The 288,358-nt window shown below is 39.0% G+C and overlaps 1 protein-coding gene, 2 long non-coding RNA genes and 4 pseudogenes across 3 annotated transcripts; 4 read left to right on the forward strand and 3 right to left on the reverse strand.

Annotated features, from left to right (window-relative positions):
• Positions 1 to 17,447: 17,447 nt before the first annotated feature.
• Positions 17,448 to 20,665, forward strand: LOC134376231 (olfactory receptor 8B8-like; annotated as a pseudogene).
• A 7,817-nt stretch (positions 20,666 to 28,482) lies between these two features.
• Positions 28,483 to 37,407, forward strand: LOC134374802 (uncharacterized). The gene is made up of 3 exons (XR_010023347.1): positions 28,483 to 28,562; positions 28,937 to 29,026; positions 37,345 to 37,407. It is a non-coding gene; the product is annotated as an uncharacterized LOC134374802 (long non-coding RNA).
• A 4,354-nt stretch (positions 37,408 to 41,761) lies between these two features.
• Positions 41,762 to 47,527, forward strand: LOC134374801 (uncharacterized). The gene is made up of 4 exons (XR_010023346.1): positions 41,762 to 41,875; positions 42,548 to 42,737; positions 44,419 to 44,561; positions 47,405 to 47,527. It is a non-coding gene; the product is annotated as an uncharacterized LOC134374801 (long non-coding RNA).
• A 4,162-nt stretch (positions 47,528 to 51,689) lies between these two features.
• Positions 51,690 to 190,273, forward strand: LOC134374800 (rho GTPase-activating protein 20-like; annotated as a pseudogene).
• On the reverse strand, positions 78,072 to 78,501 carry LOC134374983 (large ribosomal subunit protein uL15-like; annotated as a pseudogene).
• A 22,294-nt stretch (positions 190,274 to 212,567) lies between the features above and the next one.
• LOC134376232 (tripartite motif-containing protein 51-like) lies at positions 212,568 to 215,984 on the reverse strand (annotated as a pseudogene).
• A 130-nt stretch (positions 215,985 to 216,114) lies between these two features.
• Positions 216,115 to 218,655, reverse strand: LOC134376233 (tripartite motif-containing protein 64-like). The gene is made up of 4 exons (XM_063094854.1): positions 218,245 to 218,655; positions 217,582 to 217,677; positions 216,624 to 216,854; positions 216,115 to 216,144 (listed from the first exon to the last, which is right to left on the reverse strand). Exons 1-4 carry the CDS (start codon positions 218,653 to 218,655, stop codon positions 216,115 to 216,117), a joined length of 768 nt encoding a protein of 255 aa, XP_062950924.1.
• Between the last annotated feature and the right edge of the window lie 69,703 nt (positions 218,656 to 288,358).

Genomic DNA, 288,358 nt, shown 5'->3' on the forward strand with positions numbered 1-288,358 from the left:
GTGTGGGGATTTTTTTTTCTGTTTTATATTTATATCTGTCAAACAAAACTTAAAGATCCATGAAGAATAAGACATTCTAAAGTATCAAGTGCTTTGAGAATACACTGAGCTTATATTAGTAATCATATAAAAATAAAGAAGGCTGGAGAATACCTATAAACTAGATATCTTAAAGACACTAAAAAGAGTTAACACAAGCAAGATTGAGGTAAATATTTTCTTTTCCGTTTTCATAAAATTGAGTTTGTGTTTGCAAGAAGCTTTCCCAGGAGCTTCTATTTACTATTCTATGAAGGTCTTAACCTTGAGAACAATTTTTACTTGTTTGATATATCATAGAAAGTACTCGTTGTATTTTTGTTTTAGATAATTGAATTTTAATTTACTAATTGACCTTGGAATACTTAACCAAATGATTACTTTGACTGATTTTGTCATAATTAACTCAACTAGTGTTAAAGACTTTTCAGATCTCTTCGGATTCAGAACAAACATCTGTTCTCCCCTTTGTATCAATTACACAGCAGATTAAAATAAACAGTGGTTATAGTAGAAACTTGTGTGTTTTAGTCCCTTCAGGCTGCTGTAACAAAAACACCAGAGATTGGATGGCTTATGAACAACAAACATTTCTTACAGTATTCGAGGCTGGTGAGTCCAATATGAAGGCACTGGCAGATTCTATGTCAGGTGAGGCCGTTTTCCAGGTTCATAAATGCAGTCTTTTTATTGTGTCTCACGGTGGGTAAGGGTGAGGGATCTCTCTGGAATCTCTTTTTTAAGGGCACTAACCCTATTCCTGAGGGTACCCATTCTGATGACCTAATAACCTCCCAAAGGTCCTACCTCCAAATACCCTTACATTGGGGATTAGGTTTCGACATATGAATTCTGGGTGAACACAAACGTTCACTGTATAGCGATGTGCAAATTTATATGAAGAAAACTTTAAAATCTTACTTAAGGGCCGAGCTGGTGGCGCACTCGGGAGGGTGCGGCGCTGGGAGCGCGGCGGGTTCGGATCCTATATAGGAATGGCCGGTGCACTCACTGGCTGAGTGTCGGTCACGAAAAAGACAAAAAAAAAAAAAAAAAAATCTTACTTAAGCCTCAAAAGCAGACTAGACCAAATGGAGAGGTATATGATATGCTTAAAGAAGACTCAAAATCATAAAAAAACCCAATTCTCCATAAATTAATTTGTAAATATATGCAATACCAATAAAATTACCAATAGAAAATGTTGGGGTCAGGGAGGGGAACTAGACATGTTAAAATAGACAACAACAACAAAAAAAAAATGGTAAAGCAAGTTGTTTAGGATAGATTTTCATTTGGTCACTCCTGATAGAAATCCAATCACACAGTTTAATCAAATAAGAGGTAATGTAATAAGGAGCCTATAAGGTAGCTGGTCCAGCTTTAGTGTAATTGCTAAAGGAACCAGGTTGTTTCTTCTTTTTTGCTTTGTCACAGTCTGTGACTTTAGTCTTCATAGTTTCAAGCAGGGAACTACATTCTTCTACATATGTGCATGGCATCTATTAGACACAAGAATGAAGGGAAAGAGCAAAGGGTCAAAGGTGTATGCCAGCTAAGCCAACCCTGTTTTTTATTAGGAAAATGATGGCTTTTCCTAAAGCTTACTCCAGTTTATCTCATTTAAATCTGTTGTGTTTTACTTTTTTTTTTTTTAACCTTTACTTGTACATATTTCTGGGGTACAGTGTGTTGTTGCAATACATGCATATACACAACAACTCACTTAGGGTAGATAGCATAGTTTTGTACCCATTAGTTCACCACATCTCCCCCCTCACACACACAACCCTCCCTCCTGACCTCTAGTAACCATGATTCTATTCTCTACTTCTATGCGAACCACATTTTTTTTCGGTTCCACATATGAGCAAGATCAAGTGGTATTTGCTTTTCTGTGCCGCTTCACTGAATTCACGTAACATGATGGTTTCCAGTTCCACCTGTGATGCTGCACATTATAGGATATCATTTCTTTTTATAGCAGAATATTATTCCACTACAGTTTTTTAATTCATTCATCCGTTGATGGCATTTAGGTTGAGTCCATCTCTTGGCTGTTATGAATAGTGTTGCAGTGAACATGGGAGTACGGGTGTCTTTTTGATATATTGATTTCATTTCCTTCAGATATATACCCAGTAGTGGAATAGCTGGGTGGGAAAATAGATCTATTTTTAGTTCTCTGAGGAACTTACATATTGTTTTCCACAATGGCTGTACCAGTTTGCATTCCCACCAACAATATAGGAGGGTTCCCTTTTCTCCACGTCCTCACCAGCATTTGTTATTTTCCATTTTGTTTGTAATAGTCTTTTGGAGATGAGATGACATCACATTGTGGTTCTAACTTGCATTTCCCTGATGATTAGTGATTTTGAGCATTTTTTCATGTGTTTTTGGGCCATTTGTATGTCTTCTTTTGAGAAATGTCTGTTCAGATCCTTTGCCCATTTTTTAATTGGGTTATTTGGTTTTTTGCTGTTGTTTGAGCTCCTTATATATTCTGGATAATTAGTCCCTTGTCTGATGTATAGTCTGCAAATACTTTCTCCCATTCTCTAGGTTGTTTCTTCATTTTGCTGATGGTATCTTTGCTGTACAGAAGCATTTCAGTTTTAGGTAGTCCCATTTGTGTATTTTTGTTTTCGTTGCCTGTGACTTTACAGTCTTCCTCAGAAAAGGGCTGCCCACTCCCATTTCGTGTAATGTTTCCCCTATGTTTTCTTCCAGTTTGGGGTCTTAAATTTAGGTTTTTAATCCATTTTGAGTTGATTTCTTTGTATGGTGAGAGATAGGGATCTAGTTTCAGTCTTCTGCATGTGGATATACGATCTAGTTTCAGTCTTCTGCATGCATGTGGATATACAGTTTTCCTAGCATCATTTATTGGAGAGACTGTCCTTTCTCCACTGTATATTCTTGGCGCCTTTGTCAAAAATCAGTTGGCTGTAAGTGTGTGTGTTTATTTCTGGTCTCTCTATTCTGTTCCATTGGGCTATTTCACTATTTTTATGCCAGTACCATGCTGTTTTGGTTATTATTGCTTTATAGTATATTTTGAAGTCAGCAATTGTGATGCCTCTGACTTTGTTCTTTTTCTTCAGATTACTTTAGCTATACAGGATCTTTTGTGGTTCCATACAAATTTTAAGATTGTTTTTTCTATTTCTGTGAAGAATGTCATTTGTATTTTGATAGGAATTGTGTTGAATGTGTAGATTTCTTTGAGTAATACAGACATTTTGATGAAGTCAATTCTTCCAACCCAAAAACATGGGATATCTTTCTATTCATTTGTGTCTTCAATTTTTTTCACCAGTGTTTCATAGTTTTCATTGTACAGATCTTTCAACTCCTTGGTTAAATTTACTCCTAGGTATTTCACTTTTTGGTAGCTATTTTGAACGGGATTACTTTCTTGATTTCTTCTTTAGCTATTTTATTATTGGCATATAGGAAGGCTATTGACTTGTGTGTGTTGATTTTGTATCCTGCCACGTTACTGAATTCATTTATTATTTCTAGTAATTTTTTGATGGAGTCTTTAGGGTTTTCTATGTATAGGATCAAGTCATCTGCAAATAGGGATAGATCGACTTCCTCCTTTGCAATTTACATAGCCTTTATTGCTTTTGCTTGCCTTATTGCACTGGCTAAAACTTCCGGTACTATATTGAATAAGAGTGGGGAAAGTGGGCATCCTTGTCTTCTTCCAGGTCTGAAGGAAAAGCCTTCAATTTTTATTCTCTAAAGATGGTTTCAAAACTAAGTCTTTTGTTTTTGTTTTTTTCCACAAACAGGTATAAATTTTTTTCTCTTCATTCAGTTTTTCCTTTTCAGTGGAAAGTAAATTCAGTTGCAAATGTATTATTATGTAAAGCACCCTCAACAATTCCTGCAGCAGCCTAGAAACTCAATGATCGTTATTTTTCATTTACTCCCAATCCATCTTACTTAAACTAGGCTGTTTCTTCTTCACTCTAAGGCTCTTCTTTTTGCCACAAACAGTCCCTATCACACCTCCCCAGTTCACTCCCCACTCCAATCCATGAACAACGCTCTCCAAATTTTCTAGTCTTAAATGCCAATATATAAACAGATCAAATCTCTAGTTTAAAAACGTCAGGGCTGGCTGGTTAGCTCACTAGGGAGAGTGTAGTGCTAGTAACACCAAAGTTAAGGGTTTGAATTTCCTTACTGGCCAGCCACCAAACAAAAACAAAAACAAAATACCTTTAATTGCCCCAGAGTCTGTAAAAACAAATTTCACAATTACCATAGCATGCAAAGGTGGTTACAATCCAACCCTAACCTATCATCGTCTCCCAACCTCATTTCCCTCCTGCACCCACTTTCTATTCTTTCCCTACCCACTTATTCCAATTTCTTGCCACCTTGCAGTCAGTGAATGCCCCCCTTCCTCTCCTGGCAAACTCTTACATGATACAAGATCCAATTCTTACTGTCTTCTCTATGAAGCTTTGTCCAACTCTTCTGAGCAGTTAGGAGACTCCCACTGTACCCCCCGCCATACTTCTTAAATAATTTTAACATTCAGCACATTGCACTAGATACATTTCTACCTCACTATTGTGAATAAATTCCAGATGAGAACTTCTCAATCTTGACATTGCCTGGCCTAATGCTTAGTTTCTTGGGATTTAAATAAAAATTTCATTTCCAAATATCCTCTTATATTATGAGATGGAAAGCTACTTTGGAGTTCCAGGAAAGTAATATTTGGTTACTGAGGGACAGGGCAGAAACTTGAGAGCAGGTCAGGGAGAAGCAAGAATTCATGCCTGAGACGCAGGCAGGAAGATCTGGGAGGACCTTTGCGGGTTTGGATTTAGTACTGAAAGAACTGGAGAGTCATTGAAGGTTTCAAGGAGTACAGAAACATGATGAGATTGGTGTTTGAGAAAGATGAAATTTATGTTATTGCTTAGAGGAGGGTGAGGCTGGAGACAAGAAGACCTTTTGCAGTCATTGTCGCCATTTACCATTTGTGAGCGTACAATCCATTGGCCTTAATCATGTTCACAATGTTGTGCAGCCATCACCACCATTCACCTCTAAAACACATCCATCACCTCAGACAGAATCTTTGTGGCCCTTGAGCAGTAAACTATTCCTGCCTCTCTCAGTTCCTGGTAACCTCTAATCTACTTTCTTGCCCATTCTAGTTATTTTATATAAGGGGAATCATACAGTATTTGTCCTTTTGTATCTGTCTTATTTCACCTGTCATAATGTGTTCAAGGGTCATCCATGGTGTAGCATGTATCAAAACTTGATTCCTACTTATGACTGAATAATATTCCATTATATGGATATACCACATTTTATTTACCCATTCATCTGTTATTGGAGACTTGGGTTGTTGCCACCTTCTGGCTCCTGTGAATGCAATGAACGCTGGCATACGAGTATCTGTTTGAGTCCCTGCTTTCAGTTCTTTGGGGTATATAACTAGGAGTGAAATTGCTGGGTCATGTGGTAATTCTATGCTTAACTCTTTGAGGAACTACCAAAAGGCACCATTTTCCATTCCCACCAGCAACGTATGAAGGGGGAATAAAACTCTTTAGGGGAAATCTAGTTTAGAAACTTTCTGTGGGTGTGGCTGAAAATAAAGATGAAGGGAAAGATTTGGGGTGTACAAGGTAAGAGTGAAGAGGAGTTGGTGGTCAACTGTGTGCCTCTGTGAAGGAGAGTGACTGGGCTGGGATGGGGTGGGAGGCTGTCGACTGGGTTTGAAGAGAGGGAGAAATCCAGGATTTTTACCAGGTTTTCAGCTTGAGCTACTGAGGAAGATGATGGTAGAAGTTACAAAGAACTAGTGAGGGTGAGAGATGAGGAATTAATTAATTCAGTCTTAGACCTATTGAGTTTGAGGTGTTCATGGGGTTTATAAGTGAGTCCATTTGGGTGTTCAATAGTGAGGTTTGGGATGTAGATAGGGAACTAATTAATAGGGACCTAATTAGTATTACATGCCAGAAATGTGGGCAAGATCACAGAAAATTCCAAGAGCACAAAGTGAATCCTTGAGTATTTTAGGGGTAGGGGAAAAGAAAAACAAGACCACAAAGATCTTTGAGAAGGAAACCAGGAGAAAGACATGTCAGTAATTTTCAAGAAGTGAGTGAGGAAGAAGCCACTCCATGGTCTTCCACATCAACTACTCCCTTACCAGTATTCTCATCTCTCTTGCCCTACTGTTCTTCATCACACCCAGCTGGCAAACCTTATTCCTCAATGAATCCAGTAGTCTACTTTTTGGAATCCTTGAAGAGAAACAATACCCTGTGCAGGCAGTCCATTACAAATTCATGGCTACGTACCTTGGCTGAGCCAACAGACTTGTGCTCATTCTCATTTTTCAATGTCTGTTTAGACTGTGTTCAGTGCCTCCTACTTTATAGAGAAAGGAGAACACATCAGAAGAGCTTTCTGCCTTAGCACACATTCTATGGTAATGGAAGCCATGCTCCTGTTCAGATCTAGGCCAACTCCTCTATCTTTGCTCTAGAGATCCCATTTCCATCCCATTAGTCCAGTGTCATCAGATTCTGCGTCACTTCTGATGTTTTCCCTTTAGTATTTAAATGTAGTTAGACCCATATCAGTTCCCTTTAAACACCTATCCCCTCCAGCTACTGCTCTCTCTCCTGTCACAACCATACTTCCAGAGAGTTATGCTCATTCATTATATCCATATCCTCCTCACTTCTCAATCCCTAGCCCACTCACTTCACTCAAGCCATTCTAAATAAGGTCACCAATGACCCTCTGGTTGATAAATTCAACAGATATTTTTTAGTCTTATTTGACATTATTGATGACTTTCGCCTTCTAAAAAACACACTTTCCCTTGGCTTTGTTCTCTAAGTGAAGATTAACATCTTTCCCCTACCTCTCTCTTAACAGATAAGCTTCTTCTTGAAAAACTCTATTACTTTGGCTTTTAAACAAACTACAAAAACGCTTCCACGTGGCGTTTCTTATTCTTCTCTGGCTTCTTCTCTCTCTCTCTCTTGCCATTTTCCACCTTCTATTACCTTACCTGTTAGTAGTTTCCCAGCACTAAGGACAATGGTGTCTTCTAGAATGTATCTCCCATAGGGTTATTGTGAGCATTAAATGAAGTAACACAGCTACAACTCAGGTTCAGCTGATTGATTTCTTGGAGAAATTGAGCCCAGTGTTGCCAACTTCTCAATTTTTTTTTTTCAAGAGAACCCAGAATTATATATGAAATATTCTGATTTTTAAGGTTGGAACAAGTCTGCCAAAAGAAAAAGGCTTATGTTGAAATACATGCCTGAATTCACCCAGCAGGCCATCAGTTTGCAACCTCTGATAGGGTATTTGGACAGCATTGTCAATGATTTTATGTACATCTTGGGGTTTATATGAACCATTTCTGTGGACTCATCTTGACTATACCCCAAGTGCCTGGCACTGTGTCCTGTGCATAAATATATAATGAATGAATTAGTTGCATGAACATCTCTTTTTGCAGTTAAATTTCACTGTTATTCAATCTAATTGGCTGGCAAAACATTTTGACTTCATTCTTAGATTAGTTTCTGCTAAAGGTCTGCTACTAGTGTTTCCCAGCTGTTGAGCATTGCCATTCTTGGTACTTTGCTTTAAGGTTTGTTTCAAAATATTCTGGATGCTTGTGTCAGACATTGGTCATCACACTCCTTCAACTGCCTTATCATTACTTTTGTTCTCTGGTGTCACCCTTCTCTACAACATAACATTCCCAGTGCATGGAAAATGGTTTCACTGTCTAAGGAATGAAAGGATTAGTCCAGTATTGTTTCTTCCTCATCAGAGTATCTTCCTTACACTGTACAACACAATAATGGAGGTGAAGATGGTTGTTTCAAATACTGTTTCCATTCATTCAAAGATAAATCACTGAAAAAAAATCATTGAGAGCATACCCATGTGCCTGGCATAAACAAGACAAATAAAATAGAGTCTTTTATTTCAAGGGAAGTAAAGCATATGATAACAGTACAGTATAGTATGTGTTATAAAGAGACAGAAACACACTCTACAGGAGAGGTGTTTCTGCCTTCTATCCCTGGCCTTGTCTTCTTCTGGCCCTGGCCTGTGCACAGCTGGAACCCAGGTATGGCCAAGGCAGGACCCCTCAGCCACCCAGAAGGAAGTGCCCTGAAAGGGAGCAGGGTCCAGGCACTGAATCATCTGGGGAGGACCTTTTCTGGCCTGACTCCCACCCCCATGTTTAGAACACCTCCAGAAGCTGTCCCAGGAAGACATCCTGGAGTTCGTACATGACCATCTCTCTGTGGACTGGGCTGTCGAAGACAACGAGGTGTTGAGGCAACTTCAGGCCTCCATGGCAGAACTACATCGAGCTAAGTGTGACCTGCTCCCTCAGGTGGGTCCAGTGCTAGGTCCCCTGGTAATTCACCATCTGGGGCAGTACATAGTGACGAGGGCCTGGGAATCACCAGGTCTGCTGTCTGGTCTTTCTACTCTCTTCCCCTCCTCTGCTCTAAGAAGCTTCTGAAAGCTTCTGAAAGCAAGGCCAGATGGGCCTCAGGACAGGTGCTGGCCTCAGATGCCTCAGAGATGAGGCGGGAGATGTCACCATCTGCCACCAGCTCCTCCTCCATGCCCTCCAGTTCTTGCCCTCAAAGACCCTCTGACAGCTGCAGGAGCCTTCAGACCTATCCGTTCAAGTAGAAGACCCCACCTGAGAGCAGCAACAGCCCCCAGAGGGCAGTAGGGCATCCCTCCCGAACTCCCACGCAAGGATGCCAGGACAGCAGGCTCCAAGCCAGACAGTGAAAAAAAACCTGAGTCCCAAAGCTAAAAAGGATTTGGGGCGAGGGCACAGGTGGGACCCCTAGGCCGGAGGCAGCACCTAGAGTTTGGCTGAGTGTGGGAATGGTCCAGTCTTGGCATGGAGTGGACAGCCCTAGGGGCAGAGGGGGCCAAGTGCCTGGGGGCATCTCACTCACTATTCGGGAGAGGCGAAAAGTGGGTCAGGTAATAGTTAGGGTGTCACCTGCTTGAATTCTGAACCAAGACTGAGACCCAGGCCAAGTAGCTATGGGGTGAGGGCTTGATGCAGAAAACCTGAGCCAGTCTGGTCCAAACACTGTGGGGACATCCCAGGAGCAGCCTAAGTTGCCCTGCAGTTTCCAAGCCTCAGGATGACCACACCCTTTGCTTTTGGATCAGCAGCCTGCAGGAGTGTCCTCAGTGTCAGATCAGGGAGGCCACACAGCAACCAGGAGCACTCCAGGGACCCAATGCCATGGGCTCTGTATGGAAGCTGAGCACATCTTTCCTTGCAGCAACACCTGAGGAGTTTCTGAGGAAATCCCTGGGTCTGGAGCTGGTGTCCCCATTACCCAGGCCTTGGCTGGCCTCCCTTAGCATGGAGACCCTCCCCAAGAATAATGGGCTGGCCCTCTCTGGACCACGAGCACAAGTCCAGCAGATTCAGGAGGCCAAGGTCCAGCAGCAGGAGGATCTGTGCAGAGCCCAGGGCTGTGGGTCTCTCACTGCAGGCCTGGGGAAATCAGAGTCTGGCCAGCCTGACCCTGGTCCAGACAGGCCACCAATAGTAAGGACCCTCCTTCAATGGAGCTCACTTCCTAACCTCCACACGGACTTGGACTTTGGGGGTCTGTGGTTCCCCCTGGACAGCTTTCAGCAGGAGTGAGTGCTGGGTCCCTGTCCCATCCATATCAGCCATGGCCACCCACAGGACCACAGAACAGGCCCAGTCCTGCAACCCCATGGAAGCCCCGTTATCAGGTCCTGCCTGGACCACTGAAGGCTCACAGGCAAGGCCCAAGTCACTTGGCAAGCTGCCCTGCAGACGCAGATGGCTTCTCAACCAAACATTGTTGGGAAAATAGAATAGTTTGGTCAGGGCCCTCACCTTGGGTCCAGTTGGGTGTGGTTTTAGCACATCCTTTGTAAGCAAATTGTGTGTGTGTGTGGAGTTAGTGCGCATGTGCGCCAATGTATCTTTTTAGTTTTGTTACTATTCTCGTGTTCTTAAGAGAGAAAAAGAGAGAGAGAGGGAGAGAGGAGTTTTAGTGAAGCAGGTGGGCAGGTGTCTTGGACGTCCACCCTGCGCAGCCATGCTTTCCAACCTATGGCTCCCAGGACCTTTTGGCCAGTTACCTACCTCATAGACCTGTGTGAAGGGGTCTGGTGACCCAGCCTGGTGTGTGTGGGGTCTGGTGACCCAGCCTGGCATATGAAGGGTTTGTGACCCAGTCTGCGAATGGGCTTGAGGGGTCTGGGAGCTCCAGATCCAGACCTAGCTCAACAATCAGCCCAGTCGGTACAGGATTACCAGCGGGTAAAAGAGCCTGACAACTGGCATGGTCATGTAGCTAGACAATTGGCATCACGAACAGGATTAAGAGCTAGACAATTGGTGCTGTGAGCAGGATTCCAGAGCTTAGCCTTGGCTCCACAACTGGCGATATTGGCAGGGTTCCGACAGTAGCTGTGGCATGGCAAACATCAATGTCACTGGGGAGGCTGGATATTTGCGGACCACTGGAGAGGAGGGAGAGCATGGTGTCCTACCAGCCCCAGCCAGCCAGCAGTGTGCCCTGCATGCTCATGCTGGTTGATCTGAGGGACGGACACAAGTATCAATCCCAGAAGGACCCAGCTGGGCCACAACCAGAGACCAAAGAGGGGAGGGGCACAAGAAGTACCATAGGCCCCCCATCAGCCAGGATGATGACCAAGAGGACCCAGCCCCCTGCAGCCCTGGCCATTGCTGGAAATTTTGCCAAGGCAGGGCAAAACCTGGCAGAGTACCGTGTGCCCACCTGGGGCCTGCCTATGCCCTGCAAGGCTGAGTCAGTGTCTACAGGGTACTGAAGGAACAACTGCCTCCCTCGGAGAGAGCACAGCAGGAGGAGGCGTTTCAACCACCAGCCTCCATCCCACAAGGAGACTGGGAAGGCCAGGCTTTGGGGCCCTGAGTGGCCATCTGGGCACCGATAAGGCAGAGGTCTGAAGCCAAGCCCAGGGCACTGGGCCCCTGCTTCCAAAATTCAAGAGGTCATTCTCCAGGAAACTCTGCAGGCCTGTGCCCAGGGGTCCCAGTCCCTAGGTTTGCCTTCCTGGGCAGCTGCAATACAAATACCCAAAATCTCAGGAAATGCAGCCCAACATGGAGCTAGAAGGCTGCACAAGGTGGGGACCAGAACCCCAAGTTAGGCTTCAGTGTTACTTAGGAAGGACTTCCTCCTGGGACAACAGAAGCCCTCTGGACTGGAGCCCACTCTTCCTTGTTGGTTACTACAAATAAAATTTTATCGGTTACAATGTATCTGTTTTTGTTTCTCTCAGAGCTCTGTAGGAAGCACAGGACACTCTGGGGCAGAGATAGAATGGGGTGGTGCAGCCCAGGCCGCAGACCAGCCTCTCCCAGCCTCCCCCTTGCCACGGTGTCAGCAACCCAATGGCCACACAGAGCCCAGGTTCCCACATACCTCATTAGAGGTCACAGTTCCACAGCTTCCCACTCTCAGCTAGACACCAGGGTCAAGGCCATCAAATGATTACCGAGAGTCAATCTTTGCCTGGAAAAGGCCCAGAGAGGACTGGGAGGGGAGTAAAAGACTAGGGTGCCAGCAGAGTATGGGACAGTTAATGACAGTCTGTGCAAAGTGTCCCTGCGGCAATCTACAGTCACCTCTGTGCTTGGACTGTTTGGGTTCCAGAGGGACTTCCTTCCCTCTTTTTCTCCTCCTCCTCTTCTTCTCTATTCCTACTCCTGGCATGTGGCAGCCTCACATCCTGAACCTGTGCGGAGGCAGGTCACAACGGATGCTGCTGACCATAGGGCAAGGGACTGGACAGTGAGGGGAGCATGGTAGAGTCAGAGTGAATGCAGTGGCTCATCTGGCTGGTGGGGGGCTGCTGATCTAGGAGCAGACTAAGATAGTACAAATGTATGGGCATGTGTATGTTTGGTGTGCATGTGTGTGCATACCTGTTGTACCTGTTTTTTTTCCTAAGACCCTATCTGTGATCCCAGATGACCCCACCTATGCTCTTGCTGAAATCTGCAGAGACAGATCACAGCCCCTGGCTGGTGCATACTGTACTTTGTAACACCATTCTCATGGGTGTCAGTTACAGAAACAAACGAACTCCCTTAGGGTTTCCTTCCACATGTGTCAAGAAAGCGATGTATTATTGTCCTATTTATTTATTTTTTCATTCCATTGATTCTTCTTACCACCTTTCCTCTTCTTACTAATTTTGTATGAAGGGGTTCTTGATGGGGGAAAGACAGCTGGTAAGAAATAAGGTACCGAGGGACTATTGAAGTCTCTTCTGCCTGTTTGGGGACTGCCCTTGTGTGGTCCTCAGTCTACTCTGGTGGGTGCTGGTCATATTACCTCATGGCCTCTGCTCTGTATCTCTAGAAGTTTGGGCTCTTCTGGGAGGGCCTTGAGACAGCAGCAGAACAGGGTATCAGGGTCTGAAAAATGTCCCCCCATTCCTTTGGCTCTGTGTTCAGGTGGTGTTAGACCACCTTGCTGTCCCTTGTGAGAGGGACTCAGAGGGCCATTGTGGGAGAGAGTGTGAAGCTGGGCATCCAGAACCTAAGACGCCACTGTCCCTCCCTGGGGTCCTGAAGCAGGGGCCATATTCAGAAAACACTCCGAGGACCTGGCCTGGGGGTGCGGACATGAGGAGGAGATGGTCTGTGGGCTGAGCAGGGGCATTTCTCATTGATTTGGTGCCTGGGTGACAGGAATGACTCATGTTCCTTCTCAGAGCACAGCACTCAGGTGACTCCTGAAGCCCAAGAGGAGCTGAGTCCTAAGAGCTCAGCTGCTCATGGTTGAAGAAATAAATGTGAACTCAACTCTCTATTCCATGTGAATTTATATTCAAATGTTATTGACAATTATCAAATTTTAATGCCTTGTTACCAATTATTTCATGAAAGGTTATCTGTATAAGTAAGTCCTGGCTCAGGAAGACTTTGAAAAATAATAGGGATCAATCCTTTTGTGACTCATCATTTGGCCATATAAGTAAACTTAAATATAATGAGAGCAGCCCTGAAAAGATGTGTGCATTGTATTCTTGCATGTCCAATATTGTGAGCCTTTGGGAGGGGTGGGTGGTGACTTTCAGTGCCTTATTGTCCTCATCTGTGAGGAAAACTCGCTGAATAACATTGGGCTGTAAAGGCAGACTCTCAGGAGTCCTTTAGGACTCACCTGGCAGGCATGTTCTGCGAGCATCAGGATTCTGGGCCTGTGCTCACAAGCACTGGGATCCACCCAGACCCTGAAGAGAACTTTTACACGGTGGGTGAAGAACTTCAATTAGTTCTCCACTTAGCCACTTGATATTTTGAGAGTATATGCCATGGTTTTAGGACTATATTCCCTGCAGAGTCTAAAAGTGAAAACAGAGATAAACCCAGCTAAATTATCCAAGATTATGAGTGCCCTGTGTTTAAGAGGTACTAATCGTGGGGAAATGTTTACTTCCCTATATTTAATTCCCCTCTGTCCCTTATGAATGGAACACATTCTTTAAGAATTTGATTCCATAGAAAATTTTATTATTTTTTATTTAGACTGTACATGTTCATGGGGTACATTGTGATGTTTCAATACACGCATACATTGTATAATGATTCACTCGGGGTAGTTAGCATATTTATCACCGAAACATTTATTGTGGTGATAACATTCAAGATCCTCTTTTCTAGGTATTTTGAATATACATACAATATTATTAGCCACAGTCACCCTAGAGCACTAAAATTTAGTCTTCCTTTCTCACTGTAAATTTGTACCCATGGAACAACCTCTCTTCATTCCCCACTACAATCTTCAGCCTCGGGTAACCACTACTTTAGAGAGAACCCCTTCTGTGAGAACCCATTTTTTAGATTTCACATATGAATGAGATCATGGGGTATTTGTCTGTCTGGGCCTAGTTTGGGTCAGGTAACATAATGGTCTCCAAGTTCATTCATGTTGCAGTAATTTCTTTTTTCTGGCTGAATAATACTTCATTGTGTATATATAACACAATCACAATTTTTCTTTATCCATTCATCCATTGAAGGATATTTAAGATTTCCATCTCTTAACTATTGTGTGTCACCTCTCCCAGGGTGATGGAGAAGCAAAGAATTAATCAAAGCCGGGATTACTCAAAGCCCATTTCTCCAGAGCAGTGAGATGCTCGAAAGGGTTAATCCCAGGAACAATTCCTTCAAGAGAGAAGGATTCCTAGGAAATTAACCCCAAATTAGGTTTTCTCTCAGTTTTTATTGTCCAGGCAAGAAAGTTACAGAAAAAGAACACTGGTGGTTACAAAAAGAACAATGAGATAATTGTCATGGCAACACTTAGTTCCTTAAGAAACTCAGAGAAACAGCCAGAGGCAAGATGTGAAACATCCCCCAACCATCAACCTTGAAGCCTTTAGCTCAAATACTTTCCCATCATTAGGTTTAGCTGCACCAAGGATGACTGCCCTTAGAGCAAGCATTTTTGCTGTTACAATTTTTTTTTATCTACAACAGAGACTTTAGTCCTGGGAAAGTTTTCTGTTTTCACCAAGCTTAGCATTACTATGTTCAATACTAAAAAGTTAGGCTGTACCTTAAACTACTGGGTTTGGCTTTGCTAAAACTACAGGGCTGTGGCCCCACAAAGCTATAAGTTAGACCCTGTGAAATACATTTGCTTTATTAATGTTGGTGTCCTCCACAGTTGTGAACAGTACTACAATGAGCATGGGAGTGCAGATATATTTTTGACACATTTATTTTATTTTATTTGGATATATATTCAGTACTGAGATTGTTGATCATAAGGTAGTTCTATTTTTTATTTTTTGAGGAACCGCCATACTGTTGTCCATAAAGGCTGTAGCAATTTACACTCCCACCAATAGTGTATAAGATTTCCCCATTCTCTGCACCCTCAACAACATTATTTTTAGTCTTTTGGTGAATAACCAGTCTATCTGGGGTGAGGTTGAAAGGGACCTTAGCCAGAGAACTGCCATCTTTGGGATAACTAAGACCAAACAGAAAATTTCAGTGAGTCATTAACTTAGAAAGTGATAATCATCTATTTCTAGAGATTAGCAGAAGAATTGAGAAACTGACCGTATGGCTAAAACTGCCCCGGGGATGAAATCATGCCCCAAAGGATCCTTCTCAAAAGTTTATTTCTGTTCATTTCCCATTACACCTTCTTATGCTGATTTACTTTAGATGTCGTGCACCTAAAATTAGGAATTGAGACTAAGTTTTCTCGTTTTTCTTACCTTTCCCAATCAATTGCAAAGAAAGGAATTCCAAGAGAAAGGCAAAGCACCCTAGCTGATTATTAGCTCACTTTCTTGCTTAAAGAAAAATTGCATCCACGTTAGTTAGAGGTATGAGTCAGGCGTTTTTATGTTCCAGTGATGCTTGACTGAGGTTATAGTCATTGAGCTCTCCCTAGGAGATGAGGACTCCTGAGGTAATGTCAAGGGTTTGAAGCTGACCAGTCCATCAATTGCAGACTCCATGATGCCAAAGCACCCAGTCCATCATGGGACCCTGACATCTGAATCTGCTGATCCGGTGACCAGCCTCTCTCTCTGTCTGCAGGACAAACCTTTACCTCACCTTCCCACCTCTTCCCCTTTACAACCCCCAGAACAAGCATGAGAAGGCAGGATGAATTCAGCCTGGTCTCCTCCCAGATGCTGGTTATCTGAATAAAGCTTCCAGTGCTACCACCAACTTTTAGACTTTTGGGTCATTTGTTTAGTGTGAGAGGGCAAGCCTTAGCCTGTTGACAGTAACAAGGCGATGTCTCATTGTGGTTTTGATTGTAATTTCCTGATGATTAGTGACGTTGAGCATTTTTTCATATGCTCATACCATACCATTTTAATTTCTATAGCTTCATAGCATATTTTGAGGTCAGGTAATGAGATGCCTTCAGCTTTGTTCTTTTTGTTCAAATTGCTTTGTCTATTTGGGGTGTGCTGTGGTTCCATACAAATTTTAGAATTGTTTTTTTCTATTTCTGTGAAAAAAAGTTCATTAGTATTGTCATAGGGATTGTTTTGAATCTCTAGATCACTGTGTGTAGCGTAGACATTTTAATGACATTAATTCTTTGAACCCGTGAACTTGGGGGTGTCTACTACCTTGTGTGTTCATCTCTTTCGTCAGTGTTTCATAGTTTTTATTGTAGACATCATTCACATCTTTAGTTTATTCCCAGGCATTTCGTTTATTTACTGCGCTATTTAAAAGGAATTACTGGTAGGTGGGAGCGAAGCCAGTGGGAGACCCTGCCTCACCTTTGGAGGTGAGAAAGGGGCGGCTTTCCTAACTAGTCCTCCCCGCCCCGCGCTGGGGTCTCCACGGTGCCCTGCGGTCCCCACCTCTTCCTGAGAGCCGGGCTCCACTCCGCCTGGAAGCGGGGAGCTCGGACGTCTCCTGGGCTCTGGCCGGGCCGGCGGGCGCATGCAGGCTCCTCCGTCCGAGTGCGGGACGAGCGCGCGGGACCGGGCGGCTGAGGCGGACCCAGGAGGTAGGGCCGCGGCGAGGGCAGTAGTGTCCGGCCGAGGCGAAGGGAGGCGCGGGGTGCCTCGGGAGGGTCCGGGTGTCCGGGGCGGGGCGGCGGGTGCTGGGGCCGGATAAGGGGAGGCGGTGGGGCGTGACCCCGGGGCCTGGCGGGCCGGGGGCTGCGAGTGTGGCGGGGCGGGGCGGCGGTGATGCCGGCGCAGGCCGAGAGACCCGGCGCCCTCCTCCGGGCAGGAGGAGCCTGGCGCTGGCCGCCATGTCTGCCCCGGGTGGCCGCGGCGGCGGGTGCTGGGGCCGGATAAGGGGAGGCGGTGGAGCGTGACCCCGGGGCCTGGCGGGCCGGGGGCTGCGAGTGTGGCGGGGCGGGGCGGCAGGGGACGCGGTGGCGAGGGCGCGGTGGCGGGGAGCGCCGGGATCCCAGCAGGGCGGATGGTGGCAGGACAACCCGCCTCGCCGGTCACTGTGCAGCGGCCGCGCGGCAGCGCGTGTGGGGGACGGCGCCCTCCCAGGCAGCCCAGGAGAGCCCCTTGCAGTCCACTCGCCGAGGCTCCGCGCCTGCGGGTCCTCCTTGCCGGGCCCTGCGCCCGTCTGCCCCCGGGAATTTTCTGAGGGGGTCATTGCATTTCTGGGAGGCCCCACCACCACCCCCCTTTTTCATTTTGGCTGAAACCCATTGCCCAGGCGGCTAAACTGGGGCAGGTGGGGCTGTCCGGGTGTCCCACCCACACCCCCAGGACAATGTAACCGGGTTTTCTGGGCTGTGGGAAACTCTGCCTCAGACTGGGACGGGTAATGGATGGCGCAGGGATCTAATCCTCAGCGCTTTGTAGTGATGCAAGTTAAGAGACAGTCATCTCTCAAGTCCAAGTGGTGGTATCAGAGCGGTGATATATGGGGCAAGTCTGTATATATTATGTATATTCAAATAGACATATTTGACTGTGTAAAGTTTTAAAACTTTTGTTTGGCAAAAGATACTTTAAGCAATCAGTGGACTAATAGTGGATTAGGACGAATTATATAGCTTCAATGCAGGTAACGTACAGAAGATTAGTATTCACTGTATTCCTCAATTGGTCAGGAAGAGAGAAAACAACCGCATAGAAATGGGGAAAGGACATAAATAGGTAAGTCAGAAAAGCAATTTCAAAAGGTTTACAAATTTATGAAAAGATGCTCAAGCTCAGTAATAGAATGCAATTTAAAGTAACTGTGATACATCACTTTACGCTTATCAGACTGTCACAGCTATAAACACCAATACCACTTCGGTTGGGAGAAGAAAAGAAAGTTTCATACATTGCCCATGGAGATGTGATTATAGCTTTTACAAAAAGAATAAACTGAAATACAACATTCTGTGAATTTATCTCATTGAAATAAAAGTACTGGTATATCAAGGTGTATTCACATGATGATTATTTCAGCATTGTTTTTGGTGGTTAAAAACTGGTAAAATAACGAATTTATTAACATGGAGTGGTTGGGTAAGTTATATCTACAACACAGAATATTGGAGATATTTCAGCAAAGTATTTTTAATTGACAAAAGAAAGAGGTAAATAAAATAAGTACTTTGTAAGTCAAGTGTAAAGCCCCTATAATATTTGGTTATGTGAGTAAGTAGTAAAATATGAGAAGGTGTGTGCTAGGTTATAACCACGAATAACTGGGGATGATGAGTTTGAAGGGAGCTGAAGAAAGAAGGGGAGTGCTGAGCGAAAAAGGAAAAGGAAGTGATTTGTTTTAAAAGATATAAGGTATTATGCATCATATGATCATATATGTCATATTGTAATACATGTGTGGGAGGATATGTATGTACATGTAATATTTTGAGAGGTATTTTAAATGTCATTAGCTATGTGTGAACAATTTTATCTAATCAAAGAAGAACTGGGAGAAATAGAAGTGAAGGGAAAATTTCTACCTTCTCTGCCCTGAGGAATGTACAATCCCTGATGTGAAAATCTGAGTTGAATATTGTCTCCAAAGACACCAGGGTCAAAGCATCTTCATGAGTGTATAAAGTTTCTTAAATCTGTCTTTCCTAAAAGATTTGAGTGATGGAGAGGGTCCTGGGAAAGCCTGTGTATCAAATCCCCAAGACCTTGAAGCTCAAAATAAAATAATTTACACGATGCTACATGTTATTTTGTTGGAAATAAAAGAACTGTTTGGATTCCTTTTTTTGTAGTTTAATGATCACTGCCTGGCAAATTCATATTGAAAACCATGATCTTTATTTGATTGATTTTCTGAGTGAGTCAAAGACAGATTTATAAATGTGCTGAGCCTCTCTGCACAAAAGGAGGGTTTTAGTTCAGAACTAACCTTCTGCAGCAGCAAAGCTATTTCTCTTTGGAGAACAAAGGTGGAGGAAAAAACACAAGGACAGTTCTGATGCCTCTAGGCAGAAGGAGGATGAGCATTGAATCTTTATGTTTTTATGTCCTTCCATGGACTCTCTTTCTGCAGCTCTGACCCTGAGTTACAGATAATTAAATGGTCTGTGCAGGAGAAAAGTAGACATCAAAAGTACTGCTGAGATGATTCGGTTTGTAGTGCCTCCATTCTTTCTGCTCCTTATAGAATTTCCTGTGAAAGAGACCAAGGTTCTATTGCTGACAGTAACTTTCTTGCTGTATGTACTTCAGAAGCCAAAGGACCTCTGTGCGTCTCTGATTCCTTAATTCTGCCATGAACATGGTGCTCATGGTCTCCACCCTACACTGCATCCAGAATGGGCTGGTGGTCAGCACAGGTAGCCTGAGTATGGCTTATGAAGTTTGACAAGCATAAAGTGGAATAAGTGTTAGTGACACATTGAGTCAGAGAAAAGATGAGAAATCACTGCATTTCCTCCCCTGGACAAATTTCTCCCATATGCTTTCATTATGCCGATGCCTCCCATGCACCTGTCTTTATTGTACGAGCAGTGCCAGATCCAGTTTTCTATCAGATAGTTAAACCTCAGCAGAGCCTTTGGCTTCTTGGCTTCAGAAGGGATTGGGCATGGCATTGCATGGTAAATCTGGGTTCTGTCTCAAATATGACTGTACTGTCCTATCTTTCAGATCCCACTGGAAGAGAATGGACATTGGAAACAGTTCCTTCATCATTTAGTTTACTCTTGTGTATCTAACAGAATATTCAGGGATCCAGTTCCCTCTCTTCTTCCTCTACCTAGGAATCCGTGTAGTCACTGTCAGGAAAACTGGGTTGGTTTTTCTAACTGGACTGGATTCTAACCTTCACACTCCCATGTACTACTTCCTCTTTAAATTATCCTATATTGATCTTCTGTTATTACTCCATAACTGTTGGTAAACTTTGTGTCAAAGATGAACACCATCTCCTATGCAGTATGCATGACTTAGCTCTTTTTCTACTGCTTCTTTGTCAGTGCAGAGTGCTATGTGTTAACAGTGATGGCCTATGATTGCTATGTGGCCATCTGTAAGCCCCTGCTGTATAAGGTCACCATGTCTCCTCAGGTACGTTCTCTGCTGACTGTGATTGTGTATGTGGGGGCATTTATAGGTGCCTGGGCCCACACAGGGTGCATGATGAGGCTGACCTTCTGTTAGGCTAACACCATCAACCATTACATGCGTGACATCCTTCCCCTCCTGGAGCTCTCTTGCACCAGAACTCTCATCAATGAAATGATGGTTTTGGTGTTGTGGGCTTTGACGGTGGTGTGCTCAGCCTCACCATTATTGTCTCTTACACTTCATCCTCTCCAGCATCCTACATATTCACTCCACTGAAGGAAGGTCCAAAGCCTTCAGCACTTGTACCTCACATGCAGTTGTTGTTTCTGTTTTTTTTTTAAGTCGAGGGTGTCCATGTCCCCCATCCTTCTCCTGTTTGTGTATGAATCAGGGGAAAGTGTGCACAGTCTTCTGTACCATTGTGGTGCCCATGCTCAATCCTCTGATCTACAGCTTCAGGAACAAGGAAGTTAAGGTTGCCCTGAGAAAAAGCTTGAGTAGAAAAACATTTTTCTGAACTAGGAGCAGTACTAATTGTCAGAAGACAATATGGTTTTCCCTTTGTCCCCTCCCTCCCACAACACCCCAGAGGTTTTTCACACAGACAGAAGTGGGATATAACAGAAAGATCAATGAATTTGGGATCAAAAGGCCGGCATTGAAAGCTTTGGAAAATAAAGACGTCATTATAGTTTTATAGGGTAGCTGGAAACAATAAGTTAATGTAAATTAAAGTGTGTATTGGGGCCAAATAGATGTGAGATTTATTCCCTCCTTTTCTCTTTTCCTTCTTCGTTTCCTTCCTTCCTCTCTCTCTCTTCTCCTCCAATGTTTTCCGCTTATATTTTAGAGGGAATTTTCAAACTCTTTTCAAATAAATTTACTAGTTTATTACAGATTACAGTCACTTGAGTTTGGAAAGAATCCCTTCATCTACAACTTTAGGTAGAGTTTGCATCTGAACTTCAGACCTACATATTTCACTGCCTAGCATCTCCATTCGAGTTCTCCGTAGGCATCTGAACTCAATGTGACAATTAACCTTATCATGGCAGCACATCCAACCCCACTGAACTCTTTCTTCTTCCTGTGATCACCGTCATAGTGAACAGTACCATCACCTGTCTAACTGCTCAAACCCAAGAGGGGTGTCTTCCTTGATTCCTCTCCCTTTACTCATCACTTCTCACCCCTGCTTTGCAGTACTCAGTGCTGCTGTTACAGAGAACCCCTGTAATTTCCCCTTTTGACCCATTTCTCCTAGTATTACCTGATGAGATGGCTGTGCCTCCTCTGTACCTGCCGTCCATGTATGAGCAGAGCACTGTCCAGCTGTGAACCCCTGTAGTTTCCCAAATACAACACATTCTTTTTCCCTGAACACTTGTCCACAAGTTCTTCCCTCAGCCTAGAACACTCTCTCATATCCTCTTCTTTGCCTTGCTCAGCCTATCCATCCTTCAGGAATGAGATTACCCAGAACCTCTGCAAAGTCTTTCCTGAACAGAAAGACAAAGTTAGACGAACTTGGGGTATAATCTCATAGCATTCTATGCCTACCCTGTTGTGGTACAGGTCCCACTGTATAAAAACTTATTTTCCCCTCAAATCTCTCCCCCTCTAAGTCTATTGGCAGAAGCTGTATCTTGTTTGATATTGTTTCTCTATTACCTAAAACAGATTTGAGTCCCTGACCTAGAACAAGCACTTAATATTACATTTATAATCTGATTTTACTTACTTAATTATAAGAAAATTCTAAGAAACTTATTTGCAGGATAATTTTTGTTTAATATAAGGCAGTAATGTATATAAGAATGACATATCCAGCATGGTTTTTCAAACATAGTAGAAGAATAACTTGATAATTTATACAGTGTGTATGGGATTTCCCTTGTTTTCTTCTGGCTACCATCTTTGTAGATACATTTTGTTTATTGAACAGTGCTGCTTCCTAAATGGTTAAATAATATTTGCCTTTCCACATCACTCTTGTTAGCTGTTCCTCTCCCTTTTTTTTCCTTCTATGTTAATGTTCAGATATCAGCTGAAGAGAAACCCTGCTTCACTTATCCTGCCAGTTCCAGCTGCTCCTGTTGTATGTTTTACAGACTAACGTAAAAAATAAGGGCCTCAATAATAGCAGTTCTCACGTTCTTGTTTAATTGCCTGATTAGTTATCTGTCTTCTCTACTAGATGATGAAGACTTTCAGGATAGACAGCATGTGTGTTTTATTCACTATTATATCAACAATGCTTAGCCTGGCTTCTGGCCCTTAGTAAAGACTCAATAAATGTTGGTGGAATATTTATTTATTTCGCCTATATGTACACTTGTTATGACTTTAAGTTTTGACTTGAAAAGAAGACATGTTTGCGTAGAATAGTGACCCAAAGAATTGCTGCCACTTCTGTGTCATGGAATGATTTTTGTAATAATCTACTTTCATTAGGATTTTTTCTATCTTCTCTTAAAGCACAATGATGGAAAACAAAGCTTTATTTATTTTTATCTGGGTTGTTGTGTGTATTCAGGAGTCAGCAGTGGAAGATGTGAGTTGGGCAGACTTCAAGAGTAGAGCAGGTGAGCTCACAGCCTCTGGTGTTGGACTACCTGGGAGTTTGGCTCTTTCATTTACTAATTAAGTAGTCATAAAAAAAAATTATCCAACTTTTCTGGATGTCAGTTTTTTCATCTCTAAAATGAAAATAGTAATACTGTCTCCTTCAAAAGATTTTATGAAGATCTCTATCCACTTGCTTGGTATTCAAGCTTCAGTAAATGGGATGTAGTTCTGAATATGCAGCTGTGTTGCAGTGTCATTTTTCTTTCTGAACCTCAGATTAAGAGCTTGCAAAATCAGAGGTTTGGCTGGATTATGCCCAGCATTCCACCCACTTTTAAAATCTTATGATAATTTTGTCTCAATTTTTTCATTTAAGCGATAATAGGATTGGGCTGGATCAACAATTCACAACCTGGATATTTGTCAGAGTCACTTACAAAACATTTAAAATTATGATCCCCCATTTCCATCTTAGATCTACTCAAACAGAAGATATTTGTGAGCAGGGCTCTGGTATCTGTACTTTTAAAATGTTTTTCAAACTATTATGACATTACTGTTTGGATGACTGGTGATTTAGGACTTTCCCACAACATTCAATGAGTTTACCACTATCTATTGACAGAGGGATATGTGGAAGATACTATAAATGTTGCTGAAAAGGTGGTTTCCTGGTGTCCAAAAGTTCATGAACTATTTCAAGAAGGAGAGAGGTGTCAGCACTGTTAAATACTGTAGAGACTAGGGGAGGTAAGCATCAGGTTATGTGCCTCATGTTGGAAATCTGCAAACTGGGTGAGAGAAATTGTATGAAAGTGGTAGAAGCAGAGATCTGATTACAATTGACTAGAAAGTGGAAGAGAATGAGGAGGCAGAAAAATATGCATAGCTTACTTATTCATCATATATTAGAATAACAGATCAGTGGAAAAACATAGAGATCTGGAAATAATTCCAAGTACGTGTAAGAATTTGGCACACAATGTTAAAACAATGTATTTGCTATTTAGAAAAAAGTACAGGTAGATAATTACATTATTTCACATACCAAAATTAATTTCATGGTATTAAGCATTAATATTTAACAAATTTATCTATAAAGGAGCTAAGGAAAATATATGTGAATATTCATGTAACTTCAGCGTGAAGGTAGAAGAAACCACAAGAAAAAGCTTTTATTAAAAAAGCCCTATGGTGAATAACTGTTTAGATACAACGATAACAAATAAAAGTCATTAACTTTCACTTACTACTCTATGGTGAAATAGATATTTTGACGGGCTTATTTGTAACAAAATAATTAGATCCTGCGTTAAACATAATATTCATTAAATTGTTGTGTGCGCAGGATATACAGAGAATTACCAAGAAGAATAAAAAGGAGGAAGGAGGAAAGAAGGAAGAAAGGAAAGAAGAAATGAAGAAGGAAGAAGGGAAGAAAGAAGGAAAAGAAGGGAGAGTGGGAGGCAGAGAAAAAGAAAGGAAGGAAGAAAGAAAAGAAGCAAGTTAAAGAAAACTTTAAAAAAATAAATTACTGAAACTGGAGTAGTGATCTGTGAGTACACACATAAGGTCTCATCTGCAGGTGAAAAATTATAACAGCCATGAAGGCCAGCAACAAAGTCAGGGGCCTTAAAAAAAAAAAATCCAGGCCTCCAAAATTAAACCTGGGACGTTAGAAGTAGGAGTGGGGGGGGGTCCCAAGGTGATAGTGCCCTAGCTTTTTAAAAACAAGTCAAAAACCAAAAAATGAACAACTATAAATACTCTCTACAGGAAAGTGTTGTTAGCATCCTATGTTAGGTCCCTAGGTTTTCCAAAGCGTAAGATAAACGAAATATAATTTTATAATCAAAGATCCCCAAATTTATAATAGGGGTGGGGGATGAGGAACAACCTCCAGAGTGTAATCAGAAAGATCAAATAAAAGATTTAGATCTTCATGGATTTTAGATGCTTCAAGAATGAGGGTACTTTAAAAAATTCATGGTAAGATTGCATTATCTTTCAATACTATTTTTCTACAAACTTTTTGAAGTACCCTCATATTAGGTATATAATATATAAATGTGTTATAAATATTATATAAAAATAATGATAAATAAAATGATTAAGGAATCAGCAGATAGAGTCCTACATGAGCAAGCCATAAGAGACTACAAAAAATTCAAAATAGAGCTTTTAGAAATACATTTGCTGGAATAAAATAATCTAAATTCAGAATAGACACAGATTACAAGAGGATCTGAAAAATTTCTTAAAATGCAGCACAGAGACAGTAAAAGATGAAAAATATGAAAGAAGCTAAGGATTGTGGAATATGGAATAATTAGGTCTCATACATGTCTACCTAGAGTCCTAAGACAAGAGAATAGAGAAATGATGAGAGAGATTACTTGAAACGAATGCTTAACATTTTCTGAGATCAGTGAAAGACATGAATCCACAGACACAGGCTAGTGTGGCTGGAGCAGAGTTAGTGAGGGAAGAGTGACAGGTACAAGGTCTGAAAGGTAACGAGGAGAGGTGAAGATCATGCAGTGATACAGGAAGCATAACATATATGAAGCAGAACAAATAAAAATAAACCCATTCCCAGACACATTATTAATAGTAAGTGCTACTGAACAAAAAAGACCAAGAAAATAATCTAAAATGGACAGAGAGAAGGATCACTCTGAAATGAATGGCAAAGTAACAAAGGCCCCTAAGAACAAATCAGAAGACAGTGAAATAATTTACTCATTCATTTATTCATTCATTTATATGACAACTGTTTATTTCTACTCCTCATAGTGTTTTAGCCACTATAAATATGCCCTCAAGTAGCTAATGTGAGCAAAATGAACCAAATACATGGTATCATAGGAGGTGGTAATCATGGGAAAAATGAAACAGATGAGCATAGAAAATGTTGGGGGAACATCTTTAAGTTGGGTGGTCAGAGAAGGTCTTGCTAAGTTGTTTTCAGAACAGAAACTTGAAGATGGTGAGGAGGTAAGCCATATAGACATCTGGGTGAAGAATATTCTAGAAAGGAGAATCAGTAGATGCAAAGGTGCTGAGGAATAGAAGTGGTGCCTGAGCAGTTAGAGAAACAACAGGAAGACCGTGTGAGTGGAGCAGTGTAAGGAGAGAGAAATAGGTAAAGAAAAAAGACGTAAGCAAGGAGATTTACAGCTTTTACCAAGTGAGATGTGGAGTCGCTGGAGGGTTTTGGGCGTAGGAGTGAAATCATGTGACTTACATTATAACAGGATCATTCTGGCTAGTGTGTGTTGTGGTAAAGGTGAAAGTAGCGAGAACTATTTTGAGGCTATCGTAACAATGCAGGTAAGAGATAATGAGAGATTGAACCAGGATTGCAATAGAGGTGGTGAGAATCAGTTGTATAAGGATAGATTTGAAGGTAGAGGTCACAGGATTTGCTATTGATTGGATCTGGTCTAAAAGAGAAAGGAGGGGCCACTGGTGACTATACAGTTTTTGGCTTGACCACCTGAGAGGACTGAAGTTTTAATTATTCAAATGGAAAAACATAGCAGGAGGAACAGATTTTGGGGGCAAGATCAGAATACCAGTATAGGACATGGAGTGTTTGAGATGGTTGTTGGGATAAAAGCAGACATCCTGAGGAGGAACTTGGATGTAATAGTACAAAACTTAGAGGGAAGGTTAGGCCAGAGATATAAATTTGAGAGTCAATATACATGTTGAGGTTTACGGCCTTAAGACTGAAGGAAATCACCAAAGTGAAGCTTATATGAAGAGGTCCGAGAGTTGAGTCCTGGGACACTACGATACTGGGAGAAGCTGATGAGCCAGCACAGGAGACTGAGAGTTAGATGGAAAGAGGAGAGCTTGAAGGGTCCTGAAAACCAAGAAAGAAAGTATTCGAAGAAGTGATTAACAGTGCCAGCTGTCCCTGAGCGTAGAGTGGGATGATGACCAGAAACATGGATTTAGCAAGGTCACAAATGTTGCTGATGTCTTTGATCATATTTTCAAGGTGCTGAAAGAAAACAAGTATCAAAATTCAGAAATTTGTAATTGGCACAACTATCTTCCATGGACAAGGGTGAAATACTGACAGTTTTGAATAGACAAAAACCAAAAATCCAGTTTTTCACTACAGACTTACACTAGAGGGATTTCTAAAGTGAGCCTTTCAGGAAAAATAAAAGTCATCAAAAAGGACAGTCTGAATTATGAGCAAGAAAATTGACAAATGTGTAATTAATCTAAGCAACAATTGTCTGCTTCATATGCTCATATTCTTTCTACTAGTAGAATCAAATACAAGTATTTGTTGTAGTTAGAACTAAAATGCTGTATAACACCGACATGCATGTTAGAATAGGGGTGTCAGAATTAGTGTTTTAAGTTTTAAGTTTCTTTGGCTTTTCAAGATTGGGATAAAATAATTAACTTTGGGCTTTAAGCGTGCATGATAAAAATATGTGAGTAACTGCTAAAAGAAGATGAATAGGAAGTAACTCTACCAAGTGTGAAGAGTAGGGATAAGAAATGGAGAAAATAAACAAAAACACAAAATTCAATGCGAAAAAGGCAACACAGGGACAATAGACAGCAAACATTAAAATGGTAAGCAAAAAATCTAATATGTCAGTAATCCTAATAAATCTAATTGGGATAAACACACTTCAAAAGATGGAGATTATCAGTTTGTATAATAATAAAATTTTATTTTATATATGCTGTCTATAAGAGACTCATCTAATAAGCACTTGAGAAAGTTAAAAGTAAAATGATAGAAAAGGGATATACCAGGAAAACAATAACCTAAAGAAAGCTTTAATAGCTATATTAATTTTAGGTATAATAGTTTTTGAGATGAAAATTAGTATTAGGGATAGAGAGGATCACCACATAATGATAGAAGACTCAATTGACCATGAAGATACAGTTCTTACATTATATCCACCAAATTAAAATAAAATCTTGTAAAGTACAGTTCTATAGGAAAACATTTTTATATTCACCATCTTGTGGGTGCTTTCAACATTTCTTTATCAATCATTTTTTTGACCAGAAAAGATGTAATAAAGATATAGAAGATTTGAAAACAAAGGTAATAAGCTTGATTACTGAATATGTATAAAATCCTCCTTCATTTTATTAAAGAGTAAACAGGGGCCGAGCCCGTGACGCGGCGCACTCGGGAGAGTGCAGCGCTGGGAGCGAGGCGACGCTCCCGCCGCGGGTTCGGATCCTATATAGGAATGGCCGGCCCGGTGCACTCACTGGCTGAGTGCCGGTCACGAAAAAGACAAAAAAAAAAAAAAAGTTTAGTATGACGTCACCATAGTAACGGCAACCAGTACGCAGGCGTTCTTTTAAAGACTGGGTGTGCTCCTGCAGTCGCTGAACCTGCCCTCCCCCTCAGACCGCCTTGTCTCCATTTCCCCGAGACTGCTCCTCCCCGTGGAAGCCAAATCGCCAGTCACCGCCCGCCTTTTCCTTGACGTCATTGGAGCGCGCCAGGTTTCAAAGGCTCGGGGGCGGGCTCCTGGATTCGCGCATGCGTCCCTGTGCTCTTTCCCCAGGCTGGTTCGGCCATCTTTCAGTGCCGCGCCTCCGCCTGGCCTTAGGTATCTCGTGTTTCGGGGCCCGTCTGTGCTGTAGCCGCCGCCGCCGCGATGGGCAAAACTGCTGACTCCCGGACTCCGGGAGCCCTACCCGACCCGGTGCGGAGCTTTAATTGCTGGAAGAAAAAACACAGCCATAGGCAGAACGGAAAGAAGCTGTTGAGGAAGCAGCTGAAGAAGCCCGAGTGGCAGGTTGAGCGCGAGGGTATCAGCCGCCTTATTCAGAACTACGAGAAGGTGAGGATGGAGCTGGGGAGGAGGCGCGGACCGGCCCCTGCCGCGCGCGGAGTGGGCCGGCAGCGGGGGGCGGACCCGTCCCTGGGGACCCGGCCTGGGGAGCATGCCGTAAGTCCACTGGCTGGAGAAGGGAACGGGGTGGGAGTTGTCACCGGAAGCCCTGTTAAGGCCCCAGGAGTGGTCCAGTGGGTGCCACAACCCAGGCCTCTCCACCGTCGTCTCCACACTTAAAAAATGTTAGAAATGCAATGGTACTTAAGGGCAGGGAGACTAATGCTGTAAAACTTATAGTAATATTTATAGTAATAATACAACAGTAATGGTAATAACGACACCTACATTTTAAATCACGTATTAATTATTTGACTTCTTAGGTATGGATCCGAATATTCCCATATTACAGATGAGAAAATTGAGGCTCCAAGAGGATACGAAAACTTATCCCAAGTTCTCACACTTAGCAGGTATTTGGAATTGGATCCTAGACTCATGTCTTTCTAATTGCAAAGCTTCTGCTTTTGATGGTTAAGACAGACTGTCCCTCAACATCATCCATCCTCCTTCCTGTGCGCATCTCATTTTCTCCACTTGCTCATGTCGCTATCAAAGAATTGGTGTAGAAAAGTTAGATTGTTGGTCTGTTCCTGTTGCCTATCATCCCCAATATTGTAGCTTATGTTCCCAGATAAGTATCCTTGTAGTTAGGACTTTGACCTCTTAACCTCTTTCCCCCTCAAGATCCTTAGGTCCTTCAATTCCTCTCCTCCTTCCCCCAAATCCCATGGCCTTCACCCACCGAACTCAGCCTGCTCACCCAACTCAGCGACTGCCCCCTTCTAGCACAGTATAGTCAGGTATTTAACAGGTGGAATATTCCTGGAATTTAAGTCATCATGGGTCATCCTGGTGTAGTCTTCCTTTAAATGACCCTGAGATTAACAATAAAGTTAGAGCTTAGAGTTTGAGAGTTTGGGCTTTGGAGTTCAGATGATGATTTGATCCCGGCTCCTGCTCACCAGATGTGTGACTCTGGGCAAGTTACTCTGTTTGCTTCCCTTTTCTTGTCTTTAAAAGGTGTAATAATAGTACCTACCTTATAAGTCGTTATGGGGATTTAGTAAGATAATGCATGTGAAGCATTCTGCACAACACCTGGCACATAGAGATATTCCATATATTCGCTGTTATATCATTACTGCTACTGTTGTATACAAAGCACTTCAAGAAGGCACTGTAAAGTAAATTGCTATTAGATTTCATTTCGAACTGTGAGTAGAATTGCCTAGGGAGTATAGCCTCAGCCCTTTTTTGGTTTATTCCTGTGTACCAGTGACTTCTTATTGTGTTGGGCCCAGAGCTCTTCTGAGTTCGTATTCTTATTTCTGACTATACTGGATGTTTTACCTAATAGAGTCACAGGATACGTTAAGTGCCAGAAGTCATTTTCTTTTCCCTCATACCTCAGCAACCCCTCCTAAATCCATAATCCTATGTATTAGTTTCCTGTTGCCATTCTAACAAATTACCACAACCTTGGTGGCTTAAAATAATAGAAATTTATTCTCTCACAGTTCTGGAGACCAGAAGTCTGAAATCAGTTTCACTGGGCCAAAATCAAGGCATCATCAGGTCCATGATCCCTCCAGAGGCTCTAGGGGAAAATCTGTTCCTTGCTTCTTGTAGCTTCTCGTGGCTGCCAACATTCCTTGGCTTGTGGCTGTATAACTCCAATCTCTGCCTCCGTGGACATGTTGCCTTCTTCTGTTCTCTGTCAAGTCTGTCTCTGCTGTCCTTTTATAAGGACACTTGTGGTTGCATTAGGGCCCGCTTAGATAATCCAGGATAAAATTTCCCTATTTCAAGAAGTGTGATTAGTTTTTATCACACCTGCAAAGTCACTTTTTCCCTATAAGGGAACATTCATAGGTTCCAGGGGTTAGGTAGGGCATCGACATATTTGGGGACCATCTTTTAGCTTAGCACATCCTAGCTCCACCATCTAAGCAGACCATTGAGCCAGAAAACCTAGAAGAAATCCTAGACACTTCTCTTTTACCCATTCTTATAACCATCTGACTGATCACACTGGTGATGTATTCTGCTTCTTAAATTTCTCAAGTGCATCTCCATCTCTACTGCTATCCCCTAGGTCAGGCCTCATCATCTCTTGTCTAGAATACTTCGGTAGGTGTCGCTTACAGCAGGGGTCAGCAAACCTTTTCTGTAAATGATAGTACATGTTTTCAGCTTTGCAGGTCATAAGGGTAGAACTATTCAACTCTGTCCTTGTAACACAAAAGCTGCCATAGAAGTATGTAAATGAGTGAGTATCGTGTTCCAGTAAAACTTTAATTAGTGAAACAGGTGGCCAAGGGGATTTGGCTCTTAGGCCTTTTACATCCCTAGTCTATTCTCAATCATTTTACTCCTGATTAAAACCTTTACTTGGCTCACAGTTACTTTCAGGAAAATTTTCAAACAATGTGTCAACATGTTCTAGTCTATTGAAAAACTAAGTTATTTGTGGTCAGGTAGACCTGTTTTAAATCTCACTGAATTTAGGTATTGACTAGCTGCATTTCTTAATGTTCGTTGAGTCTCAGTTTCCCAATTCAACAAACAGATTATTAATCACCCAGAGGTTGTAAGGTTCAAATAATGTATGTAAACCAAGCAGTACATGACAAGCACACATGAAGGAATGATTTGCAGTTTGGTGAATTGGCCATGTTTCTTGATGCTTCTTGATGTTTCTTCTCCAGTACTTGATGTTTTCACTGCTTGTAGTGAGCATTCCCATTCTCCCACCCACCCTAGGGATACGTAGTACTTGTCCTTCATGATTTGTTTTACACTTCTCTTATTGACCTCCCCAGGCAGAGTTAGGGCTGCTGTGCATCTGTAGGGTTGTGTAAATACCTTTATTATAGCATTTATGACCTGGCTGTGATGATTTGCTTCTTTATTTAACTTCTTTAACTGCCTGCTAGATCATGAACCTCTCAAGTTCAGAGACCAGTGATATACAGTCATCCCTAGGTATTCATAAGGGATTGGTTCTAGGACATCTCTCCCCCTGTCCCCCCCCCCAACTGTATACCCAAATCCATTGCTCAAGTCCCTCATATAAAATGGCATAGTATTTGCATACAACCTGTGCATGTCCTCCCATATACTTTGTCATCTCTAAATTATCTGTAATATTTAATACAATGTAAATGCTGTGTGAATAGCTGTTATACTGTATTGTTTAGGGAATAATGGCAAGAAGAGCCTGTACATGTTCAGTACAGACACAACCATCTGTTTTTTTTCTTGAATGTTTTGGATCTACATTTGGTTGAATCCATGGATGTGGAATGGATGTGGAACCCACAGATATGGAGGGTCCACCGAAGTCATCTTTGCTCTCCTGAGACTGGTAGCACAGTGCTTGTCCTTGAGGAGGTGCTCAGTCAGTGTTGAGATGATGTTTGGTGTAAGATTAGACCTTTTCCAGAGGCTTTGCTCTGGTTGTAGCATTGGCTCATTCTTTTTGGTCTCTTGTTTTAATGATAATTCGTAACATTTATCAAACTTTTGTACATGTTGACTTACCATATCCTCATAACAAACAACCATGTGAAATTGTTCCCATTACACGGATGAGAAGACATTAAGGCATAGCAAGGTTAAATTATTTGCACAAGGTTAAATAGCTAGTGAAAAAGGAGTTCTAGCCCAGGCAGTCTAGGTCTGACACCAGACTCCAAACCACCGTACTTTACTGAGATTCATTTGTTAAACAAATGTTTAAATTCCAATCTTTTCATTAAGTTGAAGGAATAGCTCTTTTTCCTCTGAGCATTGTTCTGTTTTATTTTTCTAATTTTAGACATATTTTAAGATTTGGTCAAGAAATAATGGGGCCAGCAATACTAGCATGTAATCATTTAAATAGCAGATTTGTTACTCTCTTGGTAACCAAGGTGCAGACTCCTCATTGTGTGGCTCCTCAGGTGGTAGCATTTGGGAATACAACTTTTATTATAGAACCAGGGTACATGGTGGTGCTTAGTTGCCTCACTGGTGAAATACTGAACAATTGGATTTATAAACCTTTGAAACAATTTGACAGGCACTTGTTGAGGCCTATGTAAATGTACATAGGAAAAATTCATATCTGGGTCCCTAGGGAACGGTGATGCAGTGGAGTGCGGTTGATACATTTTGACAAATTTTATAATAGTAAATATGTATAAATGTTATAATAGTAAATAGTATATAGGTAACTCAGTGCTGTGGAGTTAGAGGATGGTGTAATTAGGGGGAAAAGGTTGAGTTACTGGGCAAGGTGCTCCTTCTGGCCAAATGTATTAGAAAAACCGTGTTTCCTCTGGACTTGCTGTCTTCTTCCTGGTGGTTGCAGCCTCAGGCAGGCCTGGTTTGGGGAGCTGGGTGGATGGGTTCAGCCCACCATACCTCAGCTTTACCAGCTGCCTTTGTGCTGTGTGCAAGCTGTCCAGCTGTTTGTGGTAGCCATGAGTGGAGCTCATTCTCTCTTTTTTTTTTCTTTTGACACCTCGAGATCATTGGGTAGGAGCTAGTTCTTGAATGATGAGTTCACCAGATGGAAAAGATTGGCAAGGACATTCTAGGTGGAGGAGCAACATGAGGAAATACAAAGAAATGTGAAAATGCATAGAGTTTTTTGAGGGAGGAAATACTCCTTGGAGTGTTGCATGCGTTCCTGCATTGGCTTCATATGGGTTGGAGAAGAGATTTTTTTTTGCAGGTGGGTTGTGAGTGACTCTCGAGGCTGTGGTAAGCAGAATAACAACCTAAAGATGTCTGCATCCTAATCCCTGGAACCTGTGAATATGTAAGATGGCAAGGGGTCAGTTAATCAGCTGACCTTAAAGTAGGATGCTTAGCCTAGGATATCCAGGTAGGCCCATTATAATCATAAGGGTCCTTAAAAGTGGGAGGCAGCACAGTCTGTGTCAGTGTGATGTGGCAAAGACTTGATGGCCATTGTTGGCCTTAAAGATGGGAGGGGGAACATATCTTAGAAATGTGGGCAGCCTTTAGAAGCTGGAAAAGGCTAGGAAATGGACTCTCCCTTAGAGTAATCAGAAAGAATTCAGCCTGGCTGACTTTTTTGTTTTAGCCAAGTAAAACCCAGTTTGGATTACTGACCTCCAGAACTGTAAGATAATACATTTGTGTGGGGTTAAGCAACTGTAGTAATTTGTTATAGCAACAGTAAGAAATTTATACAGAGGCCATGCTCAGAGACTTTATCTGGAAGCAATGGGAAGTCTGGTGGCAATTAGAGAATATGTCCCAGTTATAAAGGTTCTGGAGGCTGAGACCAGGTAGAAGACTATTGGTGTAGCCTAGGTCTTGGGTCCTCTGAGAAGCAGATGGCAAGATGGGATTCGATGAATTGGAGATTTATCGGGGAGAAATGCCTGCGAAGGATGAAGGAAAGAACAGGAATAGGAAGGGAGAGGAGAGGAGGAAAGAAGGAACAGGTAGGGAGTCTGACTGTAGCACAGTTGTAAGAAAGCTTCAGCCAGCTGATGGGGAGTTTCTGTTCCAAAGTTGTCAATTAGAGGAACCCCCCCAGCCTGCAGTAATACTGCTACTGAACTTAGTCACTGACTAGGAGCAGCCAGGGAAAGCATGGTGTTTTCAGTGGTGGATCTACAGGGGTGACAGCTGGCAGGGTCAGTCGGCTGTGCTCCCCGCAGTAGGAGATCTGGCTTGTGTCTTTCTAAGGACATCACATACGGTGTATGTGATGGAGAACTGGAATTGAGGCTTATTGAAAAGTGATGAACTATTTGTTGTAGTTCAGCAGCTGTTTTCACTGCTGGATGGCTCAAAGTCTGTATCTGGGATTCACTGAGATTTTTACGATAATCACCTGTGCTATATAGAAACTCAGCATTCTAATCCTGCCTTTTTTTCCAGTTAAAATTTGGTCTGGTGTGATTTGAGGCACATTGCTTTTCTCCTCTTGATTGCAATAGGTGGAGCACTCTAGGAAGGTTTTATACTTTTTTCTCTAGGCATTATTCACTTTTGTGAGAAATAGCTATTATCAGAGAGAGGTGGAAGAAGGTGGTTAAGTGATATTCACTCTGTTCTCCCCTCTGCCCCCTCCAACTTTTCCACAAGCGTTGGGAAGTCTTTAGAAAGGACTTTCCTGACTTAAGAAGAATAATGATACAGATTTTAGTGAGAGTGTGAGGATTGTGGAGACAGGAGTGAATCCCCCCATCCTCAAGCAAAAGATAGTGTTATTCTGTTTATAGGAACCACAGCCGTCTTCTGCTGTGTATACACCTTCTGCTGTATATAGTACTTCTGCTAAGTATTGCTTGGACTGTAACAGACTCTTCTAGAGCCAGGTTGGTAAACTTCTTCTGTAAAGCCAGATAAACTTAGGCTTTGTGGGCTACACAATCTCTGTCACAACTGCATAAACAATATGTAAATGAATGGTTGTAGCCGTGCTCCAATAAGACTTTTCTTACAAAAACAGGCAGCAAATTGGGATTGGCCTGCAGGCTGTAGTTTGCTGACCCCCTGTTCTAGAGCATCAGCAGGATCAAAATTTCTTTCTCTTTCTTTGGTGACCTCTTTTTTTTTCTACTAGTTTAATTCAGTGTGTTGTTTTCTTTTTAAATGCATTATTCTTTTTTTTTTAATTTTTAACTTTTTTGTTTTGCCATTAAACAATGTAAACTTTTTTTTTTGTCGCCCTTTGCCAATTTCTCCCTAATTCTCCCCCTCCCCCTTTCCCACCTCTGGTGGCCTCAGCTTTGTTCTCTTCTTCTGAAAGTTCAAGGAATTATTGATTGTTGTATCTTTCTTTTTTTTTCCCCTCAGCTCCTACTTATGAGGGAGGACATGTGGTATTTCTTTCTGTACCTGGCTTATTCCACTTAACATAATTTTCTCTAAGTTTGCCCATGTTGCTGCAAATAGCAGAATTTCATTCCCTTTTATGGCAGACTAGAATTCTATTTTGTATGTATGCCACATTTTCCTTATCCAGTCATTTGTCGATGAACATTTAGGTTGGATCCAACTCTTAGTTGTTGTAAATAGAGCTGCAGTAAACATAGGAGTGCAGGAATTCCTTCGACATGATGATTTCCATTCCTTTAGGTATATACCCAGCAGTGGAATTGCTGGATTGTATGGCAGTTCTACCTGTAGTTGTTTGAGGAAACTCCATACTGTTGTCCATAATGGCTGTACAAATTTACAGTCTCACTAACAGTGTAGAAGTGTTCCCCAGTGACCTCTTTTTAAGATTATGATGTTGTTTTATATTGTAATGGTTGACAGTAGAATGTTGGAACAGTTTCACTCTTCGAAGATTCCTCTCTAAGAGGTTTACAGACTTTAGAAAAATGTGCAGTATTTTGTTTGAGGAGCCCACCTTGCCTGTGCTGTGTCTCTTGATGGGGATCATAGAGGGTGTTGCCAGTCTACCTCCTCCTGTAGGCATTCCGTTCCCTGTGAAAACAGCTTTCTAGCTGATAGTACAACACTGCAAGGATGACCACACCTAATTTTAATGTCCTGTTTGGAAGATTATCCACTGAAGTTTCTTGCTGGGACAGGATGTCATTTGAATAAGTCATTCTTTTTTTAGTATATGTGCTGCCAAAACAAGCACTGAGTAATCATTCTTCTAATGCTAGTACACTGATTCTGCCTCCTCTCATAATGTCTGAAATGATTTGTAAGGATTATGACAACGTTTTAACATTTGTGTTTTCAGTATTTGTGGGCAGAGAGTAACCCTGGCCTGGGTTACATCAAGAACGCTGGGAAAGATAATGTGTAGATTGTGAAATGAAATACAGCTGCCATCCCTTTGCTGCCTAGAGTGTAACTTAAAAAAATGAGCATTACAGATGCAACTTTCCCCTTTTGTGAATCACGAATAATTTGGCGGCATATTCCCAGATATGAGCAGTAGTTCCTGTGTTCAGTATCTGTAATAAAATAATTCTTCTGAGCAGCTGAAATGAAATTCAGAAAATTGGATTTATGCTAATAAAGAACATTAGTAATGAAGATTTGGATAATGCAAAGTTAAAGGGCAAAACATTACTTATCATGGCATCAGAGCATGACACAGACATTTCTCCTGATTTCTTTGAAATAATACTGTTCCTTTAGTATACCCCCAAAATGAGTAGTTTATCAGGTTGGATTTCATAGGCCACTGATTTATGATTAAAATTTTGAAAAGATTGTGCTCACAAGATCTACTTCTTTCAACTAAGATCTACTTTTTTCAGTCTTTTGTAGAAGTTGTGCATATAGAACTATTTTCATCGTGGTCTGTGGCTTGTAGTCATTTTGTCCCTTATTTTTTTTACACTGATATCCCTTAAAGGATGACTGAAAGTAAATTTTCTTTCTAAAGTTGAGGTGGTGATGACTTACTGTGTTAATATCTTGGAGGTGAAGGATGTTGAAGGTATTAATGTATGTTACTCACTTGTCTAGTAATTTATTTATTTTTTAATCAACTTAAATGGTTTTACAGACTTACAGTTTTGATTCAGGACAGCTTCCTCAAGGCAAATTTCCTTTCAGAGGGAATGATGACTTTTAATTAGCAGTGATGATTGAATTTAATCCTGCCATACCAAGGATGAGCTAGGCAGTACAAGTTAGAGAAAAAGTGATTTCATTGTGAAATAAATGAATTATCCTGTAGGTTATTTTGTCTTTTCTGACATTGTCCCCTTTTGTCCTTTTTTTCTAGATAAATGTAAATGAAATCACCAGATTTTCAGATTTCCCCTTGTCCAAAAAAACATTGAAAGGTAGGTATATGGTGATCTTGGGACATGTTATTGGATTTCTTGATGCTTTTTTATAAATCAGAGAGGATTTAGGGAGTTTAACCTGAAAAATCTTACTTTGATATCATGAAAACCAATTAAAAATGAGCAGTATTAATTTGAGTTTTAACAATCTGTCAGTCTCATGATTTCTAGACCAAAGAACATTGAAAAAAAAAACAAAAAGATGCTAGGAGCCTCTGAATAATTAAAATGAAACCTAATCGTGTTAGTTAAAATAAGCAAAGGAACAAACAAAAATTTGATACCCTTTGTATTGGTTTGCTAGGGTTGCCAAAACAAAATACCTAACTAGGTGTCTTAAATAACAAATTTATTTTTTCACAGTTCTGGAGGCTAGAAGTCTGAGAAGAAGGTGCTGTCAGGGTTGGTTTCTTCTCAGGGCCATAAGGGAGGGATCTTTTTCAGGCCTCCCTCTTTGGCTTGTGGACAGCTGCCCTCTTGCTGCCCCTCTGTCTTTTTTTTTAATTGACAAGAATTGTATGTGTTGTATACAACATAATGTTTTGAAATATGTATCAGAGTACTTTGAAAAGGTTGTGGAAAAATGGAATTAAAATGTAATATGAATCCTTCCATGAACTTTTTGAAGGCTCCTCATATATGTTGTGGAATGGTTAAATAAAGCCAATTAACATTTGCATTCCCTCACTTTTTTTTTTTTTTTTTTTGGTAAGAACACTTAAAATTTACTCTTACTCTTAGCAGTTTTCAAGTATACAGTATATTATAAGTAACTATAGTCACCATGATGCACAATAAGCATCTTGAACTTATTCTTTAAAGGCTGCATAGTATTCCACTGAGTGTATATGTACTGTATTTTCTTTATCCTTTGCTAGACACTTAGGTTGATTTCATGTCTTGGCTATTATGAATAATGCTGCAATGAACATGGGCGTGCACATCTTTCTTCAACATACTGATTTCATATCCTTTGGATATATACCCAGTAGTGGGATTATTGGATCATATTGTAACTTGCTACCTATTCACATGGTTGTCCTTCTATGCATGTCACCCTTGGCGTCAGTTTGTTCAAAATTCTTCTTAAAAAGACGCCAGTCATGGTGGATTAGAGTCTACCCTGAGGGACTCATTTTAACTTAATCCCCTCTTTAAAGGATCTGTCTGTCTCTAAATACAGTCACCTTCTGAGGTACTGGAGGTGAGGACTTCAACAAAGGAGTTTTGGGAAGACACAACTGAGCCTGTAACACTAGGATTTTCTAAAGTATCATTTTCCCTTTCCACACTGCCAGGTTTGCAAGAAGCCCAGTACCGTCTGGTTACTGAGATACAGAAGCAGACCACTGGGTTGGCTTTGCAAGGTAAAGATGTACTTGGAGCTGCCAAAACTGGATCTGGCAAGACTTTGGCTTTCCTTGTTCCGGTAAGTGCTTTACTTATATTGGATCAGATCCTCTATTATACAATTTTATAACATTCTGTACCTTAGGTGCGAATGAGTAATTATGTAAATAGTTGTCTTCATATTGGATTTCCTGGCTAGAATGCAAGCTTTATTAGGAGCCACATCTGTCTTGTTCTCCACCATATTCCCCAGATCCTATTGCACAGGGTGGGCACTCAGAAACGTATTGAATGAATAAATGATTGTGCCTTGACAAGCCTTTACATTCTTGAAGGTTGTTGGGTGTTCCAGTATGGCAATTCAGTGCAGTAGGACTGGTGGGGAAATCTGTTCCTGTTATCACCCTTGCAAACCTGCCAATAGCATTTATTCTTGCTACCTATTTAGGACAAAGCTGAAATATTGTCATGTTAAGGAGATCTGGACATTTGTTAAGAATTTCCTGGGTCATTGACATGTCCCAGTAAAACAGTAGAGCTTCCTAGGAATTCACTTACATCTCAGTTACATAGTTTGTCTCCTAATTTTTGATTGCTACAAAATAATTGTCCCAGAAAAATCACATTTTAGTATTTGTTCCAAGTATTGCAAAATCATTTTGCTCTTAAGTCCTAGTTTTTTTTAAAGCAGAGTATCCATACAGTTAGAGAATTCAGTCAATATATAACTTCAGCAGTAACACAGCTAAAAGTTTATTTTTATGTGGTTATTGCTCAGAAAATGATAAATATTTTTCTTCAGTGTGTTTTAATGGTTTGTGGGCTACACATACCTTTCACTGATATCCAGTCTCCTGATGGGATAGCTCTGGCAGCAGCTGAGCTACCATGGGGCTTCTTTTCCTTTCCTTCTGAGTTAGAGGTGGATGCTTCTGATGGAAGAAAAAGAAACAAAATCTGTTCTTTAGGATTGGATAAAACTTGAGTGTTATGTCTTCTGCTTAGAGGGTGCCTTTGATTTGAGGGGCAATACTGAGATGTGGGTCAAAAAGCTGATTTCTCTAAGGACTTACTGAATATGAGTTTGTTGTCTTTTTTGAGGTGCTGGAAGCCTTATATCGTCTGCAATGGACCTCAACAGATGGGCTGGGGGTTCTGATAATATCACCCACGAGAGAACTGGCCTATCAGACCTTTGAGATTCTCAGAAAAGTGGGAAAGAATCATGACTTTAAAAAAAAAAAAAAAAAAGAATCATGACTTTTCAGCTGGTCTCATCATTGGTGGAAAGGTTTGTCTTTTTGTCCTTTTCCTTCTTTCTTTCCTTCTACCATGTTGAAGCATTGTGGCACTTGACAGGCGAGAGGTGGAGACTTCATCGAAACAGACTGACCTCCTAGGCAGGTCCTCATAGGTAGTGATGCTTTGGTGTGGTGACTGTCATCTAGGGTCTGGTCCCGAAAGTCTGTTTTTGTCAGGGTATCTGAATTGATGAAGCTCTCAGAGATAGATTTACTCTAATCAGCCTATAAATCTACTTATTTATATATATTGGGAAAGATGACATTTCAGGATGTGGACTGGTACCTTTAATAAAATATCTGTCTAGGAGGTTGAATAATTCACAACATTGCTATGTCAGCAGTAGAAGAAAGGAACGTAGATTGTTTTGAGGAGTGTTTATTTTAGGTCATGGTTAAAACTTGCTGTCCAATTTTTGTTCTACTTTATAGTACATTTGGAATGCCTGTATCTGCTAGAATCTCCTCTAGACTGAAGATAAGTTCTTAACTTCTTGAATTTCTATGCAAACATACACAAAAGAGGAAAGAATAGCATCCAGACCCTCATGTACTCATGTACCTGTCACCCAGCTTAACAATTAACAACATTCTGTGGTTCTTGTCTCAAGGAGAGAGAACCTCTAAAATGTAGAGAGCTTGTCTCTTTTTTTTTTTTTTTTCAGTCCACAAAGTGTGGTGAGTAGCGTTGGAGAGCTTGTTGAGTGTTCCTGGGTACTGATTTAAAGAATGGGGGTAATTCTGGGTTTTAAGTCAATTCTGGTGGCCTTAATAGGAAATCAAGACTTACAAATGGAGCATTCATTTAATATATATGGGGGGGTACTTCAAAAAGTTCATGGAAAAATAGAATTAAAAGATAATACAAATCGTTCTATGAAAATTTTGAAGATCCCTGGTGTGTGTGTAATTTTTTTTGTTGTTTTTTGCCTCAAATCTGGGTATGACTAAGAATCTAGAAGACCCCTGTATTAGTCAGGGTTCTCCAGAGAGACAGAATCAATAGGATATGTTATAATTATGAGAGGGATTTATTCGGGGGATAAGCTCACATGGCTATGAAGAAAAGTCCCACGATAGGCTGTCTGTAAACCGGATGCCAGTAGTGTGGCTCAGTCCAAGTCCAAAGTCCTCAAAACCAGGGAAGCTGATGGTGTCCTTGGTGTAAGTTCTGGAACCCCAAAACTGAAGAGTCTCAAGTCTGATGTCCAGGAGAGACAGGAGAGAAGAGTGTATCCCAGCTCCAGCAGATCCAGAGAGCGAGCGGTTCACCTCTTTCTTCTGTCTCTTTTGTTCTTTCCGGACCCCCAGAAGATCGGATGGTTCCCATCCATACTGAGGGTGGGTCTTTCACACCCAGGCCACTCAGACTCTCATACTAATCTCTGCTGGAAACACCCCCATGGACACACCTGAAAAGATTGCTTTACCAGGTTTCTCAGCATTCCTTCATCTAACCAAGTTGCCATCTATAATTAACCTTCACAACCTCTGAGCTCTTTAGGTCTTCACTCAGGAATTTGATTTAGCCCCCAAATTTGGATGCACTGCAGAAATAGAAGAGAGAAGTTATGTTTTTTTCCTGAATATGTAAACTGCTATGATAAAATGCCACATGCAGATGGCTTTTTATAGTTTTGGTATACAGGCTGCTCAGTGATGTGTCTGTGTAATCAAAAGAAAGAACTGTTTTCAGGATCTGAAACATGAAGCTGAGAGGATCAACAATGTAAATATACTTGTTTGCACACCGGGTCGGCTTCTTCAACACATGGATGAAACGATATGTTTTCATGCTACTAATCTCCAAATGTAGGTGAGTAACAAATTTCTAATGGAAAATAACTCAGACTGAGGAGAGAGCCATCACATTTTAATGATATAAATGTTATATTAGATAACTATTATGATTAAAAACATTCTGAGGAATAACTTTTAAGTTTTTTGGCATGTGGGCTCCAAACCTAGAGAATACAATTAGCCCTTTTTTTCTTTTTCTTTTTCTTTCTTTTTTTTTTTTTTAAATATGTACTCTTATATGTGAAATTAGGTACTTCAATATTAGACATTGCCGAGAAGTTTTTAAATCTGTCACAGCCACTTCTGATCACTGAAACGTCAAATTGGCATTTTTTAAAATGAACTTTTTCTGTTTTGCTTGGTGATACTACCTAATGTGTATTCTTTTAATCAACTTTTTATTTTTGAATACTTGTAGATTTGTGGAAAAGTTACAATGATGGTAAGAGTTCCTTTGTTCCCTTCACCCAGTTTTCCCTGATGTTAACATCTTGCTTAACTATGGCATCTTTATCAAAACTAAGATTAATATTGGTATGTTATGTAAATGCCAGGCTTTATTCAGATTTCACCAGTTTTTCCACTGATGTCCTTTTTATTTTTTTAGGGTCCAATCCAGGATACTACATTGCATTTAGCCTGATATATATTTTAAATATTATAGTTCAACTTGCATTTTCTTTTTTAGTTCTTGATGAAGCAGATAGAATCTTGGATATGGGCTTTGCTGATACCATGAATGCTATTATTGAAAATCCTCCCAAGAGACATCAGACTTTACTTTTCTCAGCAACACAAACCAAATCTGTAAAGGACCTTGCACGCTTGAGTTTGAAAAACGCTGAGTATGTCTGGGTTCATGAGAAAGCAAAATATAGGTATGTACTCTTTGATTCAATCAAAAAATCAATGTTCTTTTTTAGTTTAAGAATTTGATATTTTAAATTTATGTTTTCTATGAAATAAAACGTTTTATGTTATTAGATGTGCTAAGCATAGTAAATATATCAGTTAAAATTACTCAAATTTTGGATATATCTTTAATGTGAGTATGCTCTAAAGCAGCATTTCCCAAAATGTGGTTTGGGAACATTATTTTTTCTATAAGATGTTAACAGGTATTTTACCATTTGCCAGCTCTTCTCTCCTCCCACCACTCCCCCAGATAAATGAGAGAGGGGATGAATTCCTGGATAGATAAATAGCAAATGTTGAGTCAAAGTGAAACAGTTTTTTTTACGTCAAGATTTCTCAGAACCTTTAATGTTTTCATGGATGTTGTGACTCCTCAAAGCAGTGGGAGGTAGATACAGCTTGCTACATTTACCAAAATTATTTGGGTATGTAATCATTCTTTGGCAGTATTACGCAAGACCAATGTGCTATGGAGAACATTTTATCAAATGCATTAAGAGTTAGCAAAATATCTTTGTTTAAAATTGTTTTAGCATCTGTTATTTTGTCTTGGTTTCACTAAAAACTGGAAGTAAAATATGTGTGTTTATGTGACAGTAAAAAGTGTGTGTGTTAGTGGTATGCAAATGGTTGAGGGAAACTGTATTTCGATATGACAATTGGAAGTATGTGTATATTGGGTATGAATCATTATAGATTATGGACATACTTGACTTCCAGAAGAAATGTTTTCCAGTGAATATAAGTTGGATTCTGTGTTGAAGACATTAATATGGATTCAATTGTACCATTATTTGTATCTTAAAACTTTCATTTCTTCTTGCTATGAAATGTTAGTATAACAAGAAATAGATTTGGAAAGTGAATTTGGTTATCCTGTTGGAAAGTCCCTATGTACAGAAAATATAGATATTCAGGCCCACCTTGACCTTCTTCATCAGATGTCTAGGATTAAAAAAGAGCCTAAAAGAGGCCAGACTATATGCTTCCAGGTGATCCTAACAGATAAACTTTGGAGAATCTGAGTACTGGTAGCTTTTGCTATCAAAAACTTGGCAGTGGAACAGGAAGAGATATTTGAGGTATAGTTTCTTTCTTGGCTTACTATTTAGTTGACATTGGTCTTTTAAAGTTGTGTTGAGATAACTATTGAAATTTGTTACAATTAACGTGATAATGTAAAGTCTACTATCTAAGTCTTTTGATTTTTCTCCTTTGTTCTTTTTGCTGTTTGCCTCGTGCTTATTTTCAAAATTCATTAGACACAAATTTTTCAATTATGAATTTCTAAAGCCTTCTATAATTTAAGTTAATTGTGCACAGTATCCCTATCCCTAATTTCTGTAGATGATAGAGTTGGTTATTATCTGTAGGTTATAAAATTTTTAGAGAAAAACTGAATGTGAAGACTTTGATTATATTTTGCAAATGATTGTTGAAATGCAGTTCCATCACTTGTGAAAATGTGGCTTTCAGGAAAAAGGTTTAGAAGGCAGATATGCAGCCACATAATTTATAAAACTACAGGGTGTATGATAGTGACTGCAGTGCTCTGTAGATCCATATTCATTGGAAGCCCTATAAAAAAGCATATGCTGTTGGGAATTTTGTCTGATGTAATTATTGACTTTTCCCCTTTAACAGTTAATACGTCATGACAAGTTATAATCAAGAATATCTTAAGGCATTATAGAATATCTACTCTCACATTATGAAGGAACTGGAAATTAAATTTTAAAAATTCACATCTTCTTGAAGTTGTATGTCACACTATACTTAGAAAAAGTGTAAGTTTTTTCTTTATATTGCTATATGTAGACAAATAGTGCTTCTAATGTTTTTATTTTTAAGAGAAAATAGTTGCCTTTGGGCCATAGTGACTTCCTGTTTTCCAGTGACTATAAGTTGAATTCTGTGGTACATTATAAAAAATTTCAAATTTGAGATACATATTTTGAGTTTATATTATTTGAGATACATACAAATTTAGTATTAAATTTTCTGTTAACTTGAAACATTAATCATTATAAAATGTTCCTTTTTATTTTTACTAATACTTTTTGCCCTTAAAGTCTAGTTTGATTGCTGTTAGTCTGCCGATAGCAGCTTTCTTTTGGTTAGTGTTTGCATGGTGAATCTTTCCCATCCTTTTTCTTTCTACGTTGTGTACACCCTTAACAGTTTTAGATTTGTCTTTGTAAGTAGCATATTGATTTTTATCTTGTATGATAATTGCTTTTTAACCTGGGTGTTTTCTTCTTGCATTTTTGTGCTTCCATTTGAGAATTTTTCTTTTAGTCAACGAATTTTCTTTTAGTACATGTTTGTTAGTGAAAAATTCTGGTTTGACTTTTCTGAAAACCTCTTTATTTTTTGAAGGCTGTCTTGGCAATTTTTTTTTTTTTTTTTTTTTTGCTTTTCAAAGGTATCTTCTATTGTGCTCTAGTTTCCATTATTTCTGTTAAAGTCAGCTGACAGTTCTCTTGTTCCTTTGAAGGTATTATTATTTTTTTTTTGTAAGATTTTTCTCTTTGGTTTTTACTAAAAATCCTTTGTGCTCCGCCTATTCACTCCTCCTTAATGCCTGGCAACCAATGGCCTTTCTACTGTCTCCATCTTTGTCTTTTCCAGAATGTCATATAGTTGGAATTATAGTGTATATATCTTTTTCAGATTGGCTTCTTTCACTTAGTAATATGCATTTAAGATTCCTCCAGGTCTTTTCATGGCTTGAGAGCACGTTTCTTTTTAGCGCTGATTAGTATTTCATTGCCGGGATGTTACAATTTATTTATCCATTCACCTACTAAAGCACATCTTGATTATTTTCAAGGTTTGGCAATTATGAATAAATAAAGCTGCTATAAACATCCATGTGTAGGTTTCTGTGTGGACATTAAGTTTCAGCTCCTTTGGGTAAATACCAAGGAGCACAATTGCTAGACCAGATGGTAAGAGTATGTTTAGTTTTGTAAGGGGGAAAAAACAACAACAACAAAAAAACTGCCAAACTGTCTTCCAAAGTGGCTGGACTATTTTTTGCATTCCCGCCAACAGTGAGTGAGAGTTCCTGTTGTTCAGCATTGGCAGTGTTTGGTGTTGTCCGTGTTCTGGATTTTGGCCATTCTAATAAGTGTACTAGTATCTCATTGTTCTGATTTGCATTTCCCTATGACATATTGTGTGGAGCATCTTTTTATTTATTTGATTGTGTGTAGGCTGGGAATGAGCATCTTTTCATATGTTCATTTGCCATCTGTATAACCATCCTCTTTGGAGAGGTGTCTGTTAAAGTCTTTGGCCCATTTGATTGAGTTGTTTGTTATTGAGTTTTAAGAGTTCTTTGTATATTTTGGAGAACAGTCCTTTATCAGATGTCTTTTGCAATTATTTTCTCCCATTCTGTGGTTTGTCTTCTCATTCTCTTGATGGTATCTTTCACAGATCAGAAATTTTTACTTTTGGTGAAGTCCAGCTTATGTTCTCCTTTTGTGGATTGTGACTTTGTCTTATCTAAAACCAGTTGACTTCTAGTTTTTGATTGTTTCCCTTTTTTCCCTGTCAATATAAACACAGATACACACAGGTGCACATGTGTATGCGTATGTGTTGTATATGCGCACCCTGATAAATAGTACCAAACTATGTTCTGTTTTGCTACTGGCTTCTTAACAATGTGTCATAGAGATTGCTCCACAGCAGTATATGGATAGATTTCTCATTCCTTTTTTATAGTTGCACGATATTTAATTGTGTGGATATACAATAGTTTATTCTGTGAGTTCCCAACTGATGGACATTTGGGTTGGATTTTCATCTTGTTTTTGTTTTTTATTGGAGTATTTTTGGAATAGAATCCTAAAAGTAGGTTTACTTAAAGAGCAAGTGCATGTGTATTTCTCTCCAACATTTTAATATGAAATTTCAAAAATGCAATAAGTACAAAGACTTTAACAGTAAACACCTTATACCTACACCTGGATGCTACCTAATTTACTAGCCATTTATCCATCCCTCTAACTGTATATTAACTCCTCTCATTTTTTGATGCATTTCAAAGTAAATTGCAGATATCTGTCTACATCCCCCTAAGTACTTCAGCACACCTATCACTAATGAGAGTTCAGTATTTGTATAGATTTTCTTTTTTTGATGTAAAATTTACATATAATGAAAAATGCAAATTCAAAGTGTACATTTGCTGAGTTTTAATGAATGTATATATCTCTGTAACCCAAACCTCTGATAAGATATAGAACATTGCCATTAGCCCAGCAAGTTCTCTTGTGCCTCTTTTTAGTTCACCCTTGGCCCTACACTTTCAGAGGTGACCACTATTTGCATATATGTCTGTGTGTGTGTGTGTGTGTGTGTGTGTGTGTGTGTGTGTGTGTGTGTGTGTGTGTGTTTGACATATAATCTATAAGGGATTTTGAATGTATTTTAAAGTCATGTGTTGGATTTACTTTTTTAAGGAACAATAGAGAAAAGATCTCTTTTTGACGTATGTGTGTGGGAAATTTGTTTGAGAGATGTGCCACCATAAAAATTTGTTTCCTTTTTTGGTCTGGATTTCGAAGTTACTACCATGGCATACTTTTAATGTTTTTCCTCCCCTTAATTCCACAAGCACCCCTGCCACTTTGGAACAGAATTACATAGTTTGTGAGCTGCAGCAAAAAATAAGTGTGCTATATTCCTTCTTGAGAAGCCATCTGAAAAAGAAGAGTATTGTATTTTTCTCCAGTTGCAAAGAGGTACTGACTGTTTATTTTCTTTATGAACTTATTGATGTTGAATCATCCCTTTTGAGATATCACATTTCGGTTACACAAATAATTGTATCATATGAGAAACACAGTGCTAGGTGTGGCAATGGATCTGTAGATAATAAGAATCCCGTGTCTTTTTGTAAAGGAATCTGTGGATGGGACTTTAATCTGGATGAGGGCAGAAACTGTCTTTTCTTCAGTATTGTGGTAGGTGCTAACAATACTGGAAACGTAGTAGCTCTCACATATTGGTAGAATGAACAATTGGCAGCTAGGCTAAGCAGAGGTCTTTATAATCTGACACCTCCCATCCCCTCCATGGATATGGAACTGAGTATTGCGTTTATTTCCGTGCTTCATATCTTTGTTCGTGCTGATCTCTGTTTGGGATGTCCTCTCTGTATCCCTTCACCCTAATTCTGGGGAAATATTTAGTGTTCTTTAAGGCTAAGTTCAGATGTTCCACACGAAAGTCCTTTTCTGACACTTCCATTTTTTAGAATCAGTTGCTCTCTCCCCTGTCCTTCTGTAGTGTTTTGTTTATACCTTTATTTAGTTCATAAACACTTCTTGAACACTATACCAGTGCTAGGAATAAGGGATTCAGAGATGTATGAGGTGTCCATTGACAGGTGACTGGATAAAGACAAGGTGGTATATATACATAATGGATTACTACTCAGCTGTAAAAAGTGAAATCCTATCATCTGTGGCAACATGGATGAGCCTAGAAGACATGAAGTTAAGTGAGATAAGTCAGGCACAGAAAAATAAATACCCCATGTTCTCATGTGTGGGAGCTGGAGAAAAAAATTGAGCTTATAGAAGTAGAGAGTAGAGTTGTGGTTACTAGAGGCTGGGAAGAAAGGGAGGTAGGAAGAGTTAACAGAATCAAAATCACAGCTAGAGAGGAGAAATAAGTTCTGGTGGACTATGGTAGTGGTAGGCATTTATAATTAACAACTTATTGTATATTCTCAAATGGCTAGAAGACAGGAGCTCAAATGTTCTTCTCATCATGAAAATGATAAATTGTGTTGGCGAATATACTAATTACCCTGATAGGATTTCACACATTGTATACATATATTGAAATATAACTCATGTATAATCAATACATGTCAATTAAAAAATAAGTTTTTATTCATCATGAAAAAAAGTTCATGGAAAAATAGAAATAAAAGATAATACAAATCTTTCCATGAACTTTTTGGAGTACTCATGTGAGAAAACTTTGTCTCCTCCCCTAAGGAGAAAGGAGCATGGTCAATTTTGTGTGCCAGTTTTTCTTGTACCATGTTTCAGACTCCTGATCACATATAGTAGTTGGCATCTTGTAGATCATTTCTAGATTTATAGCTTTTACAACAGCTGAGCTTGATAAATATGCAGGTGAGTTTCCCTCCAGCTTGTGGGGAAGATGAATGGTGGTTTGTTTCTCTTGTTGGGTGAAAACACTTGAACTCTATCATTTTACTATGTAAAGAATAACTTCATATTTTTTTAAGACCTATTTTAGATTTTCAGGACTTTATATCTTCTAAAAAAGGATGGTTTTGGTATCTAGATGTTAGGAAATAAATCTGAGAGTCCTGTTAAAGTTTCTGCTTTGTAATACTCTGCTTTTCTTCTTGTCACAGTAGACAAAGTGTCCTTGCTTGTATCTGTGACTAACTCTTCTTGTGTGTTAGACTGTCTTCTCGTGTGCTCAAGTCCTTTGCTACTGCAAATACCCCTTTCTCTCCTGCATTTTCTTTTCTCCCTATCATTCTTTAATATTGCCCATATTAAAAATAAAAAATCCTGTGTCCCTTTCTAGTCACTACCTCTTTTCTCTGCTCTTCTTCATAGCAAATTCTCCTAAAGGCTTATCTCTAATAGCTGAGTCACTTTATCATCTCCTTTTCTCTCCTTAGCCCACCTTTGAGTCAGCCTTTATTAAGGGATGCAGCTTTCCAGAGGTGGTGCTCAGTTATCAGTCTTTATCTTACTTGACCTCTTAGAAGCATTTGGTACTGCTGACCATTTTCTCCCTCTTGAAGCAGTCTTTAGACTGCTGTGACTCCTCAGTCATTAACCTGTCCTCCCCTCATGTTTTCTGACTACTCTAATTTTAACCTCCTCTCCTTGACCTCTGCAGTTTGGAGTGCCTCAGATCACTCTACTCCACTCTTCCCATCTATGCTTTCTTTCTAAGTAACATCATTAGTTTCATGGCTTTAAATTCCATCTATGTGCTAACAACTGCCAAATCCACATCTCAAGCCCTAACTTCTTTCCTGAGCTCCAGACTTGTGTATCCCCTTGACTACTGGGTATGTTGCATACCTACAATGCATCTCAAATTTAACATAGGAAAAGCAATTTAAGAGTTCCTGTCCCTATGTCTTCCTCCCCCAACTCTTCCCCATCTTGATAAATGACTGAATCCTTAATTCCTGTCTGTCTTCATCCCATATTAAATCTATCGGTAACTCATAAGCTCTGTCACTTCTCACCCCCTCCCATGCTACAGTGCAGTCTGAACCATGCTTAACTTTGTCTTAGCCTTCTAATTTGTCTCCCCATTCTCTCTCTTTCCTGTAGTTTTCCCACGTAATAGCCAGAATGGATCTTTGGAAAGTAGAAACTGGAATATGTCATTGCCTTGCTTAAGACCCTCCAATGACTTTCTATAAATTAGAATTAAACTCCATACTTAGAACTTACATGGCTTTATCCCACATATGTTTTCCCCCTCAGTTAGTTTGTCAATTCAAGGCCAGTCCTGATTCAAGAGATACAGAAAGTTTTTATGAACTCAGTTTACACTTCCTGAGTTTCTGTATGTACTTCTTCTGAGATTGATTTGCCTGAGTGCATCTGTGGTCTGGAAATTCTACTTTTCCATCTCCCCTTTCATGGTGGCCCTTTTAATATCTTTACAAAAGACAGGTGTAAGTTCATCTATCCCCAGTCTTACTGGTACATTGTCCCAGAATCAGAACCTTTCACTAGAGTATTGCTATTGAGAAAATGAATGTGTCTGCTGACTCTGTAACACGTGATTTTGCAATTTAGGTGGTGCCCCATTCTTTACCTTCAACAGAATTGAAGAGAGACTTTAATGGAGTTATTAACTGATAGATGATTACAAATAATTTTTGCTGATCTGTCATTATGATTTTTGGCATTTTTTGAAGGAGTTCAGAGTTAAGGTTTCTTCTAGTCCTTTTTCTGTATTTATGTGAACAGATTTTCTTAACTCCTATGTTAGAGAAAATAGGAATAAAATGCTGAACTCTGCCTCAGTCTATCAATCCAGTTTCTGTTTATGAGTATATAAACTAGAGACATAAAACTAAAACAGTAAGCTCCTTCTAGTTCTGTACATTCAGATGTATTTACAATAAAATTTTGTCTTATAGTTATTTATCAAATCCTAACATATTTCTTGTTTTGGTCAGTTTTATACTACTATTATGATAATTTCTCAGTCTGAGAAGAAAGTTAATAAAGCCATATAAACAGAAAATTAAAATAATGTGTATCAATTTTAACTTTTTTGTTGTGGAAACTTATGGATTATGATAACACGATTAATAAGATTTTCAAGCTTAAAACTTAAGATATGGTTCTGTGGGATCAGGAAATAGAAATGAGAGTTAAAGGAGGAAAGGAAGTAAAAGTTCTTTCTGTTAAAGGAGTTTCTTCACATTTTTTGCATGATTGATGGGTATTAAATTGCTTTGCTATTTAGAATCTGTTGGATACGTTTATAAGAGATAAGTGTTTATTTTTAAAACATCAGTATTTATCAGTAATTACATTTTTTGCAACTATTCAATTTTGGAAAAATTTCAGATAACTTAAATGCAAGAAGAGCATTTTTTCCCCAAAAAAATTATTTGAGGAAAAATTCGATCAAAAATGTTTGAAGATCACAACTCAAGACTACATTTCCCTTTCCTCTGCTCAATATTTAAAAAAATATTTTTTTAATTGGTGAAATGTGTGCTCCTTAGTACATTTTTGCTGTTTATTTTGTAAGATTGCTGCCATCTGGCAGTACCAAACTCATTCTTCTGTTAATGCCCAGATGCAGTATCTATACTGAGTGTTCTGCCGGCTATGTCCTGGTATTTCTATCCTTGCCCTCCATGGTCGACAGCAGCAGATGAGAAGAATGGAAGTCTATAATGAATTTGTCCGTAAGAGAGCTGCAGTGCTCTTTGCTACTGATATTGCAGCTAGGGGGCTGGGTAAGAAAACTTCCTACAGTGAAATTTCTGTGATCATGGGAAACATGATTTGCTTGTAAGGTGTATTTTGGGAAATATAATAGATTCACATAAGTGGGCTTTCTTTTCTTTCCTCTTATTTTGTAAGAGGAAAAATAAGTAAATTGATGAGAGTGGATTACCGTTAAGAATTTGTTGGTGAAAATTTCCATAATATTTGCATCTTTTGTGCTCTTACTGTTTTTTTATTGATAATTTTACCATAGAATCCTGAGGAACATATAAAACCAAAGGAAGATTAAACATTTAAAGACATGAAAAAAAACCTGTTTCTTTGAAAATTGGAAACTTGTTGATAGCTATTGTCACTCATTTCACAAGAAAAATCAATGAAGTCCATCTTTTTACCAACCATTCTAATTTTTATTTTAAAATCACTACACGTAATGTATTTAAATTTATTTTCAAAAAGCCGCTGTGTTAGTTTACAACTTGTGGCTTTGTGGCGGTGGCATGGGGTGGAAGTAATTAGAGAGGAACACTAATTAAGAGGTAGGAAGGAGCAAAGGATGAGAATATATAGGTGGTAATTTGAATTCTTCAATCACTTAATTTTATTATATTTGTTAATTATGGCAAATTTTTAAACATAAGCAAAATAAGTTTAATGTCCTCTTATATACACATTATCCAGCTCTAACAATGATCTTTGTCATGATCCCCCTTTTCCTCCTGTCTGTCTTGGAGTATTCTAAAGCCTATCTCAGGCATATCAGTTCATCCACATGTGACAGGAGATAGCAGCCAAATATGCATATTTTTAAAGCTCTCTGGGCTATTTTCTCAGCCCTGTAACAACTCATTTCCCCACCCCCTCATCACTATTTGGCTATATAGTTTTGAAACATTTTGATTGTGTTTATATGTATTTATATGTCTCTGATTTTTTGAACCTAAAATGCTTTAGGTCAACAAAAGCAAATTTTGAACTGAAGTTTACTCCTTTTAAGGGCCAGATTCCTTTCTTAATTATAAAATAATTCTAAAAAATCACACGTACTATCTACTTACAATGTCATATTTTCCTTGGATTTTCTTAAATCAGATAGCAATCAATGTAGCCCTTTTTGTACCCTTTCTCTGTTGCATTTTACTCCCCTCTCTCCAAACACACTTACTGTCTTATGTTTGGTGTGTAAACTTTTAGTTGAAGGTTCTTTACCTGTAGTCCAAAGAGTCTGTGATAGAATTCAGTGGATCTGAGAACTCTGAAGAGGAGAAAATTACATATTTTCACTAGCCTTTAACTGAAATATAGCATTATGAAGGTAAGCAACAAACTATTATAGTTTCAATAGTACCTATGACTTTGTCACTTACTGAAATCCTTGATGTTTTCATTTTGCATTAGTTTTTACAGATATCTTGGAATATTATTTACACTCAGTCCTATTTAGATGTTATGGTGGTTATTAGACCCACGATTAGGTCATGTTAGTTAATGTAGTAAACAAGCCCATACATTAGTATATCAAATTCTATAAAAAATATTGATGTCTATAGTTTTTATTAGAAATGTTTTCTCTTGTAGTCCTATATGTTTTCATTTGTGCATTTAAAACATTATTTTGAGGAGTTCATAGGCTTCAACTATGGCACAAAATGTCAAGAGCCTGTGTTCTAGTTTATTTTTTAAAAAGTATTTTCTGTGGATATATTCATTAGCAATTTCTAGTATTATCTTGGGTCTTCTAGAAGTTCATATAAACAATATCGTTATACATACTAGTCTGTGACTTGCTTTTGAAGTCTTTCCATGTTGGTGTATAAAGATCCAGTGTTTTTATGAAGAGTACCCCATAGTATGAATTTATGCAGTTATCTATTCATTCCTGTAAATAATGAACACTTAAAGTTGTTTTTTATTTTCCATTACAAACACTTGCAGTGAATATCCTGAAGCTCTCTTTTGTAAATGTCCAAGAACTTCTTTAGAATATACCAGTATCTTTTTAAACTTTATTCTTAATTTTAATTTTTAATAATACACGTACATGGGTGTAAAAATGAGTTAAGGGAACATGCAGGCTCTGCTAGAAGTAACTCCTTAACTTTTTTATTTCCTCTTGTGTTTAGTTCCATATTCCTAAGTAATCTTATGTTCTGCCATTTTTAAATCTATCAAGTTTAGAAATTATCCAGAAACTTCCTTTTATTACCTCTCTAACAATCAACCGTCTTCTGCTACCCGCCATCTATTATATATTGTTATATCACGACTTCTGGTTAAATAAACCTTTTTTTATTTACGTTGTTTTGGTTATAAATTAATTGCTTCTGAGGAAAGTGTAGTGTATTAGGGCTACTTTCTTTCTTATGCTTTCTTTTGCGATTTTCTTTGAGTTAATAATTAAGTTGTTACAAAATTTTGCTTAGTTTTCCATGTTCCCAGTTCTAATTTCTCTAATGTTCAAGCAAATGCCACATTCCTAGTTTACTAACAGTTCAGACACAGTTCTGTTTCTTTTCCCCTTGGGACCTCCCTTTTGCAGCTTCTGCCTCTAGTTCTAATCTGAACTGGTTGCTCCATAAGCCGTATGCACGTTTCTCTTCCTAGGACTCTTCTTTCTAGATCTCTGTCTTCTTTCTTGGCTTACCTTTTTTTTCTCCCTTTTTAATCTTATTTTCTAATAGCTTCCTAAGCGTACATGGGAGGTAAATTTTGAGTCTTTGCATATCTGATAATGGCATATCTTTGAATGATAATCAGGTTGGGAATAGAATTTTAGTTTGAAATTTTCTCTCTAAATTTTACAGATATTTTTCATTGTCTTCTAGTAGTCAGTATTCTGTTGAAGGTGTTTGCTTTTCTGATTCTCTGATTCTTTTTTTTGTAACCTGCTTTTCTTTTTCTAGATATACTTAGGATTTTCTGTTCATCCAGTGTCCTGACATTTTATGATAATGTACCTTAGTGCAAGGTCCTACTTAGTTGTTGTGCAGGCATTCAGTGTACATTTTCACTCTGGACCCGTACTTTAATAGAATTTTCTATGATTAATGAAATATTCTACGTCCAGTACTGTAGCTAGTTGCCACATGTGGCAATCGAACACTTGAAATGTGGCTAGTGGAACTGAGGAAGGGATGAGCGTTTAATTTTATTTAATTTTAATTAAACTTGAATAGCTACAATATTGAGCAGTATAGAGACTCATCTCTTTCAGTTGTAAGATACTTACTTTTGAATTGCTTCTTGGTGTTTTGGTTAAATAACATTCAATATTTATGTTATTTTGACTATGTAATTATTGTTTGCTGCTGAGGGAATTAATTCCTTAGATTGTTTCTTATACTTTTTTTTTGCAATTCTCTTTGAGTTAACAACTGCCTTATAAAATTTCTCCCCTTCCTCACCCTTATTTACTTTTTTTTTTTTTTTTTTTTGTCTTTTTCGTGACCGGCACTCAGCCAGTGAGTGCACCGGCCATTCCTATATAGGATCCGAACCCGCGGCGGGAGCATCGCTGCGCTCCCAGCGCTGCACTCTCCCGAGTGCGCCACGGGCTCGGCCCCTTATTTACTCTTTCTAGAGGAGTATTTGACCTCTTTGATCTTCTAATTTCCCTGTTCTCTCCTATTGCCCATCTCTTTGTCCTTTTCGTGTTCTTTCTGGAGTATTTCTTTGACTTTATATTTCAACTTCCCTAATAAAATTAAAATTTTTAAGTGTGTAGACCTCCTTTTTTACAGCCTCTTGTTGTTTGATGGATGCATGTTTTCTCTCTCTGAAGGCATTAAGTTTTTATGTTTTCTTCTCCACATTGTTTCTGTTTCTGCTCTGTAGCCTTTTCTCTGTCATTCATGTTTGAGGCTTCTCTCAGTTTTCTGCAATTAGATGTCTTTTTATATTTAGCAATGAGGCACCAAAAAACTATTTGAAGTGATTTGTACATGGATGAGGCTTGTTGACTAATGGCCTTCATTGTGAGGGGATTTAGACAGAGTCGATCATTTTGTGGAAGACACAAAATGTTGAAGTATATTGTCTTCCAGCATTTAATCTCTCTAGGGAAGAAAACCTCAACCTCATGAGAATTGAGCTTGCTGCTGGCTCTCTGGAAGCCTAGCAAGAAAGTAGACATGCAGGCTTTCCCTCAATACCCCTGTTTTCACTCTGCCTCTGCCTTCTACTGCATCTGGTGTCCTGGGGTCTGAAGCCTTCCTCCAGATTAAGGCTCTTGGTCTTGAGACCCAACTATACAGGAGAGGGTAGGGGACTTGAGACTCTAAGTACTGCTTTCAGCCCATCTTCCTGTTTGTAGCATTGTGACATGCCCCTGCCTTCTGAGTCACCTGCTTACTTCAAGTCCTGAGAGAATTGTTCTAAATATCTCTGTTCTGTTTTTCTTGGTTCTTTCTCCACATACTGAAATTCTGCCCTTTTGAATAGATCATATGACTTAGTGACAGTTTTTCAAAAAAAAAAATTTAACATTTACATGTATATTTTTGTGGGGTACAGTTGTGTCGTTTCAATATATGCATATACTGCACAATGATTCACTTAGGGTAGACAGCATAGTTTTGTACCCGTTAGTCCACCACTTCCCCCACCACCCCATTTCCCTCCTGGCCTCTGGTAACTGTTGTTCTACTTTCTACTTCTATGAGAGCCAGTTTTTTTTTTAGATTCCACGTATGAGTGTATGACTTAGTGACAGTTTGATGCTTCTAAGTATCATTATCTTCCAATATCTTTTTGTGTGCTCAGCCCTTTTCCTTGATAGAAATTGATTTGAAATCCTTGCAGCAAAATCAAGGAGTTGAGAGCAGGATTCTCTGGAAATGAATGGAAACTTCTGTAGCCAGAAATATATATGGAATAATTATTGCTAGGAAATGGGGAGGGACCTAGAAAGACATTACTTCGGATAAAGGTGGGAATAGCAGGAAAAGTAAACCTTCATTTAAATTTAGAAACTGGTTTTGTAGTTCACTAGGTCCCCATGAAAAGTGGTTCTTTTAGGTTATTAAATATCAGGGTATTTCATTATTTGTCTGACCCAAAGCAGCTTGTCTCTTCTATGTCAGATATGAAGAAATCTCATTCATACACTGTCATTAATTTAGGTTCACTTTGTCAAAGAAAAATGTTTATCTCTTGGTTCACACAATTAACTTTATTTCTAATAGGATTCACAGATGATCTGTTAGTTTGATGTGATAGTCATAGAAAGTTTGGGCAAGCAATATTGTAAAATATAAATAGTGCAGCAGGACAGACATTTAAACTGATTTTTTTTTTTTTTTTAAACTTGACATTCTTTCTTTGTAGATTTCCCGGCTGTAAATTGGGTTCTTCAGTTTGATTGTCCAGAGGATGCCAACATGTATATTCACAGAGCCGGTAGAACTGCCAGGTAGGTGTAGCGGCCCATTTCTTTGCTTTTGATGCTAAGTACAAAGCATGCTTCCCAACTGCAGACAAAGAATGGAAGGATTCAGGTACATTTAGTGCTGGTTTGGCATTTTGTGGTGTGAGTTGATAACAGCTTCACAGCTATTGTAAATCATTATGGCAGGTACTCGATTAGTGCTGAGAAGAATCCATGAAAAACTTACTTTAGTTTTATTTTAATCTTCCCTTACTAAACTTGTCAGTAGAACTGCTCACTGAGCATCATCTCATCGAATCCTAATGATCTCTCAGGTATAGGACCTACTATTCAAAGCTCTGTTTTCAGGTGAGGAAAAACTGAGTCTTTGAGCAGTTAAACAACTTGTTCAAAGATCTACAGAGCCAGTGCAAAGCAGTATGACTCCTCTAGTCTAGATCTTGTCCTCTTCTAGCGTATAGGCTCTAGTAAGAGGCAAAGCGGTGTGGAGTCATGAATTTTTTTCCTTTCTTCCTAGTGCAAGAATTAGAGGCATTGCTGGAGGCCACTCCCAAATATTTCTTTTTGTGCCCCTCTCCCCCAAACCCACCACTCCATGAAAGCACCCTTTGCTCAAGAGCTGTGGGAGAAATAGAACATAGCAAAGTCAGTCATTTGAAACTAAATGGCATAGAAAGGTATCTGAATTAATGAAAAAGGATTCTACGACATGTCATTGCTATTGAGGTTGCAGTGAAGCCTGGAGATGAATGCTTTTGGTAGAATTATAAATAGTTGACATCTTTCTGGATAGCATTTGGTAATGCTTATCAAAGCCTTAGAGTTCTTCTTTTTGCCTTTGTAATTCCGCATCCAGAAATGGATCTTAAGAAAATAGAGATGAATAAAGTTTCCATAGAGATGTTTGTCTTACTAATACTTGTAATGTTTAAAAATTGATGGCAACCTAAATATTAATCACAATAAAGTTATGATTAGTTACAATTAGCCACAGATGGACTGTTTCTTTGGTTTTACATTTTCTCAAACCTGGATTATTGAGGATTTATGATATGGATTTCAATGTTGATCTCACTGGACCAACAGTTGCTTGTGATTTCAAGCCACAGGCTTTTGTTTAAGGCTTTCCCAGGGATGGCAAGATCTTTAGGCCCAAGCAAAGACTGTACTTTTCTGGCAAGCTTCTTTTTTCACCTGCCCTGTGCCTGTTTCATCAAGAGGCTCCAGGTGTGAAAGTTTCCTCTATCCCTTGCTCATCCAGGAAGTCCCTTTGGAGTTTAGTCTAAGATTTCTTTGGATCTGTAGTTTTCAGGTGGCTTTGGAAAAAAATATAATTTTTGTTTGTATATGGTAACTTCTTGTTTGTTTCAGCTGGTGAAGGTTTTCCTGTCCTTCTATGGCTTAACAAGAAGTAGAGCTCTTCTTTCCTATATGTTTTTTAATTTTCATAAGCGATGTTTGAATGTTTGAGTGTTTAAATGTTTTTTGATTGATTCACATTTACCCTGAGGTCATCTTCAAATATGGGTTATAATCAAAATGTACTCACTTAAATGTGTTTCTTTGACCAGCATGAAAGAAGGGAGAGAATAGTATAATAATAAAAGACTATTTAAAAATAGGGTTTATATCCTATAGGGTTCAAAAATATGTCTCTTAATTGCCATTTTTTAAATGTTTTATTTTTATTTTTAATTTTTGGGTGGGTATGGTGCATGGATCAAACCCTGGCCTTGGTGTTATCAGCACCACACTCTAACCAACTGAGCTAACTGGCCAGCCTCTCTTAATTGCAACGAGTGGTATAGTATTTTGAACAACAAGCAATAGAGTTAGAACTGGGTTCTGTGTATGATGTCATTGTGTATTCAGGCAAACTTGTCTTCAGGATTTTATTTCTTCTGGTATCTAAGTCAGGTGGGACATGGGTAGAAAAGCAGTGTGTTCTCTTTTCCATTTTATAAGAAAGTGCATGGTGCCTGAGTGGTTCTTAATCTGTTGGGTACATGTTTGAATTATTATTCATAGTGAGACATTCTGAGAAGTCATTATTTCTCCAGTGTTTAGTTCTCAGTAAATGTGTGGTATGTATACATGTGTACCTGTACTTAGGTACACATCTGCATCCTATGGTCCTCTGGATAGGTAAGTTGGATATGGTGTCTCACAGCATATTGGATGTCGGGCTTACATGCTCTTAGATGTACCAATGATATAGACCTGGATAGGGCAGACCAGACTGACTCCTTCCTAGAATACATTTAGCAGTATTTAAAAATGACTCTCCCTATATGAAGATTATTGGACATCTCAGTATACCAAGAAAAGGTCCAAGACGGAGAAGTATTTCAGGGTTCTTTGTTCCTGGAGAAGTTGTTGAAAATCTTATGTAGTTGAACATCTTATGGAGTTGAGCATGCTGTGGTGAGCATTAAATTGGGTCTTAATGACCGTGGAGAGGAAGAACATCACAATGATTGTGTCTGAAGAGAGAGAATACTAATTTGAAAAAAAAGTTTTAATGTAATTTTTAATGTAGTCATCAATTTTTAAAGTACAGCCTGTTTGACCTTTTGTAACAATTAAAAATATTTTGAATTGACTATTTAGATGTGTAGTCAGTGGAAAGGTTTAGCATATATAATGCTTATTTTGTTCTCTGGTACTTTAAAAGTTGCCATTAATGGGCTTAGAGATAATTAGAAAGTTTTGTGGCCATAGGACTGAATAATTGAATAGAATAAAGGCTAAATTAAAATTTGAGACTAATTAAAGTCATGTGTTAGGCTGTAATTAAAACCAGGTTGCCAGATAGTATTTGCTTTTGGAATTGAACTGTAATATATGAATATAGGAAAATGAATTCGTTAGCAAATAGCTAAGATTTGGGGAATCTGTTCTTTCCTTTCTATACTTTAAATAAAAATAAGGGGTGATTCAGGTACTTGTTGCTTTGAAGTACTTATTCTGTTTTAATTTATTCACCTGTCTAAAATTCTTTTGCTCTAGAGCCATCGAGAAAAACTTCCCTTTATTTTCCTTAACCACACACACACCTTAAAAAAAAAAAGATCTCCTTTAGGGACAACTGAAGCAAGGGATATGAATATAATTTTATAAAGCTGTATCCTGTGGTGCATTCTACCACTTGAGAGATTCTCTTTAGGGCTTACAGTTTTTGGTACTCATAAAACCAAGCTCTTCCATTTCTTATAAAAATGCCCAGTTGGAAATAGAAAAGATTTGGGAATGAAAGGTAGGCACACCTCAGATACTCCTAACTTTTATAATGCTTTTATTTGGGGAGGTTTGGGGGGGCCTGTGGGAGTTTATGTATAACTATTTTCTTTTCCAGATCAGTAGAAGGTAAAATAATTTCGGCAATATTCTCGCTTAGCTTTATTTGTCTGGCTGCATTTTGTGACTCTCAGAAATTTCATGAGTAATTTGGGTAGCAGAATGTGATTCCACTAGGGGACAGCAGAGGCCAAGCCTTTGCATTGTACGCACACTGGCAGCAGTTTAGATCTTAACAGCAAATGTGAAGATGGAAACTAGTTAAAATTTCCAATAACGTGAAGAGTTATTTTGTTTGTGGAAAATACTAGCACTTTCTGGAATAGATATGGGATTTAAAAAAGTTTCTTTAATTGGTTTGTGAATTGAAGTAATAAAAGTGAAAGGACAATTTCCATGAGCATTAACTTAAAGGACAGGAAAATTTGCTAGTGAAAATTCTTTCTTTTATTCCTTTCACTTAGATTCGTGAAAGTCCTGTCTTCATTCTGCTCCTTCTAGATAGAGGCTGATGCTTCCTTATGTGGTAATTTGCCATTGTGTGTTGGTATCTAGGGTTTAAAGTTTTAATAGAAGTCCAAGGCAAATCCTTCATTTTGCATCTTGAAGGAGTGAGGAGCTGGTGTAGAGTATAGCTGTAGAGTAGATAGAGGACTGACATTTCTTAGCAGTCTACATTTTGTCATGAACTTACTTCCCCATCTTGTCTCCTACTGTCCATTCAATACAGCAGGTGGACCAATCCTTTTAAAACACAAGTTAGATCATGTCACTCCTCTGATGGCTTCCCATTTCATTCAGAGTGAAGGCCAGTGACATCCTGGGCCTATGCTGTTCATTCTCCCTTCTGCCCTTCCTTTTTCTGTTCTGCTCTTGTTCCCTGTGCTCCATACTGGCCTTGCTGTTTCTTGTACATGCCAGGCATGTTCTTGCCTTAGGGCCTTTATATTCACTGTTTGGCTCAAATGCTTCCTCAGGTATCCACACAGGTATCTTTCTTACCCTCCACCAACCACTTCTTTCCCTGCTCTGTATTTTCTTTTTTCCATAGCCCTTTCTGCCTTCAAATATGAATTTCAAAGTGTTCATGGAAAGATTCATATCATCTTTTAAATTTATTTTTCCACCAACTTTTTGAAGTACCCTCGTATACTAGAGCATTTACTTAGTATATTTTTTGTTTCTTTCTCCCTATTAGATTGTAAGTTCCACAAAGGCAGCAGTGTTTGTCTAGTTTATTGATGTATGCTATGTGCTTAGAACAGGTCCTGGCATATAGCAGACATTTGAGATAATAAATCCGACTTATGAATAGATCTTACCTAATATGTTAATTATCTATTGCTGTGTAACAAATTGTCCCATGGCTTAGTGGCTTAAGGCAATAATTTACCTCATAGTTTCTGTGGGTCAGGAATCCAGGGGTGGCTCAGCTGGGTCCTCTGGTTCTCAGTCTATCACAAGGCTCCAATCAAGGTGTCATATGGTACTTTAAGCTCAACTAGGGTTGGATTTGTTTCCAAGCTCACTCACATAGTTGTTGGAGATTCATTTCCTCCCTGGCTGTTGGTCAGAGGCATTTTAGTCCCTTTTTATATGGTTGTCTTCATAGGGCAGCTCACAACTTGTCAACTGACCTCATCAGAGAGAGCATTATGAAAGGGCAAGGAATTGAAAGGTGGAAGCAGCAATATCTTTTATGACCTAGACTTGTACGTCACATTCCATCTTATCTGCAGTATCCTAGTGGTCACACATCTGAGCCTATTCACTGTGTGTGAGGTAACTACACAATGGTGTGAATACCAGGAGGTGTGGATTATTGGGAATTATCTTAGAAGCTACCCATCACACCCAGTATCAAGTTTTATTAATAATTTTAAGGATAAAGGCAATCTCGAGTTATAGGTGAAGCAGGAAGAGGTCTGGGACCTCCATTACAGCCCCAGGTATTTTCTTGCCACATTAGGGTGTACTCTGCCCAGCCTAACACAGAAGACTCTAACTGATGTGTGTGACATATCACTTACACAGATGGGCCATTTGTATACTCAGGTGCAGAGCTCACTAGAGAGAAATATCCACTGAATCCATGGATTGTGAACAACTCTGGTACATTCTATTAAAAGCCTCTCATAGATGAGGACCCTCATGCTAACAGCGTTTGTCTCCCAGGAGGTCTGTCAGTATGTTTACGAGGAGATTTGACTTTGGCCATATCACTTTTTTGTTTGTTTGTCTGGCATCCTCCTCCCTACTTACCCCTATACCACATGGGGAATGAATGGATTGTGGCTTAGCTATTTACTTCCCAAAATTTGATAAATATTTGTGTAAATAATGGGTGAACTCATTTAGCCTGTAGAGCAACCTTATGAAAGAGGTTTTCTTACTAGGAAACTTTTTCTCAGAGACTTGAGGTAAAATGTGTCTAAGATTACTCAGTTGAGTAAGTACCAGGCCTGGGATTTATACTCAGGTCTTTCTGATTCTATAGCTCGTTCTTGCCAATGTGCAGCTGTTTACATTTAATGGATTCTAGTGGGTGCTGCTCCTATGCAGGGCTTCTAGAATGCATGAAAGCCAGGTACTTGGAGAAGGAAGGTTGATGTCTTAAATTTGCTGCCATTTGTGGTCATGAAGATAAACTAAAAATGTAGTCGTTTTCTTTCTTATTTGGACTGTGAGAGCCAGATATCCCATAGTTGTTCAGACATTGTCTTTAAAAGTCAGGAAACTTAGGTCTGAATTTGATTTTGTCACCTAATAGCTGTGCACCCTTGGGTCAGTTTTTAAATTCCTTAAGGCTTAGTTTCTTCTCCTGTAAAATGAGGTAATCATATCTAATTCTCAGTTGTTTCCTGAAAGTACAGTTTTAGGTAGAATCAGTACTGCTTTTATTTGAGTTTTATTTTTATTCTTATCTATTAAAATTTAGCTTTAAAAAATCCTTTTTTGGGGGAACAGAGTTGATAGAATTTAAGATTTCTACCCTTTGTGAACTCTATAAATCCATTTTCTTAATCAGTGTGCTAGAAGCTTTCCATGCAGTATGTATTAACCGGCTTGGTTTCTTTCCAGTTATTTTATGGAGAACTTAATTTGTCACTGTTGAGTCTATCGTGATATACCTTTTTGTTATTTGAGATATTAGGTTGCAGATGACTTACTTTTTCCCAGAATATTTCCAAACCTATTCTTTTTTCTCCTTAGAATCCAGTGTAGAGTGTTTAGACATCCTGTAAGTCAGAGATACCTTCTTTCCTGGAATCAGCTCTCTTTTGTACCATATTGTGTGGGAGGAACAGAACAGTTGGACTCAGATTCCTTATGGCTGTCTTTCTGCATCTGCATGACAGACTGCACTGTTCTTTCATAGTGACATGAAATCTTGGGGATGGTTGCCACAGGTAAGGCTGAGGTATAGGGAGAATGGGAAGATTCAGGGAAGGAAAAAAAGAAGGACTGTGGAATAGAGTGTAATCAACAAATGTTTCCCTTTCTCCACCTCTTGATTATGCTTGTGTTATGAATAATGACTAGTATATTAATAGTCACAGTTGTAGAATTTCATATCCTAAAGGGACCTAGATCATCTTATTCAAATGTATAATGTGTAAATAAGAAAATGTAATAGATCGCAATAAAATCTTATCAAAAATTGTATAGCTAATGAATAAATAGTACGACAGTACTGGAACCCACTTCTTTTGGCTCCAAATCTAGTGTTTTATCTCCTCGTATAACATCTAGTGGTCACTTGCTTTCCTTTACTCACCAAATATTTATTGAACAACTGTTAGGGACACATGTGTGTGTTAGGGACACGTAGCACATTCGTACATCCTCAGATTTAATGGTCAAGATGTGGAAATACACTAATTTGGTAGTACTAGGATGTGTGTTAAATGAAGTAAGAGTGATATAAGATGTCCAAAAGCATATAGAGTTAGTTTTTTACTTATTTTTGTTAACTTGTATTTTATTACCAAAGTAATGCTTATTCGCCATGCAGATTCTAGACAATAATGGGAAAACAATTAAAATTATTTAAAATCTACCACCCAGAAAGTTTTTTTTCGTGTATGTTTGTGTGTATATATTTTTTCAGATTACAAAAATGGAATTGTGCTAAATAGACCCTTTTGTAACTTGACCTGTAATCTGGGACACCAGGTGGAGAGAACTTGGGGTGACTAGGCAGTTATTAACAGGGCCAGATCAGGGCAGGGTGGAGTGTCTGCTTATACCTCCCAACTACTGTTAGAGACTTTATTGGAATGGAGTTGATGTGTTAGAGAATTTGAATTGAAGTTAAAGGGTTATTGGCTTTTGGGTAAAAAGCAAATTATTGCCAGAATGGCAGGGCTTTTTTTTTTTTTTTTTTTTTTTTTGCTTCTCTGGCCATAGTTTGAAGGTTATTTTAATGGAAGAATTACCATGTGCATCCAAGTCAGTGGTCTGAATCTCCTATTTTAGCCAAAAATACTAGTGAGCTGCAGGATGTGGAGATAAGCTTTTTGGTATTAGTTAGACAGTCATGATCAACCTACTGAGGATCCTTGTTTCTGGACAGCATGCTGGTATAATTGAAAAAGCAGTGGATCCGAAGTTTAAAGTCTGATATGTAGTGACCAGCTGATTTTAGGCCAACTTCCTGGTATTTTGGGAACTTTATTTTATATTTGCGTCCTCTACTGATTGTTTGCTTTTAACATCAGCAAATTAATGTAAAACGAAGTTCTTTGTAAATTTGGATGAGCTGCGTAAACACAACATGGCATTAATAGTAATGGTGAAGATGAAATTTTTGTTGTTTCAGATGCAGGGCTTTTTTATATGGTGCCTATATATGTCTTAAAATAATCTATTATGGTGACTACGGTTAATATACTATATTCTTGAAAATTGCTCAGAGTGAATGTTAAATATATTCTCACCACAAAAATAACTCTGTGAAGTAATGCATATTTTGATTAGCAAGATTTAACCATTCTACACTGTATATATACTTCAGAACATAATGTTGTATATAATAAATCCATACAATTTTATGTCAATTTGAAATAAATTCTAAAACAAAAATCTGTATATGTGGAGTTTTAAAATGTAAGTATTATGAAGAACATTTATTTCTCTTGTATATATATTTAGCCTTAGGCCATGGATATTGCTTTTGAAGTCTGAAAGCTACCTCATGGGTAAATAGACTTTATTCTTATAAGCATTAAAACAAAGTGAAATGGCTTATGCCTTCTTTATAAAAAGAGCTTTTATTCTTGAAAACTGGAAATTTTTTAGTATTAGTGTGTAGGAGATAATTTGTGCTTTACGTTGTTTCAGGGAAAAGACATGTATAATGTAAAATAGGTAAAATGGCCAGTGATGATCTTTTTAATAGATGCTTGCCTTGTGGGATTTGGCTTTGGATATTATTTTCCATTTTCCTTTGGGGAAACTAAACTGCACTGTTACAGTCTGTCTTAACCTTGTGTGGCCTTTTATATACATATTCTGTTAGCTATAGCTTTAAAAGGTTTGTGCGTGGCCCCTTTGTGACTTTAATCCCAATTCGTTCTCACAAATTCTCTCCGGGTGCATGAATGGGTAAATAAGATAGATATAGATGACTGGCCACATTATTCCTGCTTATGAGTCAGAAGAATCTCAGAGAACATTCAGTGGATGCCTTTTTGATGTCAGAGAGTTCTCTTAACCCTTTGCCCTAGTTCTTGCTCTATGTAGACTTGTGGGCCTATTTATTTTATCATGCTGTCTCTGAATTTTGTATAGAATGTTGAAAGGGTTGACAATCTTTCAAACCACTGTTTTCCCTCTTCCCTGATTTTTCCTGTTTGGGCCACACAGAGTAAACCTTTCTACTTCTGAAGGCCTGAGGGCATTTTGGTACTGCTTAGTGGTCAGTATTAACTGATTTTGTCCTCTTTGATCCTTGACGTGTCCCTAGTGAGGTCTTGGTGCTTCAGAAGTTGTGATGTCCCCAAATATCTCGTCTGCTTAGGGTGTCACCTCTTTATGTTATACACTAATAACTTATGCCTTCATGGATGGCTTAGCCCAATATTGCTGAGGCAAATCCTTTAAATTCATATTTCTTTGTAGTGAATAGATATGAAAAACTTTCAGTCATATTATTCTGTGTTAAAATATAATAAAGAACGTATGTGGTACTACTTTTTCAGTTATGAAATATAGTTAGTAAAAGGATTAAGTAAGTTGTATGTTCAGCTTTACTCTTTCCTGCATTAACTAGAAAAAGCAAATAAGCATGAAGACAAAAGTATACAGGGGATTCTTAAATGCTGCCTTTTCCCCATGGAAACCTTGACTCTCCCATCTGTATCCCTATCCCTAATGTTTGACTAATTCCTAATTATTTCTGTGGGTCTCAGCTTAGATGTCATTTCTTCAAGGAAGTTTTCTTGTCTCCTAGACTACATTAAGTAGAGCTCTCTGTCATACTTACACGTAGCTTCCTGTATGTCTACTAGTTCACTCATAACACTTGATTGTTATTACTAGTTTTAATTACTGGTTTTAATGTCTGTCCCTAATAGCTTTGTAACAGCCAGGACCATGTCTTTTTTGTGTGTGTGACCAGTTAGGGGATCGCAACCCTTGGCTTGGTGTCGCCCGCACCGCGCTCAGCCAGTGAGCACACCGGCCATCCCTATATAGGATCCGTACCCGCGGCCTCGGCACTCCCAGCACCGCTGCGCTCCCAGCGCCGCACTCTCCCAAGTGAGCCACGGGGTCGGCACCAGGACCATGTCTTTTTTATCTCTGTTTCAGTGCCTAGCCTATAGAGGATCTTTAATAAAATGTGTTGAAAATTAATGAATGAACTTGAAGAAAATTTAACATTTCGATAAGTTTTATATTTTCCTGTCTGAATCTGTGTACACATAAGGATATTTACATATTTATCTTATGAAAATGAGATTAGACTAGAGTTTCACCTTATTCATAGGAGTTGAATTTTAGAGCCAACATGTCAGGTAAAAATTGCCCTTCAAATCTTACTTTTCATTTTTGGCAGCTGGCTGGTACAGGGATAGAACCTGGACCTTGGTGTTATCAGCACCATGCCCTAACCAACTGAGCTAACTGGCCCGACCTCAAATTTTAAAATGCAGTATAGTACCATCTCTCAGCAAATCATCAAAGTCAGTTTTTCCTTTCAGCATTCAATGATAAAGGTCTTACAGTGGTATTCAGTCTCTCCATGCAGAGGCATCCACGGTCTTCCAAAAACAGGATCTTATGTACCTTTTTAGCAGTCTTTCCTGTTGTCCATTTATGTACTCCAGCTTTGGTGTTCACTCTTTACTAAATTTGCCTTGTACTTTCTGGTTTCTACTCCTTTGTTCATGTAATTCATCTTTGGGATACCTTAGCTTTTTCCTTTCTGTCAAGGCCCACCTGAAATGCCATCTGCCATGACTATTTCTGTTTATCTCTGGCTAGCCCTGAGTGAACTCTTTTTACTTCTGTGTTGGTGGCATTTATTGCTGTGGTTGACCTTCAGCACTTATTTACAATTCTGTGACTGTTCTCTTGACTCTCTTGCTTCTGTGTTTTTGTCTTTCCTACTCAACTGAGCGTTAGATAACAGAAGACAGGGATTTTCATCTTCTGTTTCTTTGTGTTCTTCAGTTTATGCCTGACACAAAGTTTCTCAGGAAATAGTTTATTTGGTTAATTATAAAAATTTCCCTTTGTATTTTATAGCTTGAATCCTGAAGAGAGTGCTTTGAGATTTTTTTCTTTTGTTTAATTAAAAATATTTCCCCAAATACCCAATTTCATTGTCTGTTTTACTAGTTGCATGTCATAGCTGACACTAAGGTATCAGGAAGTCTGTATGCACGTAACACAAGAAGCTTAAGTAACTACAAGATGCCTTGTGGCCCATGTTAGTACAAATTTCTGAAGGTGCAAGTGTGAAATAAGATTTTACTAGGTGAGGGAAGAGAAGTTACATGGATTGGAGGTATGTGTTTTATCTGAGCAGTGATCCATTTCTTATAACTGATGTCTCTGAACAACTTTATACCCAAGGTATAAATAAAATTCCCAGGAAGATTAATTGATTTCTTTAATATGTTTGCTGCCATGTTCATTAAATGACTGATTTTATTAGATCCTCTAGTGACTTGAGCGAGAAATCGTCTCCATGCTATATAAGTAGACATTTATTTAAGAAATGTCCTTTGGTTGGTTTCTTTCTTTAAGATCTAGCTCTTGTACTGTGGCACAGCCTAAAAGTCACTAGGAATTATAACGAGTGATGAAAATTTGATATGAGGCATTCAGAGCCCTAACTTTCTGCTGCCACAGAAGGTTAAAAACTGGTATTCTTAATATTTACCAGTTAGATGAATTTGCTTCAGCGTTTTTGTTCATCATACTGTTAAAATGTAAAAAGCAGGTTGCATTGATACAGATTTTCTTCTTGTTTAGGTACAAAGAGGATGGTGAAGCTTTATTAATTTTGCTTCCCTCAGAAGAAAAAGGGATGGTACAGCAGCTTCTCCAGAAGCAAGTACCTGTGAAGGAAATCAGGTAAGAGCTACGTGTTGTTTTTATGTTATTATTAGGAAAATAAGGACATGAAATTACTGTGCTTAATTATGTATACCAAATTCCCTTCTAATCCAATCAGCTGTCTGGTTTGTGACTTAAAAAAATAAAGACTATTTTTTTTTTTATTAGAACAGTTTTAGGTTCACAGCAAAATTGAATAGAAAGTATGAGATTTCCTTCATACACCATGCCCCATACATGCATAGCCTCCATTTACCAACATCCCCTGCTAGAGTGGTACATCTGTTACAGTTGATGAACCTAAACTGACACTTCATTATCACCCAAAGTAAGTTTATGTGAGGGTCAGTCTTGGTGTTGTATACTCTACAAGTTTGGACAGATATGTAAAGATGTGTATTCACCATTATAGTATCATACGGTATTTTCACTGCACGAAGAAGTTCTGTGTTGTCTATTCCTCTCTCCCCTCATCACCTCAGCCCCTGACAACTACTAATATTGTTACTGTTTCCATGGTTTTTTCTTCTCAGAATGTCATACAGTTGGAATCATACAGTATGAAACCTTTTGATATTGGCTTCTTTTACTTAGTAACATGCATTTAAGTTTCCTCCTTGCTTTTTCATGGCTTGAGAGCTCATTTCTTTTCAGTGCTGAGTAATATTCCATTGTCTGGATGTAACAGTTTATCCGTTCACCTGCTGAAGGACATTTTGATTGCTTCTAGGTTTTGGCAATTATGTATAAAGCTTCTATGAATACCCACCTGGATGTTTTCAACTCCTTTGGGTAAATACCAAGGAGCATGATTACTCGATAATAAAAGTGTGTTTGGAAGACAGTTGGGCAGTTTCTCACAAAACCAAAAGGGGCTACCGTTTTGCATTTTCACCAGCAATGAAAGAGTTCCTGTTGCTCCACATCCTTGTCTGAATGACAAGTTTCAGTCTCACTTGTATTTGGGCTGTTGAAATGCTTTGGCTTGATTTCTCTAAAAATAATTTGGAGGGTGGTTAGATGGAGGAAGAGTGGTCGAGGAGGTAGAAGAAACAGAATTGGCCACAAGTTAATAATTGTTGAGGCCGAGTGAAAGTTTTCTACCTTTGTTTATTTTGAAATTTTCTAAAATTAAAACAAAAAAAGGAAAAACAACCTCATCCACCACCACACATTATCACCCCAGCTTTTCAGGAACAAAGTGGTTCAGTCTAAAATCAGGGAAACAAGTGGGGTGTCTTGTGAAACCTAGAATTTTTCTCTCCTGTAGCCCCAGTGGGCAGAGTTAAGTACCATCCCTGTTGTATTATGCCTACTTTCCAAATAGAGAAGTCAATATTTATATTCTTTTGCTATTTGTTTATTACTTAAGATTGATTTTGTGTTATTTGACTAAAAATGAAAGCAGTTATAAAAATGATATTAGACTTCACTCTATTTTATTGAGGATCCATCTCCCATGGGAGACTCCTTTCTATTTTTGTAGAATTAAGAAGTAACTAGGGCTAATTGCGGTGTTAATCTAAGTATCTTTCACTCACTCATCAAGGGATGTTTAGAGAAAGTGTCTGTGTCATTTCCTTTCTCTTTTGATATTCGTAAGAGAATCAAATTTATGTCCTGTGTAATTTTGGTCTAATCTGGGTCATAGATGAGAAAAAATGTTACACATTGAAAGATAATACTGAGGAAAATAGGAAAAGATTGTGCACCATTTTTAGTCTCTAAAATTGAAATATTTTTATTTAACCTTTATCTTTTTGTTACAAAGAATCAATCCAGAAAAACTTACCAGATGTCCAGAAAAAACTGGAATCCTTTTTAGCCCAAGATCAAGATTTAAAAGAAAGAGCACAAAGGGTAAGTTGTTTTTGAACTGGATACATTTGTTGGAGTGGAATTTATGATAAAATTAAATTTCATCATCTTCTGTTCCTTCTAGGTTGCATGCTCATGTTTCAGATATTCAAGCAGTGTAATTTTCAGATAGATAAGTCTAACTTATTCCTTAACTTTGAAAAATGGTTTTCTGTTCATTTGCTTGGTAGCTGGCTAGTGTGGGGATTCAGACCCTTGACCTTGGTGTGTTACAAGGCTGTACTCTAACCAACTGAGCTAACCGGCCAGCCTGAAAAATGTTTTTTATATTAACCTGAGAAAATCTCTATTTGTCTATAGTCTTAGAAAAGACATATGGAAAATCCTCTTAAAGATAATTTTTAGATGCATGATGGCCTGGTTTCTAGTATGTTTATAAAACATACTAGTATGATTTGAAAACTGTGGTCATAAAAAAAATGTAGTAAAATGGCCTTTGAATTGTCATCTATAGTTATTCTAGTATAAATTACAGTATAAAATTAAAACTTTGAAATAAAAAGCCTCTTTAAAAAGTATGTTCTCTTGTATAAGAAATGTAGGCTTGAAATGAAAACAAATTTACATGGGTTGCAATTTAAAATGTATTTGCTTTTGTTAAGATATTAACTTTCATGAAAGATTTGAATGGACGTTCAAATTAAATAACATACTGAAGAAGCAAAATTTCTGAAACAGAGGAGGAAGAAACCACAGTAATAATACTCTGCCAGTTCCCCAAGATGGGTTTTTACCCTGACTCTGAGGGGACAGATATAACAGTCTATTATTTGCTTAAAATTGATGGAAGTGTCACAACAGTGGTAGCGGGACTGAATTTAAAAAGTAGGCTGCTTCAGTTTATCCTAAATCCCCATTCTGTCCCTCCGTTGAATTCTTAAACATATATAAAATTAATCATAGTATTTGAATAGGAGTAAGAAAAAATATTAATATTCAAGTTTCATGTACTATAGTTTTAGAAGATTACTTACAGCTCTTTCAGAAAAATTACTTAGGACTAGATGACAAGATGCTATTAGTTTTTCAGTAAATTAGGTGCTCTGTCTTTAAATGTGACCCAGAAAAATATTTGTAGCCTTAGTTTCACTTCAGCTGCTGAAATGAAATGAAATGTTTTGACTGCAGTTTGAGTGATTTGAGAAGCTCATATTAAATCCAAGAGTTATTCTGTATCTAATACATGTCAGTATACTTGTGCATTGCAAAGATACATTGCTAACCATGATGTTTGACATTTGTTCATGCACTTTTTATCATGCGAGCATCACAAAATGATTTTTGATCTGCGTCTAAATAAATGAGATTTTCTATTAAGCCAGTGCTGCAATTCAGCAATCATTTAATTGCTCACTGTGTGCTTTGTACATTACTTTGTGAAGTGAGAAGGTATTAAACGAAGTGGAAGATTAGGTTAGGTGTACTTGTAAAGAACCTTATATTGTTCATGAATTTGGACATATTTGAAGGAAATTTAAATAGTTTCTCCTTTATTTGTTGAAGCATTGAATTGTAGGTGCCTACAAAATTGGATGACCAGGGTGATCCACAGTTGTACTCCTGCTTCCGCAAAGCCTTATTTAAATTTAGTTGCTGCTATATTACTTTTAAAGATGATTTTGAATTGGATATTTTCCCCATGTAATAATACATAGACTTCTGCATTTACAGCTCTAATTATATTTTCCTTTGTTTCTATTGTTTTTTATACCCTCTTTCTCCTCCACTATGTAAACTTATGAAGGCCGAACTGTTTTGTTTGCCTTTATATCACTCATAGAAGCCAAGGGTTTTCCTCAGGAAAAGCAAATGGATACATGATTATACAATTCTTTCTGTACCATACATCCAATATTACATATTTCTGATTCTTCCTTTGTAATGTCTCTTCTGAAACTGTCATCATGAGAATAAGGTAGTATAGGGTTTTAAAAATTCTTTACTTCGTTCAAGTACATAGTCATTTATTTAGAAGTAGCTCTTTACAGGTGTGACTTAGAGGACTCATGCTTGAATACCATTGTAAGCTAGCTTATCGTTTAGATCTCTTTTATGATAATGAATATTAACATACATTTATGGAGCAACTACTGTGTAAGATGTGTTTGTTTTCTCATCCCAGCTATTTAGATTTGCAGCAAACTTGTATTAACTTGTGAATCTTATTTATGTTCCTCAGAATTTTAAACATAATAGTATGGAAGGAACTGTAGTTTAATGAATGTCATGGTTCTTGAGATTACATTTTAATAAACTGGGGAAGTGCTATGTCATATGAGGCAGGAACATCTGTTTTCATAACAGTATATCCTGCACCAGTGCCTGGTACATAGTTAATGCTCACTGAGTCTTTGGATGACTGTGTGAATGAATAGATAAATATTGTTACACAGGGTTGGTAGCAAGTAATTAACTGGTTAGGCTGTTGTGCAACCATCAGGACTTGAGTTGCTTGAGTTTTTAAAAGCTTCAAGTTGACTTCAAGGGCGTGGAAAATTTAATTACTTTGAGAGCCTTTTCTTAAGTAATAGGTGCTACCTTACTGTCTTTTAAGTGGTTGCTGAGACAAGGGACTCTTCTACTTTTGGGGTGCCAGCCATTTCAGCTGTCATATTGGAGAGACAAAGAGGAAGCAAGATTGAGCACTAAGCTATATGGACCTCATCATATATATCACCAGTAGTCTTTGGCATCTTCATAGGATTTCGCTGCCAGTAAATAATTCTCTGTGGGATTATTTTACTGCTTATTGGAAGTCAGTGTCACGATTACTTGTTTTATACTGAGATGCACTCTGAGAAAAGGCAGTATAAAAGTGCATTTGTGCTAAGGAAATTCGTTTTCTCCAAGAAAGTGGAAGTCAGATTTCATGTTCCTTTGGGGCCACACAATAAAACCCTGTCTACTTTCCAATTTAGGCAAATATATTCAGGCATCTGAGACTTGATAACATGTAATGAGTATGGGGCATTGATTACTATGAGAAGAGGAGGGTAGAAAAGATTAGGCTGCTTCACTGAGATCTACTGGCAGCGTTTTTACTGAGAGTGGATATAAGGATGTCACCTCTTAGTTTTGGGGAGTGAATGCCGGAGAGATCTGCTTTATGTCCTAACAGTTCAAAACTGCAAATTTCAAACTTTTAAGTTTTCCTTCACAGATCATGCTGTTTGATCCTTTTAGCCTTTACTCATGCTGTTAATGTCTGTTTGGAATACCCTTCACTTAGCTCCTTCTTGGCCTAATTAACTCATGATTTATTACGTTAAGGGTTGTTTCATCTGGGAAACTGCCTGTACAGTTCTGGTTATGTATGTGTACCTGTGGTTTCCAAAGAGCAGGATGATCCTTTGGCATACAAGAAAGAAAATACTAGGTTTCGTATTTATATATTTATCTTGAGAGAAAAAACACTAAGCTTTTCTAATATTAGTTGCTTTGACACCGTCACTGTTTTCTCATATGTTGTTATATATAATATAAAAGTATAAAAATGTTATATATAATATAAAAGTGTAAGAGTGGGAGTTAGTGAAACACAAGGGGTTTGTATCAGTATCTGTACTTATTTGTTGGTTTTCTGCATACAGCAGTGTATTTTAATTTGTTGTGTGTGCGTGGTTATCTTAAACATCCAAATTTTGTGGTTATCCTCCGTGGTATAAAAGCATACTGGACATAATTAAGTCAAAAGTTAACTAATATTTCTACCTTGCTCTTGTACAGTGTGAGACCCTTGGAACACTTTCCCAACTCAAATGTTACCATTTTCAGTATTTTAGTTTCACATTTTCTCCTACCTCCAGTTTAGTCACTCCCTCCCCCTCAGAGAGCAGTGCTTATTATTTAAAACTACAGCAACATGTTTACTTATTTGCTCAAGTCTTTCTTGTGACCTACATTTTCCTTTTGGAGTTAGTTTTCTTCTTAAAATACCATTTTTTAGTAGTTCTTTCAGTGAGGGAAGGGTATGTTATTAGTAAATCTTTTTGTGTCTGAAAATGTTTTTCTTTTACTCACAAGTGTTGGAGTCATTGGGTGTGACAGTTATCTGATCTATTATCCCACTGTCTTCCAGCACATGCTACAGCTGGTGTCAGTCTAATTGTCAGTGTTTGTAGTGATTTGTCTTTCTGATTGCATTTAAAATTTTGTCTGACTATTCAGTGATTGTTCTTGTACTTCCTGAACCTGAAGATTCGTCTTTTTCACCAGTGCTAGAAAATTCTCAACATTGTTTTCTGTATTTAAACTCCAATTTGATATATGTTGTCTCTTCATTTTGTTCATATTTTGTAATCTCCTTTTTATATTTTCTGTGCTGCCTTTTTGTTTAATTCCTCAGATTTATCTTCCAGTTTAACTCTGTCATCTTTTTGTGTACGTAATCTGTGTTTTTAACCCAACCATTGATGTTTAAATTTCTGTGCTGATTTTTCATTTCAATGGGTTATATTTAGTGCGTTTTTTAGTCTGCCCTAAGAAAAAGGTACTATCTCATTTTTTCTCACAGTTTTGATTTCTTATGTTTTTTAGTAAATGCTAAACTTAATAGAATTATGAGGTAGATACTCAAAAAAATAATTATCTAAATTTCTTGGGAATGTAAACTCCTTTGACACTGAATTTTTTTTTACAATATTTGTTAATTTAAAATAATAGCAAATGCTGCTTGCTAACTTAAAATGGTTTTTAATGAAAAATAATTGTCTTCTAAAATAAAAATTAGTGAGAAAATAACACCATTATATATTGTTAACCATACAAATCTCTTTAACATCTGCTGAATAGAGTTGAAAACAGTTGGATTATAATAATATTTTCTGAGTTTAATCTGTTGCAATATATTCCTTTGAAGGATATTAAGAAAGTCTGGCCTTGCACAGATTTATAGTTGGAAAGGGAGGAATGTGTTAATACCCCTCTCAGATGTGTACATTCTTCTTTGATAGCACACCAGAACTCAACCAGTGATAGTTTCATATAAATTCTGAAACCACATCAATGAACCTTTTGTTCTTTGTTACAGTCAAGTCCATTGGTCTGTCTTGTACTCCAAAAAGGCCTTTTAACTGTATTTTTTAACCTCATGTTTTGTTTATTTGGAAAATATTCTCTGAGTTATGCAGATCTTCCAAATACTGACCTATTTCATTTTATAAGTATCAAAACCACATTTATTATCACCAATGGTCTCATTAGAAAAATCTTTTTTGGGAAGCTATCCAGTGCACAGTAGATACAAATTTCCCACAATCAAATTTGCTCTTAAAGCTTGAATTTTATCATTGGCAATAAATACTGTCAGTTTTCTTTGAAGTGATAAGCTCACTTTGTGCATTTTTGAGGAGATGTCTGTAATTGACCAAGGCTCAAAACCATTGTCAGTGCCCTCCTGCCAGAGACTACCAGGAACACACCTGTAGTGGACTGAATTATGTCTTCCCCCAAACTCACTGAAGTTTAAATTGTGTCCTCCGAGTTTTATGTCTTAGAATCTTAGCCCACATTGTGACTGTTAAGAGGGTGGGAAATCCTATTATGGTAATTGAAAGGACCATGCCATAGTGAATCGGTTAAAAATGGAGGTCAAGGGCATGGTTCTGGGGGCTTTAAAAGAAGAGGAGAGTCTGTCTTGCTCTCTCTGCTTCAACCATCTTGCTATGTGAGACCCTTGGTCACTGTCACCACCATCAGATGGACTTTGGAATTCCCAGCCTCAGAAACTGTAAGCAAACAAATTTCATTTTCTTCATAAATTTCCCAGTTCTGTGTACTTTGTTATAAGCAACACAAAACAGACTAATACACCTGTGGTTGAACAAGTTGGGTTAATTACTTGTGGTGGCAAGGGAGAATGCACACCATGAAGAACCATGGGGCATCTCAATAAGAATTTATTAGACAGGACTTACTGTAGGACTTGGATTTATGTTAAATGATTCAGTGGAAGGTTAAAAGAAGGGGGCCGTACTCTGGATTAGATGCTGTGGGGTAACTGGGGTGATTCTTTTACTGGTTTTCTTAATAAATCTCATTTAAGGAGGAAGGAATAAATGGAGGCTAAAGCTTTAATTGGTGAAGGAATTGTGGTCACTCTTATTAGCTAGGAAAGGAGGATGTTTAGTCATCTTGTGGTTTGGGGAGTGTTGATGTTTTTATTTTTGTTTTTGTCTTGACCCATCATGGTCAGTGTCCTAGTCTGATGTTGATGTTCTGTTTAACAGGAGAACATGAAGGCTTAGTTGTGAGGGTCAGGTCTTAGCAACATCAAGACTCTGCTGATACCAGACCAGCTTCTAGCTTTCAGGGCTGCTCTTGTTTTTTTTGTTACTGTGGTTTGTCACTTGTTCTTGTGAGTAAAAGTGGTGCCCATTTAAAAAGAGTCTAGTTCAGTTTGCAACTCAATCTCACAAGTGCTTTTCCTCAAGATAACTTTTATATTTCACTGTGCAACAGAAGTGCTTTACGAATACTTGCCATTTGGCCACGTGGGGTATTAAAAAGTCTTGTAGCAGGCTGAATAGCAGTCTCACAGAAGATATGTCCATATCCTAAGCCCTGGAACCTGCCAGTGTTACCTTAATTGGACAAAGGTTCTTTGCGGATATAATAAAGATCTTGAGATGAGATCATTTAGGGTTATTCAGGTGGGTTCTAAATCCAGTGACAAGTGTCCTGATGGGAGAGAAAATACACAGAGACAGAAGGAGAGAAGACACAGAGAGTCAGTGTGATCATGGAGGCAGAGATCGGAGTGACATGTCTATAAGCCAAGGAATGCCTGGAGCCACCAAAAACAAAGAGGGAAGGAATGGATTCTCCCCTTGCAGCCATTGGAGGGTGTGTGTGGCCTTGCTAATAGTACCTTGACTTTGGACTACTGGCCTCCAGAAGTCAGAGAATAAATGTCTGTTGACAAGCCATGAAATCTGCATTAATTTGTTATGGCAGCCTCAGAAAACTAATACTTATACTCAAGGGTTAAGATTTAATGATCAGTTTTTACTGGTTTATGGAGGGCATTTTAAAGTGAGACTGGCATCTTTTATTACAAGCATGTGATGGTAGAGAATATCTGATGAGTACAGTTTGTTGATGTCTTTGTTTTTGTTTTTAAAAAAGCATTTGTTAGCATTTAATGAACCTCTCTCCATGTGGCTTCAAACCACTGGGACAGAGACCTTCCCTTCCCCCCAAATCTTCTCAGCTTCTCTGCTGAAGAATTTGGCCTTCATGATGACAGGCTGCTTTGGGAGCTTTCCAGAACTTTGCAGTAGCCTGATCGCATCTCATCAGAGATTGGAGCCGCTCCAGTCTTGTTTCTGACAGCATTTCCCTGTGTCTGTTCACTAACCAAGGTCCACAGTTTATCAAGGTTGACAGTTAAGCAGAAGCTTTGCTTCCTCTTCAAGTGGTAATGCCTCATACCACCTTTCCCAAAGTAACCTGGGTGATATTTGTCAAAGTTGATCCTGTGGTGATACATGCCACCAGCATTACTCCTGCCTCCCAGATGCTGCTGGTGCTTGCCAATGCAGCCGTGGCTCACGTGGCCCCTAAGTTTCTAGATCTTCTCAGTCTGGATGGCATGGTGGCGGCTGAGGTGAAAGAGCACCAATGTCTTGATCTGTGGTAAGGTACCAACAGTTTTACCCCAATGCTGTTTTTGTGTCATAACTGATAATGTCAATATGGTGAAACATCAGTATTGTTATGAACAAAGTTTTGACCTTGCAGACTTATTGAAAGGGTATTTGGAGTCTGTGGACCACACTTTGAGAACCAGTGGCTGAGGGAACCTGACCCAGTTGTAGAACCCAGATAGAAGATGAAGAACTTTCTTCTTTGAGACTCTATGTGGAGTACAGGATATTGAAATCACTATGTTCTTTTTCACTGCCATCTCAGATATAAAGTGTAGCAGGGTGCCTTGTGTACATGGTATTTGTTGAATTAGAACTTTTTATTTACTGTTATGAACATTATGGTACTTGAATAAATGAGCAAGTAAGAATGATTTCTCTCATCATTGAAGAGAGATCTATAAGTAAGAGAGTAGATCTTTTACTTATAAGTGACCAAAAGCAAACTCAAGACTAACTTTCTCTTCTGCTCACTCAAGATAATTGGCTGTTGCTTTTAGAGATTTACCTATCAAGGTAGCAGCACTTACTATTGGTGCTTTACTTGTCTTTTGGTGAGGTCTGCTGGTCTACCCGCGTTCTTTAACTATCATGGTTTCTCTTTTGGAACCTATAAAATTTATTTTTTTGTTTATGGTTCTATTTTTCCACCAAATTAAGTCTAGGAGGTCCATGAGCCTTTTCTTTCCCCTCCATGCTTCCCACCGTGTGTGCATGCACACACACTCAAAGGCACAAATGCACCTTTCACTTAGTTATGTAGTTGTTTGTCAGCCTTTTCCTGGAATCTGGTTCTATCATTCATTGCAGAATTATAAATTTTGATATTGAAGGGTTTGCATTAGTTTATTTATAGCAGAACTGAAGAGGACAAAATATAGTAAGGGCTTTAGTTTATATCTTAGTGTTGCCTATAAAAAGTAGTTTTAAACTTACTAATGTTTAAAAAAAAACACTTGTATTCTCATTTAATTGTTTTGGAAAGTGCCATAGTGCTGAGAAGGGAGATCCAGCCCTGCAACTGCTAGTGTGAAAATGAGTACTGGGCCTAGAAAAACATAAAAAGAAGCTATCTTGCTTTCCTTAGAAAGGATAGAAAGTACTGGTTCCCAGAGATGCACAAAGATGAGAGGCCGCACACATGAAATCACTTAGTGGGTGGACAGAGTGAAGGTGTTCTTAGGAAAAACCACCACAACAAAAACTGGTATTGCAAAACCATTACTGTGTAAGCAATTTAAGTACTTAATAATACTAGTTTTTTTTTTTGTTTTTTTTTCCCGATTGGCTTGGGGCTACTTGACAATCAGAAGGAGAAATCAGGCTTGTTTTTTATTTTTTTCCAGTAGGAAATGTGAAGTAATTGAATTGATGCTGTGTTCTGTATGTAATGAGAGAATGGATCTTGCCTTGGTTTATTGCACCTTGGTGAGGTGGGAATCATCTGTCCATTGGCCGTGTGGCTAGGCTGGCATCTTGTGGGCATTGCCCTGTGAAGGTACTTAGGTTGTAATTTCTTCACTGCTGAGTTATTTACTATTCATCCACTTAACACAGTATATGGCTTTGTTAACATCTGTTGTTTTCTGTTGTCTTCTCTTTCTCTTGGACTTTGGGAGTTTATATTTAAATTATTTCTTGTACATTTTTAAATGTATTCCTTGCTGGAGGCAGCAAAGTGGGTACGCTCAATTCATTATTTTTAACTGGAAATATCTGCCTTTGTTTAGCCTTTGGCCTTGAATTGTACCTCAGCTGTTTTCTTAAATCCCTGAAACCTGTACCTGTTTACATTAGAAAATATTATTTGCATTCCATTTTCCCCATTCAAATCTATACCCCTGTATTAGTCTGTTTCTATTGCTGATAACAGAATACCTGAGACTGAGCAATGTCTGAAGAAATGAAATTTATTTCTTACAGTTTAGAGGCTAGGAAGTCCAAAGTCCAGGGAACACAGCTGGTGAGGACCTTCTTGTTGGTAGTGACGATAGCAATGCAGCATACCTCATGATGAAATGGTTGAGCAAGAGAGAGAGCTAAGCTTCTCAGTTGCTCTCCTTTTTAAGCTATCAGAACCATGCCCATTACTCCATGAATGGATCAATCCATTCTCAAGGACACATTCTTCACAGTCTAATAACCTCTTTAAGGCCCCACCTTTCAATAACCATCACAAGATTTCCCATCCTGTAAACACTGTCAGAGTGGGGATTAAGTTTCTAATACATAAAACTTTGGGGACACATTCAGCCAATAGCAACCCTCTGTAGTATTTCTTACACTGTATTCTGTATGTTTTCCCCAGTGAACATGAGTTTTGAGCTTTACTTTTTATAGTTTGTATTATGGAAAAATATGTGTATAGGCATGTTAAATATGCCATTTCATACCATTTGCTGGTATGCTTTGAGGGTGGATTTGGGCATCCGGTCCCTCTCTGATCTAGTGAAAATCACATACTTCTCACTGTTAGGAGATTACTACATCTACCGGTGATCAGTTTCTAACTTGCTGGAGTCAGAAGACACCTCAATTTATATGACTGGATGGCTGGCAGCATAGTGGTCTTTGGTAATGTGTTACAACTTCTTACCAGTCTGGGCTCTTATTGAAATAACTCAGTACCAGGTAGCTTTAGGAGTGACAGAGAACACAGTGAAACATTTTAAAAACCTATTTAGAGTTAGACATTGGCACATTTAAATGGTTGGTATTGCCAAATGCATCCAATTCCGAAAGAAGTGAAATAAATGTTCATTAGCTCATTAGTGAAATGAAGGAAACATGGTGCATATAAGGGTGAGTTGTCATGGGAAATTACACGGAAATGAAAAATGTTAATCTTAAATTGGTTTTGCTCTGCATGCTGACTTTTAAAATGTGACAGGTTACATTGGCAGATGGATCTATGAAGACTGTGACCTTTGCAAGGAAGCATGCAGTACATTTGACAATTGAGTGAATGTATCAGGAAATAAATGAGTGAGGTACTTTGTTTAATTAAGGGATTGGTGACCAGCTAACTGAAAAAGATTAAAGAGGAATTTATGCTAAGCCTTGGTATCTGTGTCGAGTTATGAAAACTGAAGCATCTATTTAGTTAAGTACAATATCTGAAAGCAGTGCCTGAATATCTTGGTTTGCTTATGTAGCAGGTGGTAGCAAAGAATGCACTGACTTTCTCACACCCCTCCCTAAGTACTATTTAAAATTTAAATATATAACTGTAACATCAAAAAAAAAAATAATGTGACTTTAGAGCTACTTATATGCTCTACTTTTTTGTCACTTTCTCAACTTGTCTGCATATTTGTAGTTTTAATGCAATATCATAAAAATTGATTTTTTCTTACATTTTGAGGTATAATTTTCATATTGCATAGGTGCAGATTTTAAACAACTTCCTCTGTGCCCTGTCCAGCTCCCTAACATCCTCTCACACAATCACTGTTATTTCATTGACCAAAGCTTAGCTTTTCCTATTTAAGAACATCATATAAATATAATCATATAGCATGTACTCTTTTATGTGTGATTTCTTATGTTCAACATACTGTTTTTAAAATTCATTCATGTCAATGGAAATATCAGTAGTTAATTCATTTTCAGTGCTTCATTATATTTTATTGTGTAAGCATACAATATCTGTTTACTTGTAGGTGGACGTTTGGATTATTTTTAGTCTTTGGATAGTATGGATAAAACTGTGTAGACATTCATGTACAAATATTTTATGGAAATATGTGTTCATGTCTGGGTAAACACCTGGGTATGGAATTGCTGGGTACATGTATGTTTAACTTTAAAGCAGTAGTTCTCAATTGTAGGTGATTTAGCCCGCCCAAGAACATTTGCAATGTCTAGAAACATTTTTGATTATCTCAACTGAGTGTGGAAGGGTGGAGGTCAAAGATACTGCTGCCCATTGTACAATGCACAGAATAGTTCTCCACAACAAACAAGTGTCTGGTCCAAAATATTAGTAGTGCTGAGGTTGAGAAATTCTGCTTGAAACAAAACTGTGAAACCTTATTCCAAAGTGGTTGTGTTCTTATATATACATTGGTAATTATCTGATAGTTCCAGATGCTACGTATATTTTCGAAAATTTGGTATTATTAGTGTTTTTAATTTAGACATTCTAGTGGTGTCCTGTTGTGGTTATAATTTGCTTTTCCTGATGACTAGTGATGTTAAGCATCTTTTCATGTTTCATCTTTTCATTCCTATTTTCTGCAAAAGTTTCTGTTCGAGTCTTTTGGCCCTTAAAAAAAATAAGGATTTTTTTCTTTTCTTTTTTTTTTTTTTATTTAAATTTTATTTTGTCGATATACATTGTAGCTGATTATTGCTCCCCATCACCAAAACCTCCCTCCCTTCTCCCTCCCCCCTCCCCCCCAACAATGTCCTTTCTGTTTGCTTGTTATATCAAATTCAAATAATTGTGGTTGTTATATCTTCTTCCCCCCCCCCCCCCCGGTTTGTGTGTGTGTGTGTGAATTTATATATTAATTTTTAGCTCCCTCCAATAAGTGAGAACATGTGGTATTTCTCTTTCTGTGCCTGACTTGTTTCACTTAATATAATTCTCTCCAGGTCCATCCATGTTGTTGCAAATGGCAGTATTTCATTCGTTTTTATAGCTGAGTAGTATTCCATTGTGTAGATGTACCACATTTTCCATATCCACTCATCTGATGATGGGCATTTGGGCTGGTTCCAACTCTTGGCTATTGTAAAGAGTGCTGCGATGAACATTGGGGAACAGGTATACCTTCGACTTGATGATTTCCATTCCTCTGGGTATATTCCCAACAGTGGGATGGCTGGGTCGTATGGTAGATCTATTTGCAATTGTTTAAGGAACCTCCATATCATTTTCCATAGAGGCTGCACCATTTTGCAGTCCCACCAACAATGTATGAGAGTTCCTTTTTCTCCGCAGCCTCGCCAGCATTTATCGTTCATAGTCTTTTGGATTTTAGCCATCCTAACTGGGGTTAGATGGTATCTCAATGTGGTTTTGATTTGCATTTCCCGGATGCTGAGTGATGTTGAGCATTTTTTCATATGTCTGTTGGCCATTTGGATATCTTCCTTAGAGAAATGCCTACTTAGCTCTTTTGCCCATTTTTTAATTGGGTTGCTTGTTTTCTTCTTGTAAAGTTGTTTGAGTTCCTTATATATTCTGGATATTAATCCTTTGTCAGATGTATATTTTGCAAATATTTTCTCCCACTCTGTTGGTTGTCTTTTAACTCTTTCAATTGTTTCTTTTGCTGTGCAGAAGCTTTTTAGTTTGATATAATCCCATTTGTTTATTTTTCCTTTGGTTGCCCGTGCTTTTGGGGTCGTATTCATGAAGTCTGTGCCCAGTCCTATTTCCTGAAGTGTTTCTCCTCTGTTTTCTTTAAGAAGTTTTATTGTCTCAGGGTGTATATTTAAATCCTTAATCCATTTTGAGTTGATTTTAGTATACGGTGAGAGGTATGGATCTAGTTTCATTCTCCTGCATATCGATATCCAGTTATCCCAGCACCATTTGCTGAAGAGGCAGTCCCTTCCCCAGTGAATAGGCTTGGTGCCTTTGTCAAAGATCAGATGGCAGTAAGTGTGTGGGTTGATTTCTGGATTCTCTATTCTATTCCATTGGTCAGTGTGTCTGTTTTTATGCCAGTACCATACTGTTTTGGTTATTATAGCTTTGTAGTATAGCTTAAAGTGAGGTAGTGTTATGCCTCCAGCTTTATTTTTTTTGCTCAGCATTGCTTTGGCTATGCGTGGTTTTTATTGTTCCATATAAATGTCTGAATAGTTTTTTCCATTTCTGAGAAAAATGTCTTTGGAATTTTGATGGGGATTGCATTGAATTTGTATATCACTTTGGGTAGTATGGACATTTTGACTATGTTGATTCTTCCAATCCAAGAGCATGGAATATCTTTCCATCTTCTTGTATCCTCTCTAATTTCTCTCAGCAGTGGTTTGTAGTTCTCATTATAGAGATTTTTCACCTCCTTGGTTAACTCAATTCCTAAGTATTTTATTTTTTTGGTGGCTATTGTAAATGGGCAGGCTTTCTTGATTTCTCCTTCTGCATGTTCACTATTGGAGAAAAGAAATGCTACTGATTTTTGTGTGTTGATTTTGTATCCTGCTACTGTGCTGAAATCATTTATCAATTCCAAGAGTTTTTTTGTAGAGGTTTTAGGCTGTTCGATATATAGGATCATGTCATCTGCAAACAGGGACAGTTTGACTTCATCTTTTCCAATCTGGATGCCCTTTATTTCCTTCTCTTCTCTGATTGCTCTGGCTAGTACTTCCAACACTATGTTGAATAGGAGTGGTGAGAGTGGGCATCCTTGTCTAGTGCCTGTTCTTAAAGGAAAAGCTTTCAGCTTTTCCCCATTCAGGATGATATTGGCAGTGGGTTTGGCATATATGGCTTTAATTATGTTGAGATACTTTCCCTCTATACCTAACTTATAGAGGGTCTTTGTCATGAATGAGTGCTGAACTTTATCAAATGCTTTTTCAGCATCTATAGAGATGATCATATGGTCCTTGTGTTTGAGTTTATTAATATGGTGTATCACATTTATTGATTTGCGTATGTTGAACCAACCTTGCATCCCTGGGATGAATCCCACTTGATCGTGATGAATAATTTTTCGTATATGTTGCTGTAAGGGATTTTTTTCTTTATAGAATCTGGTTAAATCCTTTGTCAAATATATTATTGCATATATTTTCTGTCTGTGGCTTTTTTTTTTTTTTTATGGTGTCTTTTGCGAAATTTTTAACTTTGGAGTCCAGTTTATCATTTTAATTTCTTTTTGGCTAGTGGTTTTTGTGCCTTATGAAGGCTTTGCCCATAGCAAGATGTCACTAACATTCTATACTTGACTATTTTGTAGGAATTTTATAGTTGTAGCTTTTATGTTCTATTGTAATTAATTTTTAATATGTTGTGTGAGGTGGGGAGGATTGAGATGTATTTATTTCCATGTGGATTTTCACTTCTTATAGATCATGTTTTTCACAAGATTGTCCTTCCTCCAAGACTGTCCTTCCTCCAATGAATAACTTTAACTCAAGCCTAAACTCAGTTTATCTGTTTATTTGGGTCCATTTTAACACTTCCTATTATGGTCCATGTGATCTCTATCTATCCTTATTGCCGGTATCATTTACTGCCTTAATTACTGTGGTTCACAGTGAGTCATGGAAACAGGTAATATGAGCCTTTCAACTTTATTCTTCCTCAGTATTGTTGCCTATTGTTTTGCCTGTGCTAAATCTTCTGGATTTTCATATAAATTTTAGAAGATGCTTGTAAGTTTCTATAAAAAACACGTTGGGATTTTAACTGCAATATCATCGATCAGTTTGAGGAGATTTGATGTCTTAACAGTGTTGACTTTTCCAGTTTATGAGCTTGCTGTATCTCTTCATTTGTTTCTTTAGAGTTTCAATTCTGACAGCAGTGTTTTGGAGTTTTGGAGCAAGGTCTTAGAGTTTCGTATTTGTTTCTTAAGTGTTTTATGATTTCTGATAATATGTCAGTGTTACTTGGGAAATATTTATTTTCAAATTGTTTGTTGCTGGTACAAGAAACCTTGAATACAGTTAATGTTTGTGTTTTGATTTTTGTATCCTGTAAAATAGGTAGATTTACTTGTTAGTGCTATTAGGATTTATTTTTTGGTGGGCTCCTTAGGATTTTCTGCATAAACAACCATGTTATCTGGGTCTAAAGACCATTTTATTTTCTCCTTTCCAATCTGTATGTGGTTTATTCATTTTTCTTGCCTTATTTCAGTGGTTAGGAGCTTTAATATATAATATTGAATAAAGAGTGGTAAGAGTGAATATTCTTGCTTTTTTCCACATCTTAGGAGAAATGCATTTATTATTTTACCATTAAGTATGATTTAGAATGTATTATTCCATTTTTGCCTACCCAAGGGTCTTCTTAGGTTCACGTAAACATTTGGTGGTGGAAGACTTGATTGCCATACTTGGCTTCAGGGCAGACTCAGGCATGCCTCTTCTGTGGGAGCCATTACTGCATTACATGGGTTTATCTTTGGTTCCCAGGTGAGAGTTTCAGGTACAAGGAGACAAGATCCACATTGAGTGGATGGGAGAGCCATCCTGGCATAGAAGCTTCATGCCCTCAGAAGCTGCTATCTCTTGTAACAACGCTACAGCTATCTCTTACAGGGTTTCTGTAGGGGACATGTTCATTACAAGAAAGCCTGAATTTGTACTTCCTATCATATTATTGATAGTTCTTCAAGTCCAGATTCATTCTACCAATGAGACGTCATTTTTACTATAAGCATAAAGCTTGTGGACATGCTACTGTTATCAGGTTGCCAAGGACATAGAGCTAGAAAGTTAACCAAAGTCTTTTTACCTACCTCATAGTTGTCTTTCATCAAATTGAGGAAGTTCCCTTCTATTCCTTCTTTGTTGAGTGCTTTTCTTTTTTAAATTATGAAGGGGCATAATTTAGTCAAGTGCTTTTTGTACATGTACTAAGATGATTTACAGTTTTTCTCCTTTAATTGGTTAATATGCTGAATTACATTTATCAATTTTTGCATTCCTGCGTAAGACCCAAATCGGTCATTCTGTACTATCCTTTTTATATATTGCTTGGTTCAATTTTCTAGTATTTTGTTAAGAATTTTTGCTTTAATGTTCATGAGTGAAACTGGTCTATAATTTTTTTTTTTTTTTTTTGACTGGTAAGGGGATTGCAACCCTCAGCATGGTGGTGTCTGCACCACGCTCAGCCAGTGAGCGCACCGGCCATCCCCATATAGGATCCGAACCTGCGGCCTCGGTGTTACCAGCAGCGCACTCACCCAAGTGAGCCATGGGGCCGGCCCTATAATTTTTTTTTATAATGTCCTTTGCAGGTTTTGATGTAAGGGTTATACTTGCCACATAAGAGGAATTGGATGTTTTTGTGTAAGATTGTTTTACCCTTAAGAGCTTGGTAGAATTCACCATTGAAGCCAGTGGTACCTGGAGAATTTTTGTCAGAAAGTTTTTAATTTTGAATTCTTTAGTATATATAGGGATATTAAAATTTTTTTCTTATGTTAAAGTCAGTTGTGATTTCTAGTTACTTGACTACTTAATCTTAAGTTGTATGGATAGTTTAGATAATTTCAGTTTACCTGTCTTCAGGTTTATTGGTTTTTTTTTTTTTCTATTGTGTCTGATTTACAGTCAATTCTTTCTGAACTTTTGATTTCAGAAATTTTGTTTTTTCCATTTTTTTCCTTCACGATTCCAGCCTCTTTTGAAATACCCATCTTTTTAATCTACTAAATCCATTTGTCTTCTCCTTATGCAGTATTGCACTATCTTGATAATGGAGATTTTTCAGAAGTCTTGGTACCTGGTAAAGAAAATTATCTCACCTAATTCTTCAAGAATGCTGTGTTTATTCTTAGACCTTTGTAATTCCATACAAATTTTATTTTTTAATTTTATTTTTAATTGCAACATAATTGATTATCATATTTGTGGGGTACAGAATTGACTATCAGTATTTACGTACAATACGTGATGATCAAATCAGTATAGTTGACATATTCATTGTTATAAACTTACTCATTCTTTGTGTCCATTAACCAATTTCTCCCTAACCCTCCTCCCACTCCCCTTCCCCTTCTAACAACTATAGCTCTGATCTCTCCTTCTGAAAGTTCCATGTCTTATTGTGTTTGCTGTTTCTTTTTTAGCCCCATTTATGAGTGAGGACATGCAGTATTTCTTTTTCTGTGCCTGGCTTATTCACTTAACATAATTTTCTCCAAGTTCATCCATGTTGTTCCAAATGGCAGAATTTCATTCTTTTTTATGGCTGAGTAGTATTCCACTGTGTATATATGCCGTATTTTCTTTATCCAGTCATCTGTCGATGCACATTTAGGTGGATTCCATATCTTGGCTTTTATAAATAGAGCTGCAGTAAACATGGGAATGCAAATATCTCTTTGACATGATGGTTCCCATTCTTTTGGGCATATACCCAATAGTGGGATTGCTGGATCATCCATAGAAATTTTAGAATCAGCTTTTCAATTCTTACCTAAAAATCTATTTAAATTTTTATTGGCATTACACTATTATTTCTTTAGTTTTACTCCCCTTAGGTTTAATTTGCTGTTTTTTTCCTAGCTTTTAGACAAGGAGTTTTTTAGTTATTTAGGTTTCTAGTTACTGAATTGATAACTTTAATTATTTAATCTTTGTTTCCTTAGTAGTTACATGCTCTTATGATTTTTTTAGTAATTACTCTAAATATTAAGATATATCACTTTATCAAAGCTTAATATTTATTGTTAATTGCATTTTTACCCTCTTCCTGGGCAATGCAAGGACCTCGGAAATATTTTCACATCTTCCTGACTTATACACTACAGTTTTTGAGTATTTTAATTCTGTTTATTTTAAACTAAGAAGATACTATTATTGTTGTTTTAAACAGTTATTTTACCTCACTCTCACCGTTTTGTTCTCTCAATTCTTCGTACATATCTTCAATTTAAAATTCTAAAGAATTCTTTTGTTATTTTCTTTAATGACATACTGGAAGTGATCAATTCTCTTAGCTTTGCTTTGCCTGGAAATTTTTTTACCTGCCTTCTTGAGGGATATTTTTGCTGAGTTAAATATCTTTTTTTTTTTTGAATATAGATACCTTGTTTGGCAGTAATTATTTTTCAGAGCTTTGAAAATGTATTTTAATCGTCTTCTGGTTTCTTTTTTCTTTTCTGTTGAAATGCCAGCTCTCAATCTATTTGTTGTTTCTTTGAAGGAAATAGTCCACTTTTCTCTGAATGCTCTTAAATTTTTGTCTTTATCTTTCATATTCACTAAACTTCCCATGTTTTGTTAGATGTAGATTTCTTTAAATTTTTTTTCTTTTAATTTTCATAGAAATTCATGAATCTGCAAGTTGATGCTTTTCAGCAGTTTTGAAAAATTCTAGGCCATTATCTTTTAAAATATTTCTTCTGGTCCATTCTACTTTCTGTCTTTCTGAGATTCCAATTATAAAGTGTTAGACTTTATGGCTGTGTCCTCTGTTGCTTGCCTTCTCTTCTGTGTTTTTCACCTCTTTTTTTCTCAATGGTTCATTCTGGATATTTACACTGACCTATCTTATAATTTATTGATTTTTTTTTTTTTTTTTTAGCTGTGTCCAATAGGCTGTTAAACCCATCCATAGAGCACAGAGTCCTGTGGACGGCGGAGGGGGCGGACCTGAGGCGGGGCGGGCCGGCACTGACAGGCCTTCGCCACCGAAATCGCCTTCAGCTGGAGGTGCCGAGCGCAGGCGGCGATACATGGCCTCGACATGGGAGGCGCGCTGCCCACACCCGGAGCTCGGCGCCCCGCCTGAGCGCGGGCGCCTCAGCCTGCACGTCCTCTCCCCTCTGGCCGCCAGCCCGCAGACATGACCGTGAAGCCTCCTCCTGGAATGGGATTTGCTTGAACATTTTCTTCATGGAAGCGATGTCCCCCCAGCAGGAGACTCTAGTGGGGGCAGCCGGGGCACTCCTCTTCCCTGACAGGAGTGTCTCTCATCGCCGGATGCCCCAGCACCAAGGTGAGGATGCTGAGCGGGGTCTCGTGCCCTTGGCTGCCGCTGCCGCAGGTCCCTCTCCCCGCGCACGCCCTCTGAGCCCGCCACCGTGTCACGTGAGCTGGATGCCGTCACGGGGCTTTAATGCTGGAGGCTTGTGGCCCTCGGTGTTCCATTCAGGGCCTTCGCGTGTTCTGTTGCCCCTGACGACGACCGCACTGCTGTCTCTCGGTTCACTCCGGTACCAGCTGCCTTATTGATCTCTGAAGTCTTAACCCGTCTCCAAAGTATTAACCCGTCTCTGAAGTCTTAACCCGTCTCCGAAGTCTTAACCCATCTCCGAAGTCTTAACCCGTCCCTGAGCGACCCGCAGCCTCCCTCCCCATCTCCACCCGCCGCAGGATCGGCAGCCCGGCTCCTCCCTCAGTCCGGGCCTGGGGCCTGGACTGGGGGGGTCACCTTCCCCCAGCCCCTCTGCGTGCTTGGACCCTGAGTCCCCTGAGGTTGTCTGGGCGCGCATCGCCCCTTGGCAGGGTCATCTCCGAAGTCATCAGGACCGCCGGCATCTGCGTGGGCGCAGCAGCCAGCCACTTAGAAGGTAGGTGGACGGGCTCAGCCCCCTCATCTAGCCGCGGAGGTGCGGCTGCTGCTCTACGGTAATTTGGGGAGGGGAGGTGTTCCCGTGCCCTGCTGGATGGTCCTGGATCGGCCGCAGGTCTCCGAAGTGGTGGTCAGAGTTTGGAGGTGCGACTATGGATGCTAACGGTCGACATTCGGGTACATGGAGGTTTGGCTTGGCTTAGAGCCGGGCTGTGTGGGAGCCGGGGGCTGTGTCAGGGTGTCGCGAGGGCCGAGGTGGGGAGCCTTCGCCCTGCACTCGTCCCCTGGCCCTCGGGACTTGGGCAGAGCTGGAGAGGGATCTCGGTGTCTGTGTGGGGGTGGGGGTGGCACGTGTTCCCTGTCAAAGCTGGGAGGAGGGATGTGGGCAACTACTTGTAGCGTTGCCATTCCGATCAACATGGCCGCGGTGTGGTGGGAGCATTCCGATCGGGGTCGGGTTTCCTTGGAACGGTTCCCTGAGCAAGTGCACGTGGGCCACTCTTAGACACTGATTTAGATGTTTCTAGCCGTGTCTGCCACCATCCCCGCCCCCTCACTCCAAGCACAAAACCTTACAATATTGGATATTTGGCCATTTTTGTTCCTCATCATGGCGGTGCTCTTCCAGCTTCTCTGGAAAGAAGATGCGATTGGAGGGATCATGTAGCTCTTACTTAGGAAATATCTTAAGGCATTGCACCTATACCTCTAGCTCCCTGCTTGTACTGATCTTACTGTCTTTCATAAATCTTCCCAACAGGATCGTGGGTCGGCTGGAGGTCAGTTGAAGAGAGGTGAGATCTGTACGCTGTCTAGGAGTGTATGTAAGTTCCCAAGGACTTTAATCGTGTCGCAGAGCCATCTAGGGGTGTCTGAGCTTGATGATGTATGGGCTGTAGTGCCGGCTCAGCCTTTGATGTATTCAAGCTGCGGTTTGTCCTTGTCGCTTTTCCCCTTCAGAGATGGAAGGGGGGAGAGAGAGAGAGAGAGAGAGAGAGAGAGAGAGAGAGAGAGTGTGTGTGTGTGTGTGTGTGTGTGTGTGTGTGTGTGTGTGTGTGTGTGTTCAAGTCTTCCTAAATAACACGTATGAATTTAGTGCTACATTTGGGAAAATAAATGAATGTTAAGTAATTGACAGAGGTTTTAAAGCATTTTTTATTTTTGTAAACTTACAGAATTGGGAAAAAATAAGACATTTTCCTGAACAGTTCTGAGTGTTATTAAGCATACTGGTAAAGGGGGAATAATTAAAGAATAGCATCATTTATCAAGTAGTACTTGCCCAATAAATAAAAGGTTGCTTTGCCCTTTTCCCACTTTTTTACTCAGTGTAAATGTAAATTGATAATGTTGCTCACCTGCTTAAAATTTTGTAGTGGCTTTCGGTCACATTTATAACAACATTTAGACCTCTTTTCGTCCTCATTTGTGTGTTCTCTAGCCACGTGGGCCTTCTTTCTCATACATCAAATCATCAAATGCATTCCTGTTTTGAGGCCATGGTGTCTTTGCAGTGTTGACTGTTTCATGTTGTTCAGACCTTAGGTTCTCCCACAGGGCTGTCCCGACTACCTAAATGGAAGTTGCCCCACAGTCATGCTCTGTACCTTCTGCTTTATTGTCATCTCAGCATTCATCCTTGTTTGATATTTTATTTACTTGCTTTTCATCTGTTACCTGTATCTCTCCCCAGATTGTGAAAATATTGAGATAGGGACCTTCTCTATATTGTTCAAGGCTACCTCCCTGTGCCTAGAGTAGTGCTTGCTACATATTAGGTGTTTCATCAATGCTAGTCAGGTTATGTACAGTGGTGAACAAGGCAGATATGATTCCTGTCCTCAGAATTTATGGTTTAGAGCAGGGTCAGCAAACCTTTTCTTAAAGGACCAGGTAATATTTTCGGATTGCAGGACATACCTACTCTGTTGCAGTTCCTCAGCTCTGCCATTGTAGCACTGTGAACAATATGCATATGAATGGGCTTGTGTGTTCCAGTAAAACTTTATTTAGAAAAACATGCTGTTATTCCTGTTGTGTAGTTTCCTGACCCCTGGTCTAGAGCAGTCCTGTTGAGTGGAACTTTGTGCATTGATGGAACTGTTCTTTATTTATAATGTCCCGTTTAGTAGCCACTGTGCTACATATGGCTCTTGAAATGTGGCTGGTTCAACTGAGGAGCTAAAATTTTTCAACAGCTTCATTGAGGTATAATTGACATACAGCTAACTGTACATATTTAAAGTATTGTAAATTTATGAGTTTTGACATAAGTTTGATGCATGTGAAACCATCTCCACAGTCAAGGTAAGGGATATATTCATCATCCCTCGAAGTTCCGTCCTGTCCCTTTCTAATCCCTTTAGTCTCTCCCCATTCCCAGGCACCCACGGGCCTGCTTTCTGTTGCTGTAGGTTAATTTGCATTTTCAAGACTTTTATATAAACGGAATCAGACTTTACATTTGCCTGGCTTCTTTTGGTTTGAGATTCATCTGTGGATTTGCATGTACTGATAGTTCATTTCATTGCTGAGTAGTATTCTACTGTAGAGATAGACCACAGTTTGTTTATCTATTCACCTATTAGTGGACATCTGGATTATTTCCAGGTTTTGGCTATTACAAATAAAGCTACTGCTGCTGGAGGCCATTGCTGCAAGCTGTTGCTGCCGGTGTCCCCAGGATGTCCTGGGAAGCCACCACCACTGCTGCTTCTGCTGCTACTGCTGAGGACTGCCAATGGCTCCCGGGATCTTTCCCAATTACCTAGTGTGGACCTGTGTGTGAGGGGTCTATGACCCAGTCTGTACAATGGCTTTGAAGTGTCTGAGCCCTAGCCCTGACAGTACAAGTGGAAACTTAGTATAACTAAAATAATGAAATGTTTTGGCTTTAGTTATGAATTGCCTAGCCACACAATTGGTGTTGTCACGTAGCTTTACCATTGCCTGTGTCGGCAGGAATCCAACAATAACCCCAACCAGACAATTGGTGTAACTACTGCTGTAACAATACAGTACAGGTAGTAGGAATCAAGCCAAGGTCTGAAGGCGAAACAGAATCCTGCAAAAAATTTAGACTATAGCTTGATGCATATGAACAAACTGCCACTTTTTTTGTAGTAAAATCAATGCAGTATTCCATTACTGAGACTCTTCACATCGGGAGGTGCTGCTATATCCTGCTATACAAATACTTGTCTTCCAAATTTCCTTTCTCCCTGCAACCTGTGCAGTTACATTAGCCTCAGGATGTTAGATTCCTGAGGTTCCGAAGAGGTGTGACTAATAGAAATAGTGAGATGAGACTAGCAAGATAGAATATATAAACTAGGTGATTGAAATCACTAGGGTTGGGAGAGATTAGACTCTTCTGGAAATCTGACAGCTGTGGGCTGTTTCTCTAGAAGAAAAGCACCAAATAAATATACATCACGCAAAAAATGTTATACAAGTAACCTGGCCTGAAACTGATTCATGGTTAATAACTCCTGATCAATATGTTTGATATTCTCTGTTTCTTAACCCATTTGTTTCTTGTCTTTGATCAGTGTTTTAAATAATTGTTTTAGCTGCTGTCTCAGCTGTGGTAAGAAGATTTGGGTGTACAGACTCCGTATGTGAGCCAAAAGATTAATGAGGGGAACAGAAACACTAAGGCCAGAGCAGTGATGACAACAGTAAGTTGGGAGAGATCCCTGGGGCCATTGTGAATTTGTGGGATAAGAATTGTGCCAAAGAATTTCAGTATCCCCTTCCCACTGGATGATTCCTCCTCTATTCCTATGCTAGGATGTAGGTTTTATTTTACTAGCCAAGAAACAGTTCCTTTATGAGTCATGTAATGAGATACTGACACTGAGCCAGATGGTTAGTTTTATATGGTTCCTATTAGAGCAACATCCAGTTCCCAAGCATGACTGCCCTAGGCCCACCCACAGACATGGGTGAGACTTCTGGTTAGGATAGGGCGAAAGGGTATAGCAGGAAGAATGGCTTTAGTGTGACACAGCCTGAAGTTCCCTCATGGCTATTTGTGGTTATATTGTTAATTTTACTCATCTGTCTCTAGTGGCAGGCTCTCTGGCTGTATCTAGAGATATTAAGATTGAATTTAGAGAGTAATTATCTGGACAATCCAAACCTCATTCACCACAAATTTTAGGTCATTGGAAACAGAGTACCTGACTTATCGAGTTTATCTTCTATTAATATACCACCTAGAAGAGAAAAAATGATTTTTTTCTTTTTTTAAAAAAAGTTACACTAAAAAAGCCTATTTGGAGGAAGAGATTCCCAAATGTGCAAATATTTCAATGTAGAACAAAATTTAAAAGCTGATTAAATGTTTATGTAAAAATTTAGTCTCTATGCCTTCACTTTAACAGTTTTTTTCTTCTCGTTTACTGGATCTTTCCAAGTACTGTCTTTCCTTGAAGCTCAGTTTGGGGCCTGTCCTGCCTATGAGATAGGAATAGTAGTTCCTACCCTGATGACATTTTGGGGTATAAATGAGATAATCTATGTCCAGCCTTTAACATAGGGCCTGACACATGATAAGCAATAGTAATGGTTATGATCTTACTTTTCCCAAATACTCAGATCAACATTTAACCTGTTTATTCTCATAAGAAACACTGCCTATACCATGTTTGACACTTACTATCCCATTTTTGATGTTATAGTTTATCTCCATAATGAAATTTAGGTTCCTTACTAGGTAAAGATAGGCAATAGAAAATTTGTTGATTTGAGTTGAAAATCAACATTTACTTCCCTTATAAGCCACATGGTCTTCATTTCAATATTTTTTTCCTCACAGAAAATGGAAGCAGAAAGGAGGAGGAGTGCTCCATCTCATATCCTGGGTAAAGCCTTACAAAAGCGGCCTGGTACCAGGTGAGTGCTAAGTTTTATTTGAGGGTGCTTCAGAAAGTTCACGGAAAGATCCATATTGTTTTTTAATTCTATTCTTCCACGAAATTTTTGAAGTACTCTGGTATTATACATTGGTATGTGCTTGGAACATTATATTAGACGAAGAGTGTTTCGCATCACATTTTTTTACGTGTGGGGTTGTTTGTTTTATTAGTACCAGAATTCTCTAATTAATAATAGGAAATTTGACATTTGTTCTGAGATTATTTAATAAGATCTATTCTTTATGGGAATTATAAAGCCTTTTAGAGCTGGTATGTATGCTTGGTTGCTTCTTTGTCTTTATTATCTCCCACTTATGAATGAGGACATGCAGTATTTCTCTTTCTGTGCCTGGCTTATTTCACTTAACATAATTTTCTCCAAGCTCATCCATGTTGCTGTGAATGGCAAAATTTCATTCTCTTTTATGGCTTGGTAGTATTCCATTGTGTATATATACCACATTTTCCTTATCCAGTTATTGTTGATGGACATTTAGGTTGGTTCAGTATCTCGACTATTGTAGAAAGAGCTTTGATGAACTTGGGAGTGCAGATATCCCTTCAACATGATGATTTCCATTCCTTTGGGTTATATACACAGTAGTTGGATTGCTGGATTGTGTGGTAGTTCTATCTGTAGTTGTTTGAGGAGGCTCCATACTGTTTTCCATAATGGCTGTAAAATTTACAGTCCCACCAACAATGTAAAAGGATTCCCCTTTCTCTGCATCCTTGCCAGCATTTGTTATTCTTTGTCTTTTTGACAATAGCCAGTCTAACTGGGGTGAGATGATATCTCAGTATGGTTTTGATTTGCATTTCCCTGATGCTTAATGATGTTGAGCATTTTTTCAGGTACTGGTTGGCCATTTGTATATCTTCTTTGAGAAATGTCTATTCAGCCCCCTTACCCATTTTCTAATCAGATTTTTTTATTTTTTTACTGTTAAGCTGTTTGAGTTCCTTCTATATTCTGTTGCTGCTTTTGTTTGTTTTTTGTGGCTGACCTGTACAGGGATACAAACCCTTGACCTTGGTGTTACAACACCAAGCTCTAACCGTTGCACATTCTAGATATTAATCCCTTGTCAGATGTATAATTTGCAAATATTTTCTCCCATTCTGTATACTCTGAATTCTAATGCTTACAATTTCCTAAACCCACCATACTCTCTAATCATGGCTCAAATGTCACTTGCTTCAGAAACTCCTCAAATGCCTCATAAATAATATTCATGCTCCTATAGAACCCTGCGTATCTTTTAGTCATAGCACTCAATCACACTTCATTGGAATCACCTTATATATCATGTTCTCTTCAGTGTCCTAGCATACATCTGTTAATAAAATAATGCCTTGTACATACTTGAAGTTCAATTACTATTTGTTGGATGAGTGAGTGAATGAAGGAGTGGCTCCATTTCCAAACCGAGAGAGGAATTTAGTAGGTTACCATAATAGTTTCTGACTTTCCTGACCTCCTTCAGGTAGCCAATACATAAGAGACTTTCTTGTTGATTGGTATTATTTGTGAAATTTATGCTAGTGGCAAAATTGGCAAATTTTTACCAAAATGGACTTCATTGCTTTGTTAGTCAAAAGTTTTCTCAGGCCCACATATCACTTTATTCTTTTTAAACTGCTTTCTATATTCATTAAAAACAATCAAATACATTTGTTCCTGGTACAATGTGCTAATTTTTTATGGTATGATGCTGGGAGGAAATCTTTAGGAGATTATATTGTCTCCCCACGTTCTAGTGGGCTTTGACAGGGTAAAAATTTATTTTTGTACTTGCAGGACAGCACATCCATTTAATTTCTTCATTCCAACTTTAGCATAATTTTCTAATCACAGTTCTGATTCAATTTTATCTTTCATTTTGGCACCAGCAAAGCACTCTCTCATTAATGCATGTTTATTCATCCTTCTTCACCATTGTTCATGGGATAGCAGGCTATCCTAAGACATCCTCACTGTAGTACATCTTCACTGCAAGATAAATGCCTTCTCCTGTACAGCTTGAAAGTTAGGGTTTCTCAAAGGAGTTTTGGCATTTCTTGATTGACTTTCCGTCAGAACCTTGAGAAAAAGACATATGAAGGAAGCAGAAGAATAATTGTTACTTTTAGCAAGAAGCTTATTACTGTGGTTAAGAAAGTTTGGACTCTGGAGCCATATTCTTCCTGGGTTTGAACCCTGGATCTTCTTACCAGCTGTGAGAATTTTTGCAGTTACTTAACCTCCTCAGGCCTCCCTTTCCTCGTAAAATGGGGTGACCTCAAAGGGGATTAAAAGTGTTAATATTATAATGTATTTGGCATATTGTGATTGCTATATAAGTTTTTGTTAAATAAAATCATTAAAATATATCAATCTGTCTGGTACCCTGTCACATAATGTCTAGTTTTCTGGGTGTTCCAGGTTTAGGCTTATCTTCTCAACTTGACTGTCTGCTCTTTGAGTGAAGAGACCGTATTTTCTGCTTTTCCAAATCTAAATGTTCAGTGCTGGCTATAGAACAGATATTTTGTAAATATTAGCTGAACTGAATGATTGATTTCTTTATTCCCCTAGCTAAGTAGGTCAGCTCTCAGTTGGAATGGAAAAAGGGATGAGTCTGCAGCTGCCTGACATAGTATAACACTGCCAGTGTTGAAAAGCCACACAAAGAAATGTCAATTCTGGAGTAAGCAGCTATTTAATGTATGTTGACTTTATGCTCACACATTTACTATATCATGTATATTATCACTGCCATTAGTTTTCTGACACCTAGTTCCTAGTGTAATGGGAAGACACAGAGAGTGGATTCTGGGTCCCTGCTCTAGTGCTATATGACCCTGGTAGAGTCACCTATCCTTTCTGTGACTGGGACTTTTCCTTCATCTGTCAGTGATGGGGGAGGGGTGGATTGAAGTTGACTGAATATTTCATGTAGCCCTCAACTCTACAATTTTGTGTTCCTTTATTCTGATAGCAACTCAGCAACAAGTAGAATGGAAAACAATATAAATGGTCCTTGCAAACCCTTTTATTGCAACTCTTAATACATCTCCGAGAGTGCATCTGTCACACTGCTGAGGAATAAGTAGTATCCTCTTTCAGTGCAAAGCTCAAACATTTGCTTATGTGGGATCTTTTGTCTGTTTATTATCATAATGTTATTTTAATAGCCAGCCTACACAGTGGCCCCCAGTGGTTCTCACCTCCTGGTAGTCACACCCTGGCCTAATCCCCTTCTGCGTTTTTTTTTTTGTTTGTTTTTTGTTTTTGTCATTTTTTTGACCGGCCGCACCGCGCTCAGCCAGTGAGCGCACCGGCCATCCTTATATAGGATCCGAACCCGCGGCGGGAGCACTGCTTGGGTTCCCAGCGCCGCACTCTCCCGAGTGCGCCACGGGGTTGGCCCCTAATCCCCTTCTACGTTGCATCACAATTGATCTGTGTAACCAATAGGATTTGGCAAAAGTGATGTTGTGTGGCTTCTGAGTTTAGGTTATAAAAGAAGCTTCCCTCTTGATTGCTCTCACACTCTCTTTCTCTGATCACTTGATCTGGGGGATGCCATTTCATGAGCAGTCCTGTGGAGAGACCCACAGCAGAGGAACTGAAGCCTCCGAGTAACAGCCACATGATGAGCTTGGAAGCAGACTTTCCAATGCCAGTCAAGTCTTCAGAGATGGCAGCCCCAGATGAAAGCTTGACTGCAGCCTCATAAGAGATATGAGCCATACCCACCCAGCTAAGGAACTCCCTGATTACTGACCCTTAGAAACTGTATAAGATAATAAATATTTGTTGTTTTAAGTTGCTATGTTTTGGGGTAATTTGTTAGGCAGCAATAGACAACTAACACAGTCATCTTCAAACTATGAAGAAACTAGCTTTCTAAAATGTTTCTGTCGCATACCTTTTATGTATTCTTATAGCTGGAGGTGGAAAGATAGAAACAGATACTATTCTCATTTATAAATAAAAAATGTGATTTCTCAGATCATGTAATTTGTTGGAAAAGGGACCAGACAACATTCTTTCTTTTGAAAAACAGCTTTATTGAGATACAGTTCATACTGTTTAACTTAGCCATTAAAAGCATACACTTCTGTGGTTTTTATTATATTGACAGGGATGTGCAACCATCACCACCATCTTAGAGCATTTTCATACTCCAAAAACAAACCTGTAGCCATTAACCGTAACTCCTCATTCTCTCCCACCCACCCCCACTCCATTGCTAGCTCTAAGCAACCACTCATCTATTTTCTGTTTCTTATATTTTCTGTTTCTTCCTTTCTTTGCCTCTTCTGGACATTCCATATAACTGGAATCATATGCCATGTGGTTTTTTGTGACTGGCTTCTTTCAGTTAGTGTAGTGTTTTCAAGGTTCATCCATGTTGTAGCATTTATCAGTACTTCGTTAATTTTTTATTGCCAAATAACCTTCCATTATATGGATAGATACCACGTTTTGTTTCTTTATTCATCAGTTGATGGAAAATTAGGTTGTTTCCACCTTTTGGCTATTTATGAATAACACTGCTGTAAACATTCTTTTACAAGTTTTGTGTGAACATCTGTTTCATTTTTCTTGGATATATACTAGGAATAGAATTGTTGGGTCTTATGGTAACACTGTGTTTAACTTTTTAAGGAACTGCCAAACTATTTTTCAAGGCAGCTTCGCCATTCTACCTTCCCACCTGCAATATATGAAGGTTCCAATTTCTCCACATACTTACCAAAACATTATTTTCTGTCTTTTTGATTATAGCCGTCTTTGTGTGTGTGAAGAGGTTACTTATTATGGTTTTGATTTGTGTTTCCCTAATGATATTGAGCATATTTTCAAGTGTTTATTTGCTATTTGTGTATCTTTTGGGAGGGAATTTATATTTAAAACTTAAACCATCTTTAATTGGTTATTTGAATTTTTATTAATGAGTTATGAGTTATTTATATATTATCAAATTCTTAAAATTATTTGCATATTGCGAAGTACAAGATTTTTTAATTTTTATTTTTAATTATTAGCATTTCATTATTACAAATTATCATTTTTCTTTATGCCCTTTACCCAACCTTTCACTTCCCAAACCCTTTCCCTCCCTCCCCTCTCCCTCTAGTGTCCTAGCATTTGTTCTCTCCTTCTGAAAGTTCAGTGTATTGTTGTGGTCTTTTCTTCCTTCCTTCCTTCCCTCCTACCCTCCCTCCTTCCTTCCTTTCTTCCTCCCTCCCCTCCTTTCCTTTCTCCTTTCCTTTTTCCTTTCCTTTCCTTTCCTCCCAGTTAATGAATGAAAATGTGGCATTTCTCTTTCCTTGTCTGGCTTATTTCACTTAACATAATTTTCTCCAGACTCATCTGTGTTGCTACAAAAGGCAGAACCATATGCCAGGTTTTACGCTAATATTTTGTGTATACATTGTTTGGCAGCTTTTCTATTTTCCAAATAAAGATATTTAATCTTAGAGGTTTAAAATAAGTTATCTTATGTTTGCAACTATTAAGTAGCAGAGTTGAAATTTAAATCTACTTCTCTCTGACTCTAAAGTTTGTTATCTTAGCCAGCATACTAGATTGCCTCAATAAGATCAATTCAATTTTGAGAATTTTCTGTATCTTAAGATAAAGACCATTCCTAGGAGCTGGGTAAAGAAATGTCATTGTTACTATTATAATCTTATGTGGCCATTAGGTTCTATGTGTTGTGGCTTCATGTAGACAGGTCATCAGCTTAAATGAAAATGACAGAATGATTCTGAAATGATTCAGACACCAAATCATTGACTTTTATCTCTAAGTCATGGAGGCTAAATCTTCCTATAAATTATATTGCTTAATGTAATTATTTTATTACTTCATATATTTTTTAGTATAAAGTGGAAATTTTATTTATTTTATTTTATATTATTTTCTTTTGTTTTCACTTTTGGCCATAATTTTTAATGCTAATTTCTAAGTTTATGGCCTGTACCAGAGAATATGGTAGTATGGTATCTGATTTTAAGAAATTTTTTATGACTTGATATATAGTTAGGTTTTTATGAGTATTACATGTATGTATGTGAAGTATTACCAGTTATATAAATAATCAATATTCTTCCTAATATTTTATCCTCTTACTCTGTCACTTGCCAAAAGAGCTATGAAATGTTTCCCACTTCAATTGTGGACTCACAAACTTGTTATTCTATTAATTTCTTGCTGTATATGTTTCGAACCTATATTGTTAGGTCCATAAAGTGTAGGATCTTTTTGGTGTATTGTACTTTTTATCAAATGGAAATATCCCTCTCTGTCCCGTATATTCTTTTGTGTCCGTCTCTTTGGGCTCAGCAGAATGTTTTTGAGATTCATCTATGTTGTATGTAGGAGAAGTTTGTTCCTTTTTATTGCCAAGTAGTATCCATTGCACATTGTATACCGCAATTAGTTTACTCATTCATGTGTCAATAGACATTTGAGTTGCTTGCAGTTTGGGGTTATTATTAAGAAAGCTGTTAAGAATATTTGTATGCGAGTCTTTATGTGGACATTGTCTTCACTCAGGGTAAATACCTAAGAGTTGAATTCCTGAATCATATAGTATTTGTTTAACTTTAAAGGAGACTACCATACTGTTTTCTAAAATGGTTGTACAATTTTACATACCCATCAGCAATGTATGAGATTTCCAGGTGTTCTACATCCTCACCAAAACTTAGCAATGATAGTTTAAAAAATTTTAGCCATTCTAGTGGGCATATGGTGGTTTTAATGTTCACGTTCCTGGAGATAAATGATATCACGCATCATTTTATAGAATTATTGCCTGTTCATATGTTTTTCTTTGTGATCTGTTTAAATTTCTTGCCCATTTTTTAATTTATAAACTTAGGGAATTGTAAGAGTTCTTTATATATTCTGGATATAGCTCCTTTGTCCAGTATAAATATTGAGAATTTTTTCTCTAAACCTGTCTTTGTCTTTTTATTTTCTTAACAGTATTTTTTTTTTTTTGAGGAGCAAAAGTTTTTAATTATGTTTAATTAAGTTTTTATTATTCCCCAATTGGATTGGGAAAAGAGGACATGTGTTTTCACTCTGGAACCTTTGTGAAAAATCAATTGACCTGTATGTATAGGTCTACTTCTGGAGTCAATTCTATTCCATCAATCTGTATGTATATATTTTCATTACTTTGCTTTCCAAAGTATCTTGTTTTGTTGGTATTGTGACTATTTTAAAAATTTTATGTTCCATTTGCTCATTGCTAATATGTAGAAATACAATTGATTTTATTAACTTTTTATCCTTTAACCTTGCTAAGTTCACTTATTAAATTCTATTAGCTCTTTTTAAATAAAATTCTATTAGCTTTAATGTAGATTTCTCAGTATAGTCTTTGTTCACATTCATTTTCTTTATGAATAAAAACAGTTTTATTTCTTCCATTCTAATTTTTGATATTTATTTTCTTTTCTGGCCATAATGTACTGGCTAGAACTTCTAGTATATTATTGAACAGAAATGGTAAGGAAGATATACTTTCTTTATTCCTGACCTTAGGTAGGAATATATCAGTCTTTCAACTTTAAGTATGCTACCTTTAGAATTTTTTTGGAAGATGCCCTTTGTGAAGTACGAAGTGCCCTTTAATTCCAGTAATTGAGTATTTTATCATGAATGAGTGTAGAATTTTGTCAAATGCTTTTTCTGCAACTTTGATATGATCATGTTGGGGTTTTGTGAGGGTTTTCAGACTTAATTTGGTGAATTATGTTATTTCATTTTTTAAATAATCTTTTTATTTTGGAATAATTTAGATTTAGAGAAAAGCTTTAGAAAAGCAGTTTCTGCACAGCCCCCAACCAGGGAACGCTATTGTTTATATTTGACAATATTACAGTATATTTGTCATAACTAATGAACCAACATTTTTAACTAAAGGCCATACCTTATTCAGATTTTCTTAGTTTTTATCTTTTTTTTTTTTTTGTGTATCAAGATCCTATCTAGGATACCACATTAGATTTAGTCAGCATATTTCTTTAATCTCCTCTAGATTGTGACAGTTTCTTAGACTTAGCTTGTTTTTGATGATGATTTTGAATAGCACTGGCTAGATAATTTGGTAGAATGTCCTTCAGTTTGGATTTATCTGATGTATTTTTGTGTTTAGAAGGGGGTTATGATTTATGAATTATTTTTCTGTCTGTGTTCATGTGAGATAGGGGTCTGTAATTTTCTGGTAACATCTTTGTCTGGTTTTGGTATTAGGATAATGGTGGCCTCATAAAATGGGTTGGAAAGTGTTACCTCCTCCTTTTGAAAGTGTGTGAGGGAAGGTCATTATTTCTTCTTAAAATGTTTGGTAGAATTTATCAGTGAAATTATCTAGTGTTTGAGTTTTTTTCTGGGAAGATTTTAGATTATATTATCGTTAATATATATAGAACTATTTTGGTATTCAGTTCTTTCATGAGTCAATTTTGTTCATTTGTGTCTTTCAAGAAATGTGTACATTTCATCCCAATTATCAACTTAATCAACACAAAGTTAAGCATAATATTCTTTTTTTATGTTTTTGATGTATGTGGGAACTATAATAATCATCATTCTTTTATTCTTGGTATTGGTGATTTCCAAATTATCTTTTATTCCCTACGTCAGTCTAGCTAGAGGTGTATCAATTTTGTTTATCTTTTCAACAAACCAGCATTTGGTTTTGTTGTTTTTCTCGATTGTATTTACTTTCTATTTTATTGACTTACTTTTTGTCTTTAAAGATTTATTGAAGTGTAATTATGTACAATAAAGTGCACATGTTTAAAGTGTACTATTTGATGGATTTTGATACATTAGGCACCTGTGCAACGAATACAGCAATTAAGATAATGAACATTTATATAACCTCCAAAGTATCCTTGTATGCCTTTGTAATCAATCCTCCTTTGATACCTCCAGCCCACCCTCTGGCAATCAGTGATCTACTTGATGTTACTATAAATTAGTTTGCATTTCTGAGAATTTTATATAAATACTGGGCCACTTTCTATTGCTGAATGGTATTGCACTGTGTGAGCAGACCACAATTTGCTACCCCTTTTAAATGCTGGTGGACGATATGGTTTTCTTCGAGTTTTGTGATTAAAAATAAAGTTGCTGTGTATGTTCACATACAAGTATGAGTATTTGTGTGTATCTTGATTACATATACTTTCATTTCTTGATAAATACCAAGAAGTGGTAGCTGGATTGTAAGGTAGATATATTAAGAAAATGACAAATTGTTTTCAAAATGGTTGTACCATTTTATATTCCCACTAGCAATGTATGAACGTTACAGTTGTTCAGCATCCTTGCTAACACTTGCTATGGTCATTCTTTTTAATTTTAGGCATTCTGTGTGTGTGTCATTATATTTCTTTGTGGTTTTAACTGGTATTTCCCTGATGACTGATGATGTTGAGCATGTTTTCATGGGCTTATTTAGCATCTGTGTATCATTTTTGGTAAAGTGTCAGGTTGAAATCTCTTCAGTTTTTGTTGGGCCATTTTTCTATTGTTGAATTTTAAGTGTTCTTTATAAATTCCAAATCTGTGCTGTCTAGTGTGGTAGCCACTAATCACTGGCAATGTATATTCAAATGAACTAAAATTATATATTATAAATTTAATTCCCCAGCCACACTAACCTCATTTCAAAAGCTCCTTATTACAGTCATTTATTAGTTCTAGTAGCATTTTAAAAATAGATTTATTAGAATTTTCTACATAAACAATCGTATCATCTTTTACTCAATGCCCCTTATATTCATGAAGTTTCTCCATTTTGGCTGTTTGGAACAAGAAATATTTCCAGCCTTGTAAGTTCAGGGTATCACTCTACCTGCTTTTTCTTGATGGTGATTTCTACAACCTGAGTTAGTTTCCTCACTCGCATGCATTGATCAGTTCTCAGATGAAAACTTATGAGGAACCCTTTGCAGATCTCTGAGCTCTGTAGACAGCTCTTTCCTCACTGGCACTCTGCTTTTTGAATTCTAGCCATATTGGCCTGCTTGAATTCTTGACTCTGTCTCCTCAAGTTGGGCTCTGTTTTGCTTCCTCCTTGTACTGTGGGGTGGAATATCTCTCTGGGCAGCAATCTGGGACAATCTCAGAACTCACCTTGTTTATTTGCTTTCTCTTAGGTATTACTGTTCTGTACTTCTGTTGTCCAATGTCTGAAAATGATTGTTTCATATATTATTTCCCATTATTTTGTAGTTTAAGTTATTCTAGCATGGTTAAAAACAGAAATCTCTATTTTAATGACTTTTGCTCTTATCTTTATTATTTCCTTCCTTTCACTTATTTTGGATTATATTTGCTCTTCTTTTCCTAGCTTCTTAAAATAGAAACTCAGATTACTGATTTTAGATCTTTATCTTTTCTAAGGAGACATTTTTTTCCTAAGCACTGTTTTAGGTGCATTCCACAAACTTGGATATATTGTGTTTTCATTTTTCTTCAGTTCAAAATGTTTTCTAATTTCCCTGTGATTTCATCTTATACCTGTGGCTTATTTTTTTGTGTTGTTTAATTTCCAAATGTTTCAGCACTTTCTGAGTGTCTTGCTGTTATTGTCCTTAATCTAATTATATTGCAATTGAAAAACATGCTCTGTATGATTTCTGCAAATTACCTGCTGGGATTTTGATTGGGATTGCACTGAATCTGTAGATCATTATGGTAGTATCGATATCATAACAGTATCGATTCTTCCAATATATGAACAAAATATATTTCTCTGTTATTTAGGTCTTCTTTAAAATCTCTCAACAGTGCTTTGCAGTTTGCAGTGTACTGGATACAGTACATATTTTTAGCATATTTACCCCCATTTCATATTTTAATGCTTTTAGGAATAGGGTTTTTTATTTCATTTTTTGCATGTTCCTGGGGTACAAAGCTGACTGTCACCACCTGTGTCCAAGATGTGATGATCAGATCAGTATTATCAGTATGCCCATTACCACAAATTGCCATTATTCCTCATGTCCCCCACCCAACCTCTCTCTAGCCTCTCACACCCTCCATCCGTCCACCCTCTGGCAACCCTACCTATGTTCTCTCCATCTGCAAGTCCAAAGCACCACTGTGGTGTTTCTGTCTTTCCTTCTTTTTCTTTTAGCTCCCACTTATGAGTGAGGACATGTGGTATTTTTCCCACTGTGCATGATTTATTTGCTTAACATAATTTTCCCAATGCTCATCCATGCTGCTGTGAATGGCAGAATTTCATTCTTTTTTATGACTGAGGTATATTCAATAGTGTATATATATCACATTTTCCTTATCCAGTCATCTGTCGATGGACTTTTAGGTTGGTTCTATATCTTGGCTATTGTAAATAGAGCTGTGATAAACATGGGAGTACATGCATCCCTTCAGCAAATCTCCCACCAACAGTGTAGGAGAGTTCCCCTCTTTCCACATCCTCGCAAGCATTTATTATTCTCAGTCTTTTTTATTATAGCTAGTATAACTGGGGTGAGATGATATCTCAGTTTGATTTTAATTTGCATTTCCATGATGATAAGTGATATTGAACATTTCTTTATGTACCTGTTGACCATTTGAATGTCTTCCTTCAACAAAATGGCTATTTGTCTCCTTTGCCCATTTTTTAATTGGGTTCTTCAGGTTTGTTTTTTTTTTTTTTTTTACTGTATAGTTGTTTCAGTTCCTTGTATATTCTGGATGTTAATCCCTTGTTGGATGAATAGTTTGCAAATATTTTCTCTCATTCTGTAGGTTGTCATTGCACCGTATTGATTATTTCCTTTGCTGTGCAGAAGCTTTTTAGTTTGATATAGTCCCATTTATTTATTTTTTCCTTTGCTGCCTGTGCTTTGGGTGTCATATTCCTAAAGACTTTTCTTAGCCCTACTTCCTGAAGTTCAGTTTCCCGTATGTTTTCTTGAGTAGTTTTATAGTTTTGGGTCTTAATAATAATGCTTTAATCCATTTCGAGTTGATTTTGGTATATGGTGAGAGATACAGGTCTAGTTTCATTCTTCTACATATGGGTGTCCAGTTTTCCCAGCACCGTTTATTGAAGAGGCTGATGTACATTCTTGGTGCCTTTGTCCAAAATCAGTTGGCTGTAAGCATGTGTGTGGATTTCTGGGTTCTCTATTCTAGTCCATTGGTCTGAGAGTCTGTTTCTATTCAACTACCGTGCCGTTTTGATTAATAAAATTTTGTAGTATTATTTGAAGTCAGGTAGTATGATGCCTCTGCCTTTTTTATTTTTTGCTTAGGATTCCTGTGTCTATTTTGGGGTCTTTTGTTGTTCTATATGAATGTTAGGATTGTTTTTTCTATTTTTGTGAAGAATGTCATTGGTATTTTGATGGAGATTGCATTGAATCTGTAGATCACTCTAGGAAGTATGGACATTTTCACAATGTTGATTCTTCCAATCCAAGAGCATGGAATGTCTTTCCATCTTTTTGTGTCTTCTTTAATTCCTTTCAGTTCAGTAGTGATTTTTAGTTCTCATTGTAGAGATCTTTCACCTCCTTTGTTGGGTTGATTCCTAGGTGTTTTATTTTTTTGGTTACTATTGTAAATGGGCTTGCTTTCTTGATTTCCCTTGCTGTTAGTTTGTTATTGGAGAATATATACGCAACTGATTTGGGGTCGTTGATTTTATATTCTGCAACATTACTGAAATTTTTAATCAGCTCTAAGAGTTTTTTGGTAGAATCTTTAGGTTTTTTTATATATAGGATCATGTCATCTGCAAAGAGGGACAGTTTGATTTCATCTTTTCCAATCTGGATGCCCTTAATTTCTTTCTCTTGCATGATTGCTTTGTCTAGTACTCCAGTACTGTGTTAAATAGGAGTGGTGATAGTGGGCATCCTTGTCTTGTTTCTATTTTTAGGGGAAAAGCCTTTAGATATTCCCCATTCAGGATGATGTTGGTGGTGGGCTTGTCGTAAGTGGCTTTTATTGTGTTGAGATAGATTCCTTCTATACCTAATTTGCTGAGAGTTTATCATGAAGCAATGTTGAATTTTCTCAAATGCTTTTTCTGCATCTATTGAGATAATCATATGTTTGTTATCCTTGACTTTGTTGATGCTGTATATCACATTTATTGACTTGCATATATTCAACCATCCTTGCATACTTGGGATGAATCCCACTTGATTGTGCTATATAACTTTTCTGATGTGTTGCTGTATATTCTGATTGCTAGTATTTTGTTGAGGATTTTTGTGTCTATGTTTGTCAATGACATTGGCCTGTAGTTTTCTTTTTTTGTTGTATCTTTGTCTGGTTTTGGTATCAAAGTCATGCTGTCCTCATAGAATGAGTTTGAGAGAGTGGCCTCTCTTAATTTTTTGGAATAGTTTGAAGAGAATTGATTTTAATTCTTCTTCAAATGTTTGATAGAATTCAGCAGTAAAGCCATCCTGTCCTGGGCTTTTCTTTGTTGAGAGACTGCTGATTATTGCTTCAATCTTGTTGCCTTTTCTGGTCTTTTCAGATTTTCTGTTTCTTCTTGGTTCAGTCTCGGTTAGTTTGTTATGTGTCCAGAAATTTATCCATTTCCTCCAGGTGTTCAAATTTCTTGCATAGTTGTTTGTAATAGTGTTTCATGGTTTCTTGTATTTCTGTGGTATTAGTTGCATGTCTCCTTTTTTCATTTCTGATTTTTATCATTTGGGTCTTCTCTCTTCTTTTGTTTTGTTACCCTAGCTAGTGATTTGTTTATTTTGTTTATTTTCTAAAAAAAAAAAATCTACTTTTTGTTTCATCGATCTTTTGTATCATTTTTTGAGTCTCTATATCATTTAGCTTTGCTCTGATCTTAATTATTTCTTTCTGTCTACTAACTTTGGGTTTGTATTGTTCTTGTTTTTCCAGTTCTTTGAGGTATAGCATTAGGTTGTTCACTTGACATCTGTTTTTTTTGATGTAATCATTAATTGCTATAAACTTCCCTCTTAATACTGCTTTTGCAGTATCACACAGGTTTTGATATAATGTGTCTTTATTTTTGTGGGTTTCTAGAAATTTTTTGATTCCCTGTTTAATTTCATCTTGGACCTATAGGCCATTCGGGAACCTGTTTTTTAATTTCCACGTATTTGTATAGAGTCCTCAGTTTTGATTGTTATTAATTTCTAGTTTTAATCTGTTGTGGTCTGAAAAGATATTTGAGATGATTTCAAATTTTTTTAAAGTTATTGCGACTTGATTTGTGACCTGAATGTGGTCTCTCAGAGAATGCTCCATGTGCTAATGAGAAGAATGTATATTTTGTAGTTGTTCAATGAACTGTTCTGTAGATATCTACCAGGTGCAGTTGGTCTAAAGTGTAGTTTAACTCCTATGTTTCTTTGTTGATTTGTTGCCTGGATGATCTGTGCAATGATGAGAGAGGGGTATTCAGTTCCCCCCTCTATTATCATATTGGGGTCTATGTCTTTCTTTAGATCTAATAGTATTGCTTTGTATGTCTGGGCACTCCAGTGTTGGGTGCATACATATTTTATGATTGTTGTGTCTTCTTGCTTGATAGATACCTTTATCATTATGTAGTGGCCTTCTTTGTCACTTTTTATGGTTTTTGGTTTAAAGTCTATTTTATCTGATCTAAGAATAGCTACTCTTGCTCATTTTTGGTTTCCACTTGTGTGGTATATATCTCTTTCTATTCCTTCACTATCAGTCTGTGTGCATCTTTACAGGCGATGTGAGTCTTTTGAAGATAGCATATAGTTGGGTCTAGCTTTTTGATCCAATTTGTCAATCTGTGTCTTCTGAGTGGAGAGTGTAATCTATTTACGTAGGGTTGTTATTGAGAGAAATTGTCTTACTCCTGGTATTTTATTGCTTTTTGTTTAGATGTTTTAAATATCTTTTGTTCCTTTCTTCCCATTGTATTGTTTGTCTTAAAAGTTTGTATTGGGGGGGTGTGTGGTAAGATTTAGTTTCCTTTTTCTTTCTCATTTGCATTTGTGTTTTATCAGTGGATTTTGTTCTTTCTTATGAATTTGTGGTAGTGGTTATTGTTTTTCATATTCCAGATGCAGGAGTCCCTTGAGAATTCCTTGCAGGGCTGATTGTGGTGATGAACTCCCACAGTGTTTGTTTGGCAAATATACTATTTCTCCCTTGTTTCTGAAGGATAACCTTGCTGGGTATAGTATTCTTGGCTGGCTGATTTTTCTTTTAGTGTTTAGAATATGTCATCCGCTTTTCTTTCCAGGAAAATTCTGGGAAGTTTCCTGTCATTATTTCATTGAATAGATAGACGTTCAATGCTTTTACCTCCTTCCTCTTCTGGAAAACCCATGATTTGGTTGTTTGTGTGCTTAAGGTTGTCTGCTAGCTCTCTTAAACTTTCTTCATTTTTTAGATTGTTTTTTCTTTTTCTCTGCCTGGATTATTTCATAAAGACCACCTTTGAGTTGAAAAATTCTTTCTTCTGCTTGCTCTAATCTGCTGCTTAAGCGCTCCATTGTGTTTTTTATTTCATTGAATGAGTCTTTCAGTTCCAGGAGTTCTGCTACATTCTTTTTTAAGGTATTACTCTCTTTGTAAATTTCCTCCTTCATATCTTGGTTATTTTTTCTTGTCATTGTGTTGTCTGAGTCCTCTCTTACCTAATTGAGTTTCTTTAAGATAGTTACTCAGAATTCATTTTCAGCCTTTTTAAGTCTTTCTTGTTCTGTAGGGTCTGGTCCTTGAGAGTTACTAAATTTCTTTGGTGGTGTTGTATTTTCTGGGTTTTTTTTTTTGCGGGGAGGTTGTTTTGTTTTTGTATTTCTAATATCTCTATGTTGATTTCTGGTCATTTGATAGATCAGTTGCTTGTTCTGTTACCCTGGAGTGGACTTTGATGGGGAAGATCTTTTCCTTTTTTCCATGTTCCTCAAGTGACTCTCCTTGTGTCAATGAAGTTAGATATGCCATGGACCACCTGCATGGTAATCGCGGATGTCACTGTGGCAGGAAGCCATCCATGCGCTAGAAGAAGCTGTGATGGTGGCTGTTGTGGACCAACTCCACGGAGGCTGTGTGAGGGTCTCCCCCAGTAGTGGCAGGATTAGGTTTCTGCCTTCTGTGCAGGCAGGGCAGGGCAGCAGCAGCCAGTGCCCAGGTTTTCTGCCTGCCTGGGGCCTCTCCAGTGTCTGTGGCCTATAGTCAATTTTTGTATATTGGTCTTATATCCTTCAACCTTGCTAAACTCACTTTTTAGTTTTAGTAAAAAATTTTGTAGGTTCCATTAAACTTTCTACATAGACTGCCATGTGAAAAACGATAGTTTTACTTCTTTCTTCCAATCTGATGCCCTTTATTCCCTTTTCTTCCCTGATATCTCTGACCAAAATCTGTAGTACAGTGGTACAGTGTTGAGGAGTAGTGGTGATAGTGGACATCTTTGTTTTATTTCTGATATTAGGAGTAAAGAGTAAGTTCTCTTCTATACCACGATTGCCAACTTTTCGTCATGAATGAGTATTGAATTTGTCAAATGCTTTTTCACCATCACTCTTAAGATGGATGATACCTTCTTTTTAAATTTGTACTGTAAGTTATATTGTTTAATTTTTTTTTGAAATGTCAAAGAAACTGAATTCTTGTGATAAACCTCACTTGGTCATGATGTAATGTCCTTTTTATATACTGTTGGATTCAGTTTGCTTAAGGGTATATTTTAGAATTTTTGCCTCTGTATTCCTGAGGGGTGTTGGTTTTCAGTTTTCCTATAATGTCTTTGGTTCTAGTATTAGGGTAATGCTAGCCTTTTTGAACAAGTTGAGAAGTATTTTCTCCCCTTCAATTTTACAGAAGAGTTTATGTAGGATTAATATTATTTCTTTCTTAAATGTTTGGTAGAATTTATCTGTGAAGCTATTTGGGCCTGAAGTTTGAGCTGGTTCGTTGATTTTGTGGGAAGGCCTTAACTCCATATTCAGTTCCTTTAATAGGACTATTCAGGTTATTTATTTATTTTTGAGAAAGCTATGGTAGATTATGTAGTTCAAGGATTTTTTTTTCATCTAAGTTTTCAAATTTATAGACATGTAGTTCTTTATAATATTTCCTTATTATCCTTTAAAAATCTGTAGAATCTTTAGTAACATTACCTCTTGAATTTCTGATGTTCGTAATTCTAGTATTAGTGCATCTTAGAATATATTATATATTAGTGTATTATATAATATATAGTATATTATATAGTGTAATATCAGTGTCTTTCCTGTTTTATTCCTGATCAGTCTGGCAAAGGTTTAACAATTTTATCAATATTCTTAAAGAGCCAGCTTTTAGTTTCAGTGATTTTTTTCCTGTGGCTTTTTGTCTTCTATTTCATTCATTCTACTTTGATCTTTATTATGAGCTTCTATTTATGTCTGGTTTAATTTTTTATTGTTTGTTTTTAAGTTTCTTAAGTTGGAAATTTATGTAGTTGCTTTAAGATCTTTTTTTAGTATGTAGGAATTAAATAACATAATTTCTCCCAAGAACTACTTTAGTGACATCCCACAAATTGGGAATCAGTTGAACAATTTGTCTCTGTGAGTTAAATTCACCAGTTCTTCAGTTGAGCAGTTTGTCCCTTTGGGTCATATTTATCAGTTGCGAATAACCCCTGTTGACCAAATTTAAATTTAATTTTTTGAGTGGTTTTATTTTTGAGAAAATGTTCATTTCATTGGATATTTATTTCAAGATGCACTGAAACCTGTGATTTTCAGTGCTTCTAACCTGCCAGCCATTGATGTCTTAAAGCAAAAATGGCTATTCTTGGAAATATGTTTACAGCAATTGCCATTTGTCATGGGTCTCTCTTTGAATCTCTTTCTGTAAAACCCAACATTTCCCTGGAAAATGTGGCTTCATCTTCTATTCTTATGGTCTACAGCAGTCACAGGGAAAGCAGCTACTACTACTACTGGAATTTCAACTTATTCTATGGTCAATATCTACAATTTCTGTCACAAAGTATGCAAGCATTACTTTGAACTGCATCTGATACAGCTTGGTGGTCCAGGTCATTACTTGCAAATCAGTGATTTCTGTTTTAGTCACAGAATCAGGTATCATTGCAGAAGTGCTCCAGAGAGGGGAAATATGGGGTTTTGGTACTGTAAATACTACCCATCAACGAACTATTGGTTATTTGGAAATTGTTGGTGACCGTTCGGCCCAAACATTGCTACTTATTTTGCAGTGTGTAATTCAGCCTGGTTCTACTATTCATTCCCATTCACGGGCTGCATTTAATAACATTTAGCCTCTCCTTGGTTTTCAGCATGCTGAGGTTAACCATAATGATCCTACTTCTGTTTTTTGTCACCTCTAGGCATGCATACCCAAAATATCAAGTCATATTGGAGCAAATGTAAAACAAAGGACAAGACAGTGAGAGGAGTTCATTGCAATTTGTTGGACTTATATTTTACCAAATTTATGTGATGTGATGAATTTCGAAATGATACTTTCAGTTCCCTTTCACTGCATATATCAGAACAATTTCCTGTGAACTGTAATGTTTCCTTTTACTGCATGTATCATCAGAACAATTTTCTGTTAACTAATATGATGTTTTGGCTTGTGATTTTAATATGTTTCATTACAAATATCTAGGGACAAATTCTTCAGTCGAATACATTTGGGAGACAAATTGTTTAACTGATCTCAAATTCTAATGTAGTGTTTTCCCTCTTGTTCAGTTGAAAGTCCTTTCTAATTTCCCTTTGATTCCTTCTTTGATACATGAGTTGTTTAAAAGTGTATTTTTTAGTTTGACAACATGTTCTTGGTTTATCTTGTATACCTCCTACCTCAGACCTGAAATCAGGTATTTATCCATGACTACAGTCTGGGGACAAGGGATATTCATTGCTACTAGACTGGTCATCATTTTTAGGTCTTTTCAGTGGATATAACAAGGAAAATATATTGTCATGACTGAATTTATATTGAGTTCCAGTTCAGACTCAAGAGTACATGTGTTTAACGTAAAGTAATCTATGTTAACATTCATGTTTCTTTTCTTTGTATGCTGAGAGTCCTATTCTCAATGGCACTGGGAATGTAGGGATTAGACTATCACATAATTACATTATCTTAGAATGCACACATGAAAGTTTCAGAATAACAGTATCAATACTACCACCACAAATATGATTACTGGAAATACTTTAAGATTTTTTTTGGCAACTATATTTATGTTTATGACATATACCAGTAGTGATGTATTATATTACTGTTTTTAAAAAGTCACTTGGAATAGTTTTTCTCTGTGTGGTTATTACACTAACTGGATATAAATTTTGGTTAATTTATTTTCATTTTATTTTGGTTTTATAAATATGTAAATAGTTCAAGTTGAGTCTATTAAAAGAAGCTATATTCAGAGAAGTTTAATTTTTATTTCTATCTCTTCTCTTCAACCCTGTCTTTTTCCCTTTGCCATTGTTTACTTTAAAAAATTCAATTTTTTAATATAAGCGGATATGGATATATATCCATATATATATATGTCCAATATATATCCATATATATGTCCATATATATATCCATACATATACAAGTATATACACAAGTATATATCTTTCTTTTTCTTAGATAAACCATAATATACTATATAATTTTCCACCTTACTCTTTTTATGTAACGTTATATCTGTGTGATCACTCCATACCAGAATATAAAAATATTTCTATTCTCTTTCTACAGGTTCCTAGTAATCCATTGCTTATATATGCAGCATAGTTCATTCATACTGTTCCTTACTGATGAATGATTGATTACATCGTTGCCACTCTTTTGTTATAAATGACCCTGCAGTGGAAAACCTTGCGCTTATCTCTTTTTATTTTTTCTGCATTGTTTTCAGAAGTGGGATTGCTGTGTATAATTTTGCTAAATAATACCACATTTTTCCTTGATAAGGGTGGTAGCATTTTTATTCTTACCAGTAATGTAGAATACCTGTTTTTGCTACAGCCTCACTAACAGAGTATCTTCATATGATGAATCAGATTACTTTTAATTTAAATTTCTAGTGGTGTGAAGTAAAACTTATATTTTAAATTATATGTTATGTTCAATAAATTTGAATTATGTTTATTCTGATATGAAAACTTTATAGGAAATTCATGATATAAAAACATAAGTGCAGGATAGAAAGAGAAATGTTCTTTATATTGTAAAAAAGTATAGTTTGGATGTGTTAATGACGAGAATGTCACTCAATTTTTTTTAAACAGGCACTTATCTCCAGATAATATTTTTATTATGGAGGTACAGAAGGAAGTAAAATTTTACTAAACTTGCAAATTTAACTCATTGGTTTTTAAAGGACCTTTTCCAGTTAACTTCTGAGTATTAATTCCTTGTCCTCCTGCTGGCTTTTTTTTTTTTTTTCTTCTTTCCACTGTGTTTTTTCCCCCTGTGTTTTGGATAAACACGTAAGTTCTTAATTTATTATATAAAAATGAGTTTATGGTTATGTTTGTGCACCTGGATACTTAAATGGACTAATTCCTTTTGGACTTAGTAATTGTCTGCTTTTTATTAAAAGGAAAATAAAATGAAAACAGTAAAAGATGAAGGACTCAGTAACAACTTTTTATATTTTAACCTTCAGCAAACATTGGACAGATGGGGTAACTTTTAAGTGAAACAACTGGTTCAACAATGGTCCTTTGATATATTTCTTTTGCAGTTGTGCAAACTTCTGAACTGAGTAGCGAGAATCTGTACTGTAGAAATTTGGACTCAATTTCCACTGGGCTGGAATTTTTTAATTCTAATGACAATTACAGGTAGCTCTAATATGGGTGGGTGGGGCATTCGATAGTTTTCTAACATTTTAATTAGGAAAAATTTTGAGCATAAAATTTATATAATAGTACAATGAACACTCATATACCCACTACCTATATTTTACCTACAGTTATTGGCATTTGGTCTATTTGTTTCATCTGTATTCATTTAGGTATTTATATATATATTGTTCTTTTTTCTAAATCATTTGAAATTAAATTGTAAACTATTAATTAAGTTAATAGTTCTTACTTCAAAATAGTTCAGCATAAACTCCTAAAATTATTAGCATTCTTCTACACAAAGATACCATTACCACACCTAAAATTAACATCACTTCCTTAATGTCATTTAAAATGTTTATATCCAAACTATTCTAATAGTTCCTATTTTTATAGCTATCATTTTTTAAACCAGGAATTAAATCAAAGTTCACAGTTGCATTTGGTCATTATGTCTCTTTATTCTCTTGTAATATAGAACAGGTCCTGTAACTTTTTTTAAAGCCCTTAAAGAGACTAGTTCTAAAATCTGGATCCGTCTATAGAATAGTCAATATTAGTTATCTATTTCTGTATAACAAATTATCCCAAACTTAGCAACTTAAAATAACAAACACTTATTATTTCACAGTTTCTAAGGATGAGAATCTAGAAGCAAGGTGGATGGGTCTGGCTCAGAATATGTCATGTGGTTGCAGTCAAGATGTCAACTGATGCTGCAGTCATTTGAAGGCTTGACTGAGGCTGGAGGAATCACTACCAAGAATAGTCACTTACATGGCTGTTAACATGAGGACTCAGTTTTTTGCCATATGGGTCTCTCCATAGGGTTGGTAACAACAGTAGCTAATCTCCCCCACAGCAAGCAATTCAAGAGAAAGACAAACCCATACACACACACGATGACTCAAGATGAAAGCTAGAGTGTCTTTTATAACCTAATCTTGGAAGTGTGACATACTGTCACTTCTGCCGTAGCCTCTTGGTCAAAAGGACCAACATTGTACATACTCTGAATTGAATACACAGGAGTATGGATACCAGCAGGCAGATATCATGGCCTGCTGACTTAGAGGCTGGCCACCACAGCCCACATTCTGGATTTGTCTGATGTTTCTTTGTATTGTCATTTACCTTGTTCCTTTATTTCTCCCATATTTCTTATAAACTGGAAATTATATCTAAGTGCTTGATTACTTAATTTTATTCAAGAATCATTATGTGCAAAAATGCTTTATATGATAGAGTATACGAAAGTACTTCAAAAGGTTCATGGAAAGATCTGTGTTATGTTTTAAATTCTATTTTTCCGTGAACTTTTTGAAGTACTCATATTTCATATTGCATCATTTCAGGAGGTACATAATGTCAGGTTGTCCCACTTAGCTAAGATGACCTGATATCCTCTGTATAGGGGTTTTCCCTCTTTTGCAATTAGAAAGTAATCTGTGAGTTAATGCTCACATTAATTTTGTTGTGAAGTGATTAAGACATAGTTAAATGGTATAGCCCAGGGAATAAGATTCAGGCAATATAGTTTACTCCTTAGCGACACTAGGAGGGCAATTCTCAGGCCTCTTCAGGATTGCTAAGTGTCTGGAGAGCTAGTGCAGGCTCTGGTAGCTCAAGACAAAAAACAAACCAACAACCACCACCTGAGTCTTGGATGTTATACACATGGACCAAACATTAGTTCCTGGCACAGAAATGAAGTCTTTGCTGAACTGTGTTTCACTGTACTTGCATTATGTAACATGGGTTTAATTCTGCCCTGTAAGTAAGAATGGATTTTCAGTGTATCCCTTTTTTATCTGCTTTCCTTCCCACATAGAGGCAGTGAAATAGATGAAATTAGTAGTTCTTCCTATTTGCCAGGCATAAATTGTTACTTACTGTTTCCCAGTACAAGGGGCTCTCTGGAACTACTTTTAAACATATATTCTGGTTTTTGTGCTGAGGAGATAGGAACTGTAATATGTTAAGGAAGAAGAGAATTATTCTTGGGCAACAGGGAGACAATTGTTTTCCTAAAGCAAGTGACCCTGTAGCCTCCTTCAAGTTTCTAGAGAAGTTCCAAGTGATTAATACTGCAGAGGATGTGTGGTGCTGCTACTCTGTGATAGAGAACCATTGCTCCCAGTAGTAACAGCCATTATGTGTTGAGCACAGACGTGATCCAGATGTGCTTAGCTAAGTGCCTTACTTGGATTATCTCATTCAGTCCACACAGCTACCCTGAGAACTAGGCATTAATGCTTCCATTTGACAGACTGGTAAAATGCAATTTAAAGGTCTTACCTGACTGTCCAAAGTCACACAGTCTTGAAGCATCAGACCAAGTTTCAAACTCAGGTCTGTCTAACTCCTAAATTTATGCCATTAATCCTCATTTCCTGGCACTCCCTCCCCACCCTTCAGCCCTAGACACTTCTAAGGTCTATGTATCTCTCTTCGCCTTGAATAGACTCCCCTTTTGCTTCTGTACTGAGATAATTACTTCATGGCTCAGTTCAACTTATGCCTTGTGATACCTTTCCTAGCCAGATCTTTCTATCTTCCCTCTTCAACTCCCCACACTCCTCACACTAAATTCCCATCATGGTTTTTCACCACACACATAACATAATCATTTCTTTAGGTTTCTGTTGTGTCTCTGAATGGCCAGTGACTACCCGATAGCCAGGTTTAGTTTCTTATTCTCTTTAACTGATAACTGCAGCCTAAATTTATATTTCTCTTCCGTGATTTCCTCAGAACCTTAGAAATTGAGAACTGAAATGAACTTAGCAAAAACAAACAAAAAAACCCCTCACATCTTAAAGGATGAAGGATTGAAAAAATATTAAACAGCTGTTTCCTTAATAAAATAAATTCTCAAGGGACCATCATTTCCATTCTAATAATGAGTAAATCAAAAATATAGGTTCTCTTGAACCCATTAGTGAACTGAGTTTGTAAAACAACCAGGTGAACTAAGTTCCAAAGAGTGACAAGCCCCTCCGAAGAGAGATAGGACACATAAACTGTTTTACTTTTGGAAGATCATGGCAGGAAGAGGTGGACATCACCAAAGCAGGTAAAAAGAAATCAACTAAAGTTCAGTATTTTGTAAAGGTCCCAAATGTGGGCTAAAGTATCAGTTTAAAGTAACTGGAATCCCCAGAACACAAAGGGAATTAATATTCACATGTTTGTTCTTTTCCATGGGCCTACACTGGTTTTCTCACAAAAAAGGTTAGAGATAGTTCAGGAGATGAAAGAGAGCCCACCTCAGTGGCCAGGCATGCAAAAGTCAATTGGTTGCCTCTGGGAGACAGACATGAAGCACTCATTGCCTTCTTCCTCCGAATCTTCTCTCATACTAAGCAAAAGCCTTAAGCCACCAAGGGAGGGCAGCAAACCCTCTCATCCTGAGTCCAGGTGAAGCTCTTTTCCTTCCTGGGGAGAGGTAAAAGCAAAACCCATCTGCCTCTTGGAGAGGGAACAATCTCCCTCACCCAAAGGACTCATGCAAACACCCAGTGCTTCTGGGGAAGGAGTTGAAGTACAGGTCATCTGTCCATATGGGAAGGAAAAAAAAAAAAAACTTCTTGTTCCCAGGGTTCTGCTCCAATACAAAGCAGAGTTCTGCTGCCACTGAAGGAGAGGCTGGAAACTTTCTTCTGCCCAAGAGCTACCACAGATTCATGGCAGAATTTGGAAGCCATGGGGTTAAGGAGGGGCAGGAATATGAGAAGACCCTACCTCAGAGGCCCAGGTACATAGGCTGTGCCTAGAAATCAGACATACCAGAAGTTCTGAGAATTCCACATGCTCCGACCAAGAGCCCAGTGCTGACAAGCAATAGGAGTCTGCTGTCGGGGAAGGGGCTAGCTGCCAAGAGAACTTTCCCTTCTGTAGTACAAGCATTTAGGGATTGCTGAAAGCTGAAAGTAGAGCAGAAACATGGGGAAAAGCCTCCAATATCCCACCCCTTGCATTGAGCACAAGGTAACAGCAGCCCATTGCTGGAAGAATTTGAAGTGTGTGGTATACTGAGGTTAAAGATAGCAACAACAAAATCCAAACCCAACTATTGACTGAATTGACTCAACCTCTCATGCTAATAGCCTAACAGAAGAAGAGACATGCCCATTTCCATGACGCTTTACCTCAGTCTCTATTATTCTTCCATCACAAGGTCCGGCATTCAATCAAAAAGTTCACAACACACTAAAAAATAATGAAACACTACTGTTGAAAGAGAAGACAATCAGCCAGACTGAGAGATGAACCAAATGTTAGAACTATCAGACAGGGACATTTTAACAACTATGATTAATATGTAAAGGATCTAGTGGAAAAGGTAGACCACATTTGCCAAGAGATGAAAAATTTTAACAAAGAGATGGGAATTTTACAAAGCCAAGTGGAAATGTTATAGATAAATATATGATATCAAAGATGAAGAGTTTTTTTAAAGGCTCATCAGTAGACTTGATATAGCTGAACGAAGAAGCAGTAATCCTGAAAGATGGCTGAATAAAAATTTTCCAAAGTGAAACACAAAGAAACACAAAGGAAAAAACAAAAGCATTCAGGAGCCATGAAACAATATCAAACAGTCTAACATACATGTTACTGCGATTCCAGAAGAAAGAGAGAAAGGAAAAAGGGACAGAGAAAATATTTGAAGATATAATGGCTAAGAATTTTACAAAATTAGTAAGGACCCAGAGTATCTCAAGGTGGATAAATAAAACCCAGATCCTCCTACACTAGTAGTCGAGGGAGAACATCCAGGTGAAGAGTGGTGGCTGGAACTGTCAATTTAGCCTTTTGTCCCTTGGCTCCTTACTGCGTTGGAGATCTCTCCCTAGTTATCACTGTTATCATTGCTATCACCACACTGGCTATGTAATACTGTAGCCCAGGTATAGATATAGGAATCTTCCCTAGTGCCAGCATCACAGCCAAAGCAGGCTGGATGGGACTACCTAAGCAAGACACTGGACTGCATTTCTCAGTGTGTTCAATGTCAGTAGGAAGCATTTCTCCTGCCAGGTGTGCAGTTGTGGGAAAGAAAGGTTCTTCATCAATTTTTATTCTACATACTGGCATAGTAAAAGCTCTGGAAAATAGGTAAAAAAACCTCTTCAATCTGGTGTATCCCTCAGTTTCTTTTTCCCAGTACCATATCTATGCCTTCATAGAGTGTGCACTCTGGAAGGAATAGGCATTTTATCGGTCTCGTTCATCCCCTATAACAGTACCTGATAATTGCTAATTTATTCAACAGATATTTTAGCAATAACTATGTATCAAGCACTTTTCTAGGCATTTGGTCATAAGGACTCTGCTTTCATGGATTTTGCAATCTAGTGGGGAGATGGATAGCAAAACACACAAATTATAATATTAGAAAGTGATGTCTAGTATGAGAAAATAAAATGGGGCAATTAGAGAGTGACTAGGTTAGAATAGACAGAGAAGGCCTCCCTGATCTGAGACACCTATTAACATTTCATGGAAGATACTCAGGGAAATGCGGGGCCCTAAAGGAAATAAAGACAACCGTGTACCTTTAGGAAATCTCATTTATAAATTTGGATTTGTTCTTTCCTGTCTTTCTATTGGTCATCTCAGTTCCAACCCCAAGGATCTCCACTCTTTAATAAGGCACCAGATAGAAGAATGAGAGGTCAGAGATAGGCACTCTCACCTACTTCAAAGACATAACTCTTCCTTGGACACTAACCAAGTATCTGCCACCTTCAGAGGAAACCCAAGTATCTGCACCTTCAGTGCAAAAGGGGATTTACAAGACTAGAACAAAAGTATTTCCTATGACCAGGTGCTTCTGAGAACACAGCAGTGAAATCGACAGTCAAACCTTTGGCCTTGTGGTGATTGCCTTCATGTTCCAATCCAAAACATATTAGTGCTAACTGTAATTTACATGTAGGTCTCCCATTTCTCCCCACTCTGGATTTCACTCTAGGAATTAATTGATAAGCTCGACCTAAATCTCATTTCTACCAGATTTTAGTATAGGATTTTTTGTTTGTTTGTTATAAGACAGTGACTCTTTCTACTATATTTGTAGTTGGTACCACCTATTGTAAAACTTTCTGTTCTCTGTTTCATATGTGCTCACCTTGTCTCATTAGATTGTAAGTACCATGAAGGCAGGGACCCTGATTTGTTGTGCTAATGTTTTGAACACATTTGGCTGTGGTTCCAGAAGCAAATAAGGCTTGCTCCGATCCTTTTTGTTGTTGTTTTCTTCTTTTTCAGAAAGTTGTCTACCTAGCTTCCTGGTTAAAAAAAGAGAGAATAGACAGCTCAAATGTGGTTAGTGTTACTCTGTTTTTGTGGAATACTAACTCTCCATGTAAATATCCAGAGTAAAAGTCAGTGGAGAAACTTTTCTGAAGAATGAGAATGAAACTTCTACTGGAATTTAATTGTGTTCTGCTTAAAGATTTATTCTCAGTTCTTCTCCCAACTCCAAGATTCAGAAACCTCCAGAATTTATTTACAATTAGTTTTATTGGGAATGATAGAATTGGTAGAGCACTTTCCCATTAACCTCTCTTTCCAGAGAGGCCTTTATGCCAGGGAAGTTTGCTTTAGTGCTTAAATGGTCAGGGAAAGCACCTATAGCATTGCACTAAAATTTTCACAGTCTGGAAATAAATCAGGCCACACGTGTGTTTGCTCAGCTCCACCAACACAGATGCAGTGTGTGCTTTCTGCTTTGTTAAAGGAATGATGTCATTTCAGCTATGTGAAAAATGACTTAAAATGTGGTTTGGTTTTAGTTGAGCTGTCGATTTTTATTTTGTCTAGCTTTTAACATGTGGGTTCCACACTTTGACATGCATCAGCAGTTATTTATAAGTATTCCATTATTACTAACGTTTTTTAAAGACTGAATAAAATAGAAGTTAAAATATTTCTTTAGCATTAACTTATGATCATTATGATTAAATCTCCTGATAATTTGAACTTGAGGAAAAATTTTTTGAGAATGATGAAAGGACTTTTAATAGAATGATTTTCATATGATGGCTCCTATGACTGATATCCAATGGATAAGTACATTAATGTTTCTTGGTTTTCTTCGATTTGGATTTCAGTTCAGCAAGCATTTGTTGAGTATATGCTAGACTTTGTATTTTGTAAGGAGCAAAATTGAAAGATTTGTCCTCACATTAGGGTTTTGAATTCCAAAACCATGCTGGGCATCTTAGCACATGCTGTTGTACATGTGCACACAGCCTAAGTCTTTGAGAGGGTTGAGTCTGAATTAGAGTCTGTTAGCTTAGGTAAGAGAGACAGTTGCCTTACGTAATATCTAATAGCATTTAGCTTTTTCTCACTTTTTGGAATGATTTGATCACTTGAGAAAATAAAATGGGACAATTAGAGAACTAAATTGCGTGAAGTCAGGTACTCATCTTTCTGGAATTCTCATCCCCTCCTTTTTGATTTCTATTTAGAAGCACTAATGGAAAAGAATTCCAGAAATAGAGTGGCATGGATGTAGAGGTGCTACTACAATCATAAAGGTAGAGAAGGGGAGCAGATGATCAGATGGGTCTACCTCTGCTCCAGAGAGGTGGTTACTTTCTTTACCTGTGTTCCACTGGGATACTGTAACTGTGGTGATTATCAGACAAAAGAGAGAAAAACTCTCTTTCCCACCTCACCCCACCTCTGCTCCAGCTAAAAAATATGAGTGTCACCACACATTCAGACCAAAATGGCTTTGGGATTTGTTTTTGGTTTCTGAATGAATGATACAAATAAACTGAATGATTTCTCCTCTTTTATATGTAGAGAAGAAACTAAGGACACTGTGTTGTGTTTGTTTAGCTGTTCATTCTACAGATATTTGAGTCTTCTATACTAGGCACAGTTCTAAGAACAGGGGAGCAGAAATAAGATTTGGTTCCTGTTGGGAAAACAGAATAGTTTGGTCAGGGCCCTCGCCTTGGGTCCCATTGGGTGTGTTTTTAGCACATCCATTGTAAGCAAATTGTGTGTGTGGGTGGGTGGAGTTAGTGCACATGTGCGCCAATGTATCTTTTTAGTTTTGTTGCTATTCTTGTGTTCTTCACAGAGAGAGAGAGAGTAGAGAGGGTTTTAGTGAAGCAAGGAGGCGGGAGGACGTCAGCCTCAGGCGATAGCCTCAGGTGTCTGCCCTGCGCAGCCATGCTTTCCAACTTATGGCTCCAAGGATCTTTTGGCCAGTTACCTACCTCATAGACTTGCGTGAAGGGGTCTGGCGACCTAGCCTGGCGTGTGTGGGGTCTGGGGACCCAGCCTGGCATGTGAAGGGTTTTTGACCCAGTCTGTGAATGGGCTTGAGGGGTCTGGGAGCTCCAGACCCAGCCCTAGCTCATGAATCGGCCCAGTCAGTGCAGGATTACGGGCAGGTAAAAGAGCCCGACAATTGGCATGGTCACGTAGCTCTACAATTGGCGTCGCGAACAGGATTAAGAGCTAGACAATTGGTACTGTGTGAGGATTCCAGACATTAGCCCTGCATTAGCCGTAGTTGTGGAGCCAAACAGTTCCTGCCTTGCTACATAGTGTAGTTAAAATGTAAAGTGCCAACTAGGAGCTTACCCTCTAATTGGGGAAATATGATGTACAAATACAAAATAAGTAGAGAACGAGGGGTGGGGTGTGTGGGGAGAGGTTGGTAGACTAATACAAAGTTGCAAAGTTACAGTTATACAGGTAGAGTAAGTTCTGGTGCTGTGGGGTGACAATAGCTAATAATGTTGTATTGTGTATTTCAAGATAGCCAGAAAAGAGGATCTTGAATGTTGTAACAAAGAAATGATAAATGTTTAGATGATATACTAAACATTCGGATTAGATTATTATACAACATATGCTTGCATTGAAGTAACAAACTGTACCCCATAAACATGTACAATGAAGAAAATAAAATTTAAAATATTAGTAAAGAATGTGAGCTAATGTGTAATTAAGTGCTAAGTAGAATATTTGTAGGCTATAAATACACTAAGTCAGCAACTAATTATAACACCTACTACGAGTCAGATAGTGCTAATATACCAGGGATAAGGGGATTTTTTTTTAAGGTTTCATATAGTTTCTGTGTTTAGAGAAGAGAAAGATCAAGAAACAGAGCTAATTTAAACATGAGCTATGGAATTTTTCTTGTTCTCAGTGTCCTTTTAGCAATTTTTTTTCACTGTGACCTATTTCAACCAGAGAAATGGAAAAATAAACAAAGATTGTTTCCTACAAGTAAAACTAGATGAAAAATACTGCCCAAACTGCCACTTATGTCCAGAATTTCATGCCTAATCCAAAGTCTACTTGCTTTAGGCATCAGGAAACCATTGTCCCAGGTCTGACTTTGCAATAAGTAGCTTTGTGACCTTTAGCAAATCACCTGATCAATTTATGCTTCAGTTTTTCTCTTTTGTCCAAGACATAACTCTCCGAAAGACATAGAAGAAATGCTGACTCCTCTGTGAAGCTTTTTCTGATCTCGTCTTCCTCCCTGTCCACTCCTCTGCAACTTCACCACCTAGTTGTCAGGGAGGACACTTTCTGACTCCTAAACTCCCTTAATATTTACCTCTTTTCTATGATACTTACCACCTTTAACCTTCTTTTGTATCATTTTTACATCTAATTACACTGTTTTTAATACATATTAATGGCAATGAACATGTGCCTGTTCAATTTAGAGAATTTTTATTTGTTTTGGTGACGGTGAAATGAAATGAAAGATGTTAAGATTGTACAGGGTAAAAAGTTGTTTTAAATGCCATACCTTTGAAGTACTGTTATATCACATTTCATTTAGGTGTTTTCACCATTGGTGACAGCACCAGGTGGAAAGGATTAATAATTGTAAAATAGACAATTTCTTATACAGTAGTAAATATAAAATTGTTTTTCTGTACAATTTGAGCCTTTTAGCACAAAGTTTTTTGACAATGTATGTTGCATTTGTTCTATATAATTTTAAGACTTGAGTTTACTTTTGTTTGAAAATGGAAAGTATGTTAGATTTTAATGCTTCAAAGTGTAAATGTCAAGATTAGATTTTCCAATGTAGGCTTGCGTGAAGTACTTGAGATATAGTAAGGCAGCCCTATCTAAGACTTCAGCATGTTTTTAGTATGTTATTGCTTTTATTCTACCTAGAGTAAGTAAGTTTTAGTACAGTAAAATAAGCAACCAAGTTATCTGGAAACCTCAGTTATCTGAATTTTGGTGTACTTTTATCCAAAAGAGACATGTGAATATTTTATTGCAAGTTAACATCAAAGATTTACTGATTTATAAAGCATTTCGTGTTATGATGTGGGACTTATGAGTCTGTTCCTTTGTCTGGAATCATAATTCATTGTGTCTCTAACATCTACATAATCCTCAGTTATCAAGGATTCAGATACACACAGTTCCTGACTTAAGATGGTTTGACTTATGATTTTTCAGCTCTGTGATGGTGTGAAAGTGATACACATTCAAGTAGAAACCATAATCGAGTACCCATACAACCATTCTGTTTTTCACTTTCAATACAGTACAGTATTCAATAAATTACGTGAGATATTCAACAACTTGTTCTAAAAGTAAGTGTGGTGTTAGATGATTTTGCCCAATTGTAGGCTATGTAAGTATTCTGAGCATATTTAAGCTATGATATTCCATAAGTTTAGGTATATTAAACCCACAATATTTTCAACTTAGAATGGGTTTTTATCAGAATGTAACACCATTGTAAGTTAAAAACATCTGTACACACACATATTCATATGTACATATACATATATACATATATATTGTGACATACATATGTTAGATTTGGTAGACAGGAAGGCTGTTCAGTCCTAAATGTTAAAACAAAAAATCCCAGGTTTTTTGGTAATTATTCAAGGCTTTAATATGTAAGATAGTTTTAAAACATTCTTTTGGAAAACTGAAATGGACTGGCTGTCAAAGAGAGTATTCTGACTTCTTTTCTTTATCTCAACTGATACTTAACTTCCAATAACAATTTGCAAAAAGTTGGTAGTGTTTCTTAAATGTTATTGCTACTGAGCACAAGAAAGCATGCTTAGCATTCTCACAAGGGAGATACTTTCTTGGAACTGTGGGGAAGAATTTTCTGGAATATGTGAAAATATCTACTCTAATTATGATGTAGCTTTTAGGTTCTATTAACTTTAGTTGTTTTAGCTGTTGTAGGGAGAGAATACTGTTAGAGCTTTGTAAATAGCTCTACCAAATAATGGACAATATCATTTTATTAGGGCTTCCCTGGATTAGAGACATCTTTTGTATGTATCCAGTTTTATTTGTTATCTTCTTAACACATTTTTTCCAGAAATCGAACATGGTTTTGAACAAGTTAGATAGTGACTTTGCAGAATCATCAATTTCCAAAACTTTGAAGTTAACATAAAACCAAGCTGGAGTCATTTCTTCATGAATGCCCATCAAGTTGTTCTTCTCAGGGTCACTAGAGAACTTCATAATCTTTGGTCATATCATCTTCCTTGACCTTTCTTCAGCATTGGACACCCCAGTCTCTCCCTTCTTCTTTTGGCTTCTTGGTTCTGTTTACTGACAACCAGCTTGTTCTGCTTTACTAGTTTCTCCTTTTCCCAAACTGTAAATGTCGATATGCCACAGGGCTCAGTACTTGAACCTGCTCTCCTTCTGTACTAACTTTCTAGATGATCTGATCTCTCCTGCAGCTTTAAAATCCCCATTTTGATGTCTAATAGCTGTTTCAAGCCTAACTTGTACAAAACCAAATTTCTTATCTTCATCTCTACCCCAGTTGCTCATGCCAGAAATCACTCTATCATCAAATACTTTTAAGTTCTACCTTTGAAATATATCCAGAATTCCACCCCCCGGTTTTTGTGTGTGTGTGTGTGTGTGTGTGTGTGTGTGTGTGTGTGTGTGAATTTATATATTAATTTTTAGCTCCCACCAATAAGTGAGAACATGTGGTATTTCTCTTTCTGTGCCTGACTTAATCAGCCACAATGTATATCGACGAAATAAAATTTTTTTAAAAAAGCAAGATATCTCATTAATCTTTACATTAATTAGATGTTGAAATGCTATTTTTGAAATATTGGACTAAATAAAATATATTGTTAAAGTTAAAAAAAAGAAAAGAAAAGAAAAGAAATATATCCAGAATTTCTTAGCACCTTCACAGCTACCATCTTTTGCAAACCATCATTATCTCTCTCCTAAGTTACTATATTGCAAAAAGCCTCCAAAAAGTTTTTATTTAAATAATTTTAGCCAACTCTTTACTGTAGTTTTCTTTTAAATTTTCTTTCTTTTTTGGGGAGGCAGGGGTTTTGCAGCTGGCTGATAAAGGGATCTAAACCCTTGACCTTGTTGTTATAACACCATCTTTTAAAATTTTGTTGAAGCAAGTATTTAATGCATGCTTCCACTCTTGCCTCCCTCCAGTCTTTTTGCCATCTGTTCGCCATATGGATTCTGCTGCTTCTCTGTTCAAACCATCCCCTCTTCTATCTCACTTCGACTAAAATGTGAAATTCTTTGTGTGGCCCCTAGCTACTTCATTGGCTGCTATATTCCCAGTACTTTGAATAGTATTTAATGTACTGTGGGCAATCACTCGTGTGTGAGTGATGGAATAAATTATTTTTAGATGTGGAATATGATTTGGAATTTAAAAAATAAAAGTTAAACCTTCATCAAATAGTTTAGCCACCTCAATATAGAAAAACAACACTCTGAATTAAAATATTCCATTATATTCATGTTTTTATTTAGCATCCACTAAAAAAATTATTTGCTTTAATTCTTCAAATGATTTAATTTGAAATAAATTTATCAAAAACAAGAATGTGCTCAAAAATTTATTTCAAAGACTAATGATTTTTTTTAAAAGAAACTTTAACGCATTGAACCTCTTATTTTCTTTTAAAAATGTCTTAAAGCAAGTATTCATTATGTGGTTCTTACTTATCTTAAAACATATTATGTAGGTATTTTTTCAGGATAATCGTTAAAGTTTCCTGTCCAAGCTATCTCTTCTAATAATTATGAATCAACTAATTGAATCAACTCATTTATGTATTAACCTGAATATTGACATTTTGGCATTAATGAGCTGGAGGTGATAGGTAACTTAAGTCAGTGCCTGGAGTATACTGCCTTTAAGACTTTGTAATTCATAGGTGTAATATGGTAGTTCTTAATGTCCTAGTTACAAGTTATTAGCTGATATTTTTTAACTTTAACAGACCTAAAAATTGTAGATAAAACTACCTTTAATCAGGTATTATTCTTTTTTCTCTTTTTAGTGTACCATTATTTAATTATTACCTGAACTAAACTAGTCAAACTACTAGAATGCCTAATCTGCATACTAGTGACTTGGTTCATTGTTGAATCAGTAAATAAACATATAGCCACATCACATTGTAATTACTACATATATAAATTTCCTTGAGTAGCCTGAGTGTTTTCTCCACTCCTCTTTGATTCAAGTTGACCGAAACCAACTTTACTTAGTTGATAATGAAGATAAGTAGTATTTTTAACTCAGCAGGCCATATGAAAGTGACTGGTTTGGTGTTTTCTCCAGTCCTTAATTGGTATCTCTCTGTTTGTACTCATTCTTTCATAATCCAGTAGAGCTATTCTTCTCGAAAAGTTGCCATTTTTACTAGGCTATTCGAAGCTCTCAAGCTCAAATTTTTCTCTGATTAATGGGCTTGCATCATGGTATGTAATTTGTATATAAATTATCACCTCATGAAGTCCTCAGAGACAATGCTTATAGGGTCTTGTTCTCTCCTTTGTTTTTGTAATGTCAAATGCTTTGCACTAAGTGAATTCCTAATAGATGTTGTTGAGCAGTTTCTGTGTCAAGGCTGTGAGGAAGTGATATAATTAACTCCCTTCTTTGGAAATGATGTTTCTTTGTGTGTGGATCTTGCTCTATTAGTGTAACTATTTATTAGTGTCCTTTTCTGTCCTTCACTCCCTCTTTCCATTCTTGTTATTCTGTCTTTACTAATTTAATGTTTTCCTTGATCTTTAAATATTAGCATTATTGTTGATGTAAGATTGTTGGTCTCATTATATCATAGAAGCTGTCCCAATCAGCATTTTGATGATAATTTTTAAATGCTGCTTTGAATACTTCTTGCTTTTCAGCCCTTGCTCACTCTGTTTATCCAACCACTCATCCATCTATCCTGCTAAGCCCTTATCCTATCTTAGTTCATTTTGATCTTGGGATTATCACTAGGCTTTGTTCTCATAATCCAAGTCAGAATTCAGACTGTATGTGAGCTACATGATTCATCATTTTATCACTGAGAGTACTTGGAAGTGGAAGTATAGTACATATTGCAATCACATCATATTATTATCACTATATGTAGTTTCCTTTGGTGATTTGAATGTGATTTTATCAAGATAATGACAATTGAAATGTCATAGTACTTTCTTATGCTTTGTCTCATCAATAAGACAAATGGTTGTTTTAGACTATATTTCCAGATAATATGCTTTCAATGCTGAGATGTTCAAAATAGTCATTAATATTTAATGGATAAATTTTTATTGCTGAGTAAGATACAGTTTTGATGTTGATAATGGTTTTTATAGCTTTATTTCAATAGTTATGTCTTTTTGTTCCAAATTACTTCTGGACTAATTTATTGTCTAAGACTCAACAGGATTACCCCTTATACAGGCAATATAGGGAGTTCTAACCTGATATATTACCACCAGGTGAGGTAAAACATGCTAGAACTCGATAGTTTATTAAGTTGGTTTTACTCTTTAGAGTACATGTTATAATGATTGGTACTTGCATCAGGAAGATTAATTTGACAGAAGTGAGAAGTGAGTAATATAGATTAGAGAAAAGAGCATGAAAGTAGAGAGTTCAGTTAGGAGTTCATTATGAATGAAATGACTGTAGGTTATGTGAGGGCTTGGAGTCAAGAAATTTTATTCTTTAGTTAGAATGTCCTTAAAACAAAAGAAATTATTATATGTGGGGAGCAAAAGAGGGAAGAATCAAAAGTAACACTAGGACCTTCATACGTTGCTGGTGGGAATGTCAGCTGATGCAGCCAATGTGGAAAACAGTTTGGCAGTTCTTCAATAAGTTAAACATAGAATTACCATATGATCCATTAATTTTACTCCTGGATATGTATTCAAAATTATTGAAAACAGATATTCAAATAAAAATGTGCACACAAACTTTTATAACAGCACTATGCAGAATGGCCAAAAGGTGGAAAATGACTCAAATGTTCATCAGCTAATGACTGGATAAATACATTTGGTATATTCATACAATGGAATATGTTATTCAGCAATCAAAAGGAATGAAGTATTGATACATGCAACCACATCTATCAAACTTGAAAACATTATGCTAAGTGAAATAAACTGGACATAAAAGGACATATGTATTATATGATATGACATATCCAGAATAGGCAAATCCATAGAGACAGAAAGTTTTTAGTAGTTGCCAGCCAGGAGCTAAGGGAAGTGACTGCTTAATAGGTATAGAATTTCCTTTAGGGGTGCTGAAAATATTTGGGAACTAGATGGTGTTAATGGTTGCACAACATTGTTACTGTACTAAATACCACTGAATTATACATTTTTAAATGGTCAAAATGGAAAATTTTATTTGATGTGCATTTTACCATAATTTTTAAAAAGAACTCAAAATTAAGCTAGTTAAAAAGAAGCAACACTAGGACAAGAATCACAAACTGAAAGGATTTCAGGGCCCTAGGAAGTGCAGTAGACAGTAAAGAAGTAGCAGAGAGGGAACGTGGTGAACTAGACATTGAAACCCAAATGTTTTTGAAAATCCTCTGTGGGCCAAATAAAATAAGACTGTGGAGTGCGGTTTCCAACCTCTACTAGAAATGGAGCTGAATAACTAGACTCAAGTTCCAAAAGAATACAGAGTAATCTAAGCTGTTTGCTTTGTATCTCCACCATTTTAGCACAATGCCTAGCCAACACATATAGACGCTCAGCAGGTATTTAATGCATGAAAAATAAATAAAAAATAAAGAATGTGCAGTAAGGCTGTATTTTTTCTTAGTCAGTTTTATCTTCATCTCACCCCTCACAACTTATCAATTTACATATTTTAACAATCTGTGTTTATTTTATTGTGGTAAAATACATATCATAAGGATTGTCATTTTAAGCAGTTTTAAACATACAATTGCATGGAATGAATTAACAATCTTTTAAAAAAATATCTCTTAAATATGTTTTCTTCTATCTTTCCTATCCTTTTCTCACTGCCAACTCAGGTGTGCAACATTTCTTGCCTAAGATTACTGCAGTAACTCCCTAATGTCTCCTTTCCTCTAAGATGCCCTTCTCTGTGTTCTTCAATATGTTACAAAACACAGTATACTGCTTAAAATCCTTTAATGCTTTCAGATAAAATCTAAGCCCCATAGCATGGTAGGGAAAACATTGATGATCTGGCCCCTTCCTCATTTGCTGCAACTCTTCCTCAGGTGCTTGTAACTCCAGACTTCCTGAACTTTCCACAGTTCCTGAAGCACACGGTGCAGGTACATGTTTGACATGTTCTTCTTAGAGTTCTCTTCAGACTTCATTGGTCTGTCTGTCTTAAAACTTTGGTTCTTCCAAGAAACTTTTCTAACCAGTCCAATCTCAGGTAGGGATTCCTGTTTTTGCTCTTCTTTGTGCCTTGGCACTTTGCATTTCTTTTATTGCACTTACCTTACCTCACTGGTTTATCATTGTGTTTACTAGTAAGTCTGAATCGCCTGTCAGACTGCTAACCCCTTAAGGCCAGGGATCTAACCTATCTTCAGTGCCTGGCACATGGCAGGTAGCCAGCAAAGGCAACCCTTATCACTATTACAAATAACTTATTATATGGTAATTGTGTGTTCAGTTAATGTCAAATGAGAATATGAATGTTAGATGTCATATAGAGATGCCAAGCAAGGATTCAGTTGAGAGAAAGTTTTCATGGAATAGATGGCATTTGGAATGGGCTTTGAGATATGAGTAAATTTCTGGAAGGTAAATTCTATTCATTTATTCAATAATTATTGAGCAGTGACTATGTGCTCGTTACTGTAACAGGCTTTGAGGTTGTCCAGGTCCTATATAGCACTGGTCATCATAATCTCTTATTGATTACCACTTATAAACATAGACATTTCCAAGAAGTATTCTGAATTTTAGTTTATTTTGTGATTTACAACAAAGCACCACCTCTAAAACTGTACCAAAAAGTGGATTGACTTTTAGAATGAGCCTTAGCAATAAATTAAGAGATATTACTGTGGCCATCTTTCATGAAAGTTATTATCTAGTTTTAGCAAAAGAACGATTACGTTCCTAAAACTCCTTTTTGCCTTCAGAAATAGCTTCACAATCCCATTTAAAAATGAAATGTTAATATATAAGAAGCAAGCAACAGGTTAATTCTTAGACTCTGCTTGTATTTGTTAGATCATTTTAGAGCTCTGTTAATTATAACTTGTAAATCCTAATCAGGTTATATTAAGAGGCTAAATAGAAGGTTATAATCTTACCCCTCCCCATTTCCATAGTCTAAGAGACTAAAATAAACACATCTACTTTGCACTCAGATTAAAAATAAAGACTTCAGAAACACGTAATTGAGAAATACATTTTTAAGTAGGAGACACTGATTAAGATTTGTAGTTTTAAAAAACATAAAGGTTGTGTTTTTGTTTCCTTCTATGAAATATTTTTTCTTTTTAAATTATGTGGGTGCTGAGATGTTTATTTTTCTCTGAAGTACTGCGTGAATGTTTTTTAACCAATGCTGAGCTTGCTAAAGTATTAAAACATCTCTTGCCATACTTATATGTTGATCTTTAACATGACAGAGTATAGAGTATATGTTGATAAACCCACACAGAAAAATAAAAGTAATTTCATTGTGGATTCTCCTCAAAGCCACCACCAAATGTACTTATTTGACAGTATTACCATGAAGTAGAAATGAGTTGCTATGTATGAACATCCTTTGGAATTGCTTTAAAATAAAAACCGTTTTTAAAAATAGCCTAATTAATCTTTGGCCTAGGCTAACCCCAAGCAAAAAATAATAATTTCCTAATTGCTTCTGATTAACCTTAATTTATAAACATTTAAACATTTAGAAGTATTGTTTAAACCAGAGGTCAGCAAACTGTGGCCCAGACAGACCTCCTGTTTTCGTGCATGAAGTTTTATTGGAACACAGCCATACCTGTTCACTTATGTATTGTCTATGAGTGATGTAGCAATACAAAAGCAGAGTTGAATAGTTTCAACACAGACTGTATGGCCCTCAAAGCTTAAACTATTTATTATCTGACCCTTTAAGTAATAGTTTCAGGATCCCTAGTTTAAACCATACTGCTCTCTGCTGGTTTATTACTATAACCAAAAAGCAGTTGTTTATTGGATACCTAAACCGAAATGCAAAAGATGATTTTCTCTCTCAGTATTTTCTTGTCATTCCATAAAGAGATTAAGGCTATGTAAAATGCTATTTTAGCCATTCTTTCTTCCATTTATTGCTTGCTAGCCTTGTCCTTGCTCAGTTTTGGCAAGAGTAAATGAAGCTTTCTTCCTATCTTCTATAAATTTGAAGATCACTACATAGTAAAAGATGTCATTATACCTTTTTTTGATCCCTCACCCTAAGAGAATTTGAGAGAGAAAAGATTCTTCTCTATGATGGAGAATGTGGGCATTTTCTTTTGTCCCTGCTTAATTCCAATCTATAATAGCAAGCATAAAAACCCCTTTTCCCTTTTCTTCCAAAGGATTCTAATTGATTTACTTGCCTTGTTCTTCACCTATACATCTTTTTGTTATACATAGTCCCCCATTACCCACAGTTTCAGTTACCAGCAGTCAGCCACTGTGGTTCTCAAACATCAATGTGTAGTAGTTACTTGAATGGCTTGTTAAAATACAGAATGTTAAACCAACCCTTCAGCATTACTGATTCAGTAAGTCTGAGGTGGGCCTTAAAATTTGCATGTTTAAGAAGTTCCCAGTTATTGCTGATACTGCTGGTCAGGGGACAACACACAGAGAATGACTATAATAGAGGAAGGGATGGCTGATCACTCAGGCATTATCTCAAAGTTGTCAGGATAGTGTATGGTCCTTAGACTTTTAGTATTCCTGGGAGAGATCAGACATTATGACCCATACTATTCAAACCCAAGGAACATAGATAAGCTAGAATCCCCATTTATTATAGCTGCCAGGTGAATCGGATAGTTGGGGTGATAAGTCATGGCCTCTTACGACCTGTACTTTAATGGAGACTCTGCCAAGTTCTTGTTCTTTAAGCTCCTTTTTACTGAGACTAATAGAGAACTATCTCTTAGTTCTTGTTATTATTATTGTTATTACTGTTGCTTGGGGTTTATTTTATTTTATTTTATTTTATTTTTTAATTGCAAAAAGAACCCTTAAAAATGTGTTAGAAAAACCTAAGCAGAAATCTGGTCAAGTAAATGAGCAGATAGGTCACACACCCCAAAGAAACACACATATCTAATAAATACATTTTAGGATCTGGTTGTGGTTGGGGGTGTGGCTGGCCCTTGGCTCCCATCTCAGGACCTCTGAACATCTTGGCTGGCTGTGTTGCTTGCCTGGATGTGGGCAAGGGATGGCCTAGGCCCTTGTCCCCTGCATGCAGACCCCCAGGCATCTCGTCTGGCTTTGTTGCTTGCATGGATGTGTCACTGTTGCTTGGTTTTTTTTTTTATTATTATTATTATTTCAACTCTAAATTGTTTCCCTGAGATGACTCTCAATATACTTAACTATGCATTTATAAACCATACTTTAGGATTGGGTTGCTTTCACGCAACCCAATAGCTAATCATATCTGTTATCTTTTTGTCTTTCATCAGTAATCTTAATTCTACTTTTTGGGTACTTATTAGTATAGTTAGTACCATATACAAATTATAAGGGAAATTTAAAGATCTTATAATCCGAGTCTAACTTCCCTTCTTTACAGCTGCAGAAACAGGCAACCAAATAACTTGCACGCTACTTTGCGAAAAAGTTAGAATCAGCCCCTACCTCCCAAGCCATTAAGTCCTAACCTACTCAACTAAACTACTGAGCTCAGTCACCATGGTGGAGGAGGGAGTTGAATCAATGTGAAATGTTTGTCTCAGAGGCTACATAGAATTTTTAAATGCACATATTTTGAAACCATGCTTACTTGTAAATCGCCTTCACTTAATTATGGTATATTTTGACTACTGTAAATAGCTTCAAATCTGTAAAATGAGGGATAACTTGTACCTTTAGTGCTGATTGTTTCTTTCTTCTTTAAAACATCATTAGGAAAGTATACAGGCAAGCAGTAGGTAGGGAGAAAATATTTCCCAAAACACGTACCTGACAAATGACTGCTATCTAGGAAACATAAAGAAATTGCTACAACTCAGTAATAAAAAGATACATACATGATTTTTGGATAAATAGGCTAAAGATTTAAGGACAGTTCCCAGTGAAGATACACAAATGGCCAGTAAGAACATGAAATAAATTAATTAGTTATCAGAGAAATGAAAATTAAAATCTTAATGAGATGGTACTATACATCCACTAGAGTAGCTAAAATTCAAAAGACGGACACCACCAAACCTTGGTAAGGTTGTGGAGAAACTGGAACTCTTCTACAGTGTTGCTGGGAATGTAGAATGGTACAACCACTTTGGAAAACTAGTGTTTTTTGTAAAATTAAACATACACTTGCTCTGTGACCCAAAAGTTCCACTCTGAGGTAGTTGCCCAAGAGAAATGAAAACATAGGTCACAAAAAGAACAATAGAACATTTAATAGCAGTTTTATTCATAAAACTGGAAACGGCCCAGATGTCCATCCATAGGAGAAGAGATAAACTTTGGTATGTTCATACATTGAATACTATTCAGTAATATAAAGGAAGGGATTACTCACAAATGTAACAATATGAATGAATTCCAAAAACATGCTGAGTAAAAGATATCTTACACAAAAGAATATACTGCGGTGTCATTTACATAAAATTCTAGAATAGGCAAAACTAATCTTCATTGGGAAATAGTGGTTGCTTATGAGGAGATGGAATAGAGACTGACTGGTATAAGGAGTTTGGGGGTTGATCATGGAAAAAGATATGACCATTGGACAGGATTGCCTGAGGAGATAAGTCGCTCATAGCATGAAACTGTCCAGAGGCTTATGGCAAGGGGCCACCATCCAGAAGGGGAGGAGGACAAGGGAACCTCCTACAAGAGAGGAAGATCAGAGAGGATATCTCTGGCAGTTACATGTCCAGGTAATGTTGCACAGTAGCATGGCGGTGGTGTGGGGGACTAAAAATCTGCTCATTTGGGCTGTTTTTCAAATAATTGGGTGTGTAAACTTGAATTTGGTACCAGCGAGCTTTTGAGCTAATAGGTCTCAGCATACAATGAAAAAATAAACAACCTTGGGGCCAATGCATAGAGATAATTTATAGAATTACTGAGAAGGGACAAGAGGAAATATTCTGGAATGATAATAATTTTCTGTATCTTGATAGGGATTTAAATTACACAGATGAATACATTTGTCAAAACTCAGTGAATATACACCTAAGATTTGTGCATTTGTGTATTTCATTTTTAAATTAATTTTATATCAAAAGAAAAATTCTAAATAAATATTGAACTCTAATGATATGCATACCAAAATATTTTGGAAGATATGCACTGCTGTATGCAGTTTGCACTGAATGCCAGAAATAAAATGAATAAAGAGATAGAAGGATAGATAGTTGAGTAGGTATATGATAAAGCAAGTACATAGAATATTAATGGTAGAATCTACATTGGAGTATACATGTGTTTACTATAAAACTATTTCAGCTTTGCTTTATGTTTCAAAATTTTTATAATGAAACTTTAAAGACTGTTGTGTGGAGAATAGACTGGAGACCAATAAGGACACTATGCCATTGCATTAAAAACATTATAGAATTTTATATTTCTTGTCCAACTATCAGCTGTACTCTTATAAAAACTTGGTTCTATACTTGATCATTTGAATAGCTGATCTGTGGCATTTGATCTGTTACAGGAAAAGTCCTTCTGCTAGTGTTGACACATCTGCATTTCTGTCATCATTTATGTGCTCCAGTAGGACTCTGCTGATTGATGCCCCAGTAGAGCTGAAAAGAGGCCTGCAGAGGCAGGAGCGACACCTTTTCCTATTCAATGATCTGTTTGTTGTGACTAAAATCAAGTAAGTATACTGCATACTCTCTCCCAGTAATCATTATAAGATTGCATTTCCACTAACAAAGATACCTTTTCTACACAATGTTTACCGTAAGAATGTCTGGCCTCTATTACTAAAGCTAATATCTGTAGTGAGCTTTTTGTTTTGTTTTTGCCAAAAAAAGTCAATTGTTATTCATGCAACAAATGTCTATTTAATCTCTGTTCTGTGCTATGCTCTGAATAAATTTATTCTAAGATGCAATGAAGAATGTGATGGGTATGGTCCCTGCACTTTGGGAGCTTAAATTCTTATGTGTCGGGGAGGGAATTATAGATTGTGATTAGTGCTATGAAGAAAATAGGGTGCTGGGTGAAGTAAAATGGGGGGAGATATATATTATGTAGGTGAATTAGGACCAAAAAATAATTGAAGTTCAATGAAAAGCAACCAGCTATTCAGGTATTGTGAGAATAAGCATTCTAGGTAGAAGGAATAGCAGGTCTAAAGCTGTTGAGAAAGGTTGGTCCTTGGAGGAGTTAAAAGGCCTGTGTTACTGGAACATAATGAACAAAAGAAGAATGATAGGAGTTAAGATTAAAGTAGACAAGGGTTAGGTTATCATGGTCTTTGTAGGTTATATTAGTTATCTATTGCTAAATTAACCCAAAACATAAGAGTTTAAACTATAAACATTTTATAGTTTCTCTGAAGACAGGAAGCTGGAAGTGTTTATCTGGGTGGTTCTGGCTCAATGGGCCTCATGAAGTTGCAGTCATTTGTTGGCCAGGGTTGCAGTCATCTCAGGCTTGACTGAAGTTGGAGAATCCACTTTCAGGTTCACTCATGTGGATTCTGGCAGCCTCGGTTCCTCACTGGCTGTTGACCAGAGGCCTTAGTTCGCACGTGCGTGCGTGCGTGCGTGCGTGTGTGTCAGCAATGGAGAGAGCACCAAAATAGAAGCCATATTCTTTTATTTTGGAAGTGGTGTGCCATCATTTCTGACATACTCTATTGGCCACACAGATCGTCTTGGTACAGTATGGAAGAGAACTTCGCAAGGGTGTGAATATCAGGAAGTAGGGTTCATTGGGTGCCATCTTGGAGGCTTGGTTCCACAAAGGTTGTGATAAGGAGTTTGGATATTATTCCAAAGGGTTTTAATTGGGGGAGTGGCATAATGTGATTCATGTTTTTAAAATATCATTCTGGCTCATGTTAGATAATGGATTGAATAATGGTAGGCAAGAGTGCAAACAAGGAGACCAGACAGGAGGTTATTGTAGCAATCCTGATGAGAGATACGGAGGCTTCATCTGAGGAAATGACAGTTAAAAGAAGGATACAGACATATTTGGAATATACTTTAGAAGTACCTAAGAGAATTCACTTTCTGTTCAACACTAAATGTTCATGTTCAGTGTTAATGCATTAATACCCAGACTAGAACATGGTAGCTACTACTTGCTCCATCCCTCATTCTCATTATTTATGAAACATCATGAACGATAAGGGTATTTTAACAAATTCAGTCTCATCAAAGGGATTATTAGTCACTAGAGAATAGTAAACACTTTTTCCTAATACCTACACTCTCACACCTAAGTTGTTCAGTGTCATAAATGAGACATGGGCAGGGCTAAGTACTAATTTTGCAACATGCTATATTTAATCTGAGTGGTATTAATAGCAATAAAAACCAAACATTTATTGGGATCTTATTGTATGTTAGGTATTATTCTAAGTACTTTAACCCTTATAACAGTTCTACATGGTGGGTATTTTTTGCCTCATTTTACAAGAGAAATTGATACTGAGAGAAGTTAAGTGACTTCCCTAAGATCACAAAGTAATTAGTTGAGCCCACATGTGAACCTAGGTCCATCTTATTTCAAATTTCATTCTTTTAACCCATATGTGGTCTGCTGCCTCTATTACTCTTTGTTTTCTTCTGGATTTCATAGATTTCTCAACCATATAGTTTTTATTAACATTAAATCAGTCTTTCCCTTTGTGATGAGTAAAAGTGTCCAACTACTCATCTAGTAAGAAATGGAATGAAATGTTTAGTGAACTGTTCATATATTTTTTTAAATGCAAAGATAAAGAAAACAGTTTCAGAATGCGTTTTGAATAGAAATAATACAATGTAATTATATTTGGATGTTGATGTTATGAGGAATACAGAGAAAGAAAAGTCTCTCCTATGCTTTTGCACTAGGTCCACTTAAAGCTCTAAGTAGGGAGGCTATTAACACAGGAACAAATCATTATTTTTTAAAAATGTAGTTTAGTTATGATTTTTTTGCTTAAAAGTTATTAGATGGGTTCTATATTCTAGGTATTATAATAGGAGAATCACAAATGTCTCATTTAATTTTCCTAACAAATTAGAGGTGGGAAAGGGAGAGGGGAGGAGGGGTTAGCAAGAAATTAGTTAAGGGGCACAAACATTGATTACATTTTGCAAACATGAGTATACTAATGATCCTGACTTGATCACCACATATTGGTGATCAATAAAAAAAACTGTCAAAAAAATAGTAGGAAAAAATCATAACAGTTTTCCTAACAAGTCCCCAAAACAAGAGTTGTTTTACATATTGAACACAGAGGCTCAGTGAGGTTTGTTGGGTACTAGAAAATGGCAGACCTGGGGTTTGAATGAAGGCCTTAATTCCAATGGCTGGCTCTTTTCACTTTACTGCATTGTGCTCATTAGGTACAAAGCTTTTTGCTCAGCCTGGAGGTAGATACACAGACAACAAAAATTTATTATAATAACCCATTTCCTAAACTTTAGAACCTTAAAGACTATTTACTTGTAACATGCATCTAGTTCATAGGGAGGAATGTATTTTCCTTTATCTTTAGATTTTTTTCCTTTAGCAGTTGTAGTAATATTTATCATAGAGGGCCTTTGTTTTCTTACCTGAAGTTATTTATGTTCTGTTTACTGGTAGCATCTAAGTGGTTTTTATGTAACCTAGGTTTTGGTAAAAACTTTTTATATAAGGACAATTTCTTTTCCACTAGAAAATTGCTGTTTTAGATATATTGGAAAAATGTGTGCCAATCTTCTACTTCTATAGCTCACTTTTTATTTTGATTGTACCTAAAGTCACACAGTTTGTTTCCAGACTGCTTTTGAGAGAACTCTTTGTGTCCACTTCAATGCTTTTATGAAGTGACAAAACTTATATGAATTGATTTAAGGGTTGTTTTTTGAGAGATTCAATTCATTTTAGTACTTTCTATATCTGCTGGGGATATTTAAAAGTGTGAGTGATCTAAGTTGTTTTTACGTATTTTTTTGCCATAAACCCAAGACCCTTGGGATAAAACATGGATATTTGAGGAGATAATTATATTATTATTGAATCCTGCCACATTGCAAAAATTTTGACCACCACTTTTCAGGAAATCGCTTACATGATCATTCTTGTAGCAAACATTTAAATATATTCACAGATCCTTCTTAATATGAAAGAACTTATTATTTTTATGAAATGAACAGCAACCAAGAAGAAATAGCCCCCTGCAATACCAAACCTGTTTATTTCCTATCACTTCTCACTTTTAGATGAAGGATTGGGTAGTACTGTGAATCAATATATTTGCTGAAATTATCCAAGACTAGCAGTTAGTCTTTATACTTAGCCATGAGGAAGTAGGGGATAACTTAATTTCCATATTATATCACCTCATCTTCATGCTTCATTTGGAAACTGCTTTCAATCTTTAGTTGAACCTACAGAAATAAACTCAAGCGGGATAAATCATTGACTAGCTACTTACATATTTATTTAGTCAAACTAAATAAATTGTAGTAAGTGCAATAATATAGAGGATGTTAAATGCTTCCTTTTATTGGCTAAAGTGTTACATTTGCTCCATTTTGTGCTGAATGTTGAAAGCGTTTGCTGAAAATTGTTTTCAGTTTATTGTCATTGTTTTCCTTTCTAAGTTAGAAAAGTGTTAAAGCTAGATGAGTTATTAGAGACCACTTTTGATATTCATTAGAAAAATAAATAAGAATTGTTTTTCCAATAAAATTATGGTTTTTCATTTTTTAAAACAGCATCTGTTGTATAGACATTAAAATATTTAGAAAAGTTAATATTTTTTAATAGTCATAGAGCACCTGTATTAGTCTGTTTCTGTTGCTTATAACAGAAGTATCTGAAACTGGGTAATTTGTAAAGAAATAATATTTATTGCTTATAACTGTTTTTGGTAACTGGTAAGTCCAAAGTCCAGGGAACACATCTGGTGAGAGCCTCATTCTTAGTGATGACTCAAAGTGCCACAGGGTATCATATGGCAAGAATGGCAGAAGCGAGAGAGAGAGAGAGAAAGAGAGAGCAAGCTTCTCATGAGCTCTCCATTTGAAGCCATCAGAACCACACCCATAACCACCATTAAACCATCAATGGATTAATCCATTCACTAGGGCATAGTCCTCACTATCTAATCACCTCTTAAAGGCCCTACCTTTCAATTACCATCATCGGATTTCTCACCCTCTTAATACTGTCACAGTGGGAATTAAGTTTCCAACATGAGCTTTCAGGGGACAAACATATCTAAACTACAGCAGTACTCCTATGGAATTTACAGAGAGAAAATGACTGTACTTACCTCACACCCTCTTAAGCCATCACTATTCTCATATTTTATTTCCTAAAGCAAATAGTAAACAATAATGAGTTCTGTTTAAGTGAAAAAGATGAAGTTAAACAAAGTCTGAGTATTAATTCATTATCAATAGAATTGCCATGATATACTTGTGGAATACATCTTGATCTATGCCCTAAAATATATTTGATAAGATATCTTCATCTTAGAATATGGAGAAAGCTCCCTAGAATCTTGTGTATTTCAACATTACACTTTAATTCCTTACAGTTTAAAGATTGGAGGACAGGAAAGCAAAGTATATCTGTTATCTTAATAAATTTACAGTAAGGAACTACATTGTGGAAATAAAGATTTGGTTTTAGGGGTTGTTTTGTTTTGTTTTCAGCCAGTTCATGTTAGATTTATATATTTTAAAATTTTTGTAGCATAATGCTATTGGACATTGAGAGTGACAAATCTGAAAAAGTACACTGTGACCTCAGGACTGTTCATTTTAATAAAAAGCTTTATTGGAATACTTCTTTTAAATATTTTTAAGCTCGCCCATCTAGCTTTATGTACAAAAACGTTCGTATTAGTCCATTTTGTGTTGCTATAACAGAACACCTGAGACTGGGTAATTGATAAAGAACAGAGGTTTATTTGGCTTACAATTCTGGGACAGCTGCATCTGGCATGGGCCTCAGGCTGCTTCTGCTCATGGCGAAAGCGGAAGGCAACTGGTGGGTACTAGCAGATCACATGGCAAGAGGAAGAGATCACATGGAGAGAGACAGAGAGAGAGAAGTAGTTAAGTCTTTTAAACAACCAGCTCTCGAAGGAACTAACAGAGCAAGGTCTTACTCAGGACCCCCATCCCCCAGGGAGAGAAATCAATCCATTCATGAGGGATCTACCCCCATGACACAGCTTCCAACACTGCCACATTGAGGATCAGATTTCCACATTTGTTTTGGTAGGGATAACACATCCAAACTCTATCAGTGTTCATGAGATTTCTCCCCCAAACTCTGAAGTAAACTAACAGCCTCATCAGAAAAACCTTATAGCTCTGGAGAAACAAAAAAGTAGGCTAAAGATACAAATGCAAAAGGGAACTTTGTGGAAAGATACTTCATCCAGGTGCTTTATAGGAATGGCAATATCCAGAGCTTTTTATAGATACATAGTAGTTAAGGGCATGAATAAGATCATGAATCAACACTGCCTAATTTCATATTCTAGCTTACTACTTAAGCTGTTTTGACTTTATAGATTTTGTTTGATATTACCTAAATAGTTGCCACCAAGAAGTAAGATTTTGTCTGTAATCGAGTCTATTTCATAAACAAAATCTAAAGGTTTATAGCAGTAGGGTGAGATATAGAAAGAAGCTATCATACCACACAGACACTTTTCAATTACACTTAAAATCAGTGTACCCTATGGAAAGTATAAATGAGACTTTGAATCTAGATTATCCTTCATTTATACTTCCTGAAAACCCCTTTTTCATTTTATAATCCCACTGAATAGTTTTAGCTTTAAATATTCTGTAGATCAGAGGAGTTTTACGGATACTTTGAAATGTATCTTTTTAAAAAATTTTAACGTCTCAATATACATTGTAGTTGATTTTCATGACCCTTTACCCGTTCCTCTTCTCCCGTTCCTATCTCCCCTCTCCCCCCACATCATATCTATTCACTTGTCTTAAAAAGTTCAAGGAGTTGTTGTGATTGATGTGTATTTAAGTCTCAGGTCTATCGTGAGCATTAAATCTGTCAATTAGGTGAAGATGGATGGTGGTTTCCATAACAGGGGACTAAACGGTATTAGGTAGAAATTGTCAGAAAGCAATTTCACCACTATCTTAAAGTAGATGACCTTCAGAGTCCCCAGAGATGAATGCTAATTTTGTCAACTCTGCTTTTTTGTTTGTTTAAGTTTAGGTTCTGTTTTTAGGCTACAGTTTTTCAGTTTTAGCTGGAATATAAGGGAAAATAGTGGAACAAAATCTTAAGAAAGGAAGTTTAAAATAATCTGTGCTTCTAAAGGCTAGAAAATATTGTTACCATTTACTTAGAAATGTACTATAAATTCCTCTAATTTCAGGTTTTTTTAGTGCATCTCTCTTAAGATAAAAATTTTATAAACATCTTAATTAAATCGTGTGTAGTTTTTGTGTTCAGCCACTGCAATCTTTTTGGAAGTAAGCAAAGTATAAATAATAAATTAATTTTTGTAAGAGCAGTAAATTTAAAATTAGATTTTTGATCCAAATGAAGTGCTTAACATATAGAAAATTAAAACAAGCCAGTTTATGGCTATTTGCTGCCGTAAATGCAAGTGTGACGACTAAATAAATGTTTCACCAAAGTTTCAGAGGGTTTCTTGGGCCAAGGTAGCCATTCATGTTACGATTTACTGGCTGGATACTGAAGATTAATACAATGAATAAGATATTCTTTAATCATGATTAGTGAAAACTGCCCTCTTATCACAAATACTGAAGCTCCTGTAAAATTTAAGACACAAAACAAGAGATCCTGTTTGGTTTTTATCTTTCTAGATATAACAACAACTTTAAGATAAAACATAAAATTAAATTAACTGATATGTGGACAGCAACCTGTGTGGATGAAGTGGGCGAAGGCAACACCAAAGCCATGAAATCCTTTGTCTTGGGCTGGCCCACAGTGAACTTTGTGGCCACTTTCAGGTAAGAACCTCAGCTTGTCCTGTATTTACCTGGGTTAGCTACTGTGATAATTTCTTGTCTGGAGAGAAAAATTTAATAAAATCTTGTTCCTTTAATTTTTTAAAAGAAAATGTTTTATTCTGCTTGAGTACTCACTCGATCACTCATGTTTTGACACACACCCCCAATGAAAATACTTGTGTGCTTTATGTTTCTCCCAAAGAGCTTTTAATTAAAATATGTGAAAATTAATGGTAAATATTGGGAACTCCTGGGATCATTTTCCATCATTATAAAATGATTATTAAATGTCCAATTAAGTTTGACTAACTAGTTTATACTGACAAAAACTTTCCAAAGAAAGTTTTTCATTATATAAATAAAATTAATGTCATGAAATACTGGGTTGCCTGAATTGTGTATTAAGTCTGATTTAGTATCTATAGAAATATAATAATCAGAAGCAAATTTATGAGTTTAAGGAGTAAAAGTTAGTTTCCCAAGACTCACTTTTCGGCTGAGATGGGGTTGGAGAATATATGAATACAAAATATTTGTCGTCTTATCCTGAACATACTTAATTGTACTTTTCAGTTAGGGTGAACAACCAAAATTCACACCTGTGAATTTTAAACAGTGTGCCCCAACTCCAGTATTTATTTTACACTTAAGAGTTAGTATTTATCACATGCAAATAATGCTCTTCATTCTGCTTCTCTTCACACTACCACCAAACTCCTTAGGCACCATTCTAAAGCCACATAACTAAAATTTTCCAAGCTGTTAATTTTCCATTAAAGGACAGGCATGTCATTATATTCTGTTTTGCAGTATTGGCCTACGCCAAGATTTTAACAGCTTATTTGGAAGAAACATGTATTTGTATCATTCTCTGCATGATGTATTTCTGTAAAGGACACTTCAAAAAGTTTGTGGAAAAGTAGAATCGAAAGATAATATGAATCTTTCCATGAACCTTTTGAAGTATTCTCATATTATCATTACCTATTGCTTAATCTTCTTGGAGTTGCAAGTGAAAGGAAGCAATTTCAACTGAGGGATGTGACTACATAATATTTTTAATCAAGGATTTTCCATGAAACTTCTTTCTAAGAAGAGGGGAAAATGTGGAAACAAGTTTTACATACATTGTATTGCTCAAACTATGGTTCTTTACCCAAGTGATCAAAGTTAACATTACCAGTGATGTCATGTAGATATCATATACCCCTTGATATAATGTGACGAGAAAAGCAATTCATCTCTGTGATATTCCTACCCCCAAAACCATAATCTCAGTCTAATCATGAGAAAAACATACAGGAAACACAAATTAAGAACATTCAATAGGTTATCTGACCAGTACTCTTTAAAACTGTGAAGGTTAAAAAAAAAAAAAAAAGGCAGACAAACAAACAAAACAGGGAAAGACGGAGAAACTGTCACAGACCAATCACTAAGGAGACAAATGTAATGTGCTATCCTCAATTGGCTCCTAGAACAGAAAAAGATCATTAATTAAATAAAAAACAAAAGTGGTGAAATCTGAATAAGATCAAGAGTTTGTTAATAGTAATGTACCAATATTGTTTTCTTAGTTTTAACAAATAGGCCATGATAATGTAAGAGGATAACATTAGAGGAAACTGGCACTGGATGAGTAGTATACAGGGAATCTCTGTGTTATCTTTGTAACTTTTCTGGAAATCGAAAATTATTTCAAAATTAAGTTTATTTTTTTTAAAAAGTAAAATGTTGAGTTCTGCCTCTGGAATGCAGAGTGAGGTCTTAACAGACTGGCCACCCTACAGATAACAACTGTAAACTCTGCATAATATACAAACAGCAACTACTGAGGGTTTTGGAGAGTGAACAAAAGTTGAAAGATTTGGGAGAGGCGTTGAAACTTGGAAGAAGGCACCACACTGGGTGCGTTTCCTATTTTTAAGGCTTTAGCTTGAGGTCAGGCTGCAGTCACATCATGGTATGGTGCTACCAAAACTGACAAAAGCCCACAATCTTTCTGGGCTGAAGAACTAGAATACAAAGTCCAGATCAACCACAGTTATTGGAAAGCAAAAGTAGAAATCTCAGAAAGGAGTACATTAGAGAAGGGAATCTCCAAATTCTGTGTATAGATACTGCCCAAGTCTGTGGCTGATTGCTGAACCTCACATGCATGGGATAGACTCAAAGCACTTTAAACCTAAGACTAAAAGAATTGAACTGAGCTGCTGCCCACCACAGATAAGATAGAATTTGTAGCTTCATCTAATCAGGTTAGTTGTCTGTTAAAACAAAAACATCAACACTGTTTTGCAGTTATAACAGAATATGGTCTCCAAAACAAAACATTCATAATGTCCAGAATACAATCTAAAATTTCTTGACATATGAATAACAAGGAAAGAGAAAAGATAATAAAAGCCAATCCTGAGATGACCTATGTGTTGAATTCCCAGAAAAGAACTTTAAAGCAGCTTTTTTAGGTATGCATGATAGATAAAAGGAAAATTCAATTGAAATTAATAAAAAGATAGGAAATCTCAGCAGAGAAAAAGAAAATATAAAAAGGACCAGATAAAAATTCTAAAACTGAAAACTGCAGTATCTCAAACAAAAAATCTCCCATATGGCCTTCCTTGCAGAATGGAAATGAAAGAGGAGTCAGTGAATTTGAAGATATATCAGTTCAAATTGTCCAATCTGAAGAACGGAGAAAACAAAGATTTTTTTAATGAAAAAATGTATCAGAGACTTGTGAAAAAATATTAAAAGATATAATATACGTATTAATGAAGTCTGAAAAAGAGGAGAGAGAGGGTTTGGAGCAGTAAAGAAATAATGGTTAAAAACCTCCCAAATTTGGTGGAAGACAAAAATGTACATATTCAGGAAGCACAGTATTCCAAAAGGAAGAGTATGAAGAAAACGACACCTGGCCATGTTATAGACAAATTTCTGTAAATCAAAAGAGAAAATTCTTGAAAGCAGCCAGAGAGAAAACAACATGTTACATATAGCAGAACTGCAATTTGAAATTTTGTGAGATTTTCATTAGAAACTATGAAGGGCAGAAGACAGTGGAACAACATCTTTAAAGTGTTCAGATAGCCCAGCAACCACCACTGAGCACCGCAGGAAGCGCCATGGGCTCTGGGCCATGGGTTTCTGGGCCAAGATATTTCCATCCATATGCCAAATTTCTCTTCAATCTCTTTAATCTCAATATTAAGCATACTTTCTTAAGCATGGCCCTTTTCACCTGCAAAATCTTTCTAAGATAATTTATTTGTATGGCCCTTTAAGCTGCAAAAATACTCTGGAAGATAATTAACCCAGTTTTTCTGGTGTGGAAACTGAGGCTTAGAGAGGTTAAGTGACTTACGATCACCTAGCCTGCATATAATTTGGAAACCAGGTGTTTGAATTCCAAATCAAGTTGTTCTTTCCACTGTTAAGAAATACCTCCCACTGGTATAATACCATTTGTAAAAGAGCAGTAAAGGAGGACACTGGGTCTGTCTTGTATCTATCCAAGAGGATTTAATGAAACCACACTTGACTATGTAGTTTTTCCTAAAGGGCATTTTCACAGCAGGATTCTCCAAAACACAGTTGTGCCGAGGTTGCAGCTTACATGTGTAACTACATCTGTTACATGTGTAACTACATCTGTTACAGGCTGTTGATATTTTCACCTGGATTGACAATCTTAAACATGCTAGCATAGTTTTTTACATGGTTTAATTTTTTCTCTCTCATTTTCTTTGATTGCAGTTCTCCAGAACAAAAGGAAAAATGGTTCTCTCTCCTTCAGAGGTACTTTTTCAGTATATGTGTTTTTAGTCTTTAACCTGTAATAAATGAATTAAAGCCTTTTCTGCAGAGATGTTCCCCAAACTATTTTCCTTCTCTTTGGTAGAAATTGTTCATTTGTCCTCAGAATAAGCTGTTGTTTAGATTGTACATTAGCTACTACTTACTGTAAATAATGTTCTCTCATTACATGTATTTCGTACTTTCTCAGAAGGAGAACACTGAGGTCTAGTTAGATCATTTTAGACAGAATTTAGGTAATATTCTCTCCCATCTCTTTCTGTTGTCTCCAACCTACCAATTGGAACTATCAGTTTCCTCAAAGTGTATACTGTTTCCACAAATTCAGGGCTTTCTGCTGAGCACCTCAAAAATGAATTTTATTCCTGCTATTGAACATACAGACTAAAATGGTCAACTTAGGCACGTCTGTTAGACCCACAATTTTTTCCCCTTTCTCCCCTCTCCTGCTTCCTAAGCAATGGGATAACCAAGATTTACCCTCTGCTGGAGAGCTAAATGAGAAGTCAAAAGCCATTGCTTTGGTTCATCCTAGTTAAAAGTATCATATATGTTCCTGTACTTTTTAGTAAGGTGCCAGACCTGTCCAGAGAAGACAGGGAAGCTTTGAAGATTAAATATCTCCTAGAGGTGACTTTAGCTGATTGTGCTTCTCAAACCTCATCTGACATGTATGTCCCATTCTTTTTTGTGCCCATGCCTAATGTCCTGATTTTTTAAAATTTCCTTCCAACCCATGATGTAATCTGAGTTTGCTGAGTCTTTCCATTTGTCTTTTTTAAAACAGCATATAAGTAGTATATTGAGAATATTAGCAAAATAGATTGATTTTTAAAATAAGCCATTAGCGAATTCCATCTGACTCAGTGTTGTTTTGAATTGTTGTTGCATTTGATTAGATACATCAATGTAGAGAAAGAGAAGGACTACCCAAAGAGCATTCCGCTCAAAATCTTCACCAAGGACATTGGAAATTGTGCCTATGTAAGTGTTTCTAAGCCAGAAAATTAAATTCCAAGTCCCTGCATGAATAAAAAGAGAGACAGGGAGGCAAACAGACTGTGTATGTGCTATAGAAGGTAGGCATTTTGAAATACGATAGGGGGAAAATGCATTTTCCTGGATATATTTATGTCTTTGTATATATGAAAAGTAAACCTAGCAAAAATAAAGCAAGAAAGATTCATATTAACTACAGTATTTAACATTTACACTTGGAAAGAATATTGCTTGTCAGATGTCTTTTTCCTCCCTCTGGCATGAATGTTTCTCTGGATCTTTTCAATAGCAGCTGCAGAGGCTTTTAGTAAATCTACTTCCATGAGGTATTTCCTTTTAGTATTAAACAGTTTTTTTTCCAACGTATCGCTTCTTAAGTAGAGAGTGGTTTTGAAAAGTTTTCATTCTTTAAGTTTTTAGGGATTGAATCCCTCAGGTTAATAAGTGGAAGATCTGAGAAAGATGATATTTATAAGGGAATCAGCATTTTTCTAGATCACAGTATTTGTCGTTTTGGTCAAATTAATATTAATTCTTTAACCCTAGTTGTTATGTTTAATTTGATGACTGAAATTATAGTACAAGGGCCAAGATGTTATCAGTGATGAACAAGTTGGAAACTTATGAAAGTTTTTATGATACTATGGACTATCATACTTCACAGCAGCTCTAGATTACATTGGATAGCTTTATTTGTGTGTAGAAAATACATGCAAAACAGTTATGTTTGGGAGAAAAGCAAAAGCTATGCAGATGTTCTGACCAACTCCTGAGTGTGAGATATCGCTGCTTGAGGAAAGTACTCAGATTTTTATGGTATGAGACTACAGAGATCTCCTGCAGCAAAGTAGGAAAACAACAACAACAACACTTGTTTCGGCCTGCTTTCATTCGACTGTTGTGGCAGTTGGTTACAATCAGGATTTTCATGGAAAATCCTTTATCACTTTTTTTTTCAGTATATAGAAAGTGTGTGCTTGAGAAAGGACTGATGTCCCCCATTTTGAAAGAGAAGACAGGAGGTGTGGTCAGGTTGGGTGTTCTGTTTTTATCACTAGTACCCTAGATAAGTCAAGGGTGCTGTGACACACTATGTCCTTTGCTCTCTGAAGTAGCTTTCATGGCAGTAGTCTCTTACAGGGAGCCCTGCTTCCAGAAAGAGTGATTTCCCCAATTACGAGTGCATCTATGGGAAGTATTCTTTATCCTTGGTCTTCAGTTAGGCACAACCTGTCAGTGAGTTCTGCTAATATGGAAAGGAATTGCCACATTTTCAGTTTTGTCTGTTTGTTTTGTTGTTTGTTTACTAGCCAAAGAGCCGTATCTGCCGAAATTCATTTTTTTCATCTACCAGAAAGGCAAGCAGGAAAAAATACACTTCCTATAGCACTATTTTGAACATATGTGCCTAGTGTTAAGAAAAACCATTACCTTAAGAGACCAGGTAATTGGGAAGATAGATTCTTCACTACAAAAGACTTCATGAGAGATTTTCTTTAAATTGAATTGAATGGTTTTCAGACTTGGGAAAAAAAAAAAGAAAAAGAAAAAAGCAGAAGCCTTTTTTGAAGTTATATGTCAAGTTACAAAGCTCAGTCTGTAGTATAACTATGCCACTCTGGTAGAAAACAGGCACCGGATTGGGCGTTCCAAGCCCTTTTTGTTGTGCTCTGAGACACTTTTGCATAATCTTTGGGATAGAAGGAGGACAATTTGAAATCAGTGCACTTAAAAAAAATTGTTTTAAATAAAATTCAATTAACTAACAACTTTTAAAGGCAATTTGTCATGTGAAGTAATTGACTTATTGGGAAGACATAATATAAGGGAACAACAATTGATGAATTATCAGTGGATTTCACTTCGCTTTATTTTTATATCATTTTTTCTTTTATATTATTTTTTTTCCTTTTATGCTACTTATTTGTACCATTTAAGCCCTTCTATCAGCAGCCCTGATCGCTTATTTATCTGATAATTATCATATATATAACCTATGTGCATAGCAAAAATATTTCCTTTTTGATAACACAACACTGTCGTATATTTACATAATATATTTTGGAATGCAGTGAGCTCTATAGATAGCTCAGAATCTTGTTAATCCCTTTTCTGTTTGTAGCATGCAAATTGTCTGTTTTTAAATAGCAATTCTCAATGTAGTTTAGCACGGAGCTATTACAGATACCCTATTGAATGGCAGAGTTGGTAATAGAGTAGAGCTTCCTAAACTTTTCAGTTTTTTCCTAGACTCATCAGTTTTAAATTCTCTGAAGATTTTAACAATAAGAATCTTAGTAGCCACAATGCCTAACACATAGAAAGTGCTCAATAAATAGCTGTGTTTTAAAATTCTAAGCTTTAAATGTCTTTCATAACCAGTTCTTATTCTGATTTTACCTAAACTGACTTTATACCATGGAAAGAAATAAAATCCTATATTGTGAAAACAGTACTAAGGAAGAGATATAAAGAGATTCAGCTCTCTCCCTTTTTTATTACCCATTGCGCTATGGAAATACAACTATGGAAATGAGGCAGAACACCAGCCTCACTGAATTTTTTTTTTATTGTACTCTCTATGAAATATATTTAGTCTTCTCCTTACTTGCTTAAGCTCTTATATTTTGTGAGCCACACATCTTTTATTTTGAGAGAAATAAATGTTTTATTAAAGGGCATAATATATAAGGAAATGAAAGTAAATTATAGTCAAAGGTTTATATTCTACTTAAGTCATGTGCTTTACTCTGTCCACACTTGAAATCGGGTTTGAAATTTTATTTATAACCACCTAAAGGAAATCAGGATTTGCCTTTGGATAATCATTTGGCAATTATTATTTGTTCACCTGTTTTAAAATTCTTTATTCATAGCTCTATTTCTTATTTCTTTTTTTTCTACAGTCTAAAACTATAACAGTAATGAATTCAGATACAGCGAATGAAGTTATCAACATGTCATTAACAATGCTAAGGATAACTGTAAGTTACTCTGCTAGATATTCTTAATTGAAAACAAACCTTGATACTTTACAGTCATGTAAATATTATTCCTTCCATCATAAGACAGCTGGTTATTAGATATACCAAAATCATATTTTATCCCCCAAAGCATAGAAAATAAGGACAGTAAATCTTTAATATTAGTTTAAAATATGGGTGCTATCTTCCACTCTTATTTTAAAACTTGTATGAACCAAAAAGCATAAGATTGGACTATAATTTTAGGGTGATGATGTGTATTTTTATTGTATATGCTATGTACATTTACAAAAAAATTTTTTTTTGGTGTAAGATTCTTAGTAATAAAGTTTCAACTCTTTCCCTCCTTTCTACTTGTCAATATTTGAGAGTTCTCCTCCCTACCTAATCATCCTATTATTATCTCAAGACACAGTTAGTCTTAGGATGATGAATTCTGAAGGATTTGCTCTGTAGTAGAATTTTTGCATAAAGAACACATGGCTAGAAGCCATTTTGCCTGGCTGTAGGTCCTGAGGATAAGATGCCTGGTACTTCTAATGAACTGGTAAATAAAAAGACAAGCTTTTAAATAGATCATGGATTTGAAGGGCTTTAGTGTATACTCCACACTTTTTCATTTTGCTTTTAGCTTCTGCTCCTGTTTTCTGAGACAGAGGTTACCTTTTGAAATTGTTTTAGAGGAAAATATTGAAATGTTTGAGAATGAGTTGGGGAAAGAGAATTGGAAGGTTCTCCTCATTGCCTCCCTATCAATTATATAAACACCACATAGTGAGTACTTTTATTAAAGAGAGTGACTCTCAGAAGGGTGGAAACTAAGGAAAGCACTTGAACAACACTATTCCTTGTGTGAGATTCCCTATAAATTTTAAAACACACTATGATGTGACATGACACATGTTTAAGACATGCCATGTATTTCAATTTGCTAGTACATGGTGCTATAGTAAGCCCTTAAAGAGCTCAGGGTTTGCCCTGAGCTCTTTAAAAATTTGGGATTAAAAAATCTGACTTATTAAATTTAGTAATGTATTTTAAATGTAATTAAATTTATATGCAGTGAGTAAAGCAGACATCTTTGCATTGATTTCTAACCTGTGTGAATGTTTTGGAAGAAAGTGAATAGTTTTAGGGGTAGGAAGGGAGATTAATTAATGACAGGATTCATTTCCTTATCTGTATTTTTCTTTTAGATAAAGTGATCCATCTCCTCAGATCCCAAAATAATTCTATTAATTTAATTAGGAATTGATTGAGGCTATTTGAGTACACCTGGTCTAAAAGATGATCACAGTGTTTTTAGACACTATATGAAAAGAAAGGATTTTTATTAGGTTGCTCGTTCCATTTGAAATATAATTTTTTGACTAGTGATGAAGTAACAAACTATGTATGTATGGTAGTGGGGGCAGTCTGTATGGTATTCTCCATAGCCAAGACCCTCCGTTATAAGGGCAGGACCATGATTGCTAATCAGAAGTTAAAGTCAAGAATATGAAATACTGCCAACAGACTTGACTATATCTGTACTAGCTTCTTTTAAAATATATTTATCGTATTCCTCCTAGAGGAATATAACCCTTCCGGGGTTATAATTCTACTAGTGAACAATTTTATTGTTTTATGTTTTCCATGACTGGGCCTATTCTCTAGATTGAATTCTCATTCTTTCTGTGCCCAGGACTGGACTTGCCCAAACTAAAACCAGTGTAGACTGTGCCAATTGCCTATCTGTTCAAAGCCTCTTCTCCTGCTCAGAAGCAGCTGAACTAAAATCAGCCTTTGATATTTTACTTCTTAATCATACATACAGAAGTGTTTGTGGCTTTCTGGATAACAAGGTTGTCTTTGCCAGGGACATGTTGAAGGTTAAGTCGGATATTCTCTGAGAAGTCCAGAGACATAGCAGAAGTCAGGACTCTAAAGAAGAGATTAGCCTTTTAGAACCAGAAAGTTTGTTCTTCCTTTGTAGAAAGATTTAGTCAAGATTTCACATTCCGTGGGCTACCTTTATATTGAGGGCCTGATTCCATTGAAGTTTGTGGATCCCTAGCCATCACTGGGGATTGGGGGGAGAGAGATGGGGTTTTCTAAAAAAAATCATAATCACTCCCGTGTACCTATATAGCATTTACATTGTCCCCAGGTTTTTCCTTTGACGAAACATAAAAATGCCCCCCAAAAAAGTCCTCATCGAAGTACCAAATGTTGAAGATTTATTATGACTTTTAATTCTTTTATCTCCAAGGGCTCTGAGAGAGATTACCAGTTATGGGTCAATTCTGGCAAAGAAGCAGCACCATACCCACTCATTGGTAAGTTTCTGTGAAAATCTAAGAGAACTATAATTAAAATTCAGTGAATACTAAGTGTCTGAGAGAATTAGTCATATGGTCCTAAATTTAAATACTATGAAATGTTAAATCTCATATGAAGAATAAATATCTACTAAACATTTCTCTGTGTTAGAAAAAATCTCTTTGCTCAAGTAGCTAATTTTATAGTTGGGAAGAAAAATGTGAATTTTCTTCTGTTTTTCACTTTATAAACAGAGCTAGCTTGCCAAACCTTTACTTTTTTTCTGTAACACAGCAATATGTATTGGTATTTCCTTTTCTTCATACACTTCTTTTTATATTCAGTTCTTGGGATTTTCTGTTCCCTTTCCTATCTACTATTTTGCCTCTCTGGAAGACCAGTCTATAATCCAGTCATGCATCTTAAACCACCAGTGAGTATGAAATACCTGCCCTGTGCCAGGAACTTTTCTAGGCATCAAAGAAAATGGATTAATCCATTTGAACATATAAATCTTCACTGGCTAATCTACTGTCACTTCACTAACTTACTTTGCTATTTCTGTAGCTCAGTTACCCAGCATTTGATTTGAGGAGCATTGGTATATAGTTTACACCTCACCTTATTTAAATCATTTCGCTAAAAAATATTTTTTGATCAGTAATTTTATTCAGAGTCGTTAACAGAAACAGAGCAATAAAAATGAAGGACAATATCTGTAGCAGATTTTGAGATGATGAACAGAATGATGTTGATGACGTTGATTTCTGTTAACAATTGAAAAATGCTTACTACCTGCTAGACATTGTGGAAAGCATTTCACATGCATCATCTTGTGCAGTCCTTTCATTTATCTGTGAGGTCACTACTGTGTAATCAGTGTTTCCATTGATCTGAGTAATCTAAAACCAAACTTTTCTACAAAATCTGTATGCTTAGAATGTAGAAAGTGATCATGCATAAACTGAGGACAAAATTGACTTATTTCAGGGTTTCTTTTTCCCCCTCTATCTGAAAATTTTATTTTTATTGAAATAGTTGATTATACATATTTGTGGGGTACAGAGTGGACTATCAGTATTTGTGGACAATATATGGTGATCCAATCAGGAGAATTAGTGTATTTATCATTTCAAAATGTAATAATTCTTAATGTCCATTAATCAATTTCTCCCTAATACCCCTACCCCTTCCCACCTCTTGTAATCACAGTTCTGTTTTCTACTTCTCAAAGTTCAATGTATTATTGTGATTGTAGTTTCTTTCTTTCTCATTTTTAGCTCTCACTTAATGTTGCCATTTTTGTAAAGTCAATGGAGAACAATTAAAGTCGGCAAATCTTTAAAAAAATACTTAAAATATGCTTTAATAAAATACATTAATTTAATTAAAACTAGGTGAATGGTAACTTTCAAGCTTAAAACATCTCCAAGCTTCATTACCAGCTCTTACTAAAAAACCATGGAACATGACATGTGATTGTCCCACGATTGAATAACAGTTCTTATTTGTATATTTTGGGCTGGCTGGTTAGCTCAGTGGGTTAGAGTGCAGTGTTATAACACCAAGGTCAAGGGTTCCAATCCCTGTATTGGCGATATACCAAAAAATAAAAATAAAAATAATTGTATATTTTAATGTGCCTTGCAAACCTCAATTGTAGATGAGCTGCTGGCTATTTGGATAAATTGATTGTTTTATTGCTGTTATAGAAGGCTTCTTCTTCTTTTTTTTTTTTTTTTGCTTAATTCCTAGAAGTTGCTGTATTGCTTGATATTAATCGAATATTGACATTATGTGCCTATGCCAGGTAGAAAGGAACAGTAAGCGTTTACTGAGTTACATTTAGTGATAAGTCAGCAATAGAAGGGAACTTACTCCTGTGCTTAAAAAATCTGCAAACCAGTAGTGTTTGAGCTTTACACTAACAGGATGCAATTACTTAGAATATTAAAGAGCAAAAATTATGTTGCGATGAGATGTGCAGGGTTTAGCTTTTCTAGTTTGTAAATCCTTTTTGCATCTCTTTCTGTGTTTCTAATCTCCTGCAGTCTTCCTTCTGATTATTGCCTATGAACACCAGCCTCAGAGTGCAGCAGTGGGAGGGAAGCATAAATCAAACCAGTCCCAATGCTCTTGAGAAGCTCTACTTATATAACTAATAAAAACTAATTAAATGTTTTTCAGTCAGACATCTTGTGTTAAATAATAGTAACAATAGCAATTCTTGACATACATAGTTCATTGTCCCTATTATTTAAATAATATTAAGCACCAGTGTTTACTTATTTGATCTTTACAATAGTTGTGCGATAGGAGTAGGGTATTTTAAATCATGCATTTGAGGCTGAGAGGACTGGGATTTGCTGAAGATTTATAGATCTAGTTAGTGTCAAAGGAGAAACTGGAATACCTCTAAATATTCTTATGTGCAAATAGGAGAAACCAACATTATGCAACTCACAAACTGACCTGTACATTCACTCCACACTAGATAATTTTAAAAGACTTTTTTTCTTCCTTCCTTTCTTCTCATCCTTAAAACTATTTTGGTAGGACCACCTACATTATGCAGTGGTCTCCAACTAAGAGGAACATGGTGATCATTCAGTCAACAAAAGGATTCTTTATACCAAAAGTACCAGGGGTAAATTGCAGTACATTCCAGTTTGTAGCACACATGCTCACAGTATCAGCCTGTCTGAAGTCTACATTTAGATTTTTCTCTGTGTAGGGCATGAATATCCTTATGGAATTAAAATGAGCCACCTTCGAGACACTGCACTCCTGACACAGGGATCAAAGGACTCCACCACACCTCTCAACTTCCAGGACCCCTTCCTTATGGAACAGCTGCCCCAAGAGATGCGGTGCCAGTTCATCCTGAAGCGCAGCCGTTTGGCTATGGCCCAGCAACGGAGTGGTGAGTCGCTTCTTGTCCTTCATAGAGCCTTCTTTCAGCAAAAGTTTTCATTTCTGGATACACATTTTGTACAAATGAAAATACCCAAACTTCCAGCCAGATGGAGTGATTTTTCTTTTGAATTACCTAGGAGTTTTGAAAGGAAAGATGGAGTTTTAGAAGAAGATCATTTTATAAATCAGAAATAGGCATGACGGATGTAACCAGCAACTAATAGCAATACAGCCTATCCCTTCTTTCTTCACCATTCTTTCCCTTTAATCTTATGGCCACTGCAGAGTCAAAGGCACTAGGCAATGCTGCAGGTGCTTCAATACCTTCTTTGTACTGTAATACACTCCACTGTGTGTTCCCCCTAAATGGTCACAGTATAAAAAGGAGGCTGTCAGTAATGGATGTCAGGGACTCTGATCCCCTGCCTGGATCCTGGGACTGATAACTATGTGAAGACTAGGATAATTTCTACAGAAGTCTCTCCTTAGCCTACCAATTGAGTATTAATTTCCTGTGAACATAGCTGTCTCTTACCTCCCCATTATAAAGACTCTAGAATGATAAAAATGGTGTCCAACATAATTTACCCTAAGCCAAGTTTGAGTTTTAAGCTCTCAGTCTGAAATTAAGAGTGTATGAGAAATAGAAAATGGATACCAGAAACTATGAGTGGGATAGTAGAAAATGGATGCTAAATTTCTACAGTTGCCCTTATCAATTTGAACCAACTAGGGGGTCCAGTGAACAGTGGAATTGCCTTTGCAAATGCACAAACTCGGGCCCAAGGAGTAATAAATTTAAAGGCATAGCATGGACCTTGAGAGATCACTGAAGCCACCTACCTGCCACATAACAGATTTTAGGCATCGTCTGAATGCCAAAAGAAATTTCGAAGTACTTCCTCTGTGTGTGATCCAACTGATGTAGCATTAATGAAAAAGTAGCTCATACTGTTTTTAACCTTATTGTAGAATGACCCTTCTTTAAGAAAAATGTGTATGTAGCAATCTAAACTTAGAGAAAACAGACAAATCAGCACTCATTGTGAATTTTACACCCCAAGATCCCTTTTTAAACAAAACATCTTTCAATTCATTTAAAATTGTTTAATTTATAATTTTCACATTAAAACATGTATAGATTTTTTTTAATAATTGCAATACTAGCATAAAACTTATCTTCCTATTCACTCCATTGATTCCAAATTTTGACATCTTATTGTGCAAAAAGAGTTGTAACTGCCCTCTCTTCTTCTTCAGCCAGCCTTTGTTCATTTTTTCTTTTCTGCTTTCTTGCTATTGTTAAAGAGTTGAATAACTAGGACAGAAGCTGTGGCACACAAAAGCTACAATATTTACTATCTCGACCTTCCCAAATGATTTGTCAGTTCCTCATTTACAATAACACGTCTAGTCTTTGTGCATGGAAACATGGAAAAACAAAACAAAACAGTTTTTCCTCTCTGGAAACCCAGATTCCTCCTGTCTACTTATAACTTACAACACTGTATCACTTTCTCCATCTTTTAGTCAACTCCTATTTTTACTTCTTTCCTTATCCAACTTGAATTCCATGATTATCATGATTATCTCTCTTGCAGATAACCTCAGCTTCTTTGACCCTCTTTCCTACTTTCCTATGTACGTAGCAAAAGTCCTTCTTTAGATGAACTCTAAAGAAACACTGCTAGAGGAAATAATACAGCAGCAGGGCAGTTTTATATCACTAATGACCACCCTCAAATGGGCACTCTATACTGGCTAGAGAGTCTTAACTTTATCACTAAGGCATTTTCCAACTCCTTGAGTCAACTGTTCTGTCTGAATCCCCTCCACACACATATACACACTTAATCCCATCACTTTCTGTTGATGGTGACCTGGCCTCCAACTCTATACTTTACTGAAGTCAACAGTAAATTAATAGATCGGTCATCAGGGACTCCCTCATCTTGCCAACACCGGTGTACAAACTTACCGTGAATTCATACCAGTCATCTTCTCCTGTCCTGTAACAGTAAGTTGAACTTTTGGACTATAAAACTGTTTGCTCACTTCCTTGGGCTGTTCTGAGGGGGTGCTATAGAGAGACGTATCATGGTTTTCCATCCAATAAAATGTGAGCTTCATGAAAGCAGGGATTTTGGTCTGTTTTGTTCACTTCTGTATTGCCAGAACCTGCAACAGTGCCTGGCATATGTAAATGAATATTTACTCAATGAATATTTGTTTAATGGATAATCAAATTAATTTTTAGATTTGTTATCTCATTAAAGATACAAAGAGAATCTTTATAACTATGCTATGGAGAATAATATTCTCCCACTCTACCTTTTTTACCCATGTTTTCAGAACTATTTCTCTGGGTCTGTTGTCAATTTTAATTAATTTGACTGATAATCAGAGAGTAGGAATCCTAAGGGTTTTACTCAGTTTTGCCAGTGACTTGCTTTCTAAGTTAAATTGTAGGCATCCTCTGCTCAGTTTCTTTCTATTGGAAGTTAGGATAATGGTAGTTCCAGAGGTAGATGATTTGTGGCAAATGGGATCAGGGATGGAGTAACTATAGCCTAATGGTGCCAAAGCCAAGCTGGATATCAGAATCACCTGTGCAACTAAAAATTGCAGGTGAACCTCTTATGTGGGTTTTTTTTTTTTTTAATACAGAAGATATTGATGAACAACTGTTTCAGAAACCACTGATTTAGATCAGGGGTCAGCAAAGTTTTTCTGTAAGGGGCTTGATAGTGAAATTTGCAGGTAGGTGCTTATGTAACAAAAGAAAGAAAATTTCCATGTGTTTTTTACTGATGGAATTCAAAATATAATAATTGAGTATAATTATACATAATACATGTCTACTAAAAAGAGTTGAATTATCTTGAGGGGGATAAAATTTGACTTAATTGGGTTTTAAAGTTCGTGACTTAATCGTCAAAATCGATTGCAAATGTTCTGATCTGTAATGAGATTTTTATATTTCATCTTGGAAAACGTTTTCACACAGATAGGTACTGCCAAATATCGATATCATTCTATGAGCGTATAATCCTAATTGAGCACATTTCTCTCTTAGATGGCATTTGTAGACTTGTGTTAGATTCTTCTTCATTTCATGGAAGATAATCACTTCCAATTGCAGGTTAAGTGGAAGCTCCTCAATTTAATAAATAGATTTTGAGTTATGATATTTTCCTCTTGCGTGGAGATTGGTAAAAGACTACTAGAGTTATCGTTTGAACTCGGAAAATATATGTGCTGCAGACTTGTGTGGGACTAGAGATCTTTCTTCTTGTTTTGACAGCACCAGAAGTGTATAAAGCAGCTTGACATTACTTGTGATTAAATATCGTTGAATGACTTTACTGCATTAAAAGTTTTATGTATAAGCATTGTTTTGCCTTGTAATTTTAGGTGGGATTCATTAAGAAACATCAAATCTACAGGAAAAGTTAACTTATAAAGCCATTCAATGTCCAGTAATAGTGATTGAAAGCAGTTCTTCTCATTCATAAAAAGTTTAATCTCAGCCCAGAATTTAAAACATCATTATAAAACTTTACCACTGCTGAGCCATTGAACTGCTCTGTGATAGTACAAGAAAGGCTAATATTTGGCTTCTATTTCTGACGATTCACAAAACTGACAATGGTTAAGTCCATGAGAGTAAATGAAGTTCACTGCTGACACTACTAATCCAGTAACACTTTATAGATTGAAATATATTCCCTGCAGTACCACTGATCAATACACTGAATAAACCATACGTATTAAACATTTTAAAATTTTACAACCTTTGTAAATTTGTTGAATCACACCGTTTTTTCACTCCACACATTTGCTACATCATCAGACATAACACATTTTAGCAGATTCCACTTCAGGTGGTGCTGAATTATTTTCTCAAATTCTTTCAAAATATTCTCACCCATAGTTGTTCTATGCAGTCTGTTTAAGGCTAATTCTTCAGTCACTTCAAACGCGGCATCAACTTCTTGAATAAGCAACTGAGCAGTATTGGTAACATCTGTCAACTCATTAAGAACCAAAGTGAGTCACCTGCCTTGTTTTAGTTAACTATTGATATTATTCCTGATGTCCTCAACTATTTGATCAGCTATTCTGACTAAAAGGCTAATAATCTTAAATCTAGTTTCTCTGGGCTCATTTCTTCATCTACTACAAGCACACAGGATTTCATCAATTCACCATTAGTAAATGGCTATCCTTTCTTGGCTAACAAATGAGCCACTCAAATTTACTTTTGTTGCAGTCTGTTTTCATTTTTTGTCTTTGTGAAGAAATTCTGTGGTGATGAGATATTTTATTTTAAATATTCTAATTTTTCTGATCGTTGCTTTCTTTTAAGTTGGGGATACTGTGATAGTGTTTAGTCTGGTAATGTCAACATCTATTGACAAGTGCTTAGTCAGGTAAAGTTGACATATATTTTTTCACCATGGCTGTTATGTCGTTGCACAGTAACCACAATACTTTGCCCATTGATTCAATAACAATGTCATACACACTTCATGGTGCCCTAAAAACTCAGCACTGGAAGACTACTTTTCTTATTTTGACATGATGGATAATAAAAAAAATAGATTTGCAGTATCATGACACACGTGGCACTTGAAACATTGTCAAAATATAATGGAGTCACTGAAATTTGTATTGCCCTGAGCAACAGTGCAAAGCAATGAGAGCACAACATATTGTCTTGGTCACAGCTACTCAACTCTGCCATAGAGTGTGAAGTGAAAACAGTCATAGACAATACATAAATGAATGAGTGTGGTAGTGTCCCAGCAAAACTGTTACAGACAGTAAAATTTGAATTTCTTAAAATTTTTTATGTATCACCAAATATTCTTCTTCTGAATTTTTCAACCTTTTAAAAATGTAAAAACTATTCTTAGCTCACAGGCTATCCAAAGAGAGGTGGCAGGCCAGATTTGGCCCAGGGATTGTAGTTTGCTGCCCTCTAATTTAGATTATTAGAATGCACATTTAATCAAAAACATTTCAGGTAAAGTCTCAGTATTCTACTAGACTTTATTAACAGAGCTTTCCCTAAGTAACAGAACCATCTCTTTTGACTGGTCTCCGTTTCTTTGCCTGTTACATCTTTGCAGTGTTTTAATGAGAAGTAAAAAAGCCAAAAGGCATCTAGAAAGACTAAAGAACTGTAGAGAGCCTACAAATTCTACAAATGGAACTTTTGGTCCCTGGATGATAACAGTCTTCATAATGTTAACAAGTAATTTCTACATAAAACATAACAGTTTATAGAATACTTTCTTTTAAGCCTCAAAACAACCATGTAAGTTTCCATTATTACCCATTTTACAAATGAGCAGACTCAGACTGTGTCCAGCATCACAAAGCATATAGCAGTAGAACTGAAAACTCAACATAGATCTTCTCTCCTTAGATCTCGACTCATCATTAGACCCAACTGCCATATTATGTGGACATGTTAGTACTAACTCACTTCATGAAATGGAGACAATTTTACATAGTTATTGTTTGTCTTACTGTTAACATCCTCACAGCTTTTATTAATACTCGTTTTTTTTTATTTGAAGGCAACATTCCACTCTGGAAATTGTTTTCAGTACTTCCATAGCCTCATTGTGATGTACAATATATGACCCTATGATTATCAAAATTTAATGTATTTTAAAGTCCATATTTCTGTTTCCTTCTTTCCCACCTTCTTTGCCCCCAACTCATCCCTAACATAAATCAGAATTAAAAAGGAGACCTCGTAGGAGGAAATGAGTTTAAGAAGAAGACTCTCTTCACTCTCTTTCCCTGCCTTTCTTCACATACATACCAACAATTAACCTGACTTCTAATAGGGAAAAATGAGCTAATACTTTTTTTCCAGCACATATTATATATATGGAATTTGGCTTTATTTACCAAGTGCCACTTGTTATACTCAGAGTTCATCATACTCTGTTTGGCCTGTATATTTATTTATTTATTTTGTCTTTTTCGTGACCGGCACTCAGCCAGTGAGTGCACCGGCCATTCCCATATAGGATCCGAACCCGCGGTGGGAGAGTCGCTTCGCTCCCAGCGCCGCACTCTCCCGAGTGCGCCACGGGCTCGGCCCTGGCCTGTATATTTAAAATCCACAGAACTCTTAAATTCTTAAATTGCTTAGCCCCAGGAAGTAGATATTTTGCGTGATCTTATGTGGAAATTTATATGTTGTTTCTAAGATTAGCAAGGAGATAAAAGAGGAAGATAATTTCTATTAAAATATTGGCTGGGAAGAATTAATATTATGTTTTTAAACCACCTGAATAAAATAAGCCACAATTAGACAAAGCTTCATACATCCATTTCTGAGAGACGTTTTCTCTAGTTAGCTCAAAGAAAATATCCCTGTTAACCAGCATCGCTTTAGGTGAGCACAGTCATCTTCCATCTGTTTTTCAAATTTCTGCTTCATTGTCGAGAAGACCTCCCACTAAATAGTCTTACACTGGAAACAGAATAGCAATAGATCTCTCAGAACTCCACCTCTGAGACTTGAGTCACTACAAGTCATCCTTGGGGTGGTTGGTCCACAGTGAGATAGCTCTAGTGTTAATTGGGGGTGCTGAATATAGACATTCAAAGATCTGACCTCAAGACCCAACTCAAATATCACTTCTAGGAAATCTTTGTTTCTTTGAATCTTTAGCTACCCCTTTCTCTGTGTCTCCAGAGCACTGTATACATATCTCTAGTGTAACTTAAAAATTTATGTTGTGATTATTTGTTTACATATCTACATGTCTCTTTAGACTGTGAGCTTCTCTAAGGCCTGAGAACTCATCCCAGGACTTAGTCCAGTGTATAGAACAGAGCAGAAGTTAAATGAAAGATTGAATGGCTTAGTCACACCTACTGGAAAAACTTGAATGAAGTGGAAGAGTTAATTAAGCGGGATCTTTCTGAGTGTGGTCTGAAGCAACTCTTGGGGTTCTATTGTGAGTGGAACTCCCATTTCTGTGAGCCCACAGCAGGCTTATTACCTTCCATATCTGCTTCAGACCCAGGACTACACTGGAATTAATGTGAACTTTTATAGTGGATGGTAAAATATGGGACATGTTTCTTCTTTTACCTGTTTGCCCTGTCATTCCAATGTTCTCTCATATGTATTTCCCACTCTGGAAAAAAACAAAAATAAAGGTCTTCTTAATTTCTGTAGCTATGTGGCCAGAATAGAATTTCTAATGAAAGCTTTTACTGTTGTGGTTATTGTTCTATACGCACAAAGTTTTAAGGATTGTTATTTTTAATATTCAGTTTTCTAATTTAAGCATGCAAAAACACTAGCCTGAATCTTGCCAGGGTTATTTAGGAAAGCTAGATTTACATGAAATTAGTTTCCTTTACATTTACATAATCTTTTTTTTTTTTTTTTTGCAGTAACATGTTTTTTCATCAGCTTTTGACATTTAGAAAATAAGGGCTATACATTAAAGGCTCTGCACCAAAGTAAATTTTAATGAAAATTCTTTTTCTCTCAGTCTCAGAGGGAACCTGGACTCTCAGGTTGAATGCCGAACATAAAAAGCATGGCTACAGCTGAAATTTTTTATGATAAAGTAAAGAACTCAATTTCCACTTAAACCTCTGTCTACATTCATAGAATAACTGAGTTTATAACTTGTGATAGAGCATTCTTCTTAAGAAATGTGAAAGCTAAAAAATCAAGTAAATCTCATAGTTATAGAAATAATAAAACCAGGTTAAATGTGAGCAAACCAGACTGAGTACAGCTACTCAGCATATATATTATGGTACATACTAAACAAACATTTGCCCAGATTGACATTGCTAGACATACAGGAACCCCTTTCTGGATTTCAGAAAGGGTTTCATTTCTTTTTCTGTTTTCTAAAATGGTGTAGGTTGGGAATGTCAAAGCAGGAAGAAAATTCTTAATAGAGTAGTGGTATTCTTTCATGTCTACATACCTCCAGAAGGCTGTTAAACCAAATGGAGAGTAAGTACAGCGAGGAGGTCTTGTTTTTGAGGAGTAGATTGGTCTCTTGGCAGCTTTAATCAAGATTCCTTTGACCCATGCCCTGGGCAAAGTAATACTTTCCGTACATTATCTTGCATGATCCTTTCAGTAAGCCTTTGAGGGATAGGTTATCCTTTGCATTTTAAAGTTAAGGAAAGAAGTTAAGTAACCTGCCTAAATAAGTGTCTGAACCAAGAGTCTTAACTAGGCTCCTGAGTTCAAAGCCAAAGAGCTTTTGCCCACCTGACTGTGTGTACATTGACGACGTACTTACTGTATCCTAAGGGAGTGAAGTGTGGATGATGGTCGTAAGGCCATCTGATAAAATGTTGCTTATTTGCTTTCCTCTCACAACTTGGCTTTTTAAATATTTGGTTTAAGTAGGTTATTCTGAGAAAATAAAATGCTAAGGTACATTATATCCAAACGAGATAAAAGACTTCTTTAAAGTTAGTATTTGACGATGCTTAGAGAGAATTGAGTCAAACCGTGAGTGAGTGCTATCTGGGTATTGTGGCCTCTCATATCTTGGTTCTGTTAGCCTTAATTGCAAGATGTTTTGAATCTGCCCCAGGAATGCATGCTTTAGGGGTTAGCCAGCAATTTGGGCAGAACTGAATGTACAATATTTGGGGCTTCCACTGTCAGGTTTTGTCCTTTCTGTGATTCCCTCTCACGTTCCAGCTGCTGTGGGTACCTTTATCTTTGTTCTCTATTTCTCCAAGCCAGTAAGAGTTCCGGTTTCTCTCCAAATTTTAGTTGCCCCGCCACCCTGGGGCCTGTCTTCATAATAAAAGCTATAAGAATAGGAAACATTCAGTGCCATGCCATTCCCTTCTTCGAAGGGTCAAACTTTTACTTTCAGTGTCTACCTTCTTTTGATCACTCTTTAGTGACTACAGGTAGGTTTATTTTCATTCACTTGTGTAGAGGTTATAGTTGTTGTTGTCTGTGTGTGTGTGTGTGTGTGTGTGTGTGTGTGTGTGTGTGTGTGTGTGTGTGTGTGTGTGTGTGTGTGTGTGTGTGTGTGTTGGGGGAAGGGAGAGGGAGAGAAGGAGCCAGCCACTTTTAGAAGTGGAACTTTTAAAAATGGAACCTTTTTATGTATCAGATCATTTGCAAACTAACTTTCATGTTAAAATTAGACACAGATGACAAAAATTTCAGCACTGTGGTATCAAAATCATAACTCACTATTGACCCTTTTTACTTCTGCCTACTTTGTATATGTTGTTTTTTTCCACTTAAATTTCTCCTCAGTTTCAATCATTGTTCAATAACAATTGAGTACTTATTAGGTACAAGGCATTATGCTGGATGCTGTCTGTTGAAGTCTTATTCATTCAAAATCCAAATCAGGTTGGCCAGTTGGCTCAGTTCATTAGAACATGGTGTTATAAACACTAAGGTCAAGGGTTCGGATCCCCATACCTGCCAACTGCCTTAAAAACATCCAAATCAAATGCAAACGCCTCCAGGATCACTCCTCTCCCTCGTACTGGATCAATGTGCTTTACTTTCTTCTGAATACCTTTGGTCCGTTGTTCCTCCCTTATGATGTTTTATTTATTAATATACTTGTTTTTCCCCTCTCTCACCCCACCACCAGTCTTGTTCCCTATTAGATTATAAATGTCGCCATGGCAAGGGCAAGTCTCAGTCATGTTTGCACCCATCCATCCTGCCTTAAGCATACGTCTTAAAGTCAGGAACTGAAAAGATACAGGAAAGTCTTTGCAGTTGCAAAGAAAGGGAAAAAACGAAGGACATTGCCTTCCTGTATCTGTTGTCAGTAGTAGAGTTGGACATCAGGCAATAAAGCATTCTTTGTTTCCATAGAACATCTTAATAGAGACAACAACTCTTCTCCTCTTTCTCCTCTTCTTCCTATTTCTCCTCCATCTTCCCCTTTCCCTCCTCCTTGCTTGCTTTTTCTCATGATTTAATTGTAGTATAATTCAGTCTTCAAATTTCTGGATGCCCAGTCTCATCTTTAAAATGGGAAAATGTATATGTTAGTATGAAAAACACTTTTTGCTTTAAGTTGTAATATTTCAATAGGAAGCCATTCTTTCACCTTTGAAATTTAGTGCCAAAACTCGAGTAAACATACCAGTGGTGTCTCAGAAATAGATAGAAGAAGAACCAAACATTTGATTCTTCCTTAGTTGATTTTTCCTTAATTTACATAATATTATAGAGAAATGTCATGGGTTGAATTGTCAATAACAAAGGACATCTATAAGCATTTCTTTTCTGAGCCATAGTAACGAACATATAGTGAAATGGAAATTATAGAAATAAAGTTAAGTAAACTAAACTAGTTTTTCTAATACTCTCAATTCTGCCTTAGATTCAAATCAGAAGACATTTAAAAGGAGAAGATCTATCTTAAACTGGGCCTTTTGGCGAGGCTCTAGCACTCACCAGCACAACTTGCCCATATCTCCAACATCTCCTGTGCCAGGACAGCTGTTTGGAGTTTCTCTGCCAAATATTTGTGAGAATGATAATCTGCCCAAACCTGTCTTAGTAAGTCTCATTTTGGCCTGTAAAGTAATGGGAAAGGAATTTTAGGAATGGGGAACTCTGGAAAGTAAACCTGTCCCCAGATGGAGAGATTATAGACATCCCTGGCTTTAGCTAAGAATCTCTATTATCATTATTTAAAAGAATTAAAATCTGACTTAGCTATTGCAGAATCATAAGGAAGACATAAGAGATAATCTAGACTACTGGTTTCAAGAAAGAGCCATATAAGCCTGCTCAGGTAAATTGGAATTTGCTCTGTAGATAGACAATCCATATTCTATCTCTCACAAATCCTTCTTCAATTCAACTCCATATTGTTCTGAAAGTCTGGTTTTTTTTTTTAACCACTTCACCAACAGAGACTACTTAATCATATTTTTTAAAGTTTTTAAAACTGCTTTATTTGTATTTCAAGTATTTAAGAATAAAGATACATTCTCTGGCATTTAGTTATCTTTTGTGTGTAGAATGGGTCAGTTGAAAGCCACTGAGTTTGTGTTGATATATTAAATAATCACTGTTAACCAACATTTTTATTGAGTATCCAGTATCCTGCAAGCACTATACTAGATGTGTGGCATTTTATGCTGTATTGTGCATCTATAAATGCCAGACACTAGTCTAGCCCCTTCACAGCTTATCTGTCACAGCAAATACAGAGGGTAGTTATTATTGTCATCATTCCTTTGTTTACTAATTAAAAAAAAAAAGCCTCCGAACTTTACCAAGGGTTACACAGTAAATAAGTGGCATAACTAGATTTTAAATGCCATGGATTGCTTGTCTCTAAAACCCATTCTCTTCCTACACTGCAAGCAGAGGACATACAAATAGAAAGAAAGCAAAGTGAGTAAACACTTAAAATTTACTCTCCTAGCAATTTTCAAGAATTTAGTACCTTTTTATTAACTGTCATCACCATGTTATACAATAGGTCACCTAAATTTATTTCTCTTATCTAACTGAAATTTTGTTTCCTTTGACCAACATCTCCCTAACTCCCCCGCCATCATCCCCAGCCCCTGGTAACCACCATTCTACTCTCTAAAAGATTGACTTTAATCCTTCTAGCTGTCCATCCAGCTCCAATCCTTCAGTGCTTTTAATCTGTCCTCTAGTAGCTGCAGTACATGTTCCCTTGCATGTATGTGTGAAGTGCTTTTTTGTTTTGTTTCCTTTGCTTCCCCATAGGATATGCTTTACTTTCTTAATCAAAAAGGACCCCTAACAAAAGGAATCTTCAGGCTATCAGCCAGTCTGAAATCCTGCAGAGAGCTAAAAGAGAAACTGAATTCTGGAGTCGAAGTACACCTAGACTGTGAATGTATTTTTGTGATAGCATCTGTTTTAAAGGTAGGAAAAGTTCTCCCTTTATCCACCCCGTGGTGTAGCTCTGGAGCAAGTTAAACATTTTATGTTTTGTTTTGTTTCATTATGAACATTATTTCTATCTGGAAAGAACCAAAGTAGATTTAGAATCTAAAAAAGGTTAAAAACATTTCAAAAAGTCAATATTGGACTTTAAAAGCCACTGCCGATGATATGACATGTCAGATATACTTTAAAAAAACTTTTTTACCTCACACCAATCTCTTCTTCAGTTCTGCCACCCCATGCAAAAAGAAAAATTGTAATTAAAAATTAAAATAATCAAAACATACACAGCATGTTTACAAAAATAAGCATCCTGCTTATGATGATTTTCTCACTATCTCACTACCTTCCTAATGAAGGCAAAGTTTTCGAAGATAGTTACAGCTTACCTTGCAATAAACAAGCATTTGCCTTGGAACTGAAACAAAAAACTATTGAAATGACTGAAAATTGCATTCATTTACATAACCATCATGCCCACAAATATTCCTTCCTTTGTCCCCTAATGCCTTTTACTTTGGAAGTGGAGTAAGAACGGCTACAACATCTGGGCCTTCTTTCACTTTTACTACATTTGACATTCTCTATTGTTCTTACCCTTTACCCATGGTTACTATGTCACATCTACCCATGGCTGACAGAGTTCTAAAATGTTTTCTTCCCTCACATTCTTGGAATTGTCATACATTTTTGGAAAACCTAGAGTCAAAACTAGCTTTAAGCAGAACTTTTGACCCCAGTAGTAGCTTCTGCAGACCTGCAGAAGGGGGCCCCATCTCCCAAAGGGTTGGGGTATACTGGAGCCACAGGTAGAGACAAGGCCCACAGCCTGCATCCCAAGGCCTGAAACATAAAAACCAAATGATGGAAAATATGGCAAAGAAGACTTTTGCATACCCCTACTCCAGCTGAGTGGCCAGCTGCTTTCAGAATTTTACTGCATATCTTCATGAACACTAGGTGTTTTGGGGTAAATGGGCCATGTCTGCTCTTAAACAAACCCTGCTGTGGACTTTTGCAATAAATTATCACTCAAGAGAACTGGAGAGTTTTAACTAGGTTCAACTAATCTGTTTTGTACAGGGTTTGTGATGACTCTTCAGTCCTGAAATACAATAAGGATATCTGTGGTATGCTTAGCTAGATATATATGCCAAGGATATACGAGTATATGCATATGAGTTTTTCTTTTTCATATAATTAGGTTCTCTGCCAGCTCTCAATTTAGGAAGGTAAAACCAATGTTTTAGAAGAATTTCCTTAATGTGCTGTTCTTCACAACACCATACTTCTTAAAATTTTGTGCTAAATTCTTGAGGCTATTACAAAGAAGCATGGTTCTAGAAGAGTTCATTTGTGTTTTAGATTGCAGAAATATTATTTTTCCAAAAATAAGCAAAAGACAAAAAATTATCCAAATGATTGTAGAGTCTGGTTAAATAGGTTCCAAATAATTGAAGGTTTATCATTATGTAACTGTTTTAGTCACATTTCTTCCAAGTGCTTTCATGAAAGGAGATCAATTTTGGCAAAAGTTTTTGAACTTTTGTTTCTCATTTTTAAGACTGTTTTAAAGTAGTGTAGTATAAATTTAACTTCTCAAACTATAATTGGACAAAAATTGCTTGAGACACTATAGCTTTGATCTATCAGACTTTTAAGGAAAATTTCATATTTTATCTGGCAGAATTTCATCTCAAATGAATTCGAGAGTTCTGCTGATGGTCTGGGCTGTGGTTTCTGTGAGTTGGTGATTGTAATTCAGAACCGGCTCGCACATCCTTCTCAGCTGTGATGATGGCTCTATTTCGTAACTTGTTATTCCAGCTGTGGGAGAGTTCATTGAGATATTATGAGTTATTATCTTTTAAGTGTAAGTTTAAGATTTAATGATGTTTTTCTTGAAGGCAGATCATAAATATGTTTTCCAATGAGATTTAAAAAGAGAGCTATTGTCAGCACCCCATTTTAAAATAACAAATTTTGCCTCTTCTAACTGACTTTTAAAGTGAGTGCAGCAGCTAAAATTAGTTTGGAATTATGAAAATTCCATAGCTTTACCCAAAAAGGTAAGTTTTGTGATAATATATCTGAACCACAAGTATCCAGGTATATTTCTACTGCAAGATACAATAGAACAGTGGAAAACTTTGAATTAATTCATCCTTCTTCTTGTTAACCACTCTAAAAAAAATATGTTAACAGAGTGACTAGAAGGATGTTCTTCAAATTATCTTAGAATCTCAGTTACAGTTGATTAGCCTTCTCTTGCCCCCCATTAATATTTTCCCATGTGACACATAGCAGCAGTTCAGTCATGACTTCCACTGTGGCTGGGGCTGTGCTTGGCATTGACAAAGAATTGAGTTTTCTCTGACTAAAGTTTACTGATGGGAGATGAGACTGCAAGCTTGGCCTTCTTGTTGTCATACCGAAAGCAACAGAGAAAATTGGCCTAGAATGAACTCTTGGACCAAGACCAAATGTGTTTTATTTTTAAGCTTTTGATAAACAAAAATCCAAACAGCAAATGCCCTTGGTCATATCCTGTTTGTGTCATCATCTAGTTTCACCACACTTAGCCCTGCCAGTGGTCTCCACAGAATGGGATCTCTAAGAAAGGATATTGTACCATGGACATACTATTTAGCATGGACTTGTTTTATTCACTCCTCTATCCCTAGCACCTCAAACAGTGCCTGACATATATGTATAAATACATATAGAGTGTTGAATAAATATATATAGAATGAGCAAATGAATGATTACCAGATTATGAATCTCACAGATATCTTGGTGCATTTCCTTGGACTAGATATTTAAGGGAAAGGAGGGAAAAAAGGATTTAAGATTGTTTACTGCCAGACCCTATAAAGTACCAATTTGCTTAAAATACATAAAACAGGAGGTTTTGGCCCAAATAGGTTGTCGTTTATCTTTCTCACCATCATCCAAACTTTGGTTGTCCAAATGGTTTTCGTTAGAAAAAAATAAAAGCACGTGTTTCCATGTGCAGAAGTCAGTGGAGAGCAGGCACAGAGCTCTGTGTAGTACGAAGAAGGGAGGACTTCACAGAACTTTCAACAAGATGTTTTCTTTCTTATTTCTCCAATACATATTTGGCATGAGAATAATGATTTTAAATGCTTGTTTTTCCATCGATGTAAGGAATTTCTGCGAAATATTCCTGGAAGCATTTTTTCATCAAATCTCTACGATCACTGGGTCTGTGTAATGGATCAAGGAAACAATGAAGAGAAAATAAATACAATTCAAAGGTAATTATTCTAATTTGGTCATGTCTCACAAATACTTCTACAAAGCTTTTATAAGCTTGTCTATTAAAATAAGGACAATTATCAAAGTCATGGTCCCAGGGACCAGTTTGAAAATAGATTTATGCTGGCTTCTGTCATTGTTATTGTTTCTTTCCCTCATCTTATTAACATGGAATACTTGAACATTGTATACCTTCTGTATATCTGAATCTGGTAGGAAATGAAACGCATTCATTTACTACCTAATATGTAGGCCCAATCTATAGTTTATGGTCTTAATTTTAGTAAATATCTAACTAACCAGATGACTCCTTATTGTCTTCAGCAACCGAAGTGATACAGAGAAAATGACCTATTTTCTCCCTTCAAGGAACTCACAGTCTGCAGTCTGATAGAGCAAAGTAGATAAATTGTGAATTACAATGCAGTATAATCTGTGCTGTAAAAGATACTAGGAGAAAACCCGAGAATCCCAATATAATTTCTTTGTGTGTGCTTGTTTAGTACAGTTTTTTCTTGAGCAACTTTTAAACATGAGTGCAGATCAATCAGTTGTCTCTCCATCAGACAGAATTTTTCAAGTCTGTAGACAAGTATTAGGTACACTGCTATCAGTTATCTATAACATGTGGAGTAGTAAAATAGCTCAAAGGCTCAGAGCCCCCATAGAAACAGATAACCCAGAAGCATATGCTAGATGACTTATTTGCCATTGAATACACCCAGTAATCTTTTGGTCTGTTTCAAAGCTCTTCATAACTTATCTAACAAAATATACTCATTGTCAGTCCATTGTACTGAAGAAAGACCTCTCTGCTGTTTGTGCAACAGGAGGCAGATTACCTTATTCCCCCCAGGTTGCAGATTCTTATTGAAAAAAGCAGTAGTCATGAATATCAGCTTATCTGTTTTCCAAATGGTAGTAAAAAACATTTTTGGTGAATGATCATTTAAAAATCCTGTATCAAGTTCTGGTCAAGATGGCAGAATAGACGGTCCCCAGCATCTCTTTCTCCCACAAATCAACAAATTTACAACTGTAAAAATGTAACATCAGCCAAGCTGGGGCTGCTGGAGCTCAGGGGAAGAGAAGGAGAGACCTATGGAGTTCATGAAGGTGGGAGAAACCATGATGACAGAAAGAAAAAACTGCTCTGAGCATTTCATGCTGCAGCCACTTTAAGGCTGGAACTGCTGAGTGCATGAAGCAGGAGCCGGTAGAAGCCGCAGCTGTGTCCTTCAGATGGAGTTACTTGGAGGCAGCAGGGAGGAAGAAGAGGGCCTTGGTGGCCCCCAGGAGAGCAAGACCACTAATTGGGTTCCCGTGGAGCCACGCAGGAGGAGCCAGAACAGCTGAAAAAGGGGAGCCATTCAGAGGCCGATGAGTCATCGCAAGGGACCAGTGCAGGCCCCGTCCCATGGGAACTGTTTGGAGCATGGGCAGTGTGAGAGACAGGCCCACCAGGAGAACACTGGGACACAGCAAGGACAGCCGATCTGACCCCCAGTCAGCACAGGACCACTCAGAGGAGACTGGTCCGGAATGCAGAATTGTATGGGGTGCAGTTTGATGGAAGAACTCAGGCCTAGATCATAGTTTCTACACCACCCAGGTGCACCAGGTCTCTGGAGAGGCGGAAGTACCTATAAGGTCAACCATTAAACCCTGAGCTGCAAGAAAAGGCTTCCCTAGGGAAACAGCAACAAAGCAGCAATTTAGCTCAACCACACAGCTCAAGTACTGATTCCCATAGGAAGTGGGATGAAAAGGACAAAAAATTAGTTCCAGCCCAGGCATACCACCAGTGCCTTGGTGTCTGCCAGGGGACATGAGGCATGGAGTGGGGACTGGACCCCCCTCCCACAACCAGGCACACTGTGCCAGCACCTCAGGGCCTGCCTGGGGACCCAGGGCATGGAGAAGGGGACCAGAACCCCCAACCACAACCAGACATACCGCATCAGTGCCTCGGGGCCCACCCGCTGACCTGAAGCATGGAGCCAGGGACCGGAGCCCCCTCCCACAACCAGGCACCGCTCCAGTTCCTTGGGGCCCACCTGGGGACCCAAGCTATGGAGCCAGGGACCAGACACTCCTCACAACCAGGCACACCAGCAGCACCAAGAAGCATGCCAAAAACATCACCTCCATGTGGGTGGCCCATCACAGCCGTCACAATAACCATGGCTGCCATGAAAGCAGCTAGATGCCACAACCACCATGCAAATGGTCCACCAGCCCCTGGAATGCACTGACACAAGGAGAGTCACCAGCAGAGATAAAGAAAAGAGGAGGACGTCTCTCTCCACAAAGCCCATTTCAGAGTGACAGAGAAGCATCTGCTCTATGATAATATTGGGGGACCTGATCACACCTCTCAGCATTGGACAGATCATCTAGGCAACAAATCAACAGAGTAACCATTATTCTTTAAGAAGGAGAGAAGAAATCTAGGGTAATTACAGGGAGTATGGGGAGAGATTGGACAAAGGGTGTAAAGAATAATTATGATTTGTAACAATACTTAGGCTAGTAATATTGCTTGGTCAACATATCTCTATGTTGAACCCCCAAAATATGTATAATCAATTTTGATTCAATAAAAATGAAAAAAATATATAAAATCCCTTATGAATGACAAAATAAAAACAGTAGAAAATGTACTATTGTAAGCTTGACATATATGTGAAAGTGATACCAATGAAACAGAGATTTGGGACAAAATTGGCCTTGGAAGCTGGTGTAGCAGAGCATAAGCTTTCAGAATAGACCTGAAAGTCTTAATAGCTAAGGTTTGGGTTCTCACCAAGAGACAGCATTTCTGTGTTGCTACTTGGAAATAAAGAAGCACTTTAAATTTAATCATTGTTAAAGTTTATCAGAAAACTTTGTGGGTTTTGGTTGAGAATATTCTGAAATGTTATAGGATTTGCCTCAGCTAAAACACATTGTACTGGTTTCAGGGAAATATTTCAGGCAGCACTTTTTTATGGGACATTTTTCTGCATTCTTTTACATTTTCATTGGGTTGTGAAGGCAGTGTACAAAAAAAATAAATAAATCCCCAGTGCTTTTTAAAATTTTCTCTTTCTGTATAGGCAGTCCTCACTTTGTATGGTACCACGTTAACGGAAATTCCTGCATATCTGAACTCTGTTCCTGATTCACCCCCTTGACTTGCACAGTTCCTTATGCAAAGTTAGGGTTGCCCATCTTTACAAGTTTTTTAATGAAATGTTTAAACAGCACATTTTTCTGTCTTTAGGCTATTAGACCAGCTTCCGAGAGCAAATGTTGTTCTCCTAAGGTATCTTTTTGGGGTATTACACAACATCGAACAACAGTCCTCGTGTAACCAGATGACTGCTTATAATTTAGCTGTGTGTATCGCTCCAAGCATACTTTGGCCTCCTCTTTCCTCCAGGCCAGAAGTAGAAAGTGAATTTACAAAAAAGGTAAAGAAGTTTCTCATTTTTATGCCCTGGGGGACTGAGTCCCCAATTTGAAACCAAAATTCAGAGCATTAATTCTGAAAGACAGTTTCTTAATTAACTTAAGTACACCTCCTTATAAGCTGAGTCTACTGATTGTGAAGTGTTTTATCCTATCCTAATAGGCTATAGGAAGGTGATTGTTAAGCAGAAAAGAGATTGCACTTGGATTTCTTCTCTTTTCCCTTTAAGGAGGCTAAACTCTATGACTGACTTAAACCATAAAGTGATAATAAAGCAGTTCATATGATTATTAAATTAAAAAAAAAAACCAAGGACTTTGGAGTTAGACAAGCCAAGGTTTAATTCTCAGCCCCCCATTTGCCAGATGTACAGTCTTAGGCAAAGTCAGTTATACTGAGCCACTATGTCCTCATCTGAAAAATGGAGGTGGTGATAATACTGTAGTTACTTGAAATCACACTCCTGTAGTGCCTGGCAGTTAATAAAGGGTTTGGGGATATTAGTTTCCTTTGCTCCCAACATTCCTCCTGCCCCTTGGCCTCAGCTACTGGGGTAAGAAACTACAGAAAGGTTCCAGTACATCTCAATGGATGCACAAAGCCCCCTAGTAAACTCTTACCCCCACAAGCACTTTCAGTTCGGAAGCTTATGGAAGGCAACAGTGGATAAGCTAGTCAGACAAGTGCATAGGTAGACACTAGTCAGGAAAAACACAAATGTTCTTTCTAGCTGTCTCTGTCCTTCACAATATACCCACAGAGGAGCCCTCTTCCCAAGCTTAGGACAAGCTGTCCTTTACACAAGAAGTACTTTGCATAAGTCTTTATCTTGTAATAATACTTTACAAATTTTAATAACAAAATATATTTCTTCATCCCAAACACCCTATAGAGAATACTTGAAATTATCCCAATTTTACAAACAGAGCTATTGGTATAAAATGTTAGCATTAAGCCAAGTACACAAATAATTTTAGGCCACTGATTAAAATTAAGTTCTATGTCCAAACTTCTCTTGAAAGTATTTTTTAGGGGAAAATTTTGTATACTTTTAAAGCATATAAATTTCTCAGGATACTTTAGTATTTTTTGTTAAAATCAAGATTCACATAAAATGTGATTTATAAACACGTTATATGAAAAGTAGCAGTTCATTCTCCCTTTTTTACAGGTTCCCCTGCTTGTACAGTTTCTGATTGAAAATTGCTGCACGATATTTGGTGAAGAAATTACTTCCCTCTTAGGAGAGACTTCAGTGAGATGTGACACTAGAGAGAATGCCTCAGGTATTGTGAATAATTGGGTTGGTTTTTGTGAGAAAGAGAGATTTTGTCTGTGAAGATGCTGGGTCAGTGGTTGCCCAGAAGCCCACAGCAGCTGAGGTGAAAGAGGCCTCTGACCTGGGTCAGTGGGGCCCAGGGCCTGTGTTCCTTCCTTAGAAGTCCTGCTATATAGGTCAGGGTATATTAGCAGTGTGGTGGGGTTAAGAAATGTGTAAGATGAGGTCCCAGCCTTCAAGAAATGTTTAATGGCAGCGTGCTGTGGCATTATAGTTTGAAGCTTTTTTTTTTTTTTTTAGTAAAACTTTATGAAGAATCCTACTATATATAATATAATTGCTGTTGTTAAAACTAGGGTAGAAGGCCCAGAGGCAGTAGAGGCAGACCTGTTTTTTGTTCTTGTTTTCCTTTTTCTCCTTCCTCTTACTGGTCCCCGAGACACCTCAGGATTCTAGTGTGCTATGAAACAGTTTGAAAACTAGCATCATTTTGTGGGGGAAGTGCTGAATTCAAAGACATACAACCTTCCAGAATTCCTCTACTGCCAGTTATGTCATCCTTGACCAATTATTCTATGCCACTGAACATCAGTATCTTCATCTGTAAAATGTGGAAAACAATAAAATCTAAGTTAATGATTATTGTAAAGGTTAACTAAGGTAATGGATATTAAAGAACTTTGTAAAAGAGGCACTAATAGGGTTAGTAAATGGTTTCCCCAAGACTACAGTTAATCATGTATAAACACCAACAATCCATGTTGAAGGCAGTCTTATTTGGAATCTGGGTATACCTAGTATTAATTCCCTTATGCTGTTGTTTTGGTTTGGGTTTTTTTTTTTTAACCTTTTCATGGTCTTATAACATTTTCACTGTTTTGAGAAAACCTTAAGAAACGTTTTGTCAGGAACTGAGATAAGTTTAGTACAGTATACCCAACAGGTTATTTTTCTTCTGCACTAACAATTGAGAAGATTGTGACAGAATCTTTCTTTCCTGAGAGTAGAGATTTGAACACTCTATGTGAAAAGAGAATTTAACTAAGTACCATAGTTTGTGTTTAAGGCAGCTTGGGCTATATTTATGGTAAGTAAATATGTTAACCATGCTCTGGTTTTTTTTTTGACAGCTATCTCTTGCTTCCAACCAAGTGACTCTTCCCATGACAGCTTGGAAAATGAAGTAAATGGGGATGTGGATGCTCCATGTAGTGACTTGGCAAATAAACTAGACCAGAGTAGCAGAAGGATGGACTCTGTCTTAACCCTCAGTGACCATAGTCTTGACCAGCCTAAGGCCGAAGGCCTTGACCAGCTTGAGGCTGAAGACCTTGACCAGCCTGAGATGGAAGACCTTGACCAGCCTGAGGTTGAAGGCCTTGACCAGCCTGGGGCGGAAGGCCTTGACCAGCCTCAGGTTGAAGGCCTTGACCAGCCTGAGGCCGAAGGGCTTGACCAGCCTGAGATGGAAGACCCTGACCAGCCTCAGGCCAAAGACCCTGACGAGCCTGAGGTCGAAGACCCTGACCAGCCTCAGTCCAAAGGCCCTGACCAGCATCAGGTCGAAGGCCCTTACCAGCCTGAGGCGGACGGCCCTGACCAGCCTGAGGCGGACGGCCCTGACCAGCCTGAGGCCAAAGGCCCTGACCAGCCTGAGGCGGAAGGCCTTGAGCAGCCTGAGACCGAAGGCCTTGAACAGCCTGAGACGGAAGGCCTTGACCAGCCTGAGGCCGAAGGCCTTGACCTGCCTGAGGCCGAAGGCCTTGACCAGCCTGAGATGGAAAACCCTGACCAGCCTCAGGCCGAAGGCCCTGACCAGCCTCAGGTCGAAGGCCCTGACCAGCCTGAGATGGAAGACCCTGACCAGCCTGAGGTCGAAGACCCTGACCAGCCTGAGGCTGATGGCCTTGACCAGCCTGAGATGGAAGACCCTGACCAGCCTGAGGTCGAAGACCCTGACCAGCCTCAGGCCGAGGGCCCTGACCAGCCTCAGGCCGAGGGCCCTGACCAGCCTCAGGTCGCAGGCCCTGACCAGCCTCAGGCCGAAGGCCGTGACCAGCCTGAGGCGGATGGCCTTGACCAGCCTCAGGCCGAAGGCCCTGAACAGCCTCAGGTCGAAGGCTCTGACCAGCCTGAGGCCGAAAGCCCTTACCAGCCTGAGATGGAAGACCCTGACCAGCTTGGGGTCGAAGACCCTGACCAGCCTCAGGCCGAAGGCCTTGACCAGCCTCAGATGGAAGACCGTGACCAGCGTGAGGCCAATGGCCTTGACCAGCCTGAGGTCGAAGGCCTTGAGCATCCTGAAGTTGAAGGCCTTGACCAGCCTGAGATGGAAGACCTTTACCAGCCTGAGGCCGAAGGCCTTGACCAGCCTGAGATGGAAGACCCAGACCAGCTTGAGGTCGAAGACCCAGACCAGCCTCAGGCCGAAGACCCTGACCAGCCTCAGGTTGAAGGCCCTGACCAGCCTGAGGCCGAAGGCCCTGACCAGCCTCAGGTTGAATGCCCTGACCAGCCTGAGGCCGAAAGCCCTTACCAGCCTGAGGCTGAAGGCCCTGACCAGCCTGAGGCCGATGGCCTTGACCATCCTGAGGCTGAAGGCCTTGACCAGTCTCAGGTCAATGGCCTTGATGAGCCTGAGGTTGAAGGCCTTGACCAGCCTGAGATGGAAGACCCTGACCAGCCTGAGGTCGAAGACCCTGAACAGCCGCAGGCCGAAGACCCTGACCAGCCTCAGGCCGAAGGCACTGACCAGCCTGCGGCGGACGGACTTGAGCAGCCTCAGGTTGAAGGCCCTGACCAGGCTGAGGCCAAAAGCCTTGACCAGCATGAGGCAGAAGACCTTGACCAGCCTGAGGTTGAAGGCCTTGACCAGCCTGAAGTTGAAGGCCTTGACCAGCCTGAGATGGAAGACCTTTACCAGCCTGAGGCCGAAGGCCTTGACCAGCCTGAGATGGAAGACCCTGACCAGCCTGAGTCCGAAGGCCTTCACCAGCCTGAGGCTGAAGTCCCTGACCAGCCTGAAATGGAAGGCCTTTACCAGCCTGAGGTCGAAGGCCCTGACCAGCCTGAGGCCGAGGACCCTGACCAGCCTCAGGTCAAAGGCCCTGACCAGCTTGAGGCTGATGGCCTTGACCAGCCTGAGATGGAAGACCCTGACCAGCCTGAGGTCGAAGGCCCTGACCAGCCTCAGGCGAACGGCCTTCACCAGCCTGAGGCGGAAAGCCTTGACCAGCCTGAGGCGGAAGGCCTTGACCAGCCTGAGATGGAAGGCCCTCACCAGCGTGAGATGGAAGACCCTGACCAGCCTCAGGCCGAAGCCCGTGACCAGCCTGAGGCGGAAGACCTTGACCAGCCTGAGATGGAAGACCTTGACCAGCCTGAGGTCGAAGGCCTTGACCAGCCTGAGGGTGAAGGCCTTGACCAGCCTGAGATGGAAGACCTTGATCAGCCTGAGATGGAAGGCCCTGACCAGCGTGAGATGGAAGACCCTGACCAGCCTCAGGCCGAAGGCCATGACCAGCCTGAGGCAGAAGGCCTTGACCAGCCTGAGGCCGATGGCCTTGAACAGCCTGAGGTCGAAGGCCTTGACCAGCCTGAGATGGAAGACCTTGACCAGCCTGAGGCAGAATGCCTTGACCACCCTGAGGCCAAAGGCCCTGACCACCCTGAGGCCGAAGGCCCTGACCAGCCTCAGTTCGAAGGCCCTGACCAGCCTCAGGCCGTAGGCCCTGAACAGCCTCAGGTCGAAGGCCCTGACCAGCCTGAGGCCGAAGGCCTTGACCAGCCTGAGATTGAAGACCCTGACCAGCTTGAGGTCGAAGACACTGACCAGCCTGAGGCCGAAGGCCTTGACCAGCCTGAGGCGGATGGCCTTGACCAGCCCGAGGTCAAAGGCCTTGACCAGCCTGAGGCGGATAGCCTTGACCAGCCTGAGGCCGAAGGCCTTGACCAGCCTGAGATGGAAGGCCTTGACCAGCCAGAGGCCGAAGGCCCTGACCAGCCTGAGGCTGAAGGCCCTGACCTGCTTGAGGCCGAAGGCGCTGACCAGCCTCAGGTCGAAGGCCCTGACCAGCCTCAGGCTGAAGGCCATGAACAGCCTCAGGTCGAAGGCTCTGACCAGCCTGAGGCCGAAAGCCCTTACCAGCCTGAGGCCGAAGGCCTTGAGCAGCCTGAGGCGGATAGCCTTGACCAGCCTGAGGCCGAAGGCCTTGAGCAGCCTGAGGCGGATAGCCTTGACCAGCCTGAGGCCGAAGGCCTTAAGCAGCCTGAGATCGAAGACCCTGACCAGGTTGAGGTCGAAAACCCTGACCAGCCTCAGGTCGAAGGCCCTGACCAGCCTGAGGCCGAAGGCCTTGACCACCCTGAGGCGGAAGGCCTTGACCAGCCTGAGGTTGAAGGCCTAGACCAGCCTGAGGCCAAAGGCCTTGACCAGCCTGCGATGGAAGACCCTGACCAGCCTGAGGCCAAAGGCCTTTACCAGCCTCAGGTCAAAGGCCTTGACCAGCCTGAGGCTGAAGTCCTTGACCAGCCTGAAATGGAAGGCCTTGACCAGCCTGAGGTCGAAGGCCTTGACCAGCCTGAGGCCGAGGACCCTGACCGGCCTCAGGTTGAAGGCCCTGACCAGCTTGAGGCTGATGGCCTTGACCAGCCTGAGATGGAAGACCCTGACCAGCCTCAGGCCGAAGGCCCTGACCAGCCTCAGGCGAACGGTCTTGACCAGCCTGAGGCCGAAAGCCTTGACCAGCCTGAGGTCGAAGGCCTTGACCAGCCTGAGATGGAAGACTTTTACCAGCCTGAGGCCGAAAGCCTTCACCAGCCTGAGGCGAAAGGCCTTGACCAGCCTGAGGTCGAAGGCCTTGACCAGCCTGAGATGGAAGACCTTGACCAGCCTGAGGTCAAAGCCCTTGACCAGCCTGAGATGGAAGACCTTGACCAGCCTGGGATGGAAGACCCTGACCAGCATGAGATGGAAGACCCTGACCAGCCTCACGCCGAAGGCCCTGACCAGCCTCAGGTTGAAGGCCGTGACCAGCCTGAGGCGGATGGCCTTGGCCAGCCTGAGGCGGAAGGCCTTGACCAGCCTGAGGCCGATGGCCTTGAACAGCCTGAGGTCAAAGGCCTTGACCAGCCTGAGATGGAAGACCTTGACCAACCTGAGGCCGAAGGCCCTGACCACCCTGAGGCCGAAGGCCCTGACCAGCCTCAGTTCAAAGGCTCTGACCAGCCTCAGGCCGAAGGCCCTGAACAGCCTCAGTTCGAAGGCCCTGACCAGCCTCAGGCCGAATGCCCAGAACAGCCTCAGGTTGAAGGCTCTGACCAGACTGAGGCCGAAGGCGTTGAGCAGCCTGAGATGGAAGACCCTGACCAGCTTGAGGTCGAAGACCTTGACCAGCCTCAGGCCGAAGACCCTGACCAGCCTCAGGCCGAAGGCCTTGAGCAGCCTGAGGAGGACGGCCTTGACCAGCCTGAGGTCGAAGGCCTTGAGGAGCCTGAGGTGGATACCCTTGACCAGCCTGAGATGGAAGGCCTTGACAAGCCTGAGGTCGAAGGCCTTGACCAGCCTGAGATGGGAGACCTTGACCAGCCTGATGCCGAAGGCCTTGACCAGCCAGAGGCCGAAGACCCTGAGCAGGCAGAGGCCGAAGGCGCTGACCAGCCTGAGGCCGAAGGCGCTGACCAGCCTGAGGCCGAAGGCCCTTACCAGCCTCAGGTTGAAGGCCCTGACCAGCCTCAGGCCGAAGGCCCTGAACAGTCTGAGGCCGAAAGCCCTTACCAGCCTGAGGCCGAAGGCCTTGAGCAGCCTGAGATGGAAGACCCTGACCAGCTTGAGGTCGAAGACCCTGACCAGCCTCTGGCCGAAGGCCCTGACCAGCCTCAGTTCGAAGGCCCTGACCAGCCTCAGGCCGAAGACTCTGACCAGCCTCAGGTCGAAGGCCCTGACCAGCCTGAGCTGGAAGGCCTTGACCAGCCTGAGCTGGAAGGCCTTGACCAGCCTGAGGCCAAAGACCCTGACCAGCCTGAGGCCGAAAGCCCTGACCAGCCTGAGGCCAAAGGCCTTGACCAGCCTGAGATAGAAGACCCTGACCAGCTTGAGGTCAAAGACCCTGACCAGCCTCAGGCCGAAGACCCTGACCAGCCTGAGGTTGAAGGTCCTGACCAGCCTCAGGTGGATGGCCCTGACCAGTCTGAGGCCGAAAGCCTTGACGAGCCTGAGGCTGACGGCCTTGACCAGGCTGAGATGGAAGTCCCTGACCAGCCTGAGGTCGAAGGCCCTGACCAGCCGCAGGCCCAAGGCCTTGACCAGCCTGAGGCCGAAGGCACTGACCAGCTTGAGGCGGACGGCCTTGACCAGCCTCAGGTTGAAGGCCCTGACCAGCCTGAGGTGTATAGCCTTGACCAGCCTGAGGCCGAAGGCCTTGACCAGCCTCAGGTCAAAGGCCTTGACCAGCCTGAGGCTGAAATCCTTAACCAGCCTGAAATGGAAGGCCTTGACCAGCCTGAGGTCGAAGGCCTTGACCAGCCTGAGGCCGAGGACCCTGACCCGCCGCAGGCTGTGGACCCTGACCAGCCTCAGGTCGAAGGCCCTGACCAGCTTGAGGCTGATGGCCTCGAGCAGCCTGAGATGGAAGACCTTGACCAGCCTGAGGTTGAAGGCTTTTTAACCCCGAGTGACTTTGACTTAGACCAGTCTAAAGATGAAGACATTCAAAGGAACCAGCCTCTTGAATCCAAGCTGATGACCGCTATAGTGATGTACAGAGAGGCTCTTCCACTGCAGGAGCATTTCAGTGCCCCATCTGACTTGTGCTCACCCAGCTACCTGTCCTCAGATGCAACAGATGCTCCAAAAACCCTGAGTCGACTCCAGCGCTGCTCGAAGCCCTGCACCAACTATCTAGATTCTAAGCTTTCCTCTCTCAAGGAGTTTTATCAGAAAAAGTTACGCAAGTCCAGCCATGTTGCAATTTTCTCTCAAAAAGATGAGGATTATCTGAAGCAGAATCAATCTCTCCAGGAAGGGGATAAGACACGTTTTAAACAGAGTTCAGTCACAAGCACTAATGTCAGCAAGAAAAATGCCACCAATCAAAACATTAAGAAGAAAAGCATGTCTGGTACTGAAGGAAATCATGAAAAACTTTTCCCTAAGTCCAAGATATGTTTTAAACAGAGTTCAGTCACAAGCACTAATGTCAGCAAGGAAAATGCCACCAATCAAAACATTAAGAAGAAAAGCATGTCTGGTACTGAAGCAAATCATGAAGAATTTTTCCCTAAGTCCAAGATATGTTTTAAACAGAGTTCAGTCACAAGCACTAATGTCAGCAAGGAAAATGCCACCAATCAAAACATTAAGAACAAAAGCATGTCTGGTACTGAAGCAAATCATGAAGAACTTTTCCCTAAGTCCAAGATATGTTTTAAACAGAATTCAGTCACAAGCACTAATGTCAGCAAGGAAAATGCCACCAATCAAAACATTAAGTACAAAAGCATGTCTGGTACTGAAGGAAATCATGAAAAACTTTTCCCTAAGTCCAAGATATGTTTTAAACAGAGTTCAGTCACAAGCACTAATGTCAGCAAGGAAAATGCCACCAATCAAAACATTAAGTACAAAAGCATGTCTGGTACTGAAGGAAATCATGAAAAACTTTTCCCTAAGTCCAAGATATGTTTTAAACAGAGTTCAGTCACAAGCACTAATGTCAGCAAGGAAAATGCCACCAATCAAAACATTAAGAAGAAAAACATGTCTGGTACTGAAGCAAATCATGAAGAACTTTTCCCTAAGTCCAAGATATGTTTTAAACAGAGTTCAGTCACAAGCACTAATGTCAGCAAGGAAAATGCCACCAATCAAAACATTAAGAAGAAAAGCATGTCTGGTACTGAAGGAAATCATGAAAAACTTTTCCCTAAGTCCAAGATATGTTTTAAACAGAGTTCAGTCACAAGCACTAATGTCAGCAAGGAAAATGCCACCAATCAAAACATTAAGAAGAAAAGCATGTCTGGTACTGAAGGAAATCATGAAAAACTTTTCCCTAAGTCCAAGATATGTTTTAAACAGAGTTCAGTCACAAGCACTAATGTCAGCAAGGAAAATGCCACCAATCAAAACATTAAGAAGAAAAGCATATCTGGTACTGAAGCAAATCATGAAAAACTTTTCCCTAAGTCCAAGATATGTTTTAAACAGAGTTCAGTCACAAGCACTAATGTCAGCAAGAGAAATGCCACCAATCAAAACATTAAGAAGAAAAGCATGTCTGGTACTGAAGAAAATCATGAAAAACTTTTCCCTAAGTCCAAGATATGTTTTAAACAGAGTTCAGTCACAAGCACTAATGTCAGCAAGGAAAATGCTACCAATCAAAACATTAAGAAGAAAAGCATGTCTGGTACTGAAGCAAATCATGAAGAACTTTTCCCTAAGTCCAAGATATGTTTTAAACAGAGTTCAGTCACAAGCACTAATGTCAGCAAGGAAAATGCCACCAATCAAAACATTAAGAACAAAAGCATGTCTGGTACTGAAGGAAATCATGAAAAACTTTTCCCTAAGTCCAAGATATGTTTTAAACAGAGTTCAGTCACAAGCACCAATGTCAGCAAGAAAAATGCCACCAATCAAAACATTAAGAACAAAAGCATGTCTGGTACTGAAGGAAATCATGAAAAACTTTTCCCTAAGTCCAAGCCAGTGTCCTTTTCTGTGGCATCATATAGTCATATGTCCTCACAAGATCATTCCAGGAACCAGCCCTTTGATGAAGGTACATCGGGATACTCCCTGCCACACACAACAGGTACCCTCAAGAGTTCAAGGACACACTGGCACTGCTCAGAGCCCAACATAGATAACCAGCACTGCAAACTGATCTATCTCAGGGGGATTGATTCAAAGAAACAACATAAAACCAGCTGTGAAGCTGGTCTCTTGCAGGGAGAGGAGGATTATCTCAAACAGCATAAGTCTTTGCAAATGGAGGGTCAAAAGCTTATTAATCAGAGTTTGGTCATGGGGATTGAGTTGGGCAAGAGTAGTGCCACAAACCAAAACTCTGAGAAGGTTTTACCCCCAAGATTAAGCTTTTGCCCAAAGACTAGCTGTTCCAGCTTATCCTCCCCAGGCACTTCCGCATCTGGCTCATCAGCGAGCTGTCAGGACAGTCCTTTTTCTCAGATTTCTGAACATTCCGTGTTTACACCCACTGAAACTCCCCCTCCAATAGATTGCAATTTTCAGGCTCAAAGAAAACAGGGAGAGCTTTCTTCTGACTTTAGCAGTTCCAACTTCATTTCTGGAATGCCTGGTCCGTCATCAGGGCAGGGCAGCAGCCACCTCGTCAATACAAATAAGGATAGTGTAGGGTGGCATTCACGAATGCGTTCTATAACTCTTCACCTCAACACATGGTTGAGAAATGGTATAGCCAGTTTGAGAAACTGGTCCCTCAAAACGAAAGCAAAGGCAGCCAGGCCAGAGGAAAATAAAATAGGTTCTCTAAAAGGACTTTCAGAGCCACCTCCTCATGCTTCTGGTGTTGCAGAAGCCAACTCACTGGAAGAGAGACAGAAAGACATGCCCATGAAGGCAGTGGAAGGACTTGGTACTGTGCAGACAACCCATTCATATAATTCTTCTCCCTCCCAGGAATCAGAGAGACACAGCAGCTCTCCATTCAGCCTAGTAGACAGCGCACTCAAACTGTGTATGAAGTCCCACAAGGAAGTCAAGCTTGTAGGTCAGGGCTTTTCTAGAGTTCTGCGTTGGGGAAGAGCCTCAGCCGGCTATCAGAGAATGGAGGATATGGCCAGCCCAGACATTTAACCAAAGACATTTAACCACAGTGAGGATCCGACATCTACGAGAACAAGAACTGGGCTAATAATATAAAGATGATAGTTATTATGACCCCTTTGTACAAGATATCTGGGATAGGTAGCATAAGGATAATTATTGCTAATACTTATGAATTATTGCTAATACTTTCATGAATTTGAAAATGCATGATGTAAAATCACAAGCAGAGCCCCATTTAAATCAGTCATCTTACTTTTAGCCTGAGCTATACCTTACTGTTACCTAGTGGCAAATGTGACTTATGGTATCTGCTGGTTTTGAGGCAAAAAGAATTATGTCTTTAAAGCTACTTTTGCAAGTTTAAGGTCAAAGAGGGAAACAAGCTACACAACCTACAACAGGATCTTCCAAATAAATTGAATGTGTCAGCCATCTGGAATTCTTATAAAAATTGATAAATTCCCCCAAATTTAAAGATAATAAAAGCATATACTTAATTTAGCATACTACTGAAACTGCCTATAAGACTTTAAAGGCAGTAAAAGTATTAGTCATTTCTGAATCCTAAATGCCTGTATTTTACTTTCCTGCCAGTTTATTCAGTAAAAACTCAAAATGGGTTTTAAACATTGGTTTTAGTAAAAGAAACCATAAAAATGTATTTGAGCCTGCACCATATATATAATTAAGAAAAAACTTTTGAAGATCTTTATGTCTTATTTCCTGTTTTCTTTAGATGTCAAAATATTTGTCAGCAGTTATATTTTCTCTTTCACTAATCTGTCTTCTGTATGTAACAACTAGCAAAACCTGAAGAAAATGTAATTATCAAGAAATTTTATTAAAACCCTACTACAGCCTGGCAGTTCTATGCCACCCTTCTGGGGCTCACCTGCTGATTATGTGTTGAGAGGATAGGTCACCTTCACTGTGTTGGTGGGCAATTGGTGGGTTCGTTGCCAAGGATGCATCAGGTTTTAAAAGTAGGATGAATTCTGTGATGGAGATCTCGATGAGAAAATTGGTTTGTTATCGGAATTTCCGTAGATAAATGGACTGTACTTCAATCTGGGATTTGTCACTATAGGAATGATAGAAGCATGGGGCATGAAGAGTTCATGCTACAAAGGGAAATGACTATGGTGAGAACACAGATCACCACAAAATAGAAAGCAGGAAAGGAAACTGAGTAGGCCAAGTTGAGGAAACAAGGAGTTTATTGTACTTGACGAAAAGCAAACCCTGATGAATGACAGCCAATAAACGTTAAATGTATGAACTGTATAACTCTGCCATCTCGTTTCTTCTCTTCTACCTACTAGTTCCTCGAAGACCCTAGCTCAATTAACACTGGTAAAAAAAGGTTATCTACCCTTGCTCTGGTCTTTCATGGTGCCAGGCACATTACAGCACCTAGGTGAGCTCTTGCATATTTACTATTCAGTTTTTCTGATTTTCTGCAAACCAAAACAGTAAATGTTAATCCAGTCTAGTCTCAGTGTCTGTGTGTTTGGAACAGTTCAGTGAGTGATTATCCTCAAGTTCTCCCCTAACTACATTTTCTGGGGAGGAGAGTGGAAAGGCCATGCACTTTAATATAATATTTAGTAAGTATACCGTCCCCTCACCACCTCAGATTTTATTACTCTGGGAAAAACAAATCTTGATCATGAAAAACGAAAGTAGCCAACTTAATATATCTGGAAGCCTTACATAGATAATATTCCTGACCTAAGAAAGGAATATTTTCTCTACAGCATAAACAAATGAGTTTAATTATGGAATGTATTGAGGACTTAATATTAAGTAATTCATTATTTCAATTGCCTGTACTAAGTATGATGGTTAATTTTATATTTCAATTTGATTTGCCATGGGGTGCCCAAATTAAATATTATTTTTGAGTATGTCCATGAGGGTGTTTCAAGACAAGATTAGCATTTGAATCAGTAGATTCAGTAATATAAGTTGCCTTCCCCTATATGGGTGGGCATCATCCAGTTTATGGAGGGCTTAAATAGAGCAAAAGGCTGAGGAAGGAAGAATTCGCCCCTTCTTTTCCTGCCTTCCAGGTGGACTGGGACATTCACCTCATCTTCTGTTCTTACACTGGGATTTACACTACCTGCTTCCCTGCGTGTCAGCCCTTCCTATTCAGACTAAGTTTCATGACTGGCATTTTCCAGGGCCTCCAGCTTGCAGATGGCAGATCGTGAGACGACTTAGTCTCCATAATGTTGTGAGCCAATTCCTTATTATAAATCATATTATGTATACAAGTATACATAACATATAAAATTATAAAATCTCTCAGTGCTGTTTCTCTGGAGAAACTTGACTAATACACTAAGGAAAAGTTGCATTAATAGATGATAGGTTGATACAAAATATACATTAAGGCAAATTAGTATTAGTAAACAGGCACTTTCTTATAATGTTATAATTTATTTTAATGTGTATATTAGCATGATTTTCATGGTTACAAGTTCTCTACTCATTAGTCTAAAAGTCAGTATCAATGCCATTATTTAACATGTGTTTGGAGAATCCAGAACAATTTGAAAAGAGAAAATTGAGATATAAAGATTATAAACATTGCCATTGTTTTCTGAAACTGAGAAAAACACTATGATTCACCAAAATATCTAGGAACAAAGTAAACACTTGGAACAGTAGATATAAAAAGGATACCACTGGGCCAGCCCCGTGGCGCACTCGGGAAAGTGCAGCGCTTGGGAGCGCAGCGGCACTCCTGCCGCGGGTTCGGATCCTATATAGGAATGGCCGATGTGCTCACTGGCTGAGCGCGGTGTGGGTGACACCAAGCCAAGGGTTGCAATCCCCCTTACCGGTCACAAAAAGACAAAAAAAAAAAAAAAAAAAAAAAAAGGATACCACTACTTTTGTTATGAAATATTCACGAGAACGAAGTATGAAAACAGAGGAAAAAGAAAGAGAAGGCAGTAGCTTTAAGAATTTCAAGCACAACAGGTAACGAACATAATTAAAGCAATGCCATACTAGTGAATTTACAGACAGACAAAACAGAGTAGTATACGTATCTATCTCTATATCTTTTTAGTTGTCTTTGTGTCTACCTATGTATTCCTTTATCTATCCTCAATGCTAAGTGTGAGATTCACTTGCCCTGGAGCAATAGGAAGGATTTGGAGCTTCTGCCCAGAATAAATGCAGACACTACAAAAGAGGTAGTACCCAAAGTCATAAAGCACTGATACTACGGAGGAGTTCATTAAATTAGTATAGGTAAGTTTTTTTTAATATTCATTTCTTTGAAGTTAGTGAGAAGTCTCATTGAGAGCTAACACATATATACACATATAGAAATATAGCTGCCTACATGATTCTGCCCACTCCCACTTGTGGGAATAGCCAACTCCTTACTTCAGGGAGTAGAGAAAATTAATCAGGATTCCAGCAATTTTCTCGAGGCACCTACCTTACCTCTCAAATATTCCCCACCCTGGATTCAGTGCAGGAGTTCCAAAGGACAGTTCCACAGAGAAGGGAGGAGTCACAGGCTAATAGGTGTCCTCCTACCACCTCTGGCAGGTAGAAAATCAGGAATGCAAAGTTTCTTGCTTCAGGAATATTTGGTTTAATCCAATGTGGCCCCCCCAATCCAATCATCTCATTGTTTATCCAAAGAGCCTTAATTGTGTGAAGTTACTCTGGGGGTGGTATTGGGTGGTGCGGGGGGATAATGGCTCAAACTTATATTCTCTCAGGAGGGCTGCCTCCTCCCATGTTTATGGACCTGATATAGAGAGTACTGCTTCAAGTTCCCTTCTTCCCAACCTGTTCTACTTTGTATGGAAGAGGAGAAGGAAGGAATAAAGCAGGGAAGTAAAAACGGGCAGGAGGAGGTCCTCTCCCTTTCACATGGATGCCCTGGGCTTTTGCTGGAAAGCTCTCTGTTCAACCCTTTGTGCATACACTAAAGCTCAGGTGGAGTCTGAGTCTGAGGTGTCCCCTGAGGAAGATAAGCTGGAGCCTCAGACCCATGATCTTCATCTTCATCCCCACTGCTGGTGTCTGAGGAGTTCGTCCTTTGTCCTCTTTCCCACCTTCCTTCTTATTCTCTTCTGATCCCTATGAGGGATGAGAGTTGACCCAAAAAGTCTCTGATGAATCTGCCCCTGGAGCCTGCACTTCTGTAAGCCCTCCTTGCAGGACTGTGCTGATGGAGACTGCAGATCTGTCCATCCCAACTTGGGGTTCAAGCATCCTGTCTTGGATCTGTTCTTATGCTTAGTAGAAAAAGACACTTTTCATGCAGAATATTCCTCTTGAGACAAACCTCTGAAGCAGAGGTCCAGGTCCACCATGTGCTATTTCTGCAGCTCCTCAAACAGGCTCTTAAAATGTTCCTTCAGGCTCTGTGGGATGCACTGCCCAAGTTTGCTCATCTCCACCATATGCATAAAAGGGTACATAGTTCAACTCTATACTCAGACACAAATCCTGGTAGGACATGTGGTATCCATTCATGGGGGACTTCTTGGGTTCTCTATGGAATCACATCTTATTGGAAAAGTCATAATTTTCTGAAAAGGACCTTTTGGTTCATACACATTCCTAGAACTTCTGAGCTTTGGTTAAGTGCCTTTTAGGGATAGCATATTCTTAGAGTTCTGGGCTATATCAGGGTGGTCTTCAGTGAGTTGAGCCAGTTTTTCCTCAAACTCCTGTTTCTCCTATAAATCTTGAATATATTTCAGTTTGTATTGGGAACTCTTTGACAGGACTTTGGTCAGCTTGCAGAACTGAGCTCAGAGTACATTTGGGAGTACTGAAAAGTGAGCAGTCAAGGGCTTGCTTCTTAGAGGAGTCCCTGTTTTTCCTCCTTTTTTTTATGAATTATTAATACATTTCTTAGCTTCTAGGACTAATTCTTTTAAAGTGCAGGACTTTCTCAAATTCTGACAAATTTCTAAGCATTTGAATTTTGCCCATTTCTCCAGAAAAGTCTTTAAAAGCTATTTTTCCCAGTCCAGAACCAACTGGGTTATCTTGAAGTGCTGGTTGTCATCAGATGGCAGGTTATTCTCCATGCATTCTAGTAGCGTCAGGATGTCCTCTTGGGACCAGCGGTTTTGGTTTCTAGGCAAAGCCATTTCCAGGCCTTTGAGCCACTTATAAGCTTCCAGTGATGTAGGGAACTCAGCAGGAGCTCAAACTTCTTCACTCTCAAGACTGAGCAGGTAAATTTTTTGAGATTTCTATAGTACATGTAGTTCTATGTTTCTGAGGAGAAATAAAATGAAAATTACCCATCTTCATTGAGATGAATGAGAAAAATCACACCCCACTTGTGATGTCCCTTGTATAATTAATTTACCTTTAAGAAAAAAAAATTGCTTTATTTCTGAATTTCCATATGCTTCATTTTAAATAGTTAAAATCCTCATCCCCAGCCCACCCAGCCTGTCTTCTGCCAGATCTCACCAGAGCCTATCTGAAACAGAACTGAATAAGACAAATGCCAGGGCACTCACTCAAGAAACTTAAGATAACAAAAAGGTCCTGGGGATGGAAAATGAGAAAAAAATGGCTAAATGGGGAAGGACTTTCACTCTACAGTTCTGAATGTGACCACTTTCTAAGTGCAATCCAAATGACCATGACTGAAGGTGCAGTTGAGAAGCTGGAAACAGAATGAGACAAGTCTAAGAGTTCCTGCTTTTATGGGTGGACTGTGAGCCTGTAGTAAATGACTGACATATAGATTATTCAAGACCCTGTGTACGAGAGTGAAAGCTTTCTGTAGTGATTGATATTTCTTCTTTCAAACAGAAAATATTTAATGAAAACCAAATAAAATTGCAAATGTTCTATAGTTAACTGTTCCTCATGCATAAGCCTCAGTGAAAGTTTTCCCTCCTCCAGAAAATTCCTCCAAAATACCTGTCACTTACTGGATCTTGAACACATGGCAGATCTGATGGCTACAATCTTCTTACCAACCTTGGCTTTTCTAGTATAATATCTCTGGCACATGTTTCCCCAGATCACTCCCCAAATTCTCATAACTCCTTCAATGATATTTTAAAGATAATCTTCTACTCTAAAACAAAGCCTCATATAAGCCAAATTGTGTACAAATAAAACCAGATCTTGCCTGAATAGCAGATGAATAAGAGGAATATAACAAGGAGCCTTCAGGGAGGAAAGAAAAAAAAAAGAAGCAAAAGAAGGGAAAGAAAATATCAGACTTAAGAGCAAAAAGGAAGATGAACTTCTGAAAATGAGCTTCTGAATATCCGAGAAGAGTATTTTTGAGAACTATTTGAAATTTTCAGTAGAGTATGAAAGGATATAGCCTTTGAATGACATTAAAAAATATTCTTCAGAAGAGCAAAGAAGTTCTTTATAATAAAGTCAGAGAAATAATAATGAATGTGCCAGAAAATTATAGATTATAATATTCTGAAAAATTAATTGTATTATTCAAGTCCATATTTGAGGTAGAAACAGGGAATAATAATAGCCCAGATATTATACTTTGATGTGAAAAAGGATTTTGAAGATTATTCCAAAATAAAAATCTTTTAAAAATAAGAGTTACGAAAGAACAAGCCTTTTAAATAAATGAAGTGAGGAGGATTGAAGAGAGAGTGAAATTAAGTTATTGAATTCTTAAACTAATTTGTTTCTGATTTTTTAAAATCAAAGTCCTTAGAAAAATTATAGCAAAATGGAACAGAGAGAATAATTCAGATAAAAGTAACATTTATATGAGAAAGGAAAAAAAGAATTGAAGCCAAGTTGTGTTTGAATCAAACGTATTGTGTTTATGATCACATCTTTCAAATTGCTCAGGGGAAAATGTTCTTTGCTTTAAACCTTCAATATTTTGTAAGTTATTATTAGAAGTATAATAAGATGTATTCTAACTCAGAAATGGGGGGAATTATATAACATTGACATAGATGTGGAATATTTGGATTCTGAATCTAGGTAAGAAAAATCAGTCTTTCCAATTCTAAAGTTTGTGATGATGCATGTAAAGCAATGGAAATGAAAGTACAGTTGTGTTTGTTATGTGGTACTTTTATTAGCTAGGCATTTTTCCTAAATTTCAGTAAGTTGAATAGTGTCCACCCCATTGTTTTGGAATAGAGACTTTGCAGATGAAATAAATTTCAAAATCTCCAGAGGAGATTATCCTGGATGTAGAGTGGGACCTAAATCCTATGAATAGTGCTCTCATAGGATAAAGATGAGGCAAATTTGAGACACAGACACCAGGAAGATGTGAAGACAGAAGCAATATGGAGTTATGCTTCCACAAGCCAATGAAAGCTAGGTGTTGCCAGCAGCCATCTGAAGCAGGATAGAGGTATTGGGTGGATTTTTCCTCACAGACTCCAGAGGGAGCCAACCCTGCTAACACCTTGATTTTTAATTTCAGGTCTTGAGAAAAGAGAGAGAATAATTATTTTTAGCCACTCCATTTGTGCTAATTTATTATGGCAGCCTTATCAAAATAATATACAAATGTTTTATACTTATTTTCTCATTTTCCTCCCCCTAATTCTATAAGGTGGGTTTGTTATTATTATCTGTGCAGTATACCAATATTTATGAAGCAAATGTATTTCACAGGGCCTCCAGAGCCCTGCAGTTTCAGGTTTAGCCTAACTTCTTAAAAGTACATATAAAAATGTCAACCTTGCAAAAGACAGGAAAATTTCCCCAGGCTAAAAGTCTCTGTTATAAGATAAAAAAAATTGTAACACAGCAAGGTTGCTGGCTCAAGGACAGACAAGTTACTGATTAATATGTAAAGATACTGGGAAACTGCTATAGGGAAAAACAATGTTTGCTAAGATCAAGCTTTTGTTGGTGGATTGACTTAACCCTTTGCAAATTGCATCATGGAATGTCCCTTTGCTTGTTACCAGCCTCTATTGTTAAACTATTACCCCACCTATGTTCTTTTTCTGTAACTTCCTGGTCTGGAAAATAAATGTGGGGGAGAACCCCGACTCATGGTTAATTTCCCAAGGAAGGAATGCCTTGCTCTTGAGGGTTCTGGGAGATTAACCCCATTGGGGTCTCTCACTGCTCAGAAGAGATGGGCTTTGAGTAATCCTTTTGCAGCTCCATCACCCAGGGCAAGAGAGGTGACAAATCCATGGGAGGCAAAGCAACAATTATCCTATTACAAGATGGGGAAGTTGGGACAACTAAGCAAGTTTACATAAACTCACAAAGTTACAGAGATGGGAAAAATATTATTAAAAAGATAAGACTTAAAAAAAAACACTCAGATGACAGTACTTTGTAAAATAAAAATGCCATTAGGCAAATTAAAACTTCAGTAGAATGTTAGGAAAATAAAGTTGAGAAATTAGATTAACAACTTAGATTGTAAAATAACTGTTATCAGCATAAAAGGAGGAAACTAACTCATGATTGAAGATATTGTAAATGAAAAGTCTAATCATAATGTTATGAGCAAGGTAAAGAAAACCAGCATGGCTAAAGACCCCCAAGATTAAAAATTGCAGAAAGCTATTACCACACTAAATCTGAAAAGGGCAAAAATTCTCTAGATGAATTTGAGGGACCAACTGATGTGTATGTTAATCTGGAGAAAACATTTTTATTATAAAGTTTGAGGGTGCATTTGTGACAGTTTTAGTGAAAGCTAGAAAAATGAAACTTATCAACTTCAGGAAAAATAAATGTATTAAGTAACTGAAAATACAATCATAGTACATCTCATGGCTCATCTATGATCTCATTTTACATACAGACAATAATTGATAGAATATTGATTCAATCAAAAATATGACATAGAAAAAAGACATTGGATTATGACACCATCATGATGATGAAACAGATAATTCCCAGCATTTTTCTCTGCACAAGTAACCATATTATAACTATTAAAAAGCAAAGACTGCTAATCTGGGACCACTAGAGCTGGGGGAAGAGGAGAAGAGACCTGCAAAGTTTGCAAAGGTGCAAGAGGCCACAGTGTGAGGGTACAGAGATGGCACTTATTGTTCTGAGCCCTGACCACTTCTGGGCCACTCTGATAGGGAGGCCTACAGTAGCTACAGCATAAGCATTGATGCTGAAAAAAAGCCACAGTGGCACCCTTTGCATATATCTGCTTGAAGTCTGCAGAGGAGAAGAGAGTTTCAGAGTGCCACATACCAGACAACAGGCAATATAAACTGTAGGCAGGATTCCCTAGGGCCTGACTAGGAGTAAGCAGATGCAGCTGACTGGAGAAAGGAGTCACCCAGAGGCCAGTGAGTTATCCTAAGGGATGCATATAAGGCCTGTCCCATGGGATGTGCTTGGAGTGCAGGTAAAAGGCTGGCCCTCCAGGAGAGCATTAGACTCATCATGGGTAGCTAGCTGTTCTCAGTGGAAATCTGTCACGTGATAAAACTGCAGGGGGGCACAACCTGAACAAAGACTCAGTCCCAAGTGGAATTCCCACATAGTCCAGACTGAGAAGTGATTAACAATTTGCACCAAAAGCCTTTCCCAGAGAATTAGTGCCAAAGCAGCAATTTAGCTCAAGCACAGAGCTTAGGTTCTTGTCCCCACAGGAAGTTCCACCAACTTGGGAACTAACCACAGGACAGCACATCAGTTTCAATATAGAGTCTAAGTGGTGATGGTAATTATTCAACCACCATAGAACAGGAAAAGGGGAAAAAGGGGGACAGATTGGAGACAAATCTCTGATATTAACCTGTAAAGATCTTACACAACCAAAAATCACCTATAAATCCTAGAAGACATAGCAGTTTCCTCAAATACCCAGGCATCAACCTAAAGACCCAAAGATCAAGTAAGAACACAGAAATATGTTGCCACCAAAGGAAACAAAGCTCCAGCAACAGACACAAAAGAACAGAACATCTGTGAAACAGACAGAATTCAGAATAACCCTCTTAAGGATGTTCAGGGAGTCACAAGAAAATAAAGATAGAAAATTGAGTGATATCTGGAAAAAACAATTCAGGAGTAGAATGAGAAACTTGATGAAAGAATAGAATTTATTTAGAAAAAGCAAACAGAAATTTTAGAAATAAAGAATACATTATGTGAATTGAAAAACTTGATAGAAAGCTCCAACAACAGACTTAAACAATGGAAAGAGTCAGATAAAACACACAAAATTATCCAATCAAAGGAGAAGAAAAAAGGAAAAAATAAGATAGAAATATAGCAAATATGTGATGCTCTCAAGCAAAATGACATAATTGGCACACCCAAAGGAGAGGAAAAGGAAAAGAGGTAGAAAGTATATTTAAGGAAATAATGGTTGAATGTTTCCCAAGTATGAAGAAAGATGATATCATCCAGGTACAGGAAGCTCAGAGGTCCTCAATCAAATTCAGTCCAAGAGGAAACACCCCAAGGCACATCATAATCAAATTCTCAAAAACCAAAGACATGAAAGAATACTGAAAGCAGCAAAAGAAACCCATAACATTTAAGGAGGCCCCAATACATCTCTCAGTGGACTTCTCAGTGCAAACCCTACATTCCAGGCGAGAATGGAATGATAAATTCAGAATGCTGAAGGAAAAACCTGTCAGTCAAGAACTCTGTTTCCAGCAAAACTAAGCTTCAAATATGAAGGATAAATAAAGTCTTTCCCAGACAAACAAAAGCTAAGTAAATTTATCAACACTAGACCTGCCTTACAAGAAATGCTAAAGGGAGTTCTTCAATCTGAAAAAGACAGTGCTAAAGAATAACAAGAAAACATTTGAAGGTGCCTAACTCATTATTAAAGTAAGTTCACAGACAACATCAGAATACTCTAGTATTGTAAGGGTGGTGAATAAAGTGCTTACACTCTTAGTATGAAGATTAAAGGACAAACCTAACAAGCCACTAACATATACAACCAGCATATAAAAGGTAGGCACTATTAAAAGATGTAACTTGAAACAGCAAAAACAGGTCCAAAAGTAGGGGAGAATGATGGCAAACCACAGAGTTGGCTTTGACTTTTTTTCTTAGATATCAAACTTGAGTTGTTATTAATCTAACATAATTTGTTATAACTGTAACATGTTTTTTGTAAGCCACATGGTAACCATAACACAAAAACATAGAAGAGACATACTAAAAGTAAATAGTGATAAGTCAAAAGTTAAAGCTAGAGAAAACCACTCAACCACAAAACAAAACAGTAATACTAGAAACAAACTAAAATCTACAAAACAACCAGAAAAAAAAAGCAACATCAAAGTAACAAGTCCCTGTATATCAGTAATAACCCCCAATGTAAATAGATTAAATGTTATATTAAATTAGATTAAATGCTCCATTAAAAGACACAGGATGGCTCAATGGATTATAAAACAAGAACCAAAAATATGCTGCCAAAAAGACAGTCACTTAACTAATAATTACACACACCAGCTGAAAGTGAAGGGTGGAAGAAGATATTTCATGTGAATGGAAACAAAAAAAGAGAAGGAGTAGCTATACTTATATCAGATAAAATAAAATAGACTTCAAGACAACAAAAGTGAAAAAACAAGTTAAGGAAGGTTATTATATAATGATAAAGGGATCAATTCAAGAGTACATAACAATTCTAAATATACATGAACCCACACTGGAGCACCCAGTTGTATAAAGCAATTGCTATTGGACATAACAAGATAGACTCCCCCAACATAATATAGTTGGAGATTTTAGTGCCCCATATTCAGCAAACAACAGATCATCCAAAGAGAAGATTAACCAGGAAACATCAGAATTAATCTCTACTACAGGCCAACTTGACCTAATGCATTTATAGAACATTTCATCCAATAGTGATAGAATACATTCTTCTCAGCAGTATGGAACATTTTCTAAAATTGACCATATGTTATGACATGAAACAAGTCTCAACAAATTAAAAAAAAAATCTGTATATCAACTTGAATGACCGCAATGGAATAAAACTAGAAATCACCATCAAAAGGGAAATTAAATAAAATCCTCCTAAACAATGAATGGTTCAAAGAAGAAATCAAGAAGGAAATTAAATTTGTGTAGAAAAGTGAAAATGAAAACACAACATAGCCAAAAATAAGGGATACAGGGAAAGCAGTTCTAAGAGGGAGGTTTATAGCAATAAGTGCCTATGTCAAAGAAGAATAAAGACTCCAAGTAAACAACCTAATGTTACACCTGAAAGAGCTGGAAAAACAAGAACAAACCAAATCCCAAATTGGTAGAAGGAGAGAAATAAAGATCAGAGCACAAATAAATGAATTAGAGATTAAAAAACATTACAGAAAATGCATAAAACAAATAGTTATTTTTTCAAAAAGTAAATGAAATCAATTTATCTAGACAAAGAAAAAGAGGACTCAAAATCAGAAAAAAAGGAGACATTAAAACTGATACCACAGAAATACAAAGGATCATAAGAAACTACAAACAACTATGTAAACAAACGGTAAAATCCAGAAAAAAATGTATTAATTCCTAGACACATAAAAAACTTATGAAAGTTGGATCATGAAGAACCAGAAAACCTAAACATACCAATATCAAGTAATGAGACTGAAGCACTAATAAGTCTTACAACAAAGAAAACTCCATGACCATTTGGCTTCACAGCCAAATTCTACCAATTAAAAAAGAATACCAGTTCTTTTCAAACTCTTCATTTACTTGGAAGAGGAAGGAATATGTCCAAACTCATTTTATGAGACCAGCATTACCCTCACACCAAAACTAGAAAATGAGACAACAACAACAAAAAAATAAAACTACTAATGAACACAGACACAAAAATACTCAAAAACACTGGCCAATACAATTCAGCAAGATATTAAAATGATCATATGCCACGATCAAGTGGAATTCATCCCAGAGATGCAAGGATCGTTCAACATAAGCAAATCTATACATGTAATACATCACATCAACAGAATGAAGAAAAAAAAGCTATATGATAACTTCAATAGATGCAGAAAAAGCATTTGATTAAATCCAACACTCCATGATAAAAACACTCAACAAATTAGGTATAGGAGAGGAATGTATCTCAACACAATAAAGCCCATATACAACCGACTCACAGCTAATATCATACTGAATGGACAAATATGGGAGGTTTTGAGTTCTGGTCAAGATGGCAGAGTAGTCGGTTCCTGATGTTGCTGTCTCCCACAGAGTAACCAACTTGCAGCTATTGAGGAGCAGTGACAGGGTACCTGATATCTGCGCTGGAGTGGGCAGGAGCCACGCACCGCAGGACCCCAGTTCAGATTGCTCCCCAATGCATAGAAAAACTTTAAAGCTTCTGGGCCCACGTGCCCTGTGCCTGCCAGGCCAGAGAAGGCAGGTAGGGTGGGACTTCCAACCCAGGCCAGTCCTGCTGTAGGGAGAGACTTAAGAGACTTTGGGTTCCCACACCCCAAGCCAGCCAAGCTGGAGAAGGCAGGCAGAGCAGGACTTCTGGCCCTGTCTGGTCCCTGCCTCTGGGAGTGACTTAAGAGGCTCAGAGACCCCACACCTGGAGCCAGCTCAGCCAGAGAAGGCAGATGGAGCGGAACTTCAGGCCCAGCTAGTTCCTGCTGCCCAGAAGCGGCAGTTCCTTCAGGATCAAAGCCAGAAATCAGGGTGAAACGAGTGAACTGAGATACCCCCAGCCACAATGACAAAACACCAAAGGAAAGATACCAGAAATATGAAAAAATAAAGTACATCACCACCAAAGGTAAACAATAATTCTCAAGTGCTAGATCCTATGGAACAGGAAGTCTTTGAAATGACAGACAAGGAATTTAGAGCAATTATTCTAAAGAAACTAAATGAGATACAAGAAAACTCAGTTAGACAACACAATAAAATGAGAAAAAATATACAGCATCTGAAAGAAGAAATGTACAAAGAAATCAATGCCTTGAAATAGAATGTAGCTGAGCTTGTGGAGTTGAAGGATTCCTTCAATGAAATAAAAAACACAACATAGTTTAACCAGCACACTTGAACAAACAGAAGAGAGAATTTCTGACCAGGAAGACAGGCTGTTTGAATTATCACAGGCAGACCAGAAAAAAGAATCAAAAAAACTGAAGAAAATCTAAAAGAGACAACTGATAACCTTAAGCGCTCAAATATCCGAATCATGGGTATTCTAGAAGGGGAGGAAAAAGGAAATGGCATTGAAAACATATTGAATGAAATAAAACCAGAAAACTTCCCAGGTATAGGGAAAGTCACAGATTTCCAGATTCAGGAAGCCCAAAGATCACCAAACACATTCAACACAAAAAGGTCCTCTCCAAGACATGTGATAATCACACAGACAAAACTCAAAGACAAAGAGAATATTAAAAGCTGCAAGAGAGAAGCAGCAAGTCACCTGTAAGGGAGCCCCAATCAGAATAATATTAGACTTTTCATCAGAAACCCTAAAAGCCAGAAAAGAATGGGATGATATATTCAAAACACTAAAGGACAAAAATTGCCAGCCAAGAACACTTTACCCAGCAGGACTCTCCTTCTGAAATGAAGGACAAATAGTATATTTCTCAGACAAACGAAAACTGCAGGAGTTTACTACTACACGACCAGCCCTACTCAAAATTCTCAAGGAAGTACTTGGTTTGATACCACAAAAACAACCATCACTGCCATGAATACACAAGAAAGAACAATACCTATCAGCAAAACAAAAATGTTAACAAAAGAGAAAAAAATAGTTTATCACCCCAAGAAACTGACAAATACAGAAGACAAACAGAAAATTGGAAAGAAAGGAACAAAAGATACATAAGACATCTAAACAAAAATCAGTAAAATCTAGGCCGTAGCAGCATGGTACTGGCATAAAAACAGACAGGTTGACCAATGGAATAAATAGTTCAGAAATCCACACATTACTGCCAACTGATTTTTGACAAAGATGCTGTCTTGGGTTGAATGTCCCCTCAAAATTTAATTCCCAATGTAACAGTTCAGGGTGGGAAATACTATTATGGAAATTGAAAGTTGAGGCCTTGAAAAGGTGATGAGATTGTAGGACCATGCAGTAGTGAATGGATTAATAATCATTGTCAGGGGCGTGGTTCTGAGGGCTTTAAAAGGAGAGCAAATGAGAGGTTCAGCCCCCTCTCCCCCCTCTCCCCCCTCACCCCCTCCCTCCTCTCTCCCCCTTCTCTCCCCCCTCTGGGTCACTGATGCTACTACCAAGACCCTCACCAGATGGGTTCCCTGGACTTTAGACTTCCCAGCCTCTGAAACTGTAAGGAATAAGTTTTGCTTTCTTTACATATTACCCAGTTCCAAGTAATTTGTTATAAGTAACAGAAATGGACTAATACAGGTGCCAAAAATATGCAATAGGAAAAGTACAGCTTATTCAAAAAATCATGCTGGGAAAACTGTATGTACACATGCAGAAAACTGAAACTAGACCTCTATCTCACCATACACAAAAATCACCTCAAATTGGATTAAAGACCTAAATTTAAAGACCCAAAACTATGAAACTGCTAAAAGAAAACATGGGGGAAACACTATGCGAAATGGGAGTGGGAAGTGCTTTTTTGAGCAAGACTACAAAGGCACAGGCAACTAAAGCAAAGAATACATAAATGGAACTACTTAAAACTAAAAAGCTCCTGCGCAGCAAAGGAAACAATCAGAGTGAAGAGACAACCTACAGAATGGAAGAAAGTGTTTGTAAACTACACATCAGACAAGGGGTTAATATTCAGAACATTCAAGGAACTTAACAGCAAAAAATAAAACAAATAACCCAATTAAAAAATGGGCAAAGAATCTGAACAGACATTTCTCAAAAGAAGACATGCAAATGGCCAACAGGCACATGAAAAAAAGTGCTCAACATCACTAATCAGAGAAATGCAAATTGAAATCTCAATGAGATATCCTTTCACTCCTGTTAGAATAGTGACTGAGAATAGTGACTATTATAAACATGACAAAAAAATTACTGGCAAGCATGCAGAGAAAAAAGAACCTCCTACATTGCTGTTGGGAGTACAAATTGGTACAACCACTGTGGAAAACAATATGGAGCTTCCTCAAATAAATACAGACCTACCCTGCAACACAGCTATCCCAGTACTGGGTAAATATCCGAAGGAAACGAAAACAATATATCAAAGAGACACCTGCACTCCCATATTCATCACAGCACTTTTCACAATAGCCATGAGAGGAAATCAGCCTAAATGTCCATAAATGTATGAATGCATAAAAAAAGACTGTGGTATATAGACACAATGGAATACTACTCAGCTATAAAAAATACGATACCTATCATTTGCAGCAACATTGATGGAACCAGAAACCATCATGTTAGTTGAAGTAAAGCACAAAATGACAGATATTGCATCATCTCATTAATATGTGGAATCTAAAAATGAAAGTTGTTCTCATGGATGTAGAGAGTGGAATTGTGGTTACTGGTGGTTGGGGGCAGGCAGGAGGAAAAGTGGTGGATTAATGGGTACAAAACTATTATCTACACTAAGTGAATCATTGTGCAGTATATTCATGTACTGAAGCAACATACTGTACCCCACAAATATGTACAAATTAATGTTAGAATATTTTGAATAAGAAATTATAAAAACAAACTAAAGGCTCTGGAAAATGTGTATGACATAACCCTACCGGGAAGATGAGAAAAAGAAGCAGAAATATGTGTCTAAGAAAAATCAAACACTTAAGGAATTAAATGTCATTTCTCACAAAGTCACGAACTTTTTTTATACTAAAAAGTATCAGAATAAACATGCAAGGTTACTTCAAAAAGTCTGTGGAACGACAGAATTAAAAGATAATGCAAACCTTTCAATGAACTTTTTAGAATGCTCTCATGCTATTTAAAATCATATACAGTATGATTGGGACTGTTTTCAGAAGATATGTATAGATGAAGATAATCTCTCTCTCAACAGAAGGTCACACATAGGGACAAATAAAACATCAAAAGAAAATTGCCATTATGAAGAAATGTGCAGTTGCTACGTGAGCTAATGGAAGAAATCACTTGTCTATGTTATTTCCATTTTGTCTTCTTCACCTGTACACAGAAATACTCTGTTTACCACCCATGGACAAAACAAGGTGGGAAAAATGATGATACATATAAAGACACACTAAAATTAATCACCAAAATGAGTGACCCAAATTAGCCACTTTCAATGCTTTATTTTGTACTCTTTAAAAACCCGCACCATTTACCCCAATACAAAATAGTTATTATTATGTCAATCTTGGTTAGACTACAACCTTTAGTTCAATACTCTTGCTTTTAAATAACCTTAATGTAAAGGGTATCTATTGATGAGAGAAGAGCAATATATTCTACAATCATATCACACTTGCTATCAAAAGATCATCCACTTTAGGAAATATGTAAACCCCAAGTTAAAATGACAACCAGTGTTATCTAATATATTGTGCTTATAAAATAAATAACTGGAAGTAATCAAAATTCCCATTCTGGACCAGAATGAGTCCAGGCGATTCTCTCATTCCTGTTACTTTGCTGTGGTAACCAACGCCACATTTCCACAGCCATCACCAATTTCTGGATTGCTACTGAGCACTTTAATGACCAAGGCTGCAACCTGAAGTTTCAGGAAAGTTAGTACTTTTCACATTCTACAACAAGAGTTTCCAAGGAAGTTAAGATATCACGCCAAAGAAACTACATGATATCTAGGACTTTCTCTCTAAAAATTCACAATCTGTATGTATAAGGAATAAAAATAAAAGTTACGTCATACTATACATTTAAATAAAAAGATAGAGATTAAGTTTTTCTAGCTCAAGAATAAACTGAAAGTAACTACATAATTTTTATTATCTTGGCACATTACTTCTGCTTGGGAAGCTCTTAAGTATACTGAGAGTCGAATTAATTCCTCTATTTTTTATTTTTAAGGGAAGAAAGTAGGGATTCATCTACTCAGAAACCTGTACTCGCCTGATAATTGGCCTCATCAGCATTTGTAGCAAAATCCACCCAAAATACATCGAACAAGGTCTGGGGTTCTGTTTTCTCTGGGCTCTCTGGATGGCAACTGCAACTTTCTGAGGTCTTCGCAGGCCAGCCAACTCCAAATGACTCTGAGCACAACACACTTTGCTTTTCAAACCCCTTTATGTGAGGATCCTTGTAGCCACGGTGTGATGAGTTTTTTCAGCAGGTAGGACCAGCTGAAGGACCTGTCTTCTTCTTATTGATTACATGAACTCACTAGTGCTGGTTTATCCCCATCATTGATGTTTAAACAACACCCACCTGGCAAATTCTGGTCTGAGTTTCTAGAATTTCACATTCTGCTTGCATGCTCACTCTCACCTGTGACAATATTTAATATGATGTATGAATATATGTCCTTCTCTTCCTTGATAATTTCTGCCCTCTCTACACTATGTTCTAAAATAAATACCACAGAACACTGTTGTTGGATCCTATGGTAAGAATATGTTTGGTTTGGGAAATAATCACCAAATTGTCTTTCAAAGTGTCTGTACCATTTTGCATTCCCACCAGCAATGAATAAAAGTTACTGTAGCTCCACATCTTCCCCAGCATTTGGTGTTGCCACCTCTTCATATTATTAGATGTCAATTAGTACTTGTTAATAAATTATTATTAAAAAAAATACATTAGGATAAACACCATGATAATCCGGAGTAAAAAAAAAAATCAGGAATTCCAGTTGTGTTTCTTTTCAGAGCTTGTCTTTTAGCAGAAACTGTGTTCTCTTTGCACTCTTTCAAGACCTATTTTAAAATATCCTTAGTAGATAGAATATTTGAAAGCATAGGAAATTTCACAATACAAGGAAGTTTTTTTTTCATAAGTTAGAACAAAATAGAAGGTGGGATTTCTCTATCTTCCTCTCCACAACTTCACAAAATAGAGGACAAATAGATCACAAAGTAAGCAATAAGCAAGCTGTATGAAAATCACACAGAAATGATACAGTTCAAGTATCATCTTAAACTAGGGGGATTCAGGCAAGCTTCCCATTTGAGAAATGCAGCAGAAATAGATACTTTCTGACAGAAAACTTGAAAGCAAATGTAGGTGGTAATCCTTTTAATTTAAATTTGGTACTACCAGACAGGCTTTGAAATCTGTCTGGCCAAGCCCCATTTTAGAAGAACCTTTGTCAATGTTAGGATGTCTTGCCACTTAAAATAGTACCTCTCTGAAATACAGTAAGTTGTGATTCACTGTACATTCTCCTGAAAAGAATGTGTGAAATGATAATAAAGGAAGAAGAAATATTTGTTCTGACTGCTGTTGTTACAAACTTTCTGATGACCATGCCTATTTTTCTTAGAAGTTACCACACCTCTTTCTTCAGAAAGCATTAAAACAATGGAATTGGTGTTTTTGTTTGTTTGTTTTATTTTGGATCAAAGCATGATTTATTATACATAATTTGGGGGGGTACAACGTTGACTACAATCACCTGTGTACGACATGTGTTGATCAAATCAATGTTCTAAGACACTATCCCCATTGAGTAGATTAACACAGGAGAGTAAAAATATTCTGTGAAAAAACTCTAAAGATCTGATAATAACTGATTGCACCTGAAATCAATTAGCACCACTTACGGATTTTTACACCAGATATGCTTAAAGCAGTGGTTCTCAAATTGTGGTCACCAGATCAGCAGCATCAACTGGGAACATGTTGGAAAGGTCAAATTCCAGAGACCCACCTCAGAGTTACTGAATCAGGCACCCTGGAGGGGAGCCCAGCAACATGTTTTAACAGGCCCTCCAGGTGATTCTAGGTTTTGCTGTCCTATTGCATGGCTTCTAAACTGAGCTACAGCTTTATGTTATATATTACACATAACTTCAAGTAATAGTACACACATACCCACACCTTTAAACACACAGATACATAAATACATATAGAATAAAGTTGAGAATTTTTTATTCAGTCCCGTCTAAAAGGCTTTTGCTTCTCTCTGGGTCTAATGTGAAGACAATGATAGTCTACAATCAAGAACTCAGTTATGATGTGTATGTATATTTTCCATGTTGCTGCAAATTGTAGGATTTTATTTTTCTTTTTATAGCTAAATAGTACTCTATTGTGTATATATGTCACAGTATTTTTTATCCATTCATCTACTAGTGGGCATTTAGGTTGATTCCATGCATTGGCTATTGTGAATAGTGTTGCAATGAACATGGGAGTGCAGGTGTCTTTTTGATATAGTGATTTCATTTTCTTTGGGTATATACCAGTAGTGGGATAGCTGGGTCATAAGGTTAATCTATTTTTGTTTCTGTGAGGAACCTCCATACTGTTTTCCACAATGGCTGTACTGATTTACATTCCCAGTAACAATGCAGGAGGGTTCCCTTTTCTCCTCATCCCCATCAGCACTTGTTATTTTCTGTCTTTTTGATAATAGTCATTCTAAATGGAGTGAGGAAATACCTCATTGAGGTTTTAATTTTCATTTTCCTGATGATTAGTGGTTTTGAGCATTTGAGTTCCTTATATATTCTGGATATTAGCCTCTTGTCTGATGTGTAGTTTGCAAACATTTTCTCCCATTCTATAGGTTGTCAGTTCATTTTGTTGATAGGATCCCTCACTGGGCAGAAGCTTTTTAGTTCGATGTAGTCTCATTGGTGTACTTTTGTTTCAATTGCCTGTGCCTTTGTAGTCTTGCTCAAAAAAGTACTGCTGAGTCTCATTTCATGTATCACCCCTCCTATGTTTTCTTCTAGTAGTTTCATAGTTTGGGGTCTTAAATTTAAGTCTTTAATCCAATTTGAGGCGATTTTCGTGAATGGTAAAAGATAGGGGTCTAGTTTCAATCTTCTCTTAGTGGATATCCAGTTTTCCCAACCCCTTGTGTTCAAGAGACGATCCTTTGCCTACTGTATATTCTTGGCACCATTGCCAAAATTCAGTTGGCTGTAAGTGTGTGGATTCATTTCCAGGCTCTCTCTGTTCCATTTTTCTATTTGTCTGTTTTTATGCCAGTAACATGCTGTGTTGGTTATTATATCTTTATAGAATATTTTGAAGTCAGGTAGTGTGATAGATCCAACTTTGGTTTTTTGTTTGTTTGTTTGTTTGTTTGTTCAAGATACTTTTAGCCATATAGGGTCTTTTTGTGGGTCCATACAAATTTAACAACAACAAAAAAAAAGAATGTTATAGGTATAGCAGATTATTTTAGACTAATAATAACTTAATTTTGGTGTCTAAGAAAAAAAAACAACTCTATGCTTTAATGTCATTACCCCTTTACCTTTTGAAATTCTGTTGTTTCAAGTTGCATCTTTTAATATCTTTTATATAATTGTTGTATTTGTTGTTGTCTTCTGTTTGCCTTTAGTTTTCATACTAAGGATATAAGTGGTTTATTCACCACCCTTTCAACTTTATGTTCTCTATGTACTTACATTATTCGTGAGTTATGTAACATCAGATGTTTTCTTGCTGCTCTTTAGGCCTCTCAGCAAGGGCAGGAAATAAAATTTTCTGCCTGACATGGCCTGACCCATCTCAGATGCTAAAGGAGAGAAAAGCCAGGAAGTCCCAGTTCAGGGAGCTCCTTGGGTCAACTTAATTTATAACTTGCATTACAACAAAACAAAAACAACAACAATGGTAAAAATGAGAAAGAAAGAATTTTTTAAAAAGAATAACTCATATTCCCACTCTTCTACAATTTGGCAATTAAATATAGATGACCTTTTTGTTCTTATATATTTCTCACCAAATGACTCAGCTATGGGAATGCAATATTTGGAAAGAGTGGGAATTATTGTCTGGTCTTTCAATCTTCAGAAATAAATGTATATATACATTTCACATGGAAAATCTACTAAGTCTTTAAAATTTTGATTTTTGAAGGTGATCTTAGATTTCAAAAGCACAATCTCTCTCTCTTGGGGGCCTACAGATAAAAATCTCAAGGGCTTTATTTTCCAATTCTTAACCAATTTTATTAGCACAATTATTTTCTCATTGAAGTACAGAAGTGTGTATTTATTAAAAAAGTAATATATTTTTAAAAAATATTAACTAGGTTTTTCTAGGGATGATATTAAAGCAATTTTATTTTATCCTTTTTTCTGTATTTTATAAAATGTTAATGAGAAGACTGTGGTATTTGTGTAATCAGAAAATAAAATATATATTTTTTGGTCCCACTTATTTGTAAGAAAATAGAATGGTTGATCCTTACAGTTTTCCAGGCATTTGGGGCTAATTTCTAGCCCTGCATAGAAGACAGACCTCTATGTTTCCTGAGGAAAATCTACACCAGATTCTACAAAGGTGATTCTATAAAGTGATATAAAGGTAAGATTCAGTTTTGAGTTTCACGTTCCTTTGAACTTTTCTCTGGTAACTACTGCCATCATCCAGGTGAAAATAAGGTAGGACTCTTTGACAAAATTATTCTCAACAAACCCTTATCTGGTATCTTTTCCAATAAATCTAGAAACTTGAGATGCTGAAACTAAGCTCTGGGAAAAGTTCTGGGTGGTTGGCAGAAGCCAAGAATGAACAATGCTTCAATAATCTGGTTTAGAAATTTCACTTTCCTCACCTTCAGCACATGCTTTTCTGCAGTATCCTGACTTGAGGCTGCACTCTAAGGAATACCCCATGTTCGGCAACAACCACATAAGAGCAGACCAGGCAGAGCCCTCCATCCATATCCTGTGTGTCACAGAGAAAGGTTTTCCCTCTGCACCCTCCACAAGGCTTCTTCTCATTTGGGTGGCCTTTTTGAGAACTTCCCCTTTTTATGCAGATTAATATCAAAAATGATTTTGCCCAGTATTTACTAAATATGATTTGTAGATGCACAAACAAAAAGAACCTAAAACACAAAAATTATACCAAATTGGATGGTGCAATGTGGAAATATGGGCCTTCAATTTCCACTATAAGTATACCGTGCTGGTGGTGAGGTGAGAGGAAGTGTTGGAAAAAGCAGCTGCCCTGAGTTATCCTGGGCTTCATAAACCATCAGAAGGACCAGGAGACCATGTGGCTTTTCCCAGAATGGCAGTGTTACATGAAGACAGCACCTGGTGTATTATTCAGGGTTCTCCAGAGAGACAGAAACAAAAGTATATGTCTGTAATAAATATATGGCAGTGGATTTAGTAGGGGAATTGGCTCACAGGATTGTGAAGGCTGAGGAGTCCCACGATAGGCCATCTGCAAACTGGATGCCCTTTAGCGTGGCTCAGTTGAAGTGTGAAAGCCTCAGAACAAAGGAAGCCAATGGTGCCGTTGGTTTAAATGCTGGAACACAAGAGCTGAAGAGTCTTGAGTTCTGATGTTCACAGACAGAAGAGCTGAATGTATCCCAGTTCTTGCAGATAAAGAAAGATTCATCTTTTCCTCTGTTTTTTTTTTTTTTTTCCCTCTCAGGGTCTCCAGCAGATTGGATGGTGCCCACTCATCTTGAAAGCACATCTTTCCCACCTAGTTCATTCAGGCCCACGTGCTAATGTCTTCTGGAAACACCCTCGTAGACACACCCCAAAATATTGCTCTACCAGCTTTCTAGCAAAAAGGGATGCTGTATATAAGGGAAATTTTAGCAACATTAATAAAGCACACAGTTCTACCTTCATAATCCATGAATACTCCTATTAGATCAATCACCCTTGGCACATAATGCCATAAAAATGGGGAGATGGAAAAGACATTGCAGTGAATGTCCTCCTTAACACATCCAAGAAGAAAGAATCCCTCCTTCTCGTCTATCTTATCATAACTATTCTTCTCTTTCTAATAATCATTACAGACACCAAAAGACAAATTCCAAGAGTCCCCCACATCCACCTCCCAGTAATGTCTGCCAGAGGTAAAAGTCTGCACACCCCACGCAAGAAAACATCCAGGTTTTGGAGAGATATAGGATGCATCATGAGGATCACATCCAAGACTAGTCCTTCTCAACTCTCCAGATAGGAGGACTTGACTATTGACTCTTTGAGGATCCAGAGAAACATCCACTCAAAAAAGAAAAAGCATACATAGACATATATGTAAATAATGAAAATTTAAAGCCCTGAGATAAAAGTTGTTCTACCAAAAGGTTAATTTCCTGAAAAATATAAGGTTACAACAGTGAGAATAGCTTAGGTTGTAATATCTAATAAATTATAGGGATGATGAAAACATCTACAGAGCAAACAAATCCCTAACCAAAAATATTGAAAATTTTTGAGAATTCAAATATTGAGAGTCAAATGTAAAATCAATCTCTTTCAATTCAGTTTTCAAATCAAAATAGCCAGTAATTTATCTCCTGAACTTTCTTTTTAGTTATACAGGTTAGTATCAGAAAGACATTTCTTATTTCTAAGTAATAGTGTCATCATTTTGAATGAGATGTGAAGATATTCCCTTATCTAAGAACCTCTAAGGGAACTGGAAGAAAATCTATATGTCCATATGTGCATTTTGAAATATAACATGCAGCTTTTTATATTGTAAGCTGAAATTATTTTTGTTTTTATTACTACTTTAGTCTATAAGAAATTCCTTTTACGTTTTTACATTGTAACTCATATTTTTTACATTATATGAATACAATCTATCCACTGTGAAAAAAATTAAAAACAAACAAGCTCTAGCAAGCTATATATCCCCCCAAAATTGCTTAACAATTCAAAATTAAATATACTGAATAAATGTATAATTTTGTATGTAACAGTGAGAAATTAAGCTGAAATCTGATCACTGATCCATTTATTAAAATTTTCATTTTCTATGTGTCATTCCTTTTACTAACTGTATGACTCACTACATATGAACCTGGGTCATATTTATGTTTTGCACTATCATTAACTCTTGATATTGTAAATCTGCCTGTAAGGACATACTCAGTTAAAGGATTGCATAGTTATATGATTCATTTCTGAAAATATCTAAAACCATTAACAAAGGGGAAAATATTTCTCACGGGCTCCTAACAATAAATACTAGATCACGGGAATACAGCCAATGGGTTGACACTCACCTTGGAAGTGGTTGAGCCCATCCATCAGTCCAGTGATAGGCCCCACACTGATCTCTGGATGCAAAGGTTGGGGCGTATGCACCAGCACTGATGTACTCCTGCAAGGACAAAGATGCAGGGCAGCCATAAAAAATATTATTCTTATATATAAGAGACTTCATCAGAATACTTTTAATGCACTAATTTTGAAATTTAAAAATTACCACCTTGTCAAATTCTTATTCACAATTCCTGAATTTTTAAGTATATTGCTAAAATGTCAGCATTTAGTCTAATTGCTCCTGCTATTGCCCAGAAATCTGTAAAGATCCTTAGTCTCTTATGCCCTTGAGCATATTCAGGAATGAAATTCTGGTGTCCATTAGCAAACTTCGCTGAAATCTCCATCTGGAAATGAGGGGTTCTCTGAAGACTGGTGTGTCTGTTGCTATCTTCACAGGGTAGAAATTGCGGAACTTCTCCAGACAGGGAGATCTGCTTCCTAAAGCAGAGCTTTCCTAGAGGAAAACACAGCTGTTAACACCTTAAGGGTTTGTTTCATCTATTTTTCAAAACTTGTGCATATAGAGTCTGTTAGTATACTCTCTTTCTCTCTCTTCCTTTCTCCCCAGCATCTGCTGGCAACCTCTGTGAGGTATTTGACTTTTTCACCACCTACAAAACTCAGCGGTCCTCCTTCATACGTGTAGGCTTTGGAGAACTAAAAAAAGTCAGGAATGAAGGGACAATTTTTTATCATTTTGTTTGTTTGTTTTTGCAACATTTGTATTAAACCTGCCAAATAAAATCACTCAGCATGACACTAAAAAGATGTATACCTGGATGGGAGAGGGGAAAAGTAGATCCAGGCAGATATTGAATTAATATCCCAATAAATTATGCCATCACTTTAGTAGATCCTGCCTGATATTTGGGGAAACTCTGAAAGATCATCTGCTGGAATCCAGGTACACACTCACCTGTGCATTATGTCTCCAAAAGCCCGTGAGAAGAAAAATGAAACAGTGCTTTTCACAAGATACCTCTTCCACTAGGTCTGGGGTAAGATTGTGAAATGGTTTCAGAAGTTATTATTTCCCCACTGTCTTTCTTCCTGGGAAGCATTTTCTATGTCCTAACAACAACAACAACAACAACAACAACAACAACAACAACAAACAACAACAAGAAGAAGAAAATCAGTCTACCCTACTGTCATAAATTAATGTCCTGGTAAAATCTGATTTTTGAAGACATTCTCAGTGTGAGACAAGGGGGAGGAGGCCTGGGGAGTCTCTGTGCTCTGCTATAACTATGAATAAGTTAATGAGCCATCGTTCCCAGGCCCTAACTAATTCCAAAGTTGGTATACCCCAAAATGATAGTAATGCAAGCCTAGATTCCCAAATTGCTCCATCTTTCTATGTCCATGAGTTAACCTAAATGTCAATAAACAGCTTATTCTTTTTCGAATTTTCAAAAAGTCAAAATATATTATTAATTTTTAGGTGGGAAGTATTTCTTGAGGATGTTACCTTAACCATTCTACAAAATTCTGTTGTTCATGGATAAAGTAGGAGGGATCTCTGGTTTGTAGAATCCCTTAGAGAGGCAATGTCCTTGAAACTAAGTAGCTGCAGTTTTAGAACGATGTTTTTGGAAACAAATGATGAAAATAGAATAGGAGATGGATTTCAGTTGAGACAGAAAAATAACTTCACATGAATGTTCAACATCCTGATACCCCATTTGTCAGTCATTACCTGGAACAGCTCCATATCTGTTTCCTTCAGTTCCTCATATGTCCTTAATATCTCCCTCTTTGGAGCCATTCTGAATTTACTTTCCTCGAGTTGCTAAAAAATGTCCTTGCCCTCCTTTCATAGTCTCTCTAACTGATGTTGCTCCTCTTCATGAAGAATTGCAGGCATCTTCTGACGTTCAGCTGTGGTTGCTTCTCTCCTTAAACTCATAACCCTGCAATGACACTGGGGTAGTCAAACCATCAACCTATTTCTCCATCTCCTACGGAATCTCATTGATTCTGTTTTGTATCAATTATTTTTAACCCTCCAAAAAAATTTTATTCCAATTTTTTTTGCATTAGTCTACTTCCAGGGAGAGGTCTGACCACTTATGACAATTGAAACAAAACAGGGAAATATATATAATAGACTGCATTAAAATTGATTACAGAATTCTGTAAACCTTGAGTTGACAAGAGGCAAAGCCTCAATGTCTTCAGCAAACTGCTTTTGTGTGGGACAGCAGGGAGTGATGATCGATTAGGGGACATAAATGGAGCATTACCTCAGCAAAGTTGACTTTCCTCTGATCACACCGGTTGGCTGTTTTGTATAATCTCTCTGTGTGGATAATACTCCCAATCTCCTGAAGAGCATTCTATCCTATGCTATTTCATAAAATGGCAAAACTCGCCCGGGGATTACCAGAATATGCATAAGTAAGTGATTGAACAAACATAACGATGGGAGACAAGGAGCACATATCACTCAGCTGAGAGAAATGGTATATGCAGGGGACATTTCAATGTCTGGACTGCGTTGCCAAGAAAAGCATTCCCGTGTCTCAGGATGGACCCTCCCCCTCACCTGGAGCAGCCCCGCGGCAGGCTTCTGGCACGTCTCAGCCAGCTCTCTGTGCATTTCTTCTAGGTGTTCTTTCTGTTGGGTCATCCTGACTTCACTGTTCCTGAGTTGCTGGAAAGTCTCCGCTGCGTCTCTGTCTATTGTCTCTAGATGGAGTTGCTCCTCCTCGTGGAGAAACAGATGTATCTTCTGACATTGAATTTTGATCGTCACCTTCCGTAAAGCCACATAGTGCTGCAGAGATATTCAGTTAAAAAGATCACATGTCCTCATTCTCAACAGAAAACTTACAGCTTCAGGTATGATTTCCTTACAACTTACAACTTCAAATATATCAAGCAAATCATTTCTAAACTTTCTGCCTCAGACCTTCAAAGGGTCTTGAATATTTTCCAGTCTTTTCTGGCCATCCTTTATGTTTCCCACCCACTCTTCCTATTTAAATCAAAATTTACAGAGTCTGAGCTTCTCTCCCTATGATGCTTCTACATAATTCTTACTACACCAATTACTTTCTCTACTTCCTGAATCTTCTTACTTTCCTGTTGTTCCTTTGCCTGATTTTTCTAAATATTTCAACATATTTAAGTATACATCATATTATATAGATTTTTAAAAATTACTGTATTTTTCTGCTATGTACTATTCTATTTCTCTTCTCTCCTTCACACTAAAACTTAAGACAGTTCAAGGCTGTCTTAACCTCAGTGTTGGAGAAGGTTTATCCAAACCTTCAAAGTTGAACTATAAATACCTATCACGTCCCGTTTATCCAATATACTAGTATTCTTTGCATTAGTTTGTGTTGATCTGTATACTTGTAATAACTGATGTACCACTTGAAACCACTACTTTTCCTGGGAAGAAACCACTATCCTTTAACGTGTAATTTGACTTTAAATAGTATAAGCCAGCATTATGTCAATTTGCATAAAAACAAATAAAACATTTTCATTCTTACCGCTAATGAATGGATTTTACTAGTTTCCTGATTTAGATGGTTTTGCATTTCCTGAGTCATTTTCCGTATGGTGTCCATTTTCTTTAGAAATTTCTCCTGCAAAATAACCAAGAGCTTTAGTGACAAAGAAGATATTGTAGATTTCATCCCATTATCTATAGGAAAATCTGTGGTTGAGCGAATAGTAGTCTTGAGTTAGAATGGAGTGGTCAGGTTTTTCCATGATAAGCAATTTGATTCTAATATTTGGGATATTAAATGTGACGGAAATATTTAATAGAGAGTTTTAAGTCACCCTGCAGATAATATAATCCATCTCCTGAGAAATTTGTTTTTATATAATCTTTCTATAAAGGAGTTCTGCTTGCAGCAGAAGCCAGTATTCCTGCTACTAGCCACCTGCTCCACATCCGCACCAATTCCCCATATTTGGACAATGTTCCTAAGGAAAATTCCCTTACTGAGTGCTAAGCCCAACCATGATTATAGTATCACATTGATTAGCAACATGGAAAGGACATATCGATAGCTTGGGATTTATATTGAAAAATTACCACCTCCAACATCTCCATTCTCATCAACTTCATTATCATAAGTCCTCATCTCTCTCTCTCTGATTTAGAATCCTATAGATTCCAAATTTGCTTTAGGGGTATCACATACCCGGTATTCCTCCGCAGCACATTCTATCGAACTGTGGCTGTGAGCCCTGTGCTCCAGTGATTCAGAGCAGGGTCCACAGAGCAGGTTTCTGTCCACTTCACAGAAGAGCCCCTTTGCCTCCTTGTGTGCCACACAGATCTGGTCCTTAGAGCTGTCAACGTGACAAGGCCTGGCTTGTCTAGCAAGTGAAGCCAGCCTCTTGAGTGCAATATTGGTTTTGAAGTCTGGCTTCTCTGATATTTCCCTGCACTCAGGGCAGCACATTGACGTTTGGGCTTCCTCCCAGCAGAGGTATAGGCAGGGCCTGCAAAAGCTGTGACCACAGTTGATGGTGACAGGGTCTATGAAGTAGTTTATGCAGATGGAGCATGTGAGCTCACTCTGGAAGGCTTGCAAGGTATCTGAATCCATGTTTCTGAAAATAAAATCGAAAAAAAATTTAAAGAGAGAGAGAGAGGAGATAAAGTTATTCTTGTGGAAGTTATTCTTTGGAAAAAAGCTTTTGGATAGTTCTACTTGTCTGCTTGAGCTCTGTCCAATCTACACATTAATTTACCCTCAGTAGAAACCTAGGCTTGATAAATATAGACAGACTGGATTTATACTGTGATACAAATGAGAACGTGAGATGAGATAGCCCTCTCATATCCTTTTTGTTTAAAAAAAAAAGCAGTGTTCTCAATCATACCTAAATTACTTGGACAAGCTTAAATCTTGGGGCAGAGGGTAAAAGTTGGGATGATACTAGAGTTATTTGTATTAGCTGATTAATCCAGAAGCACTTCCAAAATCTCTCTGTCTCTCTTTTTTTCTCTCCCAATGACTCCATGATTGTAATAAACAACACAACTCCTAGTCTCTCTGCTAATAGTCCATGCTCTCTGCCTCCTATGTCACTGATGCAGTTTTCCAAAGACGATGAAAAATTGATTCAGTTTACTCTAATTTAATCAACGTTAACTTCAACTTTCAATGCCTAAAACTATAAACAGTTGAATTTATTCTTTTAACTTAAAAATCAAACTCATCCTTTCAAAAAAAGCAAAATGTAAAAATTATCTATTATTTCTAGTTTAGGAAAACAGTTTTCCCAGAGTCAATTCAGACCATCAGAGAGAGTACCTTTACTTTCAGAAAAGGTAAATATTCATCCTACAGTGATAATCAGTAACAATTAATCGATTACCTTTTAAAAAAAATAGATAAACACAGGGCTTTCTGCTCTACACTAAAGAATGCAGAGATAGGTTAATGAACCACAAATTAATCTTTATTTCCAATATTTCCTATGGTGATCAATGCTACTTCTTGGGAGCCCTTACCAGTTGGTTGGATTGTTTTTGAATACTTTTCAAATTTTAGTCTGCAAACTGAAGAGTTTAAAGAGACAGCAAATAGGAATTTTACAATGTTTTGTAATGAATTCAACACATTTTATGTTAATGTGTATAAAAACTAGTATATTAACACATTATATTTAACATTTTAGGTGGTTATGGGTTTCATAGTTGCATAAAAACTGCAGAAAATTATTTTTAAGGCCTAAAAAAAATCTAATATAGAAACTAATGGAATAAAAATAAATCAAATAACTTAATATAACTCAAACCATATATTACAAATGCTCTAGTTACAGATACTTTACATTGATGTCATTTAAAATAATTAGGAGCTACTTATTTGATTAACAAGACCCAAATGGGCTGACAGGTAAATTTAAAGTATTTCTGTAAAGAAAAGTAAGCATGAAGGCCTTTACTCTCAATTCCATACGCACCAGAGTCTACTATGAGCGGTCTCACGACTGGAACCTCTGGAAGATCTGTTGATATCAAGGTCAGCAGTAACTCTCAGCTCTTCAACACCTGGCAGCTGGAAATTCTGTCGTCCCTGGAGAAGAGGTCTTCTCTGCACGAGTGTGCTATTTAAGTGATTAGATTCACCTAAGACCACACCCACTTCTAGGAAATAGATGATTAAGTTATGCAGAAAGGTGTGAAACTCCTGATTGGATTTACAAACTATAGAAATCAACACCGGGGGCTGAGAGTAACAGTAGAGGAGGTTTGTGGTGAGACTAAAAAACGTTGACCTGATGCAGGTTTTTCAAAGAGATATTTTAAATGAAGCAATTATTTCATTAAATAAATTTTTATTCTATAAGAAATGACCTCACAATTTTTAACATTTGGTTTGTTACTCTACTTTTAAATTTATAATTATTAATTAAGTTCCCAGCCATTCTTTATCTGAATATGTCCGACAATAAAACATTAACTGAGATAAACAACACATCTGACTGTGTAACTGTATCACTTTAAAAAGTGCATCTAGAAACACAATTGTATTTTAAACTACTGTATCTTTAATAGTTGATGGAATTACTTATAATAATTAACTTGTAATGATTAGTTATATAAAAATAAAATCGATTTTTTGGATTCATTCACCTTGATGCATAATTTGAAATCAGATACTTTACACATGTATATATACATATATGTGTGTGTTCATATATGACATCCACCACAACGTGTGTATTTATATTAAAAGTACTATATGAGGCTACTTCAAAAAGTTTATGGAAAGACTCGTACATCTCTTAATTCATGTCTCTCAATTTTTACATAAACTTTTTGAAGCACTTTCGTATATAATAAATAATTATTTAAACAATGATTATGTATATACTCATCTTTAATAAATAACATTTAGAAAATTATTTACAATAGGTGTCCCACACTACCTATATTTTGTTGTCACCTATCAGAGTTTAAGAAATTAGCAATGCTTATGTATAAGTTGTGTCAATAAGTTATCTAGCAACTGGGGATTTATATCCTTTTTAGAAACCTATGAAAATAGTTTAATCCTGTTAGAAATTGGAAAAGTGAACAACTAAATAAATGTCACCATTTAAATATAATCAGATTGAAAAAAATTATAAAAGCTAGCATATCCTAGAAAGAGATGAAGTGTTTGTCCTCTTACCAATATATAGTGATATGAATTAATAAGTTTTCTTAAGTGTCATCTGACCAGCAATTATTCTTCAAAAAAAGGTATCCTAGGAGATTAAGAAAAGGTTATCATATGTGTGGACCTTTCCAAAAACTTTTTTCTTTGAAAACTGCCTCAATCATTTCTTACAATGTTGCATATCATCCACGTAAATAGAGAGAGGAAAGACATTCTAGTATTCTCATTTTTAAGTAATTAAAGGGTCAGTGGTATAGGATACCTTCCTTTAGTGTTGTTAAATGGAGCTTCCCCATAAGAGGGACTTATCCAACATTTGCTTACAACATCACAGTTGTCCCCCAGTATCTGTGGGGAATTAGTGCCAAGACCCCCCTCAGTTACAAATTCTGAGGATGCTCAATTTCCTTATATAAAATGGAGAAGTATTTTATATAACTTATGCATATCTCCTCATATAATTTAAATTATCCCTAGATTAATTATAATACCTAATAAAATGTAAATGCTATGTAAATAGTGTAATACTTTGTGTTTTTATTTGTCTCATTTTTTATTGTTCGATTTTTATTTTTCAAATATCTCCAAGCCAGGGTTGGAATGAAGGGCTAAAATGAAGGGCTATGCCAGGATCATGTATTGAATACACAATATGGTAAATATGTCAAATCTTCCCAAATAGACCTATAGAGTAAATACCTTTCCAATTAATGGTCATATAGAGCTTTTTAATGCACGTGTGTGGAAAAGGAGAATTTGATTTATAATAGTGTATGTGTGACTGGGGCTCTTAGAAGATGCTTGTACTCTAGAGTGTAAGGGACAGGCTGCAACACTAAAAAGGAATTAGTGCTGCATTATCAGTCTTATCAACTCCATTCTTTCCGTACCTATAGACACAAATGAAACTGCTACTACATTGTTGCAAATGGCAGAGTTTCATTTTTTATGGCTAAGTAGTATTCCATTTTGTATATATATATATATATCACATTTTATTTATCTAATTATCTGTTGATAAACATTTAGTTTGGTTCCAAATCTTGCTATAGAGCCACGATAAACACTGGAGTGCAGGTATCCCTTTCACATGTTGATTTCCTTTCCTTTGCATAAATACCCAGCAGTGGTATTGCTGGATCATGTGGTAGTTCTATTTTTTCATTTTGTGAGGAATCTCCATACTGTTTTCCATAATGGCTGTACTAATTTACATTCCCACCAACAGTGTATGAGTTTCCTTTTCTCCACATACTCACCAGCATTTGTTATTTGTCTTTTTGAAAATATCCATTCTAACTGGGGTGAGATATCTCACTGTGGTTTTGCTTTGCATTTCCCTGATGATTAGCTGCTCAGGTCATTTGTCCATTTTTTAATCAAAGTATTTGTTTTCTTTTTTCTTTTTCTTTTTCTTTTGAGTCTTAGGTTTTTCCGTTAATGAGATCGTGTCTTCTGCAAAGAGGAACAATTTGACTTTCTCTTTTCCAATTTGGATGCACTTCTTTACTTCAGTTCTCTTTCTTGCCTAATTGCTCTGGTTAGGACTTCCCGTACTATGTTGAACAAGAGTGGTGAAAGTGGGCATCGTTGTCTTGTTTCTGTTCTTTCTTGGCCTTTGTTGTGTTGATTCTTTTCTTCTATAGCTAATTTGTTGAGTGTTTTTTTTTTTTTTATCATGAAGGAGTTTTGAATGTTATCAAACGCTTTTTCTGCACCTCCTGAAATGATCATATGCTTATTGTCTTTAATTTTGTTGATGTGATATATCACACTTTTTTATTTGTATATTTTGAACCATCTCACCCACAAGATAAATCCAACTTGATCATGGTCTATAATCTTTTTGATGTGCTGTTGAATTGGGTTTGCTAGTATTTTGTTGAGGATATTTGCATCTGTGTTCATCAGGGATAATGGCCTGAAGTTTTGTTTTTGTTGTATCTTTTTCTGATTTCAGTTATCAGGGTGATTCTGGCCTCATAGAATGTGTGTGGAATAATTTTCTTTTCTTTGATTTTTTGGAATATCTTGAGAATATTTAATTCTCCTTAAGAGAGGTTTTAGGTTAATTATGATAATACATATTTATTACAAATATTTTTCTCAGTATGCTGTTTTCATTTTGTTTACATATCATTTACTTTGTGATTTTTTTTTCCTTAGGTTTAGTTGATCCTAATTCATTCATCCTAAAACATACCTTCATTCCTTTCTGATTCTGTGGTTGTATTCTTCACATTTAACTGTTTATTTTATCTGGAATTTAATTTGGTATTTGACTGTATTTTACCACTGAATTGAATTTAAATTATTTAGAGATTTAACTATTTGGCATCTGAATTTGATTTCTGTCCAAATAGTCCTAAATGATTTATTGAAATATACAGAAGTGTTTGATTTACTCAAGTGAATGTAGTGGATAGCATATGAATTGAAATATTTTTTAAAAACCTGAGTGATAGTCCCTGACAATCAGAGATGAAATTCCATATCCATTGGACTTTATAATCCCCTTCAGCCTTCCAAAGTTGCATATGTTTTGTTAACATTCTTATCAGATGAATATAAAGTATTAAACCTGTGGATTAATCTAATCCATAGAGTTACATGGAGAAAGACAGTAGTGTCCTAATACTAGAACGTAACTTCAGTATGTACAGATGGAGCATCCCTAATCCAAAAATCTGAAAGCTGGAATGTTCCAAATTCAGATATTTTGGAGCACCAACATGACACTGCAAGTTGTTCATTCGTTGGCTGATGATGAAATAGCCAAAATGGTTCTGAGTCAAGGTGATTATGATAATAGTAACAATGGAGATGAGTGATTACACTGCAGAAAAAGTGCCTATAGACAAAATGGTGAAAATGTGTGATGGGCTTATTGGAGTCCTAGTGCAGCGTGCATTCATAACAGAACAAGAAGTGATGTCAGTTTATAAAATCAGAGAGAGACTTCTAAGACAAAAACCATTGTTAATGAAGCAGATGACTCTGGAGAAAACATTTTTTAAAAAATCCAGTAGAATGTCTCCTCATCCCTAGAGGACGCACTTCCTGGTCTCTAATGTTCTTCTGATGTTTCTTCTCACTTAAAAAGCAAATAAGCAAACAAACAAAACAAAACAAAAAACAAAAAATGCTGTACGACAGTGAACAGAGTTGGGATTGCATAGCTTCTGACTACCATTCTGCACTGCAAAAGACCAGCCTCTGTGCGCCTGTAGGTGCTGAAATAAAATCACCCCTGCCGTTTCCCTTCTCAGGCCTGCATTATAGATTAAGGATGTAGCAGGTGCTTGAGTCCAGTGCAATGGTTCCATTTATATTTATTAAACGCCTTCGTGGCCTGCACGAGGTGTTGAGAATACACTGGCCTAAGATAGCTGAGTACCTGGGATCAGGCGTTAATTAAATCACCACACAGAGAGATGCTCACAGACTGAGACAGATGCTGGCAGGTGGAAGGACAGGGCACGACATGACTCATCCCTGGCTTCATTGTTTCTGATTTGATATTTTTACCTCCCACACCCTTTTCTACCAGGTGCTGTTTCAGTCGGTTCTGTTTTAGCAGGGAGGGTCCCTCAGTACGAGCGAGTGTGGTGTGGCTGTCCTTTGGCATTTGCATTGAAGAAGTTTAATTAAATAGAGAAGTAGAGAGCAAATGAGAGAAAAATTAGGTAAGGGGTATTGGGTGAATAAAAGTGGGTAAACTTAATTATGTAAATATATTTAGAGTCTGGATTTAATTTATTGTCTGCAAAGACCATCACCATGGGTTCTTTCCAGTCAATAAAAAGCTGACATTGACATGCTGCTTTGCAGGGTGCCAGGACATTCCAAATCTCACTAAGCTGTTGCAGCAATACTTTCAGAAAGGTCCTTGGCACTGTTTCACAGCTGAGCCTCCAAGGAGCAGTTAGGGACGTCCCCAGCACCATGTGTCCCAGCAAGGGCTGCCCCTGGAGTCACCTTCTGGTGACAGTTGTCCCCTCGACCTTTTCTCTGTTCCATGCAGTGGGACTTATTTCCGTGGTTGTGATTACTACACTTTTCTCATAGCGATTTCCTCCCACGTGTGCATTTTTATGGGCTGCCTGTGCGAGGGAAGCCTGTGCTTTCACAGACTTGTGCATTCAGTACACGGCATTGGCAAGTGCAGAGGAACCCAGGGAAGGACGTAGAAGTTAGGGGGGCTTTTCTCTTTGGCTTTTCGTGTTTATGTTTGCAACAACCACATATGAAATGGAAGAAGAGGGACAGGTGGGTGGACAGGTCAGGGAGTGGCGTCCCGTGCAGCCACGTTCCCAGAAGCCCCTGGAGGAGAGGACCATGTTCTTGTGCGATTCTTCTCTGCGGGGCTCCACTTAAATGCCAATCCCTCAGCACTAGAGGCGTGCCTCCTGCTGTGGCCACCTGGTCCCGAGCACATTGGGGCCACCTCCGTGGTCCCATCTGAGTGTCGTTACTCATGCATCCTTCCTTCCCCGGACCCTTGCCCGTCCCACTCACGGTGTGCTTCCAGGTGGCTGCCACACCTTCGGGGCAATGAATGCTTGATTTCCCTGGACTCCTAGGAAAGAGTAGAACTCAAGTTTCAGAGTAACATCTCCATTTCTGGGGGTGCTGTTTGAAGGAAGAATGAGAGGCAAGGCCAGGGGACCGCCCCTTCTCTGATAATGTCATCGTTTCCAAGGCTTCTCACTGTCTGGTCCACGGTTGCTGTCAGCTGCTCCTTCCTCTACCTTCTTTTCTGGCTGAAAATGCGCATCCATGCAGGCCATTATGGAAATGGATACCTTGCCATCCTTCTTGCACAGATGCATCGATGTGCTGTGTTGGTGCAGGGGCTAGAGAGACCCAGGGTCATGTGGGTGACCCGTGGGACTCGGGGAGGGTGCCTGAGGTGCAGGGGTGGGGGCAAACCCCATGGTGAGGACCCGATGCAGGAGCAGCTGGTCAGGGTGGCATGCAGGTTTCATCTTACAGGGCATGGTGCCAGTGGGCTGCAGCAGAATGTCCTTTCTAATGGGGACAGAGTTTCCAGTGGCCTTAGCCTTAGTGCTAACAAGTCCCATCGCAGGTTGTTTTCATGCTAAACTCAATGAAAGACTGTTTGCTCTGTTGAGTCAGTGAAAACACACCCAAGACCTACTCTGTCCTTGTGACTAGCTGATGCGTATGTATGACTCCTGCGGCCAGGGGCTGTCAGACGAGGGGCAGGGCCCAGCCTGCTCACGAAAAATGAGTGAGACATCTTAAATGCTACCCTAGAGCTGTTCAAAGGTGATTGTGATGCACGGAGGGGAGGGGGACTTTCTGCATGACAGGCTGGGGAGGCAGTGTGGAGCAGGGGGACCCTCCTGCACCAGGCACTGAGGCATGCATAGGAGTTCACCGGCAGAGGGGAGTGGATGAGCCAGGGTGGACAAGCCCTCTGTGCAGATGGAACCATGTGTGCAGAGGCAGCGGGGCAGGAAGCATCTTGTCGTATGGTTTTGTCACTGTGCATATCCCAAATGCGAGGAACGAGGCTGAAAAGTTGGATTTATGTAGTGGATTTTCTCGGAAGGCAATGAGGAGTCATTGAAAAGTATGGAGTGAAAGGCAGTGACGCAATCGGACTGGCTTTTGAGGAGGGGAGGACCATGCTGTCGCTATGTGGAGGACAGATTGCGGGGTCTGGGGAGTGCGCAGGCTGGAGTGCGGTTCTCTGCTGTGAAGCATTCACAGTGGTGCTGGAACAGGACAGGGAGGCCGTACCTGGGTTGGAGTCAGTGGAAGGAAGGGACAGATCGGAGGGGTGACAAGCAGGTGCATTGGTGACATGCAACGGCCAGCTGACTGTGGGGATGGAGGGGACAAGACGGCTCTCAGGACCGCCAGGCTTCCAGCTCAGAGCACTGGGTGCCAGTCAGCAAGTGGGGCCTGCGTTGATTGCTCCCATGTCAAAAAGCTTCAAAAAATGACCCTGGGTACAGAAAAGCACCCTGGTAGCAGCTCTTAAGTAGCTATTATCTTTCTTTCTTGAGGAAGAGGAAACTAATCCAATGTTCAGAGATGGTGAGTGACTCAGCCGAGGTCACACAGCTCGTGGCCAGCTCCAGATTCAAATCCAAGTCGGCCCAGCTGTAAGCTCATGCTGTGAAGACGGGCTCCAGCACAGGAGATGCCCCACCTGACGGCGGCTAACAAGTCACTGGCTGATGACGGAGTGACACGCGGACAAGAGGACAGTGCATGCTGTGGACTGAATTGTCCTCCCAGAATCCCTTTATTGAGACCTAGCCCCACTGTGATGGTATGAGGGGGTGGGTAGGTCACGAGGGAGGGGACCACATGAGTGGGATAGTGCCAGTATGAAAGGGTCCCAGGAGAGCCCTCTCACCTCTTCTACCATGTGAGGTCGCAGTGAGAAGGTTTCACCTGAGAACCAGGAAGCTGGTCCTCACCAGACGCCGAATCTTTCTGCACCTTGATCTTGGACTTGCAGCCTCCAGAACTGTGAGAAACAAATTTCTGTTGTTCTGAGACACCCAGTCCATGACATTCTGTTACAACATCCTGAAGGGACTGAGACAATGCATAGCCTGGGAGGGTAACTGAGTCTGGTGGGGGTTGGCTTATTGTCTTTTAAAGATATCGGCCACTTAAGCATTTCTATAGGCAGGGCAGAGAGAAGCGATGACCAGAGAGGGTGACTTTCCTCCAAATAGGGGTGTCTGTGGAATCAGGGGAGGTGCGAGGGGAGGGTCAGTCTTGGGAGGGAAGAATGTCACCTCTTTTTTGGGCGCAAGAAGGGAGGACGGTGCTGAAGGAAACTCCGGAGGTAGACGAGGCCATCAGAGAACCCTTTTGTCACTGGACTGGAACTTTTCAGCAAAATCGGTGAGGCAGACATCTGCACAGAATCAGAGCAGTAATGAATGCAGCCGTGGGTCCTGAGGACACTGGAAAGGTCACTGTGCCAGACGCTTGGGGAGCTGATCTGAGAGGCTCACTTGGAATCACTGGGCGGAGGCCAGCTGTGTGGGGGTGTCATGGAGCCAGGCGGTCTTGCTTCCTGACAGTGGCCACGTGGCTCCATGGCTCTGCCACCTTGACCTCGCCTAGCAGAGGCTGCCCTCTCGGCTCCTAGGCCTGCATGGTGTGGGAGATGAGGGAAAATCGTTCTTGTTTCTAGGAGAACAAAGCATGCGAAAATAATGTCACTCGCCCCATGCCGGGTAACGTCTGGCTTCCCAAGTGTCCTAGCAGTTGTGACTGTCATGGCACGCTCGCCTCATTCATTTGTCGTTTTGATCTCAAGCACAACAAACCACTCATCCTTCTCAAATAAAACAAATCTGGAGAGAAAAGTATTTAAGCCCTTGACTAAATTCAGCTTTCAGGAGGCATCAGCGATTCTGCTGACGGTGATTGAAAAGGCTAAATATATAGACGTTTCTTCATCGTATGCAAAAGCCACGTTTGTGCTGTGGGAGCGGCAGGTGCATGTGGAATAAATGTAGAATCCCAGGCCACCACGCTGCCGAAGGTGGTGACACGTATTTCCCAAGTTCTGCTCTGCCACGCCGGGTACACCGTGTTGATTACTGGCATCTGTGCCTTTATCATATTAAACCTAAAATATCTTGCTCTTTTCATTTTGAATTATTTTTCAGGAGGACCGTCTTTGATCTTTACCAAGTTTCATTTCAGCCCGCTAGTCTGTTTGATGTCTTATGTTGTTTTTACACCACTCATACGTTTTAAACCATCGATCAATAAACACTAAGAAATACAGTTCTCACTATCGTTAAGTATTGAATTCAGAAGAAGTGACACGTATTTCATGTTACATTTTATGAAAATCGTAAGCTTGATTTCAGGAAAGATTAAGTAAAATATATTTTCATAAATTGGTATAATTAGTTTGAAATCCCCTCCCTTGTCAAGATCAGTGTTTACACGTGGACAGGCAAGTGTTGGGTGTGCCCACCCGAAGCTTGTATGTCCACTGGCAGGACTGGTCACAGGACACAGTGTCCTTTTGGCTCGACTCTGGGGATGCACCTGCGTGTTTGATAGAGGGAGATCCTGAGATTCTCGGGCCCGCTGGAGTGTGACTTGGCTGTCTGGTGTCTTTTCCTTAGGAACCGTGGAGTATGCAGCACATCCCGGCACTGTTCTCAGCCTTCTGTGGCCTCTTGGTCGTGCTGTCCTACCACCTGAGCCGGCAGACCAGTGACCCCTCTGTGCTGCTGTGAGTAAGCCACGCCACGCTGTGGGCGCTGTCCCCACAGCCTTGCCCCACGCTGAAGCAGGGAGACAACTGTTCCCAACTCATTGTGGTTGACTCTGGACGTTAGACTAGCTGGTCACCCGCTGGACAACGGTGGCAGAAATCTGGACAGAGGACCAGAAAGTAAGGAAAATTAGGGGTCAAATTCCAGCAGCATTTCACCTTCAGTCCTGTGTTCGTAGAGTAAAACACACAGTGGCAGGTGCACCAGGCATATGTCACCAAAACCTGGTGTGACTTTCCCTTGGGGACACTGTGTAGGAAGCAACTGCCTCAGCAGGTGCCCTCTCCAGATCCATTCTGGAGCCTCTCTGCCTCTATTCAGGTTGTCACCATGTGGAGACTAGACCGGTCCCTCCAAAAGACTTTCCTTTCACTTAGCTGTTTTTTGTTCTCTGAACGGCTAGTGCCCTCCAGGTGTAAAATGAGGTTTGTGTCAAAGTTTTAAAAGATATTTGATATAATCCTCAGCCACTTGAAAGTGCACATTTCAATCTTCGTTTAATCGTGTCTCTTAAATCTTTGGTAAATATGTGATTTTGGACTGGAAATCCTTCATGGGTTGCCAAAGTGAGTTTGAGATATTGATAGTAGCATCTCCTATCATTTGTCTGAACTTACAGAGCATTTTGACTTAGGACTAAAACTATAACTGTTCGGGGACCAGAGACACCATAATTTTGGGCTATTATGTGCACAAAGGTGAAGGCATGGAAAAATGGAGGAAAAGGTTAAACACGGTCTGAACAGTTTCTAGTGTCAAGTGTTTTACTGGAATTTGGACTTCTGCTGTCGTTTTTGGTGAGGACGAAGCCCTGGTGGCTGGCAGAGAAAGACGGTTCCCTGCTGCCGGCAGTCGGTTGCTGATACCCCAGAGGTGCTTGACTGCCTTCCTTGGGGTGAGATTTAAAAATTAGAACGTTATCTTCGTGATGACTTGAACGTGCACCTCTTTTCATTATGAGCTTTCTAAAGGCGACAGTGCTTGCTTCTATCATGCTTGAGCGTGAGGTCTAAGGTGCAGTCGTTGACCTCATACACTGTCAAAGGCACATGCAGTTTTTTAAAAAGTTAAACCTGTGTCTTCTCTCACTTTCAGGTCCTTGATTCAATGTAAATGGTTTCCTAAATTTTTACGTGAGGATCTGGAAGAGTCGGCTGCAGACCCTCTCTCCGAGAAGATGAAAGATTCAGTGGTGAGACACCTGCACCGTGTAATGTGTGGGAGGGCCCTGCTCAACGTGACGTGGGAGAGCCTCGGCTCTCAGTGGGACGTGAGAGAGACGAGTGCAGGGAGAGGTGCCTGGCACGCTGGGTGGCCAGCTGCCTGGCAAGTGCGAACCTTTCTAGAAGGAGGGTGCCGTGCCACATGCAAAGGTGCACGGCTGGTCCCCTGTATGTGGGCATTTGCCGGGATATTCCCATGAACCTCATGCAGTCAATTCTGCCCATTGCTGGCACCCAACAGCGCGTGGGCTCTGCACACACGAAAGCTTCAGCATCAAATCAAATCAGCATCAGCCAACTGCACTCCTGACGCACTCCACACACGGCTTTCCGCACATTTGCGGCTTCAGCCTTGCGCTGAGCTCAGGGCCGTCTGTCCTGAGTCTTTGGTGCAAGGTTGACGTATGCACAGCCCTCGCTCGAGCGTTGGGCTTTAGACTTGTAGCTGGGGTGGCAGAGAAGGGAGGAACCAAGCTGGTTGGAGCCCGTGAGGGGAAAAGAAAGCAAGATAAGGAGGAAGGAGCAAGAGCCTCCTCAGGCTGTAAAACAATGATGCAGTTTCAAACATCCTCTGAGCAGATGTGGCCTGTTTGGCATCATCATTCAATAACGCTTTGAAAAGCAACGCTCGCTGACTATGTCAGCTCTCGTGCATTTGAGTATTGAGCGTGGAGCAGCCTGATGTCCTTGACTCATGCTTTCCTGTGTTTTTTTAGGAATGAGAGATAGAAGGAAAAGCAGTCAGTGTCTGTTGGTGGCAAGTTCCTCCGGCCAGGACTGTAGCCACGGCGCTGATGCTTGGCGCATGGAGGGGCTCAGAGCGTTCTGGTGAATTCAGAGGAGTTGAATCGCAGTCTGGCCAACATGGTCACAGTTACAAGATTCGTACTCAGTTCTGTGTGCCTTTGAGTGTGGTCACAATTCAAGCCAAAGCATTGAGGCTTTTTTGTCACCAGAGGGGAATCAAAGGACAAATGACTTAATATGAATAAGATTCGGAAATTTAAAAAGCAGAGATACCAGGTAAAGCAGGATTTTGAAAGCAGGATTCCAGGTAAAGCTGCCGGGGCTGATGAGATTGCAGCTAAAAAAGGAAAAGTCATTTGACATTCAAACATAACATCTACAACCTGACCCCTAATGTCTGTACCAGGAGAACTTACGGGGAGATCGAACTGAGCTTTCCAGATCAGTTTCTGTAAAGGCCAGAGGGTGGACCGAAGCCTACCCCAAGTCCCCCTGTGGATGTGAGGAAAAAGCATGCCCTCCAAATAGTCCCTGATGTCGTGACTAATGAATGTCATTTTCCACTCTCTGATTTATTGCAGTTAAAAATAACGTATGAATTACAAAGACATTCAATAAGAAATTTGCCCAGTAGATGCTGAGAGCATTTCATTAGTATAATTAGGTGTGATGGGTTAGGTGTTGCCTTACTTGGTTTTCATACCTTTGAAATGCTTGTTAGGTGGTTTAATACGACGTGTGGTTCATTTCTCTGAAAATCTCTGGTCCAATTATAATATTTTAATGGGAATATCAGATTCAGCTTTTACAGCTTGATGGATGATACCTTTTGTGCCATAGTGTGTGTGGTATAAAATCCCCCTCCTCATCTCGGATTTTATTTCCCCCACCCCCACCCTCTCTGCCCCTCTTATTTTCTCTTTCTTTTCCTGAATTTTAGTTTGTATGAGGAGCCCTTAGGGAGCCCCACTAAATCTCAGGCTTCCAGCCCACACTCCCCCATTCTGATTCACTTTGCCTGTGAAGGGGCCTGAGAATCTGCATTTTAACAAGAATTTAACCAGGAATGTCCACCCGGGAGATCCACAGACTGCACTTCAGGCAAGATCAGTCTAGACAGAGGTATACCAACGGATTCTTCCATTTCCATATGAGCAAGATAAGCTGGGCACACACAGTTTATTACCAAAATTCAGTAGTTAATAGAGATGTGAACCTTCCCCTCGTAGTTGCGCAGTGAATATTTTTTCACATGCCTTATTAGTACAGCGTTTCAGTTTTTACCCTCACTCCTGTTCATCATTTTTGGCACTCTGCATCAAGTTTAGATTTGATACCTTCATTGTACCTATTTTCTTCAGTTATTAGAGACCAAAAAAATTTTTTTTAACTACATAATTTTTATGTATAGAATTGAAACTGCTTCTTCTAAAACATTAGTCGTTTAACATCTAGAATTTTCGGGTCCAGTGCTGCTTGGTACGAAGTGTTGGACCAAGGCTTCTTCTGCTTTTTTCGGGGGTTGGAGCATGAAGTGGTACATAAAATGTCACAGTGATTTTAACACATTCATTACACTGAGAGCTAATCGTATTTATTGGTTAAACACGCATGGACTTACCATTAAAATAGAAAGCATAACATTAATACTATTGAACATTGTTTTAGAAGTTTTGGCCAGTGCAAGGCCTGAAAGAAAGAAAATGTAGATTATGTTATTGCATACATATACCATAGGTAGAAAAAAAATAAAATCAGCTACGATTAATAAGAGGATTCATAAATACCACTAGAGAAAAGAAAGTTTAGAAAAGCAAGCACATTCTAACATACCAGAAATAACCTTAAAAAAATAATGAAAACATGATCCAACTTACAATGGAATAAAAATATATGAATTGATAATGGGAATGATTTTAACACGTAGTGTCACAAATAAAGAAAACTATGGCAGTCTATTAAAATGCAAATGAAGTTCTGAATAAGTGGTGATAAACAGACATAACCTGATTTTGGATAGGAAGGATGAGATTTATAAAATGCCATATGAAAACTAAACATCATAACCAAGAACTGATTCCTTGATGCACGGGTGTAGAAGTAATTGTTTAGCAGTGGGAGAGAACAAAGAATTTTATGTGCTAATTTCTCACCACATACCAATGTAAATCAGAGAGGGATTAAAGAGTTTCAGAAAGAAAAGGAGGGTGGGGAAGAAGGAGAAATCAAATTGGACATTTCCATTTCTGGTATTATGGTAGGCTCAGTGATCACAACCACAGTCTCTGTCGATAAAAGCTAAAAAGCCTGAATGAAATACAAAAAAAAAAAAAAAAAAATCCTCCTTAAATGTAACCCCAAACTGACAAATAATAGGGAATTACCAGGCAAAAATCTGATTGCACAGGGGAGCCTGGAGGAAGCAGGACAGGAAGCTTTTTTTGCCCCAAGGGTGTGTGCCCAACCTGTGACCTTGCACCCTGGTCTTCAACCCCCAAACGGTGGAGAGCAGAATTAAAGCCCAGGCTGGTCAGGGTTGGGTGTCTGACGCCAGAGCATCGACCATCAGACTGGGACCCTAGAGGGCCACACCCTCAGGGTGAGGACGAGCCACAGAAGTCAGCACCATGGTCCTCAGTGCCAGGGGCATGCAGGCAGACCTGCCCCAGTGTTGAGCGAAATGACAGCAAGAGCATCTTGAGGGGCTGTGACCTTCATGGATTCATAGCACAAGGTCAAACAACTGGATGGCACCAAACCCCTCGATTTGTGAATGTAGTTTTAAGTGGGCTCTCAACTGGAAATATCTCACGACAGAAGCCAATGTGCATTCTCTCTAGAGGATTCCCTCATGCTGGGCCTCCAAGTGTTGTTCTCAAAACTAATTTTATAAAGAAAATGAGCAGCTTACCATAAACATTTTAAAAGCACACAAGGAAGCAAGGAACCAACAGAAACAGGTCTGCAAATACTTCAGAAACTGAAAGTATCAGACAGGTTTTAAAACAACTATGTTTAAAGAAGTAAAAGGAAAGCTCTAAAATTTATAGATGCTAAGAAATATTTAAAATGATTTCAGCATGTTTGAAAGAGAGTCAGATAGACCTTCCCAAACAAACAACAAAAAAACAAAGGAAGTAATTGAAGTCAAGAACACACATACATGGGAGATTAGACACCTCTGAAGAGAGAATTAGTGAACTGGAAGGTAAAGAAAGAAGAAAATATGCAGAACGCAACACTGATGGACAAAAAATGAGGACGTATGAGAGAGAGATGAAGAGACTTGGTGGATATAGAAGATCTAATGTGTCTAATCAGAATTCTTGGAAAGAGAGACTGCTGCATAATCAATATTTTAGGAGATAACATCTGAGAATTTACTGGAATCAATGAAAGATGCTGATCTAGAGATTCAAGAATTCCATGGTAAATTAAAGAAGGAATCCACACCAGACAACACCATACTGAAACTGCAGTGCATAAGGACACAGACCATCCTAAAGCAGTTAAATAAAATGAACAGATTACATTCAAACAGACGACAGACTGAAAGCTCCCTCATCAAAGCAGTCACGGAAGCCAGAAGACAATTGACTGACACGTTTAATATTTTGTAAAGAAAGTAACTGTCAAGCTAGAATTCTGTACCCACTGAAAATATCTTTCAAGGATGAGGGCAAAATAAAAATATTAACTGTACAAAATAAAAATACTAATTGTACAAAAAAATACTATTTGTAATTCTGGAGGATATTTTTCAACAGAATGTGATCTTGGATAGAAGATCTGATATGCAAGAATAAACAAAGATCAAAGAAAGTGGCAGGTACATTGGTAAATCTAAACAAATATTAACTGCGTCAAATCATAATAAGAGTGTAAAGTTGACTTAAAAAATGTAAGGTAGAATTAAAATACGTGGTTACGATAACATACGAGTTTGGAAGGGAGGAGAAATAGACTCCAAGTCTTCAAAGTTCCTAGTGATGTCCAGGAGAAGAAAAAAAATACTGATTAACTTCAGACTGTTGGCAATAAGTTAAGTTCATGTGTTAGAATGTTCAGCTCAACTACTAAAAGATTAGAAACAGAGCATGTAGCTTCCAACCTCATACGGAAGGATACAAAATAGAAGTTACTTATAAGTAGCAAAATAAAATTGAACTCTTATGTTACACTATACTTAAAAGTCAACTCCAAGTGAATTATAACCCTGAAGATGAGAAAACAAAACCTGAAAGCACTAAGAGTCATAAGAAAGGAAACCACCTTCATGATATCAAGATAGAAAAGAATTTTTTTAAACAGCAACAAAAAGTTTAAATTCATTAAAATTATGACCTTTGACTTATCATCTTAAATTTTACACAAAAGAGACCTAAAAAAAAAAAAAAAAAAAAAGCCACAGAATGGGAGAGAATTTTTAAAATCAGTATAGCTGATAAAGCTCTAGTGTCTAGATGAAATAAATTGATTTTTTAAAAAAACAACCAGATATTGAAAATGGGCTGAAGACTTGTACATACTCTTAGCAAAGGAGGAAATGTAATTGGCCAAAAATTTATGGGCAGCCTCATTAATAATCAGGAAATTTCAATTTGAAACCACACTGGCTTACCATTGTGAACCTACCAGACTGACAAAAATTGAGAAGTTCTCACAATAGTAAGTATGGGCAAAGTGCAGAGCAAGGGAACTCTTGTGCACCGCCGCTGGGAGTGTAAATTCATGCGTGCACTCTGGAAAACAGTTTGGTATTAGATGAGTGCACTGCAGCCATGATCATAGGAGATTGCTCATAATAGCACTGCTGGATAAGAAGCCTCGGGAGGTTCTGCCAACAGCAGAATGAGTAGTGTGTAGCATGGGAAAGAGCTTACTGCAGCCACGTGCAGCAGCGTGGGATCTTTACCACATCATGTTGAGCAAAGGAGGCGTGACCCAAAAGCATGCATACAGGATGGGGCCATCTATTGGGTAAAAACAGGCGAAACTAAACTAAACAGCTTACAATTACATTCCTGCATAATGAAATAGTTTTTTAGATCAGCAAGATGATTTCCACCCGTGTCAGGATAGCTGAATGCCACCTCCAAGGCGGGAGAGAAGGGTTTTAATGAGGAGCTTCTAGGGGGCCAGAAATGTTAGATTCCTTGCACTTTTCTGTATACATTTTAAAAAAATGTAAAATGAATTTTCAAAAAGGATAGGAAATACAATCAAATATTTATTCAAATTCTAGAGAGGCGATAATTTTACAGGCTCAGAATTCATAAAATAAATAATATATACACATGCAGAGTTAGATTTAAGTATATAGAAATGTTAAATTTCTATATGTAAAAAAGGTCAATTAAATTTAAATAATTTGGTTAAATATTTGTTGCAAATTTGACAAAGTTAAATGTGTTCCTTATACCAACAACTTTTACAATTTGATTTTTAAAACTCTGTAAGCAAATTGTGTATACACACACACACACACACACACACACACACCCACACACACACACGAATATATATAAAAAATACATATATCTGAACCCCAAACTGAAGTCATTGGAAATTATATATGTTTCATTTAGGACCAAAATATCTAGTAAGTAAATGTATGAAATGTATTTACCCTTCTTGTACATAAAGAAATGCAAATTAAGATGATAGCAGTTTTTTATCCACTCAATTAGTACAGGAAAAATTAATGATAGTGACAATTGTGGCAACATGGGATCTCTTAGGCATCGTTTGCATTTGTGTAAATTATTACAATCATCTGAAAAAGCATAATTTATCAGGGATCATAAAATGTGTATAACCTGTGTGGAGTAAATCTATTTGTTAGAGTTTTTCTAGGGAATTATTTCAAAATATAAAAAAGATTTAGGTGCACAAAGATAGTGATTTCTGCACAATTTATCATGGTAAAAAATGGAAGGCAACCTAATGCTAATGGTCAGGGAATGTTTTCACTAATTACGGCTCATTAAATTTCATCACTAAATTAATGTTTTGGGTGACCACCATGGCACTGTGTGTGTGTGTGTGCATGTACACACATATGTATATGGTGTCACAAGATGAAACATTATTTAGCCATTAATTATATTAGTAAGTCTATGTAATAATGTACTCATACATAGATACACACACACTTGTGTGTGTATGCATATATATATGTATAATGCTTACAAAAGAAAGTACTTTTGAAAAGGTAGAAAATTATATGCACACTAAGATTAGACATGTATAAAATATACACAGAAAACACAGAAATGCTAATATTTTTAGTGTCAGGATATAATGGTTATGGATTATTTTCTTTCTCCTCTGTTTTAGAGTGCTGCAATATTATTATGTTATTCCATAATGATAATATTAACTAATAATAAGAATTGCAGAGACCTAAATTTGCATTTTTCTTCAATCTTATAGCACATCCCGTTTAGTACTCATTTTCGTATCAAAAGGAGACAAATTCTAACTCTTGTTTAAATAGGAACTTAATATTGAGTCGCAGATTTTTTTAACCTTCTAGCATGTGAAGGAAGAGGGCAGTACCAGGAATTCTCTTTCTGCACAACAAAACTAAGACTAAGAGTAAAACAAAACACACTTTCAAGAGCTCACACATATTTATACCTTCTCAAAGCAGAGATGTATGCTGATATACATTTAAATGGACAAAAAGGTATTTAGCAAGAAATCCAATCAAAATTACAAACTTTTTAGAGTGTTCGAGGCTGCTTTCACAGGACAGTGCAACAATCTCAGGTCCAGGTGTCTTAAAATATTATGTTTACTTTTTAAAATATATTCTATTGTGTACATTTAAAGTGTACAGCAGAGTGTTATGGGATTGGTATAGAGAGAAAAATGGTTACTTTGTTGAAGCAAATGAACATATCTGTCATCTCATGTAGTTACTCATTTTGGTGAGTTTGTTTTGTGATGAGAGCCCCTAAAATCTACTCATTTAGCAGAAATCTCAAACACAGTGCGGTTTTATTAACTGTGGTCTTCATGCTTTACATTAAATCTCCACACTTGCTCATCGTGCGAATCTGCTGCTTTGTAACCTCTAACCTACGTCTCCCCACTCCCCTGCTCCACCTGCACCCCCCTGGTAAACACGGTTTTATTCTCTATCTCTGCACACTTCACTTTTTTTTTTTTTTTTTTTTTAGATCCCACATATAAGTGAGATTGTGCAGTATTTGTCCTTCTGTGTCTGGCTCATTTGAGTTAGCATCATGTCCAGATCACCCATGTGGTGGCAGGATGACGTTCTTTGTTAAGGCTGAATGATTCCATTTATATACATCAAAACTTCTTTGTCCATTCTGTTGACAATTGGGTTGTTTCCATGTCTTGGCTATTGTGAATAATGCTGTACTGAACTTGGCAGTGCATATATTTTTACGAGGTGGGATTTCATTTCCTTTGGGTATATGCCCAGAAGAGAGATTGCTGGGTCATATGGTAATCGTATTTTTAATTTCTTTAGGAACCTCCATGATGTTTTCCATAATAGATGTACCAATCTACGTCCCCACCAAAAAAAGTTTTTTTCCAAGAATAAAATTTTTGGAGCAGAATAATATCTGTTTTTTGTTGGCTGTAAGGAAGAGGAAGCCACTTTCCTTTTATTTTGCTGATGGTGCTTTCACCAGCATTAGGAGAGAGGTCTAGTTTTGTTAATGCGTGTCAGGAGCAGAGAGCTTGGTAATTACTATCTGTCATCTGTGTTTGTCCCTTGGTGAAGTGTCTGTTCAAAACTTTTGCCCACATGCAGCTGCGGATGGGGTTAAGAGGGAGTCGTTTGACTTTTTAATATTGAGTTGTAACTTTTCTGTGCATATTATAGGTAAAAGTCCTCTGTTGGATACATGTTTTGCACATATTTTTTCCTAGTCTTTGGCTTGTCTTTTTTTTCTTGTGTCTTTTGAAGAGCAAAAGTTTTGCATTTTTATGATGTCCAACTTATTGTTATTTTTTTCTTTTACAATTCAAGCTTTTAGTGTCCTGTTTAAGAAACCTTTGCCAAATCCAAGGTCACTAAGACGTCCTTTTCTGTTTTCTCTGAGCAGTTTGATAGACTGTTAGGTTTATGACGCACGTCGAGTTAGTTTCTGTATGTGATGTGACGTAAGTGCCAAGGTGTTCTTTGTTGTTTCATTTTTTGCAGATGGCTATCCAATTGTTCTGGCACCATTTGTTGGAAAGATCATCCTTTCCCTCATTCATGGGATTTGTCATTTGACTTTTGCACTTTTGTTGAAAAGCAATTGACAGGATCTTTGTTGGCGTATTTCTGGACTCTAGTCTTTTCCGTCAGTATAGATGTGTGTTTTGAACCAACACCATTAATATCGTGGTTACTGTTGCTTTGTAATAAACTCTGAAACCCGTTATTGTATGCTCCTTTGTTTTCCTTTTCCAAAGTTGTTTTAGCTATTCTAGGTCCATTAAATTTTCATATGTATTTTTGAATTAGCTTGTCAATTTCTAAAAGAATAAAAAATCCTGCTAGGATTTTGATTAGGATCGTATTCAATCTGTCAGTCAGTTTTGTGAGAATTGACTTCTTAACAATATTGAATCTTCAAATCCAGGAACACAGTGTACCTCTCCATTTATTCCTTTAGTTTCTTCTCTCAGCAATGATTTGTAGTTTTCAATGTACAGGTCTTGCACTTTTTTTTTTTTCAAATTTATCCCTAAGTGTTTCATATTTTGATGCTATGGTAAAGGGTATTTTTAAAATAAGTGCATGAAAAGATAGCATCATTAGCCATTGGAAAAGGTAGTTAAAACCACAGTTGGATGCCACCTCACCCAGGTTTCTCACCCTCACCACTGTAGATGAGCCTGACAGTATTTCATTGGGGGGACTGTTCTGTGCATTGTTGGATATTCAGCTGCATCCCTGAGCTCCACCCACCAGATGCAATATCACTTCTCCTCCTCCACAAATTGTAACAACCACAAACATCTCTAGACATTGCCAAGTGTCCTGGGAGGCAAAATTGCCCTCGGTTGAGGACCACTGGATTACACAACCACTCATATGATTAAATTAAAAAGACTGTTGACAGGACTGTGAAGCAGCCGGAGCTCACACACACTGCTGTTGAGAACGTAAAATGGTCACACGTGCCTTGGAAAACAGCTTGGCAGTTTCTTTAAAAGTTAAGCCTAAAAACCTACCACATAACCCAGCCGTTCTACTCCTAGGTATTTACATAAGAGAAAAGAAAGCACATGTCCAGAGACACGTCCATGACTATGTGTAGCAGCTTGATCTGTAATAACCAAGAGCTGAGAGCAAACTCAAATGTCTATGCACAGGTGAACAGATAAACACACGGTGGTATGTCCATACAAAGGAATACTACTCAGCAAGGAAAAAGAATGAACTATTGATACAGACAACAACATGGATGGATCTCAGAATAATCACACTGAGCAAAAGAAGCCAGACCCCCCCCCAAAAAAAAGAGTACATATCCTATGATTCAATGTATATAACACTGTAGAAAATGAAGAGCTATGGTGATAGAGCAGATCAGTGGTTCCATGAGGAGAGATTTTAGGGAGGGATCGATTAGGCAGGAGAGGAAACTGAGGCATTATGGATATGCTAATTATCTTAATTATGGTGACGATTTCATGGGGATAGATATGTCAGAACTCTTCAAGTTGTACACTTTAAATATATGTGGAGGGTTTTTTGTATGTCAATTACATCTCAATAAAACTGCTTAATAACTATTACACAGAAAAGAAATGGGTGGAAAAAACATTTTAGTAAATGGAGAAAGGCTGTGTAATGGTTTAATAGGAGACACTCATGACACGGACAGAAATCACAGTGGAATTTCTATCTATCATCCAACTGTGAAAAAAATTAACAATAATTTGAGGTCATTTTCGTCCTGCTTTAAGAAACTTAGAAATGCCACTCTCCCCACCCCCACCCCACCCTGGCAGCCACACTGGTGACCCACTGCTTTCACTTTAGACAGAGATAACTGGTCCATTAAAGGTGACAATTTTAAATTAGAATATTTCTGAAAATGTTTTTCTTCCTTTTGGATAAACTCAGTAATTTTTATATGACATAAAACCACATCCGTGAAAAATATGGAAGAAAATGAACGTATCTCTGCAGCCTAAAGACAGCGTTGACACAATGTTCCTCTGGGAGGGCCTGATCTTTGTACGTGTTTGGAATGAAAGGCAACACCTGAATTTTGGCCACTGCTACTAGTAAATTTTTGCTGGAAACCTCTGATGACAAGATTTTATAGGTTGAGACCGGTGACTTCCCCTAAGACTAACTCTAGGATCCCGACTTTGTCACTATTTGATCCCTCACCTCTCCGGTACTTGTGTGTGACTTGTAAACTTTTGGGAGAAAATTCAGAACAACTTTAGCAGGCGATTGGTAAGTCCGAGTGGAGAGTGTCTCTGCTCACCGTGTTTTTAATTTCTCTAACCAAGCCCTGTCCAGTGTTTCAACAATGGGACTGATTTCCCATCTCACTTTAGATGTTAATACTGTCAGCAAGCCAGTGGCATGACTTGCAAGAAACTCCACATTTGAATGTGAAAAACAGGAAAAGAAAAAAATTGGGGGGGGGGGTGTAGGTGGAGGGAGACAGAAGTATATCTTCTGTATGATTTTCTGGCAGATTATGTTCAAAACAATTATTTAAGAGGCATAATTCCTATGCAGTATGGGAAAGAGAGATATAAATGTATTGATGGTTTCAGGATTTTCAGGTAACTGTGCGACACCTTAAAATGATCCGTGGTTGTGTACTGCACTGAATCCGCCCTGTAGAAAGAAAAAAAGAGGTCCCCGTGTCCCTTTCAGACCTACCCGTCAGCGACGTTGTGCCCCACGTGAGTCACAGGCCGTTCCCCACATTTGCATTATGAGCATTCTTGGGTCTGATGTTGCTTTTTTCCCAAGCCCCTGCTCACACCGTGGTTTTGTGTAGTGAAAAATTATTAGCAAGTTCCTGGACATTTCACTATCTGCATGTGATGCGTGTACCTACAGCACATATCATTAAATAATTTGGATGTACCCTTTACTCTATCTCACTGGTGAATTAAAATATAAAATCTGGTCGGGTCCAAGGCAGTAAAGAGCGTGGGAAAGGCTTCTGTTCGGTGTACCCAGGCTGTTGGCATGTTAGAATCCAAGCCACCCTAAGGCCACATGGAGATGACCAGCACTTTGCCCTCCTACATCAGACCTTAAGAAGTCAAGGTCTTCTGGGGGAGCTCTCTGGGCATCCTGTATTCCACCTGTGTCTGTGGAAAAGAGCCTCACTGGGTGCGTTTCCTTTCCCTCCGCCCCCTCTGCCTCAGTCTTCCTGAAATTCTCCAACCAGGAGCTGGTGAACGGCCCATCCAGCAGTTGCCCGTGGGGATAGTCAGGCACGTGATGGGCCGGCAGGGCAGTGTGTCCAGGATCCACGTCCTGTGGTCTGATTTACCTGGTTTCACAGAACTGTCGAGAGCAACAGAGCATGCTTCAAAGTTGCTTTTCTCTTTCCAGAAGGACATCTTAAAATCGGATCTCCTCGTCTGCTCGGTGGTTGCTGTCCTGTCTTTTGCAGTCAGTGCCAGCACGGTCTTCCTGTCACTTCGAGTAGGTATCCGCTCAACCTGTACCCTTCCCACCTCCTTCCCCCCTTGGTGACAGAGCTGCTGTGGAGCCACAGGGCATGACAAGGTAGCTGAGCCAGAGGGAAAAAACAAAAGGCCAGTTGGGAGGTACAAGGGACATGTTCACGTGCCACAGAGAGCTATACTCAGGGTGGGGTCTGTCCCCACCATAAATCTGGTTCCATTGTTTTCCACATCTGGGGAGCTGTGGGGTTGGCAAGAGCGAGGGCACATCTTGTGGGTCCCCTGTAAGGACAGCCAGTGGTGACGGGATGGCCAGTGGCACACTACCATGAGCAGAGAAGGGTGGTGTTAGGCACAAGAGTGCGACGGAGGTCACGGAACCTAAAAGATCACTGCCATGTGACTGTCAAGTGGAGAGGCCCAGGTGGCTGTCCTGGCTCACGGCTCGTACAGACAGTTGCTGTGTCTGTGCAGAAATACTGTGCATGGATGAGCTCCACTTTCAAGGAGGAAAAGCCCCTCATCAGCTAAATGTGCTCCTCCCCACCTCTCCTAAAGGGGAAGCTGAAACGGCACGTTCCAGGGGCAGGACCCTCCCGATCGATCAGGCTCCTGGTGTGGGGAATGCACGGTTTGGTGGGGCTGTGTGTCCTCTTGGAGGAGACGGGGTAGGGACGCTGGTGGCAGGTGTTGGCCGGGGCCCCTGCCCGCGCTGGAGTAACGGGTCTCGCTTGTCCCGCAGCCCGTGCTCAGCGCCGTGCTGTTTGCCCTGGCGGGCACCATGGGCATGGTGGCTCACTACCTGCTCCCTCAGCTGCGCAAGCACCACCCCTGGCTGTGGATGTCACACCCCGTCCTCAGAAACAGAGAGCATGGGCAGCGCGAACTGAGAGGTTAGTGACAGACGCCTCGCTCCAGAAGGCACGGTGGGCACGTGTTGAGCCAGAGCAGCGTGGCCGTCCTTGGTGCCGGAGTGTGCCCGTGCAGAGGGCACCTGGTGTATACTTTGCCACAATAAGAAAAAAAAAAGGTAGCATGTACCGTAGAAAATCCCCAGATTTTCTAGTCCACTGGAACAAGAAAGTTGAAGTGGGATGAGTTGGAAGTATGTTTTGTTAACCTATTAATAGGTTATTGGTATTGTAGAAAAATTAATTCATATCAATTGGACGTGCAGATTATACTGTTTCAGCTTACGTGCTTATAAGTGACCATGGACTAAGAAATACATCCCTTGGCCACCCTACCATCCTTTACAAAACAGCAGGATAGAGCAGAGACAGGACAGTCAGCTGCAGGACCCCTGAGCCCTTGAACTCCCTCTAACCTGTGGCTTTGCTCGCCTAGGTCGACACCTGTGTATACCTGACTGATTTAGCAGTTCCGAGGTTGTCTCTGGCCACCGTCGTGTAATAGCCTGGCACTCATGACAGTTTCACAGTTTTAGACAGAAATAGATTTCTTCTAGGCGAGAGATCTCTTAAGGATTTCTCTGCAAGGACTCCCCTTGCTCTGCAATGTCGTGCTCTGTGCTGGAATATACAGCAGAAGGACCAAGTTACCCCATTTTCAGACACATCTGAGTTATAGGGCACAGATGGTGACCAGCTGTCTAATGCTGCTCATTCTGCACAGACGTGTAGCCCTGTGTGACTTCCCAGTGGTGAAGTGAGTTACCCAGCTGTGTCATGCCCAGGCACAAAGGTATGTGAGGGGCACCAAGGTTTGCTGGCTTCAAAGAACGTTCTGGACTCAGCCAGGTTTATCATCAGAAACTTCAGCAGGTTTGTGTGGTATAAGGAAAAGGGGAATATCTTTAAAGAAGGTGCAAAAGTCACTGGAGATGCTGTCCGAAACACAGAGAGTGTTTCTTCAAGAAACATCTCCAGGTTTGTTCAAGAGCTGACTTAATTAGAAACAGCCAAGGGTGGAAGACGGTGGCTTGTTACGTGGAAGGATGTGGCCTCCTGGGCTTGCCCCAGCACAGGGCTTGTAGCTCATCTTCTCTTCCCACGGAGACGGCCTCTTCACACCTACAAATGAGGGGCTAGCCTCAGGATCAAGCTGCGTGATACAGTTTTTAACGTTCCGTACAATTTGCATGCTACTTAAATGCAAGTGAGTGTCTGTATTACAAATCTGAAAGAAGGTGGACTCCATTTATCACGCTTCATGTATTTTGTGGTCCCCTTGTAGAGAAAGGTCCCTACCCCAACAGTTTGCCTGCCTGTGGATACACAGAGGGGCCTGATGAAAAAGGCTGGTTTCTACAGAACTTCTGCAGCATTAAGGTCACATTTCCTGTTCTTTTTTAAACCTTTAGAAAGACTAAGTTTTGATGAAGTGAGTGGAGTATTTTGGGGTCATTATTTTTATATCATTGGTAGGTATTTGGTGGAGATTTGAGGTAAGAAGCTTTAACTTGGGGAACTGTGTATCTATATCATCTAAACTGTACCTAGAACTAGACCTAGTCTTCACCTGCACCATCACAACACCTATATCTGTACCTTCACCTGTACTTACGCCCATGTCTGTACCTTGACCTAGACCCTGACCTATACCTGTGCCTGTACCTTTATTTATAACCAAATATTTAAAAGCCTTGAGGTGAGGAAAGAACCTGTCAAATTGAAGGAAAGGAAAACGGGACAGATTCAGACTGGAATTCAACGCTGAAGGATACGTGTGGGCAGTGAACAACTCAGGATTTTGTTTTTAAGTGTGGTTCTTTTCTCCCGTAAATCTAATAGAGCCCAGTTTAAATTAGAATCATTCAGCTATTTTAAGCTTGCGTGTCCTTCTTAGTATGAGATTCAGGAACACGTACTGTGGGTGTGTGGGTCTGACTCCCCCCGGAGGGCTGAGGCCTGGCTCTGCGGTCCCTGGGGAGGGGTCGGGACGTGTGCGCTCGCCCAGGCTCAAGCAGAGGCTGAGTGACGTTATCGCTTGCCTGTGTTTGCTGTTTATTTGCAGCCTGAAGTCTCACCAGGGGTCACATGCTTGACAAACTAGGCATGAAATGAAAAACTGATTCCATTTCAAAACTGTGTGTGTTGGAAGGAAAATCCCGATACATGAAATGTAACCTATGATGGTGTGACGTGATGTAAACAGAACCACCCATCTGGTACCAGCCGTGTCCTGACTCTCTGCCTCTTTGGGATTTCACTCTTTATTTCTTCCACTAGCAACAAAACACACACGGTTGCACGACTTCTCGTGTGAAAGCTCCGCTCACATCTTCTTTCCCCCGGCAGCTGTCACTGGGAGTGCAGAGATGGCAGGGCAAGGCCAGCAGGTGTGCAGTGTGTGTGTAGCACACACCCCCCCAGGACACCAGGGTCCCTGGCAGACATCACTAACCGAGAGCAGAGTCCCAGAACTGGGCCTGTGGCAGACAGTGCTAATCGACTGGAACTGGCGAGGAGATGAGGCGTATGAGCTGTGCCTGTCTTGGAGTTTGTAGAACCCTGCCCCACTGTTTCATCTAGGCAGAAACTGAAGCCTAGAGATGTCCAAGGGTGTGACTTGGGTCGCACTGATTTTGTGGCCAGCGAGTGACTGGAACTCTGGTCATCTCACTCACGTCCAGCCCGGCTCCTCCTGCTGCCCCTGCTGCCCCCAGTGCAGGTGGGCAGAGGGTGCATGCTCCAAATGGGGCTCGCGGGCTGGTTTTGACTCACTCTTACCCAGAAGAGCCACGTGTCTCTGGCTACGGTGGGTCCTGTAAAGTCTAACGTGCCATGCTCTAATGCCAACACCACAAGGCTCCAGCCCTGGTTTGAAACAGACTCGCCACGGTAAATTCTGGGCATTTTCGGGGTTTCTCAAACACACCACACTCTCTCTCTCTCTCTCCTCTCCTGCCATTTCCTTTACTTGGGATGCTGTTTGTCCAGTGTCACCAGGTGAACACCAGGTCTCTGCTTAAAATCAGTCCCTCCAGAAGGCCTCCCCTGGCCTCCCCCCTGTTCCCCGAGCCCCCAACCATAGCAGTCACCGCCTGCAACTGCTAGTGTCTGACGGAGGCTGAGGTCCACGTCCCCCTGCACCTCCTGGTCCTCTGAGCTCATTGTGCTGTAGACATAGGCCCACAGGCTTGTGCGCTGAACAGCATTTAATTTAAATATTGCCCCTGTGTATCCATGGAGCAAACTCTAAACAGGATGCACATTCTTCCCTTCAGCCTGCTGTCCTTTCCACACCCTTCGGCTGTATACTTCTACGTGGTAGAACACAGAGATACCAAATTAATTTCGATATAAAATTCAGACTATGATAACCTGGGTCTAAGTAGTTCACTGAAGTTGAAGACTATAAATTGCAACTTTTGTTAGTCAATTCAATCCTTTACCTTTGAGACTAATTTATCTAAAATAAACCTTATCCCATCCTAACCGCAGTGTGTCCTTTCACCAATATTTCAGCTCAGAGAATAAAATTCTATCACTTATAGCACAGTTCAGCAGCCCAATGTATCATCGTGGTCACATAGACATAACTGAGTCACATTAACGTACACACGTGAAGTTGCTTTTTTAAAAAAAAAACTATTTGCAAGGTCAAGGGTTCAGACCCTGTACCAACCAACCATCATCTTACCGCCTGAAAATAAAATAAAAAAATTTTTTAAATTGCCATATTTTCCACCAGTCTAATTGAATCATGCTGAACATGACAGAGGAGATAGCACTACGGAAAGTACCGTATTAGTCAGATATAGAACTTTTGAGCAAATGTTAAAGGAGCACTGTATTTTTGGAAGATAACACAAATCTGATTCAGTGAATTATGATGATGATTCCAGAAAAATCACTTCATCAACTGACTCCTGGTGTAAAGGAGTAAAATGTTGGATCTATTTGGAAATTTGTTTTATCTAAGAACTTTCCAAAGGAATTAGGATTCAAGGAAAATTGAAGTGATCTGATTTGATGACTGTCCTTTTGCCATAAAAATGGGTTTCTATGGAGTTGAAAGAGATAGAGACAAAGGATAAGTACATTACTGGAATTCACTTCTTGTTTACTCAAAAAATGCTTATGAGTATACGTTCATTCATTCAAAAAGTAATTATCGAGTTCCTACATATGGCCAAGCCCTGTGAACCAGTGACATTGGATTGACTAAGACGTGGTTTCTATTGTCAAAGAGCTTATGGTCTACTAAATAAACCCTGAGCTGTGCCACAATAGAAGAGTCGTGATCGCTGCAGACACCTGGTGATGTGGGATGAGGCACCGTGTTCCGCCGCACAAGAAATACAAAGAATTAGAGACCTGTGACCCACGTGAGCAGCTGACATTCGGATATGCAGCATTGCATATGTTGGGCTGGATGTGCATATAAAATGGAAAACACATGGAATTATACAATTACATGTTGTATTAATATCTGGTGCATAGTAGTATTCAGTAAATATTGGTCGAATGAACGAATGAAGATTAGTGCTTTGTAAATTCACTGAAGGAAGAGTTTCCTACAGGCTGATGTGGGCAGAAAGTCTCTTGAGGTAAAGGGTGGGTTGAAGGACTCACGGGTGCCTGTGTCTGGTACTGAAAAGCTTGCTGGTTGCTGAAAAGCTTAAACTATCATGTTTGGATGCATTAGAATGAATGCATTCTATAAATTATAAAACACATCAATTGAAAATCTCATTTAAATTGTAATTTTTAAAAATTCACTGTAGTAAAACGAATTCATTGAGTCATGAATTTGTAATTCTTAAATGAGATTTACCATTGCACATTTTAGCATATCTGGTTTATCCATTGGATAGACTGATTTCTGCATGCAACAGACGTGGTTCTGAGAGATATCGCTTTTTAAATGCATTTTTCGTTGATATCAAAGTAATACATAATGTTAAAAATCAAACGAACAAATCGTAATGAAAAGCAGCCGACTCCTGCCGACTGTACCCTCCTCCCATCCCCTTCCATCTCTGATTCCCCCTCTCCAGAAAACATTACTTTCTACTCTTGGGCATCTCTTCTGGCATGTACCACAATTCTACTAAACAATGATGCTGTGCATGTTCTGCAACTTGATATTTTGGATTTGCTTATCGACTCACTTCCCGTTATGAAAGATAAAGATTCCTCTCTCTTACCCTCCCTGTACACAAACATTTTTCCCTTTCCCCTTTTCTCTTAACGTAGTTTTAGTGTTTTTGTTGTACACATGCTCAGTTTTTTTTTACTCTTAAGTCTAAATGTTGTTCACTTTTGAGTCTAGTAGTTGTTGACCTGAAAGAGAAACTGAGGCCAAATATATATAACAGGGAGTTTATTTGAGTGTACATACAGAACGGCAGCCCAAGAAGACACACAGCCACGTTGCCTTGGCATGTGCTTCGAAGGAGGTCAGCAGAATTCAGCACTTTATAACCACACAAAGGGGGCGTATCAGTGGGGACCCCACCCCCCGTCATTACATTGGGTTTCTCCATTGGTTATACATGACATACAGATTTGGGGTTGTTACTGGGTTGCATCCTACGTAGAGGGATCCCAGCTAAAGGTTATAAGAGGCCTTGGAGGTTATTTTATTACTTCTGGTGTCCGTGTGTCTGCTTCTCAGTTAAAATGGTCTTATGATAACGTTTTTCAGGACACTGAACATGACTACTGGTTCATCCCAGATTTCCCAAGATACTACAATTTAGCTGACCTGGTCAGAGCAGATTTTTTTTTAGTTATCGTCCTCGACTTTGGTTATATTTCTTTTGTTATTCGGACGTTCTCTTTTGTATTTGCTAGCCTTTCCAAAAGCTATGCAAGATATCCCCCATTCCAATTTCTCACCCAGGCAAACCTGTCGGATAATCTATTGGCACCGTCCCCCCTCCCTGACTCCCTCTTGAAACCTGGTGTGACCTTTCTTTGTTCGCTCCCCCTTTGGGAATGAAGCGCATTCTTCAGTCACTCCAGACAAGGTGCTCATGAGGAGGAGCTTTCTGAGACCTCCTTTGTCTCAAAGCGTTTTATTCTGCTTTGCACTTAATGGATAGTTTGCAGTGTGTAACCTGCCAGGCTGTAAACACGTTCAGAATTTTAAGGCAATGCTGCTCTTGAGAAGCTGGATGTGTTTCTGATTCCCAGTCCCTCGTGCACAACTAGATTTTTCCCTGCAGGAAGCGTCTGTGAAGTTTAAGGGGGTACAACATTGTCATGGCCCAGAGAGCAGTCTCATCTCGCTCTGCCACACAGCAGCTGGGCCTCCCCATTGTGATCCAGCTTTGCCATCTATAACTGGGGGTTCCTACAGCAAAGAACTGTGGGGGAATAAATGGATCAACATAAGAACTGTGAGGAGATCACTCCGTCAGGCCACCCTGCTCTTGCCCTGGGCTCTGGATCTCACCATGGTGCATCTTGCTTTGTGCCCGATGTCACCCATTGTGCCAAGCAGTTGGTGGCCCTTTGCCATCTGGACGTATGGGTTCTACAGTTTTGAAATTTTTGTCAGTGGGTGATAGTGCTGTCTGAATGATCTCTTTCATGGAATTTCCGTGGTGAAATGGCAACTTGAATTTCCAAACTTGATAATATACGTGAAAATCCTTTGAAATATATATAGTGCTAAAGGAAGATGGCACGAGAGGTGCTGTCTTATTTCGGAACATAGAGGCTGTGCTGGGGTCTTTGCAAAGACCTCATCTTTGTGTGTGTGGTGAGGAGATGCCACATGGCTGCAACAGGAAAAATGTCTTCCTCATCCTCTTTTTTTCCCCATGTAGAAGAGATGCTAGCTTTGGGAGGTAGGTAGAGACTTGGAAAACTCTCCAAGCCTCTTTAATTCAAAGTGATTAAAATAGTTTGAAGCATTTACTGAGCTGGTACTAGTGAGTAACATAGTGTTCATGGTTTATGATGCTTGCATGGGTAAGTGCACGTTGAATGCCAAATAGGTAACCTAGAGCTGATATTTTGGAAAGTAGCTGGTCAGATTAGACCTAACAGCGATTTATAGAGCATTTCATCCAACAGCTGCAAGACACACATTTTTCTCACCAGCATGTGGAACATTCTCTAGAATAGACCACATGTTAGGTCATAAAACAAGTTTCAACAATTTTTTAAAAATTGAAATCACACCAACTATCTTGCCCAACTACAACGGGATGAAAGTAGAAATCAATAACAGAAGGGACACTGGAAGCCGTACAAACACATGGAAATTGAACAACATGCTCCTAAAAAAAAAAAAAAGGGAAAAAACAATGGGTCAGAGAGGAAATTAAATTAAAAATTCCTGGAGATGAATGAACATGAAAACACAGCATACCAGAACCTATGGGACACAGCAAAAGCAGTTTTAAGACGGACACTTATAGTAACAAATGCCTACATCAAAGACAAAGAAAGACTTCAGATAAACAACTTAATATTACACCTCAAGGAACTAGAAAAACAAGAACAAACCAAACCCCAAATTAGTATAAGGAAAGAAACACCAAATATCAGAGCAGAATTAAATAAATTAGAGATTTAAAGTACAATACAAAGATAAAACAAAGAGTTGGTTTTTCAAAAAGATAAAACCGATAAGCCTTTAGCTAGACTAATGAAGAATAAAAGAGAGAAGATGCAAATAAATAAAAATCAGAGCTGAAGAAGGAGACATTACAACAGATACCACTGAAATACAAAGGATCATGAGACTATTATGAACAATTATATGTGAACAGACTGGAAAACCTAGAAGAAATGGATAAATTCCTGGACACATACAACTTACCACAGTTAAATCATGAATAATTAGAAAACCTAAGCAGACCAATAATGAGTAATGAGATTGGAGTAGTAATAAAAAGTCTCCCAACAAAGTAAACCCCAGAATCAGATGGCTTCAACTGCTAACTTCTACCAAACATTTAAAGAAGAATGCCAATTTTTCTCAAACTCTTCCAGGAAATTGAAGAGGATTGAATACTTCCAAACTCATCCTATGAGGCCAGCATTATCCTCATACTAAAACTAGAAAAAAACACAACAACAACAACAAAAACTACAGACCAATATCTCTAATGAACACAGATGTGAAGATTCTCAACAAAATGCTAGCAAACAGCATCCAACAACACATTAAAAAGATCATTCACCATGATCAAGTGGGATTCATCCCAGAGATGCAAGATGGTTCAACATATGCAAATAAATAAACATAATACATCAAATCAACAGAATGAAGGGAAAAAAACCACATACGATTTCAGTAGATGTAGAAAAAGCATTTGATGAAATCCAACACTGCTTCGTGATACAAACACTCAACAAATTAGGTGTAGAAGGAATATACCTCAACACAATAAAGGCCATATATGACATACACACAGCTAATATCATATTGAACAGACAAAAATTGGAGGCTCTTCTTTCTAAGATCTGGAACAGGGCAAGGATGCCCACTCTCCCAACTCTTATTCAACATAGTACTGGAAGTTCTACCCAGCACAATAAGGCAAGGGAAATCAATAAAGGAAATTCAAATCGGAAAGGAGGAAGTCAAACTATCCCTATTGGCAGATGACATGATCATATACATTGAAAACCCTAAAGACTCCACTAAAAAATTACTAGAACCAATAAATAGATTCAGTATAGTGGCAGCATACAAAATCAACATGCAAAAATTAATAACCTTCCTATACACCGGCAATGAAATAACTGAAGAAGAAATCAAGAAAGTAATTCCATTAACAATAGTCACCAAAAAAAATGAAATACCTAGGAGTAAATTTAACAAAGGAAGTGAAAGACCTCCATAATGAAAACTATAAAACATTGGTGAAAAAAAATTGAAGACACAAATAAATGGAAAGATATCCCATGTTCATGGCTTGGAAGAATTATTATCATCAAAATGTCCATATTACCCAAAGCAGTCTACAGATTCAGCATAATTCCTATCAAAATAACAATGACATTTTTCACAGAAATAGAGAAAACAATTTTAAAATATGCATGCAACCACAAAAGACCTCATATAGCTAAAGCAACCTTGAAGAAAAAGAACAAAGTTGGAGGCATCACACCTCCTGATTTCAAAATATACTATAAAGCTATAGTAACCAAAACAACATGGTACTGTCATAAAAACAGGCAAGTAGACCATTGGAACAGAATAGAGAGCCCAGAAACAAACCCGTGCATTTACAGCCAACTGATTTTCAACAGAGGTGCTGAAAATATACACCAGAGAAAGGACAGCCTCTTCAATAAATGGTTCTGGGAAAACTGGATGTCCACATGCAGAAGATTGAAGCTATACCCCGATTTCTCACTTTATACAAAAATCAACTCAAAATGGATCAAAGACCTAAATGTAAGACCCTGAACTATGAAACTACTAGAAGAAAACATAGAGGAAACACTAATGCATGAAATGGGAGTGGGCAGCACTTTTTTTGAGCAAGACTGCAAAGGCACAGGCACCTAAAGCAAAAATACATGACTGGGACTACATCAAACTGAAAAGCTTCTACACAGCAAAGGACACTATCAATGAAGTGAAGAGACAACCTACAGAATGGGAGAAAGTGTTTGCAAACTACACATCAAACAAAGGGCTAAGATCCAGAATAGGTAAGGAACTCAAACAACTCAACAGCAAAAACCCAAATAACCCAATTAAAAAATGGGCAAAGGACCCGAACAGACATTTCTGAAAAGAAGTGTCTTACAAATGGCCAATGGGCATGTGAAAAAATGCTCAATATCACTAATTGTCAGGGAAATACAAATTAAAACCACAATGAGATATCTTCTTACTCTAGTTAGAATGGGTATTATCAAAAAGACAGAAAATAACACATGCTGGTGAGAATGTGGAAAAAAAGGGAAATCTCCTACATTGCTGGTGGGAATGTAAGTTGGTACAGCCATTGTGGAATCCCACTACTGGGTATATATCCAAGGGCAATGAAATCAATATATCAAAGAGACACCTGCACTCCCATGTTCACTGCAGCACTATTCACAATAGCAAGAGTTGGAATTAACCTAAATGCCTGTCAGTGGATGAATGGGTGAAAAAAAAAACTGTGGTATATCTACGCATTGGAATACTATTCAGCTATTAAAAAAGTGAAATCTTGCCTTTTGCAGCAACATGGGTGTAACTGGAAACCATCATGTTAAGTAAAGTAAACTAGGCACCAAAAGACAAATGATGCATGATGTCACTCATATGTGGAATTTTTTAAAAAAGTGATTCTCGTGGAAGTAGAGAGTAGAATAACGGTTACCAGAGGCCGGGAGAGGAGGGGGTGTGCAGGGGAGGATGAGCGGTGGACGATGGGGTACAAAGCCATGCTGTCCGTTCTTTTTTTTTTTGTCTTTTTCGTGACCTGCACTCAGCCAGTGAGTGCACCGGCCATTCCCATATAGGATCCGAACCCGCGGCGGGAGCGTCGCCGTGCTCCCAGCGCCGCACTCTCCCGAGTGCGCCACGGGCTCGGCCCAATGCTGTCGGTTCTAATTCAGTCACTGTGCATGCAGCACATACATCATCCATATATTGAAACAACTCACTGTACCCACAAGTACGAGTAAATGTTAAAATATTTTTAAAAGATAAAAGGAAATATCTGGTCCATCGGAAGCCCTCTTCATTAATAATTCCCTTGCTGCTGTTATTTCTCGTCACCTCATTTTCTCCGCTCCTTGCCAGGCACTGCACCTCCCGCACTCCCCCTCTGGCTGGTCTCCCCTAGTCCACAGGGAAGCTTACTGTCCTGTGTCTGTCTCCACAGGGCTGGAGTTGGGGCAGGGCATCGGCGGTGAAGCAGGTTCACACTGCAGCAGGAAAAAGAAGTGGAATCGATGACCCAGAGCTCATTGAAGTGAGGCATCAGAGGGGGTCCTGGAGGAGCCCCTGGATGGAGCTTGATGGTCAGCTGCCAGCCTAGATTCCTGCTTTTCAGCCAGCGCAGGGTGTGGACTCTAGGGCCCATTGCAATTTTCCTAGACTGCTTATCCACCTAAAACAATGTGGAAATAACATGAGCAGTCAGTAACCGGAGGAGCATTAAAGAACAGCCCTAATAATCAAAAAGTGCCAGTGTGCAGCAGGCTTTGGGCCGTGTGACACCACGCGCCCCAGAAGGCCTGCAGGAGGCCATTGTGAAGAGTGAGGTCAGGTCCCACCTGCCATCAGTGAGGCCCTGTCCTGAGTCCCGACTCAGTCTCCCTAGTGTAGATCTGAAGCAGCTTAAAACCCTTACAGCACTTTATGATGGGATAATACGTGGAGGTGCCGGGAAAATTAGAAATGGTGTTTGAAAGCAATCGCGTAATGTAAATAGCAGTCCAATCACATTTCCCTCGGAGGAGGCTTTCTGATTGTTCTAGACTGGACATTATTGCACACCTGCTGTGAACCAGGCACTGTGCTGGGTGTTGAGAATGTGACAGTAAGAAAGCGCACAGTCATTGCTCTCAACAGGACGGTCGTTCCTATGAGGAGTATTTTCCACCGTGCAGCCATCGTGAGAACATTTGAACTTTCTCCTAACGCTCTGCATGTGAAAATGTTGACCCTACCTCCTTCAAGTGAAAAACTTATAAATGGATTCATTAGTTATTTTCGGTTTTAAGTATTATGGTTTGGTGTTAATTGCGGGCCTTTCTGTCCAGAAGAGGAGGCACATTATTACGTTGATTCCACGGAGAGTTTCTCTGTCCCTTTGAGGAAATGTGAAGGATGGATTTTGTTCCCGCTGAACTAATGAAAAATCAGTAGGATGGTTTTGGGGAAATGAGCTAAACATTTTGAAAAATTGAGTTAGACTTTGTAGCAAATGAAATTTCAGATGGTTTAAAGATTTAAAATGTTTTTTAAAAAGGAAGAAAGGAGGAAACCAGAATAGCACAGCAAGACAATATAGGTCGGATTATATAGTCTTGGCCATAGAAGAGGAAAATAATTTTCCAAGCATAAGTCCAAGTTGAAGAACCACTAAAGAAACGGGAAAAATTTTTATTCCATGGAAAATATAAACTTTAATATTCCGATTTCCCAAAATTGCTGTTAACTATCTTGTATTTCTTTGAGAAGTTTGCCATGATGTTGAACCTGATAATGTTTATTAATTCATTGAAAAATATTTATAGACTAGTATCATGTGCCAGGGACTGTGCAGGATGCTGGGGGCAGGTGCACCTTCTGAGAATACAGGAGTAAATCCCTTATTCCTAAAACACAGGCAGTACCCAGCGTGGGCAAGCCCCAGCTTCTCCTCAGACTTGGCTCTGTTAGGTGTCTTCTTTGGTCAAGTTATTAGTCAATTAATCAGGTGTGTTGCCTGCCATTTACTGAGTGGCCACTATAGACAAGGTACAGTGCTAAATGCTGGATATGACAGAGAAGAACGGCCCTGGCCCTGCTGGCTGCAGCTGCCACCCTCTGGGAGAGACGGATGTTCATCACACAGATGACTACACATGTGCAAAGTGTTTAAAGTATGATGGAGAGAAAGTCCTAATTTAGACTTAAGGGAAAAGGAAAGGCTTTCTTAAGGAAGTGACATTTAAATTGAGGCCTGAAGGGTGAGTAGGGAAAGAAAGGGTAACCCTCCCCTCAGTGGAGGAAAAGGATTCCAGGCATTGGAGGAAGCCACGGGCAGCCCTAAATTAGCTTATTGGGCAAGGGAAAGGCCGTGGGGAGAGTTCAGGGCTTTGAGTATCAGGGGATGTGGTTTCCTTCACATGTGAGAATCACTGCCCTCAGTTCATGCTACTGGTTTAAGAAGTGAAGCCTATTGATGGAGAATAAAAAACGACATGTTAGTGCTAAGGACTTCACAATCTGAGATTTGGCCCAGCAGCAAAGAGAGTGAGAAATGCTCATGGGAAAAAAATCAGCTGTCTGTAGTAAGGGGACGCCAACAGCCCGGATGTGTTCATTTCCCTTCGTGGGGTCTCTTTGCCTTAGATGCCTCTGGTGTGACCAGAGCTGGGCTGCACATACATTCAAATGCATCTGGTCCCTAACAAGCAGGGAGCCCTGTATCCCTGCAGCTTAAATTGTAATTCAGGGTTTGAATTGGAGAAGATCGTCTTCCTAAAGCTAAACATCCTGAGAATTTCTAATGAACTTTCAGCTACTGAGGACTTATTTTAGTAGCAAATATACATCTAAATAAAATGCAACCTGAAAACCCTTTGAGAAAATGTAAAGCTTTCAATGATAATGAGTCATATATAAACTTACAAATGGCACAGTTTATTTGCATTCTTTTTCTCAAGGGCCTAATATTCCAGGCCCTTGAGAAAAAGAAAGAGAAATAATAAAGGCAGTTACAAAATATCATTGGAAAGATTTTTTGTTATCTTTACTTTGTAAGAATGTGTAGACGATTTAGGGACTTAGGAAACGTATTTATTGCATTTATAAGCTTTCTTTTTAATTAGCTTTTCATCGTTGGCCCATAATAAAGGATTAAGTTTAATCTTTGAGAATACAGAATTCTGGACTTTTTTGTTTTGGTTTTCTCCTACATTATTATTCAGCTTTCGATCTGTCCTCCTCTGCCTGTAACTATAACTATTCAGTATGAGTTCCGTTTATCTGTTAAATGTTTTCCTTATCTAGAGATCAAAGAATTTCATTGCAGTAAGTTACTGCGTGTGATGTAAGTGAAAACGATTTTCTGTCTCTATGCAGGGTTAACAGGACCTGAAGTCAGAGGTTTCGAGCTGGTGATCTCTGGGATCTGCTCTCTGCTCTGTTGTCCTAGATATCCATTTTACCTCCTTTTCCAAACCCTTCTCCACCCCTGCTTTGGCTAGATGTGCTACTGAATGCCCACCAGGGAAACTGTGCCTGGGATAAACCTTCACCTAGTTTTGTCCCTTAGCAGGTGGCATGTCTGCCTGTGCCTGCAGGTGTATGTGCCCAGTGCCACATGCCGGCTGTGCTGTCTCTGTACCTAAAGACTCAGAGTCCATCAGCAGAGGGCACAAGCGGGCTTCTATTAGACGTGATGTCAAGTGGCTGTCAGTTTCATCTCCCTTGTGGCACCTCAGGTAGTAAACTAGAGCTGAATTATGCAGGCCAACCTGTTTTCTAGCTCAACTTTTTCGGTGACTCTCATGGTTCTATTTTTAAAAATAGTAAAGGTTTTTGTGAGCTGTGAATGAGCTGGCTTCTAGTTCTCTGAAGTTCTTTTTTCCTTCAGAGTCTGACACGGAGCTCCTTTGTAGCTGTCAGCTTGCTTTGCTTCCCCTAGAATTCGGTCACCATCTGTTAAAGATCCCAGGCCCCGGCATTCTCCACAAACGAGTGTGCTGTTGTGGCCGTAGTGGATGCAGCTCCAGCAGATACACTGCTTGAGAGTAGAACAGAGCTCACAAGCCAAGACTTCCTAAAGCCTAAACATCTTAATCACATGCCTTGAAGTTGTGCTGTGACATAGCTTCACACACCTGTACACCCCCATCCCCGCCCCCAGGGTAGCTCGCACAGTTAAAATCACTGAGTCAGTGATTTCACTTTCAAATACTTACAAAGGCACAGATGGTGAACTCAGAGTGTGTTAGTGGTTTCTATTTTATTTGAATTTTTTTCTTCTTTTTTAACTTTTTTTTCCCCTTTCTTTTTATTGAAACATAGTTGAGTGTACATATCTGTGGGGTACAGCATTGAATTTGGATACCTGTGTGCAATATGTGATGCTCACATCAGGATAATTAGTATATTCAACATCATACCATGTAATTGTTTTTCACAGGCCTCTACGAATTCCTCCCTTGCCCCTCTCTTTTCCTCTCCCTTCATCACCTCTGGTGTCCTCAGTTCTGTTTTGTCCTTTTGAAAGTTCAACGTATTATTGTGATTGTTGTATTTCATTCTTTTTTATGGCAGAGTAATATTCCATTGTGTAGATATACCACAGTTTCCTTATCTAGTCATCTGATGATGGACATTTAGGTTGGTTCCAACTCTTGGCTGTTGTAAATAGAGCTGTGATAAACATGGGAGTGCAGGTGTCCCCTTGACACGATGATTTCCATTCCTTTGGGTATGTCCCAGCAGTGGGATTGCTGGATCATATGGTAGTTCAATCTGTAGTTGTTTGAAGAACCTCCATACCATTTCCATAATGGCTGCACTAATTTACAGACCCACCAACAGTGTAGGAGGGTTCCCTTTTCTCTGCACACTCACCAGTGTTTGTTATTCTGTCTTTTTGATGGTGGCCAGTCTAACTGGGGTGAGATACCTCAGTGTGGTTTTGATTTGCATTTCCCTGATGCTGAATGATGTTGAGCATTTTTTTCATGTGTCTGTTGGCCATTTGTATATCTTCCTTTGAGAAATGCTTATGCAGCTCCTTTGCCCATTTTTAAATTGGGTTATTTGTTTTTTAACTCCTTGTATATTCTGAACTCCTTGTATATTCTGGATGTTAATCTTTTGTCAGATGCATAGTTTGCAAACATTTTCTCCCACTCTGTCAGTTTTCTTTTTGCTCTGCTGTTTCTTTTGCTGTGCTGAAACTTTTTACTTTTATATAATCCCATTTGTTTATTTTTTCTTTTGTTGCCTATGCTTTGGGGTCTTATTCATAAAGTCATTGCCCAGTCCTACTGCCTGAAGTGTTTCCTCTATGTTTTCTTTTATAATTTTATAGTATCAGGTCTTATATTTAAGTTTTTAATCCATTTTGAGTTGATTTTAGTGTATAGCGAGAGGTACAGGTCTAGTTTTATTCATCTACATATGGATGTCCAGTTTTTCCAGCACCATTTATTGAAGAGGCAGTCTTCTCCCCAGTGTATGCTCTTGGTGCCTTTGAGGAAGATCAGTTGGCTGTAAGTATGTGAGTTGATTTCTTGGTTCTCTGTTCTGTTCCATCAGTCTGTGTGCCTGTTTTTAGGCCAGAACCGTGCTGTTTTGGTTACTATAGCTTTGTAGTATAATTCGAAGTCAGGTAGTGTAATGCCTTTGGCTTTATTTATTTATTTATTTAACTCAGGATTCCTTTGGCTACTCAAGGTTTTTTGTTGCTCCATATGAATGTTAGAATTGCTTTTTCTATCTCTGTAAAGAATGTCACTGGTATTTTGATGGGAATTGTGTGGAATCTGTAGATTCTTTGGGTAGTATGAACATTTTCAGTGTTAATTCTTCCAATCCAAGAGCATGGAATGTCTCTCCATCTTTTTGTGTCCTCCTTAATTTCTTTCAGCAGTGATTTGTAGTTGTTGTTGTAGTAATCTTTCACCTCCTTGGTTAAATTGATTCCTAGGTATTTTATTTATTTATTTATTTGTTTGTTTTTTGGTGACTATTGTAAATGGGCTAGCTTTCTTGATTTCTCTTTCTGCTAGTTCATTGTTGGAGTGTAAAAACACTACTGATTTTTGTATGTTGATTTTGTATCCTGCAACTCTACTGAAATCATTTATCAACTCTAAGAGTTTTTTGTAGAGTCTTTAGGCTTTTCTATATATAGGATCATGCCATTTGCAAACAGGGACAATTCAACTTCATCTTTTCCAATCTGGATGCCCTTTATTTCTTTCTCTTGTCTGATTTCTCTAGCTAGTACTTCCTATACTATGTTAAATAGGAGTGATGTTAATGGGTGTCCTTGTCTTATTCCTGTTCTTAAGGGAAAAGCTGAAAGCTTTTTCCCATTCAGGATGATATTGGAAGTGGGTTTTTTGTATATGGCTCTTATTGTGTTGAGATTCTTTCCTTCTGTACCTAATTTGTTGAGCATCTTTACCATGATGCAATGTTGAATTTTGTCAGATGCTTTCTCTGCAGCTATTGAGATAATCATAGGATTTTCTCCTTTATTTTGTTGATGTGATGTATCACATTTATTGACTTGCATATGTGGAACCATCCTTATGTGTTTCTTGGATTGGTAAACTGAAATTCTTATGAAAAACCTATTTTTCTTATCATGATCTGCAGTAAATTCTTGAAGACTGCAGATTATGCCCCTCTACTCAAGATAGTCTCATCTCAACACACTGGAAAATATCGTTTTCTAAAAGTATTGTAACAAGCTTTTGAAACTCTGACCTGCAGTCCCCATCCAAATGGTGCCCAAGTTATTCTACAGTGATGAGCCCGCAAATGTTTCTTCTAACTCATATATTTTCTAACAGCACTGCAGATAAGGTTGGCTTATATTTCTCTTGATTTATTTACTTTTTTTGCAGAAATCTAGCTAAGGTTGACATGTTTCTCTGAATTGGTGACAAATGTTGGTAGAACTCTGTAAATGTATTTTTATAAGCAGTCTGAATTGCATTTGATGTGATGTCCTCAATCTGACACTGTTGATCTCTTATAAATTGAGAAATCAGAAAAAAACATTTTGTATAGAAAGATACCTAGCTGTAACTGACTGTACTCTATGAGAGATTAAAATAGGAAATGTTGTTCAATATGCTATAGTTAGAAGGCTTTTTGTTTTATAATCAAAAAACTAATTCCAAAAATGGGTTACATTTTTTTAGTCCCTCTTTGTTCAATTTAATTATTTGCAATTCCCCCAACCACTAAAAATAAGATAATAAATAAAAATTTACTGAACCCCAACTCAATCCCAAGCATTCTGCTAGGTATGTGAAACACTAAACCGAATAAGACATAGTACCTACCCTTGACAAACTCAAAATCTAATGGGAAGATTAATATTTAAATAAGTAATTACTCTCTGCTGTGTCAGATACTAAAATTGTAGAATTCACAGTACACAGTAATGGCGTGAAAGAATAACATACCTTGCCTTGAAGCTAGCAGTGATACATGCAGAATGCAGGGGTCTGTGTCCTGCAGATGCCTCGTAGGTACTCGATACATGGCAGTGCCAGGGGCACCAAAGGTGACAGTGTGGGGGGTCTGCTTGGGAACAGGCAGAAAGGGGGTGTACTGTTTATAAAGAATTTATAAACAATAATAAAGCCCATTAAAAGTTACTCCTTTTTACTATCACCATGTGCTGACAATTCTAAACAGTGTCAGTGGCAAATCCTCATCCCACTTCAGAATGGATGCTTCAGATGCCCCAACCCTGGCAGCCACTGGCAATGACTGCAATGGGGACAGGAGGCCCGAGGGGTCCCAAAATCTCCAGAAGGCAAGATGCCAGGTCCTGTAAAAAGATGAGTTTCTTAAGCAGGAAAGACCGAAGGACGTTCCAGGAAAGTAGCCAGCACATAGAGAGGCACATAGGACCTTCGATGAAGGGTCTGAGCATTGAAGATGGAACGGTCCAGTGAGATAGGCTGAGAAGTACCAGGTATGTGACAGTGAGGAGGTCCTGAGGGGACTTGTCCTATGCGGTTCAGGTTGGGGTGGTTGCACACACCCCTAGAGAAGGTTCTGCGGTAAGTAGGAGACTCAGAAGTGGGATCATTAGATGTTGACAAGCTTTTCAAGAAGCTTGGCTGTGCCAAAAAGGACAGTGTGAGCACGACGGAGAGGCAAGGTGGAAGGTGAGTTTTCCACGTGGAAAGACGGGAGTCTTGCTGCTTGCCCTGGGGAACAGCTAGAGGTGGGACAAGGGGTGACCACTGGAGGGAGCTTGGCCTCTGAGGAGCAGGAAGGTGGATGTGGACGCAGATGAGTTTGCAGTTGACGGGACGGGAAGGTGGGGGAGTCTGTGCCTCGCAGACCCAATTTTCTCTAGGAAGCAGGAGTCAAAGTCATTTGCTTTGAGGAATGGGTGAGGGGTCTTGAAGACTTGTATTTTTAGTTTTTGCATACTTCCACAAAAATATTAAAACACTTTATATAAAGCTGCATAATATACCTAGAGTTTATTAATTATGTATAAGAATTCAGTCATTATGAAATAACACATTTCCAAATCTACTCCAGAAAACCTTACACATTGTCTGCTGAAAATATCCAAAGTCAAATTCCTATCAACGTCCTTCCTCCTTGGACTTAATTTTCTCTCGACTCTTCCTTCCTGTTTCATCCATCACTAAAATTTCCTTTTATTTTTATCTTAATAATTTCTCATTGTCTCCCTCTTCTGTTTATTAAGTTCGTTGTCAGGGTGTTTGTTCTTATGATACCTTATTTCCCATGTCATGAGGAACTTTCACTCTATCCAAAGTCACCATTTTTATTCCATTCAAATGGATTCTTTTTAAAATTTCCGCATGCCAAAACTCTCTTCATAGTTTTAATCAAATGAGGGTAGTTTTTGTGTTTTTTGAGTTACAAAAGTAATAATACATCTTTATGTGGAATTATAGCCATATAAAGAAGACCATAAAATATCAGTTTCCAATTGTGTGTGTGTGCGTGTCTGTTTGTGTGCTTCCTGAGATCCTTTAGGTGACGTCCCAGTGACATCGCTTGGAAACAGTTCATTTATCTTCCAATCCTGTATAAGAGACCCGCAGGGGACAGCCCACTGATGAGTGTGAACCGGTTCCCCTTTGTGATTTGTCCTTGCCCCACCCAAACAGTGTAAAAACTGTGTAGCCCTATTATTATTATTATACTATCGATTATTGCAGTATCGTTTTTTTTACTATCAATTGTTGGAGAATGTTATTCCAGAAGTGCAGTGAAGTCGCCTCCCCCTTTGCAGATTTAGACTTTGAGACTTGCCTGGAGAGACTGGAACCCACGGCAGCCTGGGTTCACTTGCCCGGCTCTCTGCTGGAGGACTGGGCCACCGAAGCCTCCTGGTCCCTTGCAGACAGGGCGTGCCCAGTAGCAGACTCAGTGGACGGACGGGACGGGGAAAACAGGCTCAGAAAGACGAAGTTAGTAGTTCAAGGGCACGTACTAGTGGTTGGTGGAGACCGAATGCATACCCAGGGAGGTCTGACTTTGAGCCTTAGCCCCTGATAGGACGAGACCTCACTCTCTGTGTTACGTCTTTTGTCGTGAAGGCTTAGAAAAATGTAAGAGACTCATAGTGATCGGGTTTGGGGATCAGCTTTCTTTTATTCATATATGTCGCCCTAGGATCTGATTGTGGATTTAAAGATTAAAAAGACAGAGAGGAAATCCCAGAAACTAGCGCCAGGCTTAGAAGTGACGACAAGCTTAGAAGGAGATGAGCCCATGGGGTTTTTCCCAACTCTTTCTCTTCCATTCTCCACGCTTACTTGCTCTGAGATGACTTGATGTCATGTGACAGATCATTTCATTGGTCCCAGTAAATAGTATATGAAGAAATCAATTGACTTGAAAAATTGGGTGCTGACTTATATTGCTATATATTATTATTTATAAACTATGTAGGAAACTGGTATATCATGTTTAGTATCTGAGTTTTTAATCAACTGCTTTTGGATCAAAGGAGGGGGAATATTACTTACAATTACTTGTGCTTAAAGAGAAATACTTTGATCGTGGCTGTTCTAAGTGATTTTTGTTTTTCTTTCAGATGTCGCCCATTTAATGTGGTTTGAAACACTCTATGTTTGGCTTCAGTGTTTTGAAAAATATATCTTGTACCCAGCAATAATTCTGAATGCCCTCACGATTGATGCCTTTCTGATAAGCAATTACCGGAGACTCGGTACCCAGTAAGTGGGCAATGGTTTATTCTCATAACGATGTGGATCACAGTGTTTTCAAAATCTAGTGTGTTTTCTCTGCACAGGCTGCAGAAGGAGCCAACTTATACCTACTAGTTATTGGCCATGTAAAAGAAAGCCGTGGCGGTCTTTTACTGAAGCCCATTAAAGCTGGGCAGTGGCTGTAAGTGACTGGGCACAAATGGAGTTAAATCTGCTTGAAGTGATGCTGTGATAAGTGTCAGTAGATCTGAAGGTCATCCTGCAAAGGCTTGGTCAGTGAGCCTCAATAAGATGCCAGAAGCTCAGTGTGAATCCGGGATTGCAGGAGCTCTTATCGCCACGTTAGAGCTTCATCCACTGCCCTGTGTCATTTCATTTAGCAAATACTCTATCATTTTGTGTGGGGGGAGGGGGAGGTTAATCACTGTCCCTGCTCTGTCTGCATTCATCAAGAGAAGCCTCATCATTTAAAACTGGAGCACAGAGACTTCATACCGTCAGGATGCTCATGCTTTTGCAAAACGTGACAATGTACGGTTGAGTCACGGGTTTCATATATTAAAATTGATTCTGAATTTACAAATGGAAATCTACTTGATAATTTGTGGATTTGTCATTGTGACAAAAGGTAAACGTTGACGGTTAAATGCATTGTTAGAGAAAGAGGATGCAAAAGAAATCCGTGGTCAGACTTGCTTATGAGTCACAGTGCTTAAACGCTATGTGTCCAAGTCCACCGGATGCATAATCCCAAGCATGCTAATTCAAACCCGCTCTTCCTTTCAGGATGTGGTGAGGACAAATTAATTACTGCTTGCCGAAGATTGAAGATTGAGCAAGCTGAGAGAAAAGTCATTTTAATACTCTATTGGACCTCGAGTAGATGCATAGTCACACAAAGCAGGCGCTAGATAACATGATCTTGTAACCTTTCTGTCTTTATTGGACTCTGTCTTCCTTCCAGTCCAGACCTGTTTCGGTTAGGCCAGGGCAAGAATTCTATGCCCTTTGGTTCTTAAAATCCTAGACTTCAGATCCAGGGATAAAAATTAGTCTCACTGGATTAAAAAAAAAAAAAGAAAGAAAGAAAGCAGACAGTGGAACTACAGACCCGTTAGATAGTTTAGATGGGGCCCAACCCAGCAGGTGGTTCTCCACCTGGAACATCGTGTACTTCTACCCGTGGCAGGGATTCCCAGTATGGCACAATTCTGGCCATCCCAGGACTACCCCCCGACAGGGTAGGTAGCCAGAGTAGCAAAGAAGGCACCAGAGCCACCCTGGGGTGTAGCACTCAAGGACATCAAAGCCAGAGTAGCAAAGAAGGCACCAGAGCCACCCTGGGGTGTAGGACTCAAGGACATAAAGTCCTCCCTATCCCATTTTAGGACAAGGACCTTGAGCTGAGCCTGCAGGCTGAGGCCAGGCTGTTGGAGAAGACAGATGCAGGGGTGGAGACTCCAGCAGAGCCGACAGTCCAGTTGCACATCATATTACTCTCTGTCCCCTGCAATTTTTTTTTCAGATACTCAAGTCAAAAAGGAGCGTCTTACCTATAGACCTCCGAATAGTCTCAATGGCCAGGTGATACCATCGGAATTACTTTGCCCAGAACCCAATGATGACAATTCCTTTCTGTTCCTGAGGCATCCACCTGCAGAATTTTTTCTGTAAATATCTCAAGACTTCAGGCACCCGCTAGACCAGCTGTTCTCAAACAGGACAGCAGGAGGCCGTACGTCAGTATCACCTCAAGACCTTTCCCAAACTGTGCAAGCCTAGCCCACCCTGTCTTTTTTGAGCCCCTCTGTACTAGACAGTCAGACAAGGAACTTTTCAACAGCAGGCCCTGTTTCTTATCCACCTTTCAATACCAAACCCCTCGTAAATGTTAGAAGGGTGGGTGGATGGGTGGTCGGGTAGGGGGATGGTAAATAGGTCAGAGGGTGAATAGTGGTGTCTTGTTAGGTATTTATATTTCCCACCCTGATCTTAATGGGTGCTCTGTATCTGTCCCAGGCTAAGCCTTCCTGAAGCCATCAGCTAAGTGTACAACAGTCTATGGCCACTAATGGTAGCCATTACCATCGCAGTGATATAAAAGCCATGGACATCAGTCCTTAAGATCTCCTGTAGTTTTAACCAGCCACCATTAATAAACATAAAATGTATATAGTCCATTGAATCATGGTCACAGAAAACAGAAAGTTAGATATGGCCCACATCTAAATTTTGCCTGAATAACCCAGAAAATCATCAGTCTCCCCTGAAAACCAAAATATCCCTAGTCTTGAGATGCCTGGTCATTGGGGTCCCTCCAGAGGGCTTTGGCTGTCCCTCAGGGATTTTCATATACCCTGGGCTGTTGTCAAAGGTCACTGTCCCCTAGGTCATGTTTTAACACTGTATTTTCCTCGTGGGCGTTGGTCGTCCCCTGGAAAGGGAAGGCTGAACATGGAGCAGGGTTCAGCCTTGCTGCATGGACACTGAGGGCTCTGTGTTGAGGTTACAGAAGACTTCCCCACTCTCCCCAAATCTGCATGTGGTCAAGTGCTGGTTTTCCTCAGAATCCAAATCTGGACCTGCCACGCAGGGCCTTGGGCAAACCCCACCTCCCGTGTCCCGGGACAGAGTGGAAACCCTCGCAGTCCTAGGCCTGAGAGCATGTAAAATGCAGATTGAAGCATATGGAACTGGCAACATTAGATCTTGATGACAAAATTGCCAATTTTGTACCTGACAAGTGCAGAGACTGTGAAGGCACTTCCTAAATGTCCTCTTCCTGGGACAAGATGATAACACCGATGAGAATCTAAGGTCCAGGGTTCTTCCAGACTTAGGGAAATCGAGTTCCAGCCCCAGTTTTCTGTACTTAGCCAGAGAAAGAAAACCCTTCTCTTCCAAGTGCAGCCATTCTCTAGAGATATCGCCACCTCTGTCTTTGAGTTCCCAAATAGCCCGTTAGAATCGGAGGGGACTCTGGTCAGAAGGACAGGCCCCTCTGAGAGGCTGCTGCTTACTCTGTTAGGGAGCACTGAGCTGTTACCATCTGCCTTCCAAACTCAGGACAGCTAGATGGCGCGTGGTCCACCTTGCGGTCTGGGGAATCGCACACAGAGCACACCCTCTCTACACGGGCTAGTATCCAACTCCCTAGACGCCAGCATTCCGGAGTTCAGTCCTCAAAGCAAAGTCCTGGAAGAGCATTTCTTTGCCTGGTTCTGCTTGGCTGAGCTCCTAAACTGCAAAGGCCTGTGCCATGTGAAAAAATGGGGGTCATATAATTTTAAGCAAAAAAAAAAAAATAATAATAGGAGGCCAGAAAGCTTATGTTTACCAGGATGACACATATGCTGAAACACATTGAAAGTAAATATGTAAAAATAAAAATGGCTTTATTAACACACCGGGCTTTCCCCATCTGCAGAGGTTCATATTAGCTGTCGTCTGTTGCAGTGTCAATCAGATTCTTTCCTGATGCGAAGGCGGACGCTGAACAGACCCCAGCGGGCAGCATGTTGTCTGTTTCCTTGCTCGGCATCAAGCTTGCTGGGGAACTTTTTCTCATCACTGCAGGAGTTACTGCGGACAATTTCCAAAGGAGCTCTGTGTCCTTGCTGAGAACCCAGGGACCGTGTTGAGCACTGGTGGAGAGGAGATGCCCTTAGTGGCAGAGACCATGTGCTTGCTGGAGAGTGGCTGAGGACCGAGTTTCCAGCCTGGTTCTGCCCCTGTGAGGCCTTAGATGAGTTCCTCAAATGCTCCCAGACTCAGTTTACCCCTATGTAAAATGCAGACAATCACAGGGCCCACCAGATTGGCTTTTTGCTCCAGTAAAGTGCATAGCGGACGGTCAATGCTCAAGAAACGTTAGCTGTTGTAACGCACCGGGCAGCTCGCACACCCTGCTTGATGGTTCCTTTTCTCTGCTTTCCGACAGCTGGGACATCTTCCTGATGATCAGCGCCGGCATGAAGCTGCTACGGACCTCCTTCTGCAACCCGCTTCACCAGTTCATCAACCTGAGCTTCACCGTCATCTTTTTCCACTTTGACTACAAGGATATTTCCGAGAGTTTCCTGCTGGATTTCTTCATGGTGTCCATTTTATTTAGCAAGGCAAGTCCATGGGCTATTTTCTTCATTTCAGCACTTGAGGGGCATTTCTCATCAAATGTTTTAAGAGCTTAAAACTTTTTCTTTGTAACAAAATCATAGAAGGAAGTGAAATTGAATTCTATGTGTGTTACATGCAATACATAGGAGTGCAACATACATTACACTCCTATCCTTATACTTAAACCCCATGAAATATAAGTATACCATGTTATTTGCTGAAAATCCCTAATTAAAACGAATTAAACATTTAATGTGGCTTGAAATTTTATGATCTTTGTGAACAACCTCATTATAGAAGTTCCCTAGATCTTAAAATGCTCTGAGTTAAAGGTTAGCCACCAGACTTTATTCGTTCATTTATGTGTTTGCTTATTATACCTCTTAAGGTAAAATTTCAATCACAGGCTTTTATATTCTGTTCTCCCGCACTATATATCATGTAATAAATGCAGAATTATATCCTATGATCTTTAAAGCGTTTATGAAGTTATTAGAAACGATTTTACTGCTCGCGGGGCAAGAGCTTATCAGATATAAGATGTACCAGAATGAGTTTAATTCCTGATGCGAGCATTATTTACATTTTGACATGGTGACATTTGTATACTGTCTGAACCTCAGTTTTTCTATAAAATAGAACGTGATGAGGCCAGTGCCACTTGGTTGTTGAGATAATTCATTCATATAACTGTAAAAGGGTTTTTTAAGTAGAACGTCCCCTGCAAATGCGAGGGAACTTTTAAAAGTTTGTAGAAAAATGGAATTAAAAGAGAACACGAATCTTCCTATGAACATGTGAAGACCCCTCGTACAAGGTGGAGTTTTTATAGCCATATGTGAGTAGGAGAAGGGACGTCCCACTGTGTCTGTGAAGGAGGGTGGCCAGGTTCCCACATGGAGCTGCCAGTTTAAGAGCGGCCCGAGTGAGAGGGTGGCCCTGGCAAGTGGATGGGGTGGCAGAGGAGCGGGCCATGTCGTGTGGAAGCCTAGGATTGTGGCTTCTGCATGCTGCCATACCTGACACGAGCAGTGACTTTCGTGTGCTGGGCACAGGCAGCCTTCTCCCTTCCTGCTGCTGGTCGGCGAGGGCAGGCCACACTGGGGAGAAGCAAGGACTCGTGCGTGACTATGACTTGTCCTTTCTGTCCACGAGGACAGCAGGGCCATCCCGTGCAGAACGAGGAGCGTGGGGCCCCGCAGATCACTGTCTAAAGCTCAACCCACAGACAGCGGCTGCCGGCGGTCACCTGCACTTTCCTGGAGTCTTTCGAAGGACCAGTTAAAATACTAATCATCTCAGACAGAACCACGGCAGTCGCTTTCTTGTTTTCTCAATAGCAGGAGCATTACAGCACATATAACGTAAATAATACACTTAAGCTAGGATAATGGCTGAGTCTAAAAGAAAGGAAAAAAAAAAAAAAGGAAAGCAACTGAGACGAAAGCTAGAAAACCAGGCCTCCTGTGCGGGAGCTCCGAGTCCCAGCCCGTGTCGAACCGCCCCCGATGCCTGCTCATTCTTTGTCCTGAGAGTCGGTGACGGTGGGTTTTTTGGAATGAGAAACAGGATCTTATTCCCTGACCCAAAACTGTAGTTAAAGAGAGAGAGTGTTTGTGATCTTCCTGGAGAAGAAGCCAATGGACACCGGGGACAGAAGACTGGTGGCAGCGGGAAGCCCCCAGCTGGGTCCCCTGTGAAGGCTCTGTGGCAAATCCAAGTGATGCCTCCTTTTTATTCTCCTAATTGAATATTTTTGTAATGGTCTCTTTTAATGTATTTCCTAGAGGCTTTCTAGAAATCTCCAGTATTGTGTTCGCAGGCAACACTGCTCCTCACAGTTATTCATGGCACACGTGAAAGCTTATTTGCCTAGTGGACGCATCCGGGTCCTGCTAGACCCGTCCTGTCATGCCACCTTGCAGTCATCTCTACACCCTGCCTGGCCCTGCTCCTGTGCTGCTAAGTGGAGGCTGTGCTGTCCTGGTGTCCTGCCCCTCAGAGGGCTACGAGATTAGTGAGCAGACATCTGGTGGGCATCCAGTTTCCTTGCAAGAAAGGAGATGCTCAAATATAGTACATGTCTCAATCCTTCAGCTTTATGGGTAGAAAGGGGAGAAGTGATAGAGGATCTTCAGAGTGAGATCGAAGCCCCGGGAGACCAGGGAGGTAAGGAGAGGGCTTCCAGAGCCTGGGCCTGCCTCCCTGAGTTCCCAAGTCCCCAAGTTCCCCTAAGGGTGGGACAATGAACGATGCCCAGTCTGCAGGGCCAGAGTCCCCTGGTACAGATTTAGTGTAGCCCAAGCCCTGACATGGAGAATGGAACCTCATGTGCATGGCACCCTGGCTCATGTGTATGCATGTATGAGTGTGTGTGCACATGTGTGTGTACACGTGTGTGCATGTGTGAGTGTGCACACATGTGTGCGTGCACACGTGTGCGTGTTTGGGTGTGTGTGCACACAGGTGTGTGCATGTGTGAGTGTGTGCACACATGTGTGCATGTATGGGTGTGTGTGCACACATGTGTGCATGTCTGAGTGTGTGCACATGCCTGAGTGTGTGTGTGGGAACTGCCTGTCCCATCCTGAGATGTGTGACCCTCCAGCCACACACCCCATGAGGGTCATCACCTTAGAGAAGTCAGCCCGTCCTCCTGTTTCACTCTCAGTCCCTCGATCACATTCCTCTCTTTCTCTCTCCTACTCGTTTAGTCACTCTTTTCTTTGAAGAACTCACATATTCACTGGTGATGCATCTGGCACATCTGGGTCTTCGGGCAGCAAGGTAGGTGTAAGTGAGGATATCTGCTTGCACAGGAGCAAAGGCGACATACCTCTTTCGCACTGGCCCTGGAAAGGTTCTCACAGATCACTCTGTCCTCAGTGACTCTTCATTGCACAAGGATGCAGAGGCAGGACTTGAAAAAGTCCTGCCATCGGGTAACCCTGCCAGCATTTCCAGAACACACTGGGCATGCAATTCTGTGGGCCAGTAGTTCAGCACGGGGCTGGCACTTTTGCCACTCAGGAAATTAAAACTAGAGGGTGAGGTGGTTTTAACGATTGAGCTCTACAAGTCATTGCGCCAGAGCCATGGTGAGCGCCGTGCTGCAAATGAACGCAGGTAGCGTTCAAGTTACTCGGAACTGGAGTTGTTCTGTGAGCTCCAGTGGAGAGTGCAGGGGAGGAATGTGGAACCACTTTTTCGAATGCCTGCATTGCAGAAGCGCTTGTTCAAAACACTTTGCTCAGGAAAGCCACTGTTTCCTCACTGGGTGTCCGTCCAGTAGGTGCCGGGCATTGCACCAGGTGCACAGATGATCAGCGGTTGGGATGGCACAGGCCCTTGTTGGCACTTTCTGGAGCCGGCACAGTTCAGAACACTTGGTTCATACCAACGTCACAGCAGCTTTGTGGGTGGGTGCTCCTCGTCTTGCGAACAGGGAAACAGAGGCACAGAGTTGAAGTGAATGGCTGGAAGGTCTCACAGATGTAAGATGGGAGGACAGGATTCAAAGCCAGGCAGTCTGGCTCTGTGTGTGTATTTTGTGACGCTGCCTCTCCTGCTTGGGGAGGCTGGGAAAGGAGGCAGACGGGACGAGATCATAGCAATAAATGGTGATAAGGGAGGTGACCGTGGCTGGGAGTTCCAAGAGCACTCAGGAAGACGGCAGCCAGTCCATCCTGGGAGGGTCAGAAACAATGATGCTTCCCTTGAGACGGGAAGAACCTGGAGCGAATTGGGCAGGGAAGGCAGGAACATTGAGCCACGCAGAGAGTACTGCCTGCGTAAAGGCCCAGAAGCGAGGAGCATTTGGCGTATTCCAGGGTGTGCAAAGTATTTGGGAAGTGTGGAGACGTGGGAGGAGAGGGTGGTCGGATCGTGAGAGGTGGCCCCAGAGGGTCCTTACGGGCTAGGTCAGGGAGGACTGAGCATGTCCTGCTACAGTTTGGACTTTACTTCTACACCGGCTGAGGTTGTTACACAGAGGAGTGACAGGGTCAGTGTTGCATTTTAGGAATATGTCTTTGTGGAAGTGACAAAGAGTGGAGTCCTGGAACTAGACAGGAAATCATTGCAGCAATCCAGGCAGCTCAGGAGGGGGCAGAGTGGGGAGAAGGGGACAGATTCGGGAGGTGTTTGAGAGGGAGAGCTGACACCACTCAGTGACCGTGTGCATGCTGGGGAGAGTGGACCAGGGGAGAAAGCCACATCCGGAAGCCAGATGTGCCGCACCCGGGAGAGCTGTCAGGGTCCTCAAGCAACTGGGTAAAAGGCAAGAGTCTGAAGAAGGAGGAAGCTGTGGTCAGCAATGTCAGTGGCTTCACAGAGGTCAAAGCCGAGGCTGAAACGTCACCACTGCATTGGCAGCAGAGGAGTCCTTGGCGAGATCGACGGCACAGTGGGGCTGACACTGTTCAAGTCGGGTCCTCAGGGTTGGGACCCTGGCTGTCCTGGCTTTGCATCCTCTGTGCCTCCAGCAGCACCCTCGCTGTGGAGAGCTTGTAAATGACCGAGTGTGTTTTAAACAGCTCGGGGTGTTTAAATGTGGGTGTTCGGGGCAGTTGTAGTGCACTATTTGGTGAAACCGTCTTTAAGAGCAAACTCCACAGTCACCACCATTTTAGGGCTGTTGGTTCTTTATTGGCTTAGAAGAGGTGAACGGCTTTAAACATGATGTTCTTGTTACATATGAAAGGTTTAGTCCAGTGATCGGCTGGGAATAGACACGCTAAACACGTATGATATGAGGGCTGGTCTGCAGGGTTTGCTTGGCGACACCATCTCTAGATTTAAAATACAGGCATTGACATTTTTCATACGATTATTGAGTTCTCAGACATCCCAGCCAGGGAATTGTGAGCAGCAGACGTCCTTTCCTTGGGTGCCCCTGAGGTTCTGGATGGTGACAGGTGCACCTGCCTCCTGCATAAGGTCACTGTGTGGCTGACTGGTTCTCATTATTCTAAGATAAGGTGATGGTCATAGTGTTACCTTTTTGATGAAACAGTTTTGACTGATGCTGCTTTTTCCAACTTTCGGTTTCATTTTATCTTGCTTTCTCTCACTGCATGGAAGAATGGGCTTGTCAGATTTATTGATCTTTTCATAATTCTGGAATCTTCAGTGAGGTCATCCCACAGTTTGCTCTCTCCTGGATAAGACTAACCCCGATAATAACATCAATTCACAAGGACTAGAGTGTTCTTTATACCCTATGGTGTCCTATCCTTAAGGAAATGAATAACATCTGCTCTGATAAAACCTAAATTGTCTGCAACTTGCTGTAGGAAATTTGTCTGGATTACATACTGGCAGCTTGGTTGTCATCTGAAAGGACAGATGGGACAGAAATAGAAAGAAAAGAGAGAACGGGCATGAGGGGAAGACGGACCAGAGCACTAGAAACTTTATATTCAACTGAATTTGGCAGATGGGTGGTTGGTTAATTTTTAAAAATCAAGCAAGAAATAATAATAAATGATAACTACATACCTAACATTATAGTTTTATAATAACTTAAAACTTAACTCCCATTGCCAGTCTTTTGATGGAGGCGTAGGCTCTCTTTGAGTAGGAATCTACTGGACGAGGACCTACCCTGATCACCCAGTTTCGTATTGTAATTCGACCCTGGTCCCCCCTCCACCCCAGATTCCTTTTACCTTTTTGAGCAGAGCGCTTACTCTTCTTACTTTTTCGTCATCGCATTCATTACCTTCTAATGTACTCTGTGGTTGACCTTATGATGCCGTTCTCTCTCCTACTATAATGTGAGTTCCATGAGGGCAAAGATCTCATCTCTTTTGTTTACTGGTACACCCCAATTTGCAGAACACAGACACACAGTGGGTATGTAACACACTTCTGGAATGTTGAACGTTGTTCTCTTACACCGAATATTCGGTAACTTACCCTAAGTCACTTACTCACAGAGCCAGACTTGAGCTCGGTCCTATTTCCAGTCCACGCAAAGAGCAAAGAACACCTTGCAGATGTTTCATGAAGCTGCTGCATGAACGTAGCAAATTTCTAAGCTTTCGGGGAGACGTGTGCTGTCTCAGTTGCCACCCCGAATGGTTCAGGAGAATTTCACATGCTCTGCACTGTGTCCAGAAACAGAACGTAGTCCAATGCACTCGTGGTCCCAAGCAGATTGGAAATGCCTCCAATGGTGAGACCACTGATGTCTTTATTTATCTCCTGTCTCCCATAACATCAAGCAAAATGCAGGGTCATAGTAGTTACTCGGTACCTATTGGTTGAATTCGGTGGAGAGCTTTCAGACGTGGAGAGCTGACCTTTGAGAAAATAGTCTTAGCTTGGATGTTGTGGTTGGGTGATGTTTTATTATTCTAGAGAGGTGATAATTCACAGTGGAGGGGCAAGGGGAGTCTTGGGAGGAGGGAAGGTTTTAGATTGAGCATGTGGGTCACGTAGAGTTCCTCCACTGGCTTTTCCTGGCTTCTCATGAATCTTGTTTAGCTGCCTTGCTGCTGCCACCTGTCCTGTTCCAAGCAGAGAAGCTAGCACAGGACCAGCAGAGCTGCTGCTCCGCTGGGTGTGTGTTGCTCGGTGCTTGGTAGTCAGCTGAGCCCTCTTGCAAGACCAAGAGGGGTAGACTGCCATCTGCTCCTGGCTGTAATCTACCCCAGTGGTGATGAGCTGGTGTCACCCAGCTCATGGCATTGAGGTTACAACCACGTCTGCGTCCCTAACAGTGTTGTGTAATTGCTGGGTAGTGCCTGCGCAGCCCCCACACATCGTTTAGTCAAAGATCTGGAGCCTAACATATCCACATTTTTGTCTTCCATTCCTCAGTACAGCACCCATGCGCCAGGAAGATGGATTTCTCTTAAGTCAAGCCTTGCAAATCATGGCGATCCATCTCCAGGTGGGGAGGTAGGGCTGAAATGGACGCTAGCACCTCCTCTGCACCTCAGCCTTCCCAGTAAGGGTCAGGTTTTCCTCCCCATTTGGGACATCAAGCCTAGCACGCAAGTGTTATACCTGTTTTTCTTTATTTTTCCTTTATTCTCATGCCAAATTGTACTATAATAAATATATGGATTCAGTCCTGTTGTTCAAAGATCTACATAGTGAAATTCGTCCCTGCTAATATCAAAGAAGTATTATGAACACCCACTTTTTTATAAATCCACGGCATCCTCTCCTGCAGGAGGCTGCTCCCTGGTTACAGATTGCAGTCCCTCCCACCAGGACAGCAGGATAAACCTTCATTCACACAGAGAACCGAAGGGCCACCTCTGATGGAACCGCATGGGAACAGGGACATGAGGCGTGCTTAAGGCACAACAGCTACTCGAGTGTCTCCAGGGAATTCGGGAGAGGTGGCAACTCTGGACTCACCTCACTGAGAGGATGCTGAAAACCTTCCTTACTCGGCCCCAGGAGTGCCCTTGTTAATGCCCAACTTAGATGCTTTGTGCACAGAGAACCAGGCTGTTAGCCAGGGTGGCACTGTCCCTGCAGGCCGACACTTGGTACTTGCCACCCTTTACCGACTGGCAGCTTCTGGTTCTGTAGAATGTGCACATGTGAGCCTTAGATTTCAGATAGCGCCTTTACCAGGCGCTCGTATTTAGGACAAGATACTTGAGGTCACAGATTTTCCCGTTCTTCCATTCCCTGAGTTACCAGCTCTGGAAGTCCTTGCAATCGTCCAAACCACGGGGCTTCTACCTTAGTTGAAGGGAGGCTATTCATGACACTGAGATGGTTACTATATAAGTTTGAAACATCCAGGGAGGAAAAGAGGATGAATGCCTCTTTTAGGAAAGTCAGTGGCAATTGCAAAGCGCTGGCATATAAATGAGAATCATGAAGTCACAGGAAAAAGTCCACTGGACCCATCCCTCTACAGCCCATGCATGTGACAAACTGGGAGAGCACCTGCTATGAGCTGACTACAGAACTACTTACCTTCTAGGTACAGTTTTATCTTCTAGATACACTGTTACTTATTTTCTACATGTAGTACTATTTACCTTCTAGATAACAGCATTACTTATCTTCCAGATACACTATTACTTATCTTTTAGAAGAGAAGGATAAAATTATAAATATTACCAGAGTCTGCTGCCAATGAGCGAACGTTCTAAGGGGATGCGGGAGAGACAGACAGATAAAAAATAAATTTGACACATTGTCATAAGAGCAATAAATAACCTATATGTGTTGGGTACTCATTATATTCCAGGTCCTGAGCTAAAGACTTAGGGCAGAGCTGGGGTAAGAACCCACGTCTGTCTGACCCAACGTCCATTCTCACCACTGATGTTCTGTCCCACCTTCCATGTGGCATGGGGTTGTATGCCGAATACTGAAAGTGTCCCCAGAAGGCAGCAGCTGACAAGGACGTGGGGGGGGACAACAGGAAGAACTTCAGAGGGGATGTCACTCGGAACTACTTTTTCATTCCACTTTATTTCCTCTAATGACTTACTGTGTATGCCTCCTTTTTCAGTCACTGCTCTTACACTGAGAATATTTAATTCACCAGAATGTGCCTTCAAGTGGCCTTATGCTGCTTTATGTGTAGTGTGAGGACCCTCACCAGTATTCCTGCCCCGTATCCTTTGTGCTATTTTTGTCACATTTTATTGTTACATGTGCCATAAATGCATAACACATCGCTCCTATTTTTGCTTTAGAGAAATTACACATAAGAAAAAAACATGCTTTACTTTACTGTCATTTATTTCATTTCTGATGCTCTATTTCTTTGTGTAGATTTAAATTTCTGACATATTTCTTCTGCCTGAAGAACTTTCTTAAGCAGCTCTTGCATGTGGGTCTATTGGCAAGGAAGTCTGTCGGCTTTGTCTGCATGAGACAGTCTGTGTCTCTTTCATTTGAGAGAGATTTTCCCTGAGTGTAGAATTCTGTGTTGACAACTGCACCTGCCCATGCTCTTAGCACTTTAGACGTGGCCCGTGTCCTTCTGGCTGCCGTCAAGAGTTTGTCTTTTGTTTTCAGTGGTTGTGTGTGGTTTCTGTTGTGTTGTTTGTTTGTGCATTTGTTTGTGTATTTATGCTCCGTGGTGTTAGCCAGTCTTCTTAAATCTGTGGTTTGGTGTCTGTCATTATTTTGGAAATTTCTCAGGTATTATTTCCCCAAATACTTCTTTGTCCTGTTCCCCTTCCCTTCTCGTCCTGAGGCCCCAAACACGCATATGTTAGATAATTTGATATGGACCTGCAGGTCTTGGATACTTGGTAATGTTTTCTTTTTAAAATTCACCCAGTTAGGGCCGGCCCCGTGGCGCACTCAGGAGAGTGCAGCGCTTAGGAGTGCAGCGGCACTCCCGCCGCGGGTTCGGATCCTATATAGGGATGGCCGGTGTGCTCACTGGCTGAGCACGGTGTGGGTGAAACCACGCCAAGGGTTGCGATCCCCTTACCGGTCACAAAAAGACAAAAAAAAAAAATTCACCCAGTTATATTTTTGTGTTTCAGTTTAGGTCATTTCTATTGACCTGCCTGCAGGTTCACTGATTCCTTCCTCTACAGCCTCCAGGGCTGTGAGCCTGTTGAAAGCATTCTCTACCTGTTACCATGTTCTTTATTTCTGTCATTTCCACGTGTCTTTATTTTACAGTCTCCATCTCAGGGAGACGTGTGCTCCCATCTCACATACCTTTTGCATGCGAGTCCTTAACTCGTGTGTCACAATTCTAGTAAACTCCCCGTCAGATAGTTCTAACAGCATGCGTGTGTCATATCTGAGTCTTGCTCTGTTATCTTTGCCCTCTAGGACTGATTTTTTTTTTCCTTGCCCTTGTGTTTGCCTCATAATTTTGTTGTTGAAGGCTGGACCTCTTCTGCAGGACCACAGACATGGAGATAAATAGTCATATGCCTGGAAATGAGCATGCCCTCCCTTTGCTAGAGCCCCGATGGAGGGTTTGAGTTAATCTAGTTGGGGGTGGACCAGGCTTGAGCTCTGCTGTCGCTATGGTTACCCTCAGGGCACAGCAGGGACACCTGGAGGGATGCCTTGTGCTCAGGTGGGGGTTGGTTTGCCAGAGCACTGTCCACTCAGTCCTCAGCTGCAAGCATGTGTGCCCCACTCCTCGTGTCTCTGCAAGCTCTGGTGCCTTTTCTGTCCCTCTCCTGTTGGTGTGTGCCTTTACCTCTTGCTTGAAACTTGTTCGCTTGGTGGTGGGGGCTGGGGCGGGAAGGACAGTACTCATTTCCTAATTAAACCTCAGGCTTAGTCCTGCGTGGTGTCCTTGGTCTCAGGGATGTGCTGCCCACAGTTCTCCTGTCCCTGCCCCAATTGTGGGAGTCGCCCAGCAGGTGCTCCTGCCCCGTCTCAGGAGTAGGTTTTGGTTTTTCTTATTGTCTCCTTCCCCCAGCTGCAGTGGGTTTTCGCCGGAGCCCAGTGCAAGGACAACAGCGCTTGTTGACGTTTTCTCCCCAGATTGAAACGTTGGTTCCATAGGAGAGGTGGAGATAAAGGGCCCGGCAGAGCTGTGTGCATCTCCTTCCTGCAGGTCTGGACCATACAGACTCTTTTTTAGGTTCCCCGCAGTCTCTTCTGTGAGCCCCAGTGGAGGTCGTGCAGGAAGACACCGTGATTTTTAGGGCTTCTCACTGTCCCACCAGCCCGCACGTGGCCTGCTCTGACTCTTCACCTCTTCTGCCCACACTCTGCCTGCCAGCTTCTGCTGGCACCTGCCCCCAGCCAGCGAGCACCCATCTCCTCTCTCCCTGAAGGTGCCTGTCTCCCCTGAGATTTTGGACCCCGTGACTGCTCCCCAACCCGGTTTACAATGAGAAACAAAACAAGTCATGAATTTGAAGTTGATCTGGCTTTTTCTTTTTTCACTGTAAGGGTGGGAAGAATGCTCTTACCAACTTTCTGTATCCCAGAGAAGAGACCAGAAGCCCTTTGAACTACTTTTTGATTTTACATGAAATTTGGATAAATTTGGTACATTAAGTGAGAACTTTTTGAGGGCAAATGACAAAAACCCAATTCAAAATTGGGAAAATATTGCTCGACTTAACTGGGACGCCCAAGTGTGGACCTCACTTGCGGTGTAGCCTTCCCCAGGATGACCAGTGCTGCTGTTAACTGAGCAGGGACTCACTGCGCGATGCACACAGAAGTCAATACTGTGGCACCAGTTTTCGAGAAAATAAAAGGCTTTAAAGTGAGATCAACCAGCAGGGGGACGGGAGGCAATGCTGTCCTTGAACCAGGGGCTGGACGGGTTTTTAAAGGATCAGGGACTGGCGATTGGCTGGGCCTGTATAGACCACATGACAAGGAAAACGGTGATTGGCTGGACCTGAGTCAGGCCCTGTGACTCAGGCAGGGGCCAATCAGCTGAGTCAAGAGATGATTGGTTGGGCCTCAGACAGGTCATATGACCCGGAAAAGGGCTGATTGGTTGGGCCAAATCCAGTCCTTCAGTTCTGTAGGTGGAGGATTTTGAGGTTCCATGGTACCCAAGGTCATCTGGAGGGAAAGGCCCATATCTCTGCACATGCTCAGCTTACATTCTGCAAGATAACTTGTAAAGCAACTTAAAATAGAGGAATAGACCTATTTTAAGCTAGCTTAATCAGTTTTCAACTAGTTTCATATGGTTTCACTTGCAGAAGTGTGTCTTTTTATGCTTCCTCTTTCCTGCTTGTCTTTGCTTCTTTCTGCTCGGCTTCATTCTTCATGCACCTTTTCTCCAAACAAGGAGCAAGACGGTATCCGGAGCTCCAACTTCATACAGCAGCTGGTGGAAATAACATTCTGTACCTGTTGTCTGTATCTCGGACTCTGGTCCTGTTTGGGGGCCACATGGCAACCCTTGTATGAGTTACAGTGTACGGAAAAGGATGTCAGACTGATCAGCCCAGCATAGACCACGTGCCCACCCCACTGGCCAAGGCGGGGGAAGACACCATATTAACAGCCACTGCACTGGCTTTGTATAATCTCTTAGATAAGCATGCAAAACATTCTTCAACTATGGCATTAAATTAACTTTTGCAACCTGAGTGTCTGTCAGTATTATAATGATTCAATAGACTGTTTAAGCAGTAGGGTATCATGCAGCTAATTTTATGAGAGGTAGAATAATTTGTGCCAACGTTAAAAGATTCCTGTAGAAAAATCAAGTTTCAGAACACTGTATATTGTTAATCTGATTTAAATAAAAAGAATGCCAGGTACAAGAACTCTTTAACCAGTCATTAACTGTGACTAGTACTGGAAGTTAGGTCAGAATAAAGTGAGAAACAGAAACTTTCACTTTACACTTTATGCAATTCTGCACTATTTGATATTTTTAAAAGAAGCCTATATTATTATATTTTATTTTTTTAAAAAATCAATGTTGAAAGTTTAGGTGCTTAAAGAAGAATGTTTCAGTTACATGGAAAAATCACCGTATGAATCACCTCACTCCCAAATGTACTTGACCGATGAAATGTTGTTACAAGTAGAAAAACCTCAGGACAGTGTGTAAGTTAGATCTCCAGGAGGTACATGGGGGACGAGGGGACAGGAGGGCATTAACAAGAGGTGGAGGAAAAGCTGCCCCCTACGTGAATGGATTGTTTCTCTTGCTAAAATCCTACGTGGGTAAAACAAGCAGTACAACCTTGGCTCTCATACACCTTCCCAGGGGCAGCATTTGCCACCTACAGCATCATAACAGACCTTTCATAGGGAGCAAGCCCCCCAAAACAGAATCCAGAAACCTTCCTCTTCTCCACAGGGAAGAAAAGGCTAAATAAAATCCAAAACAAAGATGGAGAAACTGTGCCCCGTGGAAACAGCTGGATGAAGACTAACGTGTGGAATTTAAAGAGTAAACTGAACGGGAAGGCAGAATATGGGAAATAAACAATATTATTTCCACCCCTCCACTCCGAGGTACAACTGGGCGTGATGCTTAAAGAACAAAGCTTTCTCTCCCTCACGGGTTACGGTCATTGTCTCCCATTTCTTCCTTATCGAAGTCCCCCCAGCCTCCTTCCTCAATGGCCCACCTCCCCAGACACCCTGAACCTGCACCACGAGCAGAAACACGCACGCAGGCCCAGGAGTGCATTTCATTCCTCATCCTCAGGGGTCTAGACAAGACCTTTCCGGATTTGTGCGTCTCTACCTCTCAGCAGATGATAAAATTTCAGTGTGCAGTGTGACTTCATTTGCATTTATGGATACACTAATTAGCAGTGATGAAATAGGACCCTAACTGATGTTGTCTGTCTGCTGCATTCTCTCAGGGGTCTGCATCTGTCTGGCTGTATGGAGTCAGCTTATCAGCCTTGGGCTTGTTCCCCTTCCTTCCATCACCACCGTACTCACTGGCCCAAGTGGCCCACCCGTGGGCCTGCTCACCCTGCATCGTCCCTCTTTCTTTTTGTAGTTTTCCAAACTGCACCTTGCAGGTGGTACACTGTGACCCAGCTTCTTTCCTCCTTCCTTCGCTTTTAGACTCCCTCAGTAGTTTTCCTTTTGCTTTCCTGTTTTAGGCTAATCAGATTCATCTGCTTGATTCCTCTTGCCTGAATAATCCTGGGATTTTACTGTTAAATGTGGTGTTTGCTGCAATACAGCACTGATATCCCCTACCAGGTTTAAGAAGAACTCTTTCATTGCTAGGTTGCAAGGGATTTTTAGGAGTGGGTGTTGAATTTATTCATCAACATCCTTCCTGCACCAGTTGAGCAATATACGGTTCTTCTTTCTGACTTTCTCGTCTTTTTGAATTACATTGACATTTTTAAAATATCAAACCACTATGAGGATGAACCCCAATTTGCTCACGATGTGTTTTTATACATGTAGAGGTTCATTTGGTAAATATTTTATTAAGGATTTTTGCATTTACATTTATGGATAACATGTTATTTTACTTTCTCATAATATTCTTGTCCAATTTTTGTATTAAAAAAAGCTACTCAATGTAAACTAAGTTTTCCTAACATCTGTTTGGTAAGACTATATCTTTTTCTCTATGGACTGCGTTAGCTGAGTTCCACAAGTTCTGATCAGTCTGTTCCTTTCATTGTCATCCATTCTAAAATATTCTCTAATTTGCATTACATTTATTGTTATTTTGTTGCTATTATATTCAAAGGCAGAGGTTTGTGGTTGTTCTTACTCTTGTTATTTTGCCACCTTTGGCTTATTGACTTCTAATTTAATTGCAAAGCACTGTGCATGATATAAAATATCTGCACTGATTCAGATTTCTTCTGTACTTTAGTAAGTCTCCACTTCTTGTAGATGTATGCATGCCTGAAAAGTATTTCACTTTTGATTGCCTGCAGAGTTCTAATACACAGATCTTTCAGATGAAGCTTGTTAATTCTGTTGGTCTAATATTGTAGATGCTTATTTATTTATTGTTGAATTGAACATTATTTTCTAAAATAGGTGACTTAAAATCTTCCCCCACGATTGTAAATTTGTTAATCTTACCTTATAATTCTATCCATTTTTACTTCAGATATTTTGAGACTACATGGTTTGGTATATATATTTCAATTATTATATTTCTCCCTGGCGACTCTTTCCTTTCATCACTGTGTACTGTTATTTATTCTTTTTTAGAGTAAAGGCTTATTTGTCCAATATTAATATAGGTAAGCTGGCTTTCTTTTGGTTAGAAGTTACCTGGTATATTTCCCCCCATTTTTTTACCTAAAACTTTCTAGGTTATTTTAATATTTCATATAAAAGCATCTAGCAAGATTTTTCTATTTAATGTAGATGAAAATCTCTGTGTTTTGATAGACAAATTTTATCCATTTACATTTACTGTGATTACTGATATGTTTGGACTTTTTACTACCATGAAATCTTTTTTCTCTTTATATTTATGATGATTTTTCTTTATTCCTCCATCCTTTCTTTTTTGCCTTTTATTGAATGAAATGGACTCTTTTTGATCCTTTTCTCCCCCCTCTCTAGTGCTTTGGGAATTGAATATTGAGTTTTGGTCACTTGGTGCAATGATTCCCAAGGTGCGGTCCCCAGACCAGCAGCATCAGCATCACCTGGAAAGTCACAGGAATGCAAATTTTGGACCTTCATCCCAGACCTCCTGAGTCAGAAGCTCTGCAAGTGGGAAGCAGCTTCTTTGTTTTACAGGCCCTCCAGGTGATTCTGATGCACATTAAAGTTTGACAACTTCCGTGGTTTAGTGGTTACTCTTAAATTATTAAGAAGCATACTTGATCAGCACGTGAAATTAATTAAAATATTTTTCCTCCTCTCAAACAATACAAGGAATTTATTCTTTAACTCCAAATCCACCCTCACATCTTAAATATTTGATATATCTAGTACTTGATCTCACCTTCAAACAAGTCATTATCTTTATGATTATTTTTACAACAATCCTCATATTGATATCCTAACATTTTAGCAGTTGCTTTTCTCACCATTGTTCTTGCATGTCATTTCTTCCTTTGGGGTAAATTTCCTTCTTGCTGTAGGTAAACTACAGCTTCAACTTTTTTTTCTGCCAAGTTCTATAAGTAGTACATTTTTTCAGTCTTTGTCTACAAAGGTCTTTATTTCCATCTCAAAATTAAATAATACTACAGTTGTATACAAAACTCTAACTTGATAGGTATTTTTTTTTCTTAACACCTTAAAAACATTATTTCTTAAAACATGTCTTAAAAACATATATTTCTTCCAGCATGTATTTTTGCTAAAAAGAAGTCAGCCGTTTGTCAGCAATTCTTTTGTAGGTGGTCTGTAGGGAAGATTTTTTTCTCTTTAACTTTAATGTTATACTTTTCACTATCATGTGCAGTAATGTGTGGATTCTTTTTATTTATCCTGCACAGGACTTAATATGCTTTTTCAATCCAAGGACACTTTCCTTCCCTCAATTCTGGATAATTCTCAGCCATTACTCTTTAAACATTTCCTCTTCCCTTTCTCTCTAGACTGTCCTCCTGGAACTCCAGTTGGATGTACATCTCCTTATTCTATCTTTCTTAACCTCTCATTTTTAAAAATATTTTTACTGTTCTGTGCTGTGTTCTAGGTATTTTACTCACATTTTCCATTTCTCTGATTTTCTGTTTTGCTGTAATTTATCTGCTTTTTAACCATCCCCTAGGGGTTTCATTTCAATGACTTTTTTTCCCACTTCCAAAATTGGCAACTTGTTATCAATTCTGTTTGTTCATTTTTCACATTATGCTACTCTTTTATTGTTGTTTTTTCCTGTAAGCTTTTAAATCATTTATTTAGACTCTTTCATATTTTTTGTATTACCTCGAATTCACGGGATGCTAGTTATCCTGGGTGTTGCATCTACTGTTTTTTCATTTGGTCATTTCCCGGTGTAGTTTTAAATGTTTATTTTGGACTGATCTTCAGTGGGAGGCTATTTTTTTTCTGTAGGAGATGAATATATTCTGAGGTGGAAGTGTTCCCAAAGTCTGTTTTCGCATTTACTTGGGCAAGGAAGTTTTGTCATCCTCTGCTACTTTTTATATTAGTTTCTTGGTTGTGCATTTCTGCTCTACAGGAATAGTTTAAGTTTAAATCCCACTTCCCTGCATTATGGTGGCTCGAGGTTTCTGTGTATTGTGTATGACAGATTTTTATCTACCCTGCAGTAGGAATCAGGAAATTTGTTTCTCTTTTTCCCAGCACTGGTGAATGGGGCTTTTCTAATTTATTCTTTGTGTACATGGAAGCCCTTCAAGTCCATTAAAACCCAAGTCCTTGGCTCCTAAGGCCCATGTCCATGTCTCTGTCCACTTGGCGTAGGCATGGTGGCAGTTCAGATACACCGTTCTTATTTTAAATCGCCTCTTTGGTTCTGACGATTCCCTTCTTTTTGAGCTATTGATTAATTCAATTTTTAGAATTAAAAATTACAGCTTTTTAGATTTAAATGAATTTTATAGTGGATAGTAGCCTTTCTGTATTACTGTGCTCTTTCACTGGGGGAGGGACAGAGGGAGTCCCCAGAGTGAAGCTGGCATGTGCCTTATTACAGAATGTATTGGCAAGGAAATGTTTGGGGGTCATCTTTCTTCGGTGCCACTTCTCTTAAGATGGTCTGTGGATTAATGCAGATTGGGTTTCCTATCTATAGCAGAGATATGACAGCATGTCTATGCCTAATTGAAAAGATGTCCTCAAAACAGGTCATTTGAAATGAGAGAATTTGCAGTATCTTTCCTTGGGAAACAGCCAGAATTACTCCATCGTGAGTTTCTTTACTCTTTTTTGAGTATTTTTAGTGGAAAAAAATCCAGATGACTTTGTTTTCTCTTATAGTCATACTCCAGTAACTTCTGAAGTTTACTATGCATTTTAATAAGGCTGAGATTTAAAATCTTGGAAGTAGAATGTTAGGAGCGAGACGAGCTTCATAAAAACAGAGGCTTCAAAGTGTCTAAGGAGATGCAAGTTCATAGCTAATCTGAATGGGATTTCTGTTTAAAGTAGGTCAGTGGAATGCTCTCGGAGGGAGGTGGTGATGTGGCTGTTTCCATGAAATCTTACCTTCAGTGTTTCATTATTTTATACACAATGGCCTAAAGTGGTACATAAAGTGCCTCTTTATCTACTTTCCTCCTTTATGATCAATATTTAGGTTTTGTGCTTAGAAATCACTTTTTTGATATGCATAAATTTTTTATTCTTTCCTCTAATTTCACCCTTGAAGAGAAGGCAAAGTGTACAGGGAAAATATGAAGTTGAGTCTTTTGCACCTGGACCATGCCTCTCCACACTTGAAGAAGAAAATCTGCTAAGAACAGGAACAAAACAAGGATGCCCACTCTCACCACTCCTATTCAACATACTATTGGAAGTGCTAGCCAGAACAATCAGGCAAGAGAAAGAAATAAAAGGCATCCAAATTGGAAAAAATGAAGTCAAATTGTCACTGTTGGCAGATGACATGAAAAACCCATAACCTCTACCAAAATACTCCTAGAGCTTATTAAAAAAATTCAGTAAAGTTTCAGGATACAAAATCAATACATAAAAATCAGTAGCATTCTTATACACCAACAAGGAACAAGCAGAAAAAGAAATCAATCAAGAAAGCAAGCCCATTTACAACAGCTACCAAAAGAATAAAATACCTAGGAACAAATTTAACCGAAGAGGTGAAAGAGCTCTACAGTGAGAACTGTAAATCATTGCTGAAAGAAATTAAAGAGGACATCAAATGATGGAAAGACATTCCGTGTTCACGGATTGGTAGAGCTAACATTGTGAAAATGTCCATACTACCCAAAGCGATCTACAGATTCAATGCAATCCGCATCAAAATACCAGTGACATTCTTCACAGAAATAGAAAACATAAAACCTGTGAGCTAAATCAGTCTTCTTGGAGCTGTGTATTCAAGCAGCTCAGGGAACCCAGCAGGCTACCTTCTTAAGATCCCTTGAGTGTCAGCAGGCTTGTTGGGTGGTGTCATATTTTACTAATCGGACATTTATACTGAAAAGTGTGTTCTGGGACAGATCAGGGTCCTTCATCACTGTGTGCATGGAAGGGCAAATCCCTAATAGTTGCTGTAGCCATAATTTGTCACGTCAATGCTTGTGATCTTGGCCCTCTGTTGTCAGCAGGAAGGCTTGGGCAAGGGAGACACTTCCTCAGCTGCTGTGTGTCAGGCAGATTTCTACTGTTGATGTAGTTTGCAGAAGGCCCACGCCCTCAAGGAGACATGGCAAAATTTGGTGAAGGGAATACATATCACTGGATGGAGAATCAGGAACGTCAACCTCTGGTTTCAGACGAGCTGATAACTTGCTGTCTGACCTGAGCAATGTACTTAGCGTCTCTGAGCCTGGTTTCCTTCTCTGAAAAATGAGAGGGCAGGGACTTGTTAAGCTTCAGTTTTGGGGGGAAGAGGGCTCTAAAATTACCAGATGGTGAGCAGAGGACACCTTGAAGATAATATACCCACTTGTCCTAACATTTACTTAAACTCTGATAGAGCACTTATGATTGCCAGGCACTGTTCTGAATTTTTAACAAAGACGAAGGCTTTTAATCCTCAGACGACTGTCAGGAGGTACTGTTACCACCCCATTTCACAGATGTGGAAAGTTATGAACAGGTTGGAGCTGGGACTCAAACTCAGGCAGCATGCCTCACACCCATGTTCCTAAACACCTCGCTGTGTTCCATCTGATGGGTCCACACAACGTCCTTTTTCTGGTGGGCTGCGTGGAGGAGCATGAAACTCCTGTGTTGTGGAGGAATCGTAGGTGTCTAAGATCTCACATTCGGAAGATCTGGCCTCTGTGATTGAGAACAGCAGAGTCTTCTGACGTTTTATAAGCTTCATGTTGAAAATCTTTTACAATGCATGCATTTTGTTCTTCACAATAGTCATGATAAAACCAAGCAAAACAAGGCATAGAGCACATCAGAAAAGAATGAAGACACCTGGGGCCTTGGCTGCAGCTGCCGCAGGGGTTGGAGCCCTTAGATGCCTGGTTACTGCGTTTGCTTCTGTGTAAATACAAGTTGCTGGGCTAAGCATAAAATGATTGTAATAGATTCATGTAATCATAATGCAGTGAAGTTTTACTTG

Source organism: Cynocephalus volans, chromosome 4 (assembly GCF_027409185.1).
Source record: "Cynocephalus volans isolate mCynVol1 chromosome 4, mCynVol1.pri, whole genome shotgun sequence".
Taxonomy (NCBI): domain Eukaryota; kingdom Metazoa; phylum Chordata; class Mammalia; order Dermoptera; family Cynocephalidae; genus Cynocephalus; species Cynocephalus volans.

Excerpts from the sequence above, each read along its gene's own strand:
- LOC134376233 (XM_063094854.1), bottom strand. The coding sequence starts at position 218,655 with ATGGATTCAGATACCTTGCAAGCCTTCCAGAGTGAGCTCACATGCTCC. Across the intron at positions 216,855-217,581 it reads GTAAAATCCATTCATTAGCG|CACTATGTGGCTTTACGGAA; the intron begins GTAAGAATGAAA and ends ATATCTCTGCAG. Across the intron at positions 216,145-216,623 it reads CTGCCGCGGGGCTGCTCCAG|TGGTCAGACCTCTCCCTGGA; the intron begins GTGAGGGGGAGG and ends AATTGTCATAAG.